This window comes from Pogona vitticeps, chromosome 2, assembly GCF_051106095.1.
Source record: "Pogona vitticeps strain Pit_001003342236 chromosome 2, PviZW2.1, whole genome shotgun sequence".
In the NCBI taxonomy this organism is placed as follows: domain Eukaryota; kingdom Metazoa; phylum Chordata; class Lepidosauria; order Squamata; family Agamidae; genus Pogona; species Pogona vitticeps.
In genome coordinates this window covers 302,348,805-302,621,927 of record NC_135784.1, presented here as the reverse complement: position 1 = coordinate 302,621,927, position 273,123 = coordinate 302,348,805, and the positions used below count along the sequence as shown (strand labels likewise).

Here is a 273,123-nt window from a genome sequence, read left to right as displayed (position 1 = left end):
AGTGCACAAGTGCAGGGGGGGTGCCCTGCCTTCCCCAGCTGGTCCGCGGGGCTAAAAAGGTTGGGGACTGCTGGCTTAAGACATCTCAAGACCAAACAAACACAAAGTTGCTCCTTGCAGCCACTAGAGGGAGCAAGGGGCTCTCTCATTTTAAAAAAAAAGAGGTAGAGAAATATTTCTGGAGGTGGGGTGTGTGAGGATCCGTGCAGCCCTCCTGCCAGACTGCAGATTGGGCATTTGTAGTTCCTGGACCTCTGGAAGCTAAGAGTAACCTGAGCAGCAAGGCAGCTCATGCCATGGCACCTTGAAACAGGCTGGCAGGATGCTCAGGCTTAACATAGCAAGCAAAGCCTGCCCTCAAGAGACAGAAACCACACAGATCCCCAGATTCAGGGGGACACTTAAGCAGGACCCCCAAATATTGGGGTGCATGGAGGGGACGGAGGTGGATGTGGATCTCCAGAGTTACCTGATGCAACCACCCCTCAACTCTTGAAAGTGGCCCACCCCTGATCTAACTACTAGACTTTATTGCCACCCCTGCCAATTTTAGGACTGCCTCATAGACCTAATTTCCTTTGTCAACGAGCACTGACCCTTTTAAATGGGTAACTTGCTCTGTCATTGTGCTGCCTGAAGCAGAGCACTAGGAATTCCCCCCGCCGCCTTTAATCCTCACAAATTATTTCATTCTGACACAGTAGCAAGAAAGTGGGATAGATTACTTTCTTGAAAATAACTTCTCAAAGCTCTGCTTTTGAGCACCTTAAAGTAAATAGAGCAGGCCCAGCCCTGGCATGAGTAAACAAGGGAAGAGGGTCTCCTCCAGTGTAAGGAATGATAAATAGATTGTCAATAGCCACTTCATTCCTTGCTCAGATGGAATGGAAAAAAAATATGATCTGATCTGAATTCTATGGCAGGAGGTGTCTTTACTACTGAGATTGGGCCGCTCTTGTCTTTAGGCTACACATTCTCCCCCCCCCCCCGTCCAGCAAGCTGGGTACTCAATTCACCAATGTTGGAAGGAAGGAAGGAAGGCTGAGTGAACCTGAAGGTTCTTAGCAGAGTTTTGGCTCAGTTTAACCACTGCTTCATGAAGGTCCTTAAACTTAACACAGAACAGTGCAACCATTTATGTGACGAGACATCCTCGGTAACTATTACTTACATTTTATAGAACTATTCAGCTGAAATCCTTAACCCAGTTGTGTAAGGTATGTTGTGTATCACTTTCAAACTAGAAATGTACGAGGCTGAGAGAGGGACTCGCCCAGATCAAGGCAGTGAGTTCCTGTCAGAGGGTAGATTTGAACAGGCAACGTCTCGATTCGTAACGCATTATGTTACCCATGCTATGTCAGCCTGTGCTTCTGTGGGCATGCCTGGCTTATCAAAAATTCTGGAAGTGGCTTAGGTTTCTGGCTACAGAACCCAGGGGTTGGGAATTCGATTCCCCCACTGTCCCTCCTTGACAGGGGCTGGACTAGATGATCCATTGGGTCCCTTCCAGCTCTGCCATTCTAAGATCATCATAATTACAATAGTAAATGCAGGCATAAATGGAGAGCTATGAAGAGAGCTATGACATTTCTATCCGTTTTCTCCTCTCACACTGTGTAGAACTCTTGATGTTGTGATCTTTATTCATTCATCTTAGTACCTGTTCACTGATCGCCCTTTCGTTCCAAGATATTCTTAACATCCTCTGATAAATCCATGTGTGCAATCATTTTATAGCAGCCAGGCACCCATACCACAAGAGCAGGCCAGGAATATCTAGCACAGTATACTGCACATCCTTAATGCAATTTCAAGTTCTCGTTCTATATTGTAATCTTTACCCCTGTGTTAGAGTCTCGAACGGATCCACTAGAGGGCACCCGGGCATCAACTTCACTTCAGTTTCTTCAATGAAGGCACAAGAGTTCATCAGAGGGAGTCCTGCATCATGTATACTGTCAAGCTGAATCCAAGTTATTTTGAGACCCGTAGGGGGTTTAATGTAAATGAAATATTTTAAAAGTGATTTTAACAGTACGTCTATCCCCTTGAATGAGTTTCCACGGCTGCATGCATATTTGAACTCAAGTCTCCTAAGAGTTGGTCCTTCATTCTGTCCACTATACTATGCTGTTACCTCATGCTCTTACTCTGCCCAGAGTTGGCAGGATTGTTCAGTGGTTTAGGCATCTGGCTTTAGAGCCAGAGGTCGGGGAGGCGTCCCGCAAGTTGCTTTTAATTGCTTTTAAATATTGCTCTTTGCTATTTTATTGTAAGCCGCCCAGAGTAGACGTGGTATAAATGGGCAAGGTATAGACAGACAGACAGACAGACAGACAGACAGACAGACAGACAGACAGACAGACAGACAGACAGATAGACAGACAGACAGACAGATAGATAGATAGATAGATAGATAGATAGATAGATAGATAGATAGATAGATAGATAGATAGATAGATAGATAGATAGATAGATAGATAGATAGATAGATAGATAGATAGATAGATAGATAGATAGATAGATAGATAGATAGATAGATAGATAGATAGATAGATAGAGCCAGCCTGGGTAGCCTTGGGCAAGCTGCAGAGTCCCACAGAACCGCTAGAAGAAGGGAAGAGAAAACCACTTCTGAGTATTCTATACGTGGAAAACCCTGAAAAGGGTCGCCAGAAGTAAGAAATTACTTGATCACATATAATGATTATTCTGCTCTGTACTTAAGAATAGTGGTCCCATAACTTAGATGGAGCACCCAAATTAAGAGCTTTAGAGGTCACTGAAAGATAAAGAGGACTCTACTGAAGAATGTTAGGGAAATAAACTGCTATGCCTCCTGGCTCTGTTCACTTTCTTACCTTGGTTTGAAGCGTAAATTCTCTTTGACAGCATGTCTTGGGGAGGGTTATGACATTCACTTTCTTTTTTTTTGGAGGGGGGTTACTTGTGCCCATGCATCAGGGTGCAGTTGGTGGGAGCTGATGATTTTGAGCCTGGGCACCCGTATAGCTAATTGCCGCTCTGCACGATGCTGTGAGCCTGCAGCAAAAGGTTTAACGAGAAGGTGAGCCATAGGATTTAGACTATTCACAGTGAACCAGCTTGGGAAACTTGGAAGCAGAAATCTGCTTCTGAGGAAGTGGACTTGTCTTTTGGTTTTGCCTGATATGTGACTTCATAAGGGTGGACTCCAATGCAGCCTTCGGTTGGCCCAAGCCAACGTAGCCAGCACTGAGGAATTGTGATGATTGTGATGATTTGGAAGGCCACCTTTTGCCTGTCCTCTGGATGACAAAGCTGCTGCCACCACACCCCAAAAATGGCATCCATGGGTCGAGTTGAGCCTTGCTCAAAAAGATGCCCTCCGGAAACGCTGAACGACAAATGCCATTGCCCGCATGCTGACTAGAAGTGACATCCAACAGATGTGCTCAGCACCCGCCTGAGGAAGGCTGCTGTAAAGTCAGTCAGGCACTGCCGAATCCATTTCCCCTCCTCCTTCCCCATCACCGGCTGACAGGAATAGAGAAGTGCATGTCATTGCCAGGCTCCATAGCAAGGAAGCCAGGATGTGACAGCTTTGAAGGCAGCCTTATTTCCCTCGTAAGTCTGCAGTCCGTCCTCTGTCAACTGAAGAACTACTGGGCTAGCATTATTTAAAACTGTCCACACAGCTTTAGGAACAAACTTGCAGCTAATTTGTCTTGGAAATATGCCCATCTCGACATATAAAAGCCACCTCCTGGTTTGCAGTCACGTTGACCATGAAATGGAATTTGCAAGACGGTAGGTGGGTGCATTTCTCAAAGATTCTTTGGAGTTAGTACAAACCAAATAAGTTTAAAATTAATGCCTATGTGTGAATCTTGGCCTCTTATACAGTAGCTTCATTATGACACATCGTCTTTCCATTAATTAATCATATGCAGTGGTTCTTAACGTGGGCGATAATGCCCCCCAGGGGGCGATTTCATTTTTCAGGGGGGCAGTAGAACGAAAAGGGGCGGTGTGGGGGCGCTGGAGCAGAAGGGGGGCGGTAGGGGGGCACTGGAGCAAGCCAAACCTGTGAAGATGGCTACAGCCTTTTTACAGTGTGCATGAATGTATATTTTCCTCCAATCTTAATTTAGTTTCAGAGTGTTTGTCTTGAAAGTTTTAGTTCCTCCATTGCAGTTTGTTTTTATGCCCTTTTTTATATTTCTTTTTGCGTCTTAAAATTCGCTTGCAACTAAATCATTAAATGTTACTTTTTGGGGGCATTTCATTTTCTTGGAATTGAATTTTGTTTTCAGGGGTCATTGGATTTAAGTGTCATAAAATAAATAAATAAATAAATAAATAAATAAATAAATAAATAAATAAATAAATAAATAAATAAATAAATAAAAGGATATCATCACCGTGGGGAGGGGGGCGATGATAACTTCCTCAATGGCTCAAGGGGGCGTTTCTTTCAAAAAGGTTAAGAACCACTGATCATATGGATAGGAAAAAAGAGGAATATCTCCCTCTTCCTGGTCATCATTTCAGGGTGTCCAAAAGGGATCACAGTAACCATTGCCCATGACCTCAGCCTTTCAAGAACATCACCCCTGCTCTTTCAATATCAAATACACTTGGGCCTTGCCTTATAACATCATGTGAGCAAATCTATGAAAGGTCCTGGGTGCATGTATGGTTGTTATGTGTCATGAAATTGTCTCCAATTTAGGGCAATCCTATGAATGAGCAATCTCCTATATGTCCTGTCCTGAACTGGGCATGAGATGGAGCAATTGGGGCTCAGCATTTGTAAACTCAAGCCTGTGGCTTCTTTTTAGTGAGTCAGTCCATCTCGCATTTGGTCTTCCTCTTTTCCTCCTAATCAGATACAATATAACTAGCACATCATTAGAGAAAAAAATATTCACAAAGTGAATGAGTTACACAGACCCCCTCCAAGTGTTGTGTCTGAGCAACCAAGCTGACCGCTTAACTCCTGCTGACCTGTCACAGACCAAAAGAAGGTAATTTGCAATCAGAACATCTTGCGGAATTACAATCCCACAGTCTTTAACTCTTAAGGGAAAGTGGCTTCCAACCAGCTCTCTACGGCATCTGATCTGATCCTGGAGCATAGAGCCTTTATGCTGGACTCAGGCTCCACTGGACTATTAAAACTTCCTGCTGACTTGTCAAATAAAGACAGCCCAGGTGGCACAATTTTGTGATAGGGGACTGTGTGTGCCCTAGGGAGATTTGTTGTGTTTCACATAGTGTGTAGTCATTTTCCTCGTAAGGCTAGGTGTGATGTGTTTTCATTTATCACTGAAAAATGATCTGTAAAAATTATACAGGGGTTATTTCTGGGGAAAAAATGCTTAAATGGGTTGTGCAAGGGGATGAGGTATGATGGCAGATGCAATTCAGCAACATTTGGAGGGTCTAAGATTCCCCATCCTTTAAAGAAAAAGACAGATATCTTTCTCTGAATCAGTTCGTAGAATAGAAATAGATGGAGTTGGAATAATTGCAATCTGATTAGAGTATTTATTTATTTATTTATTTATTTATTTATTTATTTATTGGACTTATATACCGCCCCATAGCGCTACAAGCACTCTCCGGGCGGTTTACAATTTTAATTACACAGGCTACACATTGCCCCCCCAGCAAGCTGGGTATTCATTTTACTGACCTCGGAAGGATAGAAGGCTGAGTCAACCTTGAGCCGCTACCTGGGATTGAACCCCAGGTCGTGAGCACAGTTTTAGCTGCAGTACAGTGTTTTAACCACTGCGCCACGAGGCTCTTTGCTCGTGTATGAGGTGATAACAAAAGTTACATTTAATTTGTAACCGATTTCTCCTTTCTTTGTTTCAAAAGGGCAAAAACAAATCAAGTCTGACCCTTCCCCCAAGAGACACCAAGAGTTATTTCTATCCATCAAGCAAAGCCTCTCAATTCATAATTGGTGTTTGTCATCCAGAAAAATACACCTTTACCTTAGCAAAAATTTATAAATCCTGAGCAAGCTGGGACTGTACCCCAGAGCTAATCCCAAATGACACCATTCTAAAATAGAACCCCAAAACTGGACCAGCCAAAGGGCCTTCAAAACCTGTGTAAGAATCTCTCTAATTAATGCAAGCTCAGTTGAGCACAGATTTAAAAACAAGAACAAAAACGGACAGAACTATCTGTGAGTTGAATAGCCTCAATAAAACACATATTTATGATTGTGGTTAAAAGAAGCAGAGTGTCCCTCTGTAGCCAGAATTTTGATGCTATTAATTAAATGCAAAAGCAAAACGTTCTGCTTATACGCCACCTCGTGGTACTTAAAGCACTCTCTGGGTATTGAGCTGTGGCAAACGGACTTCTTTCTTATTAGGTTGAAATGTTTTACTACTCATCCAAGTAGCTTCTTCAGTCTCAAGTAGCTTCAGACTGAAGAAGCTGCTTGAATGAGTAGTGAAACGTTTTAACCTAACAAGAAAGAAGTCTAGTTGCTATGACTCAACTTCCAGATAACTTCACCTGGATAACTGAGAATCTTCACAGATACACTCTCTGAGTGGTTTACAATTTAATTATGCAGGTTATATATATATATATATATATACACACACACACACACACACACACACACACACACACACACACACACACACACACACACACACACACACACACACACACACACACACACACACACACACACACACAAAGCTAGATGCTCAATTGACCAACCTCAGAAGAATGGAAGGCTGAGTGAACCTCAAGCTAGTTATGGGATTGAACCCAGTTTGTGAGCACAGTTTTGGCTGCAGTACTGCACGTTAACCTCTGCGCCACAAGGCTCTTACATTGAAGTATTAACTGAGGACTAACTAAACATATAAGAACATACTAAAACTAACACTCCTGGGAGGAGGAAAAAAAAGGGAGGGAGCAGTCCCTCAAACAGCAGCAAGTAACCTGTTTCCCTCCAGATTTTGAGACTGCACCTCCCATATCATGATCTATCATGCTGGTTAAAGAGTGTTGTAGCTATTTATCATTTTTGCACATCCATTGCCCTGAAAATAACTTTCATGGTTGCCACTACCGTGTTTCCCCGAAAATAAGATAGGGTCTTATATTAATTTTTGCTTCAAAAAACGCATTAAGGCTTATTTTCAGGGGATTTTTTTTTTAATGTACAATGTTTTATTTTTTTAATGTCTACCTTTATTCATAGACAGTCCTGTCATCTTCTGGTTGCTGCACAAAGTTGGAGGGCAGCGTTTCACTCAACTGGGGCTTATTTTTGGGGTAGGGCTTATATGACGAGCATCCTGAAAAAAGTCTTACTAGGGCTTATTTTCAGGTTAGGTCTTATTTTCGGGGAAACAGGGTATATGTATTAAAACATTTCAGTTAGCTCTAGATATTACACAGATTGGTTTGGGAGAGGGGAAGGGATGGTTTTTTTGGCCAGCCTCAGGCAGAACAATGTGTTGAGCTACTCTTGGCAAGTAAGAGACAAATTAAAGGATGCACTTTTTTGCAAAGAAAAGATGATGAACCATGATTCAGCACTCAGTTTCTGACCCCAATTTCTTAAACATTCAAAGTCTTGGGCTTGAATTGGTTTAAATTGGTTTCTCCCGCACTTGAGGTTCATGTTCTTTCCATTGCAAATATTCTTGCTAGAAACACAACTTTAAATTAACTAATATCCTTCCAGTGAAAACAGAATAAAACTTATTCATTCAAGGTTGGGGTGGTGGTACTTTATACGTATAGTCAAATCTCTGTATAAACATTAATCCGTCCCACCTTAATGGAAAATACACCCAACTAATTCTGTTCTCTGTTCTGTGTGGTGTGCGTGTGTGCGTGTGTTTTGAAAAAGCTGTCGAGCTTTGAGTTATTATATTAATAAATGCAATAAAATTGTAAACGGTGATGCACACACAGAAAGAGAGCCGTCATTCATCTGATACGACATGCGTTATGAATGATTTACTCAGCTTGAGCTGTCACCTGAACAAAGGAATCTAAAAGTGGTGATATCTTTCAAATGATGAAGGCAGGCAACTGTAAAGAAATGCTTCTGTTGTAGATTATGTCTAGACAAGCTATTGCTGGAAATTAAATGGGATCCTCTCCAAAGGAAGGGATTTCACAGTAACTTTACAATCTACGTATTGTAGAATCTCGCGTTTCCCACACTTCTAGGTAGGACATATTAAGCCAAAGAAATAAAATAAAAAGTTAAAAAAAGAGAGACAAAAACCCGGTAGCACTTTAAAGACTAGCTGCTGTATTTTAATGTGACCTTTTGTGGACAAGTCCAACTTCCTCAGACCAGGACATTTCTTCCTGAACTAAAATAGGAGTCTGATTCAAAAGAAAAATAAGGACATATCTTCCCTCCAGGAAGCCCAGGTCTGTGTTTGTGTACAAAGCACTGAAGTATCTACTGCATTTATGTTCATTCCTTTCTACAAGGCACTGTGAGTAGCATTAATGGTCCTCCACACCCCATTTTATCTTCACAATAAATCTGTGATGTTTATTAGGTTGAGCAATGGTGGCAGAAACAGGATTTTAGTTAGGCATCCTTCAGTCTCGAAAGACTATGGTAACGTGCTCTGTATGGAGGACTTGGAACAGCGCCTAGGAGGCTGGGCTGAGGCTGAAGGCCAGGTATGTTTGCATGGACATTTTGCTGAGGAGTTTGTCTTGCTGGGCTTTCTTTTGTTCTCCCTCGCCGCATGGCCCAAGGGGATGGGCTTTTTGCTTTAAATGAGGGTGAGCAAGGACCGTGGGCCCTTTTCCCTAGGAGGGAAAACAGGATTGGCTATTTATATAGAGCCGAATTGATGTTTTAGACTACCTCTCTTTCTCTCTCTCTTTCTCTGACTACCACAAACTGTGCATGCCGTCTCAATTTGGAAGGATGCAAGCAGACTAGTGCCATGCCTACAATTACAACTGGCAGTGTCCTTTGTGCCAGTGTACTTAAGTTGCATTTGTGCATCGGGACCGAACAGTGCAATCACACAGTATAGCAAAAACACAGAGAGAAGTCATTGGCCCCTTAAGGGCAGAGCAGAGTCAGGCAGAGACATAACAGGCAAACTCCTTTGTGGGAGGCGGCTTTAGAACCTTAATACCATAAGTTACTAAGGATGTGATCACACAAAGCAATAGGTCTCAATCCTGACCACTTGTGGAGCAGATTGGTGTGATTCCCGCCCCCCACCAGCCATCCCGTCACATGTGGAGAAACGTGTTGCAGCCCAAACTCAAGCTGTCCCTTTCTCCAGCTTTGTTATTGTTGTTTAGTAGTTTAGTAGTGTCCAGCTCTTTGTGACCCCATGGAAGAGAGCACGCAAGACCCTCCTGTCTTCCACTGCCTCCTGGAGTTGGGCCAAATTCATGTTGGTAGTTTCATTGACACTGTCCAACCATCTCGTCCTCTGTCGTTCCCTTCTCCTCCTTCCTTCACACTTTCCCAGCATCAGGGTCTTTTCCAGGGAGTCTTCTCTTCTCATGAGGTGGCCAAAGTACTGGAGCCTCCGCTTCAGGATCTGTCCTTCAGGGTTGATTTCCTGCAAGATGGATAGGTTTTTCTCCTTGCAGTCCAAGGGACTCTCAAGAGCCTCCTCCAGCACCACAATTCAAAAACATCAATTATTCAGCAGTCAGCCTTCTTTATGGTCCAGCTCTCACTTCCATACATTGCTACCGGAAAAACCACAGCTTTGACTATGCGGACCTTTGTCAGCAAGGTGATGTCTCTGTTTCTTTAGCAAATGGAAAGGTGCTGTCAGGCACACTCCTTTGCAGCCCCACTGATCACACCTGGAATTCACTTTCCGTCACCCTCCCTAACACAGAGAGATCTGACTAAGATTTGTGGCAAAAGAAAAGAGCCACCTGTGAACTTCCCCACCTCTAAAGAGCAGGGCATTGTCCCGGAAGAAAGGCCTAGCTTTTATCTTCCATGAGTCTTGCAAGCCCTCTTGCCCCCACTTTGGCCCAAATGCAGGGGTTAGTGTGCTCTGCATGGCTTTAAGTCGATTCCAAGTTGAACTCGGGTCTCCTGAGTTCTAGACCAACACTTTATCCAGTGCACCACACTGTTACCCACTGTGGTTCGCACCACAACATACGGTAATCATATTCATCAGTCTGTGCCCCCTCCCTTTGTCACCCAGTCTGTTGTCTATTTGCACCTGATGGCAAAACAGTGCAGACCTCAGCTTCTTTGCTCAGCTTACTTCCTTTTATTGTTTTCAATGGGGCTTAGTCCCAGATAAGTACAGTATGAGTAGAGACTCTGGAGCGTCTTAATTCTGGTTTTCTTTGGATGATTATATCCTGCCTGAAACACAGGTTGCAACAGTGCCACTTACCGTTTACAGTGACATCTATTCCATTTTTTAATAAACTTTACAGCAATAATACCAAATCTACCAAGCAGACGGATGGATCATCCAACAGATGCACATGGAGCGCACAGAGTATGCCCTTGCATTGAACCTTCTTTCAGCACATGGGGGCCAAATCCAATATTAGATTCATAAAATATGCATTTGTATAAACAAACTACCCCGGCGCAGAATCCAGACTCTTTAGGGACCAGACAGGTTGTAGACATGCATTAATGTTGCATTTTACATTTCAAAGGCATATTTTTTTTAAAAAGCACTCGAGTAGTAAATGCCATATTTAGAATCTATTTATATATAAAGGCTTCCATAAACTCTACAAGCGTGACTAACAGTGTATGGATGACTCTCATACTGTAGTTTCTCAATTTTACCAACAAATGACTAAATAATAAAATCTAGTTATCTTTGTGTCGGCACAGTTAAATGAAATAATTTTCTTTTTTCTTTCTTTCTTTTCTTTTCTTTTTCTGGTGAGGTTTTTTTTTTTTCCTTTCAAGAACAGTAGACTAGAAACTACACAGCTGCCGCAAGACATATTGAGCAATTTGTCAGGTTCTGCAAGAGAATAAATTCTTGTATTCTTGCTCAGAAGCCATTGTTCTTCTTAAGCTGGAATCAAATGAATTTAGTGACAAAAAGAGACGATATTCTGTGGGAGAAAATGGTGGGGTCGTGGTGACAAAGCGCTCACTGAGCTCCTGAGAAATGTTATTCATCATCTTTTTATGCCACCCTTCCACAAAGATCTGCACAGAATACATGGAGCGCTTATGCTATTATCCCCAAGCAGGGTGAGTCAAAGAGATTGTAACTGGTTCAGTTTCACTTGCTAAAAGTCTGACAATATTGTCCTCCTGTTTGGTCTGCTTTGGAGATGGGCTGGTTTGCTCCATGTCCCACTTACGATGTAAGTGCCAGCGTGACAGAGCCTGTCCCCAGAGTGTTCCTACATGCACCTTTTAGGCTCTGTATTAGGGGCTACTGGTTTTTAAAGTGTTAAGTCAGATTGCTCCATTTTGGTTCAGTTCCAGCGCATGCGATTGCTGGGATCAAACCAAAGCAGAATTTCCAGTTTCCCAAAATCACTAAGTGGCTTAAGCAGACAGCATATGGGGGCCCAATCCAGACAGTTTAAACTACTTAATGATATTGGGAAATTTAAAGCTTCCTCCTCTGTGGAGGGAGAGAGAGAGAGAGGAAGCAAAGGCTGTGGGTTTTTTTTAAAGTCACATTGTTGTTTAGTCGTTAAGTCATGTCCGACTCTTCGTGACCCCATGGACCAGAGCACGCCAGGCTCTCCTGTCTACCACTGCCTCCCAGAGTTTGTTCAAATTCATGTTGGTCACTTTGATGACACTGTCCAACCACCTCGTCCTCTGTTGTCCCCTTCTCTTCTTGCTTTCCCAGCATCAGGGTCTTTTCCAGGAAGTCTTCTCTTCTCATGAGATGGCCAAAGGATTGGAGCCTCAGCTTCAGGATCTGTCCTTCCAGTGAGCGCTCAGGGTTGATTTCCTTTAGAATTGATAGGTTTATTCTCCTCGCAGTCCAGGGGAGTCTCAAAAGTCCCCTCCAGCAGCACCAATACTCTATGCCTTTTAGAAAAATTTTTATTTTAAACACTGAAAGCTTTATCCTGAAAGCAGGAGGAGGAGGAGGCAAGAGGGAACAAGCAGGAGGCTGTCTTCTTTTCTTATTCTTTTTTCTTTCCCTTTACTGGGAGATTGGCCAAATGGGGTCACTTGAGGTGCAGTGTGGGTTTCTGAACCGAGACTACTTTTCATGTGGATGCAAGGATTGCCCAAATGGCATATCATACAGCCATGAGACCTTAAGCCCCCCTATTTAGTTCAATCACCCACTCCAATTTGGCCATCACTATAAAACAGGGAAGGGATGTGGTGGCGCTGTGGTCTAAACCACAGAAGCCTGTACTGCAGGGTCAGAAGACCAGCAGTCATACGATCGAATCCACATGATGGAGTGAGCTCCCATCACTTTGTCCCAGCTCCTCGCCAACCTAGCAGTTTGAAAGCATGTAAATGCGAGTAGATAAATAGGTACCACCTTGGTGGGAAGGTAAAACGGCGTTCCCTAGTCACGCTGGCCACATGGCAATGGAAATGTCTTCGGACAAGCACTGGCTCTATGGCTTGAAAATGGGATGAGCACTACTCCCTAGAGTTGGACACAACTGGACTAAAAAAAATGTCAAGGGGAACCTTTACCTTATAAAACAGGGATTTGAACACAGCACAATCATACTGTATTGGTCACCAAATTTCTTAGGCCTAATTTGATCTTGAGGAACACAGCATGCCACCTCATACCTTCAGATTCTTGTTCATCTAGCCCAATATTACCAACTGTGACTGGCATCAGTCCTCCAGAATGTCTTTCCTAGTCTTATCTGACCCTACTTTGTGTCTGCAAGACAAGATCAATACGTTCAAGGTTATATGATTCAAATGTCAGTCTCAAGCAGATAATATTGAATAAATGGGGACCAGGTAAGTCAACACTCATGTAAATTCTATTGGTTCATTGGGCCTACTGTAGTTCGGACTAACAATCGGATTTCGTTGCTCACATCAGGTAGTGATATTCCCCATTGAATAACTAAATACTGTAACTAACTTTATCATTAGATGCACACAAGAATATATGCACCGTCCATGAGAACAGGTAGTGTTGGTTGGCATGGAAATAATGGAGGGAGGTATGGAGAGAAAGTCTGTTCAGTCTGCTTTTAATGTGAATTGATGTAATTATGCAGAGTTGGACCAATATGTGAGCACAATACTCAGTTATTCTCTGACATCTTCATCTCTCTAAATTTTGCATTGTTGTTCCCTAAAAGTAAGAACACATACCAAATGACATACACTGAAATGCATATACTAAATGGCCATTCACAAATCTCATAGATTATTTATTGTATATTTATTTATTTTGTGTCATTTGTAGACTGCCGTTCTGCCAGCATGGGGACCCAAGGCAGCTCATGGTATTAAAATGAGTAAAAGAAATAGAAAAAAAACACAGTAAATTATGGATTAAAAAGCAATTGAAGACACAACAGGTGTAAGCCAATGGGGATTTCAGGAGTCAACCCCTCTGCAACTTCCACTGATCCAGTGGGCCTACTCTAGTTGTGATGTACTACTGGATTTCAGCCACTGTATTTTTACTGTCTGCGTTACAGTATTTCCTTAGCTGTGTAATAAGAATATTGATGAGCTTGATCACAAGCTGTTTTGGTTCTTAACACAATGATCTCCAAAATGCAGCAACCATTTGGTGGAGACACAGGACAGGGTTCTCTGCTGCTGCTCCCAGACTTTGGAACTTCCTCCCACAAGAGGCCAGGTTGGGACCATCTTTGCTGTCTGTCCGCAAGCAGGCAAGCTTTCCCTTAGTGACTGGCTGTCTGAGTGGAGCTTTTAAATGGATGGTTGTGCCTTACTGCTTTGAACATGTTTTTGATTTTCTTTTCCGTCTTTTAGGGTGGGTTTTTTTTAAAAAAATCCTTTTTAGTATTTGTATTATACTTACTGTTTTAGCTTTACATTTTAAAGATGTAAGCGGCCTTGGATCTTTCTTAAGGAGAAAAGCAGGGTTAAAATGTTTTAAATAAAAATAATATGCACAAAGTCTTCAGGGAAGTTGCTACATCCATGTCCAACAGAAGAAGCTCACAATAGGAAAAACTGTCCTGAAATTCCATGTTCGTACTTGCAGGTGAATTCTGCAAGTTAAAGTTAAATCCAGAGATTTCTTAGGTGGCTAAGCAAAACAAGCTGATGTAGGAAAATGTATTTTCCCCATTTCTGACAGTAACGATTAGAAACTAAGCCCAGAAAAGCTTGTTATTTTTTTTAACTTTTTTTAAAAAAACCTACAATTTGCAAAACTACACATCGCTTCTTTATTTTATTCATAAGATTGCAGCATTATCTGATGGAAATTACATTTGTCTGAAAACCAGAGAAGCTCTTTCTGGGTTATCTTTCTCTATGAAAAGCACATTTAACTTGTGTTTCATTTTTAATTAATATGCTTAAAAAAAATAAAAGCTCAGCTGCCAAATGAAAAAAAAAAGACAGAGCAAATACTGTAAATGGCCAGCAGATTAATTCATTGACTCAAAACAGCTTGATGCTTTCTGGTGTGGCTCCTTTAACAGCCTCCAAAGGACAAGGACGAATTCGCAGCTTTTGCACCTCCAACTAATCCTACTTCAGATTCTGTAATAACCAAGAGCTAAACTCTGAGGACTTTATCCAAAGAGTTTTGAGCAGTACAACTCTTGAGTCTTCTTAGGAAGCTCATACTAGTTGTTGCTCTGATGTGCCATCAATTCACCTCCAACTTATGGCAAGCCTGTGAATGAGGGATCTCCAAAATGTCCAGTCCTCAACTGCCCAACGTGACTCTTATCAACTCAAACCTGTGGTTTCTTTAGAGAGCCAGTCCATCATGTATTTGGTCTTCCTCCTTTCCTGCTTCTTTCCACTTTTCCCAACATTATTGTCTTTTCCAGAGAACTCTGCCCTTTCATCATGTGCCCAAAGTAGGGCAGCCTCGGCTTCAACATTTTTGGCCTCCAGAGAAAGTTAAGGCTTGATTTGATCGAGGACCCACTTGTTTGTCTTTCTGGCAGTCCAGGGTCTCTGCAAAGCTCTCCTCCAGCACCACATTTCAAAGGACTCATACAAATGACAAAATTCTCACCAGTCTCTGTTCCATGGCCAGAATCCTATAGGTTAGTTACACCAGCATAGGTGCAACGGCATAAAATCTAGCAGCAAACTGCTGCTCCCTCCGGAGTCATTGTTGGGGTTTTCTAAATAAAACATGAGTCAAACAACAACAACAACAAAAAGATAATTTGGTGAAATGTATTTTTGTTTGGCAAGTGAAATTTAAAAAGACAGGATCTCAGTTAAGGCCAAAGCCCTTATTCAGGCTGAATCTGGTTTTTTTCCCCTCCTCTTTTAGAATTTTTTAAATAGAGGAGTCTGAATTCTGCTTGCCAGCAAAATTCCTGGAAAATCTTGAGGTTCGTTTGTGTGTCCATTGCCTACAGGTGAGCAGAATTCTCCCTTCTGCAAATATGCCAGCAATTTCTTGAGCAAAGCAATGGCAGAGGAGACTGGAGCTTGGGCATATAAATACAAGATCTGTTCTCCTTTCGTGCATTCCCTTAAATTAAATAACATTTCTTGATGCTTTTCATTTTTAAAAATCCCAGAGCTGTTTGCAAAGAGAGAACAAGGATGAAGCCCAGGCCAGCTGTTGCTGGACTACAATTCCCATCAGAGCTAACCACATCTGGATGATAATCAGGACAGGGAAAGTGAGTGCTGATTACGGACCAAGAATGGGAAATCCACAGATCTCCAATTGTTTTTGGACTGCATCTCCCATCAGCCCTAGCCAGCATAACTATTAGTAAGGGCTGATGGGAATTGTAGTCAGTGACCTGTGGAGGGTCACATGTTGTCTATAGCTGTGCTAGACTTGTTCTTAGAACTTGAAGCTGAGAATATACGTCCCTGATTCCAGAATGCAAACTGAATTCATTGTTTTTAAGTGTGGTCACATTGCTCTTGCGCAGGGAAATTGCCCCAGAGGGAGGCCACAGCTGCAATACAAGGATCTCTGCAAGCAGGATCTGAAGGCCTTGGGAATGGACCTCAACAGATGGGAAACCCTGACATCTGAGTTTTCAGCCTCAAGGCAGGTGGTGCATCATGGCCTCTCCCAATTTGAAGAGACCCTTGTCCAGCAGGCGGAGGCAAAGAGGCAGTCCCGAAACCAGCAAAACCAGGGAGCTGGACAGGGAACAGATTGCATTTGTCTTCAGTGTGGAAGGGATGGTCACTCTCGAATTGGCCTTCTCAGCCACTCTAGATGCTGTTCCAAGTCCTCCACACAGAGCACGTTGTCATAGTCTCTCAAGACTGAAGGATGCCTAACCTAAAGTTGCTCTTGAGTTAAGCAACCCTAATAAGGGTTTTGAGATACAGTGGACCCTCGACTTACAGACAGCTTGACTTACAGACTTTTTGAGTTACAGACTTCTCTGGCCACAAAATTTAGGTTTGACTTGCAGCCTGAGAATTGACTTACAGACCAGAAAAAAACCAAAATGGAACAAAAACGGCCTGTTACGGGATTAATCGGTTTTCAATGCACTGTAGGTCAATGGAGACTTGACCTACAGACTTTTTGACTTGAGAACCGCCTTCCAATACGGATTAAGTTCTCAAGTCAAGACCCCACTATGTGAAATGTTTAAGGAATGGTTTAGTACTGTCAGCCCCCACTAAGCATCTGTGGGAGAGTGGAGATCTGAACACAGACCTCCCCAGTCCTAACTTGACAATCTATCCACTACCCCACACTTCCTCTCAACTTGATTTTACTGAGAAGAAAAAAATAAACACATTTATTAAAAATGTGGGATTTTCTATTTATGCACAGCTCAGAATTTACTTTCATTTACTTCTGGCACAGTGAAATAAATGTAGTCCCTTTTATGCAAGGCAAATAACAGGTAAAAAATCAAACTGCCTGATTCTGGGAAGCTGAAATTATAAACTCACTGCTCGGGTTGCAAGGGAATCCTTCAAAAGGTCCCCTTGCGTGGGAAGTCTTTATTGCAACCCTTCTTAACAGTTGGATTCTTTCCTGCCCAGCAGTGGCCTCAACCCACCATCTTTAGCCGCCAGACAATCAGAGATAATTAACATCCATCAGGTAGTGCAAGTCAGTGAAACAAGCAGGCAGAAAGCAAATTCATATTGTGCCACTGAATGTGACAGGAAAGCTTGTGGCACAAAGAAACAGAACAGAGGAACATTTTCCTGGAGGGTTCATGTGCGTGTAGAAAACATCTTGATTTCCTGTTTAGATTGATTCCTGTCATGCCACTGAAAAACAGAAATGCTCTAGTGCTAAGCACACCAGACTACCAGCTTGTATTTAGTTGTTAGTTTGAATCTAGATCAAATAATCCTAAAATATAAATTTAATTATAGAATTTAAATTAAATTCTCCCACTCTGCCTAGGAAAGGTTATCCAGCCCGGCCCTGTCATTAGGCAGAGTGGGGGTTAGGGTACATAGCTTTCTCAACATCTTGTTCCATCTCTTAGCATGCCCTACTCCCTCAGGCTACTAAAAAGGGGTCCACTAATATACTGTGCACCAACCTAGTCCTTTAACTGGGAGAAAGGCAGGATATAAATGAAAATAGACAGACTAGAGATAGATAGATAGATAGATAGATAGAGAGAGAGAGAGAGAGAGAGAGAGAGAGAGAGAGAGAGAGAGAGAGAGAGAGAGAGATCAAACTAATAACTAAGTAATGTTTATAATTGTGCCTATGTACATAAATAACAGAATAGGCTATCTTGCTTTATTTCAGAAGGGACAATGGGTTAAGCATTTCTGCAAAACTTCTTGGAAAACTTAACTTTTCCAAAGAGGTTTGAAGAAAGGGGGCAAATACACGACATCAACGTTCCACAAAGGTGTTCCAATCGAAGGTAAAATAGTTTTGAATATCCTCATTGAAACACTTTCATTAGCCTATCAACGATTACATTAAATGTAGAATCTCTAGATGCCCTATATAGCATGTCTACCAACATCATTCTAAAGGAAAGAAATGGTTTGGTTGCTGTAGGTTTTTCGGGCTGTTTGGCCATATTCTGGAGGTTTTTCTTCCTAACGTTTTGCCAGTTTTTGCGGCTGGCATCTTCAGAGGACAGGAGTCAGAACTCTGTCTGTGTTCTGGTGTAGTGTGTGGGATAGTTGAGTATTTGTAGCTGTGGGATCAGCTTTCTGTCCTTTTTAGGAGACTGGGTGATTATGGTGTTCAGGGTGTTTTTTGTTATGGATGTATTGTTTATTTTATTTATTTATTTATTTGATTTTTACCCCGCCCCTCTAGACCATGTCTACTCGTTGTGATAAGGAGGGGGGAGATGGTCGGTCACTGTGATTGATGGGTGTTGTTAGCTAGTCTTTTGTGTGCAGTGATCACTGGTCCTTGTGGCACCGGCCGTGAAAGCCTTCGAGAATACAAATAAATGTTTTCCTTGAGAAGGTGTTATAATGATATTAAAATGTTATATTCATTTTTGGGGTCTCTGGACCCCAAAAATATGAAACAACAAATATCTGATGAATTAGGGATATTTAACGAATATCCTGATTCATTTTTATATTCGTCCCCATACCTAGTTGCTACTCTATCAGATGCCGATAGCATGCTAAAGAGTCCTACAGAGTTACATAGACCCCCTGGGCAAAATTCAGAAGCCTGTTATTTGTCATGGCTGGCATTTATCCCAGTAAAAGGTTAATCCCAGGATAAAATTAAAAAAATCACAGACAATCATATTAAAGTTCATTTGAGGATCACGGTATAAGCATTTCACGATTACCATAATTCCAGGCAACCTCTGCTTGTCAATCTATCAAGCTTAATTTATTTAATGGTTGTTCTGTGTTTTTCGGGCTCTTGCCCGTGTTCTGAAGGTTGTTCTTCCTGACGTTTCGCCAGTCTATGTGGGCGGCATCTTCAGAGGACAGCAACCTGTGCTCTGGTGTAGTTGGCTTGGGAGTGCAAGATGGCCACAGAGACTGCGAAACATCAGGAAGAACAACCTTCAGAACATGGCCAAAGAGCCCGAAAAACCCAGAACAACCATTAGATCCCGGCCATGAAAGCCTTCGCGAATATATTTATTTATTGACATTATTTCTAGGTTCCATATGCACAAAATTACTTCAGAGTTCTTCTAACACCCAAAGGTCTTACAATCAGGTATGCTTTAAAAAATATGAAAACTGAACTTAAGCTGTAAGCCCATATAGTACTTAAGTCCAAAATATAGGATCATCTCTTTTAGAATAAAAAAGAGCAATTAATACCTTTCAGGTTACGTACTATAAATGCAAAAGCTTAATAGCCCATAATAGCCGGGAATGCATCTCTAGAACACATTATTTGAATGTAAAAAGAATCATGAATTTTAAAACCTTTAGAAGCCTTCTTATAAAAGCATAGACAAATATCAAAGTTCTTAAAATAAGAATATACAAAATGAAATGCACTTCTAGCCCCTAAGCATATTAATGGCACATACTGTACATAAAAAATGATTGAATAAAGTTCTCACCCAACCTGGCTGTTAATATCTATGTAAAAAAAAAAAATTCCATTGTTGATTTTTCTGGTGCCGCTGCTGCTCTGCCCCATGATATCAGTGCTGTTGATATTCGTCATGTGTAGCATAATGCAAAGCCGTCTCGATCTGAACAACTACCCTGTCCTATTGGGTGTGTATCCTACTTGTAATAGGAACGTGGTGGCTTTGCGGGCTAAACCGCAGAAGCCTGTGCTGCAGAGTCAGAAGACCAAGCAGTCGTAAGATCGAATCCACGTGACGGAGTGAGCTCCCGTCGCTTGTCCCAGCTCCCGCCAACCTAGCGGTTCGAAAGCATGCAAATGCGAGTAGATAAATAGGGACCACCTCGGTGGGAAGGTAACAGCGTTCGTGTCTAAGTCGCACTGGCCATGTGACCACGGAAGATTGTCTTCGGACAAAACGCTGGCTCTATGGCTTGGAAACGGGGATGAGCACCGCCCCCTAGAGTCGAACACGACTGGACAAAAAAAATTGTCAAGGGGAACCTTTACCTTTACCTTTACCTATCCTACTTGTAACTCTCACCAATTGTTTTCATTTCCTCTTGTTTTACTAACTGATGATTTTCAACTCGTAGGAAAATCACCATTCATTTTGGCCTGTTCCACTTCCTTAAGTCAACCCCCTTTTGTCTAGAAAACATGTTTGTTGTGGCTATCTTTCAACCTTTGTTTTTACATTAAGGTGGCGCTGCGGAGGGACGTGGTGTCGCTGCAGGCTAAACCGCAGACGCCTGTGCTGCAGGGTCAGAAGACCAAGCAGTCATAAGATCGAATCAACACGACGGAGTGAGCGCCCGTCGCTTGTCCCAGCTCCCGCCAACCTAGCGGTTCGAAAGCATGCAAGTGCAAGTAGATCAGTACGTTCCGTGTCTGGCCATGTGACCACGGAAGATTGTCTTTGAACAAAACGCTGGCTCTACGGCTTAGAAACGGGAATGAGCACCACCCCCTACAGTCGAACACGACTGGACAAAAAAATTGTCAAGGGGAACCTTTACCTTTACCTTATGACATATTGATCAAATTCCAAGGGTTCAATTATTAATATTTTCCCGAAAGATGACACTCATGTTCAATGAAATATATTCAACATTTAGCTGTTATAAGATTGTTTACATATGTTTCCCTACATTAACACATGTAGTTCCTCTGCCATCTTCTTTCACCTTTTTGTTTAATATTCTCCTTTTCTCTCTCTCCTTCGAGTTCTAAATAAATCCCCAGTCTTCAAACTCCCCCAGCATACACACCTTTTCCTCTCTCTCCCCTCTCATCTTTGCCCAGACCTGGTGTGTGTGTTTTCTGTCTCCTGAGGAATTTTTACAACAGAGCCCTTAAACAACAGAAGCCATAAATTACTGTATGTAAATGTAACATACATCCAAGAGCAAATGAATATTTAGTATGAAACTGATCTTTCATTCAACATTTAATTCTGTTTCCGTATGTCTGACAAAGCAGAAATGTCTACTAAAGCTCACATTAAAATACAGTATAATAGTCCTTAAGTGAGAACACGTTTTTGTCTGTTTTTGTCTTGTTTTGTTTCTTTGGATTTTCCCTGCTATGTTTGCACAGACTAACAGGGCTGCCTCTTGCAAATTTACATATTCTGCAACCTTCATCTGTGGTCAATTCTTTTGGTACCCTCAAACTGCTATGAGATGCCTCATAGTAGCAGTTTAAGCTATGGTTTTACACTGCACTTCACTTCTAAGGCTTTTCCCCTACATCCCCCATGATCATTTTAAATTCTTATTAAACACAACATTTCAAATATTGAAAACATTTAAATTATAATGTTCCTTGCACTTCTACCTGGTTTGTTTCTTTTCATGTTCCTGTTTCATGTTAACCTTAATTATGAACAATTTATTTCCCCCCCCCCCCACACACACACACACAGTGTAGATGGTGGCGGTGATGGCATCTGGCCTAGATGCCTTTAAAAGGGGATTGGACAGATTCCTGGAGGAAAAGTCCATCGCAGGTGACAAGCCATGATGGAGATGTACAATCTCCAGGCTTCAAAGGAAGGTACCTCCAAATGCCAGATGCAGGGGATGTGGATCAGGAGACAGGTACAGTGGTGCCTCGCTAAATTATGTCAATCCATTCTGTCAAAATCGCTGTTTTGTGAAAACATCGTTTAGCGAAGCACGATTCCCCATTGGAATGCACTGAAGTCCGTTTAATGCGTTCCAATGGAGAAGGATCGTGGTTGTTCAGCAAAGATCACCCATAGGGCGAACCGCCAATCAGCTGTCAAAATCAGCGTCTAGCAAAAAACGGTCCTGAAAAAAAAAGTCTTGTGAAGCATGGACCGAATCATCATGCATCGAAAATCACCCATAGGAAACACTGTTTTGCAAAGTGCTATAGCGCTCGTAAAAACCCATCATCTAGCTATTTCCTTGTCATGCGAGGCAATTGTCTAGCGAGGTACCACTGTATCAGGTTGTCTTGTGTGCTCCAAGAGGCCTCTGTGGGGCCCCTGGGAGATACAGGAAGCTCGACCAGATGGGCCCTTGGCCTGATCCAAGCAGGGCTCTTCTTACGTTCTTACGTTCTAATCTCATCGTTTCGTTTATCATCATTCTGTACATCCGACTGGATTACTGGACCACGGAATTGCCCAATATTTCATCTGCACATTTCTTCTTAAAAGCTTTATCTCACAGTTACAGGCTCTTTTTGTTTGTTTGTTTAGATGTGCATTCAATTGCCACGTGACACCTATACCATGTTTGTCCTCTGTTGCTATCTTCCATTTCATCTGGTTGTACACACCTGTCGCTTCATGTACCTTATGAAGCGGGCTTACACTCCAAAGAAGCTTGTGGCATAATAAATCTTCAGAGGGTCCCAAGGCTTTGGTAGCCTGCGCTTCCAGTTTTCCAGTGCCTTTTCCTAGCTCTATTCCCAGAGATAATTTTAACTGGAGATAGGGGAAACATCCCACATGTTTTCCCAGACAAAAGTGTGGTTATTGTACTAGAATTCCAGCACTTTGGGCAAGTTATCTGACGGGGCAAGAGGATAGGTAAACAAATAGGTGAGATGGTTTTTCCTCTTGTTCTCTAGATCTATATGCAGACTGGGTTTCTTATTTTCCTCTCTCTCTCTGGTCACTTCCTGCTTTATCCTCCCTACTAAATTCACATAGCTCCTCTGTAAAGACCAAGCAGAATTGTAAAATCCAACCTCAGAGGCTTCAAGTAACAAAATTCGGGGTACTTTCTCTTCTACTATTCCTAAATGGATCTTCTGAAGCAATGACCATGTTTTCTATGCATATACAATGCTATACATTCTAGACATTTCTAGTTAATCCTATGTAATAGTCAACAATTCATCACTAACCAGTTATTCTGGTGACATAAATAACAAATATTCTTAGTTCTAAACTAAAAATTAACTTTCCACATTGCTATACAAGGACTTTTGTTTCTCTATATCACTGCTAATGCCGAAAAAAACATCCGTGCATTTTGCTCATATCTAATGCAGATATATGTTGTTATTGCTCTTGTTCTTGCAGAGAAATACAATCTATTTCCATCTTTTTGTTCCCTAGTGGATTTTGCCAGGGGTCATGTGATACCAGAATAACTTTTTGACTCATCTAGTCAAATTTTCCAACTCAGAACTTTGTTCCCTGCTCTTTATGGCTTGAAATACCTTCCATTCCTATCCTCCACCTTCTTGCTTTTCATTATGAAGAATTCTGCAGAACTGAGAGCCTGTTTTTCATTTACAGCTGATCCTAGTAGAGGTATTGCCCATCTGTTGATTTTGGAGTATGACTTTTGTTTCATTCCCCTGTTTCATGCCTGATCCACCTCAGAGTATTTTTTTTGTTCACATTGAACAATAAGCCAGAATCTTGGAAAACAAGGTCTTTAGTGCAAGCATATATCACTCTGGCTCTGTTTTTCTTGGTTATGTGAGTATAGTGATCAAATTGAAATACTGGCTCATACACCTCTTAGCTTTGCTGGGAACAAGGACTGAAAAGAAAGCTGACACCGCTCCCCGAGGATGGGGCCCCAGTGCCATAAAACAGGGATGAGTTAAAGGTTGAATGAAATTCCTTTCAATGGGATGCCATAAAGAATCACTGTAAAGATGAGTCTCCGACCTCCCTCTATAGTTGGCCATTGCAACTCATCTCTGAGCTGACCTTCTGTGACTATGAAGTAATACAGAACTAACTTTAGAGAATACTTAGCAAAGGAGCAGAAGAAAGCTAACGGAAGTTTATTTCTTGCCTTGCTGAACATACCTTTGACATCCTACTATTTTTCTGGATAGCTCAGTGGTTTGGATATCTAGCTGTGGAGCCAGAGGTTGGGAGTTCGATTCCCCACGGTGCCTCCTGAGAGTAGAGCCAGCCTGTGTATCCTTGGGCAAGCTGCACAGTCCCACTGTGTCCCCCAGAAGAAGGGAATGGGAAGGCACTTCTGAGCATTCTTGGCCTGGAAAACCCTGGAAAGGGCTGCCGTAAGTCAGAATTATGTCAGATGGTGACATCAGCCACAAAATTAAAAGACGCCTGCTTCTTGGGAGGAAAGCAATGAGAAACCTCGATGGCATCTTAAAAAGCAAAGACATCACCTTGATGTATGGAAGTGAGACCTGGACCATAAAGAAGGCTGACTGCCAAAGAATTGATGCTTTTGAATTGTGGTGCTGGAGGAGACTCTTGAGAGTCCCCTGGACTGCAAGGAGAACAAATCTATCTGTTCTAAAGGAAATCAACCCTGAGTGATCACTGGAAGGACAGATCCGAAGCTGAGGCTTCAATACTTTGGCCATCTCATGAGAAGAGAAGACTCCCTGGAAAAGCCCTTGATGTTGGGAAAGTGTGAAGGCAAGAGGAGAAGGGGACAACAGAGGATGAGATGGTTGGACAGTGCCGTCGAAGCGACCAACATGAATTTGACCCAACTGCGGGAGGCAGTAGAAGACAGGAGGGCCTGGCGTGCTGTGGTCCATGGGGTCACGAAAAGTCGGACATGACTTAACGACAAAACAACAACGTCAGAATTTACTTGACGTCACATGATGATGATTTTTCTTTACTATTTTATAATTTTTGTCACACAGCCATTTTGAAATTGAAAGCTTCATCTCTGGGGCACAAAAGATGGATAATCTGACTTCAAAATATCCCTCATTCCTGAATATGTGAAAGCCGGCAGTTACTCTCATATGCATTGAGATGATAGTTATTAATAATATTACACTTCTCGGTTTTAACAGAAAGGACAGCTTTTTGCTTCTGTCTTCATGACCTGGTTTCTTATAGGATTTTATGCTCGCTTGCTCTCCCTCATAGCCCTGCTAAAAATCTGAGGTTCAGATTAAGATATTTATTTTGCATATAATTTCTTTGTTTGTTTGTGTTTGTTTACTTGCTTACTTATTTAATTATTTATTCCACCTCTATATCACCCCTGTAGGGTTACCACTGTCTGAGTGGTTCACAATATACAATAAAACCATGCAATAAATTACAAACACACATAATACTTTTTACCTTATTTTCTTTTGGAATATGCCTTGCATCCCTGGAACCATAATGTATTTATTATTTTATTACTGTTTTAACATATCCTGACAGAAATAACATGTAGCAGTGCAGACCAACGGTGTTATTGCACAGTTATGCCAATTGTCCCCGCCCAGCCCATATCCTCACAGACATTACTGAACTAGCATTCGTTCTGTCATTAGTTTTATTAGGGTAAGGGGTTCCCTATTTACCACATTTTCAACAATCTGCCACTGGTTTTCTGTTTTGCCAACAGATTATTGGATTGGGCAATTTTCCTGGCAGTCTCTTAGCAGCTGCCTCCAAGTACCCACAGGTTTTTACTTGGCCAGCATAAATAAAATACTCTTGGCAAGAGGAAGAATGTAATTTGGCAAGTTAAATTGTTATGTGGTAAATGAATTGACAAATAATATTTTCGAAAGCTAAGGTAACCTCTGCTTTCTTGTTAAACTAGAGTACAGCTGAAATCCTGCTGGGTAGGTTCCATCTGTTCAACAGGAATGACATCATCACCAGCAGCAGATTCCAGCTGATTATCAACATCCTTCTTCCAGTTTCGCGGTAAATGCAAATTCGCCTCTTTGATCTTGTTGTTTAGTGTAGTCAATTGCAGAAGAGTATGCCCACTGAATCATTGGGAATTTAGCGAATAAACTCTTCCATAAGTTATAAACGAACAAATCAATCAATCAATCTTAGAACTGAAGAGCGGAAAGAGAGCCTATGGATCATCAAGTCCAGCCCCTCTCAAGGAGGCACAGCGGGGAATCGAACTCCCAGCCTTTGGCTCCACAGCTAAACCACTGAGGTTTAATGGGCCTACTCTATTTGCAATTTAAGTTAGCATAGCAAATCTGAGACTTGGAGAGGCAATGATGAAGGAACTAGTAAAGATAATCAAGTGTAAGGTCGAATCATTGGAGACCAAGGTTAAGATTGTCCACATTACTGTATTCCTGCTTACTATGTATATGTATGAGACCAGGACAGTGAAGAAAGGTGACAGGCTGAGAGTTCAATTCCCCACTTTGCATCCTTGAAGAATCCAACTTGTATGGCCTTGGATGCTCCCAGGAGAACGGAATGGTAAACCACTTCTGAATATTCTCTGCCTGAAAAACCCTGGAAAGGATTTGCCATAAATAAGAACTGACTTGACAGCACAGGATGACGATGATGGTGATTTTATTCCTCGTGTATGGAATGTCACGGCATGCCTGCCATGTAGTTGTAAACGTTTAGGTGGCAATCAGGGGCTAGAGAGTTGATTGCCTCATCAGATATCCAGAGCCAGATTTTTGACAGCTAAACACTTGAAGCCTCTCGTTGGCTGGGCGAATCAATAATTTAGTTTTTTTCATACATTTATTATTTCATTTTACCCAAATCTTGGCTGAATATGTGAAGCAATTTGTGTATTTTGGAAATTCTTATTAGAAAATGTGGAGCGATCAACTTTCTTTAACTTTGAAATTATTCTTAACGAAATCTGAAGGATCTTTTGAGTTCTGACAAAAATCCAGCTCTTCCCTTCCTAAACCACTCATTTGGTACAGCAGGATTTCATCTATTGTCTGCTACAGTAGCTGGGAACAACAGTAGCCACCAGCCGATCCCTGTCCATTGTTCAGGTGGCTGTGACAAGAAAATTAATAAAAGCATGTCAGGCACAGAGACCTCAAGCATCATTGACACAAGCCAAAGCAAATAGAGAATGGACAGATAGCTTGCAGACTAATAAATGGAACCCTGTCGGTTTCCTGAGTCATCCCTTGATGTGCAGTTTCCTAATGAAAATTGATGCTGCCCTGCCTACTAAATTATATGTCTGAAATACTGTAAATAATGAATCAATACTTCCCACCTCTCATCTCGCCTAGATTTCTCTGAGGTCAGCTTGGTCTAGAGATGCAAAAAATACTGGAGTTTTTACAATCTTGCATGTTGCCTGTAGGATATATGGCTAGGATGGACTATTCTGAGCTTGGGAGACTGTTAATCTACCCAACACTAACCAATGGTTCTTTACCTCCCTCTGAATTAAAGTAGCCCTGCCTCTCTGTGCTTTCTCTCTGTTTCATCTGTTGCAGTCAGTGTGCCAGTTTGCTGTTGATCTGTTCACCATTGTAAGTCATGAAATGTTTTATTCTTTCTCTTACAAAGATCTCAGAGTAAGTTTTTTGAGACGAGTGCCAGTTCATGAGAAAGGGGGAAAGCTATTCTACTCTGTGAATCTCTGTACTTCCACTGCTCAGCAAAAATTATTTTACCAGGAATTCAAAACTCTGCAACAGAAGAAGCAGCCACACTACTGACATAGCTGGATGGGTACAGCAGTCACACTCCACAACATATTGGTCTTCCAGCAGCCCCAAGCCTCCAGCACTGACTGGCATAACCTCCTATATTGGCTACCAGCTGCTGCAGATTAGAGAAACAGGAAACTGACAAGAAAATAGCATATTGCAAAAGAGGACAGATGGATGACACTGATTTGGTTCCTAAGATGGGCAGGCAAGCAGGCATGGCAACGCATAGTGTACCACAGTAGTGACGGTAAAAGCTTTGAACATTTTTCAATGGCTATAGATCACACTATGCCATGGGTATATGTGACCTGTGGCTTGTTGCTTTAGCTATGAATTGTGTGTTGACCACTTCCTTCCCACCCATCTCTTGCGTGCCCTGCCTCGGTGGTATCAGAAGGACCCCACCTTGTGGCATCAACAGAGGCTCCGCATCTCCCCTTTCGGTCACCTCATTCTGGAATGAGGTGCGGCTGATCTGGCACCCTTAATCAGTACCAAACCGGCTTCAACAAGCTAAGATCTAACTTAATGTTATATGTGGACCTAACCTATGAGTACTATAATGTGTTGAAACTGAAATGTTCTGGGGTTGAGCTAAAGTGCAGGTTTTTAACCTGTTCCCCTGAAAATAAGACCTAAGCTGAAAAAAAAGCGCCAGTGCAGGGGTCTCCAACCACCGGTCGGCAGCCCGGTGCCTGTCCATGGGCTTCCTCGAACTGGGCCGTGGACACAGATCTCTGCCCGCATGCACGGGGGGCGTGTCGCGCTTGCGGAGAGGTGTGTCACACGTCCGGAGGGACTGTCATGCTTGTAGGTGGGCTACTTTGGGGAACGTGAAGCTATTCTGCTCTGTAAATCCCTGCACTTCTGTGGCACAGCTAGAAGAGTTAACCAGCATTCAAAACTCTAAAACAGAGAAGAGTTACAAAAGAAAACGGTCTCTTATCCTGCTGTGCGCTACGACGGAAGAAACACTGAGCGCTAGAAAATGACACACTGTCCCTTCTGACCTTCCATCTCCATGACTGCTTGCAGCCCTTCGTTCACGTGTTCGAAACACCTCTCCAGTTCCCACTCGTTCATCCTGGAAAAGGAAGGAAGAGGACGAAAAAGCTTAGAGGGAAAATCCTCCGACAGGGTCCTGAGCAGAAACCCACTGTGGGGCAAATTCAAAAAGGAGGGAGGGAGAAGGGACCTCCCCTTCTGCTCCGGTTTACTCCCTCATCTTCATATACTCACAGCAGGGGCAGCTGGTCATGGAAGCGGATATCCCCATCAGCCTCGGTGCCTAGGCCACAATCCTCTGATTCAGGAGGGTCTTCTGGAGAAGGCAAGAAAGCCCCAGAAGCACCTCCACAAGCCTCCCAGCTGGCTTCAGCTACAAATTGGGACTTTTCATCTAATTTGTTCAGGTCCACCAGCAGAGACACGTCTCCCGCTGAGCGTCCTACTTCGCTGCCTTTTGTGGCATCTCCACAAAAGGGGAGCACCAAGAACCTCTCCACCCGGTGTTTGGGCGGGTGGATCTTCTCACTGTTCCCACATGTTTCCAGGTTGGGTAGGGCAGCCACGGGCATCTCCACCAGGAGGAGACGATGATTGTCCTCATCCCCACCGTTGGCCTGTTCCTCTTCTGCCCTGGCTAATTCCTCCAGTGGTGGCTTATCCAAGAAAACATCTGTGGGTAGGGTGGGGGTTTGGGGCAGATCATATTGGGATAGGTCCCCATCAGCCTCACCCCGTGGGCCACGATCCTCCAGTTCAGGAGACAAGACCAAGAATGCCGAATCGGAAGGCGACGCCACAGGACCTGCTTCACAGGTGAACACAAGAGAGTCATTATTAAGAAGAGTTGGGTCTTCCATCAAACACTCCACCACCTTGGCCTTGGGGCCAAGAGGGAGAGGGGGCCCTTTCTGTCAGATTCTGGCCCCCTAAGCTTTCATTTGATGGGCTGTCTGGGGCCACAGACATGTTGAGATGGTTCCCAACAGGTTCGGCCGTCTCTGGCACAAGGCTGGGGGCTCGGGGGCCGATGGCAGCTGTTCCAGCCGGTGGTTTGGCCCCAGGGACGATGATGGGAGGAGGGATCCATCCGGGGCCAGAGCTGTTGACTTGAGTGGGCTCCTAATTGTGGGAGAAGCATCACGTCCGAAACCTTGAAGGAAAAAAAAAGAAACACCTTGTTACAAGATGGGGGGAGGGGGAGACGTGGCTTCAAGAGAAAACTTCGTTCAATGGACTTCAGTCCTTTCCTGCCTTTTTTTCCACCTGGACTCACCTTTCTCTTCCTCCTTGGGAGAATCGTCCAGATCAGGATTTGGTTTGCTTGTCCATCTCTCGAGTACATGAGCGATGAACATTGTGAGACACAGCATTTTCTGATGGAAAAACTGGGACCAATTGCAGGACTGACTCTGTAATTCCTTCACACTGGCCGACTCTCAACAGAGTGTTGATCCCCCTCCTCCTGAGTAAACGCTGTTGTCAGAACATGGCCGGGCCAACGTTTGTGAGGTCACAGAACACTGCCAACCTGAGCTGGCCAAGTAGGTTGACCAAAGGAAAAGGGCTAACCCTTGTATGTAGTTACCCCTCTATTCATAGAGGCATGAAAGATTAATATCTCACTTCTCCAGATCTCTGATACTGCTGAGGACAAGCCGTGGTTAAGCACAAACACAAAATAGGCTCATTTGTATATACGTATAGATTTATCTATCTTTTAAAAGATGGTAACCCCGCCTTTCTCCTTAAAAAAGGAGCCAAGGCAGCTGAACATCCTTAAAAGATAATATTCAGTTCTTCCAAAAAACCACACACACACTGGTTTATGAATGTGGGATCTTGAGCTTCTGTATTCATGATTCGAAAAGCCAGGAAAGGGCTTGAAATTGTGGCACAATACGATGCCCGCGTTGCCAGCAGGAGAAAGGACGCCAAGCTATACAGAGGTGGGATTCAAAAGGTTCTCACCTATTCTATAGAACCGGTTCCTAAATGTACTGTTGGTTCTTAGAACCGTTTGCTGGCTTGAGATGAATGAAGGAGGAGGGGCCAGGTGACCAGCGACGAGCGGGGGGGGAAGGGGGCACAATTAGCTGCCTCCCTTCCCGTGCCATACTGAGCCGTCTGAGGTGGGGTGGGGGTGAGAGAGACAGAGCCCTGGAAAGAGCAGAGGCATCACTGGGGGGAAAGGGGGGAGGATGACTCCTTGAGGGGTGGTGATTGACAAGGCATGTGGGCAGGACACAGAGGGAAAAAGTTTTGGAGTGAGACCGCTTCAGTCAAACACCCAACCGTCCTCATTTTACTATGATTTTTTTCAAGTTAAAGGTACCACATAAGACTGTTGCTCTGCCTAGAAACAGTTTTTTAAAAAATATCTGAGAGAATATCCAATGCATGAACCAGTGACGGTCTCACTGATCCACGCAAGCAAGGTATGCAATAGACAAGTCACTCACACCACAAAGAGATCAAACCTCCAAGCCTCATTTAGAATAGCAAAGAACTTTTCCTCCTGCCCCAAAACTGACAATTTCGGGAGACAAATGGCACACATATGGCCCACTCTGTTAGAAGGAGGAAGACAGCTATCAGTATTTTAACACTAGTAAGATTTACTATTCTTGAAGGCCATATATCCAGGTCCAAGAAAGGAAAACACATAAACATATAAATAGATAAGGGGAATCAAAACTCTTCTCTTGGAAGCGGCCGCTGAGGGTGAGGTGGGGAGGTGGAGCCTGCCAGGGCTCTGAGGGAAGCCATCATCACCACCAGCGCCTCCACCAACACCAACACCCCTCAAAGCGACTGGTGAGAAGAAGCGGTGGGTGCGGGGTGGAGGGGAAAGATGGAGGAGGAGGAGACCTCAGAGAGGTCAGTAACTGAAGGACTGATTGAGGTGGTGGGGTTGAGGTGGAGTGGTGACAGATTGAAAAGAAACCATACCTTCCAAGCCAGAAGGAAGTGTGTGTGTGTGTGGGGGGGGAATAACTCCACAATAGGTGCATAAAGGCGGCCTCCAGGTAACAATAAGCAGGGCTATCAGTCATTTCAGGAGCAGGAAAGGGGAGGGAAGCAATTTTTGCTGGTGAGTTATAGGGTGAAATAGGAGGTAAAGGGAAGGAGAGATGTGTCACTTCTCTGTCAAACTTGGTCATAAGCACCCACTGTGAGGTGTGTGTTTGTGTGTGTGTGTGTTTGGCACATGCCCATAGTGAGGGTAACAGCAGCGGTATGCCCAAACAGATACACTGTTTGCGCATACCGCTGGGAGACCACTGTGGAAGAAACCCTCATCGGATCCCACTGTCCTGGGCATTTATTTATTTATTTATTTATTTATTTATTTATTTATTTATTTATTTATTTATTTATTTATTTATTTGTCATTAGGACATAGAACCTGTTGTTAATGTATTTGAATCCCACCACTGAAGCTATACCTAGCAGAGGGCAGCCTGAATTTTGGCAGCTGTCTAGAATGATGGCCGACATAGGGTCTGTTCTAGCACAACAGTTCTAAGATGATGATGATGGCTAAGTTACTGCATTCTTTTCCTGCCTTCTCCATATTCTTTTTCTGTTTTCAGACTGACACCTTAATATTGCAACGCTCAGAGACTTAAACCACTGAGCTCTCCAGCCAGCTCTACTACCATCTTGTACATCATGTTTATTTCTTTAAAAGAGTCCTTAGTTTAAAGTTTCTAAAAATCTCAATTTTTTTCCAGTGCAGAAGGCATGTACACTTGTTGTTATGGGCCATAGTCTTACGGTGATCCTAATAGGGCTAAAGTGTGGTTTTACTAGTTCCACACACACCATGAGTTTTAATGGCTGAGCGGGGATTCGAACCCAGGTCTCTTGAGTCTCAGTCATTAATTTACCCACTGCACCACATGGGATATCACATATGTGTACCTCTACACCAGGGGCCCCCAACCCCTGGTCCGCAGCCTCGTACAGGTCCGTGGGGCTTCCTTGAACTGGCCCACGGACATGGCTCTCCATCCCCCGCACGCATGGGAGTGTGTGTCACACTTGCAGGTGGGCATGTTGTGCTTGCGGGTGGGGGCGTGTTGAGCTCATGCACATGCATGCAAGCGTGACACAGCCCTCATGCTCGTGCATGACACACCCACCTCTTCGGCGAGCCTGGCCTTGAGCGGAGGGGAGGCGGCTTCCCCATGGCAGCCTGCTCGCGCCTGGAGGACCTCAAGCTGACGGGCAGAGCACCTGAGCCAGGCCTTCTGGGACGAGAGCTTCCGCTCCCTCTTTGCCGAGGTGGTGGCCCTGGAGTGCCAGGGGGCATTGAGGCCCACTTCCTCCACCCAAGCCCCAGCCGGGTGCTGCGGACCAGCCAGGCCGCCTCCACTGCTGCTACGTCTACCTCTGTGCCTGAGTGCCACCCACCGCCCAGCAGTAGCCGCTGGTCCCTGCCGCACTGCCTGGGCCCCGGCCGCAAGGAGCTGAGCCACCGCCGGGCCCGGGGCTCCTGCCGCCTGGTCTACAACATGCTCTTCCACCCAGACTTCCTCTGCCCGCTTCTGCCACCTCGTCCAGGACATGGCCCTGGAGGCGGTCGAGAAGCACTTCTTGCCAGGCCTGGACTGCACCAATGCTGCCACCACCACCACCCCGTGCTGGGAGCTTTCGCCAGCAGCCAGGAGCAGGCCGGAGCCGGAGTGGAGGGCAACGACCTCCCTTCCTCTCGAGAACCGCAGGAGGACGCCGCTGCCATGCCGGCAGGGGACAAAGCCTGACTGCCTAAGCCAGCACCTCCGGTCCTCCACATGGGGGCAAGTGGCGTGGCTCTTCCAGGGTGCCCCCTTCAAAAAGATTTGGCAGCGACAGCAGCGGTCACAAGCCTGGACTCCTCACCTTCCCTGCAAGTGCAACAGCCCCCCCATGAGCTTGACACGCCCACCCACGAGCACGGGGCTGCCCCCGCCCCCCAACTGGTCCGCGCATGGAGCCTGCACCCCCCCAACCGGTTTGCGGTCCAAAAACAGTTGGGGACCGCTGCCCAAGTGTTATTTTTCAAGGTTGCTTGCCATATAAGCCCTACCCCAAGAGTAAGAGCAAGTTAAGTGAAACCCCGCCCTCCACCCTTGTGCAGCAAACAGAAGATGATGACATGACTGTCTTTGAATAAATGTCGATTGCTGTACATGAAAAAAATAAATCATCCCCTGAGAATAAGCCCTAATGCGTTTTCTGGGGCAAAAATAAATACAAGACCCTGTTTTATTTTCAGGGAAACACGGTATGACTGGCAAGAAATCACAATGCAAGAGATTTGCGACACGGTTATGCTATACCCAGTGGTAGACCTGGACAGCTACGAGAATTTGAGCAACCTTCTAATTCCCCAAACATAGTCTGAAATAAAGATCCAGCATGCAATGGCCCTTTTCTCAATTACCAACCCTCATAAGAGAGTATTAGGTTGCTATGGGAACAGGACCACTGACATGTATGGAGAAGAGGCCAAAAGTAAGGAATGATAGGAAGAATAGCTTTAACCTCACCAAATTTCAAAGGTGAAACTAAGAATATTTTTAAGGCCATCAGAGCGTTCCTGAATTAAACCTTTGCATTTCGAATTCCATTCATTTGCAATACATTAAGGTGGAAGTGTTATTCAGAGTATTAATTTCAAGTGTCAGAAAAATGAGGTTATGGCCTTTGAAGACTGAGATGCAGTCTAAATCAGGGAAAGAACATCATCTCTGTGGTCCATCACCCTTCTTCCTCACAAGCCCAGTACTACATTTTTTTGTTAATCCATTTTTTAAAGAAACTGCTTATCTGCCAAAACAACCAAGGAACACTTAAAAAGAAAAACACAATAATTAAAACAAGAAATATATCCATTTAAACAATAAAATACTTTTCTTCTCAATAGGTTCCTCTTGTTTCGGTATCACCGATTTCTTCCAAGTCTTGGCATAAAGAATTTTGGCTGCAGTGACTATATATATAACTAAGTAGTTCTTTGTCTTATCTATATTATCTGGTATAATGCTCAGTAGAAACAGTTCTGGGGTTAGTGGAATTTTACAAAGCAATATTTTTTGTAACAGAGTATGCACTCCTATCCAATATTGTCTTGCTACGTTGTTATTGTTAAGTGCCACCAAGTTGCCTCTGATTTACAGCAACTCTGTGAATGAATGACCTCCAAAATATTCTGACCTCAGCTCAGCTTTTCTAAAATCAAGGCTGTGGTTTCCTTGATGGAATCGATCCATCTCATATTTGATCTGCCTCTTTTCCTGCTGCCTTCAACTTTTCCTAGCATTAGCGCCTCTTCCAAAGAGTGTCTTCTCGTGATGTGCCCGAAATAAGATAGACCGTGGTATAGCTAGATGCCAAATAATTTGCCAACAATAATAATAATAATCGGGCAGCTTTGAGGCAGCTCCAGACAACCACCAGAACCGAAGAAGAGGGCAAGGAGGGGAAGGTCTAACTTGCTTAGCCAAATTAGACCAGCCCTCTCTATTAGGCGTACAGTATTTTCTCGCCTCCCTCCCCGAGGAGAACTACATTTCCCAGGATCCTTAGCAAGTCCCTGTCTTTTAAAAAAAAAACCCAAAGTCTATGCACGTGGCCTGTTGGGAGGAGTTGGGAACGTCACATTCCTGCATTCTCTCCGCCTGTGTCAAGGGGAGCCCGGTTGCTGCCTGAACTCTTGCCGTTGGCTAGCCTGGACAATAAAAGAGGACGAGATTAATTCCCCCCCCCTTCCCGATCCCTTTCTTCTTTCTCCTCCCACCCACCCAAGTGGGACTGATGCGCCTCCGAGCAGGAATCTGATTCCCGGATCCCCCCCCCCTTCTTTCTTTCCTTCCTCCCCTCCCTCCCTCCATCCATTCCTCCCTCCCTCCTTCCCTCCTCGGAAGCCAGCCATCCTCTTCCTCCTCTCCGGGAAAGGTAATCACATCGAGCTTTGTGCTTTCGGAGCGGCGGCGGTGGCGGCAAGGAGGGGGGGATCGGTGGGGTGCCCCTTTTGGGGGGGCGCGCTGGTTGGCTTGCTTGCTGTTCGTGGGCACTCGGGCGCGCCCCGCGGTGGGTCGGTCGCATGCAGATTAATGAGGTAGGACGACACCCCCCCTCCCCAACAATACGGGCCATTTCCAACCCGGAGGCGCTCCCCTCCGGCGGGGGAAGCAGCCCAGCGGTGTGACGGGAGGTGCGAGCGATTTCGAAATAAATGGCTTTATTTATTTTATTTTTATTTTATTTTTACGCCCTGGCGCGGGTTGCGCTCGGATCGCCCGCCGGCGGTGACTCTGTGGTTTTCCACTGGAGGGGCGTGCGAGTGCCAGGTCTCTCCCTCCTTCTCTCCCCTGCAACCCCCCCCCGCCCCCCAATCCCGCTCTCTGTTGTTGTGGCGGGTTGCGTGTCCCCCCCACCCATCCTCGTCACAGGGGGTGGGGTGGGGGGCGCGCGGCGCGTCCCTTTGTTTTGCCCGGGCCGCGCTGGCTTCGTCCCCTCCTGCGCCCTTGCTTGCTGGTTGGGGCTGCAAACTTGGAAGCTTTATTGCAAGGGGGGGGGGAGCTGCAAAGGGCTTGAAAATCAAGGAAAAGCTGGCAGGGTTCCCCCCCCCCAGCTTCCTCTTTCACTATAGGCCAAGGCTCGGACAGAGTTTATTTTGCTTTGGAAAGCGCTTCCATGTGAGTCCGCTGCGCCCCCCTTGCTTTACGCGGAGATCAGCGTGTTCCTTGCCCGTTGTCTAGACTCGGCCCTTTCCCCCCCCCATCCTTCCTCTTCTTCTACCCCCCCAATCTCTCAGCCCCCCTCATCCTCGAGCCGCTTTTCATGGTTCCCCCCCCCCCATGCGGTTTTATGGGGAGGCAGGAATATTTGGGTTTGCCCAAGGCGCACAAGCTGGGCCTGGTGGGATTCGTTGCTGCGCTTTCTTAAAAAAAAAGGCACGGTTCGGAGGTAAATCTCGTCGGCAGACTCGGGAGATGTTTCCCTTGTCAGAAATTTGGGCGGGGAAACGGATGGATGCTACTCATAGTTGTAATTTTCACACACGCAGTATCAACAAAAAAAAAAAATCCAGCCTCTAAATGACACCCAGATACCTTTTCACTTTACCACTGCGTGTGCTTTATGTGAATACACATTATACAACTGCGTATTTCTGTTATGGTGCTGGGGATGCTGTGGTTCCGAGGATTTCCTATACAAGCCACCCAGGATCATAACTGCTGGATCCCAAGGTTCTTGTCTCCACCCCTTTCCATCAGTGATGTGTCTTGAGGTCATCTCCCTCCCCCCCACCCTCCTCTCTGGGTAATATAGGATTAATTGTTCACAGGCTATTGTAATCCTTTTAGCTTCCCCAATGGCCCTGGCGGCATTACACAGATTTTTTTTCCCTCTCGCTGTCCGATTCTGTACATGCTGTGAGAGGTTTCGATTGTTCTGTTCGAAAGCCCGTAGGATGGGTGCGTTTTACTAAAATTGGCAATGCTTTAAAATCTTGTGTTTTGTTGTTGAAAGGAAAAGAAGTGGACATGGTTTGTATCCAGATAACAACATGTTATGCCTTTGTGGATCGACTGATTTGTCAGGTTATTGAAAGGCAGATGTTAGATCATCTGTATTTTAAAGGTAATGATGAGGTTTTAAGTGAGCCGTGGAATTTCCTGTTATGTTAGTGCACCTGTGCATAGGAACATCTACAACGCTCTGGTTGATAATTCAGTGTGACTTAATGGCATATCTTGATTTGTTTGTTTTTCCTGTCATATGTGCTTTTAAAAAAAATCTGGCAATTTTCATGTGATGGCGTGGATGCTGTTGATTTTATTTTCTGCTCAATTCTTCATTTAGTCAGAGAACAGTTATTATTCTCGAATCCCTAGTATTTATTGTCTTAGTCCATACTTCCTTGTTACTGAGAGTGAGTGGGGTAAGAGTATATATAGGGGGGATTTGATTAGAACAACATATCGCCTGTCTGTGTCTCAATGTCAGTACACAGCTGGCTGTCAGATTCCATAGTGTATAGATGATGCATCAAGTAATCCTATGCCTGTCTCCCCAACCCATGAAATGAATATAGGATCGCAAGCCTTACAGTTCGCCATTCTCCTCCCAGTGATGGTAGAAAGCCATCCTAAACTAGAGCAGTTTCTAGACAGATTTGGGTGCGGTTCATCTGCTGGCCATAGTTTTTATACCAATGCTTCAGGCTGGTTTTATCATTTGCTGCCTTGCACTCCACAGACTCCAAGCAGTCCATGTGCAAACTTCGATGTCGCCCTTGGCCACGGAGAAAGCATACATTCTTCCAGAGGTCCAGAAAAAACAGGGTAGTGGTGATGGCTGGGGAGGAGGGGGCGATGCACCTCCTGTTCCCAGCCTGCTTTTTCTGCACATGGATTGATGGTGAAAGCTGAGGCTGTTGCTGCAGTATTAAGGGGAGAGCAGATTGCAGTGGGGAGCAGCTGTAGATCAGAGAGCAAAGTCACACACCATCTTTCTCCCTTTCCCTCCCTCCAGTTCGGTTCAGAAAAAACAAACCAACCAATCTTTGCCTTTAGTAGAAGCATCAGCAGTTTGCCAAAGAGCTGTCGTTGGTCTTTATCCCATGCATTTATGAGATGCTTATGGACTGGGAAGCCGTTGATGCTGTTCTCAAAAGCCCTGAAATGCCAGGCGAATTGTCACAGGTTTGTCGGAAGGAAGACTTGAATTGTGGGTGTCTGAATCAGAAGCCGGGTTTGCACTCCATACACGCTTATATCTAGACACATTCCATATTGTTGGGGGGGGGGCCTGCTGCTCTAAGAAAAATGAATGGAGGCTGGATATTATGCTGTCATTCCTCAGTAGACGTTTGCTCTTGGTGAGAACGAGAAATTTCTTTGGGCCAATCCTTTTGCAATTATTCATCTAGTCTGTCATTGCACCAGATGAGGAATTAGCATTGTAAATCTGAAGCAGAAAGAGCCATGATCTGGACCTGTTAGGAATTAATAATAATAATAATAATAATAATAATAATAATAATAATAATAATAATAATAATAATAATAATAATAATAATAATAATAATAATAATAATAAGGTTCATGCAAGTTCGGTGGCTGTCATATTTTTGTGTTTTTTATTATTATAGCATGCCTTTCTCCTGGCATAAGGGTTGAGGTTGGCTGGTGCATTTCAGAGCAGGCTGATGTGTTTGACAACAACAATAACAAACAGGGTTCAAAGCTTTGCCTGAGCATAAAGTTGGCTTTCTTTGGATCAGATGCCTTTTCATGCTAACATACTTTGTATACCTGTTGTGAGGACTATTCAGATACGATCTGCTTGTGCACAGAAAAGGTGGACAGAAGCTATGAATGATCTGCCTGCAAAAAGGTAGGAGCGTGCATTGGAGCACTGCTTCCAAAAAACACACACCTCATACTCTTCACTTACATACATGATATGGAAGTAATGTTTGAGAGATTGAAGTACTACAGTTGGAGAATCTTGGTCGTGGCACCTTCTTTGTCTCTCATGGGAGGAGAGAGTTGCATATAATTTTTAATAGATGCCAAAGATGTGAAATAGTGGTTGGTGAAAACAACTTGTAATAACAATTTCTCAGTCCATTACCATTTCTGAGCACTAAGTAAAACAGATACAATAGGACCCTACTATCTGCAGGATCAATATCTGCTGATTATCCATTGGCTGAAAATACAAATAAAAAACCCCAGAAATACCCATTGTTATGTATTTCCTCGGTGTATTTACCAGAACTAGCCACTCGAGAGAGCAAGAGGCCGTGCAATATACAGTGGTGCCTCGATTAGCGATCGCTCCATTGAGCGACGAAATCACTTAGCGACACTGTTTTTGCGATCGCAAAAGCGGTCGCTTTGCAATGTTTCCTATGGGGAAAATTTGCTTTGTGATGATCACAGGGAAGCGATCATCGCAAAGCCCCCATTTCCGCACAGCTGATCGGCGGTTCCAAAATGACCGCCGGGGAAAAATGGCCACCCGCTGTTTTGCCTCGCTTTAGAGGCACCAAAAATGGCTGCCGCAATGGAGGATTTTCGCATAAGGTTAATTTTTAAGCCCATAGGAACGCATTAAATGCGTTTTAATGCGTTTCTATGGGCTTTTTAAAATCGCTTAGCGATGTTATTGCTTTGCAGCGATTTTTGCTGCACGGATTAACATCGCTAAGCGAGGCACCACTGTATAGTGTTCAATACTTCCACGTTTTTTCAGCATCTGCTGGTGGGAGGGGCTTGGATCTGATCTCCATGGATACCATGGTTCTCGTCGTTGTTTAGTCGTGTCCGACTCTTTGTGACCCTATGGACCAGAGCACGCCAGGCCCTCCTATCTTCTACTGCCTCCCGGAGTTGTGTCAAATTCATGTTGGTTGCTTCGCAGACACTGTCCAGCCATCTCATCCTCTGTCGTCCCCTTCTCCTCTTGCCTTCACACTTTCCTAACATCAAGTTGTCCCAGTCCAGGAACTGCAGCAGTTGAAGGAACCACGTTATAGGAGTGCGGGAAATTAATTTTTGAAAGTAATTACCGTGTTTTTCAGTGTATAAGACTCCCCCATGTATAAGATGCCCCCCCTTTTCTAACCCAAAATTAAGAAATCTAAGTGGGGCTTAGCAAGTGTAGGGGGGAGGGGATCAAAGCCCTGCAGGATCACTTTGATCCCTGCTTTCCCCTCCACTTGTTTTTGTTCTCTCCTCAGCTTACTTCCATGTATAAGATGACCCTCAATTTTTAGTCTAAAGATTTTAGACAAAAGTATAGTCTTATACATGGACATATGGTATTTACAATTATACAGAAGGACCCCCATTTCCATTGGTTACCACAGCTCTGTGTACAATATACAAGGCGGTGGATTTTTATCCCTCTTTCTTGTATGTTGCATATAGAGTTCACTATTATCCACGGTTTCAAGCATTCATGTTAAATTCTGGAATGGATCCACTGCGGATACGGGGTATTACTGTATTTCCATGCCACACAGAAAGTGTTCATTTGCCATTCTAGTCACATTATAGTTACAGGTTTTAAAAAAAGTAACTTTCATGTTTCTGAAAACCCATTATATTAGCTATCTTTTTAATTACAGTATTAAAAAGAAAACCATGAGCAGTCCAGGCTGTTTTGTGGGGTAATTTTTCCTATTTTCCTCCTTTCTCACTTTGATGTGTACAACTGAATGCAAACTTGTACCTGGACATGCCTCCTCTTTTAATGAGGCCACATCCCAGTAAGTGAGGTAGGTTACCTGGGCTGCAGGTGGCAGTGAACTCAAGAGCATCCCCAGAAGGTGTGGCTACTCATTCCGAGGTGGTGTTAATGCTGCGCAGGACCAGTCATTGGCATAAAAGCTGGAACCACTTCCCCACAGTTGCCTTCTTCCTCCTGGGATTTCAGCTGAGTCATTACAGGATTGATTTCTTAGGTTTAGTTCTCCTATTTCTCCCTCCCCTTTCCCCCATCATATCTCTTCCTCCTTGTGTTCTCACAGAATCCCTATGAGGCTCAAGCAGAGAGAGACTTACCGGCCCTAGGTCACTCTGGAGGTTTTGTATCTCAGAGGACTGTAGTACCTGTATTTATCAACTTCTAGCTTGTTCCGCAGCCCTGATTCCCTTTTTAAATACCCTATTTCATCCAAGAAGCTCAGGATAATTCATGCAGTTCTTTCTTTGTCTCTCTCTCTTTCCCCCTCCCCCTTCCTTTTCCTCTGGTATACATGGTGGACCATTTTATCCACCCCACTACTATGTTGCTTCCCCATTTCAGCTTTTTAAAAAAGCTTAGGCATAGCATGGATATAAAAGGCTCTTATTACCAGCCTAAGGGATTCCTTCTTGCGGATTCCATGTTCTTTGGAACCCTGCTCTAGCAGAGCAAAAGGCTATAAGAAATCCTAGGTTCTCAACTGGCAGAGCAATTTAGTTAGTATAAAGGTTCCCCGTTGACAATTTGTCCAGTTGTGTCCGACTCTAGGCGGCGGTGCCCATCTCCGTTTCCAACCCATAGAGCTAGCGTTTGTCCTCAGACAATCCTCCGTGGTCACGTGGCCAGTGTGACTAGACACAGAATGCCGTTTTACCTTCCCACCGAGGTGGTACCTATTTATCTACTCGCATTTTTGCATTTTGCATGCTTTCGAACCGCTAGGTTGGTGGGAGGTGGGACAAGCGACGGGGGCTCACTCTGTCGCGTGGATTCGATCTTACGACTGCTGGTCTTCTGACCTTGCAGCACAGAGGCTTCAGCAGTTTAACCTGCAGCGCCATCACGTTAGTATACCCCACCCCTTTAGTAATCAGCTAAAACGATGAATGTGAATAAAAACAACCAAATAGCAGTCCAACTACCCAGTGGAGGAAATATAAGATGGAAAAGAACATGAGCATGTAACCATATAGAGCAGCGCACACAGATTGTGCGGGGTTGCCAAAAAAGGGCCTCTCTGTAAAGCAGTGTTTTCAATGGCCTTTTAAAAGAGAGGACGGAGGGGCGGGTTGCAGTTCCAACACCAGTTGGTTCCATAACGTTGGCGCCACCGCAAAGAAGGCTCTACCTCTAGTAGGGGATTTCTTGGCCTCCCTTGGAGTGTCTACCTGGAGGATCGTGGCCTGGGAGTCTAGTACCAAGTGGGCCGGGTGGATGACCTTAGGAAAAGGCGTTCTGATCGGTAACGTGGTGCCAAACCGTGAAGGCCATTTTAGGTGATCATCAAAACCTTGGATCTGATCTGGGAGGCAGCAGGTAAACCAGGGCAGGCGAGCCAAGATATGGGGAGATATGGTCAGACCTGTGAGTACCAGTGACCAGTCTGGCTGCCATGTTCTGGACCCATTGCAATCTCTGGGTCAGACCCAAGGGAAGCCCCACATAGAGAGCATTGCAGTGGCTGAGGCACAAAATGACCAGCACAGACACTGATGTTCTGAGGGACTCCTCATCCAGGAAGGAGTGGAGTTGGACAATACGCCTCAGCTGAATGAAGGCAGCTCTGGACACAGCCAGAACCTGAGAATCCCGAGCCTAGTCCGTCAGCACACCCAGATGATGACCTTGATCCCTAACTGGAAGGACAACACCATCCAGTCTAAGGAGAATCCCCTCTCTGTTTTGTCCTGGTTCAGTTTGAGCCTATTGGCTCTGGTCCATTCTGAGACTGACTCTAGGCAGCGTTCGAGGGTCTGGACTGCATCCATGTTCTTTCTCAAGATGATGAAATGTATTACATTCTCTAGTATTTTGCTTTAGTGTAACTGCTGGTTCCCATCTCCCCCCCCCCCCCCATTCAAGGTGGCTAACAAAAATAGCGCTATCCTAAAGGGACTTATTTTCGGTTAGTTTTCGAAGGTAAGCTTGGACTTCCTTGGCATTACAGCTATTTAAATTGAGCCCTCCGGATTAGAATTCACCTCGGGAAGAATTTATGTGCTTCAAAATATCTCCATCTTATTACCTTTCCTCCTAGTGAGTATAACTTCCTCTCACATGTCTGAAGAAGTGGGCCAAGTTCCATGAACGCTTACATTAAAATATAGGAATCATTGAGGTGCCCCAACATCTTTGTGTTTGTTTTATTTTTATTTTTGCCTGATACGTTTGCACAGAGGAACATGTCTACCTCTTCTAAAACTATCTCCCTCAAGGTTATTCTCCAAGGGTGAGGAAAATATAATCCTGCAGATGAGAAAGTTATTTCTTAGAGTTTTAATACCCCCCCAATGGGTGGTTGAACAGCTGGTTCTATCAGACAGAATCAAGTGGCTTCCTGAGGGCATTCAGCTTTTGGGTGTTGATTGGGCTGGAAAAACTTGATTTTATCCTTGTGTGTTTTGCCAGCAAAGGGGTGTGTGTGTGGTTTGTTCCTCATGTGTCCAAAGGATGTGGCTGATTTAGGGTGTCCCGTATCTTGACAGGGAAGACTACAGTGTGCAGTTTGGTCTCTGTTCCAGGCAGCAAAAACAACTTGGGCCATCGCTGCCTGTTTGAATTGTTTCAGTTGCTATTGCACCTTTTCTTGTGGGCTAGAAACTTGTGGTCTGAATTGATGGAGCAGGGGAGGGGTGGTTTGGGACAACACTTGGTCTTCTACTTGGCCATTCCCTCTCCCCCCCCCCCCCCCCGTTTTTGGTTTGGCTTATTTGGAGACAGCTGCAGAGATCTGTTTTGTTGTTTGTAATCTCTTCTCATTTTGCACCTCCTCTCTATGTCACTCGGATCTTTTTATTCCAATTTTCTTAATAACAGTACTGGATCACATGATGATGGTAATGTTGATGTTTTTGGGATCAGATATTGCAAATCGCCCTGTTCGTATGTTTTTATACTGGTCTCCTTTTGAGTTGTGAATGAACTGATGGTTGTTGTGGGTTTTTCGGGCTCTTTGGCCGTGTTCTGAAGGTTGTTCTTCCTGATGTTTTGTCAGTCTCTGTAGCCAGCATCTTCAGAGGACAGGAGTAGGAACTCTGTCCGCGCTCTGTTGCTGTTTGTTGGATAGTTGAGTATTTATAGCTGTTGGAACAGCTTTTGTCCTTTTCAGGAGATAGGGCGATCAGCGTGTTTTTGTTGTGATAAGGGGGGAGAGATTATCTGTCACTGTGATTGATGGGTGTTCTTAGTTGGTCTTTTTTGTCTGCAATGATCCCTGGTCCTTGTGGCTGGATAGAGTTCGTTGACCTTTTACAGGCTGTATTTTTCAGTATTGGGAGCCAGGCCGTGTTTAATTTTAGGTCGTCTTCTTTTTTTGTTCTGTTGATGTTTATGGATTTCAGTGGCTTCCCTGTGCGGAACACGGCAGCCGAAAAACCCACAACAACCATCAGATCCCGGCCGTGAAAGCCTTCCAGAATACATTGTGAATGAATTGTTGACCTGTCAGTGTTAACGTTTCTCTTTATAGTTTACATTGAGGACTGAAAGGGCCCACCTAAAGCAGTTCACATAATAAAAAACAGTGCAAAGGCAATGAAAAAAGAACATTTTCATATCAGTGCTGCAGTGTTAATTTGAAAACTCAAGTACAGTGGTGCCTCGCTTAACGAGTGCACCGTTTAACGAAAAATCCGTATAGCGATCCCTTTTTGGGGATCGCTATACGGATCAGCCCCAATCGCCGCACTCGCTTTGCGACGATTGGGGCTCCAGCGGCCATTTTGGAGCCGCCGAACAGCTGATCGGCGGCTCCAAAATGGCCGCCGCATGACCCGAAATGGCCCCTATCAGCGTTTTCGCGCCCTCCCCTTGCTTACGTAGGTCGCGAAAACGCTGCGGGGGGCATTTCGGGCCATCCGGCGGCCATTTTGGAGCCGCCGATCAGCTGATCGGCGGCTCCAAAATGGCCGCCGGACGCGAAAACATCGCTGGAGGGGTAGGTTTACACACTTATTGGAACGCATTAAACTAAGTTTAATGCATTCCAATAGGTTTTCCTGCCCCGCACAGCGATGTTTTCGTATAGCGAAGGTTAATCCGGAACGGATTAACCTCGCTATACGGGGCACCACTGTACTGGTTATGGCAGGCCCCACAGCCAGGCTCCCAGCCTGGCAAAAAAAGGGCATCCCAGAATGCAGGCAGCTAGATTGATCCATCTCAACAACAAATGCTGGCAATTTTGGTTTCTACCAAGGGGCAGGTCTTTTGTAAAGCTGATGGCTTCTAATTGTCCATCTAAGACCAAATCAGTCTCGGAACTTGCATCACAACAGAGACTGCTTGCAACAAAATAGTGTGTGTGTGTGTGTGTGTGTGTGTGTGTGTGTGTGTCTCTCTCTCTCTCTCTCTCTCTCTCTCTCTCTCTCTCTCTCTCTCTCTCTCTCTCTCTCTCTCTCTCTCTCTCTCTCTATCTATCTATCTATCTATCTATCTATCTATCTATCTATCTATCTTCCCCCCCCCGCAGAAAATGCTGCATATAAGCAATATGTAATAGTAGTTCCCATTTTAGTAAGGCAATACCATATTGGAATACTCTACTGGAAAATTGATGCCTTTTTGGGGGAGTTATCAAGTAAGAGAGGAAACAGGGCTTTTTGATTTAAAAGATCAATTAATTTTTTAAAAAGCAATGGGATGGGGTCTTATGTGACTTGGAGAGCTTCATAAATCCTCCTGCGAACCACAGCGGTTTATACATTGATTGCTTGTGTATAAAGAAGCAGTATAAAGTACCGGTTCAGTATGCTTTTGTTTTGTCTTAGATTTTAGGTATCTTTTCTATTTACACAAACATCCTGGAATAAGCATGATGCTTGAAATATGCACATTTTGAATTTTTATAGGCCAGACTCTTAAGGGTTATTTTAATGCTAGCAGCAGTTTTGGCCACAGATCTGTCGCTTTCGAATTAATGGCAACCCTGTTATCTCCAAAACGTTCATTTGTCAACAGCCTGCTCTGCTCTTCTAAACTCAAGGAAGATGGAGTCAATCTATCTCATATTTGACTTCCTCTTTTCCTGCTGGCTTCAACTTTTCCCAGCATTATTGTCTTTTCCAGAGAATCTTACTGTCTTATAATGTGGCCAAAGGTGGACAGCCTTAGTTTAGTCATTGATCCAAGAAAGGTCAGGCTTGGTTTTTTCTAAGACCCACATGTTTCTCTTTCTGGCAGTCCAAGGTTGGTACAAAGCTCTCCTCCAGTATTGTATTTCAAACGAATCAATTTTTTTCCCTGTCAGCTTTCTTCACTGTTCGGCTTTCACACCCAAACATGCTGATCAGAAATACAAGAGTGTGAATGATCTTGGCTAGGTCTTCAGTGACGCATCCTTACACTTGATGATCTCTTCTAATTCCTTCCTTGCTGCCCTTCCTAATCTCAGTCTCCTTCTGCTTTCTTGCCTGCCGTCTCTATTTGGATTGATGATTGAAACGAGGTATACAAAATCTCTACAGTGGTGCCTCGCTTAACGAGCGCCCCGTACAGCAATGAATTCGCATAGCGATCCCTTTTCCGGGATCGCTAATGCGAAGGCATCACATCGGCCCCAATGGGCGAAATTCGCATAGCGAAGATCAGTAAGCCTTTCGCTTACCGACCTTCGCTTTGCGACCCGCGGATCAGCTGTTCAGCGGGTCCAAAATGGCCGCCGGAACACCCGAAATGGCCGCGGGCAGCGTTTTCGCGCCCTTGGTAAGCGAGGGGAGGGCGTGAAAACGCTGTGCGTGGCCATTTCGGGTGTTCCGGCGGCCATTTTGGACCCGCTGAACAGCTGATCCACGGTCTCGCTGCGGCCAAAATGGCCGCGTGCAGCGTTTTTGCGCCCTCCCCTTGCTTACTGAGGGCGCGAAAATGGCTGCCGGACCCGGAAAACATCGCTGTACGGTGAGTTTTCTGCCAATTTGGAACGAATTAAACGATGTTTAATGCGTTCCAATGGCTTTTTTTGATCCGTACAGCGATGTTTTCGCATAGCGAAGGTTAATCCGGAACGGATTAACCTCGCTATGCAAGGCACCACTGTATTTCAGTTTCTTCATTGTCAATGCTGAAGTTGTGTAGTTCTTCTGTAGTCATGATTTTTGTTCTAGTGTTCAACTGCAGTCCTGCTTTGGCACTTTCTTCTTTCACGTTCCTCATAAGTTCTTTCAAGTCGTTGTTGCTTTCTGACAGGAAAATGCTGTCATTTGCATATCTTAAGTTATTGATGGTTCTTCCACCCATTTTCAGTCTTCCTTCATCTGACTCTGATCCAGCTTTTCACACAAATTGAACTGACAGGGAGATTAAAATGCACCCTTGTCTGACACCTTTGCCTATAGGAAACCATTCCATCTCTCCATGTTCTGTCCTAACAGAAGTTTCTTGTCCAATGCAGGTTATACATCTTTAGTGTCACTCAATAAGGTGTTAGTTGTGACACACACACAGAAGTGCCCCCAGTACTTTGTTTAATGAGTTGAAATTTGTCAATGAGACTAACACATTTTCTCTTACTCCAGTGCACATTGGCAATAAGATTCTGGCCAATGCATTTCAAATGCTCAATAGATTCATTTCAAGCTGCATTTTCCATTTGATACTTTGCACCAAACAATGGTGAAGACAAAATGCTAGGCATGGGATTTTTTTAGACTACAAACCCCATAATTCTCTATTCTGGAAGTTCCACCTGAAAGGCATACAGCTACAGACATCTAAATATGGCTCACCTGGAGAAAAGGCCTAGCTGTACAAGCTTCATGACTTAACACGGGCCTTACTGCCAATCAGCTGCCTGTTTAGAAAGGAACCTCCCACCTAGCAGTGAGGTCACTTCCTTTCTGAATAGGAAGCGAGGGTAGAGCTAGACCTATGGTAGGCCACAAAGTCTTCCCAGCATAGGACATTTCTCCGGGTGAGACACATTTAGGAGTCTCTAGATGTGGTCCTGTCAGGTGGAATTCCCAGAATGATGGGATTTGTAGTAAAAAAAATAATCCATCACTCCCCACAAATTGCTTTATAAGTCACAAAGATGCATTGAGCTGGGGGTTGGACTTGATGGCCTTGTAGGGCTCTTTCAGCTTCACTTTTCTATGATTTCTATGGTTCTATAATATTCAGAAGGTGCAACTTCCTATCATTAGGGAAAGTGTGTAGCTGAATTTAGGGTGCTGCTGTATCCTTTTTTCTTTTTATTTTCAAATTACTTCTTTGCTCAGTCTCAGACAGATGTGGCCATAGTAGCCCCTCAGGGTTTCCCCAGGAGTAAAGGATTTCTGATCCTGGTTAAGCTGGTGCAATGGATACTAAATCTGCAGCCACCCCGGTGACGTCAGCAAGGTTACATCAGCTGGCAGAATCTTCCCCTGCTGAACTAGGATTTCCCTAGCTGCTCTTTTGTCGTCTTCTGGTGTTGTGAAGGGGATTTTCTTTCTTGCACACACACATCTCCACATGCTCACATATAGCGCACAAACATGTTTCGACTTTTAAACAAACAAACAAAAAAAAAGGTCTTGTGGGCACATGGTGTAGAAACCAGGAGAAATAAATGCTTGAGCGATTTTAAAATGAAAGCCACTCTATCTGGGGCAGATCTAAGTTGGAAGGAAGCAAGAGAGCCAAACAGTTTTTTCTTTCCTGCATCAAGAGAAGCACTGTCTCCTCTGCCGTTCTGTTTCTTTAAAAGGCAAACCGGAGGACCCCTGGCTTTTATACAGGGGAATTTCATTTAGCTGCGAGAGTTGGCGGAGAAGATGGTAAAAGCAGGCAGCAGAATGTTTTGTAAGCAAACAGTCATGAAAAATAAAATGTGCATTCACATTCCATGAGGCCGAATGGCTTTAATTCAGCTGATCATTTTTACCTTTTCAAAGACCTAATCCCACAGTGGTTTGCTAATTCCTTTGTAAATAAAACTTGGCCTCTCTCTTGCTTTACAGTTTGCAAATTTTGGCACCTCCTGACTGGGAATATAAAATCTGCCTTTTCCCCGTGCATAGGAGAACCTGAACATAGAGACTATCATCTTCAGCCTTATGAGAGATGAAAGGACTGCAAACCAGGAGAAACTTAGAAAATCCAGATAAACAGCAGCAGAATAAAGTTGTAACTAACTTTATTCTACTGCTGTTTATGTGAATTTTCTAAGTGGTCCTCTGGGAGTGAAAAAATGCCCCGTGCTTAATTTTTCAGCAGAAAATGTTTCATTTCTTTAAGAGAAACAAACTAACTAACCTGAGTTGTTATAAAATTATTTAGTTACAAGGAGTGGGTGGCAGTGCTGTATTAAACAAGCTTGCAGGGTGGATAAGAATCAATGATTTTTTTTAATCAAATCAATTTAAATCACGATTTAAATGTTAAAAATTGATATTTTTTAAAATGTAAATTGTCAAAAAAACCTGGATTTTCAAAATTGAAATCAACTTGATTTAAATCAAATCCACCCAAGTTCAAAATTCTTTTAGTCAGCAAAAACATTCTTATATTTTCAAACAAGTCTTAAATTAGAACCCAGGTTAGTTGTACTGTGTTATGACACTGGTTTTCAGTTGACCTCTAGGACATTTGTGTGAGAACACATATATGGCTCAATGATTTGTAAAATAAAGCCAACAGTACATTTAATAATCCAAAGAAATATTATTGTGAACTCACCTTTTTCGCTGTGCACCGGCCCAGGCCGAACCAAACTGGAAACTAAGGTTAACCTTTGTTTTGCTTTAAGCAAACTTCGGAGTGCTATCTCCTTTCTTTTCTGGAGCTTGGGAGCTTTTGATTCCCCCAGCAACTCGGAGAGATTCTAAGCTCTACCCAGCCCTCCTCTTCCATTCAATAATCTGTTTGGCCCACCAGTTTATTTTAGATAAATTTAGAAGGAAAGCAAGATGCAAAGAACCCACCATGAAGGAAACGCAGGCTAAGAGGGAGAATGACCAACTCAAGGTCATAACTAGCCATTTTGGTTAACCCAAAACAAGTGACACTGTCTTGTACTTACACCTCTCAGGTGTGGATATGAGCCCCCCCCCATGAGAAAGGAGGATAATAGGATGTCTACTTCTAAAAAAGAGAAAGTTTATGATGGTTGTTGTGGATTTTTTGGGCTCTTTGGCCGTGTTCTGAAGGTTGTTCTTTCTGACTTTTCACCAGTCTCTGTGGCCAGCATCTTCAGAGGACTGGAGTAGGAACTCTGTCCATGCTCTGAAGATGCCGGCCACAGAGACTGGTGAAAAGTCAGAAAGAACAACCTTCAGAACACGGCCAAAGATCTCGAAAAACCCACAACAACCATCAGATCCTAGCCGTGAAAGCCTTTGAGAATACAGAAAGTTTATGCTTTGGAAAACAACAGAGTGGGCAGTGTTGCTCTTTATTTTCCTAACACTCACTGGGCGATTCAGCTATAAATTTCTGTGCCTTGTGACAGGGCCCCGGTGGCCTTCCTCATCCCTGATTATGACTTAGCAAGGATTCGATCTCATGCTTCCTTTAATGTAGATCTTATTCTAGCTCACTGAGTCAGGCATCATAACTGGACCCAGAGGTGGAGAGTTCAGTTCCCTACTGTGCAACTCAAAAGAGCCAGCCTGTGAGGCCTTGGGCCAGCTGCACAATCCCAGGAAGTCCCTAGAAGAAGGGAATGGTCAACCACTTCTGGTACAGTGGGGTCTCTACTTAAGAACGTCCCTACTTAAGAACAATTCCACTTAAGAACAGCTCCATTTGCTAAATTTTGCTTCTACTTGAGAACAAAAATCCAAGATAAGAACAGGAAAAAAAAACTTTCCTGCTCTTTTTTTAACCTTAGGTCATCTTAGGTTAAAAAAAAAATTCTCCCCCTAGTGGTAGAGTACGTATTAACCAGCTTTGCATTAGTTCCTATGGGAACTAATGCTTCAATGTACGAACGCACCTCTACATAACAAAAAAACAGCCAGAACAGATTAATTGGTTTTCAGACCATTGCTTCAAAATTAGCTTGGTCAGAAGTGCTTTTAACACTGTTCCCTGACCTAAGGGGAAAAAAGAGAAAAAAATATCCCCCTCTAGTGGTAGAAGGCAGAATAGCAGCTTCCCATTAGTTTCTATGGACGGAAAAGAGCAGATACAGATTAAATGGTTTTCAATGCATTCCTATGGGAAATGCAGATTCTACATAAGAACTTTTCCACTTGAGAACCACCTTCCAATACGGATTAAGTTCTTAAGTAGAGACCCCACTGTACTCTCTATTTAGTAAACTCTGACTTGACAGCACACTATTACTATTTTTCTGTCACCAAAAAACCCCCACAACCCTGTGTTGGATGCTTTATCTCTAATACTTCTGACTTGTTGGGACTTTTAAAATTTTTTATTTAATATCAATCAAATTAATCGCTCTCTATTTTAGGATACTGAAAGGTTTTTTTAAAAAAATCCAATTCAAATTTTTGAGAAAGCTACTTCACTGCCTCTGATTAAGGGGGGGAAATTGTTGTATTTCATAAACTTGACCCAAACATCCATTTTGGACCTCCAAAACTGCAAAGCGAAACACATTACTTTGAGAATCAGAACATTTGCAAGGTTTAATGAAGTATTTTAAAGATCTGCCCTCTTCATAAAATGGAAATGGTTACAGTGTATACAGTGGGGAAAAATATGCAAATATGTGTAAAATAGTCAGTAGGGTAAAATACATATGTACGTTAGAATGCATAAATAAATGTGCCTGTTTGGAAACATGTCTGCGTATCAGAACGAAACAAGAAGAAGCTGAATGTCACAACCTGATCAGGAATAATTTATTTTATTTATTTATTTATTTTATTTATACCCCGCCTATCTGGACCGATGGACCACTCTAGGCGGCTAGAGAATTCCAATAAGAATTGGAATGAATTGCTGGAGGGGGTTTATTGTAATGTAATGAATTTTGAACAGATTTTCACAAACTGACCTCTGGTATATTACAGATTATGCTTGGGTGGCAGTGGAGAAATGCAGAGAAACACTTAACATCTTTTTTAAAAAAAACCAGTTCCTTCTAAATAAGTAAAGGTGTTATTTGCCTTTTGGATCGACAAGCCAGGGAAAGGAATACCACGGCCCGGATTTCGTACTTTGAGCCCAAGGGTAAAGCTTGCATCATGCAGTCTGATCAGGTTAGGCGAGTCGTCCTGTGTCTGAAACAGACACGGGCACAATCTGTTCTGTAGAGAGAGTTCTAACTGGTATTTTTATTGTTTGAAAGATCGCTGATAGTTCTGAGTCTGCATACAGCTTGCCTTCCAGTCGCATGGTAATATTTTTCTCACAGTCTCAGGGCAGACGGCAAAGGTCGGAAGCTTTGGTGGGCACAGCTATTCCAGTGACATTTGTACACTGGACCAGATTGTTTTACGCTGACTGGATATTTATAGAGCTTGGTGTCGCTCCGTGGGTTGAAGGTCCTGGCTGCAAAGCTAAGAGTGGGAATTCAAATCCCCACCGGGTCTCCCAAGGGAGCGAAAAGCCAAGATCACCCAGAAGCGTATGCAGCGGATGAGGTTTCAACAATGCCACTTGGGCAGCCTTGGGCAAGCTGAATGTCTCCAGAACACCGTCAAAACAATGGACAGGTAAATCACTTCTGAGTACTTTATATTTAGAAAACCCCGGGAGAGTTGCCATGAGGTGGCATTGACTGGATGGCACATTGTTATTATTAGATTTTTATACAGATTAGAACTGGGTGTGGCATTTTTTGGAATGAATGTTCTTGCTGATGCTCTGAGAAACATAGAAAGCGGTCTCAGAGTTGGGAAAAGTTGCTATTTTAAAATGTAGAGATCCCAGAAGCTCCTAGCCAGCATAGTTAGTGCCTATGCTGGGAGTTGTAGTCCAGAAAAGTGATGTCTGGAGGCCAGTCTTGCTGGGACATTCTTGGAGTTGCCATTTTTTAAAAACTCATTTTCCCCCTGGCTTTTTGGATTTATTTTGGGATGCTGAACCGAAGTCCCAAATGATCACCAAACAGCTTCTGGAAGGTGTTCAGAAACCTCTGTGGGTGCAGGATGCTGCAGCTAGATTCCTGAGTGGAGTTGGCTGGGAGAACAGAATCTCCTTGTTACAGTACAGGGTGGATTTGGTTTAAATGAAGCCAGTTTTTGAATCACAATTTAAATCATGATTTAAATTACTAGTCAGTAAGACTTGATTTTAAATCATGGTCTTTAAATGTAAAGACCCATTCTTTCTGGTAAAGGTTCCCCTTGACAATTAGTCCAGTCGTGTCCGACACTAGGGGGCGGTGCTCATCTCCGTTTCCAAGCCATAGAGCCAGCGTTTGTCTGTAGACAGTTTCCGTGGTCACGTGGCCAGTGCGACTAGACACGGAATGCCGTTACCTTCCCACCAAGATGGTACCTATTTATCGACTCGCATTTACATGCTTTCAAACCGCTAGGTTGGCAGGACAAGTGATGGGAGCTCATTCTGTCTCGTGGATTCGAGCTTACGACTGCTTGGTCTTCTGACCCTGCAGCACAGAGGCTTCTGCTGTTTAACCTGCAGCGCCACCACGTCCCTACTATTCTTGCTGGTACTTACAATCTTTTATGTTTGCTCCCAGATGAAGATTTCATATTTGGAATACTAACCGGTCAGATTAGTAAAACAGCTGTATCGAGATCTTAGTTTAATAGGTTAATCACTCTTACTTGGAGAAGCACTTAAATTGTTTTATTTAATAAATCAGTACAGTAACATTACACAGCATACATATTGTGTTTGCTTAAATGCTGGTGTTTATTAACAGAAGTGGGTAAACAAAATATCTTTTAAAAAAAGCAAACAATCTTCAAACATAGCATTTAAGGTACAATAGGAACCCTCCTATTGACGGGATCAGAACCTGCTGATTCATTTATCTGCTGCCTAAAAGTACTAAACCGCCCCAGTATGTATTTATACGTACAATGGTGCCTCGACTTATGAATTTAATTCGTCCTAGGATCAAAACAGCATGGCTAGGAGAGGAGGCCCTCTAAGCAAATCTTGCCTCTTGTACACACTCACAGTTAATAAACAACAACAGCAAAGTAGGGTGTCTCCAGCTTGAATTTGAAAGGAGGTGTGGTTCAGTCATGAGAAACATGGGACTTACTGGTCAAACAGGATCCTATTTAGAACAGGGTTCTGTGTTTGGGTCTACAGCCTTCTGACATAGTCTAAACAAATTTGGAAGTAATTCTGTTGGTTAGAGTATAGCTGACATCTGAATGAATGTGATTAGGATCAGGTTGTAGACTGAACGTGGCCTTCAGAGCTGTTTGTGCTTGGGAAGAAGAGATGTTGCAAAGAGCATTTGTTCAGCTTGTTTTGAGTCACTCTTTCCGGATGCAGAGCTCATACCAGCCTTCTTCAGTTATTCTGATTGATCCTAGAAGAGATGGTTGTGAACATGTGGGACTGACCCACCTCCCGATGCCAGTGCATGCTTTCGTTTCATGCACCCCACCTAACCTGTGATTAGGATTTCTGTCCATGTACCTACCTATTGTGCTGATGCTTGACTGCAGATTTGCTGGAGCTGAAGTTCTCGGAAGCATCTTGTCCACAGGAGCTCCTTGGTCTGTTTCTACTGGATGCTATCATCCATAGAGGGTCCCTTCAAACTCTGCAGTTCTAAGAGGATGACGGTGATTGTTATTGTATTTAATGTATTGAAAGTTTTAATTCTGAAAGATGTTTTAAAGTGAAGCCACTTGCTCTAAAGACGCCTATGCTTGGCAAATGCCACAGTAGACGAGACATTCCCTCTTGTGTAGGAGAGAACTAGGGCATCTTCTGATCGCGATACTCACTCACTCGATTCATTTGCCAACCATCTAGTAAATTGCTACTCTGGATGATGTACAACAAAAACCATAAATTATACAGTTATTATAAACATCCCACACGTAAACAGCAAACCAAGACAGGCAGCAAAACAATTTCGAAATGTACTACAATGCTACAACATTCCTCTCCTCCTTCCTCCACTATCCCAGGTATTTTGGGGGAAACCTCCTCAGATGTGTCTCTGGAGAGCTTTTGTTTTCAGGAGCTTTTCAGATATACGAAGGAATCTTTATTCTGGGAAACATAGTACAGGCTCTTACATGCACATCATTTTTGACAACCCCCCTCCCAGATAAAATGAATGTTCTCTATTTTGTTCCTCATAGGGAAAGGAACGACATATAGATTTTAATCATTAACTGACCATTTCCTTAATGTCGCAATATTTCCTTCATCAGGTGGACAGTCTTGTATTGCAAGGCAGGAATAACCGTTGAGAAGTCTTTAATATCAAGTAAGAGCTGAAGTGTATGATGTGACGTGGGAAATCCTAAAAACCCCACAGTTAACTCCTGAAGGGATGGCAGTACAATATTCCTGATGGCTGTCGTTCCTCTAGTGCAGGGTTTTGAGCCTTACCCCCCTAGCTGATCTGCTGGATTAATTAAAGGCCACACTCCTGCTGTTCAGGGTTTTCATTAAGCATTTAACAGCCCTGTGTGTTTTTTTCCTTTTGTTCTCTGCCCTTTTGTTGAGAACTGTAAAGAACAGCAGCTGATGAGCTAGCTGAACTTTGACCCGCTCCACTTCATCTGGATTGTTCTGCTGACCCATCAGGGATCTGTAAAGAATCTGTAATAAAAATTTGTGCTCCTGGAGCTTCCCTCTTGCCTGCTCCTCCTCCTTTTTTCCCCTTCTTGTCTTTGTAATCTTTCATGAAAATTGAGCAAGATGATCAGGAGGAAACAAAAAAACAGAATGTCTGCATGTGTTTGGTGTGCCTTTGTGCACGTGTTTCTAAGAATCTTGCCAACGTCCGTTCAGTAATAGAAAGTGAAGGAAATTGGGTGTTTTAGGAAACAACAAAAATCTTGTGTCTTGAACCTGTAGCAGGTACCCCTCAGCTGGCGTGGACCTGATGGTTTGGGCTATACAGTGGTGCCTTGCTAGATGATTACCTCGCAAAACGGTTAATTCGCAAGATGATGGGTTTTTGCGATCGCTATAGCGCTTTGCAAAACAGTTTTCCTTATGGGCAATTTTCGCTAGACAATGTTTCAGTCTGTGCTTCGCAAGACTTTTTTTGGGCGGGGGCATTTTTTGCAAGACGATGATTTTGAGAGCTGGGTCCGTGCTTCACAAAACAGTTTCTCTATGGGCGATTTTCGCAAGATGACGATTTTCCCCCCATTGGAAAGCATTAAATGGATTTCAATGCATTCCAATGGGGAACTGCATTTCACAAGACAATGTTTTCACAAGACAGCAATTTTCGCAGAACGAACTAACAGTGTCTTGCGAGGCACCACTGTACTCCAATGACTGGCCTGCTGGTGGAGGATGATGAGTTGTTGTTACATGCTGTCAAGTTGCCTCCAACTTTCGGCAATCATATGATCATTAAAATTAGCAAGGGTCAGCAGGTCATTTAAAAACGTGCATAGTAGCATACAGTGAAACATCTAATCCTTTTATACATACTTTATAATAGAAATATAAAGGGGCAATGAGGGGCATTCTGCAAGAAATTCCTTTTGCCAGTGTATTACCGTATTTTTTGCTCCATAAGACGCACCGGACATTAAGACGCACTTAATTTTTAGAGGAGGAACACAGGGAAAATATATTCTGAACCAAATAGTGTAATAAAATATTTAATAAACTATAACAGAATAACATTTGAACCATGTAAAGTAAACAGCAGTCAACAGTGGCATTAATATAGATCATTATCAGCCAGTGATAAGACCTATACCACTCTACCTATATTTTACATTTCCTTTCATCCACCTCCTCCCCATGCTTATAGAAACGTCTCAATGACAGATGAGATTGTTGTGCAACTCTGCCCAGCTACAGCTTAAGCCTATATTAAGTTAGAAATGGTTTGTCTGATTTGGCACTGCATTGAGAGGTCGGTTTTTGGAGGATAAATAGTGGAATGAAACTGTTTAACAGCTGGTTTTCCTTATTTACTTTAGGTTATGCAAAAGAACAGCAACACAAAGCTTAACTCATTCACCAGCAGTAGCACATGCTCAGCATAAGACCAAATCTCAGGTTTCTGACATAATTGAACATTTATAGCATGCAAGGCACAACAGGTTAGGCCACACAAAGCCAAAAAAAACTGAATACAAACTATAGTAGCTGAAATCAGGAAGCAGGTACTGTAATCCAGTTAGAAGTCAGGAGGCACACTTAGTTTCCTTGCTGCAACACCCTTTGGAAATACATTCTCTATTTGATGTCCAGAACTAGTTGAAAAGTTTGCAAGTTGAATCCAAATTTCCCATAAAAATGCATTGAAAATTAATTAATGCATTTTTATGGGGGGGGGAGGTCAGAAACTTTAAAAAACTTAAAAGAAAGTCACTTACCAGGTACTGTAGACTGAGCCTTGCTCTTCACAGTGCCTTGGTAGACCCCAGAACAGCCAAAAAAGAGCCCTAAACAGCTAAAAGCCAGCAGGCAGACGGCAGCCATTTTGTGCTCTTCTCCTTGCTCTTCTCAGCTCCTTCCCCCTCCCCTCTCCCCACCTAACAGCTGATCGGCACTGGTCTGAAAGGCTTTGCAGAGAGCTTTTGAAGCAAATACCCCATGCACATTTCAACTCAAACGGAGCACCTTTTCACCCAAGCACAATTTAACCCAAACAAACAGCTTTTAAACTAAATTTTACATTTTAAAACGACAATACCAGGCAGTCCCAGGTCTCTCTCCCAGCTCTCTAACTGCTAGCAAGGAAGCAGACAAGCAGCCTCTTCACTAACTGAAAGTTTGAATTTCCCCGCTTTCTCTGCCTTCCCCGCATATTAGATATGCTAATATCTGTGCACTGGAGGATTGTGGGAGGAACATCTAGCCCCTGATGGGGGTCCTGTGGGGCACCCCAAAACACTGAAGAGCTCTCTTGGCCTCTTTTGGGACTGTTCTGATGAGGAGGTGCAGCTGGAGGTCACCATGCCTTTTGGGGGGCAGGCCAGAGAAAGGGGCAGGTGGTTTAGGAGACATTCCAACTCATACCTGGCAGGGGAGATACCATTGTTGTAAAAGTGGTTTTCCCAGGGTAAGGCTCAACTATTGCACTTTGGATGTGCTGACCCCTGTGATTTCCCCAAATGTGGGAAAATCAACTGCCTAAGTGGGGGACTATGTTTGTGGTTTCCCCTGTTCTTTCTAGAATTATTCTTTCCTCTTTAGTCCTTGGCTGTATTCACTGCCTGCTACCATAGGCCTGTTAACCTTGCTGGTTTTCTAGGTGGGCTGCAGGAAACAGATCCTGGAAAGCCAGCACTGCAGAATGGTGGGGTCTAAATAGCAAGCAGTCTCTGGTGCTAGTTCAGAGGCCTCCCAGCATGGCAGTAGGGGGTTTCTGGGTGGTGGTGGTTGAACCCCTTTTTTCTGTATTTGTTCCTTAAGACGCACATACTTTCTCCCCCACTATTTGGGGGGGGAGTGCGTCTTATGGAGCAAAAAATACAGTACTTTAATAAACCAATTATGTATATCCACTGGAAGTTTTGTTGCGGTCAGTAATTAATAATGAGCCGAAATGGGTTTTATTTTCATGTCCCATAATGTCAAAATAAAAATTTTTTTTGGCCTTTGTGAGTTCTTGCATGAACATTTTATTCTATTCTATTTTGTTACTGCAGAAAAAACAACAACAGGGTCTTTAAAGACAAACAAGGGTTCTTTGGCATAAACTTTTTGTGGACGGTAGCCCAGTTCATCAGATGCTTTCGTAGATTTCAGTTCACAAAAAAAAAAAACGTATGCCAAAGAATACTATTAGTCTTCAGGGTCCCACAATGGTCTGTTGTTTCTCCTGCAACAGACTAAAATGGCTACACCCCCAACTCCCAAATTTTCATTGTTCTGTCCCTATGCGACCTCCTGCAAGGTCAGGCCATTTGCTTTAAAGCAGTTTTGTTTACAGCTTTCCAAAGTGTCAGAGTGATGCTTTCTTTCTGTCCTTTGCACTTCAGACGCTAAGGATTTAGACCCAGGACTTCCCCCTACAAAGCGAATGCTCTGAATTGAATTGGGTGACCTTTCCAAAACACTAACTTAACATTAAAGCTTAGAGAGAGAAGTAACACAGGAAAAAAAAAGTCTTGAGAGCTTGATTTTAAAGAGGTATTTGGTCCTTGAATTAGCCAAGGGGGGAAGCTCCTGAACCTTCAAGGTAAAAGAAATGCCTGACCGGTCCATGTTTCTGACCAAGTTAGGGGATATTCTTCCATCAAAAAAACCTAAATATATATATTTCTTCATGCTTTATTTATTTGTATCGGAGTGTTTGCACAATTTAAAATTATGGACGTATGTGAAATATATGGAAATTATGGGCATAATATGAAATATATGGAAATTACGGATGTTTCTGAAACATTAAAAGGATTAGACCTTTTTTTGACGTATGAAAATCGACTGATTCCCGTAAGCCAGTGTTGAGCCACCAGATAGTCTGGAGGTAGCAGTGCCACCGCAAATAAATTTTCTGAAGAATTTATATTCACTTTATTCCATTAGGGAATAGGTAACCCTATTATTGTTACCAAGAGTAGGGTGGCTCAATACTGGTTCACTGTAGTTAGTCAACCCTAACCCTAATAGGGTTTTTGAGGTACATGAGATGTTCAAGGAGTTTTTACTATTGCTGCTGCCAGGGAGTTTCCATGACCAAGTAGAGATTTGAACCCAGGTATCATAAGTCCTGATCTAACATGTACTGAAGCTTGCTAGCTTAATTCTTTCGACTTGTAGAGAGATTTTAAGCTGGCGAAAACAAAATGGTTTGTATTTTGTTGTAAGCAGCCCAGAGACTTTTGGGTAGAGTGGGCGGCATATAAAACAGACTAGACTAGACTAGGATAGGATAGGATAGGACAGGACACGGACGGACGGACGGACGGACGGACGGACGGACGGACGGACGGACGGACGGACGGACGGACGGACGGACAGACAGACAGACAGACAGACAGACAGACAGACAGAATGAATACAGTTGGGTGAGGAGACTTACATTAATCTTTTCAAGATCTGCTTGGTTTTCTTGACATTTACATAGGCTAGAGATTGAGGCAAAAGGTTTGGTCCTATCTAAACTGCACACTGCTCCAGTGGAAGAAGACACTGTCGTTTCATCTAGGCAAGACATGACCTGTGCATTTATCTGAACTGTGGCATGCAGTGCTTGCAAGACTGTAAAAGGGTGCTGCTTGTATACCTCCTGATAGTGCGTAAAGTTCTTTTTGCAGAGTTTACAGGTTAATGATGCAATTTATTTATGCAGGCTATCCCCCCCCCCCCCCGCGCCCCTGTAGCTGTTGGGTACTTAATTTACTGACTTTGGAAGGATGGAAGGTTGAGTCAACCTTGAGCCAGCTACCTGGACCTGGGATCTAAGTCATGTAATGAGCAGAGTTTTCACTGCAGTACAGCTGTTTAACCCTTGGGTCACAAGGCTCTTCACTGAAGATTATGGTGTGAAATCTCACACTCATGAATGTTCTGCCAAATAAGTTTTCCTCATCTGCAGAGGAAAATGGTTGTGGGGCAATCTGTAATTAGAAGAGTAATTTGTGACAGGCAATCCTATAGTTCCATTGAGGTGGTCTTGTGTAGGACCAACTCTAAACTAGAGGAACATTGTTCATTTTAATTTCTCTGCTCTTTATGTCTGCTTGGGATTATTCTGAGCCTCTAAAACACTATCATTTGCCACCCTGAGCACACCCATTTTGCCTGAATTTGGAAACTAATCAAAGTTTGACCAAGTTTGGAATTGGATGGGAGATCACCAGGGAATACTAGATTTATGTGCTCAAATATTTAACATGCTTTTAAACATTCAGATACACCATTTGGAATGATGCATCTTGGTTACCTCCGTTTGTGACATACGTTAGGTAAAGGTAAAGGTTTCCCTTGACATTTAGTCCAGTTGTGTCTGACTCTAGGGTGCGGTGCTCATCCCCGTCTCCAAGCCGTAGAGCCAGTATTTGTCCGAAGACAGTTTCCGTGGTCAGGTGGCCAGGGCGCCTAGACATGGAACACTGTGACCTTCCCACCAAGGTGGTAACTATCTACTCACATTTACATGTTTTCGAATGGCTACGTTAGCAGGAACTGGGACAAGCGACAGGAGCTCACTCCATTGTGTGGATTTGATCTTACAACAGCTGGTCTTCTGACCCTGCAGCACAGAGGCTTCTGCGATTTAACCCACAGCGCCACCACGCCCCCTACGTTACCTTATAATTTTGATGCTTGATCGTTGGTGTCATAGGGCAAGTGGTTCGTAACTGCTATTGCAGAACTAGCAAATGTAAGCTTGGAAAACTGAGTGCAGTTATTTTACTGCATTTGCTTCAGAGATCTAGAATCAGGCTGATGTGTACAAGATATGTGGTATGACTGGTATGTTGGCTTGAAAGACTTCGCAGCCTGGATGGTCAGCTAGTCCTCCTATAGGTTTCTTATACTGTCATTTTTACAGGGGATGAGCATTTGGGTGGAAATTTTTGGAGATGATAGAGTACAGGAACAGCAAAATAGATTTTTCTCCTATCTCTCCTGAGCCTCTGAAAAGGGTTCAGAAGAAGGCAGGTAGACTGATGTATAAGCTTACCAGCTCATGCAACCAATACAAGTAGGTGCTCATACAATTATATTATCTCACATCTTTTGGACATTTCAGAGTAGGATAATCCCAGCTCAGCTGTCGTCTTCTGTATTTTAATTGTGTTTATTCTACTTTCACTTATGTACCTGCATGTGTGCACAAGTCCCCATTAATAGTTTGCTCTTCAGTCAAGAAGAGCAGCATAAATATCAAATCATGTTATTCAAAGTGAACGATGAGGTGGGTGCAATTTCAAAAGAGACCCGAAGTTTGTTTAGCCGCTTTAAAAATGTCACAGCAGGGAAACGCCAATTCTGAATGCATTCGATCAGCTGCAATCGCAGTGTTGCTGCAGACTGGGGAGGAAATTATCCCAATAAATGTGGAGCATTATGTTCTCTTTCTGGAAAGAGAACTGGTTTTTTTGGAGTTAAGAGAGCTAAATAGTAAGGCCACCAAGTACAGAAAGATTTTTTTTAAGTTAATCAACCACTGGTTATTTAACCAAGCGATTGGGTGTGTTTTAGATAAGTTTGCATATTGCTGGAATCATAACATAAGTGCTTTTTGGAGATATGAAAGGAAAACTAAGATAATAGAGAGATAAATACCAGTTATATTTGTTTCTGAGAAACTGCATTTCCTGCTTTCTTTTTTGCTTCCTGATATAGAAACGTAGGAAGCTCCCTTATATTGGGTCAGATCCTTGGTCTGTGTGTTGTAATATAGGGTCCACTATGATGGGGCAGAGCCTATTCAGCGTTCCAGGTAGCGTTCTCTCCTTCCCCTGGTTGTCTCACATGTAAATACTAAACAGCTTTGACCCGCCTCAGATCAGAGAAGATCAGATAGATTCATGGCTGTGCGGGGACATGATCATAGCAATGGATGAGAAATCATCTCTGAAAAATACACTCGTGTGTCTTTACCATGGGGAGGAGGGAGATGACTCCTGGCTTCAATTATTAAAAGCAACTGCAACATTCGTGTAATCAAAACAGTGGAACTTGCGGACCTGCAAAAGATTATGATGGTGGATGTGCAATGATATGAGCTTGTCCGTTTTTATTCCTGATTAAAAAGACGGATGGAACATGAAAGAGGGTGAGGGAATTCTTGACATTTTTTTTTCCAGCAAGAAGAGAAGTAGTGGTTGGGAAAGGACAAGCTACACTCTCGGTATGTTCTCCCATCACTTTGGTTTTGGATTTGGGATGGAATTTACTAGCCATGTGATGATGGCGATTGGTATATTTTTTTTAGCTTTGTTGTTTAGTCATTTAGTCATGTCTGACTCTTCATGACCCCATGGACCAAAGCATGCCAGGCCCTCCTCTTCCACTGCCTCCCGGAGTTGTGTCAAATTCATGTTGGTCGCTTCGATGACCCTGTCCAACCATCTCGTCCTCCGTCGTCCCCTTCTCCTCTTGCCTTCACACTTTCCCAACATCAGTGTCTTTTCTAGGGAGTGTTCTCTTCTCATGAGATGGCCAAAGTATTGGAGTCTCAGCTTCAGCATCTGTCCTTCCAGTGAGCTAGTTTTTTTGGCTAGTCACCACAAATGTTCTAATTTCTGAGGAAATAGGCACGTTAACCCGTTGTGGTAAAAATAATAAAGAGTGTCCACCTAAAGGCGAAGAAGTTGTATTGGATATGTTTTTGGAAACTGCACCACATTTCTTCAGGTGTTTAGTAATGTTTTTCTGACGCTGGCTGCTCTATGACGTGAAACCTTTTTTTCAGATAATCGTGCTTAACTCCAAGTATGGATAGGACTGTTCTTTTAATTTTCAGTCAATCCTGCTTCAGGAGCATTTGCTACAGTAGAAGACCAGGATTGGAAAATGTTTCTTTGGTACCCATATTTATGAAAGAAACATCAAGAATTCTTCTGAAGATATGACAGTCCACAAAAGATGATACCAAATAAAACAAACTAGTCACCTGAGTTACTTCTCAGCTGGATTACTGTAATGTGCTCAATGTGGGGCTGACTCCGGAAAGTGTTCAGAAGCCTTCGTCAGGTCCAAAATGCGGCAGCCCAATTGGTAATTTGGGCTGGTCATAGGGATCACAGAACTCCAAACCCACCCCTGTCCCATTAAAGCAGTGCCACTAGCTGCCAACCACTGGTTTCCAGGCAGAATTCAAAGTGCTGGTTCTAACCTGTAAAGCCCTAAACGGCTTGGTGCCCAAGCTATTTCAAGGACCACCTCACTCTATGAGCCTGCCCAGGGTGCTAAGATCGTCAGGAGAGGACTTTCTCTTGAACCCACCACCTTCACAGGTTCATTTGTTGGGGACATGGGAGAGGGTTTTCTCTGCTGCTGTTCCCAGACTTTGGAACTCCCTTCCATGAGTTGTCATTGTGGCCCTATCTTTACTGTCCTTCTGCAAGCAGGGGAAGAAGACCTTTCTCTCCAGGCAAGCATTCCCTGAGTGACGATCTGCATCTGTCTGAGTAGGGCTTGTTAAATGCATTGCTGTTCTTTGCTGCTTTGAATGCATTTTGGTGTTGCTTTTGTTTATTGTTTTTAGCATGATAAGTGTTTGTGGCTTTCAATATTCTATTTTGTTGTTTCGTCGTTAAGTCGTGTCCGACTCTTCGTGACCCCATGGACCAGAGCACGCCAGGCCCTCCTGTCTTCCACTGCCTCCCGGAGTTGTGTCAAATTCATGTTGGTAGCTTTGACAACACTGTCCATCCATCTCATCCTGTGTCGTCCCCTTCTCCTCTTGCCCTCACTCTTTCCCAACATCAGGGTCTTTTCCAGGGAGTCTTCTCTTCTCATGAGATGGCCAAAGTATTGGAGCCTCAGCTTCAGGATCTGTCCTTCCAGTGAGCACTCAGGGTAGATTTCCTTCAGAATGGATAGGTTGGTTCTCTTTGCAGTCCAGGGGAATCTCAAGAGCCTCCTCTAGCACCACAATTCAAAAGCATCAATTCTTCGGCGGTCAGCCTTCTTTATGGTTCAGTGTTTGTGGCTTTCAATATTGTATACTCACTATTTTAAGTTTTACATACAGTCTTTTAATGATGTAAGCTAAAACATGATGTAAGTAAAAACATTTGGGAGAGAGGGAGGGATGGATAGATAGATAGATAGATAGATAGATAGATAGATAGATAGATAGATAGATAGATAAAATAAAAATTCTCTGCTTCACTTCCTCATACTTAAAGTTTTTTGAAAGTTGGAGCATGCTAAAAGCAGTGGTGGATTTGATATTTTCCCTGGTTTTTTGGCTTTTGATCAGTGTGGTGCATTCCTTTACAGTACTATCATGTTTAATAAGGCACAAACTCTGATACTTAAGTTAGGTGAGAAACCGTGAAATGTTGTTAGTATTGTTGTAACATCTCCCAAGAGCTTTGGATTCCATGTTCAAAATGGCTGTGCTGCTTTGCTGTGGGGAGAGCTGTAGTCCCCCCAATGCTTTTGCAAACTATTCCAGCCCCCTTCATTCAAATTCCAGCTTTCATTAAAAATAAATAACCCAAGACATTATATTTGTCTTTCCGCTTACTTGCCAGATTTATCTCTGTCTGACCTGATTCCTTGAATGCAGTTTCCGTCTGGATACACAGATTTGTCCAGGAACCCCAGCACATAAACACGACTCCTCCCGCCTCCAGTGTTCTCCCAGAAAAATCTACTTCCAAACGAAGTGGGTTGTTTTTATTTTATGCCGTATGTGGCCCAAAGAAAGTGTGTCAAAGAATGTAAACAGAATAGATGGGAACATGTTAGCATGATTAAATCCCAATTACCCAGAACGTTGATCACTACTGGCAGTAGGCATATATAAGGAATTTGAACATTTGTAATGGAAGAATGTTTTCTGAGAAGTAAACCTTATTTTCATACTGTATTTCCCATGCCAACTTCAAGTATTCATCAGGTTACTAGACACTAAGTATAGCTAAATATAACTAAAATATAACTATTTTGTATTATTTCCATTTGGTTCACCAGGTAGCATTTGGCAACTATGGTTATACTACAGATGTCAGTATCAGAGTAATAGATAACACAGTACAAGGCACCTGTCATATATATTTATCGTGATTGCTGCAGTCGCCTTTCTTAGTGTACAGACATTGATAATTAATATCAAGATTGTTGCAAAATAAAATCACATTCTTGCTTAATTGAAAAAAAACTTAGTCAATTGATTCTCATGACTTTTAACATTATCTTTGTTTAGAAGCAAACTTTGTTAAGTTCAATAGGATTTATGCTTAGGTATATTTCTATAGGAATGTAGCCTTTGCTGAGTTCAGCTTTGAAAAAAGAAGACTGAGGGGAGATATGATAGCACTTTTTAAATACTTGAAGAGTAGTCATACAGACGAGGGGCATGATTTGTACTTGATCATCCCAGAGTGCAGGACACGCAGCAATGGACTCAAATTACAGGTAGCCAAATTTCGGTTGAGTATCAGGAAAACTGTCTTAGAGCAGTATGACAATGGAACCAGTTACTTTGGGAAGTGGTGAATGCTCCCAACACTGGAGTAATTCAAGAGAAAAATAAACAGCGGTCTGTCCAAATACTTCAATTTGGATTCCTGCATTGAGTAGGGAGTTGTACTCAATGGCCTTATAAGCCCCTTCCAGTTGAATTATTCTATGACTTTCTAAGTAGGAGGAATTACAATATCAGGTTTCCCTACTCTCTGTAAACTGAGGTTCAACCCTCACAATAGCTCAAATAGAAGATCATTTCCCCAGGAACTGTGTATTGTTTTAAGCCATCCTAAGGTAGAGGTTTCCCATGACAATTTGTCCAGTCATGTCTGACTCTAGAGCGGTGTGCTCATCCCCATTTCCAAGCTGTAGAGCCAGCGTTTGTCCGAAGACAGTTTCTGTGGTCACATGACCAGAAGAACTAGACATGGGACACTGTTACCTTCCCACCGTGGTGGTACCTATTTATCTACTCGCATTTTTACATGCTTTCAAACAGCTAGATTGGCAGGAGCTGGGACAAGCGACGGGAGCTGACTCCATCGCATGGATTTGATCTTACGACGGCTGGTCTTCCAACCTTGCAGCACAGAGACTCCTGCGATTTAACCCGCAGCGCCACCACGTCCTTTCTTTGATGTAATGCAGAGTGGGTTGGTCTAGAATGGGCTGTTAAGGGCCATTAACTGTACAAATACCCTACTGCTCATTTGGTGATATGGACTGGCCCAGATGCCTGCACATTTGGACACTTCTGACATAGGAGGTGGTTATGGAGATCTGACCATAAGCCCCTGACCTTCCAAATTTAACTTGGCACCACTAACTGCCTGGGTTGCCAGTTGCATAAAAGCTTCCACACATGGAGTTGTGTACATAAGCTGAAGAAGCTTTCGCTCTGTATGGATGCCCAAGAAAAGCAGCTCTCATAAAGGAGAAGGAGTCCAGTAGTACAGCCTCTGGAGTAGCCAACCTTGCAGGGCTTGGACTGTTGATTTGCCATGATCCCCTCCCCATATGCTGCACAACTGGAAAGGATGAAAAAATGGGTGTTTATTGTCCTCCCCTCCAAATCTGGAATTAATGCTTTCTGTGTTAGGTTTGGAGGACTGTGACCTCCCACGAAGAAAGCAGCTCTTGGAGGTTTCCAAAAGCAGGAAAATGGGAGAATGACCTCTACAGCTTTTTCCAACTCTGCCTTGTACGTAGAAGATCACATCTTTGGTCTCTTCGGCTGAGTGCAGGAATGGTAGTGGAAGGGCTGCATCACCCAGCCGGGCTACACTCCACAATCAGGAAGTACCATATTTTTCCATGTATAAGGCACCACTTTTTCCTAAAATCATTGCACTGAAAATTGAGGGGTATCTTTTGCACAGAAGTAAGTTGAGAACACAAGAACGAACAAAATGGTCCGTACCTTGCCTCTGTCAACAGCCTTCTTTCAATCAGGAGGCTTAGCTGCCTCCAATCACGAGCCTTATGGAACTGACGTCAGCTGATGCGGAACAAAACAAATGGAACACACCTCGTTGAAGGTGGAGCCTGTAGGCTCATATTCAACAAGGACACAAAATGTCCGACCATTCTGAGCCCAGACGCTGAATCCTCAAAGCTACGTTTTCTTAATTTTAGAGTTAGAAAAAGGGGGGTGTCTTATGAATGGAAAAATATGATAGCTCTTTTTCATATCATATGTAACAATTTCCTTTTGACAAACAATGGAGTCCCTTGGGTTGTTTGAATTTGATGGACACCTGAAGGACCGCCTCCTTCCATATGAGCCTACCCGGCAGTTAAGATCTAGCCAGGGGGCCCTTTTGAAAGAGCCGTCCCTTAAGGAGATAAGAGGGAGCGCTTGTAGACAAAGGGCCTTTTCGGCAGCTGCCCCCAGACTATGGAATGCCCTCCCGACTGAGATTCGTCTGGCACCGACACTGATGACATTTTGGCGCCAGGTCAAAACCTTCCTGTTCCAGAAGGCTTTTAACTGAAATAATATTAGCTGTGGGTCTGATGGCAATTTTATATATATATTAATTGTATTTTAATTGTTGCATATCTTTGTTGTATTTTGGATGCTGTAAGCCACCCAGAGACCTTTGGGTAGTGTGGGCGGCATATAAATTAAATAAATAAAAAATAAATAATAATAATATTCCAACATCTTTCTGTTGTATGGGTAGGTTTTAACAACCACAGGGAGCTGGCAACAGGTAAGCCTGTGTTTACATAGGAGGAGTGGGTGCAGGACTTCACCTGGTCTTGGCTGCAGGCTTACAGCTATGATCGCTGGGATAGTAGAAAGAGAAATGGGGTTCACCCTGCAGAGAAGCCTTAGGATGTGTGCCCAGTTTTGAGTTACACATAGGAAGCATGTGGCAGGAACAAATGCTGTTTTGAAAACGTGCCTAGGACAGCAAAACCGATTGCCAGTGTTCTTCTCACTGCACTCTGCTAGAAGAATCACTGAAGGATCTAAATTTGTTTGTATTCATCGACCCTGTCTTAGGATGGGGAGCTGAACTCACTGGCTCTTGAGAGCAACCCTTTGCACCCAATCTCTTCGTTATGAAATCTCCGTGGCACATTGCAGAGGATTTGAGAAGTATTTCGAGAGATGCCCTCAACCAGGATCTGGAAATGATTTATTAAAAGCTGTAACTCCCAGAATACTGAATATCCCAGCTGGGATATATTCTCTGTGTTTTAGTCCAAAAAAAGGCATATTCCAAGGTCTTCCCTCAGTTCAGTAAAGGTCTAGGTCAGTTGGATGTTTTATTACTGCTTCCTGTGAACAGATATTGCAACATTGCCCAGACCTGTTGCTGGGAGAAACCATCAGTGCTGGTTCTCAGACAGTCAAGGATTCCCTGATCACAGATCTGAAGATCATTATTCTGGACTTGAAAGTTATTTTTTTGAACTAGGAACCAATTTCCATAACACTAGTCCAAGTGAATAAGACCTGAGATCCAGCTAGTTTGATCTTTCTTGCTTCAGCCAGCTAGGTATCCTGGGGAGTTCTATGACCAGTAGACCTCTCCTCCTTTTGCTACCCATGAAGCTGGAATTCAGCAGCTTCGTGCCTTTGAAAGAAGCCTAATTAATTCTTGCCCTTCAGTTGACCATCCTGGCCCCTATGCACTAATACGGCATGTCTAGAATTTTGTCTAATCCCTAATAAAAGCCCTCTAGTACATTTTCCTGAAACCATTTTAGGAAGTCAGCTTTGTCTCATCAGCAGATGGCTCTCTCTGTTTCTCACATGTTCATCCTGCCTTTTGTCTCAATAGCGCAGGATGATTTCCAGATGTTCTCCAACTGTCCTGTCTTAACAGTCTTCCAAAGTAGGTTCTGTTAAAAATGAGTCTGAATAGATATTCATTCTCCATCTCATTAGTCATAGTCCTGAGTCAGGGATGCGGAATGTATGCCTCTCTAGGTCAGAAGTAAGCAGTGTAGCGCCGTAAGATGCTTTGGACCAACTCTTACCTTACTTGATCATTGGACATGCTTTTCAGAATTTTTTGAAGTTATAGCCCAGACTTCGTAGAGGGCGCCAAGAGGCCCGCCTCTGATCTGGCTGTAGTTTGACTCTGATTTCTATCAGTCTCAGCCAGCACGGCCAGTGGTCAGGGATTATGGGAACTGTAGTGTAGCAACTCCTTGGAAAAGACCTTAATGTTGGGAAAGTGTGAAGGCAAGAGGAGAAAGGGACGACAGAGGAGGAGATGGTTGGACAGTGTCATCGAAGCAACCAACATAAATTTGACCAAACTCTGGGAGGCAGTGAAAGACAGGAGGGCCTGGCGTGCTCTAGTCCATGGGGTCACAAAGAGTTGGACATGACTTAACGACTAAACGAGTATAACAACATTTTGAGGGGGCCATCAGTCTTTTTCTGATATACCGGTGTCCTGATATGCTTTGCAGGAAGATAGGTTCCGCTGAAGCAGTGCTGGCAAGAGTTTGTTTTCTGTGTTAAGAAATGTAATTCCTTAATCCATCCGTTCGTTAGATCGCTACATTCAAAGATATCACTTAAAATTATTGCAGAAAGTCAGTAGTGATTTAATTGACCACGAAAAGGAACAATAATGGTAATGTGTTTGAAATAATGGATTTTAAACTTGTCAGAGATTTAACAACATAAATGTGAAAGCTAATAATTAATGTTTGATTAATTTAAATACATTATTTCCACATTTTGATGAAGGTCAGCATAGAAGCAGGTCCTTTGTCAAGCATCTTAACCTTGATAGTCTTTCCTCCATGTAGAAAGCTCTTACAGTATTCTGCCACACTTCAACCAGGATTCCTTTTTTTCACTATCAGATTTAATAAAAGTTACTGCAGGTCATCATAGTGAGTTTGGGGGGGGGGAGGGTTGTATTTGCTTCCGGAGAGATGTGTTCAAGTTCTGTTTTGGTTGCAAGGGCAATTATGTTTGGAAAAGATTCCTTGGGATTGGCCCAGCAACTTTCCCTTTAAATGGATAGCAGGAGACGATGTGCCTGTTCTTGAGGATGCTGTTTATTTTGACATTTCTCTTTCTTTTCTCCTGGAATGAATCGGCACGAAAATGCTGCGGGCGGCCATTTTCTTCTTCCGGCGGCCATTTTGGAACCGCCGATCAGCTGTTTCCCAAACATCGCAATACGAAGATCGGTAAGCGAAACGCTTACTGATCATCGCAATGCGATGTTTTCCGTATCCAAAACATCGCAATGCGATCGCATTAGTAATCGCAAAAAATGCATCGCTATGCGGATTCATTGTTAAACAGTGCTCTCGTTAAGCGAGGCACCACTGTAGTGTAGAAACAGAAGCCTCTTAACTGTTATGGTTCTTAGCCGGGGGGGGGCGGAGAGAACAGAAAGAATAGCTATGGCCAATTTCTTTCCCATTCATTCATTCATTCATTCATTCATTCATTCATTCATTCATTCATTCATTCGATTTTTATACCGCCCATCTGGCTGCCAGGCCACTCTGGAATATAGAAGGATGGCTGCATCTTTTCCATGGAAGCTCGGCTCAGTGGTGGAGAGAGCCCATTTTCCATGCAGATCATCATCATCATTGAACTGCAGAACTGGAAAGGGACCCTATGGATCATCGAGTCTAGCCCCCATCAAGGAGGGACAGTGGATGTCCCTGGTCTCAAACCTTTTCATCTCCCGAAGGATCTTGGAGGAAAAAAATCTGTACCTACCTGAGATCCTAAAGAACCTTTCTTGATCAAATCAAACAATAACAGAACTAATTTGGTGTAAGGCAGCCATTTATGTTCCAGTTCTTCCATCCTCCCCATGTTGATCTAGCTGAGAAGCATTGTGTTGCTTATTCTTAATCAAAGCTAAGGAATCTCCTATGAAACCCACATTGTTTAGCCCAGATTCATCATCATTCACACAGAGAAGCAACCATCTGTTGTTCATTCACGTCTTCCCATTTGATTCACAGAAGTGTCTGATGCTCAGAAGTGATGCAGGACAGGAACTGAAGTCATTGAGAGCCACTGTTTACATGAGATGCCTAATGTAGTTTGGGGAGAGGAAGAACAGCCTTCTGGTGACGTCCGAAGCAATTGCTTTTTAAACTACACACACACCCCACAATCCCCATGCTAGCCTGACCAGGGGCCGTGCTAGCTGTGGCAGTTTGGGAAATGTAGTCCGAAAAAGGGAAATTTTGGACATCCAGCCTCTTAGGTAGAGCCCGGTGCATTTTCTAGCACCTTGGCTGATGCTGGAAACCTGAGGTTGGTTTTGTTGATGTGACGCAGAACAACAGATAGGTTTAGGACCTTGCTACTTGTCAGAGCGCTTCTCCCTCAGAATGCCCTCCTGTCCCACCTGCACCTCCCAGTCCATGATGCTATGAGTGGCCAGCCCCAGTCTACAATGAGGAACCAGGCCTTATCAGTGGTGTCTGCCTCATTGTGGGAACTCCCTTCCAGTGGAGAATGTCTCTTCTATTCGTTGTTTTAACTTAATTTTGTTTTTATGCTTATGCTGATGGTTTACGGGCTGCACAATGATGAGAACACCCGGAATGTTGCACCAGCTGAAATTACAGTGGTACCTCGATTTAAGAACTTAATCCGTATTGGGATTGCGTTCTTCAGTCGAAACATTCTTAAATCGAAGCACCATTTCCCATAGGAATGCATTGAGAACCATTTAATCCGTATCTGCTGTTTTTCGTTCTTAAGTCAAGACGCTGTTCTTAAGTCGAAGCATTAGTTCCCATAGGAACTAATGCAAAGCTGGTTAATCCTTAGCTACCACTAGGGGATGAATTTTTCTTCTTCTTTTGACCTAAGGTGGATTTAGGTCAAAAAAAGGGCAGGAAAGGTTTTTTTTTTTGTTCTTAAGTTGAAGCTCCGTTCTCAAGTTGAGGCAACTTTTTGCGAATGGAGCCATTCTTAACTCGAAGCATTCCTATGTAGGGACGTTCTCAAGTCGAGGTACCACTGTACTGGGATGATATATGGCCATGGCAAAGCATTGCATGAGTCTAATATGGATAGAGCAGAATAACTGGGAATGCAGGTCTTTTCCCGGTTGCTCTATCAAGGCACCTATCTCTACTGATGCACCATTTCAGCCATAGTTGGATATCAGTCTAGAAAATGTGCTTACCAAGGGCCAAAACCAATGGACTAAAAGGACTGCATGATAGTTGGGAATAGGTTGCCAAATGATGCAAGAGTAACCCTATACCAGGAGAGGAAATTTCCTGGTTATTTCTTGGCTCGCTGTGGCAGCTCATGCTTCCTTTCTTCCATGAACTTGGATCGGCAGTATTTCTCGTGCACCAGCTGGAACTTCCACAGGAATAAGAACGGCATCTGACTCGGCAGACTTGCAAAAGGAAAACCCTCAGGTTAAGTAGAGGTGCAATTTGGGCATAAAAACCGGGAAACGTTCAGACAACACACTCCCAAGAACTTTTTTTTTTCAGGAATGTAGCCCGAAACGTTGCAGAAATATCACTGGGATGTTTGGCACGGCTGTCGCGGCCTATTTTTATCTCTGTGCTGGTATGCATATCATGAGACAGACTTTAGTAGCACTCCGGCAACATGTCTTGGCTGCCGGCTCTGGAATGTGTTCGGAATACCAGCAGTAGGTCTGTGTGCAGGAAACAAAAAGAAAACGAAAACCCACCCGAACCCAGCCCAGTGGGTTTTGGGATGGTAGTCCTGGGTTTTACGAAGGTCATTAATTGGGTCTGCCAAACGTCTTCCCTGCGGTCGCATCATCCTGCCTCTGCCCCATTTCCGGCGTCTGTGGCTTGCAGACATGGTTGTTTTAGTGAATTCATTGTCTGGCCTCGTGCTCTGACCTTTGTGGGCCTCTAAAAGTGGTCCTTGCATTGCTTAGTCAGAGAAGAAGGTTTTCACTCTAGCTTTCTTTCTGAGGTGTGGACCAGAAGGCTTTTAAGGCCTTTGGTATGTTTTGTTACGCAGCGTGATTTCTGATGACCTGTGATTATGCCACGTCTCCACGTGGGTACATCTCATGCTCGAAGACGTCCTGTAGGCTGGGGTGTGTGTGTGTGTGTCTTTGTTCCAGCACACTGTTAGTAAGCTGTAACTCCCATAGGTGATAGCTTTTTTGTACTGGACTACAACTCCCATCAGCCATATCTGTCACAGCATATGAATTAACCAGCATGGTTAGCCTAAAGAGGATTTGTTCTTTTTCGGGACCATCCCAAGCTTCTCCGTCATAGCCCAGACTCGAGCACTGAGTGCTTGCTGTTTTGAAAAAGGAGAGATAACATTTTTTCCCCATTCCTCAACAACGTTGGGCTTTGTAGATTTTTCTCCTCCACTTTCTCCTGCTGTGTTGGATTATCTTGTGATCATGGCCTTCTTTTGTCCTGTTGTGGCTTCAGTTCCCCCTCTCTTTTTTTTTTAAATCCACACCACATCTATCTATCTATCTCTCTATCCATCCATCCATCTATCCATCTATCTATTCAGCCAGCCAGCCAGCCATCTATTATTTTGTGCAGGTTTTGGCTCTTCCTTGTCAGCATGCCTGTCAAAACACCCTTCCTGCGGGCTGGAGACAGAGGTGGCTGACAGGAGGTCCAGAATTTTCCGTGAGAGCAAATTCTGCTCTTGCGCTGATGCACTTTGCTGCTGGACACCACCTAGTGGAATCATAACAAAATTGCACCCACCTTCATTGCTGTGCTAGCTTTCCTTCGCCAGTCTTTAACTTGCTGATGCATTCCTGCTTGTTTGCCCATGGAACAAGCATGGCTTCTGTTGCAGCCTACGGCATCCTGCCCCTTTCTCCCCCCCCCCCCCCCGTTATCCTCCTCAAAGCTTGGTCCTCATTAAAAACTTTTCAGTGACTGATCTTGCACGAATAGTGTTTTCCCCCCGACATCATCAGGTGTCAGTTACATGAAGCTGCTTTATAGATAACCAGATTATTGTTCCTTTACTCTCTATCTTGATTGGCTTATAGTTCTGCAGGTTCTCTAGTATAAGGTCTCAGAGCCAGAGCTTGGAAAATTTAACGTAGCTAGACAAATATAAAAATTGGCTGAAGTGATCCATTCATACTACTACTACTACTACTACTACTACTACTACTACTACTACTACTACTACTACTACTACTACTACTACAACCCTGGAATGGACAACACCTGTATTGAACATATCTTGATCACATGAGAGAAATTCTCCGGTTGTGAGAAGACACTGATCCTCATGAGGATTCGGTCACTCCCAGCCCCCACTAGATATGAACACCCATTTGGCTGTAAACTGTTTTTAACCCAGTGAAATGCCAAAATATCTCATCCTGTTTTGATGGTGTAAAGGCATAGTACTCAGTGTGGTACAGTGGATGCTTGGGTTTGAATCCCTGCTCAGCCATGGAAATTTAGACTGAGACGACAGTCAAATGCCACCGGGTTTGCTCCACTTATAAAATGAATGCTTTTTTTTTATCTATCTGTTTTCTTTTCTTCTTGCTGAAGGTACTTGTCAGGCAGGTAGGGACAGCTTTTTGTCTGCAAGAGTGGAAAGATACCGCAAACTGCTATCTTTATCCCACGTGGAATGTAAAACTCTTATTTTGCTTCACTGCAGTCCGGCTTCAAGGGCTAAAAGGCATTACATCTGGTCCAATTTATTAATTATTTGCCTTAACCCTACATTTTATGCCTGCTTTGCTTGATGAAGAATTCTGGAGAACACAGAAACTTGCCTTAATACTTTATCCACAAATCAATAAAGTTATTGCCCAACTTAGATTTGGGGTGTTTTTTGGGGGTGGGGAGGGATTACCTCTCCCAGAATCTATATGCTAGTTAGCGCGTTCTGGGCAATTTAATCCAAACCCATCCATTTCTGCTCACTGCCACAGCTCCTTCTGCTAGACATAGCCAAGTTTATAAAATTTTCTGCATGCCAAGCTAGAGACCTAACTTTTCTTCCTTGGCATTAAAGCATTTTTTAAAATGTATATTTTTACAATAGAATCACAGAATAATGGAGTTGGAAGGGGCATGTAAGGCCATCAACTCCAACCCTCTTCTCATTGCAAGAATCCAAGTGGTGGATAGAATGATGAACTCCTGATGAACTCAGGAGATCCGGGTTCAAATCCCTACCCCTTGCTTGGCTGTGGAAACTCACTCAGAGGTAGAACTGGTAAAACCACTCCTTAGATTTCTTACTTACATTGAAAGCCAGGTTAGGGTCAGTGTAGTTCTGATCCAGCGTGATGGCACACAACGCGTGTTGTCAAACTGAAAAATTCCATAAATATTTGTCATTATGTTTACATCCTGTTGATCAGAGAAACTTGTTCGTTTCCAAAAGGTAATTTAGTTTAAATTGAACATGAAAACCAGCATATGCGTGATCCATTTTAAATTTCAAGCTGCTGTTTTGGGACCTCTTGCACATCATCTTAGGACGGGTGGAGAGTTGCGGGTTCAACCCTGACACATTTTAAGAACATTTAAATTTAGAAAAAACAAATCTTTCTTTCTTTGCTGGTTTTTTTAATGTTTCCACCTGAGTCTTGGCACAGGGTAAATAATGCAAAGCAATTTGTTTATTTTGTTTATTAAAGTTCCTCAAACTGCAGAAGTCACTTTTCTCCTTGATACAAGGGCTTTGGAAGATATTTTAGGCACCGAACGGTATGTCTTGGTGTATCTCCTTTGTTAAGTATAATCTGACAGTTCACAGCAAGAGGTGTACAAAGACTAAATCCCATCTAGTTAACCTTTGCTGAAAAGTTCACAATCTAAAGATAAATACCACGATGGTGTGGTTAGCAAAGCAAGATGGTCAGATAGATACTTGAGGTCCAAGGCATTTGAAGGGACTTAAATATGAAAAGGGTGTTGTTGGGAAATGACATGGGGTTCCAAGATGTTTTGGGAGAAGATTATGTGATTCGTTTGGGCAATATATTGCAGCTGGCCACCTTAATCTGAGCAGGGCCTTTTCAGTTATGGCACCGTTGCTGTAGAAAGCCCTTCCCAGAGAATGTAATTATGCCCAGACTTTTTAGACAACAGCTAAGCTGTGCAGTTGTAAATCAAAGATATGTTGGCTTTAGGGAGTTAAGAACAGTCAGGTATCTCTGTATTCTCGAAGGCTTTCACGGACGGGATCTGATCATTGTTGTGGGTTTTTCAGGTTCTTTGGCCGTGTTCTGAAGGTTGTTCTTCCTAGCATTTCGCCAGTCTCTCTGGCTGGTATCTTCAGAGGACTGGAGTAGGAAATCTGTCTGTGCTCTGTTGCTGTTTGTTGGATAGTTGAGTATTTATAGCTGTGGGAACAGCTTTTGTCCTTTTCAGAACTCTACCCAGCCACAAGGACCAGGGATCATTGCACAAAAAAGACCAGCTAACGACACCCATCAATCACAGTGACAGATAATCTCTCTCCCCCCTTTCCACAGGCATCCTTCAGCCTCGAGAGACTATGGTAACATGCTCTGAATTGAGGAGTGTCCTCTCCAGAGCATGAAGCCTGGGTAAAGTAATATGGAGGATAGGCTGTTACCCAAGCACCAGATCCCCCCTCTCCACGTTGCTGAAATGGTCCAATGGAAAGGCAAGAGCCAATGCAGCTGGTTCCAGCAACGTCGGAGGAGTTGGCAGAATGATACGAACTGCCTTCGGGACTCACAACAAAAACATGACGATCACCCTATCTCCTGAAAAAAGACAAAAGCTGTTCCCATAGCTTATAAATACTCAACTATCCAACAAACAGCAACAGAGCATGGCCTTGGGAAAGTTTTACAGTCCTAGAGTACCCATAAAAGAAGGGAATGATAAACAACTTATTAGTATTGTCTATCTAGAAAACCCTGGAAAGGGTTGCTATAACCTGGAAGAGACTTGATGGCATGTATTTATTATTGGATGGGTATGACTGAGGGAAGCTGGCTGATTAGCTCAGTGAGTTTGATTCCCCATTATATTTCCTAGGAAAAGAACCAGCCCGTGAAGCCTTGGGCAAGCTGCACCGATCCCAGGGAGCCCCCAGAAAAATGGAACAGCAAACCCTTTCTGAATATTGTCTATGTAGAAAATCCTGGAAAGGGTCGTCCTAAGTCAGAATCTTGATGGCATGTAAATTATTATTATAATGATGGCTGAGGAAGAAGCTAAATTATGCCAGATTCAACCCTCCCCTGGCCCAAAACTAGTACAGTGGTACCACGATTTACGAACTTAATCTGTATTGGAATGGCGTTCGTACGTCAAAAAGTTTGTAAATCAAGGCAAACTTTTCCATAGGAATGCATTGAAAACCATTTAATCCGTTCAGGCTGTTTTTTGTTCATTATGTCGAGGCACTGTTCGTAAGTAGAGGCATTTGTTCCCATAGGAACGAATGCAAAGCCGGTTAATCCGTACTCTACCACTAGGGGGAGAATTCGTAATTTTTTTCTTCTTTTGACCTAAGATGAACTTAGGTTAAAAAAAAAGGGCAGGAAAGGTTTTTTCCAGTTCGTAAGTCAAGGCTCCGTTCGCAAGTCGAAGCAACATTTTGCGAACGGAGCCATTTGGAACGCAAATCGTTCACAAGTGGAGATTCGTAAATCGAGGTACCACTGTACTCAGGTAGGCCAGACCGAGGATAGTGCTTAGAAATTTTCTCTAGCTAGGAGGGTGTTGGGTTCAACATGCTCTGGTGTCAGTTCTGCTGGTTCTTAGCCATTAGGATTGCACTCTTTAAGTCTGTGGCTATTCAGCATTGGGATTCAACCAGTGTTGGTCCTAGAATATGTGGCTACATCCAACAAGAATTGAGCGTCTTTCTTTAATGGGGGTGGGTGGGTGGAATCAATGAAGACTTTGGGAAAATCTGCAGCTACCGGTCATCCTCCCTTCTTTCAAATAGTGATAGGTGTGTTGTGGGTTGTTGAGCTTTTTACTGTGTTCCAAACCAGACATAGTTACAGGGCATTTGCTGAAACAGAAGCTTCTTGTCTACTAGCGTCTCTCTAGCTACCACATTAAATCTGCAGAATGTTTTTTGGGAACAAATGGAGCTGACGAAAGGTGAGACACCTTTTAGAATAATTAGGATGGTGCCTGCTGGTAACTCTATATTTTAAGGATCTGTCAGCAATTTCCATTTATAGACCTATGTTTTCAGAGAATTTAGTTAATTGGGAAACTCCTTTCCATGCCATTAAATCATGAAAGAATTAAGAGTGGATAAAAACCAATGATTTTTTTTAAATATATAAAATTGATTTAAATCACAATTTAATTTTTTAAATTGATTTTTTATTTAAATCAGAAATATCTGATTTTTTAAAACAAATTTGAGCCATGATTTAAATCCATCCTGAAAGGAATGTCTCTGGCTGTATTCGTGCAGCTGAACAGAACTAACACATCCATATAGCTGCATTGCTGAGCAAAAAAAAAAAGGTGGGGGAAGGCGTTCATTTCTGTTTTTGCATTTTAATTGCATCTTTATTTATTTATTTATTTATTTATTTATTTATTCATTCATTCATTCATTCATTCAATTTCTACCCCGCCCCTCTAGACAACGTCTACATCTGTGTGCCTGTAGCAGAACATCTGGTTCCCTTTGGACGTGGAGGGTACAGTGCATGTTCTTGTTAATTGCACATGTATTGATTTGGTGTTTCATTATCTCTGAGAGAGAGAAGCTTCCTGAATTGGAATCTTTCTCCACTAGGTGCTTTCCGGTCTAGGTTCCATCTGTGTCCTTCCTTTCGCCTTGATTGTGGCTCAGGGTTGCTTCTGTACAGTAATTGCATTGACTAAATGTTAACAGAGGTGACTATTTTAGGCATGGGTCTGTACATGCAGTAGAATAACACGAAGGATTCTGTATAGAACCTCGTGGTGCAGTGGTTAAACTTCAATACTTCTGCCCAAACTCCGCTCGTGATCGGTCCCAGATAGTCCGCTCAAGATTCACTCAGCCTTCCATCCTTCCGAGATCGGTAAATTGAGTGCCCAGCTTGCTGGGAGCGGGGTGGGACAGTGTGTAGCCTGCATAATTAAACTGTAAACCTCCCAGAGAGTGCTTTAAGTGTTATGGGGTGATTTTTAAGCAGTACACTTTTCTTCTTTTTTCTGGTATGCTAAGTCTTTAAAAAAACACAAACTACTGTGGTGCCCTGCTTAACGCTTATCCCGCTTGATGACGAATCCACTTCATGATGTTTTTGCTATCGCTTTTGCTGTTGCAAAACGATGTTTTAATGGGCAAAAAACGCTTTACGAGGATCAGTTCCCTGCTTCGGGAACCGATTCCTCGCATTACGATGATCAAAACAGCTGATCGTCAGGTTTTCAAAATGGCCACCGGCTGCTCAAAATGGCTCCCCACTGTGTTCAGGAAGGAATTTTTCACTGCACAGGCATGGAAAATGGCTGCCCTGTGGAGGATCGTTGCTGGACTCTGAGGTATTCAGCCCATTGGAACGAATTGAACGGGTTTTCAATGCATTTCAATGGGCTTTTTTATTTCGCTTGACGAGGATTTCGCTCTACAGCGATTTCACTGGAACGGATTATCCTTGTAAAGCGAGGCACCACTGTAACTGCAAGTAGAAACCAGCCTAGCAGGAAGGGCTGGAAAAGAACCTTTGTCTTGGAATTGCAACTTTTCTACACACTAATATTAATAAATTGCCATCAAATCAATTCTGATGGCGACCTTTTCCAGAGCTTTCTAGGTATAGAGTATTCAGAGGTGGTTTTTACCATGCATTTCTTCTGGAAGTGCCATGGAGCTGTGTAACTTGCCCAAGGCTATACAGGATGGCTTTTATTTTGAGAGGCACTGGGAATGGAATTTCTAATCTCTGTTTCTGCAGGTACAGTAGCTGCCTAATTCACTGAGCAGTCCAGCTAGCTTTCTGCATAGAGGGGAGGTGTTTTCCCTAACAGTTATGTGTTCAAAGTTAGTATCTCCCACCAGTTGTGGGTTTGAGGGAACTCTCAGTAAATTCCTGTCCTGGGTCCCCTCCTTCCTCAGTTCCCCCTCCCCAGCTGTGGGCTTGCAGGCAGCAATAGCAGGAAACTATAAATGTTTAGTTTTAATTTCTCTTTATACCCAGGACATAGCATTTATTTATATTTAATTACTTAAAATATTTTACCCTGTCCCTCCTTAAAAAGGACCCAAGGATTAAATTAGTAAAAGATGCTATTTAAAAACTAGAAACAGTAAGTATGCAAATATTTTAAAAGAATCAGACTAATATGACAGTAAAATGGAAAAGTCAGCATCAAGGAAACATTAAATTATATGTGTGTGTGTGTGTGTGTGTGTGTGTGTGTGTGTGTGTGTGTGTGTGTGTGTGTGTGTGTGTGTGTGTATAATATGTGTATACACACACACACACACACACACACACATATACTGTATATATAAATATATAAATTTAATTTATATATAAATTTAAATTGCCAGAAATTCCAATTTTTTAATTTAAATCATGATTTAAATCAAATCCACTCTAATCAAGCCACCCATTTCCCCCCTGAAAATGAATTTTATTTACCTCAGATTAGCCTCTGGTTTATCCATAGTCTTGAGCTAGATAATTGCTCTGTATGGTAGTACCCATCAGCATATAATTGCAAGAGATATGCCAGCATGATACTCTCCTCTGTTTCAGGAACCTTCCAAACAAAAATGAACTAGACATATGGGGACACTCTTTAAGTTGCAATGACTAACTGGCGACTGCAGTTCATTCCTTCCCACTGTCCTCAAGAGCCAGTTAATTATTTACCCTTCCATCACCCCCTGTGCTGTGTTTATTCACCTCCCCATATGTCATGCCTGGCTTGGCATTGTCCATCTGTCAGCCGTGCAATGAGAGCTGAAATGAATGTCCGTCTTTATGGCTTCTCTCTATTGTAATGTTGCAAAGAGAGGTATAATAGGTGGTGCTGTCACATTGAGGTGCAAGTAGAATTTTGTTAGCATGTACTATTTTGGGGATCTGCCTGAAATGTCCCAAAAATGTCGTAACTCCCCCCCCCTCCAATCACCTAAGAACTAATGTGTTTCTTAATCTAGTTTCTGCATTGGATGCTAAGCTTTTGTCCCATTTTTTCCCTTTCATTTATTAACCTTCCCTTTGCTCTTAAGTCTTGAACTGGTGCTGCCGCTTGACCTTTCGCGCGTGTGTGTGTGTTCATTCCACAACCCTTTTCTTATCACTAGGCTATGGATGGGCAATCTTTTGAGTGCTAGGGACCACTCTCAGCCCTGAACATTGGAGGGCCAGACCTTCTCCTGCGATGTCCTCATCCTTCAAAAATACCATATAAAAATCGGAGGTGTTTTCTTTACCGAAAACTCCCTTGCACCCTCTAGTGGCAATAAATATATATTTTAAATTAGGAGGTACAGGGGCACTCAAGAGTTCAGGGGAGGCTTGAAAGCATGGCAAAATTACCCCCATGGCCCCATAGGGCACTGGGGAACATTTGAGCCAAAATCTTTTGTCAAGTTTTTTTAAAAACAATATGATGCTGCTGGGGGGATATTTGGGATCTTGGTGGGATGCATGCAATGCACAGCCGATGCTAGAGTCTAAGCATAAAGAACCATACACATCAGGGATGGGAGTAACGGAGCCTATGGCTACATTTGTCGCCCAGATATCCGTCCCAATATATTTGTTTGTTTTTGCAAAAAAATAGATAAATCAGAAGTTGTTTATAGTTAGGATGTTTTGGTTAGTAGAGAAACCAGATTGTGACTTTCTAATGTACTGTATAAGGAAATACCATGCTAATGCTGACCATCCAACATGAGGAATATGGCACATTTTGATGTATAGAGTAGAGATACAAATTATGATTTAGCAAAAGAGGCACACTGTTCATATTAATAGATGTTTCATGCCCTAACCTGTGACAGCCCCATTCTTATCTTGTCAGATACAGAGATGGAAATCCATTTTATATTTACATGGAAGTTTAGAATTAGAGAATTTACTAGGTGCATCTGTGCACCTAGTAAGATTTTAGGTGGAGTGGATAATTTGAGACAGTGATAGACAAGGTTCACCTGTTCCGACATTCTAAGATGAGCAGTCAGAGAGCAAACTGGACTGGAGAGCTACAGCAGTTTCTACCGTTCCCACTACGACTCACATCCTATACGTGGTAACTCATATAACAAATGGGATTTTTTTCTAGGCCCTATGCTTCTGTTGCCTGGGCTTGCAGAAAAAGGAGGCTCATGAGTCAGAAGCTGGTGCTCTACTCCTGCCTTTATTTGAATTTTTCAAATTTTCCTATGCTCCTAGCTTTTTGGGGCGCTTGCATTTTGCACGCGCATTGTGTGTTCAGACACCTTCATGCTCATCCAGTGAGCCATGGTGCAGAGTAGAAATGAGTGGAGAGATGGGTGCTTGGGTGTTAAAGCCACCTCAGAAACCAAATTAAACCTTCTCTTCCTCTGGCATTGCTTACCTAGGTATTTCTCTTTCTGATAGAGACTTGGAAAGCCATAGCAGTTCCCTGAGACTTCAGCTAGTTCTCTGAGCTGGGCCCCAGAGTGTTCCCCTAATACATCATCATCCTCTGACTTCCCCGTGCTTGGAAGGAGAAATTGGCTCCACAAATGCAAGTCTTCCTTTGACTCTAGAGTATGCAAGTTGCTCTATGTTTTAGGCCTTAAAACCCTTTATAAAATTGAAATAATGAGCTGGTCGCTTGTTTCTTTTTGAAAAGCCTTTCGAAACCTTAAAAACTAAGCTTAAAGGGAGCAAAATGATGCTTACTCAGCAGATCCTCGCCTCCTGGAGGCCATGGGTAATATTTGCATTGGGGGAATATTGTTGAAGATGCTTCTCAGCCCTTGGATATTGCTCACTCCGTTTGAAATGTAGCAGGTTTTGAGTTGGGAAAGAAATGGAGTGTGCAGGTTTTCTTTCAAACATATTTTGTATTTGAAACTCAGAGTTCTGCTCATTTTTCCTCTCTTAGGGCCTTTCCGTTCTTGGTTCCTTCTCCAGTGTGATGGAAAATTCTTCCGTGGCTTCGGCCTCCTCTGAGGCTGGAAGCAATCGTTCGCAGGAAATTGAGGAGCTGGAGCGCTTCATTGACAGCTACGTTTTAGAATATCAAGTCCAGGGCCTGTTGACTGACAAGACAGATGGGGATGGGGAGAGCGAGATCACGCAGTCCAATGTCTCACAGGTTGGTATGAAATATGCAGCTCCCGCAAAGTCACGGTAGTACAAGGAATGAGGAGGTTTGAAGTTCTTTACAAATTATACCCCACCCCAAGATTAGTTAATGTGCAATTAGAAGTATTAAAGAATTAAGTATGTTTTCTGCAAGAACAGGATGGAAAAGTTTCAAATTCAAAAAAGGAGTTTTTTAAAAAAATCTATGTTGTTGTGCTTCAGCTTGTAATCATTTGGAAAGTTGGAGCGTGACCATAGAGCAGACCTTGGCAAAGTGCGGCCCAAGGGCTACATACGGCCCGCGAGCCACTCCTGGCCAGCCCGCAGATAGTTTTGAACATCAAAACCGTTTATAGCTTTTTGTCTAAAGTTGATCAGTTGCTTATCTTTAACATACCGCAAAAAACCTCTTTAGTATTTGTGAATATTAACAAGTTGAAAATAAAAACAATCATAACATAACTGTTTCATTTTATTTTTAAGTAAAGTTTGTTTGGCCCCCGAACACAGTTCCGATTTTTCATGTGCCCCCCCATAGAAATTAATTGCCCACCCCTACCATAGAGACTTCTGTCCAGGATTGATACAAACTTTATTACATTACACTCTGGCATTTTGCTGCCACTGTTTACACCAGGGGTTCCCAACCTTTTTCACCCCGCGGACCAGCTGGGGAAGGCGGGACACCCCCTGCGCTCGTGCACATGTGTGAACGTCGGCACGGTGTTTGTGCGGGCTTGTGCGAACAGTGCTGCCGCCGTTTGCACATGTACGTGAGTGCACTTGCACAAGCACTGCACCTCCGTTCACGCATGTTCACAAGCGCACCCGCAGGTGCAAACAGCCTTTGTGGGGTGAGTGTGTGCGGGGAGTGGGGCAGGAGGTCTGTCTTCCGGTCTGGCTCAGGCCACGGACTGGCACCGGGCTGCAGACTGGGGGGTTGACAAACTCTGGTTTACACAGAAATGCTTAATTATACTGGAAACATGTGTTTCATGTGTACATACATCATACATATTCTCTGTTAACCTTCTCTGGCATTATCAGTATCCTCTTAACCACCGCTTTCAGAGGCATTCAGATTCCCTTTTTTAAGTTTAGCAAGCAAAATAGTGCTGAACTGACAAGACATGGCGAGCATTTGAATGAGTGCTCTGTAGCCATCTAGCTGCTATAGCGCTAAACTAGGAGAATTTGAAAAACAGTTTACAAATTGCATTGCGGTTGTAGTCTTACCCATGTGAGCAGAAGACAGGCAAAAAAAGATGGCTTCACTCCCACACCATACACTGTTCTGTTCATCATTAGGAATGTCATCTGGACGCACCCAACAGTGGCCTTAAAGTGGCCTGAAAGGGCTGATATAGGTGATAACACAAGCCAAAGGCAAGACAAGATAATATGAGTAGAAATGTTGCAAGAAAAACATAAGCCATGACAGTCGAACAAAATGCACTGCATACCTATGCCAAAAGATTGGATCAACATTAATGGGGCGTCCTGAACAGAATCAGTATCTAAGAGAGCAGGCTAATAAATGTGTCAGCAGACCCCACAAATGACCTAAGTTTGCCTCACTTTCTTCCAATGTCAAATCCAAAGGCAATTCTTGTAAGATTGTTTTCTTTGGTTGATTGATAGATAAAGTTAAGCAAGTAGTAATAGTAAAACATAAGTGAATTGGAAGCAACTTTAAAATATGCCACTAAAAAGCAATAACACCTGTACTGTACTCTATTTCCAGCTCCTTCCTTCATAGCCAATCAGTTACCAAAAGCCACCTTGAATACTGAGGTCTTTTCCTAGTGATAGCAGAGAACTGCCCTGCCTGTCTTTCCGACAGAATCTGGGAACCACCACTAAGAAGGCCCCGCTGTTCTCCTCTTACTATATGCAGTGTTAACTCTGCTTCATCTCTTGAACCAGTAATTTTATTCATTGCCGTTCTGTTCTTCCCTCTTCCCCCCCTTCTTATTTAGTGGACAGCTGACTGCAATGAACAGGTAGAAGGCCGTGGTTCTGCCTCCAGGGGCAAAGACTTAGGACCTCGTAATCAAAACCAGGTAAGGGAAATGGAATTAATTATTCAACTAGAATTGTGTATGCCTGAGCATAGCTTTTCCTACATCTTTCCTAACTGCAAACCTTGAGGTTTGCATCTGAGCACGGAATAACAATTTAAACTCATTTTCCAGGAAGCTGTTCCATGGGATCCTACAGTCTTGCTGGTAGTAGTACAGAAAAAGCTTGTTTGCCTGAACTTTCAGTGGCAGTGAAAGATTTTATCTAAAAAGGTCCCTCCCCCCTTGGAAAATCGTTATCTGAAGGAAGACGTTGTTTCTGGAATGCTCAGACTTGCTACTTTGTTCAGGTTGCAGGTTTCCTAAACAATGCTGGCTATTAAAATTGTTAGGGACTGCTGGGGCTATGGTGTTACATACAGCACTGATGTTACCTGTCTGTCATGGGTTGGAGGGAAAGTTCCATCCTATGGGGAGTGGAAGGCGGGACATCAGGAGGAGGGGCTGTACTGTATATATATGTGGAGTTTGTGTGAAGAGCTGAAGAAGCAGCAGCTGGGAGAAGAGCTGAGAGAAGAAGCTTGAGTGGGAGTCTGTGTGTCAGACAGGGTACTACTGTGTGTCAGTCAGTACCAACCTGATAGGTTCAGGTGTCTGTATGGTTAGCCAGAACTGATAGGTTCAGGGTCTGTGCTTCAAGTTAAGTGTTCTGTGTGAACCAAACTGTGTGTATGTATGAGTGAGACTAAGCCACGTTACTGTATCTTATTCACTTGATCCTTTTATTTTTCCCTGTGTGTTATTTAATAAACCTTGTTCTTTTATTTGTTAAAAATCCATCCCTGGTCTGTGTGACTTCTTACAGGGAATGGTTGGTGGCAGCTTAGTGAAACTGTGGCATATCCCAGTAGGTCTGGGTTTGTCACATTGATTGGTGGCAGCGTGTGGGATACGACTGGTCCAGTTGTCCAGTGGTACAGCAAAGCCTTGGCAAGTGTGCCCAGAGCAAGGGGGGTCTAGTCAGGGACAATCTGAGAGCACGTAGGTAATCTTCTAGGTGTACCTCACGGGGAGGTGCGCTAGTAGAAGAACGTGTAACCTCAGATTGGGGACTAGATTAGGGAGCTCTGAAGCAGCCTGTTTTGGCGGGAAAAAAGCTGAGGCAAAACTGTGTAGTAGCAGTGATTTAGCCTGCCTGCTGCGAGGCCTAGCAGAGGGGGGTAGACTCTGGCTCGCAACTGTTGCAAGTTAGTGCTGAAGAACAGCAGTAATCTATAGAAAGCTGGTTCTGAGGCAAAAGAAAAAAAAAAGTGGTCGCTTTATTTTGAGGCTTGACTTTTGAAAGCAGCCTGTTCTGGGGGGGGGGATTATGCCCTTGACTCGAAGCCAAATGGCAGAAATGGGTGAAGTGAAAGACCCCCAGGTTGACCAAGGTTCTGAGGATGAATTTGGCTCAGTGCAGGGTGACAGCACGGGAGAACAGAACCCAGAACTCAGAAAATTGCTCATAGCCCAACAGCATGAACTGAGGGTGAGGGAAATGGAGGAAAGGGAAAGAGAGAAACAAAGGCAATTTGAAAAAGAAGAAAGATTAGAGAGACAGAGAATGGAAATGGAGAGGGAGAGAGAGAAAATTGCTCTGGAAAAAGAAAGGATGGCGTTTGAGTTACGAAAATTGGAACTGATGAATCAGAACAATAATAACAATAGGGATTCTGAGGGGGGCCAATTGTCTAAGACTGACCTGAAGAAATTCCCTGTATACCACAAGGGAGATTGCCCTGAGGTGTTCTTTTCCCTAGTGGAAAGAGCGTTTGTGGACTTCTCAGTAAGGGAAACTGAGAAGATGACCATCATGCGATCTTTAATCAGTGGCAGCCTTGCAGAAGTCTATGCAGAGATGCCACAGGAACTGATGAAAGATTTTGCAGAGTTTAAAAAACTGGTGTTTGCCAGACATGGGATAAATGCGGAACAGCTGAGGCAAAGATTCAGGTCAATCACCAAGAAACCAGAGCAGACTTTTACCCAAGTGGGGGCCCAATTGGTGAGGCTGCTAGAGAAATGGCTATCTCAGGAGGGGACAGAGACCTTTCAGCAGCTCAAAGACTTGATAGCGCTGGAACAATTCTATTCAGTCCTGCATGGGGAACTGAAATTCCAGGTGAGGGAAAGGAAACCGAAATCTGTGGCAGAAGCAGCCGAGATCGCAGATTTTATTTCCCAAATAAGAAAGCCCTTGGGTGAGGGGAAATCGATGGGGAAACCTAAAGAAACCTACAGCAAGTACTCTCAGGGACCAGGGAAAAGCCAGCAAGGGGGAGGGGCCCATGGTGAAGGGAAGCCCTCAGACATGAAACCAAGACCTCAGATTTTGGAGGGAAAACCAAAACAAGATGAGAAAGACTCAAAATATAGCAGAAAATGTTATTTCTGTCAGGGAAAGGGCCATCTAATCTCAGAGTGTGAGAAATTAAAGCAGCTAAAAGGAATTGTGCCTCAGGATTCGAGTGGAACCAAGCCAAAAGCTGTGTTCTGTGTCCAGAAAGAGCAAAGCTCCTTGTCACTGAGGGAGCCTGTTGCCATGGCTACTCAATCTGGAACAGTTACATCTGCTGATCAGGCTGAGGAAAATGGTCCTCTTGTGGAGGTCAAGCGCTGCTTGCTCGTGAGAACAGATTCTCAGTTGTTTGAAACAGCAGGGGTGGACGTAGGAATACTTGACCATCAGTATCGGGGGCTGAGGGACACTTGTTCCCAGGTGACCCTGTGCCATCCAGATATTATTCCTAGGGAGTATGTAATCCCAAATGAGAGCATGAAGGTGGCAGGGATTGAGGGGCAGGTGATCTCACTGCCAGTAGCGGAGGTACCGGTGAACTTTCAAGGCTGGAGGGGAGTTTGGCGGCTAGCGATTTCATCGACTCTGCCAGCAGCCGTGCTCGTGGGAAATGACCTGGCTGAACATGTGAAACGGGTGCTAGTGATTACACGTTCACAAGCCACCACGGGGACAGTTCAGGGGGGTACTGATGAGCCAGAGACGGAAGCAGAGGGGAGTTCAGAAGCTGTGGTGGAAACCTTAACCACAGACAGCCGATTTGGCCAAGAGCAAAAGGCAGACGCCACTCTCCAAAAGTGTTTTGAACAGGTGACTGACGCCCAGCTAACACCTGAAACCCCAGTGAGATTTCTAGAGAAAAAGGGGATTTTGTATAGAGAGACCCTGAGGAATATCTCCAAAGGGGGAGATGGGATCCGAAGTCAGCTAGTGGTACCTGAAAAGTATCGCCCCATGATCTTACAAAGGGGGCACTCTGACATGTTTGCTGCGCACTTAGGGGTGAACAAAACACAGCAGAGAATCACACAGAATTTTTACTGGCCTGACATAGGGAAGCAGATCAGGGAGTTCTGTAAACAATGTGATGTGTGTCAAAGGCAGGGGAATAACCGTGACAGGACCAAAGCAAAGTTGTGCCCTTTGCCTGTGATTGACACTCCGTTCAAATGCATAGGGGTGGATATTGTGGGACCTTTGCCCAAGGCCACAAAGGGGGGGAACAGGTTCATTCTCACCATTGTGGACCATGCCATGAGGTACCCTGAAGCCATACCCTTGACTAACATTGAAACTAACACAGTGGCAGATGCCTTGGTGGGGTATATGTCCAGGATGGGATTTGCCTCAGAAATAATCACAGATTTGGGCGCATCGTTCACATCGAAGCTCATGAAACGCTTATGGCAAATCTGTGGAATTAAGCACAAGGAAACCACTGCCTATCACCCTGAAAGTAGTGGGTTAACTGAGAAGTTCAATGGGACTCTAATGCGCATGATTGGGGCTTACTTGGCAGAGAATCCAAACAATTGGGACCAGAAGCTGCAATCCCTTTTGTTTGCTTATCGATCAGTGCCACAAGCCAGTACCGGGTTCAGTCCGTTTGAACTTTTATTTGGGAGGAGGGTGAAAGGGCCCCTTGATTTGATCAAACAAAATTGGGAGCAGATCACCCAGGATGACCCACAAGACGTTGTGACATACATAGACACCTTGATGAATGACCTAAAGAGAAACCTAGAGCTAGCAGCAGAGACCCTGCAAGCTCAAAAGGTCAGAAAGAAAGTTTGGGATGACCAGAGAGCCAGGGAGAGGCGCTTTGACCCAGGGGAGGAAGTGCTTTGGCCTAGGCCCTGCAAAGAGAACAAACTGCAGCTGGGTAGCCCAGAAATAAAATACTTGGGTCACATAGTAGGGGGAGGAGTGATAAAACCCCTCGAGGCCAAGATAGAAGCAGTTCGTGATTGGCCTAGACCCAACACCAAGAAAAAAGTCAAATCATTTCTTGGGTTGGTGGGCTACTACAAAAAGTTCATCCCGAGGTTTAGCGAGATTGCAGCTCCGCTGACCGATCTGACGAGGAAGAAGACTGATGACCGCATCCCGTGGACCAGCGACTGTGAGGAGGCGTTCCGGAGGTTGAAGGAGGCGCTCATCAACTATCCAGTGCTGCGTGCTCCAGACTTCGACCGGGAGTTCATCATCTACACCGATGCGTCTAACAGCGGGATAGGAGCAGTTCTTTGCCAGGAGGATGAGAATGGTGACCAGCATCCAGTGTCCTACCTGAGTAGGAAACTCCAGAAAGGTGAGAGACATTTGGCAACCGTGGAAAAGGAGTGCCTGGCCATAGTCTACGCGATCCAGAAGGCCAAGCCTTACATCTGGGGAAGACATTTTATTCTGTGCACTGACCATTCACCACTGCAATGGTTAAAGACAATGAAAACCCACAATAGTAAACTTATGAGGTGGGCTTTAAACTTGCAAGACTATGACTTTGAAGTGAAGGTGGTCAGAGGGTCAGTGAACTGTGTTGCTGACGCCTTGTCAAGAAGACCTGAAGAATGAAGACGGCGAAAGAAACATGGACTATGTATATATTTTGATGACAAAAAGTCAAATGTGTCTGTTTATTAAACATGTTGGTTTGTATGAATAAAGGTAACTTGATGTATTGTTAATGGTAAATGTTTAAATGCCTAATAGAGTGTATGTAAGTATAAGTAAGTATGGTATTGTATGTTATTATATGACTGTTTTTGTTTGTTTTGGGTCCAGGTTGTTTTTTGGAGAAAAGCACCTTAGCTTTCCCCCTACAAAACAACTTATAAAGAGGGGAGGTGTTACATACAGCACTGATGTTACCTGTCTGTCATGGGTTGGAGGGAAAGTTCCATCCTATGGGGAGTGGAAGGCGGGACATCAGGAGGAGGGGCTGTACTGTATATATATGTGGAGTTTGTGTGAAGAGCTGAAGAAGCAGCAGCTGGGAGAAGAGCTGAGAGAAGAAGCTTGAGTGGGAGTCTGTGTGTCAGACAGGGTACTACTGTGTGTCAGTCAGTACCAACCTGATAGGTTCAGGTGTCTGTATGGTTAGCCAGAACTGATAGGTTCAGGGTCTGTGCTTCAAGTTAAGTGTTCTGTGTGAACCAAACTGTGTGTATGTATGAGTGAGACTAAGCCACGTTACTGTATCTTATTCACTTGATCCTTTTATTTTTCCCTGTGTGTTATTTAATAAACCTTGTTCTTTTATTTGTTAAAAATCCATTCCTGGTCTGTGTGACTCCTTACAGGGAATGGTTGGTGGCAGCTTAGTGAAACTGTGGCATATCCCAGTAGGTCTGGGTTTGTCACATATGGTATCTGTACTTCTTGGAGTAAATATATGTACCAGTTGGCTAAATCATAAACAAAGATTTTGCGAGAGAATTCAGCATCTCTGGAAGTGTTGATAACCCTCAGGCTGTTTGCAAACTAACTCCTAAATCTCAGCTGGTAGATGGCATTAAGTCAAAGGCATTTCTTGCTTAATGTTTTAAAGTTTAGCAAGTTTACTATCATCTTATTTAGCTCATCTGCTAAATGTCTAATCTTGAGAAAGCCCCAAAATAATTAACAAATATGTTACTTAAACCTGTTTCTCAGCTTAAAGTACTTTGTGTCTCAATGATAGTTTAAAGCAAGAATCTGTTGATATGATTTACCAAATACGATCCCTGTTGAATTTACTGGGATTTATTTATTTTTGCAAAGACCCAACCTATTTTTTTGCTGTTAATGGGTTAAATTCAGTGTTTCATGACACTGAGTTTCCTTGCCCATAATAACACTGCCCTACGCACACCCCAGTTGTGTTCTGCAAGATGCTCCAAACATTTTGAAGCATATTGGGAAAGTACAGGGGGAAAGTGGGGGATGGTTTGAATTCTTGGCTGTTTTTTACCCTCCTGCTGGGAAGATAAGTTAGGTGCAATTCCAGTGTCCTTCCAATTGAAAATTTGCAACTTTAGGAGTATCACCTGAATTAATGCCGAATATACAGTGGTGCCTTGCAAGACAAACGCCTAGCGGCATGAAAAACCCGCTAGATGAATGGGTCTGGCTAGGGCTTTGGTGCCTCGCAAAACGAACGTTCCTATGGCCCTGCTTTGCAAGACGAAGCAGGGCCTGCTTTGCCGTTGGAGGGCGGGGTGCCCCCCCCACCGACTGCTGCTTTCAGAGGTCCCCCTTTCAGAGGTCCTCCGCCAGTCTTACCAGCACCATCGGAGCCTGGACCCAGCAGGGAGGCGGCAGCCATTTTGTTCTCTGCTCCCTCCCCGCCTCACAGCTGATTGGCGCTGGGTCTTAGAGGCTTCCCCAGGCTTGCCCAGCACCCAAAAAGAGTTGGAAATAAAAAAATTGTGCTTTCCCCCTGCTCCTGAGGAAGCCTCTGAAAGCCGTGGGGGAGGCTGAGGGGAGCTATTTCCAGCTCTTTTTCGGTGCTGGGGAAGCCCGGGGAAAGCTTCTAAGACCCAGTGCCAATCAGCTGTGAGGCAAGGAGGCTGGAGCGGAGAAGAGCACAAAATGGCTGCTGCCTCCCTGCTGGGTCTGGGCCCTCAGCTGTTTGGCACTCTTTTTCCTGCTTTTGGGGCTACCAAGGCACTGTGAGGAGCTAGCTGGACTCAGTCTACAGTACCTGGTAAGTGACTTTATTGTATTTTATTTTATTGGACTTTTTTTCCCCATAGGAACGCATTAATTAAATTTCAGTGCATTCCTATGGGAAACTGCCTCACAAGATGAACTTTTCACTAGATGGCATTAGCTGTGGAACAGATTAATTTTGTCTTGCAAGGCACCTTCATAGGCATCCTTCAGTCTCGAGAGACTATGGTATCGTGCTCTGCATGGAGGACTTGGAACAGCGTCTAGTGTGGCTGAGGAGGCCAATTCGAGAGTGACAATCCCTTCCACACTTAGGACAAGTACAATCTGTACCCCGTCTAGCTCCCTGATTTTGCTGCTTTTGTGACTGCCTCTTTGCCTCAGCCTGCTGGGCGAGGGTCTCTTCAAACTGGGAGAGGCCGTGATGCACCACCTGCCTCCAGGCTGAACGCTCAGATGTCAGGGCTTCCTATCTGTTGAGATTCATTTCCAAGGCCTTCAAATCCCGCTTGCAGATATTTTTTCACTATCATTCTTTCATAATTTGTGCAGGAACAATGTTTTGATATGACCCTGTCTAATTTAGATTGGGGAATGGGATGCAGAATGACAGTGGCAGAGTTTGGCCAGAAGACTCGTTGCATTAAATTGGAGATATGTATAATCACATTAAAGGGAACTTCTGTATTCTGTGCTTGGATGTCCACGTTTCACTGGCCACCAGGACTGCATTTGTACAATTGAAGTGAGGACAGCAGCTGCATCTGTTCTTGGAAATGTCTGATGTGGCTACCGTGAAGTATGCTTTGGTTGTATCCTGCTTGGATTGCAGCAACATGCTCCACCTGAGGTTTTCTCCATAAAGAGTTTGAAAGCTTTAGCTGGTGCAAAATGCTGTAGGTAAACTACATGCTTGGGAGAATACAGCTCCCCTGTTATATAGGAGCACCTCCAGCTGCTGATCTGTTTCTGGACCCATTTAATGTGCTAGTAGAACTATACATCTTGATATGATTTGGGCCCAAGCTATTTGAAGGACTCTAATTTTATTTTATTTTTGCCCTGGATTTTAAGATCTTCAGGAAGCATCTGTCCTTGATCTTGCCATCCTCACAGGCTTGCTTGTTGAGAAAAGCTTTTCAGCAGCTGTTCCCACATTATAAGTTTGGGTTGGCTACTTCCTCCCCCCCCCTTTTCTTTTCCATCAATAGGCAAAGCCTTTCCTTTTGAGCAAACCTTTAGCAATCAATGGGAAAGTTAAGAGAAAGGTCTTATTGCGGAATTATGTATGTTCAGTGTTTTTGTGCAAATACTTTTTGTGTGTTTAAACTGTTTTTAAATGACTAGTCTCCTGAACATTGTCATAGGCTTAATAGTTTCTTAATGTTGAATTTATTGTGCTTTTGTTGCATCTGTTTTTTTTAACCATTTGTGAACTGCCTCCACTCCCTTTGCTGGGAGAAGGTTGATAATGAATGAATGAACCAATATATTTAAATTGTTTTGGATCTGTTGGGTAGAGTGATAGCTTTCTAAATATACATGCAATTTCTATTCTGTACTAAAAGCTAATATATACCAATGACATCAATAATACAAGGAAGGTTAGCTTAACTTCACTCTTTCTGCTGTGTAACTGTAGCTTCTAAGTTCCTTTTCTGGTTAGAATTGGGATTGTTTAGTGATTATTGGCTTCATTAAACAGCAGAGGAGAGACATCACATGGTTGCAGTGCTGGTTTCCGATTCTGCCTTTTACTCTTTAGTAGATGCTTAAATGATAGGTGAACAAGAGCAGGGTGTTTTGAACCACAGGCCAGTGGTTTGGAGGGTTCAGATTTTTTTTTAGTACTGTAACTAAAAAGGTAGCCATTTTGTTTGCTCCCCTTTGGTTTTCCTGCTTGTGTGCCAGCTTTGAACTGTGACTACATGCAGAAAGATGTTGGTACAAACACCTTCGTTTCTGCCGGTGATTTGCAAAGACCTAACCTCTTTTGACCTGGATCCAAAGACTCATTGCATCATGAGGTTGGCTCACCACTCAGGAATTGTTTCAGTGGGTCTGCTCGAACTGGAACCAGCAGCTTGACTTAGCCCTTTCCCATGAGAATTTCCAAATGGAATCCCATCGGGTTTACTGTGCAGACCTACACACGTCTACTCAAGATGTAAATCCACTATGTTCAGTGAGAATTCTAGGCAAATAGGTAGTGCGTTGCAGCCTTCTTGATTTGTTGCATGTGAACTAGACACATGCTCAGTAAGGCTTTGTCCCCTGTGCGTATGACAGTAGCCTTTACTTTAGGGGTGGGCAAATTCCTGAAGTCCAGGAGGTACTTTTCAGCCACCAGAATGTGCTGTGGGGGATAAAACAAATCACTGGAGGATGGTCTCTATACTTTTAATTTCGAATTGCCATTGTGGGGTGGTCTCTAGAAGTGAAGTTGGCTTTTTTAGACCCTTTCCCAAATTAGGTGCAAGGCTTTGCTGTGGCAATACAGTGAAGGTTTTTCGTTCATTTGTTCATTCGTTTTTCATTCGTTCCTTCTTTTAAGAGTTGCAGAATTTAAAATTATGGACATATTTGAAATGTAGGTAACGTTAATAAATTTAAATTAAGATGTTGAAATAATTAGACTTATTTTTGACCAGAAGCCTGGTCAAATATTTGTATTTTGATCAGGGCTATACTTCAATAGCCATTTGTTAGATCTTTTGTATATGTGGTGAGGTATAAGTTGCACACACACACACAACTGCTTCTTGGTAAAATGTTGGACTGCTAGCTAATTAATACTTAAAGGGCCTCACAAAATGAATTAAGCAAAATAAGCAGGGGTGGGGGAAAATTCCATTGTATGTCTCGTGGTATTTACAGAGTTAAATTCTGCTTGGATTTTTATATATTTTTTCTTATAGTACGATAAATACAACAAGCTAGGAAGGGAAAGGTTTGAAAATGAGTTTCAAACTGGGAATGTCTATGACAGTTCAAGGGTGTTTCCAAGATAGGTTAGCCAAAATGGATTATGGGCCAAATAATTTAACTATTCCAGAATCAATGAGCATTTTTACTCTTGTACAGTAAATAATTTCACAAATGTTACTTAGCCCATGCATTGTTTTTACTAATAGTCCGCGTTTCTATATTGACCCAGGAGTAGAAAAAATCCTTCTCCTTCTGAGGCCAGCATGGAAAAGCAGAACCCTAAGCTTCTTTGCAGGCTAATAAAAATAGAATAAAACAAAATGAGAAATCTGCTTTTTCTGGAACCGGCACAGATCTGAGGGACAGACTGTCCTTCCTTCAGAGGCAGCAAAGAAACAAGAGCTTGGGAAAGATGGAGATAAATACACGCCCCAGAATCCCCCAGCCAGTATTGCCGAAAACCAAGGTAGCTGTGGTATTTTAGGGGAGTTGTAGTCCAGACAGTGACTTTTTCCAAGCTCTGGCAAAAACCAACAACAATGGAGGAGGAACAGAATGATTTGTCTTGTTCTCCTCTCAATACCAAGGCTACTGAGTCCCCTGCATTGAATTCTGATACCCGTGGCAGGGGGCAGAAAGGGAGACCACAGTAATTTCCTGCTTCCAAAATTTCAAGTTGGCACAAAACAAAATGACAAATAGCGAGTTTGGTTTTGAACCAACGTGTGTCTTTTTTTTTTAAGTCTTTAAAAATGTGTTTATTTAAAAGAAGAATCATTGCTCCTGGAGGTTTCCACAAGCAGCTATTTTTTTATCCTTTTTGTTGATCTTACTTGATTTCCTTTCAGGGGTGTTTGCAAGTCTTTGGGTCCAACTTCCTTATTATTAAAAACAAGTTTTTTTTTTTCCCTCCGAAAAGAGGAGTTGTGAGTCAGGTCCAAGCCTTTGGGGGTATGTGTGTGTATGTGGGGAAACCGAGTCGAGTTGCCGGTGCAACTTAAGTCTGACTTGAGAACGAATCCTGTGACTCGCGTCATCGTCCCTGTTTTATTTTTTTTACTTTTTCCTTATAGGAGAGGATTCTGGAAGGGCCCCAAAATTGAGAAAAACGGCCCCAAGCTCCACATGTCGTCCATGAGCGCCACCGTCCTACCCCTGACCTACCGCGACCAAGTCTTTTTATGAAATACAGAGCTGGACATGCTGGGAGCTGAGGACAGGCTCCCTGCTTCCTCTCCCTCCCCCCCCCAAAAAAAAGGCGATTATAAGTTTTGCTAAGTTGTCCTTGACTAAAGTGAGCTGTTTGTTGTTTCCAGGAAGACTGGGATCAAAGCAGCAGTGGCAGTTCAGGATCCCGGCCTAGTTCAGGCTCCAGGCGGGGGTCTATATCAAGGTCTGGCGGCCGAGGGAGAAGCCACCAGTTCAGGCCTTCGACCAAGGTATCCGCTGGTGCTGGCGCTGGGAGGCAGACCAGGAAAGCTGGAAGCGCCGTCTCCTCCGTTGGTTGCTGTGGCTTGTAGCCTTCGCCCTCTAGAGACCTTAGCGTTTTGGCTTTGCGTGGTTTTGTGTGTGTGTGTGTGTATCCTGTGCAGAATCTGTAGAGGAACAAACTAGCCTTTGCTTGTTGATAAAGGGACACGCTCTGGGACTGCAAAACCCCAGAATTCTGCAGTTTAGGTTTGTCAGGATAAATGAAACACCCTCGCACAGGTATGTCAAATTCCACAGTCCGTTCGGTGGTCCGAACTCAAGTTCGAAAGGTTTTCAGAACCCGTATGTTATAAACAGTGTTTCCTGTTTTGCTGGAGAAGGCTCTTTAAGGAACAAGGACATGGATGGGGGAGAGAGAAAATGGATTTTGTTCTCTAAAAAGAACTGTCCTCTGATAAACAAGATGTTCGTTACAGCAGAAAACCACACAGCTTTCTCTTCCCCTCCACTGATTGTTATTTTTTTAAAAAACACAACTTATTAATACATGTTGGGAGTTAAAAAGTAGAGCATGTATCTAGCAGGCCAAACAAAGTATAATAGTAGTAGGCACAAAAATGAATATAGTTCTTCTCAACAAACTCGACATATGTCTGAAACCATTTCAGCTTCTTTAAATTTGTTGGTATAAGAGCCCATTCGTTTCTCAGCTTGGATTTTCCAATTTGAATCAATAGCCTAGCACTGCCCCCCCCCACCAATTGCCCTCTTGATGTCTCAAACTACCAGTACAGACGATGGGCTGAGGTGTGGAGGGAGGCTGGTAGAACATCCTAGTTCTGCTTTTACATAAAGCAAGCTGGGAAGTTTCCTAGATTCCATTTCAAAAATCAGATGCCAAATGGGAGCCAGCATTATGTAATAGACAAGGACTCAGGAGGCTTGGGTTCAGATTACGCTGGGTAGAGTCTTGGTTTGCTCATATACACACTCCCTATCAGCCTGATCTACTTCTCAGCTTTAAAGTTGAAGAAGAGAAGAAGATCCTCATGTACTTCATCTCATTGGCAGCAAGGCGAGATGCAAATGTCACTAGGGAATATATCATCAAAGAAACAAATGGAATGAAGTTTACAGGGAATCATTCTTGAACCCACTGTTTTGCATTTTTAAGTTTCATTGTTGAAAAAAGAGGCTTCCCATCCTATCAGTAGACTCTTCTATGCTGGCATGAACGTGTGGTCATATGTGCACCTGGTGGGTCTCCTAAGGGAGAATGGAAGCCTAGACAGCAGTATGAGCGATGACCATGTGTGGGAAGTACAAAAGACAAGGGACCAAGCTGTAGGAGAAAGGGGTGCATACTCCTTGAATTAAGACCCGTGAAGCTAAATGCCTCTTGATTCAAGTGGCACCGCGGGCAAACATTTTCCGGCTGCTCTTTTCCATGCCGTCTATACAAACAACGGAAATTAGGAGAGAACACTGGCCACTCTGCTGCCTTGTTGTGCTGTTTTGCTTTTTTGGTTGCGTATTATGTGGATCAGAGAGCTTTGTTCAGTCCTTAGAGCGACGTGTGAATTTGCTTTGCCCTCCCATTGTTGCTTTGCTCGCACAGAGCCGCAGGGTCTAAAGAAAGCAGCCTTGTGACTACTCATAAATGCTCACCACACAAGCCAGAAAGCAGGGAAATGAAGTTTCTGGCTCAAGTGGGGAGAGCTTGTTGCTTTTATGTGAGGAAAGCCAACACCAGAGAAGGCATAGCTGGTGCACCTCTCTTTTTGTGTGTTGAACAAACACACCACCCTAAGGATTGAATAGATTTCTGTTAATGAGTTTCGAAGCAACGTTTAGCATTCAAATTGTGAGCCTATCGGCGTTAAGAAGAAAAGAGCCGTTGTCTGAATGAGAATTGTCCAGCCACAGCAGTGTCTTGGCCACAGATTCTTTCTGATTACAGATCCCTTTCTGTTTCTCGAAGCTTCACTCACAAGAGGTAAAGAGTGTGCAATTGTTTTCAGTACAGTTTTTGGTTACATGAAAGAGAAGCGAGGGAAAGACCTTGATGCTCGTATTGGGGTCAACTGTTCTGCTCCCATCCTCCAGTTTACTCCCTGAGAGACAAAGGGTGATAATGAAATCTATGTTGAGCAATCTTGTAAACAGACTCTGTGGCAGGTTTCAATTACAACCCATTTATCGATTTTTTCCAGTTCACTGTGCAAGTGTATGCCACTGTCATTGGTTCATGGTGTTGGCCAAGGCCAGTATTTGGCAACAGTTAATTGCGTTGGGCAAGTTGTGTGGTGAGCTTGTGGTAAACACCATTTGAAATTAATGATACAGGTTGTCTCTCATTCTTTTTCTTTTCTTTTCTTTTAGAATGGCAACAAAGAAAGTTCCTTGGACATGCTGGGCACAGATATTTGGGCAGCCAATACTCTTGAGTCCTTCAGGTGAGTTCTTGGTTTATCAAGACAGTTTCCGGACCAATAATTTCCATAGACTTTAAAAAAAGATACCTTCTTATATTGGCCAGGATTTTGCAAACAAATGAATTATTTTAGAAAAAACATTCAATACCTCTGTGTCTGTGTACCTCTGTTTATTGCTTCCCTTTGTATGAGTTTAAACCATTCTTAAATTGTTTTAAACTTGATTTTTTAAATTTTAATATATGTTTGATTTTTTTTAAAAAAATACAACATGGATATAGTACTTGTAAATCTGTTGTTTTATCTGTTGTGAGCTGCCTTGAATCTCCAATGGGGAGGAAGGCAGCATATAAATAAATAAAATTACAGGGTATCATATCTTGACAGAGAAGTCAAGCACTGAGTTTGCTGTACTGTACTCTTGAGCATCCTTAGGGGAGAGCTGTGGGTTCTCCACAGTTATCTGCATGACTGTCTTTATCTTGCCTTGCTCCCATATGGTGCTTCTCAGCACAACTAAAACATAAAAATAAGAATAAACCAAGGGTTTTGGGAGAAACGCCAAGGTCCAGGGACTCATGCAAAACTACCTGTTGATACCAGTTCATATGAAGATAAGAGGAATGTTGTCTGGTTGGCACAAAAAATCCCAGCAAGGTCCGTGTTTGCAACAGGCAGACTTAAAGGTGTACAAGTGGCCCCATTCGGAAGAGCCGTGAGTGGCGTATACTTCGTACAGTCAATGGATAATAGATTTTGGAATATAAAGTGCAGTCTTACACAAAGAAAAAAGTCTCTAGACCCTCACATTCAGGACTTGAGTATACAGACACGAAAGTTTCAGGCAGAATTTTTTGCTAGCTTGAAGGGACATGGGTTGAATCTGGTATGTTTTGCATGTAGAACATATATTGTAGCCTTCACTTTAAACCCTTCCTTAGTCTCCCTCCACTCTAGCCGCCTAGAGTGGTCTTTTAGACCAGATGGGTGGGGTATAAATCAAATAAATAAATAAATAGACGTTTGAAGGATCACGTCCGCTTGCATCCTTTGGACGAGGCTCCACCTCTTTTTAACCACTGTGTTACAATGGTCTTGATTTGTGTACAGTGGTGCCTCGCACAGCGAGGTTAATCCATTCCGGATTAACCCTCGTTGTGTGAAAACATCGCTGAGCAGGACAGAAAAGCCCATTGGAATGCATTAAACAGTGTTTAATGCGTTCCAAAAGGCTCCTTTACTCACCGTTCAGCGACGTTCCTCTATGGCCGGCAGCCATTTTCGCGCCCTCCCCTTGCTTAATGAGGGCGCGAAAACGCTGCGCGTGGCCATTTTGCGACTTCCAGCGCCCATTTTGTAGCCGCCGAAGAGCTGATCGGTGGGTCGCAAAGCGAAGGTCGGTAAGCGAACCGCTTACCGACCTTCGCTCTGCAATTTTCGGCCATAGGGGTCATCGGTATGCGATCGCATTTGCGATCGCGAAAACATCCTCGTAGAGCAAATTCATCGCTCTACGGGGCGCTCGTTGTGCGAGGCACCACTGTATTTGTCCGTTGCATTTATCTCCCAACTTTGCTCCACTGAAATCACAGCGGTGTGCATGTCTGTCCTACTCCCGCTTCATCTTTAAAATAGAATAGATCTGTCAGGTAGCTCAAGCTGAAAATGTGTGTCCCCTTCATGACCAAGTGAGGTTCCTTTGAGTCTTCCTCTGCCACTCTTAAGTTCTGATCTACTTATCGGACTCGCTCACTGTTCAGTGGTTCATGCAAAACCCGGATCCCCTATCAGATCCACTCATCCTTTTGTGGTGCCTGTCTCTCAATTTTCTTGCTCATTGTTGCTTTTCTAGTGGTGCCACTTGGGACCTGCAACCTGAAAAACTTGACTTCACACAGTTCCACAGAAAGCTTCGGAACACCCCCAAGCAGTCAGCCCCACACATAGACAGAGAAGGGTAAGTAACCGGTTTGCCCCTAAAAAGTCAGAGCTTACAAATTCTGTTTCAGTTGGAAGGCAGGAAGAAGTCTTTCGCCGTTGATGTTCAAGGAGGGAAATCAGAAATAAGGGACTTCTTAGAGAATTCCAGTGGTGTCCATAACAAGCAGTGACCCTTAATAAAACATTCCAGCGTATGGCAAGCCTGTAACACAGCGGCTCAAAACTTTTCAGCATCACACACACTTCCTGGATTCTTGCGAAACGTACATGCCTTCCTGCTTCTTCTCTCCTTTATCATACAAAAATAATAATAATTCAGCATTGTAAATTAAGAATAAACATTGACATTTAGTCAAAAAAAGTAATTTAATTGTATAAAATTTGAAACTGGAAAAAAAAAGGGTAAAGTTCAGCAAAATACTTTTTTCCTGAAAATCTCTCCTTTTTTTGGCCACTGCCACCACTCTTTTACAGAGGAAGAGCCTGCATCTCGGCAGTGGCCGATCACCTAATTCCGTGTAATTCATGCTTACTTCGGATTTAGGTTCTAGTGGGGAAAAGACTGAAAGAATTGGGCATCTCTAGCCTTCAGAAAAGAAGCCAGAGGGGTGATATGATAACACTTTTCAAATACTTGAAAGGCTGTCATACAGAACAGGGACAAAATCTGATCTCGATCAACCCAGAGTGCAGGACACGCAAAAAGGGACTCAAGTTACAGGAAGCCAGAATTCATTTGAATATCAGGAAAAACCTCCTAACTGTTAGAGCAGTACGACAGTGGAACTAGTTACCTTGAGAGGTGGCGAGTGCCCCAACACTGGAGGCATTCAAGAGAAAACTTAAGACAACCACCTGGCAGATATCCTTTGATTTGTATTCCTGCATTGAGCAGGAGGTTGAGACTTGAAGACCTTATGGGCCCCTTCCGACTTCATTATTCAATGATTCTACGATGCATGCAGGTTGAAATTTCTCCATGCAATTTCCCAGAGCATCTCCACTTTTGCCTACATTTCCTAGAGCTTACAATGGATATCAGAGCTTGGAAGAATTGTTAGACACCCCCCGCCCTGCCAATTCCAAGCATGAGAGTATCAGAATGATACCAGATTCAGGCCATTTGCTTCAGAGCTTTCTATATGCTGCCCGGATGCTAAGCAAGAGTATAAAATTCACATCATTGTATATCTCAGGTACAAAATTCACCTGCACCTTGCCCTCCACAAGTAACTTTAAAAGGCAGGAATAAAAATCAAAGTAGAGATAGGTGCGAACTGCCAATTTGTCAATTCGTCCAGGTTTGTTTACGACCATAGCAGGTGTTTGGCAATTCAGTGCCCCGCCCCTTCCAGCGGGTGCCCACTCAGAAGGAGCATCCAGGCTTCCGTGCCCCGCCTCCTCCAGGCTCTGGATCTGAGTGGGCGCCCCCTGGAGGGGGCAGTCCACCAAACACCTTTTGTGGAGGTAAACAAACTGGGCCAAGCCAGTGTTTGTGGGTCACCAAGAGTCAACCCATAGTGTTTTGAGAAACACCTACTGAATATTTTTACCCCTACCATATTAGCAGTTTTCTGTAAGTGTATGCGTCCATTTATTCCCTTTGCTCTTTTGTCTGTCTTTGACTTAGAACCGGGAAAGGAAAATGTGAAGATGGAGATGGAATCAACCTGAATGACATCGGGAAGGTCCTCCCAGCCTGGCAGGTAAGTTTGAGGGCCCAACCACTACCTTTCCAAGTTCTACCTGAAATGAAAGTCAGGTTTTCTGATGATCCAGTCCAAGCTATGGATAGTTTTCATGGTCTTCAGTTGCTGCACTGCAGTGATATCATTTCACCGTTTGGGGCAACTTGTACACTTGACAGATGGATCACACACAGATAGAAGTGCATATTTCCCATGGTTACCACTTTGTTTCCCTCTAGTTACGCCATTCCTTCAAACTGCCCGATGCTCAGCTTGATGTTCTTCGCTGCAGATCTTATGACGGGAAGATGCCTTTTTTTCACACAGGAATTGTAATAGTCCTGCTCAGCTCGGCGTTTCTTCTGCCCATCCTCAGTGAATTTTGCACAGGAAAGATGCAATCCTGTGTTCCTTCCAGGAAAAAAAAAATGACCGTAAAGCGTTCTGAGAAATCCTGTGAGATTTCCCATGGGATTTCTTGGGGTGCGGTGGGGAGTGGCACAGAGAAATAATTCCTCCAAGGAGGAATCCTTCCAGATGCCAATGCTTCCAGAGTGGATTGGTCATTTCTGAATGGACATCATGGCACACTCCTAAGAGCAGAGTCATCTGCAGAAATCCTGCGGAGAAAATGAAGACACTTGTTTTCTTCACTGTCTTGATTGTCTCATACTGTTCTCTTACCGCATTCTACTTTTTCTAGCATTATTGTCTTTTCCAAAGAATCTTCACTTCCATGGTACGTCCAAAGTATGATAGCCTCACTTTTGTCATGTTAGCTTTCTTCTAGTGAGAATTCAGAGTTGGTTTCATCTAGAACCTCTTTACCTGTCTTTCTGGTGTCCCACTGTATCCATAATGTTCTTCCCCAGCGTACCATTTTAAATAAAATGTTTTCTTTTTCTTTGTTCTTATTGTCCACGCATTCATATCTATACACAGTGAACTTGGTCTCCAGTAAGACATTTGTACCCTTAAGGATCTTTTCTAGTTGCCTTTGTATGTCTCAGTCACCGTCTTAATTCCTCAGCTGCACTGTTCATTTCAATTGATTACTGGCTCAAGAGATAGAAGATCTTTAGCAATGTCAGTTTTTGTGTTGTCAAAATGAAAGCAGTTCTGTTGTCGTTATTTTTGCCTTTTTAAGGTTCTGCTGTAAACCTGCTTTCAGTTTCTCCTTCACCCTCGCTTAGTTGTCCTTTCTACTGTTTTCTGCCAGTAATGTGGTAGCATTTAGATGTCTTACATCATGGATGTTTCTTCTACAGTGGGGTCTCGACTTACGAACGGCTCGACATACGAACGTTTCGACTTATGAACCGCTCTCATAGGAATATATGGACTCGACTTACGAACGTAGATTCGAGTTACGAACTCTTTTTTTTCCTTTTTTAAAAGCTAAGTCATCTTAGGTTAAAAGGAAAAAAGAAAAAATATCCCCCTCTAGTGGCAGAAGGCAGAATAGCAGCTTCCCATTAGTTTCTATGGACGAAAAGAGCAGATACGGATTAAATGGTTTTCAATGCATTCCTATGGGAAATGCAGATTCGACTTAAGAACTTTTCGACCTGAGAACTGCCTTCCAATACGGATTAAGTTCGTAAGTCGAGACCCCACTGTACTAGTTTTCATTCTCCTCCATCTGAGTCTAATCCCTCTTTTCATCTGATATGTTCTGCGTATAGATTGAGCAAACGTAGAGAGGAAATACGCCTTTGTCACCTTTACTTGTTAGAAACAATTTGGTTTCTTTGTGTTCTTTCCTAACAGTAGCCTCTTAGCCACACTTTAAGTTACCTATTAAGAAAATTAAATGTTGTGGCTCGCACATTATTTTATAACATAGCATTTCATAATCCATACCTTCAAAAGCTTTGCAGTTGTTGTTATGTGCCATCAAGTCACTCACATGTATGATGATCTTGTGTGTGGAGTGACCTCCAAACTGTTCTTGTGAACTGCTTGGTTTGGAGTTTTCCCTTTTATAGAGACAATCCATCGCATAGTTGGTCTTCCTCTTTTCCTGCTGCCTTCACATTTTCCTAGCATTATTGTCTTTTCCAAAGAATCTTGTCTTCTCATGATGTGCCCAAAATGTGACAGCCTCAGTTTTGTCATTTTTGTCTCTAGAGAGAGTTCAGGCTTGATTTGCTCTAGGAACCACTTGTTCCTTTTCTGGCAGTTCATGGTATCCAGAAATCTCTCCTCCCAACATCAATATTTCAAATGAATCATTTTTCCCTAGCTTTACTGCAGTCTATAAAGCACTAATTGATTTTGTTCTACAATCCTTTGGTACATTAAAATAGCTAAGACGTTTCAAATACAATGTCTAGTGCCTCTTCATTTTCTAAATCAAGCTTGGCCATCAAAATTACTTGCTCCGTATATAAGTCTTTGTTGCAAAATCTCAAGCATTCTTTGGCTTGCCTGGGATTTTAATGCAACTTAAATAGTTAATGGGCAAAATCCTTTATGTTTTCACCAGTTATGCTGGTGAAAACAGGATCCAGAAACAAGAAATAATTAATTTAAATTAATTCTATCACTTTGTTTCAGGTTCCTGGGCTCCCCAGGTCTCAATTTTGCCCCGGAGATGTCTTGGGACCAGGGAGTCAACTCTAATAGTAAAAAATTAGCACAGTCCTGATTTTGGTTTTCATTCTTTGGAACTGGAGTGTATCTTGGATAAATCTAGTCTGTGAGTTATTATTTGTGTTCTATGTTTGTTAGCATAGTCTTGTTAAGATTTTGATAGTTACTTCAAACTAAAGAAAATCGGTATCAGTATCAATCTATCCCTGGTGATTTATTTGTTCCAATTGCTTTAGAGACACTTCCCCTTTATTTTCTAAAACTGCACAACCAGCGTCAAACAATTATTTGAAGGAGTGTGTCATCCTTTTATCTCTTCTATATACTTCTTCTGCATGTTGTTTCCATCTTTTTATCTTGATCAGATAACATTCCCCAGTTGGCATTCCAGAACCTCTTATCCAGGTTTAAATTTCCTGTTGTTTTCTTTGCAGTGAGCACTGACTTTACATTAAACAGTGTGGAACAAAAAACGTTTCTAGGAAAAATTGGAGAGACTAGACACTGCTGAGTTAAAATAAGGATATTCTAGTCTTTTGACCAGAGATTTGAATCAGGATTATTTTTATCACACTATTTGTGTTAATTGTTTTATATAGTGCCATAATGTTGACAGTATTAATATGTTTGTAAGTAATTAGTATTAATAGTCTAATTCTCACCAGCAATAATTTGGGCATTTTAATTTTCCACTCCCAGATATATATGCTGAGTGTTTAGCAAGAATTCTGTGTGACAGTTTGTGCATCTGATATGACAGGTTCATGAAAAGTTTTGCTGTAATATAGTAGTTAAACGATTGGGTTTTTTGGTCTGTCAAGTTTAATTTGGATCTTATTAAAATACAGTATTGTTTCTTGTTGGTAACCAGCAGGGGGCAGTAGATACTTGCACACTATTGATTCTCTGATTCCATATGAAAATGTGCATTGTGGCAAAACACCACAAATCTGATTTGAATTACAGGTGAAGAGGGTAAGATGGAGGCAGTGGTTTCATAGGGAAAAGGGATGTAACAAGTCACCCATTAGAAACCAAGTTGGTATGGGAAAACAGATGCAGTTTTGATCAGAGCTGGCAGAATAACTATGGAATCATGGAATCATAGAATAATGGAGTTGGAAAAGGCGTGTCATGTCCAATCCCCTGGTCAGTGCAGGAATCTGAATCAAAGCAGATCTGACACAGGGTTGTCAAATTTTCTCTTGAATGCCTCCGGTGTTGGGAGTGCTCACCACTTCCCAAGGTAATTAGTTCCATTGTCATACCCCTCTAACAGTTAGGAAGTCCCCCCCCCCCGATATCCAGCCTAAATCTGGCTTCCTGTAACTCCCCTCCTCTGCATGACTATCTTTCAAGTATTTGAAAAGTCCCGTCATACCTCCCCTCAGTCTTCTCAAGGCTAAGCATGCCCAGTTCTTCCTGTCTTTCCTCAGAGGGCTTGCTTTCCTCCTATAACTATTTACTGCTCAGCAATTCTCTTTCCTGGTAGCCAGCGCCTCAGGAAGCTATAGCAAAGATGTAACTGGATGGTTTCACTCCTTTTTGTGGTATAACATTTACAGCTGTAGTCAAAAAAAGATATATTTTCCAAGCTCTTGTTTCCTTTAGAGAGGACCTCCTCAGCTTTTGAGAACAATTCTCCTGGAGCACTTTCCGAGACAGTATGTTCTAATGGTTAGGGTGCTGAACCTTGGACTCAAGAAACATGGGTTTACCTCCTGGCTTGGCTGTGAAACTCATCAGGTATCCTTGAGCCAGTGACACTCTTATGAGGATGAAGTGGAGATGACAGAAGCCATGTACCTGGCCTTGAACGCATATACAGTCGTGCCCCGCTTAACGATTACCCTGTATAACAACAAATCCGCTTCATGACGATGTTTTTGCGATCACAAAACAATGTTTTAAATGGAGTTTTTTTGCTGTGCGATGATTGGTTCCCTACTTCGGGAACTGGTTTTCACTTTACGACTATCAAAACAGCTGATTGTGGGATTTTCAAAATGGCCACCGGCTGCTCAAAATGCCCCCCCCCCAGCTGTTTTCTGGGATGGATTCCTCACTTTATAGGCACCGAAAATGGCCGCTGTATGGAGGATCTTCACTGGACAAGCAGGTATTCAGCCCATTGGAACGCATTGAATGGTTTTCAATGCATTTCAATGGGCTTTTTTATTTCGCTTGACAATGTTTTCGCTCTACAGCGATTTCACTGGAACAAATTAACATCGTCAAGCGAGGCACCACTGTAAACCTAACAGACAATAGAAACTGATATAAATAGAATTAATTTCAAAAGGTAGATCAGTTAGGGGGGCATCTTGTGGGCTTATGGCAATCAAAAATCTCATGCAGCTTTTTATTTACATCTCTGACCGAAAAAAAAGTTTCTCTTTAAAATACAGCACCCTCTGAGCTCTCTCCACAGAAGAGACGTTCTAGCCTCACAATTCACACAGTACGCACTAGAGGGCAATGTGACATTTCCCATACAAAATGAGCTGGAACAGAGCTTGGTGGAGAGGAAATGGCAAATGTCACTTTTTCCAAATGGTAAAATATAGTGTGTGTAGTAGCAGCGTTTCTATACACATCCTGTACAAGGGTCAGGGCACGCTCTCTTCCCATTGAAGTCATCACGGCTGACCTCAAGCTACCTAGCAAGGATCCTTTGCTCTGTGAGAGGAGGCCTCACTCTCTCCCTTTGGAAAAAATAGAGAGGAAAATTTGGAACTACAAAACTATAGACATTTGCATGGCCTTAGCCCTTGTGCGGGGATTTGCAGCCAGACTTTCTGCTAAACTGCATATCTCTCCCACCCATCCCACCTCCGTAGTCTGGCATATCCTCCCATTGCCATTTCAGGATGTATGTGTGAGTGAATTGCAATGATATTCAAACTACCCTGAGTGTCTCTGGATGCAGCAGGCTAGGCTTTTTTTTTAACCAGTAGAATGCCTATCATCATCATCATCATCTTAGAACTGCAGAGCTGGAAAGGACCCTATAGATCAGCAAATCCAGCCCCTATTAAGGAGACACAGTGGGGAATTGAACTCCGAACTTCTGGCTCCACAGTCAGATTCCTACACCATTGAGCTATCCATCATTTCTCTATCAGTAGTGGGGCTCAGAAATAATCTATGTAAGTCACAGGGTTTTTCTAATAATTGCTAAGAATTCACTCTCCCTCGGTCCATGTATCCTCCCAGCAGTGTGGTGTTCCATCTTCTGCTGACTTCACTGATCCATCTGTCATCTTTCAATGCGCTTGTCATAACTTTGGACATTCAGTGTGTCTCCTAATCTCCTGGGCCCACCAGTTTACCATAAATGGTGCATATGCCAATAGAACATTTGTAAACCTATAAATGGACTCTTGGGCAGGGGAGGGTATTGTTTTGTTATAGGTGAAACAAAAGTAAAAGGTTAGAAAAAGACAAAAACGTGGTGGCACCTTAAAGAATAACTTTTATATATATATTTTAATATGAGCTTTCGTGGATAAGTCCACTTTTTGTTCTTATCATGGTGGGACTCGGGTCCTGTGGCTGTATGATGTAAGATCCCAGAGGTTGAGAACCATTCACTTAGAGCAGGGATGGACCAACTGATGCTCTTCATATGTGACTCAACTACAAATCCCATTGATCTTAGCCATTATAATCCACAGGGAAGAGTACTGGGAACTGACTTTGATGCCTAGTTTGAGCTTAGTTGGCTTTCCATGAGCATGGTCTACCCTCCAACAGTTATTCAGATGTACCTAATATTTATGTGCTGCTTTGTAAGGGGAAAATAGGTAGTTCCATAAAGGGTGCGTGTGCTTTCCCTATGAAACACTTCTGGTTTTGATCCTGGAGACCTGTTTCGGAAAGCCAGAGTTTGGCCTGGTCATGCTTGCAAGACGAACGGTCTGAACTTTATGCAAAGCAGCTTCATATGTCCCCGTTAATGTGACACTTTATACAGTTTTGGGAGAATTATAGAAAGCCCTGAATCAAACCCAGTTCTAAGTGGTCAAAAAAACAAAGTTAAAATTTCCATTTCATTAGTAAATATTGATTGCATTTCATATCGGTATTACTCCCATTTAATTGGCTTTCTGCCCTTTTCTATGCACCTTTTTTTTTCTTCAATTAAATATACCTCATAGATCCAGGATGGAACATTCATATATTTCTAACACATCTTATATATATATATAATTTTGTGTGTGGGGGGGGGGGGGTTCAATAAACATATAGTTCATGAATATACTGCTTATACTGTAAGCTTCCAGGGGTTCAACTTTCTGAGGAAGAAATGGCATTCAAAAATAAAGTAAAATAAAATACATGTATTGAGCCAAAAAATAAGCTCCGTGCTGTTTTTTCGTAGAACGTGATGCTGAGTGATATACTCTGGTAGGTTGGTTCCTGTTCAGAGGAGACAATTCAGTTCTCAGTGGCTTCAGCAAATAAGAGGCATATGGTTGTAACCCATTCCCTAAGCAGAGTCCTGACCTTATTGTAAATGCCCCATACCTTGGAATTCTGAGGGGGAGAGGAGTTCATACCCCACTGACTGTAACTGAAAAATAATCCTGCTGGATAAGAGTCAAATAGACATTTATTCATAATAAGCCACGTTCAGGTACTTGTAATTTATTCTTGACCCCAATCTGTACATTGATTTGTTTCTCCCCCTTTCAAAAAATTAAATTCTTTCTATTCCCAAAAATAGTAGTTGTAGGCCCTAAGTTGCTATAAATGGTTCAAATTATTAGATTAATGAAGAAATGTCATAGGTGAACATTGGCTTGTCGATATAATATCACATCTTCTGCATTGTTAGAAAAATGTCAGGGAAGCTGACATAAGTTTTGTCAGGGGGCTAAACCCAAATCTAGACTCCTAACAGTGTCAACCAGGGTAGAACAAAGCTGAAACACCTGATTAAGATGCCCACCTCCTCTTCAAGAATTCATGATTGAGTGAGCAGCAGAAAATTGGTGGTTCCAGTGATGATGGGGACAGATAAATTTTGGAAACATAGCTACTGGTCAACAGGAGTAGTGGAAGGTGAAGGATCTTTCATAGAGAGAGGCAGTACTACTCAAACTAATTCTTGTTAGTACTGTGTAGAAGACAGTACAGTGGTGCCTCGCTTAACGATTACCTCGTTAAACGATGAATCCGCTTGACGATGAGGTTAAATGATGTTTCAAAGGGCTTTTTTCGCTTCCCGATGATCGTTTCCCTGCTTCGGGAACCGATTCTTCACATTATGGCGATCAAAACAGCTGATTGTTGGGTTTCAAAATGGCCGCTGTGTAAAATGGCTCCCCGCTGTGCTTTAGGATGGATTTTTCGTTTTACAGGCACCTGAAAATGGCCGCCCTATGGAGGATCTTCGCTGGACGCTGAGGTATTTAGCCTATTGGAACGCATTGAACCAGTTTTCAGTGCATTTCAATGGGCTTTTTAATTTCGTTTGATGAGGATTTCTCTCTACAGCGATTTCGCTGGAACAGATTATCCTCGTCAAGCGAGGCACCACTGTAATAGTAAACTACTTTGCAATATTTTTACCTTGAAAACCCAGTGTTGAGGTGGATACTGCAGCTAACAAATCAGAAAAATACTGAGGTTTGGAAGGGCAGCTATGAAAAAAAACTAGAAGGGATCTTTAAGTGTTAAGAATGTCTGGCTGAAGATGAAGACCACACAGACAGTGGTATTCCTGATTGTTCCATATAACTGTGAAAACTGAAAAAGAAAGAAAGTGACTGGGAAAAAATTGGTACTTTCCAAATGTGATGTTGGAAGAAAGCTTTATGGATGCCATGGACTGCCAGGAAGACAAGTAATTGTGTTATAGATCAAATCAAGGCTGAATTCCCACTAGAAGCGAAAATGATTAAATTTGAGGCTGGATATATTAGGAGCAGGCAAGATCCCCTGGAAGAATGGAAGGCAGTAGAAGAGAAGATATAACATGAGATGGATTGACTGAATAAAAGAAGCCAAGCCCTGTACTTTGCAAGATCTGAGCAGGGCTTTGAAAATCATTCATTCACTCTGTTTTTTTTTTTTTTCTGGTGAACTTTAAAAGTAACTCTTGGAAACTGCAAAATTATTTTCCTTTGATGCTGGTTTGAATCTTTTGATTTTCTCAAGACGGGCCACTTAATTGAATATGTTTTTTAAAAGTACTGTGTTGGCAAGATATCTATCTTTTAATTTATGTGGATTGATCCCTTTACGTTTTGCCTCAGATAGGGTCATATTAAATTCCATCTCTGTTAAAAGTAGTAGTAATAAAAACTCCCATTAGTGTTTTTCATGTGATGATCAAAGCTGATCTTCCCCCATTGCAGCATCCAGTCTTATAAGGACCACCTCTTACATTCTGAAATCTGACTTTAGCTAAATCTGTAGCATCCTCTTTCTGGTTTTTTAATGGGTTAATGCTTCCTGCTGGGGCTGAATGACTTCTTAGCTCACTGAGTCATCCCCTGTGGTCTTTCTGCCTGTGCTCCGGGCAGCCTTCCCTTCCCCCTTTCCCCCCCCCCAAAGCATTTCCTCTGATGTTATGAAAATAGCAACCAATACAATATAGACCAGAAGTTCTTAAAATGCTAGTTTCCTGTCTGCAACAGACAGGTAGGCACTTTAGAGCTTTTGCAGAAAGTGGCCTGCAAGTCTGGGATCGCTCTCTCAGGCTTGAGAAATGGAGCCTTGACTTTAATAAATACGGTGCCAGATGTATAGAAAAAAATCTTGTGCAATCTTATGCATGGCATCTTCTGCATGTGTGTGTCAACCAGACCTTTAATTAGGTGTTCATTGTTAGCATCCCAGACAGGAGTGGGGAGCAGAGCCCATGATAATTTGTTAAAAAAAGGTTCCCCTTGACAATTTGTCCAGTTGTATTTGACTCTAGGCGGTGGTGCTCATCTCCGTTTCCAACCCTTAGAGCTAGTGTTTTGTCCGCAGACAATTCTCCATGGTCACGTGGCCAGCATGACTAGACATGGAACGCTGTTTACCTTCCCACTGAAGTGGTACTGTACCTCTTTATATACTCGCATTTTTGGATTTTGTATGCTTTCAAACCTCTAGGTTAGCAGGAGCTGGGACAAGTGACGGGAGCTCCCTCCGTTGCGTGGATTCGATCTTACGACTGCAGGTCTTCTGACCTTGCAGCACAGAGGCTTCTGCAGTGTAACCCGCAGCGCCACCATGTCCTTGTAATTTGTTAAAGCTTGGGCACATTTATGAACTACAGTTCCCAGAAGTCCCTAGCCACCATGTCCCATGGGGGCTGCAATTCAAAGCGAATTGGTTTTTTCGAACTCTGAAAGCTGTCCCACGAAATGGTGTAGAAGCACATTTTTCTCACAAAACCGGTAGAATCGTTTTATTTGGGCCCAATTCATGGAAAAAAGGAGACAATTGACTTCTTCCTGTTTATATAAGAGACAACCTCAGACGTTCAATTGTACGCTCACTTTGTCCAGCCCACCAGGGATCCCAAAGTGATGTATGATGAAACAAATAAAAACACTGTTAATAAAAAACATTCTTTAAAAGCAGATAAAAACAGTTTGAAAAGCCAATTTAAAAAAAAAACAACACAAAGGTCCATGTGGAATAATATAATTGTTTTGCCTAGCCCAGTAATCTTGGAAACAGAACATTAAAGAGGCTCTGAAATTTTCCATGAAGGAAACAACACAACTTTTAGAGGAGAACTGCCACAAGTTAAGATCTTACATGTTGTACACCGAGTCATATGAGTTAATATAAAGACAGTACCGTACGTATCTATGTTTCTTATTCAGGGCAACCCGCTTCCAAAAGTTACTGTATTGGCATAACTGTGACAGGATTTCAGCCAATTTCACTTCTGAAGTTTAAGCCTTGGTAGGTATACTCAGAAGTATGTCAGCTGGACTCTTCTGCAAGACATCTAAAACCCTTGTTTTCCCCACTGTGCCTCCTTGAGAGGGGGTTGGATGATCCACAGAGCCCGTTCCAGCTCTGCAGTTCTAAGATTATTCTAAGTTTATTTATAAATGTCAATTAAAGGACCTCCACTGTGTGGTGCTGCTGCTGCCATCAGTCTGTACCCAGAACTGGTCCTCAAATAGCCCCCCTTATACAGTGGTGCCTCTCATTACGACATTAATTCGTTTCAGCGAAATCGCTCTAAAACGAAAACGTAATGCGATTTTAAAAAGCCCATAGAAATGCATTAAAACCTGATTCATGCGTTCCTAGGGGCTTGAAACGCACAGTCCAGCGGAGATACTCCATAGCGTGGCCATTTTCGCTGCCTGTGCAGCGAGGAATCCGTCCCAAAAAACAGCAGGCAGCCATTTTGTTTACCCGGCGGCCATTTTGAAACCACCAATCAGCTGGCCGAAAATCATCGCTTTGCGATGATTGGTTCCTGAAGCAGGGAACCGATCATCGCAAAGTGAAATTCAAAATCGACGTCTAGCGATTTCATTGTCAAATGGAGCACCCGTTAAGCGAGGCACCACTGTATATAAAATGTCTGGGGGCCACAAGGCACCAGGAAGCCAGAATAAATTGGCAGAGTTGTCTCCATCCACTCGAAAGGGCAGAAGAGGTCTTAATGTTTCTGCTTACCCTCAGCTCATCCAAAGGCAAAACTGGGTGCCAACGGCTCCATCTTGCATTAATGCATCAATAGAGCTTCGTGTCCTGTGGAAGGTCCCTAGGATACTGATCTTTGTGTGTGTGCCCCTTGTGTCATTCCCATTTATGGATTGGAGGCTAAGAGGGACTTGTCCCGAGTTACAGAGTGAGGCTCGTTCCCAATGGCTGGAGTTCCCAAGAGACTCATACTCCTTTTGGGCTCAGGAGCCTTCTCCTTCTGGTTGTTCCAAATACATCCTGATTTTTGTTTTTGTACATTCTGAGTGCAGTTGCTGGCATTATACCTCCTTGAGCATTCACCTACCTTGTGCCGGCTACTCTTTACAACAGCTGGGTGGGTCAAGAGAACTCCTCTCTGTTTGCAGAGTTAGACATCCTTCAGTCTCGAGAGGCTATGGTAACATGCTCTGTATGGAGGACTTGGAACAGCATGTAGTGTGGCTGAGAAGGCCAATTCGAGAGTGACAATCCCTTCCACACTGAGGACAAATCCAATCTGTCCCCTGCCCAGCTCCCTGATTTTGCTGCTTTTGTGACTGACTCTTGGCTCCGGCCTGCTGGACAAGGGTCTCTTCATATTGGGAGAGGCCGTGATGCACCGCCTGCCTCCAGGCTGACCGCTCAGAGGTCAATCTTTTCCATCTGTTGAGGTCCATTCCTAAGGCCTTCAGATCCCGCTTGCAGATGTCCTTGTATCGCAGCTGTGGTCTCCCTCTGGGGCGATTTCCCTGCACCAATTCTCCATACAGGAGATCTAGCTACCAAGTGAGTTCAGGGTGTACGTGAACTTTCTGTTTTGGATTTGGGATGTCCTAGTTTTGAAGTAGGGATGTTGTACCTGGATATCAACAGCATTAGATAGATGGTCCTCTATTGAACTCTCCACGGCATGCCCAGCCGTCTTTATTAAGTTTCAGCAGCTGTCTCCCATACATCTGACTAATGAGCAGGAGGTGGAGGTCAGAATTGACCCCTGCTCAGTCTAGACTAAATAGATCATTGACCAAGCTATACAAAGAGGAAAAGAAAAGTCGAACGTGTGTGCCAACAGGCCTCTTAGCTTGAAAGCGCAAACAAGCACAAGAATCAGCTCACCCATGTGTGAAGAACACCCTTCCTCACAATCACATTATCGTTTTTTCTATGTTATTTTTTTAATGCTTGGTTTAGCAATTAAAAGGCGACATTGCACTTCGGGTTTTTCCAGTCAGCTGCATCGAGCAGCCCTTGTGACACTTGATTTAAAAACATCGTTATACAATGGTGCCCTGTGTTTCTAGAAGCCCTCCACTGTTCCTTTAGAAACAAATGCACATTTTCAAAAAAATATTTATTTCTCTCTCTCTCTCTCTCTCTATTTTTGGTCTGAAGTCTCTGCGTACAAATTCTGTTCTTCTACATGAACATTTACCCCACTTGTATGAACATGGATGCATCCGTCTCAAAATCTGATACTTTATTCTTTGTCTTTCTCCTTTCAATATTTTGTCCAGAAGGAAAAAAAGGTTTGGGGTGGTTTTTTTTCTTTTTAGCTTGCATAGATCTTTGCTCCTTTCCTGGCTCTCTTGTGTGTCTGTTGGGGGGAGGTTGAGCCGTTGTATGTGTTTGGGAAGAGTACGTGATCTCTAGCAGGTATTTGTGAATGGACTTCAACCCTGTGACTCCCTGTGGCTCGGCCAAACGGGGACGGGAGGCGGCAGCGAGGGGGGGAACCAGAAAGCGTCTCTCTATGGCTCGACTTCACTGGAAAATATTTTCAGTATGGCAGTTCAGAAGCCAGAAGGAAGCTTTCTTCTGGCCCAAGAACAATAAAGGGGTCAGCGGCTTGATCCGCCCTCCTACACCCTCTTCCTTCCATTGTGAGAAATATCCCAGGCTACCTTTTTAGGGGCCAAAGAGTTGAGCAACAGCACATGACATAACAAGGAGCTGTGAGCGGGGGTGGGGGGGTGGATGTCTGGACTGACCCAGTGCAATTTTTATAATCTTGGTTACACCGAACAAAGCCCTAACTCTCTTGGGCCTTTCATGCTTCCTCAGTGTTCGGGGTGGGGAGGGGAGGAGGGTTATTGACTGTAGAGGCTGTGGAGGAGTGAGTTATCTGCCAAATCCAGACTTCGGTGTCGGGAAAACAAGCAAAGTCAATATTAAACCTAAACTTTAGAAGGTAACGCATGGGCAGTCAGTCACTGAGGTTTTCAGTCTGAGCCACTGGAGCATTCCAAGATGGGGCAAGGGAGCTTCCCCCCCCCCCATGCAAAAGACAATATCCTGGAACCCAACTTTCACCGTATGTCAGAAAGGCAGCCAGAATTATGAAAAATGGATTTGAATGAAGATGCATGGCAGTGGGTCTGAATTAAGGCTACTGGGAGAGGGAGCATAAGCTATGTGCCACGTCAGAAGCGCCAGCTTGTCTGCTCCTCTGTAGCCTCATCCTTGCCCATCTGTGTCCAGAAATGGGCCATGGATTGGGGCCGTTACACCCCACCTCCCACTGAACCATTCTCTGCAATGACATCAAGTGGAACATCATGAGGGGACTATACAGGCCCCAATAGTCTGGGAGCTGTAGACCAAAACTGTAGCTTCTGCTTTCTCTGAACATAGTGGCTGAGAGGATGAGCTGTGGGCTGGACTCAAATCTTACTTGCCCCTCTGTTATTGCAAATCACCCTTTACTGTATTTTAATGCCTCTCTGCAACCATCACTTGTAAGGCAAAGAGGAAAGCATTTTCTTTTGATGCTGCCTTGCTTTACAAGAAGCATTCTTGAGATCACATGTTTTACGTACTGTTTTCATAAGAAGGTGCCTTATGTTGAATCAGATCATTTTGTTCCTCTAGCCCCGAAATGTCGAGCAGCATCTCCGGGGTGTAAGTCAAAGCTCCTTCTTCGTGGTAACCTAGAGAAGTCTTGAACTTAGCATTCAGAAGCAGAACTTCGAAAAGAGAGCCAGTGCTGTGGCAATGCAGATGGAGGATTCTTGGCATTTGAGTTCAGAAAATAACTTCCAAAGCACCTGCTTCACAGCTATAACTCTTTCGCTTTAAAGTGGTGGATATTTTGTTGGCTTTTCTACACCTCCTAATCAGAATGCAAAAACGCTTTGCTCCTGGCAGTGCCTTTTTAAATAAATTTAAGAAATAACTGATTTTGTGGGTCTACTGGCAACTGGATTTAATCTGTTATTAATTTCTGACATTTATGTCACAGCCTTTCTCTAAGGAGTTCAGAATGTGGCCCACAAGTTTTTTTAATCCTCACAACAACCTTGTAAGGTAGGTTAATCCAAGAATACCTATGGCTGTTTCAAGGCCATGACTCAGTTTACTGACTGCGAAAGTAAAACGCAGCAGTTTGCCTTGGAGGGATTTTCCCTAATGCAGATTCCAGGACTCATCAACTCCAATACCTAGGCAGTCACTGATTCCTTTGCCTGTTCAGGCAACTGTTCATCTGCCTGTTCAGATAATTGGCTTTTTGTGTGAGAATGGATACACATGTGATACACAACATCAGTGCTTTGGACTGCGGTGAGCTGTTGCAGGTTTGCGTACTCTTTCAAGAGGGAAGAGTGTGTGTGTGTGTGTGTACGTATGTACGTACGTACGTATGGTACATAGGCAACTAGCTATTTGGAGAAGGGTCGTCATTAGCTTGTGAAGCTAGATCTCAGTCCCTTTATTCAGGAAAATTGTACAAAAAAGATTTCTCTGCAGCCTGATTACTGGAACACGTGCCGTGTTTCTTCACCTATATCCATTAATCCAACAAATGCCATTATTTTGCCTCTTCTTTATCATAAGCGGATGCCATGCAAACAGAAGACTGTTTACTCCTCGATTTTTTTCCCCTCCCTTCAGTGAGAAGCTAGCGACTCACGCTTTGCACGTAAACCTGTCCACAGTATTGGTTTCACGTGAACAGACAAAAGCGGCACAGGGCCAACATCAACCTTTCCGTTTTTAAAATAAGGATCATGTAAGGGGATCCCGTTATATGTTAATGCAGCTTTTTTGGGTTTGCTGGAGCCAAGGATTTCCTCAGAACTCAGCGACTTTCCTGGAGACAGCCGCTGTTGCAGGAAAGGAAGCAGCCATGAAAAAAGGCAAATTCCCTCTTTTCACTGAAGTGTACAACCAAGCCGTAGGTACGTGCCGCCTGACACAGTCTGTAGGGAACCCTGGAAGTCTCGGAGGCATATTGTCGCCTCCCTCCTCCTCCTCCTCCTTGTTGAAGGAGCGTACGTGTGCCTGAGAGAAATCCTGTCAAGGTCACGAGAGTCTATTGTATATCACAGGATGTGTAAGGTAAATGCCACCTTGGGTTGCTGAGGCCTTATCGTTTCGTAAAATACATATGCTTCTGAATGCTGTGCGAGGTTCGTCAGATCTGACTTGGAATGAGTCATCTGGGAGCGCTTTGCCTCACACCTTAAAGCAAACAGGGGTATTAACATTCAGCACTGATTGAATTAGTGCTATATTGTAAGCGAACACTTGAGTTGCTGACATGACTGGATGCGCGAATTTCTTTTCAGTACGATTTTTACAGAAGTATTTTAATCCTATGTTATGTCAGAAGAGCGCTAGAAGGTGAAAAGCGATGGAAAATGATTTAAAATGATTGAGAGCTCTTGGAACCTTTTCAGAAATAAGTATGCACTGTATCGGAACTCCAGAACCTACTCAAGCCATGATTCTTGGTCTCCAGAAGCTTTTATAAAACACAGGCAGGTTTTGACTTGACAACAAAATGAGTCTTAATATCAGTGGTTGTCGGGCTGACACATGGGAGGCATTGCACAACTTTCCTCTGCTAAAAGAATTCAAAAATTTAGAAATTCCACATAATTCCGTGTGGAGTTGTTTGTTTCTTGTTATACCCTCACTTCAGGAATATTCTCCTTATAAGAAATAGGTCTAACCTATAGTTCTCCTAAACATGTGCAGATTGATTCCTTTTTTATGTTAAAGGAGTGCTTCCTTAACTTTCCATTTAGAATAACCACGGGTCCCAGATCTTTTTGGACTACAACTCCCAGAAGTCCTGGGCAGTACAGCTACTAGTGACGGCTTTGGGGAGTTTTAGTACAAGAGCATCTAAGGAACAAAGATTGGGAACCATTGAAATGACTGTTTGTCTAGAGACAAAGATACAGTAGTAAGCTGATAGCAATATTGGAACTGGCCCCCATCATGTTGGCCTTCCACCAGTAAGCCAAGAGCTTACCATTCAGGTGGGCTTTTTGACAACCAGCTGACTGCCAGAAAACCTTGATTTTTTTTTCACATGGGTGGGTGTTTTGTGTTTACAGACTTCTTTTTTTTTTTTAATAAAAACCGTTTTTAATTTAAACTTGTTTTAATAGTGTAAGTTGTTTACTCTGTTTTAGTGTTACAACTTACTGCATTTTTATTTGTAGCCTGTTTTTAATCCTGCTGTGATGTGCCTGGAGTCTTAGTCTTGGTAGAAGGATAAAAAAATAAGTAGATATATAGCTTTATCAATAGCTATGTAGCCTATTATATCAGGTGGTCTGACATAGCTTTGTGTAAGGAAGTGGCCGAGGGAACAGAGACTCTGCCCTTGTGGATCTGATGAAATAGCATCTATTGAGCATATGATGCTCAGATGTAACAGGCATAACAAGATTCGAGGAAAATGTATTACACCTCTCTTAAAAGACATGACAATCCAATCAGAATCGGACTACTGTAACCAATTGCTAATTGATCAAAATCGGACTAATACAGAACTGGTAGCGAAATTTTGGGCGGCATGCCATAATAGCCAGAAGAGATCACCAAACCCTTAGACATTGGTCTTATATTGTTATATTTGTAGTTTTATAGCTTTTTGTTTATTTGATTTGGCTTTTTGCAGTATATGTCAGTGCTTGAAGCTCTGCATTCAATTTTGTTTTATTTATGGCTTGATGCTGTAACAGTGTGTGTGTGTGTGTGTGTGTGTGTGTGTGTGTGTGTGTGTGTGTGTGTGTGTGTGTGTGTGTGTGTGTGTGTGTGTGTGTGTGTGTGTGTGTGTGTGTGTGTGTGTGTGTGTGTGTGTGTGTAAGGAAGTGGCTGCATCTCTCCCAGTTCTCAAAGAGGTAGCTGGCCTTTCCTAGCCCTTCCAAGCTGAAATCCTTTAACAGAGGAGTCAAAGCCTGTTTCTTCATAAACCCAGATGTCAGAAAAGTTACTTGCTTGGACTGCAACCCCAGAACCCCATAGGCAGCATGACCAGCAGGGCATGCTAGCTGGCAGAGTTGTGATCCAGAAAAAGTAACTTTTTCCAAAATCTGTTTGAAACAAATATTTACTTTCCCCCTGACTTTAAGAAATTCTAGTTTGTCTGTTTTGACATAGTACGTGTAAGCTCATACTTTTGTAGGTATGTCAGAGCTTGAAAAATGACTCATTAAAAGCATCCGGGCTGTAAAAGTAATTTTCTACTGGCACTGCTGCAGTAAAAAAAAAAATAATTATTTCACATTTTTCAGAAGTTACTGAAATTGCTCCAATTTAGTTTGTATAAAATTTAAAACTCATTTAAAGAAACTTCTTTCCTTCAGCAGCAGAGGATCCGGCATGAGCCAGCACAGGAACAATGTGATATTCCTCCTCCTCCATCCGAAATGAGGCCACAGTCTTATAACTATAAATACACTAAAAAAAATTAGGTGCACTTGTTAGAGGGGAAGTTATCCCTTGGTAAAATACAATAATAATATGGTGGTTGTGGGGAAAAGCTGGTCTGGTTGGTAGGGACCAGTTTTAATGGGTGTGGATGTGAGACAAGCATGCATCCTCTATATTTTTAAGGAAGTTTGATAACTATGGTATGAAAAAGAAAGTACAAAAATATAAGCCTATGTTCAGATAACATGCATTTATTTAAATTTAACTGAGGAATCATCTGCATTTTAATCAATCATTAACTAAGAGTGTTTGAATTAATCAACAATTCTAGAAAGCTGTGTGTGTGTGTGTGTGTGTGTGTGTGTGTGTGTGTGTGTGTGTGTGTGTGTGTGTGTGTGTGTGTGTGTGTGTATACACACCTAACCCAGGAACTGGACTCACTGCATTTTACTTCTCAAGAATCATGTGCAAAATAGATTTGGGACCTCCCCCCCCCCCCGAAAAAAAAAGATTACTCATGTGTAATCCTGATTTTGTGTCACATTATTTTTGTTTTCAGGGCCTTCAGCATTTGCTACTGACGAAATCATTCATCTCAGATGGACACTGAAGATGTTTCCATCTTAGGCAGTTGGGTGTTCCTTGTTGACCTTTTTCCCTTAATCACAGCAGACAGGAGACCGTGTTTGGTAAAAGAAGGAGAGACGGGGAGTCATTTACCTAGTGCAATCCAGTTCTTTTTATAAAGCTCATTAGAGTAATTTTTCCTGTTGGAAGGCTCAGGCGTTTCCTTCGCTTCCTCTCCTCAGGCTTTGTTTGGGTGGGGATTTCGGGAAGACTGGTCGCTGGGTAGTCCCAATATAAAAAAGCAACCCAAGCTGGCCCTTAAGGTCCCCGTCTGATTGAAATGGCACGGAAACTGGGAGGTGTTCTCTTAAACACCTCAGTGTATTCCTCTAAATGTTAAAGTAGATTACTCACAGCAACACATGGCCTAATAGGTGTGCATCTGGTGTCTTCTGTGACTTTTTAGGGCAACCATTCTCAACAGGGGCCATATGGCCACCTGGGGGGGGGCTGGCACATTGGAAGGGGGGACGCAGACTAGAAACCACCTGGTAAGGTTTGTTATGGGACGTCTACTGATTCGGCCTATATTTCTTTCATACTGTGTTTATGGTCATGGCCAAAAAAAAAAGTTGAGAATGGCTGTTTTGGGGTATTCTGTGTAGCATTCCCTGGAGCAGCAGAAAGACACCAAAACTGATGTAGTACAGTGGCGCCTTGCTAGACGATGATAATCCGTTCCACTGAAATCGCTGTTTAGCGAAATCATCGTCTAGCAAAAAGCATTTCCCCATTGGAATGCATTGAAACCTGTTTAATGTGTTCCAATGGGGAAGAATCGTCGTTGTCTAGCGAAGATCGGCCATAGGAAAGCTGCTTTGCGATACGCCGATCAGCTGTTTAAATAGCTGTCTTGCAAAGCTTAGGTCCCAAAAACGCCCATTTTGTGAGCACGGAAGGAACTGTCAAAATTGTTGTCTAGCAAAAATTGGTTTGCGAAGGAGGGACCAAACGTCCAGTGAAATTCCTCCATAGGAATCACTGTTTCGCGAATCGCTGTAGTGATCGCAAAAAGCCAATGTCTAGCAAAAAAACTATCATGGGGGGTAGCTGTCTATCGAGGCACTACTGTATCATGGTTAGAATGCTGGACGAAGACTTGGGAAACCTGGGTTTAAATCTTCAGATGGTCTTGAAACCAAGTGGATGACCTCGGAGCAATCACACTCTCGCACACCTCCCTCACAGGATTGTGTTTTTGTGTGTGAGAGAGAGAACAAAGGGGGTGGGGAGCCATGAATGTTGTCTTGAGCTCTTTGGAAGAGAAGGAGGATGTAAATGTAATAAATACACTAATTGTGAAGTACCCATGCACAACCAGTTATAGTTAAAGTGAGTGTTCCCTTTTGCTCAGTGGTCTAAATTCAATTTTGAGTCCCAGCTAAAGCATACCCATTGAATCAACTGCAGAATAATAAATCAACCCCTATATGAATGGCATTGACTTGCGCATGTCTACTCCATTTGAGACCAGTGGTTGGATTTAGTCCAAGAGGTTCAGAAGGGAAGAGTAAACTTGCAGTCCAAAGGTCCAGGCAATGAGAATTGTCAACATATTCCTCTTTCTTTCTCTAATAATACTGCCCCCCCCCGCCACAGATGCAGTTATCTGCCAGAAGTTACAGGGAATGCACTGTAACAGGGAAGACAGTTAAATTCAGTTTGCCCTTTTTTTTCTATTCTACCTAATTTTGATTCTGAAGAGCAACCCCCCACATACCGTGACAGAGATAAAACACACACAAAAGAATAGATGCCACAACATTCTTGTCGTCTTGAATTTTTATTTTGTGTTTTTCCTGATACAAAAGAATACAGCGTTTTTGCTCCTTTTATTTTTCCTTCTCGTCTGCTTCCAAGATTTCCTCCTACCAGCAGCAACTTCAGGCTCTGTCTGCATCTCCCAAACAGTCTGTGGAAGTGGGTGCTATTTATATTTTCTTCATACTTTCTTTCTTCCCACCCTCCCTTCTGTTTCCCGGGGGATTTTTAGAAAGGAAAGGAGCCCAGTGTTCCTTCACCCGAAGACAATACTTGGGAGCTGACACCAAAACAGATGAAAATGGCAAAACAAGTTGGCTTGATTTTTTTGCATGCGCGTGCACACATACCCATGCACACACACAGCAACAGATGCATGCTGAGAAAACAAAGCGACATTATATTCCTCACCACATAATATGTATGCATGAGCATGTTCCTGCCACCACTACCCGTTCCTTCTATCTACCTCGGCTATCACCAACTGACTATTTATTCTCAGCCACTTCTACCGGATAATTATGTCCGTAGAGCAGTAAATCCATTTTGGGTTTTAGTCCATACTTTACAGGAACTATCCAAATTGCTAAATCCTGTCCCCAGAATGGTTCAGCACTTTGGTTAGTAGGCATCCTTCAGTCTCGAGAGACTATGGTATCGTGCTCTGTATGGAGGACTTGGAACAGCGTCTAGTGTGGCTGAAAAGGCCAATTCGAGAGTGACAGTCCCTTCCACACTGAAGACAAATACAATCTGTCCCCTGTCCAGCTCCCTGATTTTGCTGGTTTTGGGACTGCCTCTTTGCCTTGGCCTGCTGGACAAGGGTCTTTTCAAATTGGGAGAAGCCGTGATGCACCGCCTGCCTCCAGACTGAACGCTCAGAGGTCAACATTTCCCATCTGTTGAAATCCATTCCTAAGGCTTTCAGATCCCACTTGCAGATCTCCTTGTATCGCAGCTGTGGTCTCCTTCTGGGGCGCTTTCCCTGGACTAATTCTCCATACAGGAGATCTTTTGGAATCCGACCGTCAACCATTCTCACGACATGCCCGAGCCAACATAAACATCGCTGTTTCAGTAATGTATACATGCTAAAAATTCCAGTTCATTCCAGTTCATTCCAGGACCACTCTATTTGGAACTTTGCCCTGTCATGTCTGACAGGGTTTAGTCATTGTTTAGTCATGTCTGACTCTTCGTGGCCCCATGGACCAGAGCACGCCAGGCCCTCCTGTCTTCCACTGCCTCCCGGAGTTGTGTCAAATTCATGTTGGTTGCTTCGATGACACTGTCCAACCATCTCATCTCATCCTCTGTCGTCCTTTGTCCTGCCAGGTGATACAAAAAAATGTGTCTGAGACAACACATACGGAACATGTTCAGCTTCCTCTCCTGCCATGCACGAAGGGTCCAGGACTCACTGCAGTACAGGAGTGTACTCAGGACACAGGCTCTATATCCCTGGATCCTGGTATATGCCGTCAGATTCTTGTTAAGCCATACTCTCCTTGTGAGTTAGCATCTTGGATGACTCTAAAATCAGATTAAAAACCAGAGTGGATTCCTCACTCCAACGTCAAAGGTGCAAGTCTGTGTTCCTGCTATCTTTTATAGGTAGACAGATGAATCTAGTATACGAGCGAAGCATTGGTTTGCCTCCTCCCACCATTGTTATTTTCTAAGAATTCCATCCTGGGGAACTGTGGTCATGCTGGAATTTGCACTTTATTTGCAGAACATCATCCTCTTAGAGGTTTTTTCTTTTAAATTAAAGTTAGTTTTCAAATGAACAGTTATGAAAATCTCAGTTTTGAAATAAAGTTTATAACATTTTAAAATAAAAAACAAAGCTTTTAATATTTTTGCCTGCTCTTAATTTTAACCCTACTTCCCTAACTGGATCTCATAAGGAAGAATGTGGAGGCAGCTGGAGCAGGGAAGTTCTCAAGCGTTCATATCTTACGTCTCATCAATCACTGTGTAGAGAATCTGATTCTAACAGTGATATAAGAAAGCAATTTGCTCTTCTTTTTTTATGTACTTTTATATCTTTGCAGGCTTTTGTAGTCCTCATTTGCATCAAGTTTTCAGGGACTAAAAATTTATTTATTTATTTATTTTATTTACAATATTTTTCAGCCGCACCATTGCCAGTGGCAAAAATTGCAGCAGTTGGAGATACAAACCAACCAAAATAATACTTCTTCATCGTGGTCTTCTGTGAATGCACACAAAAGGGTTAAATCAGCGCCAGCGATGATCCTCTCGGAACATTCTAGAGCTTGAATAAAAGAAACAGAGTTGTAGATTAGGCACACTGCGCATGCTCCGCCCACCCCAGCCTCAGTTCCATTTCTCCGCCGTGCGAAGTGGTTCCTTTCGGCTAGAGCTCCTGTTTTTTCGCTATTCTTTGGATTTTTAGGCTTTCTTGACCCTTGCAAGTTAACGACTGTTCTATTATCTCCTCTCCTGACGCGGATCTTGCTGTTTGGACTTTGAAACTGTTTTTCCCCTCACTTTGGCGATACGGTTTTTTCCCGCCTAAACCAACGGTCTCCCTTAGTGAGACGCCTCCTTTTCCTTCACAGTTGAAAGAGCCAATGTGTTGTGAGTGTTGAACTAGAATTCAGGGAAGCTGGGCTCAAATCCTCATGCAGCTGTGCAAATTCTCTGAGGGTGGCGGAGGCAAGGCCCTGTTCATCTGACAGACTTTGAAGATCCTCGTAAGACTGCTTCATTTCAAAAACAACTTGGCAGCGCATAAAGAGGAGCTGAAACTTGTCGTAATACTGCTGAGTTACCATTTGGCCCCTTCACGGATTGCTGCCTCGTCGTGGCGAAGGGGCTTGAGTAGTTCAGAGAAGATATGGGCTATGCCGTGCAGGGACACCCAAGACAGGTCATAGTGGAGAGTTCTGACTAAATGCGATCCACCTGGAGCTGGAACTGACAAGCCACTCCAGTATCTTTGCCAAGAAAACTCCATGGACAGAAACTAGACAGCATCTTAAAAAGCAGAGACATCACCTTGCCGACAAAGGTCCACATAGTCAAAGCTGTGGTTTTTCCTGTAGTGATGTATGGAAGTGAGAGCTGGAACATAAAGAAAGCTGACCGCCGAAGAATAGATGCTTTTGAATTGTGGTGCTGGAGGAGGCTCTTGAGAGTCCCCTGAACTGCAAAGAGAACAAACCTATCCATTCTGAAGGAAATCAACCCTGAGTGCTCACTGGAAGGACAGATCCTGAAGCTGAGGCTCCAATACTTTGGCCATCTGATGAGAAGAGAAGACTCCCTGGAAAAGACCCCGATGTTAGGAAAGTGTGAAGGCAAGAGGAGAAGGGGACGACCGAGGATGAGATGGCTGGACAGTGTCTGCGAAACGACCAACATGAATTTGACCCGACTCGGCGGGGGGCAGCGGAAGACAGGAGGGCCTGACGTGGTCTGGTCCATGGGGTCACGAAAAGTCGGACATGACTTAACAACTGAACAACAACAACAACCATTTGACTGCCACTTTGGTGTAAATGCTGGTGAATAAAAATCAACTGCAAGACCACTTTCAACTGGGTATTCCGTAGCCAGGAGTGGGAGAACATTATGCCAGCATTGTGATACAGCAGCAAATTGTTGTGGGGGCGACACAACAGTAGCAGCAGAACTAATTTTGCTTTTAAAAAACTGGTGGCAGAGACCAGTAATCGGCCGCTAGCACTACTAGGGAAAGATCTCTGGATGAAAAGGAAAGGGAAGGATTTTACTTTTTTCTGGTTGGATGATTGGTGGAAACACTAAATGAACTTGGCAAAGTACCAATCAAATTTGGTTGCTTCCAGTCTTTGTAATAGCAGCTTGTGACTGAAATGTGGAGTTCCCGCCCCAGCAGAAGGAAGGCATACTCTTGTTGTTCCATCATCAGGCTAGGACCTTCCTTTTCAGTCAGGTTGTAAAGCAATAATTCGGGGTCTAGGGAATGCTGTGTTCATTAAATTTTGAGATTTAAAAAAAATATCTTTAAAATATTTTTTAAACTGCCTTTAATTTTGGTTTTAATGTTGACTGGTTTTTAATTGTTTTTTAAATATGGGTTTTAATAGTATTTTAAAGTGGTGGGCGTTGTATTGTTTGAATCTTTGTGAGCCAGCTTGGGTCCCCTATAGGGAGAAAAGCAGCAAAGAAGTAATGTGCATGAATGAATGAATGAATGAATGAATGAATGAATGAATGAATGAATGAATGAATGAATGGGGTCACGTTTACGATCAGTAGCAATCAGTCCCAGTAACATTCATCTCCTGCTGCTAGAGAAGAGGTGAACCATCCTGGAGGACAGGAACTCAAGGGAAGATAGCAGATCAGACTTACATCACAGAAGCTTTGCAGAACCAAAACTCAGCATTGAAGGAGGGAGAAACTAAATGGGGCAGTTTTATTTGCTGCTTTTACAATGATTTTGGGGGGGGGGGAATCTCTGGGATTGTTGCACCGAATACATCATGAGAAAGTGTGTATCATTTTATTTGTCCAAACCTCAAGCAATATTTTTGGTTTTCACATGACACCCCCAAGTGTGATAGAAGTCTAATTCCCCTTTGAAGGTGTAGCTATAGCTCTGTCTTTGTTATATTTCAGAAAAATTAAAAAAAAAACGTGTGTCAGAAATTCAGGATGTTAAAATTCTGTGTCGGGGCTGTTAAACAGTTGTTAAAACTACGCTTAGGTGTGAGCTTGAGCCACTCATCATCACAAAATAATCTGATTTTGGACCGTTGAGATAAAATTAATGAATCCAGAGGTTCTGAGCTTGTGAACCTGTAGATTTTCTTTAAGAGGCTTATGAATAATGGGGAGAGGGTGTCATTTTGGTTTAGGGAATGAAGCATGGGGAAAAGATTAACATACACCCAGCATCGTTAGTAGGATAAAAATTTAACATCTCTCCAGACATGCCAATATCATTATTTGTTCATCAATTTTACAGATCGTAGGTGCTTTGACCATGTATTTTCCTTATCTGTTGCCAGTGGGGTCCTTGCAGGGGACAAAAGGGGATAGATTTGTGTCTAGAAGCCAGATTATATTAAGGAAAGACTAAAGAATATACAGTACCTTGAAACAGGGAATTATTTAGTGGCTATCTGGCTGAATCGCTCAGTGAATTAGGTATCTGACTGCAGAGTGAAAGGCTGGGAGTTCGGTTCCCCACGATACCTCCCGGGAGACGAGCCAGCCTGGGTGGCCTTGGGCAAGCTGCACAGTCCCAGGGCTCCCCCTAGAGGAAGGGAGGGGTAAACCACTTCTGACTATCTGTCTCTTGATCACCCTGGAAAATAACACTGCAAGTCAGACATGGCAATGTTTGTTAATTATTTGCTGGCTCCTGACCTTTACGTGATATACAATTGATGCAGTTTTTGTTAGGATTGGAAATAATGACGCTGGAGCTCTTGAAAATTTCTGGGGACTTCCCAGCATCCCCTACTAGTTAGTAGAGCCATTTTTTAAAAAATTTATTTTTACTAATGAGTTGTAACAAAAATTTAGTTGGCCAACATTTGATTGTCCTCATCCTTGTGGCACAGACAGTGACAAAGCAAATATTCGCTGGTTCTAATTTGAAAGGGTCTTCCCTTATCTCTGTCTCCTTTTTTTTTCTTCTTCTTTCTGATGATGCCCTGTTCTCTCTGTTTCTTTCTCTATTTCTGGTTTCTGGAGCTGGGTGCAGACGTGGTTGTTTTTATCTTTTCCTCCTCCCCACTCTGCAAGGGCAAGATTAAAGCTATTTGTTCCTGCCTTGTGTAAATGAAAATTTTAAAAAAGCAAAGCATGGAGAACCAAATTCTCTCTGGGAAACGCCACTTCAAGAGGTTAAGGGAAATGTGCATCTGGAACAAATATAACCCCCCTCCAAACTTCCTCAATAACTCAGCCTTGTGATGCTCGAAGTTGCCAGACAAAGAGAATGCGGTTTGCCATTGAGTCTTTGAATGTAGTTCGGCATTCCCCTTCGAGCCCACGGAATTTATATTAACCTCCAGCTTTCTGTAGCTTGTGGGAGATCTTCCTTTGCTTTATTGGTGGTAACAGGAGAGGGTGGGAGATCTGTACCATTTAGAAATGGGGAAGTGGGAGTGAATCACCATGCTAAAGATTCTGTTAATTAAACAGAGGAATGAGCAAAAATCCATAACCTGACTGTTCTGATACGAGGTCAATTATCAGACTCACGACCAGATTTTGTTTTTTTTGGGGGGGGGGGGAATCAGGATAAACTTTTTTTTTCTTGTGAGTCTGCAGAGTACAGAATGCAGTGCTTGGAAAAGTTACTTTTCCAGATAAACACTTTGAGGATGGTCAGTCGGCAAGGTCGGCTGCTTTTCCAACTCCTGAACATTCCTGTTTTCCATGTATGTATTTCCATTTTCTTTTGAAAACAACCCTAAGATATTTGGTATCCTGTCAGAGCAAATACGGTGGGCTTGTTATTGGCTAGGTAAAAGCAAAGCAGAGTGTACTGCTTACTGTATTTTCTGTGCATAAGACGTCCCCATGTATAAGACGCTTCACACTTTTCTAACTCAAAATTAAGAAATCTAAGTGGGGCTTAGCAAGTGTAGGGGGGAAGGGATCAAAGCACTGCAGGATCACTTTGATCCCTGCTTTCTCCCTTCATACTAAGGCCTGCAGGGCTTAGCAAAAGGAGGGGAAAGGGATCAAAGCAATCTTGTGATTTCATGATCGTTTTGATCCCTTTCCCCCTTATATAGGCATGGGATTGCTTTGATCCTTTCCTCCCTCGTTTTGCTAAGCCCCATGGGATTTTCCCCTTAGCAAGCAGAGGGGAAAGCAAGGATCAAAGCCATCCTGCAGCATTTTGATCCCTGCTTTCCTTTTGCTAAGGCTTAGCAAGTAGAGGGGAAAGCCCTGCAGGACCACTTTGATCCCTGCTTTCCCCTCCACTTGGTTTTTCCTCTCCTCAGCTTACTTCCATGTATAAGACGACCCTCAATTTTTAGTCCAAAGATTTTAGACAAAAGTATAGTCTTATATATGGAAAAATACAATATATACCGCCCCATAGCACTCTGAATGTTTTATAATTTTATTATGCAAATTGCACATTGCCCCCCCCCCCAGCAAGCAAGGTATTCAGTTTACCTACCTTGGAAGAATGGAAAACTGGGGCAGCCTTGAACCAGCTACCTGATCCCATCAGGATCAAATTGAGCTCATGCGCAGAGACTTGACTGCAGTATTGCAGTTTAACCACTGTGCCATGAGGCTTCATAAAGCAACTTCCTTTTGCCTGACCTTTTTCTGTTCATGGAGAGTTGTGAAAAACAGCACTCTTCTCAGAGTAGAATAAGCCTTTCACTGCAACAGCGGAGTGCTCTATAGGCTCACCTATGTGCTACCCCCACGTTGCAAGCCAGTTGCACACTTTAACAGAACCTGTTTGCTTTGTATACAAGTCTACAAACGCTTACATTAAAATGCAGCAGTTAGTTTTTTAGATGCCACAGCGTTTTTGTCGTCTTCTTTTTTAAAAAAAAAAATTCTTTTGGTTTTTGCTTGATACAGGGCTACCTCTTCTAAAACTACACTTTGTTTTGTGATTTTCAGAGCCATGTTAGGGTCCAGTAGCTACCATGAAAGAGCTGAGGTTGTGGCCTAAAGCAGTGGCCCTCAGCCTTGGGCCTCCAGATGTTCTTGGACTTCTGCTCCCAGAAATCCTGGCCAGCAGAGATGGTGGTGAAGGCTTCTGGGAGTTGTAGTCCGAGAACAATTGTCAAGTGCAGGTGAAAACAGACTTTAAAGATTAAAAAGAATAAAAAAGTTCCAACTTGCATACTTTAAGCTTAAAAGGTAAAGGTAAAGGTTCCCCTTGACAATTTTTGTCCAGTCGTGTTCGACTCTAGGGGGCGGTGCTCATCCCCGTTTCCAAGCCATAGAGCCAGCGTTTGCCCAAAGACAATCTTCCGTGGTCACATGGCCAGTGCAACTTAGACACGGAACGCTGTTACCTTCCCACCGAGGTGGTCCCTATTTATCTACTTGCATTTGCATGTTTTCGAACCGCTAGGTTGGCAGGAGCTGGGACAAGCGACGGGTGCTCACTCCGTTGCGTGGATTTGATCTTACGACTGCTTGGTCTTCTGACCCTGCAGCACAGCCTTCTGCGGTTTAGCCCACAGCGTCACCACGTCCCCTTAAGCTTAAAAAGGAGGCACCAAAGCACACATGTCTAGTGAGGAAGTGAAGTTGTCCACGAAAGCTCTTATTAAAATATAGCAGTTAATCTTTTAAGATGCCACAACATTTTTGTCTTCTTTATTTTTATTTTATTTTGGCCTCTCTAGGGAGGGTTTTCTGGAATCTAGGGGCTGCAACAGAAAAGACCCTGCCTTGCCTTCTCAGTTAGCTGTCCTTCCGAAAGTGGTTGACAGGAATGGTCTATTGGAGATTGGCTTGGGGCGGGGGGGTTGGAACTAATGAAAGACTTTTTCAGCCACGGTGCTCCTACAGCCTCCTTTAGATGTTCTGGAGCCGTGCCTTGCTGGAAGAAAGCTACTCCCTTTCCTTGCTCGGTAAGCCCCCTACCTGGCTTCTCCTATGAGTTAGGAAGGACAAGGATCTAACAGACATGTAGAAGTTCTTGGCTCTGTATGTTGAATGTTTTCCACTCCCTTGGCTGTATAGATCCAAAAATATCCATTATTACTCTGGACCAGTGAGACACAAAATTACATCCACTGGACAGTGTCAACCATAGCATCCAGGTGGAAGCAGATCTGAGCAATTTTGTCTGTGGAGTGTCTTCGTTCATTCACTCATTCCTCCACTGTTAATCCAGCAGATTATTATTATTTATTTCAAGTGTTCCTTGTCCCTGAAAGTTTTGAAATTTCATTGCCCACGTATCTTTACGCTCATTATTGTAGCCATAGGAGCAAGAGCCTTGCTTTTAAAGAAACACTCGTTTTCTCTGGATGGCAAACGTTGCTGCCGTTAGGTCGAACAGCATGACCATAAAATGTACACAGTCCTGGAGGAAATGTTTTATTTTCCTAAAAAACTAAGATAAAAATAAAAACTCAACTCTCTGCTTCCGTGAGAGGGACAGTCTCAAAGATGTGTCCGCTGTAGATGTGTAGAATTAGGCCTCAGTCTGTTCTGCAGGCAGAAGCGCTTTTCTGCTTGATGGTCCGGGAATCCTGCCAACAGAGCTCTATTCCGACAGGACTGGGATATTTTTGTTGTTGTTTAGTTGTTAAGTCGTGACCGACTCTTCGTGACCCCATGGACCAGAGCACGCCAGGCCCTCCTGTCTTCCACTGCCTCCCGGAGTTGGGTCAAATTCATGTTGGTTGCTTTGATGACACTGTCCAACCATCTCATCCTCTGTCGTCCCCTTCTCCTCTTGCCTTCACACTTTCCCAACATCAGGGTCTTTTCCAGGGAGTCTTCTCTTCCCATTAGATGGCCAAAGTATTGGAACCTCAGTTTCAGGATCTGTCCTTCCAGTGAGCACTCAGGGTTGATTTCCTTCAGAATGGATAGGTTTGTTCTCCTTGCAGTCCAGGGGAATATCAAGAGTCTCCTCCAGCACCGGGATATAGGCTGCCACAAAGTTATGCCTACGTTGTTGTGGTAGCCCTCAGAAATTTCCAACATCCCTAGGCTGGGAGTAGTTCAGATTAGGGATAGCTTCTAGTCCTGCTGTCAGTTCAGGTCTCCCTTGGCCACCTTCACCCATTAGAATTGCACTCTTTTTTTAAAAATTTAGTGTGGACTTTACCTCTGAATATAGATACTCAGTGTGGTGTAGGGCAGTGGTCCCCAACCTTGGTCCTCCAGTTGTTTTTTGGACTACAACTCCCAGAAGTCTTCACCACCACCACCACCTCTGCTGGCCAGGATTTCTGGGAGTTGAAGTCCAAGGACATCTGGAGGCCCAAGGTTGGGGACTACTGGTGTAGGCGATAGAATGATGGACTCAGAACTAGAAGGCCTGGGGTTGAATCCCTTGCTCAGCCATGGAAGCTCACTGGGAGTGTGGTACTGGTAAACCTACCTCTTAAATATCTCACTTGCCTTGAAAGCCCTATTAGGTTTGCTCTAAGTCGGTTCTGACTTGATGGCACAGAACCACAGCAAACTCTGAATAGATGTGACTAGGATGATAGTGGAAGAAATCTGTTCATTTCCCATGTTGAATCAATAAAATTGTGTTTGGACAAGCTTTTAGAGTTCTCTTTTTGTGGGGTAATTGTTGCCTCAAAAAGTGCCTTTTATCCCAGTGACTAGATTTTTCCAATTTATCCAATATTTCCCCCAGCTATTACTTGTTTCTGTTTCGCGGATGGGGCAGGTTGCTTAATGCTAAAGTCTGTTTTTAAACGTGACCCCTGGTACAGGAAATGCATACAAATAAGCAGCAAACCCAAACAAATCAAAAATAACATCGGTTAGAACAATTGCAGTCACATCCACTGGTGAGGTATTGTTCCATTCCCCGCCGTAACATGGGAAAAAAATATTCTGGATTTCCTAGATCAGATTGTAACTGATTTTTTACTTTGGCCACCTGATTCCTGCAAGAAATGGGGTTTTCATTTTGTTAGTTATTTTTATACTGTTCCTGAAGCAAATTATGTAACCTCTGCCATATTTGAGCCATATCACAACAAACTCTGGAGGCAGGAACAGAGGCTGGGAGCCTGTATCCTGGTGGTAGGATGATAAATGAGGAAAACTATGGCCTTATTAATTTGGTAGCTCAGTGAGTTGGGTTTCTGACTGTGGAGCCAGAGGTTGGGAGTTCGATTCCCCTACTATGCCTCCCAGGAGAAGAGCTAACCTATGTAGCCTTGGGCAAGCTGCACAGTCTCAAGATGCCTCTGGAAAAAAAGAAATGGTAAAAAAAATTCCCGAGTACTCTCTCCTCAGAAAACCCTGGAAACGGTCACCATCAATCAGAATTGACCTGACAACATGCACTTACTATCTAACCCTCCGAAGAATAAATGCCACAGTAATCTTGACTACCAAACTATAGCTCAGGAAGGAGAACCTTTGGCCCTTTTGAGTTTATAGCGACAATGTAAGGATGTATTGAATTCTCATTAAATTCTTTGTCCTTTTTGAGGCTGGCTGGCTCAGCATGGCAAGACTGTCCGTTGAGGGTTCAATTTAATTTAAGAAACTATTGATTTTTTAAAAAATTGTAAGCCATTTTGGATTCCTACTAAGGGCAGGATAAGTACCGTATTTTTTGCTCCATAAGACGCACCTTTCCATAAGACACACCAATTTTTAGGAGAAGAAAACAGGAAAATATAATCTGTTTTCTTCGCTCCGTAAGACGCACAGACTTTCCACCCCCCTGTTTTGTGGGGGGAAAGTACGTCTTATGGTGTGAAAAATACGGTAAATAATTTTCATAAGATTTCTTACGTCCAGTATAGGAACATATTGTTTTGTCCTTGACTGAGATTTCTACTAGTTTATTCACAAAACTCATTTCTCTTTTCTTCATAGAGCATGACACAGAGAGTGAGTGAGCATGTAAAGAAGGGCTCGGTGATCAAAAAGGCAAACGACCCCTCTAAAGCGGCTTTGAGGAGTCCATGAAACAAGGCAGAAGCTACCAAAGCTTTCTACAACTTGTTTAGAACTAATGCCCACCAGGGTTAAGAACTCTTGTCACAAGCAATAAAGAATATCTTTCTGACCCACAGATGTGGAGGGGTGGCAAATCTGGTTTCTCATTCTTGTATCACAGAACAGGAAAAGTAAGGAATTACTTTATTTTTATTGGATTTTTTTAAAAAAATTATTTAAACTTTTATAGCCCTGGCCTGTATCACAGGATCTCAGATCAGGTTACAAAGTTCTACAAAACAGTTTTAAAATGTAAAATAATTAAAATAATTTTAAAACCAAATAGTGCAAAATTGAAAGATTCCTGAACACCCGGAGTATTGCATACAGTACTGGTCGCCACACCTCGAAAAATACAAGAGTGTACCTGGAAAAGGTGCAGAAGAGAGCGACTCAAATGATGATTGGGATGGGCCACCTCCCTTATGAGGAAATGTGACAGAGTTTGGGGCTCCTTAGTCTGAAGAAAAGGCGCCTGAGGGGGGACTTGATGGAGACGTATAAAATTATGCAGGGGATGGATAAAGTGGATAGAGGGAAGCTCTTTTCTTTTCCCCCTCACGCAATACTAGAACCAGGGGACATGCACTCACATTGAATGTTGGGAGAGTGAGAACAGACCAAAGAAAATATTTCTTTACCCAACATGTTGTTAGTCCATGGAACTCCTTGCCACAGGATATGGTGATGCCATCTGGCCTAGAGGCCTTGAAAAGGGGATTGGGCAGATTTCTGGAGGAAAAAATCAATCGCAGGTTACGAGCCATGGTGGGGACGTCCGATCTCCAGGCTTTGAAGGAAGGTACCTCCAAAATGCCAGATGCAGGAGAGAGGTATCAGGAGACAGGGATCTGGTTGTCTCGTGTGCTCCCAGAGGCATCTGGTGGGGCCCCAGTGAGATACTGGACTAGATGGGCCCTTGGCCTGATCCAGCAGGACTCTTCTTATGTTCCTTTGTAGACACTAAAAACATTACAACCTACGCAGGCCACAATCCTCAACACACACACACACCCTAAAAATTTGTCTTGAGTTGGTGCCAAAATTATGCCGATCAATTCTGGCATGGGGGGAAGACATTCCACAACTGAGGCACAATAGGGGGGAAAAACCTCCCTTTTCTCCACATAGCAGGCTGTTCTCACTGATGGGGCATGGAGGAAGTTCTCACTATCAGATCTCAGTGATCCGGCAGGTTTATATAAGGAGTGGAGTTTCTTCATATATCCAAGTCCCAAGCCAGTTAAGGCTTGATAAGAAAGACACTTACATCTCTACTATTACATCAGAGTAAGTTTTAATAGCAAATGGCTGGTAGTTAAGAAGTCAGTGGTTGTAATTCCTATCATGCTATAGTTACATGCCTTGAAATGCCAATATTAACCTCTTCATTTGTGGCAGTTTGCTGCCAAAACGTACACTGACTGACTTGAACTAGCATCAATGCTGTGGCCAGCAAATTAATAAGTATGTTTTTTTTACATTGCATACTTTACTTAGCTGGTTTATTGGACTTCCTGAAACTTAACACTTCTCTGCACTAGGGATATAAAGAATTCTGACTAAATCCCCCATTTTTGTTAATTTAGGTTGACTTGATACAATTTCACACCTTGAGGAATATTCAAGACCCGCAAGAATCCTTGCCTGCAGCACAAGAGTAAGGCAAGAAGTTCTTTTATCCCATCAAAATCTTTGCAAGGTTTATACATCCTTTCCCTTTGAGAAGCAAAGCAGCCACATGAAGCAAGTATGAAAGCAGTTATCTGTTGTTCAGAAAGATACAAGCAACCCATCCGAGGCTTTTCATTCCATGAAACAGACCAGCCAGTATTTTAATATTATGAAATTTATATTATTTGTGCCAAAAAAAGTCTTTATGGAGGTGAAAACGCCTGTCAGTGCCGACAGAAAATATCTTGTCCGCGAGTAGACCAGGAGAAAAAGTTTTCATTTCTGGAGGGTTTGCATCTCAGTTTGTGCAAACAAAGGTGCCTTGACCCTGTGCAGAGGAGACACTAATTAACCATCTGTAAATGCAACATACTAGGCAAAAACAAAATATAAAGAAGACAAAAATGTTGTGGCACTTTCAAGACTATATTTTAATGGGAGCTTTCATGGACAAGGCCTGTAAATCCAACAGGTACATTCCAGCACAAGAACGGAAAGTAAATACAAAATTCTTTCAGGCTCCTACAACCTGCTACACCTGTGTCTTGCATCAACCTAGTATCCAGGGAAACCTGAGCAATAAAATGTTCTTTAGATGTTCTCCCGTGCTGCCAGCCCACGCAGCTAACGCCTGCCTGTGTGGCCACATCCTTTAAATGGTGCTTTTTAATGGATAGATAAGTAGTTTCTTGCATCTCGAGAGAACATTTGAAGGGCACCTAATTTCACGTTGTCAATGAAGAGTAGTGGTTGACTCCCTGCTTCTTTCACAACAATAAAAAAAATGCTTGAAAGCTTTTCACTCATTTTCGCCACCGGCCTCATTTTCCACATGTAAAAACTAAAAAGCAGGCATGAACAGTTTCCTGGAGGATTTCGTGTGTCTCCCAGCTAGAGACGATGAATGCTTTCCTTACCCAGGATATTTGTTTTCCTCCAATAGAAAAACTTGATCTCTGGTGGAACGCAGAAAAAGAAACGCTGATAAATTAATTTCCTATTGAAAAAAGAGAAAGGCTTTTAAAAGTTTTTAAAAATGTTTTTGTTGACTCGGAATGCCAGGAATTGTAGAGTTGTGTGAAGACATAAGACTATCTACAGTTTTAGAATGTTTACATGTGCACAGTGATAAAATCTAGCATGCATTCCTGCACTCACTGGGTGCTACCATCTTTGTGAAAGGAGCATAGAGGGATAAGCTTCATTGCTTGTGGATTGCTGCTTGTCTTCTCCATATGATCTTTGTTCTAATGGGGCCGAGAAAATCACAGTAAAAAACCAAGACTGTTCTTGTCTCCTTATTTGATGGCAGCAATTCAGGTACATGTGACAGATAGTATGGCACATATCTCTCCTTTCAGATCGTTTACAGTCTTCCTCTCACATAATAATGACTTTTACATGTTCGTTTTTCATATATGTGTCAAGTAATACACCTTCCTATGCTGATTAACTTAGGAATTAAGACAGTTTATAGCGTTAAAACAATCATTTTTTGTAGCATAGAGGTTAGAATTAATTTATTCTGCTAATTGATTTATTATTCTTAGCAGAAAATAAATGCAGACCAACCACTGTGGTTTACTGGTTATGTGTTTGTAAACTCAAACAATGTCTTGGATAAATCATCACCATCATTATCATAATCTTGGAACTGCAGAGCCCATGGATCACAAGTCCAACCTCCATCAAGGGAGCGTAGTGGGGAACCAAATTCCCAATCTCTGACTCCATAACCAGATGCCCAAACCTGAGCTATCCAGCAGCTCTTCTATGACAAAAGGCCTGAATCAAGCATTGCTTTGACATGTTTACGTCATTAGTGGAGGGTTATGTGATTACCTCCTAAGGGATATCAACCGCAACCTTACAAGGTAGGGTGGTATTGTCTTCAGAATACAGATGTGTCTGAAAGAGAACGGGTTCTGGAAATTAGTGATGTGCCTGAAGCTGTTTAGAGAGGTCATGGTAGAGATGTACAAAAGAATCTAATTTGTACTACACTATAATATGATGGGGTTAGTCTTTAAAATATGTGGATGTTCTTGAACGTATGCTTGTGGCTACCAGTTGACGAGTTGACTTAAAATATGTTCAAATCAGTGGTTTTATTAAATCTTTTGTATTTACCTCTTTTAAAAAAGCTTTTCTCGTATCTTATCGGGTTTTTCCTGCAAATTTTATGTATGGTGAAAAAAAAGTATAGTATTCCAAATCTCTTTCAGCCTTAAATATCTTGCTTGGTATAAATGGGTATCAGACACTTTACATTGGTCTACCAAACAACTTTACTCTAACTCAAGGGTCTCCAAACTATGGCCCATGGGCCACATCTGGCCTACCTTGCCTTTTTATCTGGCCCAGTGAATGTCACAGGCATAGGTCTGTAGGCTTAGGTCCATTCCATTCAACTCATGTGCATAGGCGTGCGCACACAGGTGTGCCTATGTTCCTTTGGCCCTCAACAACGTGGAAAATATATGATATGGCCTTCACACTGAAAAGTTTGGAGACCCCTGCTCTAACTGGTCCTTATTTCAACCCTATGGATCATCGCTCTGGCTTTCTCTTCCTCTGCTTCCAGTAGAATTTGCCTGTAGGTACCTTATAACTAAACCTGGGGGAGGGGGAGAAATCCTCCTTCCCCTTAGTATTGGGATGAGGCGTTCCAGACCCACTCCAAGAGCTTTGCCCTCTTATTCCTTTATGTTTTATTTTCCACTCAAATTTTTCACCAGGGCACTGTTGAAGATAGTTTGTTGTGACATCCCAACAGGGCAAGCTTCCGTCGGCGCCAAACAAGTATTGCTTCTAAACGGTCATTTGCAAAGCCCGTTTCAAGTCGTGATGTGAAGCGGAATAGGAAAGGCTTTCCTCCATCCACGCTTCACTCACTCAGTGGCAGAGAAGACTTCCCTAGGGACTCTGAGAAAGGATGGTTGTATGAATATCTGAAGAGTGTTCTTCTGCAGGGCGGCTTTTATAGACAGTCTGGAGAGCACTGTGTTGCATAAATAAAAGGCCTTTACTGCCTACTGTGGTTGCGACAGCTTTGTAGTTCTAAGCAAATAAATAATACTGTGCATTTATTAAAGAACCTCTCTTCTTCCAAGAAGCACAGAGCTCTTTGCACAATGAGGCCTGGAAACATCACTGAGAGGACTAGACATTCCGTAACATCCATTCCTTGAGGCTTAGAGAGTAGTTGTGCAGACAGAACGAGAAAAATTCCAACACAGAAAAATGCCTACGGGGCTGAATTGGGTTGCCTGAATCCATATTCAAAGGGTCTAAGGACACAAATGCTTAATTCAGTGGCTGGAATAAATTTATGTCCTCTTGGAAGATCTGCATATACTTAATTTGTACACTTATTTTGTAGAACATCATTATGATGAGAGGGAAGCTTAGGCATGGAAAGTTGGAGTTTATGGAAGTTTTGAGGGACTGGAGTCAAGGCCTGTAAAGCAAGGCAAGGAGACTACAAATTTATAGCATAAAACTGGCCAGTAAACTTGAGAAACATGTATGCTAGCACCCCAGCCACTGGCAACAGTAATTTAGCCTCAGTAGAGAAATTCACTCTCCCTTGATATTAATATTTTGCCTCCAAGTTATATTCTGAACTCACCCTAACAATTTGGTAGGTTTGCTATACAGTTATCTGTAATTCAGGCTCATTCTAATGCAACTTGCATTAAGACCAGGATCATTCTTATCTCTATCCCTATGAGAGTCTGGAAACACTTGTTTCTGTCCCCAACTCCCAGGGGAACCCAAAAGTTTTAGATCAAAGCAAAACGTTTTTCCAAATTCAGCTTCGCCCAGGGAGGATCCTGGAGTTTTTGACCAAAAAAAACCCAAAGCTTTTCCAGATTTAGCTTTTTAACTTGACATTCGGGTGAGTGAGTAGCCACCAGCAAAGCTGAATATCTTAATGAATTAATCACAATGAATCACCACTTAAGTGACTTGAAGGACATACATATATAAAGAGCGAGACATTTATCTGGGGTACCAAGTTACGACTGTGCTAGTTCTTAATCTTTACTTTGTGCTTTGCCTGGAATGTGGCAGAGAGGGCTAAAAGATTAACTCAGGGTGAAACAACAGGGGTTTAGATTTCCCCTTTCTTGCTCTGGATCAGAACACACTATTTACCTAGATTGCATAACAAATACAAAGAACTGTAAACAAGATAATTAATAGCAAAACAACTGATTCTTAACTTTGAATACTTGCCCTAGCACCATAATAGTCAGGATTAGTGATGGGTACTTACTGAGGTTCAAGGCTTCAGTGCGGTTTAGTGGATTGGGCCCACAGGTGTGAGAGAAGGTGTGGATTAGTCAGAAACAGAGATTATATGTAATTTCTACAATTTAATGTGTTCTGCCCTTAATACTCAGTAACATACTATTTAGATGCTTTAAATCAGGGGTGTCCAACCTTTCACCTTCTCTGGGCCACATTAGAAGATGAAAATTTGGTTTGGGCCGCACATACATTTGGTTTGGGCCACATGGGGGGGCAGCCCTAGCCATCCTCCGCAGCCCCGCTCCAAGCGCGCTTACCGGCAGCTGCGATCTCAGACAGCAGAGGCTGCCAGCTTCGACTCCGGTGGCTTTATGGGGCCGGGAGGGGTCCACCTATTGACGGGGATGGCCCAATGCAGTCCCACAACCCCTCTCTCTCCCCCACCTCCCGCTCCTTCCTTCCTTCCCTCTCTTCCCCCCTACCGTTGTGACATGCCGCAGCCGTATTCCGGCCGCAAGCGCCGGCAGTGTAACCTGAAACTTTGGAATGACTTTTTAAAAAAAAAAAAAAAAATTCACTGGGCATTATGAGCCGACCTGGGCCACATGCGGCCCTTGGGCCGCAGGTTGGACAAGCCTGCTTTAAATCCTAATTTGGAAATAACACCTGTTAAGCTCAGGGCATGGTTACACTGTTGACTGGTATCTATTTCAGCTCCAATGTATTTTAAATCAGTTTTCAGTCACATGGTTATAGTATGTTCACTTTGAAAATTGTTTCATTAACCACCATGTTTGCAGACCACATCGTTTTCCTTGTTGATTATCCCATTGATTGCAACTTCCTCTTTCCATTTGTTTTCAGTGTTGTGTAGCATTTCTTTGGTTTCCAGGCATCCTTGGAATTTGTGCATTTTTTTATTTTTTAAAAAATTAAGCAACATAGTGGCATAGTGACATTGTTTAGAAACCAGCAACTACCCACAAAGGCACTATTTAATGCGACAGGGGCGTTCATGTTGGCTGAGGTGATTCAAAAAGAATCAATTTCAGAAATGTGATAAATATAAAAGCCCTTGTCAACCTCTTCAGAAAAACCTTCATTTACAGTAAAAAGAAAGAAAAAGAAAGCAGGCTTCACTATGTGTCATGTAGTCTAGATTTTTAAAATTGATTTTAATTACACAAAACCTGATTCAACAGCAATTCTCTTTGTCAGTATAACCGTGCCCTCAGTAGGATTTAAGTAGAGATGCATAGGTTTGCCAATTAATCTCATCTGTTTTCTGTTCTCTCATAACTGTTCAAACTGACCATTTCCATCCCAATCAGTATTTGGATGGATTTCAGAATTCTGACATACTGGTCTTCTTATGTGTATGGTACATGATGATTCTGAAGTATATTGATACAAGTATTTTAGCTTAATGGGTAATTGCTTTAGAAGGAAGGCAGATGGTCTAATTCTTCCCCAAATCAAAGTAAGTTTGGTTTCTTCCAGTACAGTGGTACCTCGCTAGACGACGACCTCATAAAACAACGAATCCACACGACGATGAGGTTTTGCGATCACTATAGCGATTCGCAAAATAGTCATTCCAATGGGGGATTTTCGCTGGACGATGATTTGGTCCGTGCTTCGCGGACCATTTGTTCGCAAGATGATGATTTTTACAGCTGATTGGCGGCTCTGCAAAATGGTTTCCCTATGGGTGATCTTCGCTGGACGACGAGGTATTTTCCCCACTGGAACGCATTAAACGGGTTTCAATGCATTCCAATGGGGAAACTGATTTTGCATGACGATTTCGCTAAACGGCGATTTCTATGGAATGGATTATCATCATCATGCGGGGCACCACTGTAATTCAAAGCTAGTTGAAATGGACTGTTTAAACCAACATTTGGTTCACTTCTAAGACTCAGGAGTGAAGGGGCTTCCAAAATCCAGCACCTTGTTGTTAAGGATTAAATTTCACTTGCTTCTCTACTGCACTAATGACTGTACTTTTCCCCCCTCTTCTTTTTTATGCCAGGGTTATCACCCATTGCCCCATGAAGCTGAAATTGCACACACCAAAAAATTATTCAGGAGGAGAAGAAACGACCGGAGGTAGGGAAAATACATTCCAAAAATTATGGTGAGAGTGTGGGTATGTGATTATCAGGAAGACCAAAAGAAAGTAGTTTTTCTCAAAAGTGAGAAAAATATTTACTCTCTATAGGTTTGGCTATTCGTCTTCCTTCTCTCCATCCTGTGTGCAGTTACTATCTTAAAAAGTGAAATGAAATGAGCTATGCCGATTTTGCACCCTTGAACTGTGGAAATTGTGCAGATGATTGATGGGAGCTCAGATCAAGATCCTGTTCAAGCACACAATTAATGCAACAGACTGCAGTGCATGTGTTCCATATTTGTCCCAGTTGCATTAGGAAGCATCCATAATGCATTTCCATCAGTAAATATAATTCTTTAGGCTGAGATCCAGATTGGCTCGGTGGCACCCCTCATGCCTCTTCTAGAAGCATATGAGGCATATCTCACAGAAGGAGGAGTCAACAACATGCACGCAACTGGTACTGGTCAGAGAAGGACAAGGGAATGAAGAATAAGAGTAGATAAACAGGGAGGTTGAAATGGACACATCCTTGGCTGGACAGAGTTGGTTAACAGAATGTTTGAGATACCGTGTAAGACATCCAGTGAAGGTTGGTTGCCCGACCTCTCTATAATAGCTAATCAGCATACAAAAGGTAAAGGTTTCCCTTGACAATTCGTCCGGTCATGTCCGACTCTAGGGCACAATCCTCATCCCCGTCTCCAAGCTGTAGAGCCAGCGTTTGTCCATAGACCATTTCCGTGGTCACGTGGCCAGCATGACTAGACATGGAATGCCGTGACCTTCCCACCGTATTTTTACATGCTTTCGAACTGCTAGGTTGGCAGGAGTTGGGACAAGCGACGGGGGCTCACTCCGTCACATGGATTTGATCTTACGACAACTGGTCTTCTGACCTTGCAGCACATAGGCTTCTGCGGTTTAACCTGCAGCGCCACCACATCCCTCAGCATACTGTACAATACCCAGCATTTTAATTAATTACTTTTAATGTTTTAATTGTTTTAAGAAATATTTTAATATATGGTATTTTATACTGTTTCTTAAAATGTTTTTAATGTTTTTAGGTTTTGATGTTGTACGCCGCCCAGAAGCCACTGGCAATGGTGCGGCTGAAAAATATTGTAAATAAATAAATAAATAAATAAAATAAATACACAACAGGAAAAAGAAACCTCTTTATACCAAGAGCCTTTCCTTTCAGGATTGCACCCTAGACATAACTAGCAGTGCAAGAGATTGAACTGGTGACCTTCTACAGAGTTTGTACGGCACTGAGTCACCCAATTGAAGTAACATTAAGAATTGGTGACTAAGTATTCTTCTGGATTCCCTTCAGATACAAGAAATTTCAGGTCGAAATCTTGGCGTCTTACCAAGATTTGATGTGCTTATAAAAGAGAGTAGCTGTGCTCCCTCACTTTCCACGGACTCGTAAAAGATATTGAGGCAATCCCTTTTTTTCAGGTTTCTAATCTCTTATGTCAACTTTCTCTTATTTTTCTTAGGTTTTAAAAAATACAGGTCACTTCACTAATGCAGTAAAACCACATCAAAGCTATCATGGTGTCCCTAATTACTGAACTAGAAAGCTGAGAGATAAAAATCATTTTTTAAAAAAAAATAGACTTCAACATTTTAAATCAGATTTTAAAATTATTTTTTTTTTAAAAAATACATTCTTAAAAATATTTCTTTTCAAAAAACTTTAGGTGATGAATCATATTACAGTTTATTTCATGATGGAATGGGGGTCATGATTAGAGATGGGGATATATGAATATGAATATCCCTGCACAGCTGGAGTTACCGATGGTCCACCCTATCCATTCACATGTCCACTGGCAGCCTGGCTCTTCCTTCTAGTCATTCCCAGAGTCCCACTCTCTTCCTGCTCTCCTGGCCACCCAAGCAGTAGGAGGGAGGACAAGGCTCGTGCATGGCTGCCAAATCTCTAGCCAAGCAGGAAGAGAACAGGGGATCCGGGAGCGATTAGAAGAATGAGCAAGGCTGCCACCGGCAGACACATGAGTGGACGGTCCGGCCCCAGGGGAGTGGGTCCTCATTAACTACAGCTGTGCAGGGATATTCATAGTCATGTATCCCCATCTCTAATCTTGACATTATTCTTTGAGGCAATGCGTTCATATACAGTAATTTTTTAAAAAAGGTTTGTAAATAGAGTGGCACTGAGGGTTAAACTGCAGAAGCCTCTGTGCTGCAAGGTCAGAAGACCAGCCATCATAAGATCGAATTCACGCGACGGAGTGAGCTCCCATCGCTTGTCCCAGCTCCTGCCAACCAAGCAGTTCGAAAGCGTGCAAATGCAAGTAGATAAATAGGTACCACCACAGTGGGAAGGTCATAGCGTTCCGTGTCTAGTCGCGCTGGCCACGTGACCACGGAAAGTGTCTTCAGATAAAATGCTGGCTCTATGGCTTGGAAACGGGGATGAGCACCGCGCCCTAGAGTTGGACACGACTGGACTAAATGTCAAGGGGAACCTTTACCTTTACCAAATGGGGTTCAAGAGTTCCTGGACTGGGACCTCAGATTTATGGGGCTCAATAGACTTCTGTAGAATAAATTTGGGGAGATGATTGTGAAAAATACGTGTTGTAAAAAATCTATTAAAGTTATAGCAAGCAGGAATATGACGTTCCTGAGAGGAACGGCATATAATTCAATCTAGTCTTTCTGAGTAGTGGTTTAAATCACGATTTCGATCTCAATTTAAATCAATTTAATCTAAATCAAAGTCACTCTACTAGAAATAAAGCCATTATCATCTTTAAAGTAGCTGGACTTTCTTTTACATGATTGTTTATGGAGCAATAATGATCAGTTCTCCGAGGAGAAATTAATTTGTGGTAACAGCTTGATCAGAAATTACAGGCCCAATATTACTGGCTGGGTTTGTCAAGCCTCAGAATTGTGAGAGTATATATAATTAATATCAGTGTGCACCTTCTATTGATTTAGGTTTCTGCCTCCCACAGAGGTCATCGTTGACTGCTGTATTTTGTGTTTTCCAAGCACTTCCTCATTGGTTGTAATGTTAAGATGATGCCTAAGGATTTTTCTCTTTCCTTTTTCTTGACTATCTTCCCCCCTACCCCCCATTTTGTGTCATGTGTTTCTAGCAGGGATATTGGCAAGTCTTTCAGTCCAAGTTCCAAGTCTGACTCTTAAGTTTTTGGTCCCAAGTCCCAAGTCCCAAACTCCAAGTTCGAGTCCCTATTAAAAACAAGTTTTCCCCTCTGTTCTCCAACACCTTGTTGATCATGACCAAAGTGTGCACGGCAGCTTGGACCAATCGGGTGATTTGGGGAGTCAGTGGAACTCAGCTGGTCTTAGTGTAACTGAGCTCCAAAAGTTACTTTTTGGACTTCAGCTCCCAGAATCTTGAAGCCAGTGACTGTAGGGCTAGAGGATTATTGTGGGGGTAGGGGTGGGGTGGGGTTTCTAGTTCAAAAAAATAACTTCTGTCTCTACTAGGATTATATTGTTTGCCTCCGTCTCTTTTGACAGCTACATCTGGAACTTTGCTAGAACTTGTCCTATACTGTTGTCTTCTGCCTTCTCAAAGTAACAACCAGTATCCTTGTGAACCCAAACACCCACATTATACTTTTTGAGCAGCCTACAGTTGACTGAGTCAGTCAGCACTAGATTTAATCTTTAACGTGTAGATCTGTCTGTTCGATGGCTGCATACCAAATTGCTTTATTCGCCATCATACTATCAAGCTGCACGTAATTCATTTTTTGGGAACAAGAACTCGAATGCTTAAAAAGTAACTTTTCCAAACACTGCTCTCAATCCCTCTAGTAGTTGAAAATGGAATTGCTGGTTATGTTAATTTATTTATACTTCCAACTGCACACTGGTGTTTTTTTTACAACATTTTCTGATAATAATTGTTTAGTCCATTGTGATATTGTATTGGCTGGCTGAATAGATCAGTGGTTTAGATACCTGGCTGCAAAGCCAGAGGCTGGGAGTTTTTGATTCCCACTGTGCCTCCTGCAAGCACAGCCAACCTGTGTGGCCTTGAACAAATTGCACAGTCCCAGGGGTCCCCTAGAAGAGTATTCTAGCATCTGGAAAATCTGGAAAAGGGTCGCCATAATTAAGTCATAATTGAGTGGATAGCATATGATGATGATATTGTCCTATATTCTTTTCTTGATCATACATGTCTATATTTTAAGTGCTGTCACTTCCAATTTAAGGTAATCCAAATGAATTAGTGACTTCCAAAAGTTCTTATTGTTAACAGCCTACTCAGCTCTTGCAGTCATGGGCTCCTTAATTAAGTCAATCCATCTTATATTAAGTCTTCCTCTTTCCCTTCTGCTTTCAATTTCCCCCCAGCATTATTGACTTCTTATTCTGTGTAGCTGTTGCAGACAGAACGCTGACTACTAAAGGTTTTGAAATAAGCATATTGGAAGGCATCCTTGCACATCTGTTTATTAGTCACTGAAAATGTTTTACAGTGGTGCCCCGCAAGACGATGTTAATTCGTGCCATTGAAATCGCTGTCTTGCAAAAACATTATCTTGCGAAACGCGTTTCCCCACTGGAATGCATTGCAACCCATTTAATGCGTTCCAATGGAGAAAAATCGTCATCATCCAGCAAAAATTGCCCATAGGGAAGCCACTTTGCAAAGCGCCGATCAGCTGTTTTAAATTGCTGTCTTGTGAAAAACGGGCCCGAAAACACCCATTTTACGGGCCCGAAAACACCCATTTCCCCTAGGGAAGCCATTTTGCGAAGCCGATGATCAGCTGTAAAAATCGTCATCTTGCGAAAAAACGGTCCGCGAAGCATGGACCAAATCATCGTCCAGCGAAATTCCCCCATAGGAATCACTGTTTTGCAAAGCAAAATGGCGGTCGCAAAACCTCGTCGTCATGCGGATTCGTCGTTTTGAGGGGTAATCATCTTGCGAGGTACTAATGTATTTCCCTCCTATTCTGTCCTCACATCACAGGTGTGTCAAATGGTAGAGGGTAGCAAACCCCCTTTCACCCCTCCCAAAGCAGGTGAAGTCTCCCAGATATATTGTAGTTCCACATATATGAAGGGCACTTGTTTTGGAGTTGATATGCACTGGTTGGCTGTCTTTTTAATGCCTCCAAGTTATTCCTTCAGCACTTCTTAAAAGATCTCCAGTCAGGACCCTTCCCCCCCCCTCCACGCCTTTTCCCGCTGTAGTTGGTTTTACAGTCCCTCAAGGACTTTAAACCACCTGCTCCGATTAGCTCCTATAATTAAACTGCCGTTCCTCTCGTGGCAATTTCTCTTTGTGAGGTACACCACTCGTGGCATTGTTCCAGGCGGTTTCCTTTCCAAAGCGCATTCAGATAGAAAGAGCATTCCGTCTTCTTTCGTTTACATTTCACTGGATATTGCAGGAAGCTCCACTGACACCTACGATCCTACAGAAGAAATATTTCTGTATTCCTACACCCTTAGGGACTGAAGAGTTGTTCAGGCTGTCACACACTTTTCAAGGACAGGTGATTACGAGCTTTATCTTTATATGTAGTGACTTGTTTACTTATATCGTAGAATAATTGAGTTGGAAGGGGCCTATAAAGCCATCAACTCCAACCCTCTGCTCAGTGCAAGAATCCAAATCGAAGGAAATCTGACAGATGGTTGCCCAGTCGTCTGTTGAATGCCTCCAGCGTTGGACCGCTCACCACCTCCCAAGGTCATCGGTTCCATTGTTGTACTAGACTAAGAGTTAAGATGCTTTTCCTGATATTCAGCCTAAATCTGGCTCCTTGTAGCATGAGCCCACTATTATATGTCCTGCACCTTGTGGTGATTGAGAACAGATCCTGCTCCCCCTCTGTATGACAGCCTTTCAAATACTTGAAAAGTGCTCTCCTACCTCCCCCCCCCCGGTCTTCTTTTCTCAAAGCTAAGCATTTCAGTCTTTCCTCCTAGGGCTTGGTTTCCAGTCCCCGGATCTTCCTTGTTGCCCTCATCTCATCGTGCTCCAGATTGTTGTCATCCTTCCTAAAGTGCAGCATCCAGAACATAGGACTCAAAAAAAGGAAGGCATAGGCTTTCTGTTTGCAAGAGCTGAGCAGGAGAGTTAACGATGGGACATTATGGAAGTTTCTTATTCACATAAATCAGAAGCAGCTTGGTGACACATAACAGCAACAATACGTACTTGCTAAATGTGCATGCGTTTGTTCCAAAGACGTGAGCATGCACTGCCTTTTAGAATAGTGGCTTATACTCTCTAAGAGACATGATACAGAAGGGGGAAAAGGGTGGGGAGGGAAGAAGAAAACACACATATTCAAGTATTTGAAGAAATGGGACCTACAACTCCTCCACCACCACCATCACCACATAGGCATCATTCTGGGGCCAGTGGTCTGTCATCACTGACTTAGTCTTCACTGAGCTATGAAGGGGGGGGTGTCTCCTTCCCATTATTGTCTATCCCTCGCTTTTTGGTATTTCTTTGGTTTCCCTTTAGTCCTTCATGGATCTCAGACTTGGTCCTACCTGGATTAATTTTTTATTTTTATTTTTAAAGCCTGTTTTTGGACCACCCCCCCAAAAGACCTGGGAGGGGATGCACTTAAGAGAGCAGATGGCACTCTTCCAAAGCCTTTGAGGATGTGATTTGCCACTTTTAGCTCTCAAAAAATTGTGTCGGTAGATCAGACCCTGAACAAGGTCTGAGAGACCCATGGAAGCGCCGCTGAAAGAATAAATGCGACTTGCAGAAATGTTGCATAGTAGGCAGCTGTCTGTTCAGGATTCCACCCTCTTTCCCCTGTGGAGCATCTTCATTCCTCATTGACCAGCCCAAAGGTCAAGTCAGAAGACTAGAAGAAGGTTTTGGAAATACAAATGTCAAGGTCCACTTCTGAAATCAGAAATCATGACAATAAAGATGGGAGTATTTGTGAGCCAGAAAAGAACAGCTTTTAACCTGATAATTCACTGGTGGGCCAAATCTTTGGACATCTGATCTGGTTCCTTCCAGAAGATAACTACTGTAGTTGGATCGAACCCTGGAGATGGTGTTTTCTTGGGAGCAAAGAATATGTTTATCTACATTTATAGTGCTGTGTGTGCGTGTCCCATTTACACTGTCTTCATGTACTGTATGTGGGCACCTTTAAAGATCTTCATGTATTTATTATTAAGGTCTCCTGAAAGATTGTAGCCACAGCAAGTGCATGGCCTCACAAGCTTTTCCATGATCAAGACATTTGCCTGGCTAGGCCTTCCTATTGTAAGAAAGCCTGCAGAGATCTTCAGCTGAACTTGTTTATACATCTGTTATAAGCATTCACGCTCAACAGAAGATGATTTAAAGCAGTGGTCCCCAACCTTGGGCCTCCAGATGTTCTTGGACTACACCTCCCAGAAGCCTTCACCACCACCCCTGCTGGCCAGGATTTCTGGGAGATGAAGTCCAAGAAAATCTGGAGGCCCACGGTTGGGGACCACTGATTTAAAGAACAGCTTGGGGCACATGAACCAAGAGGGCATGGGTGGTATACGCCAAATGTACTGTCAACCCATAACACACCAAGTCCTATCAGATTTTGGAAGCTAAGCAGGATTGGGCCTGGTTAATACTTGGATGGAAGATGCCAGATAATGCCAAGGATAACAGGTTGAGTGGGAGCTGATTGGAACCAGTCAGATTTGACCATACAATGCTCAGTGGAGCAAGGCTCTGACTCAGTATAGAATAGCTTCCTGTGTTCTTGTGCTTAACTTTCACACATTTGCAAGGTGAATACCTGCATAGGGCTTGTGCTTCAGAATGTTTGCATAGCTCTCTATCAGAAGTACGGAAACTCAGAAATCAGTGGTTCAAGATCACCTTATACTGTACGAATACGAATACTGTACGTATTGCTTTATACACAGTCAGGCTGCATGCAAGAGCATAGATTAAGCCAGCCTTGAAAATATTGTTTGGCAATTAATTTAAGTACTTATAAACATGGTGGCGCTGTGGGCTAAACCGCAGAAGCCTGTGCTGCAGGGTCAGAAGACTAAGCAGTCGTAAGATCGAATCCACGCAACGGAGTGAGCGCCCGTCGCTTGTCCCAGCTCCCGCCAACCTAGCGGTTCGAAAGCATGCAAATGCAAGTAGATAAATAGGGACCACCTCGGTGGGAAGGTAACAGCATTCTGTGTCTAAGTCGCACTGGCCATGTGACCACGGAAGATTGTCTTCGGACAAAAACGCTGGCTCTATGGCTTGGAAACGGGGATGAGCACCACCCCCTAGAGTCGAACACGACTGGACAAAAATTGTCAAGGGGAACCTTTACCTTTACCTTTACCTTTACCTATAAACAAGCATATATATTTTTAAAAAAACTAAAATAATAGTAATAACATAAGCATTCTCCAAAAAGGTATGAGTTTAACCTGAAGAACTTGTGAAGCAGGCAATAAGTTCTGTCTTTCCGTGGTTCGTTTAACAAATTTAGTATTCCTATAGGATATATATATAATAGTCTGTGCCTGCTAAGATCATCTTGTAGGCTGACAGTAGGATGGGCTGGAGGATCAAATGAACACAAAGCAAAATCATTTAATGGGCATAGTGGAGAGAGCTGCAGGAGTTTTGAAGTTGGTGGTGGTGGCTATCAGACTCTTTTATCCATCCTCTAATCTTGATGTGAGGGCCTAAGTCTGTATACCACAGGCTGGCAGGAGGTACCGCAGTAGGATGAAAGATATTTATTTACATGGCCACCCTGCTGCTGCTGCTTCCGTATCAGATCCCACCTCTCTCTGATAACAGAGAGTGTAATTGTGAATTTTTTTTGCTGGATGGAGATGTTTGGTGGTTGCTGGGCAGCTGTCAAACATCCTCTCCATAGTGGGAGAGACAGTAACATTATTGTGAAATGCTTTTTTCTCCTTGACTGTGAAACGACAGAATAGTTCAGTGGGAACCAGAATTCACAGATCCAGTGTTTCGAAAAGGACAGATCCTTGTAGAGCTTCTTGAGTAGGAAACAAGGGTTACCCATTATATTCTTTAAAAGTATGAAGGACGGTCATTGTGTTCAATAGGTCAGCAGAATATTTAAACAAAGTAATTAAGGGAGGAAGTTACAAACACAAGGAAAGGAATATTTGTACCTTCACTTAAGGACCTCACATAGTTCAGTGACCCAAGATGTCCTTGACTTTGCTATAGCAAATCAACTGGGTTTAAACTTTAAAGAACACAAAGTCTTACGAGCAAATCATGTTCCAGGGCACAGGTTATGGAATAATGTTGAAACATTCTTTGGGGTAGAGGGATGAATGGACATACTGCTGTGTAAGACAGGATGGTATCAGTTACACTTTGCAGGTTTCATGAATGATTGGGTGACAAGAAGTGTTCCTTACCCTTTTCAAGTCAGATCCACCTATCAGGAACAATAATATTTTCCATCAGCTTAACGTGTATCTGCATAAGTCACTCCATGCCTTTCAAAAACAATTAACCATACCAGTAATTCAAGGAGCAGACTGTTAGCAAACATCCATCCTTAAAAATAACCAAAGGTGACAGTAGACGGACATTTTAAAGTGGTTTGGAGAGCACACAATGCTGTACTCAGAGGCATTCCTAATCTGGCAAAGCATGTGTCAAAACCACTTCCATCACACTTTGGGTGAAGACAGGAGCACACTCAAAACCTGGTGCAGTGCAGGCTTCTGTGTCTTTTATTCTGATACAGGTTTTCGGCAGGGCTTATTCATTAGTGAGCATGTTCATATTTTTATTTTTTTGATGTACAGACTGCTTTCTACCATGAATTAGATCTGTACATTTCACTATGAGTTCTGCAGTGGTTCAAGGACATTACCAACGGATTCCCTTGGAGGAAAGAGTTTGCTCATGTGGAACTGCCTCCCGGAGTTGGGTCAGATTCATGTTGGTTGCTTTGGTGACACTGTCCAACCATCTCATCCACTGTCGTCCCCTTCTCCTCTTGCCGTCACACTTTCCCAACATCAGGGTCTTTTCCAGGGAGTCTTCTCATGAGGTGGCCAAAGTATTGGAGCCTCAGCTTCAGGATCTGTCCTTCCAGTGAGCACTCAGGGTTGATTTCCTTTAGAATTGTTAGGTTTGTTCTCCTTGCAGTCCAGGGGACTCTCAAGAGCCTCCTCCAGCACCACAATTCAAAGGCATCAATTCTTCGGCGGTCAGCTTTCTTTATGGTCCAACTCTCACTTCCATACATCACGACAGGAAAAACCATAGCTTTGACTATTCGGACTTTTGTTGGCAAGGGGATGTCTCTGCTTTTTAAGATGCTGTCAAGGTTTGCCATCGCTTTCCTCCCAAGAAGCAGGCGTCTTTTAATTTCGTGGCTGCTGTCTCCATCTGCAGTGATCATGGAGCCCAAGAAAGTAAAATCTGTCACTGCCTCCATATCTTCCCCTTCTATTTGCCAGGAGGTGATGGGACCAGTGGCCATGATCTTAGGTTTTTTGATGTTGAGTTTCAGACCGTTTTTTGCACTCTCCTCTTTCACCTTCATTACAAGGTTCTTTAGTTCCTCCTCACTTTCTGCCATCAGAGTTGTATCATCTGCATATCGGAGGTTGTTGATATTTCTTCCTGCAATCTTAATTCCAGTTTGGGATTCCTTCAGTCCAGCCTTCCGCATGATGTATTCTGCATATAAGTTAAATAAGCAGGGAGACAATATACAGCCTTGTTGTACTCCTTTCCCAATTTTGAACCAATCCGTTGTTCCATATCCAGTTCTAACTGTTGTTTCCTGCCCCACATATAGGTTTCTCAGTAGATAAATAAGGTGGTCAGGCACTCCCATTTCTTTAAGGACTTGCCATAGTTTGCTGTGGTCCACACAGTCAAAGGCTTTTGCATAGTCAATGAAGCAGAAGTAGATATTTTTCTGGAACTCTCTGACTTTCTTCGTAATCCAGTGCATATTAGCAATTTGGTCTCTAGTTCCTCTGCCCCTTCGGAATCCAGCTTGTACTTCTGGGAGTTCTCGGTCCACATACTGCTGAAGCCTACCTTTGAGGATTTTGAGCATAACCTTGCTAGCGTGTGAAATGAGTACAATTGTACGGTAGTTGGAGCATTCTTTGGCACTGCCCTTATTTAGGATTGGGATGTAGACTGATCTTTTCCAGTCCTCTGGCCACTGTTGAGTTTTCCAGACTTGTTGGCATATTGAATGTAGCACCTTAACAGCATCATCTTTTAAGATTTTAAATAGTTCAACTGGAATGCCATCACCTCCACTGGCCTTGTTGTTAGCCAGGCTTTCTAAGGCCCACTTGATTTCACTCTCCAGGATGTCTGGCTCAAGGTCAGCAACTACATTGTCTGAGTTGTCTGGGATATCCAAATCTTTCTGATATAATTCCTCTGTGTATTCTTGCCACCTCTTCTTGATGTCTTCTGCTTCTGTTAGGTCCCTCCCATTTTTGTCTTTTATCATGTTCATCTTTGCGCAAAATGTTCCTCTAATATCTCCAATTTTTCTGAACAGATCTCTGGTTTTTACTTTTCTGTTATTTTCCTCTCTTTCTTTGCATTGTTCATTTAAGAAGGCCCTCTTGTCTCTCCTTGCTATTCTTTGGAAGTCTGCATTCAATTTTCTTTAACTTTCCCTATCTCCCTTGCATTTATTTCCCTTCTCCTCTCTGCTATTTCTAAGGCCTCGTTGGACAGCCACTTTGCTTTCTTGTATTTCCTTTTCTTTGGGATGGTTTATGTTGCTGCCTCCTGTACAATGTTACAAGCCTCTATCCAAAGTTCTTCAGGCACTCTGTCCACCAAATCAAGTTCCTTAAATCTGTTTTTTACTTCCACTGTGTATTCATAAGGGACTTGGTTTAGATTATACCTGAATAGCCCAGTGGTTTTTCCTACTCTCTTCAGTTTAAGCTTGACATGTGGAACTAATGCAGTTGAGAAATCTAACCCACTATTTATTTGACTGCCCAGTCTAGAAAGATTAGAGAGTATCTTTGCCCCAAGAGTTAGGTCTCACATTTGATAGATCTGGTGCATATTTGATAAGTTTTCTGTTGGGATATAAGGTACCATACATTTCTGAAAATGTAGCCGGCTTTGCTTTTAGAGCAATGGTTTTAAGAAGGAAATTCTGTGATTATAATGATCATGCTTTAACTGAGGACTGTACATTTAACAAATAAATATGCACACAGATTCCCCCCACCTACCTACCTACCTACCTACCTACCTACCTTCCTTCCTTCCTTCCTTCCTTCCTTCCTTCCTTCCTTCCTTCCTTCCTTCCTTCCTTTTATATTTAAAATATTTCTATCCTGCCTTTCTCTCCAAATGGACTCAAGGCTTATATCATTAAAACAGTATTTAAAAGCTAAAAACAGTAAGTGCAAATATTTTTAAAAAAAGAATTATATTAAAACAGTAACTAAGATCAATATTAAAACATTTAAAACAATAGAACAGCAATCCATTTAAAACCCCTCTTAATGACCACCAGTCATTAAGGAAAAGCCTGCCTGAAGAGAAAGGTCTTTGCCTGCTTTCCGGCTTAGGAAACAAAAGTAGCTTCAAAACAATTTACACCAGAAAGATTACAAAAATCTGTGATCAGTGTAACAAAGAAAGCAAAAGCAACAGTAAATGTATACGACATGTACGGTATATTGCTTAAAGGTGTATACTGCTAAAACTATACATCCACAATACATCAGTTAAACATCTGATATTCTGCAGATTTAGAATGAAACCGCCCACAACAGTGGGGCCAAAAGGAACATACAGATTAAAATGCCTAGTACTGTATTTCGTCCTCATCATCTTTGAACTGCAGAAGTGGAAGGGACCCCTATGAACCTTCGAGTCCTGTCTCTGCCAACGAGGCACAGTGAAGGATCAAACTCCCAGCCTCTGGGTTACTTCATAAACCAGATTCCTAAACCTCCTTAAAAGATCACTGTGTCTGAGTCAGGTGGGCATCCTAGGGAAAAATGAGAAAACCGAAAAGAAAGTACTAATTTAAGTAAGTGGACTTGTCTTACTTGGGTCTACATTGGTTCAAATTATCAGTTCAGTTCTTCCCCAATGACCTCAAGAGTTGGTGAATACTCGAACACGGGAGGGTTTCAATAGAAACTTAGACAGCCACCTGGCAGGTATCCTTTGATTTGTATTCCTGCGTCAAGCAGGGGGTTGGACTTGATGGCCTTATGGAGGCCCCTCCCAATTTCACCATTCTATGATTTCCGTTTGATTCCCAAGAATACGTTGTCTTAGTGCGGTGGAGTTACTCATGGGCAAAATCCCAGCCCTGTTAGCAAAGAATCCGTTCTTGAAAACCCAAGCAACCCAAATTTCAACCAAGAATATTCTCAGTGTCAGACATTGTATCTCTAGAAGGAGCTTCAGGCTGTACAGGCGTACCTCGGTTTACGCACACCTCAGTTAACGGAATTTTTCGGTTTACGAAAGGAAATCCATTGAAAATAATGCCTCAGTTTACGGGGTTTTTCCCCAGTTTTTTTTTTCTGCGTTGTGATTTACAATTTTTTTCGCATTACGTAACGTCCTGGAAAACACATGAATTTCGTAGACCGAGGTACGCCTGTATGTATCTTTCTCACCTTGGGAAAGATGGCTAGTCTCTTAATAAAGTCTGATGAGTTTGCAGATCTTTGCCAGACCGTTTGGTTGCAGTACAGGGGAGATGTAAATTATTTGTATTTCAAAATATCTGTGTTTCTACATTGCTAGGAAGTCTTACAATTACATAGAAAATGTATGTATATTTTTCTGGGGGGGGGGGATAATTTGCTTCTAAACTGGAAGCTGCTCAGACACTCCATTTCGCCATTAGAGAGAACAATACTAAATCCAGTATTGGCACACAGTGGGTTGCCATACTGAGCGGGCAGCCACATGCTTTATTTTAACAGAGATGGAGTTGAGTGTGCTGTTTAAAGAAATACTGTACGCTTCTTTCTAGATGGTAAAAATAAATACCTCAGTGGCGTCGCCATCTTGCAGTGTAGAATTTCTGATAAAATTCCTTTTGCTCTGCAGTAGAAGTACAGAGATCCACAGAGGAGAATAGCTACAAGAGTCCTCCCCTTTCTTATTAACTGACACTTAAGGTTAAGGTTAGGCGTCCTTCATTCTCGAGAGACTATGGTATCGTGCTCTGAATAGAGGACTTGGAAGAGCATCTAGTGTGGCTGAGAAGGCCAATTCAAGAGTGACCATCCCTTCCACACTGAGGACAAATACAATCTGTACCCCGTCTAGCTCCCTGATTTTGCTGGTTTCGGGACTGCCTCTTTGCCTCAGCCTGCTGGACAACTGTCTCTTCAAATTGGGGGAGGCCATGATGCACTGCCTGCATCCAGGCTGGATGCTCAGAGGTCAAGGTTTCCCATCTGTTGAGGTCCATTTCCAAGGCCTTCAGATCCCGCTTGCAGATCTCCTTGTATGGCAGCTCTGGGGCACTTTCCCTGCACTAATTCTCCATATAGGAGATCTTTTGGAATCCAACCATCAGCCATTCTCACGACATGCCCAAGCCAACGTAGACATCACTGTTTCAGTAATGTATACGTGCTAAAAATTCCAGCTCGATCTAGGACTGTTCTGTTTGGGACTTTTTCCTGCCAGGTGATACCAAAAATCCGTCGGAGGCAACGCATATGGAAGGTGTTCAGCTTCCTCTCCTGCCGTGCATGAAGGGTCCTTAATAACTCACTCTGAGGCATTTGTAGCAGGAAGAATGTTTAAAAAAACATTACTTACAGGTTGAGAATACTCAGAAGTGGTTTACCATTCTCTTCTTACATTGGGATGGTGCAGCTTGCCCAAGGCCACAAAGGCTGGTTATGTGATAAACTCACTCTACTTTTGAACCACTTCGTTGCAGCCGATATCTTGACATTGTTTTTGAATGAAATATTAAATCCAGACTCCGTTTGGAAAAAAAGATTTGGGTGCAGTGTTGATTAGTAATTTGTTTCCCTTTTTTCTAGGCTATGTTTTGCACTGTTGGTCAGTGGCTGGTTGCAACACTGGCTATGTAACAGACACTGTTTGCATGAATACCATTATGTCTGCTTTTGTTTCAAAAGGAACCTGGCCTTAAAAAATGTAAAACTGCTAATAAACCATGTAATTTCCCAGCTAGTACACCAAAGACTATTACTATATATGTGTTATGCAGTTAATTTATCTTCTAGTAACTGCAGCACAGTATCCTGTAGAATTGTGTCTGAATAACACAGGAGAGTATGTAAGAGAAATGTTTTCTTTGAGGGACAGAACAGTAAGTATGGTACAAGATCTTCAACCTGATTGCAGCCCCAAAATATATTTGATTCCTGCAACACATCTGTACCTATCTTCTGTTTAAGAACATGCTTCACATCTTGCCCAAAAATGGTCCTTTCCAGATGGGAGTGACTGTTCTCTCTTTTTCCCTCTATGTTTTCTTTGTCACAAAGCAGTAAATTCCTGGCTAGCTTTGTAATTTAGCTGTAAGGTGGGGACGTTGACATCAGGCACAAGCAGTTTAAACCTCAGGAAATCATCATCATCATCATGTGGCATCAAGTCCATTCTGACTTACGACTACCCAAAAGCATATATTTCCAAAATGTTATTTTGGTGGGGGAATAAAGCTTTCACAGGGCATGTCAGTCCAAAAAAAGTAAGAGCAGTAGATTGTGTGAAGGACTTTTGCAGCTATAACCCATGGTTCTGGATTGCTCTCTCTCTCTCCTAGGAGACCTGTGTAGCTCTGACATTACCTTTGTTTTGGCACTAGATTAAAATCTGCTTTGGTAGACAGGGCGTGACTTCTAATCCTTCAGTCTGCTGGGTTTTCTTGTAATTGTTGCTTCCAGGTGTTTGGTGATTATTTAAATTGTTTTAGATTCTGTTGATGTCATTTTATTGATTGTACCCTGTCCTGAGGTCTTATCAATATTAGATAGGTTGGGAATGAATGAATGAATGAATGAATGAATGAATGAATGAATGAATGAATGAATGAATGAATGAATGAATGAATGAATGAATTCTTATCCCAGCTACTGTAGCCAGCAGTCAAACACATCAGGAGAACACCAAATTGAAGAAGACTGAAGTAATTAAGGGTTTCTTAGTCCTATATCTATAGGTGGTGAGAAAACTTCAGATGCCCATTCAGCATTTATTTTTCTTGAAACATATTCCACCGTCTGGTGTGGAATACAGATTAATAGCCGAAGAGGGTAGACCTGCAATTAGAGCAACAGAATGCCTCCAAGCATAAGATTTGTTTATTTATTTATTTTTAATGGCAAGAATGAGTTTACCCTCCTTTTGCACACAGTGTAGTTCCTTGTTGGTTTTCTTATAGAATTTGGAATCAGGAAAACTTTGCCAGTTTCCTAAAACTGCCCCCAGAAGTCTACCAGTAGATTCATCTACCTTCTGCTTTTTAGAACTAAATCCAAGTGTCTATTTTGGCAGAAAGGCAGGGCGTAAATGAAATTCATAAATACAGATTAACTTAGATAAATGTTCCATTCTTTATTCTGTCTCCAGCGCCAGACCCTTTCTTCGTTTGGCTTTTCTGTGTTGAATGTTATACTGTAAACTAGTCAAAGCACTTTCCTCACCTCTTGTTCTTTGAACAGAGCCGGGTATATAAATGGACAGTAATCATAATGAATAATGGTAGACACATCCTTCCTGTGTGTGTTACATCCACATTACATCCAATTTATGGTATCCCTTACAGGATTTTTACCATTGCTACTCACCAGCGAGTTTCCATGGCTGTGAAAGGATTTGAACTCAGATCTCCTGAGTTCTAGACTATCACTGCATCCACCCCACCCCATTAGCTCCTTCCGACAGAGCTAGACAAACATTGGCCCATTCTTTTCATTAAAGGGGGAGAAGATGAAAGTGTCAACAAGAGCAACCTTGGACAAAATGGAGACCATACAATGGACTGTTGGCACGAATTATAGCCTCTCTCAAACGAGGGAAGTAAGATGTACTCAAAGTCACAAATATTCTAAGTAAAATGATCGATGAAGCATTTTAAAAGGAGACACGTGGCTGTTCCCTTTTCAGTTCCCACCTGTGCTTCTCCTGTGCAATGTTCTATTTGTCAGTTTCTGAGTTGGCGTTCCCGAGAGCACAAATTTCGCTCAAGGGGTATTTACTGAAGAAAAGGATCAGTGTGAATAATCATGAGACAGAAAAAGTGTCTTTTCGCATAGTGAACAGCTACAGTAGAGAAGGATTAAAGGCAAACTCTTCTGTGAACCTGTGGCCTTCTTAGGATGCTCCAGAGGTATTATAAATCTGTATGATGCAATAGACTGATACCAAAACACTCAGCAATAATCTCTGGACCTGTATGTGTAACTGCAGTGAGCCACTCTTGCCAATAAGTGGCTGAACTCACGTGAGGTTATAGAATGTCTGTGAACATTTCAACTGCTGACAGAGGAGGGCTAGCTGCTGCGAATATTATCCATGCAGCAGCAAGAAGCGAAAATCAGTGCAGTGGCATTAGGGAAATTTAAAAAGGAAATGTGAAAGAAAAATGTCATATCTTAGGACAAGTAAAATAATATGGGTGTGCTGACAGCAATATTCAGGGAGGCCATGATAGCAAAGAATGCTGACTTGCACAGTGATTCAGAATAACGAGCAAGTCTTTTGTGGTAGATATGGGTAGGAGAAGTAACTGCCATGAGCTTATTGTGACTGCTTAGGGCTTCCCCGAATGAACCTGACATTCATTTTACAAAAGCCATGAGCCGGACATAACCATATGCCATGGAAAACTGGAATTAGTTCATCCTGAAGGAGCATCCTGCGGTCAGTGTTGGAACAGCCGTTGTTTGTTGACTGAAAGCCCTGCTACCAAATACTTTATGGAGAATAAAAAGACTATAGAGGGATGGTTCTTTGCCCTGGGTCAAAGACTCATGGAGATGTAAATAAAAACGGCTGTTGAAGGGGGGGGGGGAGAGAAGGAGCAAGGAATAATTGAAATGCATGTACTATTTAGGACACCGAAGGCTGGGTGGGGTGTATGGAAGAGGACCAGGTTGTGATGGTGTGGGCTCCAGCTGGGATTATGCGAGTCAGTGGGTGGGAGGCAGGGCGGGTGGGCAGGCAAGAGTGGCTCAATTTTAAAATAACAAGGCTGGTGCCTTGTCATTTGATCTTGAAGAATTTGATGGGCCTGACGGCGAACTTTCAACCTCTTATCAAGAGTGTTGGAAACTTTAGATGAGCCACCGCTACAGCAGAGAAAAATAATCATTGTCACTCTTGGGTACATAATCAATGACATGAAGGAATCAAGCCTATCCCGGCATGGACACACACATACCCAAAATACAAGAGCAAATGATTCAACAACGGCTTGGTCACAGGTTTCTGCTTTTGACTTTGTTACTAGCCGTGTTCCTTTTTTCCTCCTCTCCTTTCTTGCAAGAGAAACTGGACTTCATACTCTTTCAAAGCAGCTTTTTAAACCCTTGCAGTGCTCCCCTATTAATCCCGTTCAGAATTAAATCCCATAGAGCCAGGAGAGGCTGGTGACCTCAGAATGCCCTCTCAAGGTTCGAACTGCCAGAAGCCCCAGTGGTATCACCGGCGGTGAGCCATCATAGGTGTTGTAGTCCAAAACATCTGGAAGGCACCAGATGCCTAGACAAAAATTTACACTTTCAAAAACCACAAAGCTGTAGCAGTCTCCGTGGTTGTAGAGGTAAAATTTCTCAGTGTTGCCGACTGCAGTTCCCATAGTGATGGTATGCGCAGCTCACGTTTCCCTTGTTAATGCAGGCTGGGGGTGATTCCTACCTGGGTTAAATCAATCCAGGTGTAACCTAAGAACCACCTCCTACACTGTCAGAGAGAGGAATGCTCCTTCGCCTGTTTTTCCAGCCTATTTACTGCAAGATAGTGCACTGTCTCCTAAACTCAGTGGACCATTTTTAAACCTAAGCCCAAATTCCTTCCATTACCACAGAGAACAGGTTGGGTCTTCCTCTGTTTAGCCGAATACAAGGGCTCAGTCTTAACAGTTAAGAGCCAGTTGGCCACAGAAAGGAGGTTTGGCCTCCTCTGAGTGCCAAAAAATACAGGGTTGATGGACAAGATGGGTTTGGCAAGCCACCCCAGGGGGACGGTTTTAGCCACTGACCAGTGAAGGGTAGTGGCCACTTCCTCCACTAAAGCACATTTTAAGCAGGTCAGCATAAATTTGTTCTCTGTAAAGTAAAATAAATCTCTGTACCAAATTAAATAAAACAACATATATGTTTATTTCTTGCAGGGGGTTGATTTTGAGATTAGTGGTGTGGATCATCTCCGCAAAAATTACGGAAAGCCAATTACTTACTCCTAAAGCTATCAATAGTCCATTGAACTAATGCTTACACTCTGTTGTATAGTGGTTTATATATTGCTTTGTTCTCTGATGACTTGGATGATTTATTTACTTATATAGATTATATATTCATGTCAGCTGGAAGGGGAATGAGAAGGAGTTCTTTTCCAAGTCCGAAAATAGGCAAAACCAAGGGAAAAGAGGAAGGAGAGAGGGAGAAAGGAGGAGAACAGAGCTTGGCAATTTACTTTTTTTTTAAAAAAAAGGATTGTCTTATCTAGCCCAGGTCGTAAAGAAAGTGCCAAAGTAATGAGTTGTCATTAAAGCTGCAAAAACAGTGCCTTGTCACTGTTTGCTTATGTCACATATTGCTTTTTGTTGACTTTGGGTGGGTAGGGTCTATCTTAAAAAGTAAGCCCACGGCCTCAATTTTTTAAACTTTTTTCAATACCTTCTCCAAACGATGCTGGAAAGTAATGAGATAAAGATTTTTTTTAAAAAAATCACTGTTTGCTATAAACAAAAAGCATCCGCCCTTTGCTCCCTGCATCTCCCAAGCTGTTACTCTTTCAATCTACGTTTCCCCCCTCCTGTTCAGGAAAAGAAGAAGCCCTAAAACAAATGAGGCTGCAGACATGATTTTGCTGTGGCTTGGTTCCCTAATAACATAAGAAAAATTGGCCCCTAAGTTAAAGGGATAGCATAGAGATGCCAAGGAACACAGGCAGGCATGGCCCTCTATTTAAGTCTGAGGGAGGTATGTAGAAATTACCCCAGCAGGTAGGATGCTATAATTAGAAATGACACAAGATCACTTACAAGTACAATTAATTGGAAGATTCCATAGACTCAGAGAATGATTGAGCTGGACGGAGCCTATAAGGCCATCGACTCCAACCCTCTGCTCAATGCAGGGATCCAAACCAAAGCAAATCTGACAGAGGGTGGTCCAATTTTTCTCTTGAATGCCTCCAGCGTTGGAAAGCTCACCACCTCCCAAAGTCATGGGTTCCATTGTCATATTACTCTAACAGTTAAGAAGTTTTTCCTGATATTCAGCCTAAATCCTTTGTGTAGCTTGAGCCCATTATTACGTGCCCTGCACTCCGAGATTGACAGAACAGATCCTGCCCCTCTTCTGTAAGACGGCCTTTCAAGTATTTGAAAAATGCTATCATATCTCTCCCCGGTCTTCTTTTCTCAAGGCTTTAAGTTTTATACAAAGAACAGAAAAAAATGTGAATGCCTTTTATTAGTTTAAAGAGGATGGAACATGTTCAAGTAGAAGTCAGAACGGCAACATTCCATGAAAAAAAAAAATGATAACATTCATGAAAATCAAACAGTTGTTACGTACAGAAATTTTCCCACGCAAAGCAGACTGTGATTCTGGTCTCACTAAATAGATAATAACCTGGACAAACTAAGTTAACTCTTTAAATGACGCCCCTGTGTCTTGCAAAAGGAAGACCTATACAATGGCCAGATGCATGGAATGTTATTGAGCACTACCTAACCTCCTACCAGCCTTGACTTGCACAAGGAGACCTAAAAGTTCTCAACTACAGGACAGCAAAGCTTTAAATATTAAATCTATCTAATCCAATGCAGGGATGTGAAAAATGCATTCCTGTAGATGCAGATATTTAAATCCAGAAGAAATTCCTCCTGGATCTTAGATGGGGACTAAGTAGGAAGATGAATTGAGAGAAGGCTGGGTCAGGGACTGTGAAAGACCTCCTCTCTTAGAAAGGGAAAAGGATCAGGTACAGTGGTGCCTCGCATAGCGATAACTCCGTTTTACGATGAAATCGCTTTGTGATGGACTTTTTGCCATCGCAAGAGCTATCGCTTTGTGATGGCCCCTATGGGGAAAATTCGCTTTGCGATGATTGCGGGGAAGCGATCATCGCAAAGCCCCCATTTTTGGGATGATCACAGGGAAGTGCTTCCCCGTGATCATCCGAAAGCCCCGCCGATCAGCTGTGCTTCGTCTTTCTCTCTCTCTCCACCCCTCGCAGCTCCAGCCTCGGCAGGGAGACTGACAGCCTCGGCAGGGAGACTGACGCACCACCGCGCCACCCTGGCCGAGAAAGACCCTCTGCACCTGCAGCAACCTTAAGCCCGGGCTAGTTTCATCTGGTCCTAGTTTCATCTTCCCCAATTGCCAATCACAAGATGGTTCTTCATTGGTGATTAAAATGATTAGGCTAAAACAAGCGGAGATATTTCTCTGTTGTTTTAGAAGCTGATATAGTCCCTAGGCAGGATGTGGTGGTGCTGCGGGTTAAACCGCTGAAGCCTCTGTGCTGCAAGGTCAGAAGACCTGCAGTTGTAAGATCGAATCCACACGACGTCTAGTCACACTAGCCACGTGACCACGGAGGATTGTCTACGGACAAACGCTGGCTCTATGGGTTGGAAATGGAAATGAGCACCACCGCCTAGAGTCGGACACGACTGGACTAAATGTCAAGGGGAACCTTTACCTTTACCTTATAGTCCTAGGCACTATATCTGTGTAAGAAATATCCCAGGCTCATAATTTCCAGGGATCTATACATTATGTGGATACCCACTGTGGTGTAATGGATAGAGTGATGGTCTAGAACTCAGGAGGCCTGTGTTCAAATCCTCACTCTGCCATGGAAACTCATTGGGGGTGTGGATCTGGCAAAACCACTCTTTAAATGTGCCAGATACCTCCACTTTCGAGCTCCCTGTTCCTGACATCTAGATGTCTTCAAGATAATGTCTGAGTAACGGCATGTATGGCCCTCAGACCTCTGGAGGTGTTCTCCTTTGGGGAAGGGAATTAAGGAGAAACATCAAATGTTCAGACAACATATGAAGAGTCCAGCTGATCCTAACCAAAGGTTCAACCTTCCGTTGCAACAGTGACCAGGGAGAAGCCAATGGGAATTTGAGAAGGAGGGGAATCGTTTTGGTCCTTGACCAAACTGCTGGAAAGAATCAGACCTTTTAAAAGTAGAAGCATTGGAAGGGTTGTTTCTGTCCTTTACATCCTAATCAGTCCTTCTGTGTTTGCCGTGCAAGTGGATGTGCACACACTGGCGTGCGTGTGTTTTGCTTCACAAAGGAAAAGACTCATTTTATGCAAAAACATAAAGTGCAAAAAAAAAAACCCCACAAAAACACCACCCAGCTCCATAACAAAAAAAAGCACTCTTCGTTCTTGTCATAAAGGTGTGAAATTTCACAGGAAGTTAACAAATTCTCTGCTTTCTCAGAAAGAGCAAGAAATTTAGCAAGATTTCTTAGTATCCCTATTCCGTGGAGAGAGGAAAACAGGAACCTGACATACTGATAGATACTTTGCTAGTAAATATGTAGATTTTATTCCTGTGGTTTTTATACCTGGTTCTGAAAGCCTAGCTTTACTGGCTCGAGTTTTACTGGCTGTTTTGCTTCCTGTTGACGCTGTACTTCCTTTCAGAAATTCCTAGTTCTTGATAACCTGCTCAGGCCTTGGGAAATGCTGACTTCCAAAATCCTTGTGCCAACTGTCACCCCTGAAGAGTTAGAATGACGAAAGAGGCCAAAGTACTGACTGCCGGTTTCCAAAGAAACCCTCCAGCATTACGCAGAATGTGTGTTTCCTCCTTTCCTGTTCGCATAGAGAATGACAGTGTGACAAGTCATGGCAAAAAAAATAATAATAATTTTTAAATGAAATTTCTAGAGATAAGCCATATCAATCTGTTGCAGCAATAATAAAAATGTGTCTTGTGGCGACTTGAAGACTGCAGCATTTTATTTGGCTTCAGTTTTCATGGACTGCTGAAGCCAGATCTTTAGATGCTTTTCACAAAGAGAGCTACAGTCCACACAAGCTTATGCCAGTCTTTCAGGTGTAACATAATTACTCACTGTTGGTTTTTTTAAAGGAAACGAGTCTGTGCAATCTGCTCATTCACCACTGGCGGAAAAATGATAGAATCGTAGAATTGGAAGGGGCCTACAAGGCCATCAAGTCCAACCTCCTGACATTTAATTAGATTTTTATGGCCGTTGCCACTTAGAAGACAGGGCTAGCCCTTCTTGAGCCGTCATAAAGCATGGTGAAGCATCTCGGACAGTACTGAGGAAGAGAATGCCCGCCATCCACGCCTCCACCAGGCCTCTCAGCCAGCCTTGTGAGGACCCATTCTGTCTTTGTGATTCTGCAAGCTGTCGTGCAGAAAAAAGTTACTTTCCAAAGCCCGGCTGTCGCGTGTATAAAGTGTTAGTTAAATATAAAATCTCATCTTTTCTTCTTGTTTTTGCAGGAGACAAAAGGCTCCCGGGGGGAATAAGTCTCAGCAACACACAGAGCATCAGCAAGGGACTGCCAAACACAACAGGGAACACCAGAAACCGTCCCAGGGGGGCCAAGCGCCACACGCCTCCGGGCGGCCGGGCCACCATGGGTACAGCCAGAACCGACGGTGGCACCATAACCAGAAACACTCGCCCAACGACAAAGAGATGCACAGAAATGCCAAAGAGACTGAGAACTTGAAAATCGAGGACACCTCCGTGTGTACCGTGCATATCCCTCTTGACATGCACCGCAGCAGCGAAAGCACCGACAGGCAGTCCCCCCAGTATATTCAGGAGCCAGAAAGCAAACGGAAAGACAGCATTCACGAACGCATCAGCGAGAGGCCCAAAATTAACTTGCTTCAGTCTTCCAAAGATAGACTACGCAGGAGACTAAAAGAGAAGGTGACTCCGTTTCCTATCCCCCCCCCTTCCCTCTTGAGTAACCCAAAATATTCTGCAGCTCTTCAGGAAGGGGTGAGCTGGCAGATAGAAAGAGAGGGCGAAGTTCCCTTTCTCTCTGGCTGTCAACAGGACTCTCATTTGAAAAAACCTGTTCTATTTTGCAACCATGGCTAGATAGTCCGTTCTGGAGCAGCCCTGAAGAAGCTGGTGAACAAAGGGTCGCCCAATGTAACGGCAACCCTTTCAGCCAAAGCTACACTTAAATTGCATTTGAAGCGAACTGCGTCAAAGACATTAGGGAGGGGTTTTTCATTTCATTTTTTTAAAATTATTATTATTTTTATCCTGCCCGTCCAGTGGCCAGGCCGCAGCCACTGAGAACATGAGCAAACTAAAATTCAACAGTAACAATAAATAAATGATTAAAGAAAGAAATGCCCATCTTAAATATGTAGTAAAGTCTATACTAAGATTACAAGATGGTGGTGAACCAGATAACCTGTGAAATTGTGGGTCATTCAGAATTAGAGAACACCCCCCAAAAAAAAAATTAAATGGGAAAGAATATGAAAAGCCTGAATAAAGACCCAGGTCTTTACTTTTTTCCTGAAGCCTAGGAGGGACAGGATCTGATGCACTTCCAGAGGGGGAGAGTTCAGGTTTTCATATTTCTTGAATAATAAACCTGATCATTCCTTATTCTGGGAGTTTTACCTGGTTGGCACATATCTTACAGACCCCTAAATGTGGCTCACCTGGGCTAAAAAGCCTAAACTGGAAAGCTTGGAGGCTTAGCTGGGCCTGTTTCTGCCCAGTGCTAAGTGGCATCTTTCTTTCTGAGAAAGGAAGTTTTGGGAGTACAGTGGTACCTCGCATAGCGATCGCTCTGTATAGCGATGAAATCTCTTTGCGGTGGACTTTTTGCCATCACAAGAGCGATCGCTTTGTGATGGCCTCGGTGGGGAAATTTCGCTTTGCGATGATCGCAGGGAAGCAATCATCGCAAAGCCCCCATTTTCAGCCAGCTGATCAGCGGTTCCAAAATGGCCACTGGGTAAACAAAACGGCCGGCCGCTGTTTTGCCTCGCTTTAGAGGCACCGAAAATGGCTGCCGCAATGGAGGATTTTCGCATAAGGTTAGTTTTTAAGCCCAGAGGAACGCATTAAATGAGTTTTAATGCGTTTCTATGGGTTTTTTTAATCGCTTAGCGATGAAATCGCTTAGCAGCGATTTTTGCTGCACCGATTAACATCGCTAAGCAAGGCACCACTGTAGTTAGCCTTAGCTAATTCTGAAAGCCTTCCAGTTTAGACCTTTCCTTGCAGGTGAGCCTCATTTAGGTATCTCTAAGGGACGTGGTGGCGCTGTGGGCTAAACCGCAGAAGCCTGTGCTGCTGGGTCAGAAAACCAGCAGTCGTAAGATCGAATCCACGCAATGGAGTGAGCTCCCGTCGCTTTGTCCCAGCTCCTTGCCAACCTAGCAGTTCGAAAGCATGTAAATACGAGTAGATAAATAGGTACCATCTCGTTGGGAAGGTAAAACGGCATGCCCTAGTCACACTGGCCACGTGACAACGGAAAACTGTCTTCAGACAGGCGCTGGCTCTATGGCTTGAAAAGCAGGATGAGCGCCGCCCCCTAAAGTCAGACACAACTGGACTGAAAATGTCAAGGGGAACCTTTACCTTTTTAAGGTGTGTGTACGTCAGAGAGAACTCCCAGGATGGAGAATTACGGGATGTGTTGACCAAGAAATCCAAAAATCCCATCTCGAAAAGTGTGTCACCTTCCAAGCCATAATGTGAGAGGTCTGATTCAAGACACATTCAGTGTTTAAAGTACTGACATTCATTTATGTGTCAATTGCATATATAGGCTTTTCCTTCTTGCTCTGTATTCCACAGAAGTGTATATATGGTTTGCATTTAAATCCACAAAAGTAGGGATTTCTCTTTTTAGCTGTGAATCCGTTGCTGCTTACGTATTTGACTTTTTCCATCTTTACACTGTGGGTGACTTATTTTATGTCTGTTATGTTTGTAGTTTAGTCCCATGAAGGAAATTAATCATTATCCCACTCTGAATAGATTTAGTAAATTATGGAAACATTATTGCTATTACTACAAATGATTGCCATACGTTGGTGTAATTTGTTGTCCTTTGACTTTTTTCTTTTCTTAGAAGAACATCTGCCACTAGATGTTGCTTTTTGTGGTGTACAGTAGGACTCCACTTATCCGTGGGATCCGTATCCACTGATTCACTAATTGAGGGCCTGAAAATATTTTTAAAAATAGGCTAGAAATATATACAGTGGTGCCCCACTTGACGCTTACCCTGCATGACGTCAAAATAGCTTTACGATGCGTTTTTTGCAATCGCTACTGCGATCGCAAAACGATGGTTCCAATGGGGTTTTTTCGCTTAACATCGATTAGGAGCCTGCTTTGCGAACCGTTTGTTCACTTAACGACGATTTTTCCGGCTCCGCAAAATGGCTTCCCTTCGTAAAATGGCTTCCCTCCCTTCGCAAAATGGCGGTTTTCTGGACGGAAGCTTCGCATTTCAAGGAATTAGAACAGCTGATCAGCAGTTCTCTATGGGCAATCTTCGCTGGACGATGAAGTATTTCCCCCATTGGAACGCATTGACTGGTTTTAAATGCATTTCAATGGGGTTTTTACTTTTGCTTGACGACGATTTCGCTTAACAGCGATTTTAACAGAATGCATTATCATAGTCAAGTGGGACACCACTGTACAGTGGTGCCTCGACTTATGACCATAATCCATTCCAGAAGATGAAACGTAAGTCGAAATGGGAACATGATTAATCCATTCCGCCCCCCCAAAAAAACCCTAATAAAAACAAACAGAGCACGTCCCACAGTGGGACTGCAAAAAATAAAACAGAAACATAACTCCTCCCCATCCTGCAAAACTGATCCAGAACAGTTTTTTAAAAATGGCACCTTACCTTACCAGGCAGTCCCAGGGCGATGCCGGCGATGCTGCTGCTGCCCGACACCACCTCCAGCTCTAGAACCGGCACCAGTGGTGGCCCAGCGTGGGGAGGCTGAGCCTGGCCGGGGTGCTCCCTCTGGCCGCTTGCCTCCCGATGGGCTCCAACGAGGCCTGGGTTGCCGCTCCTCGCCGCCCTCAGCAGGCCAATGCCGCCGGCAGGAGTTGAGCGGCCAGAGGGAGCACTCTGGCCAGGCTCAGCCTCCCGTGCTGAGCCACTGCTGCTGCTGCATCCCTTTCCCTAACCGTTGGGGAAAAAGCGCAACAAAGAAGCAGCCTCTTCACCACCAACGGTTTGAATTTCCCACCTTTTCCCCCTGCCTTTCTCTGTTCGGAAATCGAAGCTCTGGCTGCAATTCGAAGCAAAATTTTGCAGCCGGAGCTGGTCGTAACTCAAAGTGGTCATAAGTAGGGGCGTTCGTAAGTCGAGGCACCACTGTATTTCTAAATCCAAAGTTACCAGAACTGGCCACTAGAGGGAACCAGAGACCATACTGTATACAAATAGTGTTCTAGAGAAATATATTTCCACAATGACATTACCAGAACTGGCCATTAGAGGGAGCCAGAGACAATGCTATGTATAATATTCACTCACTATTAAAACTGTGTTTGCTGTAATTTGCATTTTTCAGGATCTGCCGGAGGGGGGCTTGGAACCAGTCTCCCACAGATATGGGAGTCCTACTGTACATTCTGCTTTAGCAGGGCCAATGCAGTCTTTTTTAATGCTGTGTTCAACACCTAGGTGTTGCTATATGCTGTTTGTTGCTTTTGCCTATAAAGACTTAACACTGCAGCTGCTGTTTTTGATCCAAACACAATATATCTCATCCATGTCCATATAACCAGGGATAATATGTTTAAAAACAGTACCCTAGGAGTCTGCTCACATCCCTTAGTAACCCAACTACAGTGGTGCCTCCCTTAACGAGTGCCTCGTTTAGCGATGAATTCGCATAACAATGTGTTTTTTTTAGAAAATAATATGCACCATATAACGATGTTTCCTATGGGCGATTTTCGCTTAGCGAAGTTTGGGACCATGCTTCGCATAACGAATGCGATTTTAGGTCCCCTGCTTCACTTAACGATGTTTCTTTTTTCAATTTAAAAAGTGTCTTAGAAGGGTCAAAAACGGTTTTAAATGCTTGGATTCGTTAGAGGACCCCCTAAGTCGTGTGCAACCCTGATTTGGCTTTGATCTGACTTTTCGTTAATTTATGGTGAATTTTTTTTTTCGGCCCATAGGAACCAATGGACCTGTCAAAATCTGACAGCTTCATGCTTTCCTATGGGGGAGAAAACAATTCACCATAAATTAACGAAAGTTCAGATCAAAGCCAAATCAGGTTTGCACACGACTTAGGGGGTCCTCTAACGAACCCAAGCATTTAGAACAGTTGCTGAGTCTTCGTTAATTTATTGTGAATTTTTTCTTCCCCCATAGGAAACAATGGAGCTGTCAGATTTTGACAGCTGTCAAAAGTTGGGGGGAAAAAATTCACCATAAATTAATGAAAAGTCAGATCAAAGCCAAATTAACTTTTGCATCCGTTTTAGAGGGTGCAGAAGCTAATCCAAGCATTTAAAACCATTTTTGACCCTTTTATGACACACTTAAATTTGCAAAAATTGACTTCGCAAAGCTATTGAAATGTATTGAGTCAGCTTCAATACATTCCAATGGAGGAAACATTGTATCGTTTTACGATGTTTCCTATGGGTTTTTTCGCTTAAGGACGGCAATCCGTGCCTATTGGGATGGATTAACCGGTTTCCAATGCATTCCTATGAGAAATGGTGTTTCACATAACGATGTTTCACATAACGTTTTTTTTTTAACCAATTAAAATCGTTATGCAAGGCACCACTGTATAGGAAAAGAGCCAAATAAATGTCTTGTGCTGCTTTACATCAATATTCTTAACAGTAAGGTGAGTAGATTTGGGGGGGGGGTGCAGCCTTGTTACTGGGGTTCAGAAGTGGTGCTGCATCATCAAAGGAGAGGATTCCAATGTGCTGTGGCCATTTGCTGCAGACAAGTGTCTTCCCTTATTTTGCTTCCCAGCACATAGGATACATAGAACACATGACGGTCAGAAGTTCAACAGGTGTGGCTTCCCACAGCTGTAAGCGTGCTTATCAGATCAGTTGAATTCTGTCTCCCTTGTGGCTCTTAAAAAGCACAAAAAGTGATTAAGGTTATGGGACTATGAGGCTTCTCTAGGTGTTGGTTTGGAAGACATCTGTGGTTCTTGTCTTTTTTTTTTAAAAAAAAAAGGTTCGTTCCTAGAAAATGGCATTAAGGCAGCTGATGTAGTGCCCTCTGTGATGCTAAGCAATTCTGAGTGCAGGCATTAAAGGGAGGCGTGAACAGCTGTAATTCTTTATACACTGTTGAGATCTCCCCAGAGTAATTACAGATACAGAGATTCTGCGGTAAACAAGTAAAACCCCTGATATAACATTGCAAAACGGTACAGCCCCGTGCACCATTTTCACTAGACAGTGGTGCCCTGCTCTACCTAATCGATTTTATTCCCCATGCATGTGCATGCGTGCACACATATGCACATGCCTGAACTCTCATTTTCTACCTTCCCTTTTACTCAGCTCTCAGCATTCCATTGTCAGTCCTCCTAGGAGATGGTTTTTCACCACCAGCACTAGGCTTTTCCCCAAGCTTGGAAACCTCACTTAAATTTTTTTGTTTGTTTGTTTGGATGAACCAAGGTTCCTTGGCTAAGGCGTTGGAGCAGTTAAAGAGATCTGAAATGTGTTAACCAGGTCTCTAGATTCAGGATTTAGAAGCTTTTAGCATCTTCGCCCTGTAGAACTGGTTGGAATATATTGGGAGGGACAGTGTAAAAGTATGAGTAGACCTTTGGTCTAAATGGGCAGGATAGAAATCCAATAAATAAATAAAAATGACTGTTTTTGAGCTCTAGGCTACGGGGGACTAACGAGACAGACATTCTCTACTGCAGCAACCATTCAAGCAAGGGTGGAGAACATGTTGGTGAATCTTAGATGTCATTCAACCGCCACTCAATTCATTCAACCGCCTTGGCTATGTTAGCTGGTCCTTTTGGGGAGTCGTAGTCCAAAGAGATACGCCAGGCTGCACATTGCCCACATTGCCATCCAAACTTAGGCGCTCAGTCTGCCGATTTTCCCAGCTTGACTTGATCTGTATGCTTCTAGCTTAGCTCTGCTTTCGACGCTTCCTAACGTGCGTGCTGCGGTTAAGGTGCTGATCTGTGTCCTTTTCTTTTCTTTCCTTTTCTTTCCCCCCTTCCACATTTTCCTTGCATAACAGATGCCTTGTCTTTCCCTTTTCACGGACCAGGACGAAGTGGCCGTGGAGTCTACCAACCCACAAAAGAACAAAATGGACAAACTAATTGAAATTCTTAACAGCATGCGGAACAACAGTAGCGGGGTGGACTCCAAGCTCACCAACTTCATGGAGGAGGCCCAGAACTCCACCAACTCCGAGGAAATGCTTGGGGAGATTGTCAAAACCATTTACCAGAAGGCCGTGACGGACCGCAGCTTTGCCTCCACGGCCGCCAAGCTCTGTGACAAGATGGCGCTGTTCATGGTGGAAGGCACCAAGTTCCGGAGCCTGCTTCTCAACATGCTACAGGTAACCAGATAAAACTCAGCGGCTGCTGCTACTGCCTGCTGGTGCTATCCTCCCGTGCTGTCGCTGGCATGCCATCGCTTACAGAGAGAGGAGTCCGTAAGTTCTGACTGTGCTTGAGCTGTCTCCCACGTTCCATTCTCACCCAATTAATTTTAGAAAAATAAACGCATAAATGGGGGAGGAGGGAGAAGCCGGGGGGGCGACGTTTATGTTTGTTGACATAAGCGTTTCATGGTTACAATGGACCAATATAATTTTACAGATACTGTCCTCTGATTCTATTTTAAAATGCTCCCTTTAGCAAGCATTTGGTTTTCCCCGAGGCACTGTGTTCCTCTCAGCATTAGCCCAGAGGATCTGCTGTTGCTTTGGAGGGCTGATTGAAACGTGGATGGGAGGGGCTGACCTCTTGACCTCTGGGGGCCCTGAGGACTAGGAACTTTCTCCCTCTTAATTTGCTTCAGAAGCATGCTATGAGGACAAAGGCACCGGCAGATGGACAGGTTTCTCTTTATTTTCACTGAATTTGAATGTATGCCTTTGAATTGGGTAACGGGTAAAGCAAGGTCACAGAAGAATGGAAACATAAGGGGGATAGAAGGAGGGTCAAGAATGCTGGCAGGAAAGAATGCAGAAAATCAGAGAGTGTCCATGTCATGTCTTTGCTTATAAGGACTAGCCCTGCTGTTTTGCTTCCTCTTTATCCCTTGCTGCTGGCTGCATAGCTGAATGGTTTTTAGTTATCTGGTTACAGAGCTAGAGGTTGGGGGTTCGGTTCCCCACGGTGTCCTGAGAGAAGAGCCGGCCTGGGTAGCCTTGGGCCAGCAACACCGTCCCAGGATGCAATCAGTGAGCAATATAGGTCAGCTTCAAGTAGTTTTTGTGTCCACGTTTTTTGACCCTCTAAGTCCTCTACTTCCCTGAGTGAGAAAAAATATATGGAAAAAAAGCAATGTTGAGCATTGGCTTTTGTTTCTCTCCCTCTCTTTGAAATGAGGTGGGCACCTGTGAGTGCTTTGTTTACAAGTGGGTTCATTCGCCCAGAAATACTGTTATGCTGGTAACCAAGGCATCGCTATTAACAGATAAGGTGGCTGAAGTATTTGGCTGAGAAGCCAGGAGCCTGCAGTTGGGATCCCCGCTAATCTCCTGGGAGGGCCTGGGGCTAGCTGCACGGTCCCAGGGGGGGCCACTAGAAGTAGAACTGTCAACCATAATGAAAAGGTTTGGAAGATCGGAATCAACGGGACTGTATGTGATTTAATGACACGGCATGTATGGGTACACGCTGTTTCAAAGGAAACATTGAGCTGTTAGAGGTACCACAAATTTGGCTGTGTTGTTTTCAGGGGGATGAAGGTAGTACGCATTGGGGGGCAAGGCACCTCTCCCCCTCACCGACATTGTTTTTCCCTGGTCTGGATTAACAAAGACTTTCAATGGTATCTTGGAAAAAAAAATAAGGTATCACTTCTTTGGTGGGGGGCAGTGGAGACACCCCAGCTAACTCTTTAATGTCAGTAACGTGTAGAGTCCAACCCTAGTAGGTGGATATCAAATAAATTTATTGTCGTTGTAAGTATAATACATAGTATACCCATACAATGAAATTCATGGATGCATGGAACATAGCTTCCATCTGCAAGGCTGTACTGCATGTGTTTGGAAAAGTGGACTGCAGTCCACTAAAACTTATGCCAGAGAAACCTGTTAGTCTTTTGAGTACCTTGAGATTCTTTTTCCTGGTTTTGCCAGAACAGACCACTGACTTAACACAGCTTCCCCTCCGGGAACTCCCTAGCCAGAGGTTTTCCAAGTTCTTTGAAGCAGAAAGGGATAGGTAAAAGTTGTCTGGCTTGCAGGTCGCCACCTCCACTTCTAACACGGCTTCACAATGTTTTATTGTCCTTGTTTAAGTATAGCTCAATAAACAGCTGGGATGGGGCCGTAATTGCTGGGATTGACTGGAATGGCATGGGGCATGGATGGCTGCGCTCAATGAACACAGACAGAAGCCGTTTGTTTCCTGGCCAGTTACTATTGATCATTATGGCTGGCTGGCTGGCTGATCATTGCACGTGGCAGGGGTGGATTTGAAACACTAATAGCAGAAGCTCTGGGTACGACAGGGCAGCTGTTGTGGGTATCCTCACAAGGAGTTTTGTTGTCCGATTGACTCTCACGCAGGTGGTGCAGCTACTTTGTAGACTGATATAAAGGATGATATTACTGAATTTCAGATGGTACCTGAACCTATTCCATAGCCACTTGGCCTCCTGTTGCTATTCCATCCTTCCATGTGCAGTTTGAAAGATCATGCCATTGATATGCCAACCATACTGCAGCTGACCGCATTTTCTCTCCCCATTCTCTCTTGTGGGGCTAGGGAAAACTAGGGTTATAAAGGCAACTACTGTGCCACTGTGCTCTTGCAGGGCAAAGACTGCAGAGGTGTTAAAACAATGCGGTAGAACTTGTACACAAAGTTAGTTGTTCAGTGGCATTTATAGTACATGCAGGTGGTCTTCCGCTAGTAAAGTTCCCATGTTTTCCTGCTGGTTTTTCCACCTTTTTGCCCCTTTCCTTACATGCTAAAGTTAAATCTGGAAGAAAAAAGATAGTGGCAGTAATTCTTTATAGGTTGTTAGTACCAAGGAGCATTCTGTTAACAGTGGTGAAAATTAGTCCCGATTTCATGGTGCTTCTTCAAATCCCACCTGCAGTTCCTTCCTGTCCCAATTTTGTATCAGGTTGGAAGACTTTGTTGGGTTTTTTCTTTTGTCTTTTCCTTTTGCATGGAATGCATGAACATACCGTATTTTTCGCACCATAAGACACACTTTTTCCCCACAAAACAGGGGGGTGGAAAGTCTGGAGTGAAGAAAACAGATTATATTTTCCTGTTTTCTTCTCCTAAAAAATTGGTGCATCTTATGGAAAGGTGCATCTTATGGAGCGAAAAATATGGTATTTATGGCATTTTTCCCTAATATGCAGATTTTTGTGCATTTTACCTAATGTGTCATTTCCCCCCATCTTTTACACCGTGTTTGTGTGCAGTTCTTTTAATTGCACACATTTTAAGTCAATCTTGTTCCGAAGTATGCACATAGTTTGGTAGACTTGTCTATATGCAGATTTTCAGTGCGTAGTGCTTTTCTTCTCATGACAAATCTTTAAAAGTGTGAAAAGATTACTTTCTGCAAGGCAGTCAAAAGCAACATTTTTCTCCATTCCTACCTGGAAGCAGTTTGTCATCAAATTTGTTTGTTTGTTTGTTTGTTTGTTTGTTAGAGTTTTATATATCGCGCGTCCGGCTACATATCCCAGGCCACTCTGGGCAGTTTACAGATTACAACAATACAATACAAAACAAAACAAAAAGACAGAAGCAATCAATTATAATTTAGACCAAAAGAAGAAATGGCAATAAAAAACATTAAAATAATAAAGGCATGGTAGAGGGTTGAATACAGTGGTGCCTCGCTTGACGACGTTAATTCATTCCAGCGAAATCGCTGTAGAGCGAAAACGTCGTCAAACGAAATAAAAAAAACGATTGAAACACATCAAAAACCGTTCAGTGCATTCCAATGGGCTGAATAGCTGCTCGTCCAGTGAAGATCCTCCATACGGCGGCCATTTTCGGTACCTGTAAAGCGAGGAATCCGTCCTAGAAAACAACGGGGGGGGCATATTCTTCAGCCGACAGCCATTTTAAAACCCGACGATCAGCTGTTTGCTGATCGTCATAAAGCGAAAATCAGTTCCCGAAGCAGAGAACCAATCACCGCACAGCAAAAAAAACCCATTTAAAACATAGTTTTGAGCTCGCAAAAGCGATCGCAAAAATGTCGACGTAAAGCGGATTTGTCGTAGAGCAGGTTAATTGTCCAGCGGGGCACGACTGTATATAGTTGTTAAAACGCTACTGGATCAGGATGTTCTAGAATCCAGGAAGGCTTGCCTAAGGGACCCTGTTTTTAATGATCTTTTGAAAATTTGCAGTTAGGGGATCAGGCAAATTTGGGGTAACTGTAGAATTACCCCAGATTCTACAATTACGGGGCAACTGCCAAGAAGGCTCAGTTTCTAGTCGTCGTTTTCAAATGTCAGTGGGAGTATTCAGTGGCTGGAGATCTGTGCATCACCGTGGCTCCACACAGCCACACAGTCAGCTGTGCTACATGAGGTCAGTCTGTTTGGCCACCAGACCAGACCTAGTATAGGTCATTCCAACTAGCAGTGGTTCTCCAAGGTGTCAGGCAGAGAGAGGTCTTTCCTATATCACCTGCAACTTGGTCGTGTCATATCTCTGTAAGGTAAAGGTAAAGGTTCCCCTTGACTTTCAGTCCAGTCATGTCTGACTCTAGGGCACGGTGCTCATCTCCGTTTCCAAGCCGTAGAGCCAGTGTTTGTCCGAAGACAGTTTCCGTGGTCACATGGCCAGCGTGACTAGACATGGAACACTATGACCTTCCCGCTGTGGTGGTACCTATTTATCTACTTGCATTTGCATGCTTTCAAACTGCTTGGTTGGCAGGAGCTGGGACAAGTGACAGGAGCTCACTCATCGCGTGGATTCGATCTTATGACGGCTGGTCTTCTGACCCTGCAGCACAGAGGCTTCTGTGGTTTAACCCGCAGCACCACCACGCTGACCCATGCTGATATCTCTGTGATGACCCCGCCAATTCAGACATGTGCTTGACAAGGAAGTTTTGCAACACTGCTCCTCTTCCTTTTCTGCTTGTCTCTTCACTGACATGAACAGGAAATAAAGGAAGGTGTCTTATGCTGAGGCATACAGTTGGCCATCTAGCCCAGTACTGCCAACTCTGACCAGCAGCACACTCCAGGGTTTCAGGTAGGATTCTTTCCTAGCCTTGCTTGGAGATGTCGAGGATTGATTGACCCTAAGGACTGTGCCGTTTCTTCCCTCCCCAGCACAGCACCTGGAATTACCTGAGAATCTCCCATTGAAGCCCTAGTCAGACCCAGATGAGTTAAGCATGTTCAGGAAGCATGATAAGTTTAGACAGAGTCAGGCTTGCATGCAAACATAAGCCAGTGGAAGATGGAGAAATTTAGCAAAAGCAGGTGTTTGCAGTGGGTGTCTCAACAATGTCTATCAAGATTTGCCTTTCCCATTCTGCCTACTGGTCCCAGTTTCTGAGCACCACTGGGAGAAAAATAACTGCAATTTTTTATACATCCCATGTGCACGCGCGCACACACACACACACACTGCCTCTCTCGTGTGTGTGTTTACTGTGTTACTACAAGAGAGGGCTGTCGTAACAGAACAGAAGAGACAGTTTCAGCATGTTTCAGACTTAGCATCTAAGCTTTCTTTCTAGTGGCTACATGACAAAGGGCATCACATGCGTTCCTCCTTTCCTGTTATAGGCCTGGTATATATTTTGAGGTTTTTTTTAAAAAAAAAACCCAATTATTTAAATGGTCCATCTAAGTAGACCAGGCTCTATTCTGGTGCTGGCTGCATGCTAATTTGTGTTTTTTCTGTGTTATGTCTATGCAGATTCCTTGGGAAGAATTCAGTCCTAGTAGAGCTCAGCAAACATAGCCTCTTGTAGAGTGGTGGAGAAGGGTCCTACCTGTCCTCCAAAGTGGCTTCCTAATTGTGTCATCATAGCCAAGAGTGTAAGGCGTTGCCTAATGCTAAATCAGACCATATAGCCCAGTACTCTTAGTTTTGACTGGCAGTAGCTAAAGGGTTTCAGGTGGAATTGTTTCCTATCTCTACCTGGATATCTCATATGTTCTGTAATAGTCTCCCACCCAGGTACTAACCCAGATTGATCCTGCTTAGCTTCCCAGCCAGATAAAATCACATGTATGCAGGACAGTGCAGTGGGATATGATGCCAGAGCAAAAGGGCTGTGGAGCTATTATCTTATTTATTTATGAATGTATGTATGTATTTAAACTATTGTTAACTCACCTTTTTCCTTAAAAAGAAACCAAGGTGGCTTACAATGATTAACAGACAGTGTTTAAGATTGGTAACAATGACTATGCAATACTAAAAGGATCAGTGATTACAATACCAAAAGACATAAGCCACACCAAAAGACATTTGATGCAGTTAAGGTACAACAATCCATTTTTAAAACACCACTTGGCAGCCATTCCCTTTGGGAAGGTTTAAGAGAAAGGTCATGGCCCACATGCAGAAGGACAGCAAAGTTGGGGCCAGGCTGGCCTCCAGTGGGAAGGAGTTCCAGAGTCTGGGAGAAGCCGCAGAGAAGGCTCTCTCTTGTGTCCCCACCAAATGCACCTGTGAAGGTGGCAGGACTGAGAGGAAGACCTCTCCTGATGATCTTTACACTCAAGCAGGATCATAAAAGGAGATGCAGTCCTTGAAATAGCTTTGGCCCCAGCTGTTATAGGTTAGAACCATGACTTGGAATTCTATTACAAGGAGATTTAGTAGCAAGATGAAGCTGGAAGGCTGAGCGGTGAAAGTATTGCTCTACCATCATCTCTCAGTGCACACTTTTTGGTGGGGAGTGGGGGGGAAGCCTGTTGGTGGTTGATGCTGGCAATAGATGTCCATTGCATATACATTTTGCAGCCTCCAAGAGATTTCTGTAGAGGGACACAGGTTCCTAAGCAATCTGCCATGCCCCATTGGCTGGTAAACCCTTCACATTAGGATATATGGTCTTTGGCACGTGCAGAGTGCTGGGATGTCATTTTGATTTTCCAGAATTTAGAGAGATCTGAGTCCTGAGATGTCTGGGTCAAGCTGACATCTTGCCAATCCAGTCACATACCGTGTGCAGCTTCCATATGAGTTCAGTGCAACACGATCGAACAAATTTTGCAAGAAACTCATATTGTCTAAGTTAAGTCTTTTGCAAATATTATATTTTCAAGGAGGGGGGAAAAGAACAGCTTGTATCAGTTTTATGTAAGGCAAAGGTAAACCTATTTGGTTTAAAAGACTTCGCCAAAAATGCTTTCTCCCAAATTTGCCCCTTAGGATTAAGGCCAAAGAGTTGACTTTTTCTCAACAAATGCTAGGATTCTCAGGATGCAGGATAGCAGTGCTGTCTTTGGGGACAACATGATGTGTCAACTTCCGGCTACGGACTGGGTCATTTCTGCTTGTGTGCACCTGTTCCCATGGTGTTGACACTGTAGAGTAAGTATAAAAACCTGAACCCTTCCAGCTTTTGCTTGACTGCAAGCCCCATCTGCCATTACCATTGTCTGGGTTAGTTGTGCTTGGTGGGAGTTGTAATCAAACAACAGCTGGAGAGTCACACGTTGACTAGCCATATTTTAAACAAAGATTTGCTGCGATAGCTTATCATGTACAGTGGCGCCTCGCATAGCAAGGTTAATCCGTTCCGGATTAACCCTCGCTATGTGAAAACATCGCTAAACGGAACATAAAAACCCAATGGGCCCTAAACTTACCGTTCAGCGAAGTTTCCTCCATAGCGGCAGCCATTTTCGCGCCCTCGGTAAGCAAGGGGAGGGCGCGAAAACGCTGCACGTGGCCATTTCAGGTGTCCAGCGGCCATTTTAGAACCGCCAAACAGCTGATCCATGGGCATCGCAAAGCGAAGATTGGTAAGCGAAACGCTTACCAATTGTCGCTATGCGAGTTTTGCCCATTGGAACGATTGGTATGCCTCCGCATTAGCGATCCCGAAAAGGGGATCGCTATGCGGATTCGTCGTTGTACGGTGCGTTCGTTAAGCGAGGCACCACTGTATTCATAGCTCTATAGATTTAAAGTAGTTTCAAATATCTTTTAACTGCCCTAGCTCCCAGTTGAAGGAATTGAAGGTTAATGTGGCTGTTTGTTAAGTCTAGGTTTGTCATGTACAGAAATTCTCAACACTTCCTCAAACCAACATAACCCAAAGCTCTTCAAATGAAGCTATGATAATTACTCTGTTTTTTAAAGGAGTGGGCAACCTGTTGCCCTCCATATGTTCTGGATTCTTAACCCTCATAATCCCCAGATGTTGGTCCTGCAAGCTAAGGCTTACAAGCTTAAAATCCAATTGCTAGTTTTATCGAAACTAAACTAATTGGCCAGAATCTTATTGCTGACCTCAACAAAAGCAGACCTATGGATTTAATGGGACTTACTTGTTTTGCCTTACCATCCAGCAACTGGGTCTACTCTGTTAAGACTATTGATAGTAGACTGACCATTGAATCAATTGATAAATGGTCAATTGATGCTTATGTAGAGTTGGTCTACTCTAGTTAAGATCAGCAATTGGATATGGGTCATTTATTTATTATTTATTTATTTAACTTATATGCCACCCACTTTACCCAAAGGTCTCTGGGTGGCTTACAACAATTAAACTACAATAAAAAAGATACAGCAATTAAAATACAGTTAAAATTTTTATACTCGAAAAATTGCCGTCAGGACCCACAGTTGATATTATTTCAACTAAAAGCCTTCTGGAACAGGAAGGTTTTGACCTGGCGCCGAAATATCATCAGCGTCGGCGCCAGACGAATCTCAGACAGGAGGGCATTCCATAGTCTGGGGGCAGCTGCCGAAAAGGCCCTTTGTCTACAAGCCATCCCTCTTACCTCCTTGAGGGGTGGCGCTTTCGAAAAGGCGGACAGTTTTTCAAATGCACTGTGTAGATATTATAGTAAAGATAAGGGTCAAGGCACCATGGAGATACTCAGAGTTGGCCTTTTTAAGACATTGTGTTCCTTCTAGTACAGCTGTGGCTGCGACAGCCATGTAGTGAAGTAGGTTGAGAATGGGGATATTCTGGTGGAAGCCTTGAGCAAGTCATTATATCCAGGCAAAACCTACTCAACAGTGTTGTTTTAAATCTGAAATGAGTGCACAGACTTCTCTAGCATGCAATGACCCTTTTGAGGTGGTAGAGAAAGCCTCATAAATGCATGACTCATATTCAGGGGTGGAAGACTTGTAACCTTCCTTGTGTGGTGGGACATCAAATTCTGCCAGTCTCATCCAGCATAGCCAGCGATCAGGGATGATGGAAGTTATAACCATTGGTATCTAGTGGGTCACAGACTCCCCTCTTGTCCTTTAGAGGGACCGTGGACTTTAAGGACAGACCGCTTGTTACTTGGGTTTGAAGAATTAATACAAAACTGAGTGTTGTCATCACATCAAAATGGACTGCTTTGATAGGAGGATAAGTCCAGTAAATGTGAAACAGAACAGGATGTGACTGGGAGGAACTGGTGTGCCTAGCAGCAAGCATTAAATTTGCACTTCCTCCATAAGGCCCACATTGCTGGAGATTAAGGGACAGCGACCGAGTTCAGGATAAAGCTGCTACCGAGCCCTGGATGTATTATCCCAAAGGGAGGGGGACCTTGTTAGCCTGATGTTGCCAAGCTGTACACGGGTGTGATAAATAGGGATAAACATCTTCCCTCATTACTGCTAAAGCCTCTGAATTTTCCTCTAGCCATTGATCAGTAGCCATAGGTCAGAACCTCTCACATATGGGCAGAACAGATGTTCATGTTTTTAAGAAGCCTCTCTGGGCTTGTTTGGTTTTTCTCAGGGGCAAATCGTTGCAACTCGAAACCTGATAGTTTAGACAGGGCAGTGATAAGGAGTGTCGAAACCAAGCTTTAGGAGTGGTTCTTACAATTTGCAGCAGGGCTGGGGAACGTGTGGGGCCCCGCAAAGCTGTTTCATGCCCCCACCACCAGCTCCCCCCAGGTCTCTTCTCTTCTTCCAAAGCAAAAAAGCCAGTATGCTGCTTATATAATGCCTCATAGTGCTTACAGCACTCTCTGGGCAATTTGAAGTTTAATTATGCAGGCTGCACATTGTCCCTCCCCCCCCCCAAGCAAGCTGGGTGCTCCACTTACTGACCACAGAAGGATGGAAGGCTGAGTGAACCTTGAGCCGGCTACCTGGGATTGAACTCAGCTGCACGACGGCAGTTTAACCACTGTGCCATGAGGCTCTTTGGCCCCTTTTGGCAGTCTGGCAGGTCTTGGGAAGGTCCTGAATCTTAAACTACAATTTTTTTGTTGGGGGGGGCAACTGTGGCAGGTTTAGGGGCTAAAGATTTGTTCCAGCACCTGCCACAGACTACCAAAGGCTGGAAGTAATGAACATCTCTTTTGAGATAACTAAAAACATAAAGCCAGGTGGATCTGAACATCCATAGACAATTATAATTTCTGGCTTTGGGGCTGAGAGGCAGCCTGTTTTATGCCCAAAGGATCACTCCTTGAGATTTTCATGCTACCGCATTTTAAAAAATAACCCACTCACTTTTTTCTAAATAAGTTTTCCCGTGCTGTGTTAACGGCTGGGATCAGGGGCTTAGTCCTCAAAAATGGCTTTGGGACTGCCCTGATGCTTGCTGCCGTAGGGCCAAACGGTGACCCACCTCATTGAAAACGGCTCACACGTAGAGATAGAAGATTCGTATTCGTCTCCTTGGGGGAGACAAATACGAAGTCCGCCATCACGGCTGGTTGGCCTTATTAAACCCTAACCCACCCCACCCACCCCAACCGGGAGTTCACTTACATCTTCTAACGTGGTGCACCCTGCCATCGCTCTTCTCTCCACGAAACAATAGAACAGATAAAGCCTTACCTACCTTTTATGTGAAAGGCAAACGGAATAGACTGCTTTTATCCAGCCGAGACTTCAGCACATTACCCCACAAATAATGAATGAGAAACGTGCTGTAGCAGGATCTCTACTCAGGACTGGGTCTCTTTATGGAGGGCCAGGTCCATTAGTGGCCAGGCTTCATGGGGCCTCTATGGAACATCCATAAACAGACGCAGTGTAAACCAAAACATGCTGGAAGACAACAGCAGGGGTAGCTGTGGCATTCCGGCCATTTTTCTGGGCTCCTGGGAGCAGGATGCTGAATTATACTTTTAATACGATCCAGCCCCATGCTTTTTTAAAAAAAATATTCCTAACCATTATCAGAGGAACATTATTTCTGAAAACCTTAGGTCTGAAAATTAAATTAGTTTAAGTTAAATGCTAGAAACCAGAGAACTGAAAATATTTGATTTAACATTATTCAAAATAATTGAATTAACATTATTGGCACGCTAATTAACATATTTGTTGTGTCCTCTGCAGAGAGAACATGTCTACACCACGCTCTTCCCTAAATGGGGGAGCATCATCAACATTTCCCTTCAAAAAATCAAATTTATTTCAGGCAGGCCAAACTTGGCGCTATAAATGGATTTGGACTACAGTAACCAGAAGCCTTAGCTAAGACAACCAAGAATCTGCAGTGTTTCTAAGGCCTCCTGGAACTATAGTCCAAGATGATCACAGGCCCTAAGGTTGAAAACTACTGTACTAAAGAGTCCGTGGGCCACGTCAAATTACACTTCCTTAGCGTGACAGTACAAGAAACGTTGACTTCTAGTTACACTTCCTTAGCATGACACTGTAAGAAGCTTTGACTGAAGGTTTAGACCTGGTAAAATTCATAGAACAATTTCAGCTGGAAGGGGGCTAGAAGGCCATCAAGGTAAAACCCTTGCTTAGTGCAGGAATCCAAATCAAAGCAGATCTGACAGATGATGGTCCAATTTCTTCCCAAATGCCTCCATCATTGGAGTGCGAAGCACGGTTGAGAGCTTGTCTAACTCACTGGTCCTTAACCTTGGGTTACTCAGGAGTTTTGGACTGTAACTCCCAGAAGCCTTCACCACCTGACTGGGGTTTCTGGGAGTTGCAGTTCAAAAGCATCCGAGTAACAAAGGTTAAGAACCACTGGTCTAACTCATCCAATATACCTAGGTACTAGTATCCATCAGTTCCTACTTTAGTAGATACTTTAATGACAGTTATGTGCTGCCTAATCAATTCCAGGGTTTTCTAGATATAGATTACTCTGAAGGGTTTAACCATTCCTTTCTTCTGGGGATTGTAGGATTGTGCAGCCTGCCCAAGGCTACACAGGCTGGCTTTTCTCCTAGGACACAAAGCAGATAATTGAACTCTCAGCTAGGTGGTACCTTTCTCATTGAGCTATCCAGCCATCCAGTAGATACTTTTATTTTTATAAACAGTTGAAAGATTCTACTTGCACCAGTATGCACTCTTTTAAAGAAAAAAGAAGCCGTTTTCCTGTTCATACAAACAGGAAAGTTCTCACCTATGGGATGGCCAATTCGGCCAAACCTCAGCTTCATTCTTGGGCTATGGCTTCTTTTCCATGCTACAGAAAATTTGAGGGGAAGGATCATACAGATCATCCTAGCTTTCTCTTGTGCCGAGGCTGCTCATTTGCGGTTCTGCTCCAATTCACCCTTTGGAGAGTTGGGCTGAGCTGTGCCCTTCTGCAGAGGAGATGCCATTTAACATTTTAACAAGTAAAATGCCTGGTAAAGTAACTTTTTTTGAGAGAGAGCCGTTTTTTGACGTTGCTGGGGAGAAAAGTCACAAATGTAAAAAGTTCATGCATTATTTCTAACAGGTTCTTTCCAAGTTGAGATGTTCTGAGTATCAAAACTCAGCTTCAGCATCACTTGCCCTGGACATCAACCCTTGGCTTTTGGCATTTTATAAGCCCAGTTCTTTTAAAAGCATTTTTAAGGAGGAGTTGCTTATTTTGGAAAGATAGGAGAGACCTGTAATGATAACATGCTGAAAGATGTTTTCCCTGAGAGCTTTCTGCTGGCCATTGTTCTAAACATTGGCACTCGCATTGGTCTGAGTGTGCATTCGTGGGCGGGGGGGAGTCTCATTGGCTCGTCTGCAAGCTCTGAGTATGTAACATAAGTTGAAGTATCCCTCTGTTGAAATCTCCGTGCTCTTTATAGCTGAGAGGTGTCTGCTTCTGAAGTATGCATAGCACAGTATATTATTAGAGCGGGCATCACTAGAATTGTAATAGAACACTTCTCTCCTTAGCAACCGTTCCCAACAACACATCAAACAGAAGAATGTGATACCTTTCAGGAAAGGGGTGGGGTGGAATAAGGGGAGAAACGCCAAAACTGGCAGATCTATACACAGAGCTCAACACCGCTAGGTTGTTGCCACTGAAATGGGGACTTACGGTATATCACAGAAGTGAGTACACCCTCTCACATTTCATAAATATTTTAGTAATATCTTTTCTTATGACAACACTGAAGAAATGACCCTTGGCTACAATGTAAAGCACTGAGTATACAGCTTGTATAACGGTGTAAATGTGCTGTCCCCTCAAAATAACGCAAGACACAGCCATTAATGTCTAAACCGCTGGCAACAAAAGTGAGTACACAATGTCCAAATTGGGCCCAAGTAGCCATTTTCCCTCCCTGGTGTCATGAGACCCATTAGTGTCACAAGTCTCAGGTGTGAAGGGGGAGCAGGTGTTATCACTCTCACACTCTCAGACTGGTCATTGGAAGTTCCACATGGCATCTCACGGCAATGAACTAACTGAGGTTCTGAAAAAAAAAAATGAATTGTTGCTCTACATAAAGATGACCTAGCTATGAGAAGACTGCCAAAACCCTGAAACTGAGCTGCAGCACGGTGGCCATATAGCAGTTTAACAGGACACACTCCACTCAGAATAGGCCTCGCCATGGTCGGCCAAAGAAGTTGAGTGCCCATGCTCAGCGTCATATCCAGAGGCTGGCTTTGGGAAATAGATGTATGAGTGCTGCTAGCATTGCTGCAGAGGTTGAAGGGGTCGGGGGGGTCAGCCTGTCAGTACTCAGACCATACGCCTCACATTGCATCAAATTGGTCACCAGGGCTGTCATCCCAGAAGGAAGCCTCTTCTAAAGATGATGCACAAGAAAGCCCATAAACGGTTTGCTGCAGACAAGCAGACTAAGGACATGGATTTCTGGAACCATGTCCTGTGGTCTAATGAGACCAAGATAAACTTATTTGGTTCAGATGGTGTCAAGCATGTGTGGAAGCAACCAGGCGAGGAGTACAAAGACAAATGTGTCGTGCCTACAGTCAAGCAGGGTGGCGGGAGTCTCGTGGTCTGGGGCTGCATGAGTGCTGCCAGCACTGGGGAGCTATAGTTCATTGAGGTAACCATGAATGCCAACATGTACTGTGACCTACTGAAGCAGAGCATGATCCCCTCCCTTGGGAGACTGGGCCGCAGGGCAGTATTCCAACATGATAACAACCCTAAACACACCTCCAAAATGGCCACTGCCTTACTAAAGAAGCTGAAGGTAAAGGTGATGGATTGGCCAAGCACGTCTCCAGATCTAAACCCTATTGAGCATCCGTGGGGCATCCTGAAACGGAAGGCGGAGGTGCGCAAGGACTCTAACAGCCACCGGCTCTGTGATGTCATCATGGAGGAGTGGAAGAGGACCCCAGTGGCAACTTGTGAAGCTCTGGTGATCTCTGTGCCCAAGAGGGTTAAGGCAGTGTTGGAAAATAATGGCGGGCACACAAAATGTTGACACTTTGTGCCCAATTTGGACATTGCCACTTAGCCGCCTAGAGTGGTCGAAATGACTAGATAGGCGGGGTATAAATACAATAAATAAATAAATAAAAAATAGGAGTGTACTCACTTTTGTTGCCAGTGGTTTAGTCGTTGATGGCTGTGTGTTGCGTTATTTTGAGGGGACAGCACATTCACACTGTTATATTTATTTATTTATTTATTTATTTATTTATTTATTTATTTATTTATTTATTTATTTATTTATATCCCGCCTATCTGGTCGTTGCGCAAGCTGTATACTCACTGCTTTACATTGTAGCCAAGTGTCATTTTTTCAGTGTTGTCACATGAAAAGATACACTAAAATATTTATGAAATGTGAGGGGGTTTACTCGCTTCTGTGATATACTATACATAAAACCCCAGAAAATAAGCAGCTGATTGTGCCAGTCCTCATCCTTAACAAGGAAGCAGATTTAATATCTTCTAATATCTCTCCCAATCTCCAGGATCTCTGAAGGATGAATTACATCCTAAACATGGGTCCCCAGATGAGGTTGGACTTTAGTTCCCATGATGGCTGATGTACCCAGTGGTCAGGGATGATGCAGGCAGCGATTTGACAGCCTCTTGTAGAGGACACAATGTGAAATCGTGAGCTCCCTGTTCATAAATAATTTCAAAAGTGGGTTGTTCATTACTAAAAATGGCAGACCACTGTTGAACTCTTAAGCTTTATGTGGTGACATAACATGCCATGTCCTAATCTCAGTTTACGGAGAGTCTCCCCACTCTGCCATCACATCAGATGTTTTGGTCCTGGGAAAATGCTCAATAGAGTTATGCAGCTGTAGTGTCTGAATGCATAGGCAGAGCATCCTTCCTTTAATTCATTGAGGAAATATCACCAACAGGCTCACATACACTTCCAGTAGTCATGGCTGGTACGTTTCAGTTAAATACTACAAGGGGAACTGATGGGGGCCATGGCAATAGTGAGGAGCTAGACCAGTGATGGCGAATCTATGGCACATGTGACACATCTTGCACACAGAACTCTTCCTGGGGGCATGCGAGCCATACGTCGCTGGATCCCCAACCCAGGAGCCAAATCTGAGCAGGCGGATGCAGCCACGGTGCTAGCGCCCTAACAGGCAGCGGGTGAGGATCGGAAGCAGCTGTTGCTGGTGGCGGTGGGCCGGCCAAGCTATAGGCACTGGCAGGGGTTGGGCACGGCTGGAGGCAGATCCAGAGTAGGGTCTGGAGGCACCTCTGTGCCCGGGATTTCCACTTCCACTACCGCCAGCCTAGCAGTGAAAGCTTTTGGGAGTTTTTGTCCCAAGAACATCTGAGGACCCAAGGTTGGGAACCATCGAGCTAGACCATGCCAAGCAAGAACTGGGCTGTTTGTCTCATTCCTTCCTTTAGTTTTTCCATTTTCTCCTTCCAAGATGGCCCCTAAAAATGCCAGAAATGTTTCAGTCTATTCTAGGAAACACTTTGTTCTTCAGTTTCCAGAGGCCCCCAGCAAGAGCTTACCCCCCCAAAAAAAATTGGAAAATGCTCCGTGTCCCAAGATTTACGTCCCAAAAGGCACGCCAGAAGAGGGAAACGATTGAGAGAGGGAGGGAAGAAGAAAAATGGCAGCTAGTTATCCGTTATGTAGTTTGTGTTCTCTACGGCAGAGAGAGAGAGAGGCTCTGCTAATGCCCACCAGCTGTTCTGGCTTCCCTGTTGCATCAATTAGTTGGCTAGATTAATTGATTTTAAAATGTGTTGATTGACTAGTTAATTGGGCCATAGTTTGTTTGGTTGGTTTTTTTAAAAGCAAGTACTGTTGACACAAGAAGCGCTGCGTCAAACCAAATGCTTGTCTAGTCTAGCAGTGTGTTCAGAGAGTGACCAACCGGCTGGCCTTCGGACGTTCACTAGCAGGACATGAATACACCTGCACCTTCTGTCTGCTCTTCTCCAACAACTCAAAATCTCTAATCCTGACGCTGATCTATAGTTGTTCTGATAGCCCTCCATAACGTCCATGATTTGATCTGTTGCACTTTCAGAGCTGTCCAGCTTGTCAGTCACTATTAATTCTTCCAGCCGTGAATTCCAGTTCATGCACTATGTGAAGACATGCTCTTTTTTCCCCTCTTTGTCCAGACTTTTCTTTCTACCCCATGACTGCTAATTTTGCTGAATGAGTATCTAGTGAGAAACACTTGTCAAAAGCTTTAGGAAAGTCCGAGGTTAATAAAACAGGACTTGATCTTTTCCAAAGTACAGTGGTGCCTCGCATAGCAAGGTTAATCCGTTCCGGATTAACCTTCGCTATGCTGAAGCATCGTTAAACGGTACAGAAAAGCCCATTAGAACGCATTAAACATGGTTTAATGCGTTCCAAATGGGCCAAATACTCACCGTTTAACGAAGCTTCGTAATGGCCGGCAGCCATTTTCGCGCCCTCGCCTCGCTTAACAAGGGCGCGAAAACGCTGCGGGCGGCCATTTTAGGCCATTTCCCGGCTTCCGGCGGCCATTTTGGCCGCCGAACAGCTGATCGGTGGGGGGCGTTTTGCGAAGATCGGTAAGCGAAACGCTTACCGGTCTTCGCAAAGCGAATTTTTCCCTATGGGAAAAACGTTGTGCGATCGCATTAGCGATCCGAAAAAACGGATCGCTATGCGATTTAATCGTTATACAGTGCGCTCGTTAAGCGAGGCACCACTGTAATGCTGATTCCCCCTCAGTAAGTTTTGTCCTACATGTTTTTTTTCACTTTTGTCTTTAATGATACTTTTTACCAATTTACTTGGAAGACACATTAAGCTAAGCAGGCTGTCATTTCCTGGATCACTCCTGGGTTTGTTTAAGCCTTTCCTTTAAATCCATTTATTGGCTATACCATGTCTTGTCTGGGCCTTGTGTTTTTGTGAGGGAGGTCACAACCGAAGTGGTTGTAAATAGGTGAGCCCTTATTTAACTGTTGTGCTTCCCGGAAAGGTTTCTTATCCTTGCTTACAAGATTGGATGCTGCAGTGCCATTGTTAGAAGCAAAAACAGCTGTCTCAGGTACCAGATTAGGGGTGTTTTGAAGAGTAACAGAATCTGTGCATGCGTGTGTTTTATCAGTAAACAGTGGCTTATTTACACAAACACCCCAGCCAACCTCCAGTCTCAGAGAAACTCAAGAACAATCAGAGGAGATATTTAACTCAAGGGATTGTTTGCTGATAGAACCCATGTGTGCAGATTGTCCCAGGTTCAAACCTTCCCATTGCTAAGCAGGGCAAGAAATCCTACCTATAACAAGAAAGTTGCTCCCAGTTTGATTGAACCGGAAGGATACCCCTTGTTCTGCTCCTGTGGTTTTTTACAGCCCCCTTCCCCAGTATGTATGTATGTATGGATTGATTGATTTGATTTGATTTGATTTGATTTGATTTGTATCCCGTCCATGTGGTCTATACGATCACTCTAGGCGGCTTTACTGTTTCGTAACATAGCATTAATTACCATATTTTTCCATGTATAAGACTATACTTTTATCTAAAATCTTTAGACTAAAAATTGTGGGTCATCTTATACATGGAAGTAAGCTGAGGAGAGAACAAAAACAAGTGGAGGGGAAAGCAGGGATCAAAGTGATCCTGCAGCACTTTGATCCCTTTCCCCCTACACTTGCTAAGCCCCACTTGGATTTCTTAATTTTGGATTAGAAAAGTGGGGGCGTCTTATACATGGGGGCATCTTATACATGGAAAAATATGGCAGTCCTGCTTCTTTCACTTTCTACTATCAACTGTTTTGTGGAGTTCACTGTGAAAGCAGAGCACCAGGTACCATATTTTTCGCTCCATAAGATGCACCTTTCCATAAGACGCACCAATTTTTTAGGAGAAGTAAACAGGAAAATATAATCTGTTTTCTTCGCTCCCTGAGACGCACAGACTTTCCACCCCCCTGTTTTGTGGGGGAAAAGTGCATCTTATGGTGTGAAAAATACAGTAAATCCTTTAAGAAACAATGAAGCACAATTCCAGTTACTTCCTAGGACTGAGGGATTCCCCTCTCTTTTGAAATAATAATACAGGGCACAGTTCAGTGGGGAGTTTCCCATTCAAGCCCCATAGAAATGAGAAAGAGAAAGTCTTACTGTTTCATTTTCTGCTTCAAGCATTAAAGCCACTTTTAAGCCGAGTCTTCCAGCATAATGTTCATGAGGTGCTCCGATCACAAGGGGGTGTGTGTGAATACAATATTTTAAAATAAACAGTGCCATAAAGTAGAAAGGAGCAGCTTCATTAAAGGAGGGAAGTGAACAGCCACATTTAACATTAGAGTGTAGGGTTTACAGCTTCCTTCCCTCAGAATGACAAGGGGTTTATGGTTTGTGATTTGTGTTCTGAAAAAATGGGGCGGGGAAGTTCATCTCTGCATCATTTATCAAGATCTGATGAGTTATTTTGGTGAGTGAAGACTTTATCTGCTGCAGACAGAATCACTCCCAGGAGGATTGTGTGTACATGATCGGCTTATAGTACTATTATTAATAATAATAAAACCAGCAAGCACAAAATGCTTTTTCATCTGGAGATCTCACGGGGATTTACAAGGAAGGGGGTGGTGGTGGACATTATTAGCTTGATTGCATAGGGAGCAGCCTCTATACCTAGCCTACTATCATCATTGTCAATACTAGAGAGTTCCAGAGTTTTGACCAAGATTCTTCCTTGCCTGGCCTGGAAAAATCCTCGGTTGAATATTTCCAATGCTAAACCAGGTGCATCCCCACAGAACCACAGGCCCTTCATTGCACGGTGGATTGGCTGACAGCACTCCAGTAAGAGAAATCTAAATTGCTCTTTGCTTCTGTTCCAGAGTCAGAAGTTTTGTTCCCAGAATTCCTTTAGCCTGTGTGGCCCAGTGATCATTCTGGCTGGCGGATTATGGGAGTTGTAATCCAAAAGAGTAACTCTCCCAATTTTTGTGCTCTTCTAAAGGCTGCAAATCCATAGCAAGGGAGAAAGCTTACCTTTCTGCTTGAGCGAGTCATCTTGTTTTCAGAGGTAGAATGCTCTTCTCCAAGGGCAGCAGATTTAAGGTGTATGATTTCTTGTCCAGCTTTGCCACATTGTTATGCCCAACGTTCTTGCAGGAAAATCTCTTTATTTGTCATGATTTTGATCAAAGGTAATACGTACCTTATACATAAGACAGGTTTGAATCAAAGTGGAAACTTGAATTCCATGTAAGAACCACTGTGAATTGTAGCTTATTCTTCTCTGCATTATGTTCATAAAATGGCAGTTACATTCCCGCAAAAGGCCACAGTCCAAGCACCTTAAATTACTAATTCCCAAACTTCTATATCCAGATGTTGTTGGACTTCATCTTCCAGAAGCCCCAGCTAGCATGACTAAAAATAATTCTGGGATCTGCAGTCCAGGAACACCAAGAGACCCAAAATTTCAAACTGTTGCCTGTCGTCAAGTAGCTTTTGCCTGCAATTTCACAGGAACAAGTGAACAGGAAAAAAAGGCAGAAATATGCATTTCTATGATGTAGTTATCAAAACTGGCCACTAGAGGGTGCCAGAGACCATTCTGTGTGTGTGCACGTGCACATGTGTGTTTCTGTGTGTGTGAGAGAGAGGGGTGTGTGTGTGTGAGAGAGAGAGAGAGAGATTCTTTGATATCAAGTCGGAACTGACTTAAAGGTAAAGGTAAAGGTTCCCCTTGACAATTTTTGTCCAGTCGTGTCCGGCTCTAGGGGGCGGTGCTCATCCCCGTTTCCAAGCCATAGAGCCAGCGTTTTGTCCGAAGACAATCTTCCGTGGTCACATGGCCAGCGCGACTTAGACACGGAGCGCTGTTACCTTCCCACCAAGGTGGTCCCTATTGATCTACTTGCATTTGCATGCTTTCGAACCGATAGGTTGGCGGGAGCTGGGACAAGCGACGGTCGCTCACTCCGTCGCGTGGATTTGATCTTACGACTGTTGGTCTTCTGACCCTGCAGCACAGGCTTCTGCGGTTTAGCCCGCAGCGCCACCACGTCCCTCCTGGAACTGACTTACGGCGGCCCTAATAGGGCTTTCATAAGGAGTGGTTTTACCAGTTCCACTCTCCCACTAAGTTTCCATGGCCAAGTGGAGATTTGAACCCAGTTCTCCAGAGGCCTGGTCTAGTCACAACACCATCTTGGAAATACATATGCTATGTATAGGGTTCACTCTTATTCGTAGGTTTTGACATCTGCAGCTTGGAACCAATCTCCTGTGGACGTTTGCTACCTTGCAAGTGTGTGTGCTTGATAATATTATGATAATATGTGTGAAACAGTTACAAAAAAACAACCTAACAGACAGTAAAGGTAAAGGTAAAGGTTCCCCTTGACCCCTTGACAATTTTTGTCCAGTCATGTTCGACTCTAGGGGCGGTGCTCATCCCCGTTTCCAAGCTGTAGAGCCAGCGTTTGGTCCGAAGACAATCTTCCGTGGTCACATGGCCAGTGCGACTTAGACATGGAACGCTATTACCTTCCCACCGAAGTGGTCCCTATTTATCTACTTGCATTTGCATGCTTTCGAACCGCTAGGTTGGCGGGAGCTGGGACAAGCAACGGGCGCTCACTCTGTTGCGTGGATTCGATCTTACGACTGCTGGTCTTCTGACCCTGCAGCACAGAGGCTTCTGCGGTTTAGCTGGCAGCGCCACCACGTTTACAGACAGTAAACCCATGGAAAACAGTATTTTAAAAATGAGTAAGTGTACAATAAATCCAAGCATGTAAGGACAAATAAACATTTCAGCATGAAAGGTTTTTCCATAAGGGTGGCCTGTGACTGAAGCTGGTGTCTCGACCAAAATGTTGCTTGTCGAGATTTCTTTCATTTTACTGAATTTCTTACCCAATTTTGTGATGTTAGCTGACTAGAGTTGAGGCATTGCATCACCAAAATATCACCTTATGATCTGAATAGAACTTGCCTACACCTCTCCTTGAGAGATCATCTTGGCAAGGACAACTTTTCTTCTTCTGGGTGTGTGATTTCCCCAAGGGTATGAGGAAGTATTATATCAAGACACCCCCCCCCCATGTTACTTAAAGACTCTCAGAGACCTTTGGGCAGGATTAAGACAACAACATGCACATTACATAAAATGTGCCACTTGCAAGAAGACATTCTGTATGGTTCTTGCTTTAGATTTAATTTGTAGGAGAGTCACTTGAGAGACAGGCAGCCATTCCTGTGGAGAGGGTAGACATTTAATCAGCTGGCCAGGATCCGTGCTGGAATTCAGAGCATTTGAGCACCACGTTATAAAACAATCCAGAATGTTCTCCTTAGCTGTTATCTGCTCCACCACTAAAACCCATAGTTTTTTTTTTTAGGTCTGATGTCACAAACAGTTGCTCATTTTAGGACTCTCCGTTTTCCAATATGTATCGAGGGCAGTGATGGCGAAACATTTTGAGCCCGAGTGGCCAAACTGCAACACAAAACCAGCTTATTTGTTTCAAAGTGCCAACACTGCAATTAAAACTGAATATTGAGGTTTTCGTTTAGGAAAACAACAACTGCCCTTGCACTGGAAGGGTTAAATGCCTGTCTCCCCCCCCCCCAATGGGCAGTATCAACAAAGAAATACTTACCGATCCTCCAGTCCCCCATTGGGCTAGATCGCTCATGGTTGCCATTGCAGCCCTCCGCTGGACCATTGCACCAGCAGAGGGGAGTGCCAAAACCCAGGATTGGAGGACGGGTAAGTATTTCTCGATGGTGAATTATGGCTCGTGTGGCCACAGAGAGGGCTCTGCGTGCCAGCTGTGGCACACGTGCCATAGGTTCGCCATCCCGGATGTAGGGTATGGTTTCCAATGCTCTCCCTTTTGTGCACTACAAAATTAACATGGTCAATTTACTTGCTAAGTCATGATTAATATTAACACTTTATCCCTTATGGGGCATTTTATGAATGTTCTTTTTTCACGGCCCCGAGCTCAACTCAGCTTTCTCTTAGGATTTTTTCCCCTCCTAATTTGGCAGACCACGGGTCAATGAGGGTTCTACTCCTTTAGCTAGCAGAATTACTCTGTTGGCGTAATTTGTTAACACGTCTAAGTTATTTGTGAAAAAATGTGATAGCCAATAGTAAGTTGTATATGGAGTAGGCCATCTCCACGTATTCAGCGGGCCTCCTCTAGTTGCGACGTACTACTGGATTTCAGCCAATGAGTTTTAAAGGCATTTTAAGAAGCATTTTGAGATTTCTGCTCTTTTCTCATAAATCCTATGGTTTTCGTCCCTAGCAAGAACTGCTGCCAGTCAGAGTTGACATTAGCAGGGCTACATGGGCCAAGTACCATAGACAACCTTGCATAGCCAACTTTCCTGCATTCCTAATAAGTTGCACAAGAAATTACTTCCATGCACAATAATGAGTAGTAAGAGAAAATTGTTTTTTAAACACTGTAACCCAGTAACACAAGTGAATTACTTTAAAAACCATTTCCCCAGCTCTTGATCTGCTCAGAAAAGCCCTGAGTATTAAATGAGCCAAAGAGAAGCTCATGAGACGGTCGTGGTGCTGAAATCTAGCTAAGCTCTTCCTCGCCCACTGTCCTGTTTCTGACCACAGCCAGTTGAGTATCGCTGAAAGCTAACCCGAATAATGCTTGAAGGTGAGGGACATCTGCTATCGTTTGTCTGAAGTACACGGTGCTGAGAAGCTTGCTGTCAGTCTTCCGTCCAGCCTTCAGTTGCAAGAGGAAGTTTCTCTGTCTTGCTTTTGAAGAGGTGAGCCACAGTCCACAAAAACACATACAGTGGTGCCTCGCTTGACGAGGATAATCCATTCCAGCAAAATTGCTGTAGAGCAAAATCCTCATCAAACGAAATAAAAAAGCCCATTGAAACGCACTGAAAACCGTTCAATGCGTTCCAAAGGGCAAAATACCTGCTCGTTCAGTGAAGATCCTCCACAGGGCGGGCATTTTTGGGTGCCTGTGCAGCGAAAATGCTTCCTAAAAACAGTGGGGAGCCATTTTGAGGAGCCAGAGGCCATTTTGAAAACCCGACGATCAGCTGTTTTGATCATTGTAGTGTGAAGAATCGGTTCCCAAAGCAGGGAACTGATTGTCAGGAAGCGAAAAAAGCCCATTAATACATTGTTTTGCAATCACAATTGCGATCGCAAAAACATCGTCATGAAGCGGATTCGTCATCAAGCGGGGTAATCGTTGAGCGGGGCACCACTGTACGTACCAGTTAAAACATATTCCTCTTGAAGGAGCCACAGGACCCCTTTTGTGGTTCTTTTCTTGCTGCAGTACACCAACGTGGCATCTCGTTGCAGATTCCGTCAATCCAGTATGGCTGACTGTAAGACTGCAGTCATGCATTTGAAGAGCACAACTGCAGCACGAGGGGGGAGCGCTCCACGAACGCTCCGGTGATCTCCAGCTTACAGTAAAACAATCCAGAGATCACCCCATTGAAAACAACATGCACAAGGGAGTAATGAATTACCCCATGTGCAAGGCACTACTGAGTATGCCCTTGCACAATGGCTTGCTGCCCACATAGAACAAGCAAACAGGATTTGGAGCAGTGTGGATCACAAATGTGTCTTAGCTCCTTGCTGAACCCTCTAACCAGGTAGCACTCTATGCGTGGAGTTCCCTGTGAATCCAGGCTGGCAACAGAGCTGTCTTGCAGCTTTGCTAAACAAAAAAAGAGCCATAGTACAGAACTGAGTTCTGGATCTCTGGCTGGAGGATTCTGGGTGTTGTAGCTCTTCTGACAACAATGCCATGGAGGTAAGCTAAACCCAGTGAGCTTTGCATGGAGTTATAAGCTCTAGGAGTCCTTTGCAAAACCTCTGCAGTCTCTCTGCTCTCCTGTCCCAGCTTTCTACTCCGGACCTAATGGTACCGCCAGCCCAACTGGTATTACAAAGCAGCGATAATTTGTGCCAGCCTTCCATGTTATCTCCTTTATACGGTTCTCATGAGATGGCATACCATCAGGATTCTTACACGTTCAGTACATTAAAAGTACTGTATTGCAAAGATGCAATGAAAGATATTCTCAAAAACTGAAAGGGAGCTATGTCAAAGCCCTGTAGCTTTCTGGGGTGTAGGTGTGGGCTAACACTCCTGTAATTTTGTAGTGGTGTGTTTATTTTGTACACTCCTTGGTAGCCAGGGTGCAAACATCTGCAGTCATCCAGAGGCCACTCTTGAGACATGAGATACGGGGTAGGGTGACTGGGGAGAGGGGGAAAGAGAGAAAGGGGCTGCTGGCTTCTTGCCAAAGAGGCAGGTGAAAATGAAAGCTTGGAATCCATTAGCGTTCTGCACCTCCGGCGCCCGTGCTACAGCTCTGCTCAGGGCTGGGAATGTTCCATTCCGGCCCACCAAGTCTGGCCAAGTCGTCCTTTATGCATATTTTTCTTTCTAATCTCCTGATACGCTTTCCTCGCTGTGTTTTGTTAATGTTACGGGAGCCGCTCTCCGCTGGGTCCCATGAAGATAAAAGCCAAGCTATCAGAGGAGCCCCCGTATTAAGTGTCTGGCCAGCCACATGGTTCTGAAGCTTTCCTGGTGTGTAAGCAGAGCATGGCGGCACCTCTCAGGCCGGACCCGTCTGAGTGACTAATGCCGGTATCCTTTCCGCCTCCTCTCCTCCTGAGCCAGTGTGGGAGGAGGTGGAGAGCGGTTGGATCGATTCCTGCCTCGTCAGTCAGACAGACTAGAGAATCCCAACCATGCTAACGAGCAATGTGCTGAATTTCAGCCTAAGACAAGCACGCTCGGCAGGCGCTGTTGGAAACAGGCTGCTGCTGAGTTGGAGAAAGGATTTAAAGCAGGGGCTGGCGTGGAATCCTTGGCAGCATCCAGGCACGGAAAAAAAATTTTCTTGCCATGTTATGTAATGCTCTCCCTCGGGTGCCTCTGGGGATATAAGGCACCAAAGACGGACTCCGGAGGGTCTTGATCAGAAAGGCCTGTTGTACTGAACAGAGATGGGGAGAGTCATAGCGTATGAAGGTGCCTTATATAGAAAGTCAGATCCTTAGTACGTCAGATCTTGAGAAAGCTACGTTTTTGCACTAAATCTCCCAGAATCCCCCAGTCTAGTGTGGACATTGCATCTAGCCCAATTTCGAGAGCATTCTTAAATGCTGGACATATAACAATGGACTGAAGCTACACAAAAAATTTAGGCTGAATATCAGGGAAAACCTCCTAACAGTTAGAGCAGTACGACAATGGAACGCATGACCCAGGGAGGTGGTGAGCGCTCCAACGCTGGAGGCCTTCAAGAGAAAATTAGCCCTCTGTCAGGTCTACTTTGATTGGGATTCCTGCCTTGATTAGGGGGCTGGACTTGATGGCCTTATAGGCCCCTTCCAACTCAATTATTCTATGATTTCCTAGGTTTCGTGTTTTGGAGTCAGAGAGGATGCTTTTAGATCAGTGTCGCTGGAAGTTCACCTTGTTGTATGCCAGAAGTAACAACAATAGTGAGTCTTTTGACTCATTATGAATGAGTCAAAAGAGCTGATTCTGGGACCTTCGGCATGCCAAACATGTGTTCTTGACCTTAGAGACAGCCTGTGACCTGCGCATGTCTACTCGCTGGCTTCAGGCAAGGCGCAACATTTGAACCTCACTCTTGCCCGCACTTCCTGAGGTTTAATGTGCAGTTAATAACAGTGTCCCACCTCAGAAGGTTCTTGAAAAGGTTATTGATGCACTGAAGGTCTGGAACATAGTAATGAAAAGGTAATTACCACAGTTCCAAGGACTGGGCTTTACTGCTGAGGGAAGCCGGCTTCAACCTCCCCTTTTCAAAGTGCCTGTTAGGATGGCAGCTTTGTGTCTGTGGATGGTAGAAAGACCTGCTCACGGAAATAACCCTTCTGGGTGTGGGATTAAAGCATGCGCCGCCCCTCTTGTCAAGATTGCTGGTGGGGAGGGTAGATCTGTTTATTTAGCATCCAGGTTAGCAGGATAGCTGAGTCCTCCCCAGAATATCACCCTCAGAGGCAGCTGTTTATGTTTGTCCCGTGGAGTGAATAGAGACGCAATGATTTGCTGCCATAACATTTCATGACAGTGATTGAAAACAGAATCAAGTGCTTTCCACATGGCCCCCGTCCTGAGCTGTCTGACAAAATAGCTTGGTTTTGTGTGTGTGTGTGTGTGTGTGAACATGGAACTTAGCTCCAGGGTCTAAATGCTTCCCTTTGCTGTGCCAAGCCTGTTTCCATTGCACGTTCACTTCAGTTGGGGCTCCTGCTTTGGTTTTTTGCCATTGAGAACAGAAGATTTGGAGGTTCCCTGCTTTTGCAACTGTCTTATTTCCAGGGCTTGGCATTCCTAGAAACATGCAACGGCTCTACTGCCGCACGACCGCCTTTCTCAACGTGGTCTCCTCAGAGATTGTCAAACTACAAGTCTGTCATGTCCAGCCGGCATGAATAGCGGTCAGTGGCGAAAGATGGGAAAGACACACACATGGCTATGAAAAGCCAGAGTAGGAGTTTGCAGGAAGGACAAATTTTATTTAAAATATTTTTAACCCGTCTTTCTCCTTAAAAAGCACCCAAGCCGGTTTACAACCATTAAAATATGTTATTTAAGTTGGTAACAGTGAGTGTAAATGGATGGACGAATGCAATACCAAAAAATATAAGCGGTACAGTAAGGCATAACGTCCTTAAAAGACAAATTTTAAAGCTAGAAACTGTTAAGTACACAACTACTAAAAAAAGGATTAGACAAATACCACACCAAAAAAGGGGTTTTAAAAAGCAACATGAGAAAACACATTTGGAATAGTAAGGCATAAACCGTCCATTTAAAAGCCCCACCCAGGAAGCCAGACACTCAGGGAAAGCTTGCCTGAAGAGAAAGCTCTTGGCCTGCTTGCGGACAGGCAGCAAAGATGGGGCCAAGCTGGCCTCCAGTAGGAGGGAGTTCCAGAGTCTGGGAGCAGCTACAGTGTCCCCATCAGACATACGTGTGAAGGTGGTGGAACAGAGGGGAAGACCTTCTCATGATGATCTTAACACTCGAGCAGGCTCATAAAAGGAGATGCTGCCCAGGTACAGTGGGGTCTCGACTTACGAACTTAATCCGTATTGGAAGGCAGTTCTCAGGTCGAAAAGTTCTTAAGTCGAATCTGCATTTCCCATAGGTATGCATTGAAAACCATTTAATTCGTATCTGCTCTTTTCGTCCATAGAAACCAATGGGAAGCTGCTATTCCGCCTTCTGCCACTAGAGGGGGATATTTTTTCTTTTTTCTTTTAACCTAAGATGACTTAGCTTTTAAAAAAGGGGGGGAAAAGAGTTCGTAACTCGAATCTAAGTTTGTAAGTCGAGTCCATATATTCCTACGAGAGCGGTTCGTAAGTCGAAACGTTTGTATGTCGAGCCGTTCGTAAGTCGAGACCCCACTGTATCAGATCCGGTTCCTGCCAGGTTAGAGGGCAAGAATGCAATACTAAGTTATGGCTGGGTAACGCAGAGATAAGAAGCAAAGTGGAGAAGAACAGCAGCAAGCAGGAGCACCTCCTTGGTGTTCTAAAAGATTCACCAGGAAGGTTTGATACCAATCGGGGAGAGCAAAACTACCTTTGTTTTCTGGCTGAAGATGGTGTCTGCTGTGATGGTTGGCCTCCAGTAGAGGAGAGTTCTTTAGCTTCCCAGATTTAGGGGTGGGCAACCGTTCCATCAGCCCTTGCCCATGTAGACAGTGTTGAGGAATTATGGGAGTTATAGCCCCCTAAATTTCTGGAGGGGCACATTTACCAGTTCCTGCTATACTAACAAGAGCAGTCTGGAAGGAGCTTGGGGGGGGCATGCTATCCCATGGGTTCTCGGTTCTAGACCCTCTGGAGCAAACTCTGGAGCAATTTCCAGAGGTCTAAGGACCACCCAGTCCTCCCAGCCACTAAAATGCCTTTTAAAAATTAACTCAGAAAAGCTGTTTTACTCTCTGTAAGGGCCGAAGAGTTTCCATTGCGCCCCCAAATAGTCTTCAGTCTCTTCAATTTTTAAAAAAAATTATTTAAAAGCCATATAGATTTGGCACTCTTCTCTCCAGCCCTACAGGCTTGTCTCCTGAATAAATGTTCCACGAAAACCTGCAGGTTTTCTGTTTGGGGGTGGGGTTTTTCATCCCTTCTGCATTGCGTAACATTCCCCGTGTGTTGCTGGTGTCATTTTGGTGCAGAATAGTTTTAGAATATGCACAGAAGTCAAACCTTCTCCTGCCTTCCCACCCCAAAATCAAACCCAGGTCGCCCTGCAGACAATCTTTCCGAAGACGGGTTGCAGATTGCGTTGTCATTCAAAGATAATATCCAATCCCATGCCAGGAAAGAGCCGTATCTCTTTGCCAGTTGAAGGACTGAGCCGGTCTGATGTATTAAGTCGGCAAGGCCATCTGCTCCCGAATGAGCCATTTTAAATCCAGGTCAGCCTGCTAGAATCTCTTGAACTTTACAAGGTTTTATCACTGGCGTTAACCGGCTGCAGCATCGGGAAATCCCAGATCCTGGCACCAGACAACTAATTCCGGAAAGAGCCAGCTATCCTTAGATGCTCCCTTCGTATTGCATATAAAATGTGGGATGATTTCCTCTCTTCAGAAAAGTCTCATCCTGAGAAAGGAATGGGTTTCTTTTTGGTATAAACCACTGGAGGTAAACATAAGAGGTTTAATGCACCAGCTGCTGTTTTGTGGCTTAGGTTTAAAAAAAAGGATTCCTGCTGTGAGCAAAGGCCATTTGCTTGATGGTTGCAATGTTGAATTAATGCAAGGTGTGTGTTTTTTTGCAAGGGCTGTGTTTGAGGGAGGGAGGAGAGAGTGATAGCATAGGTGGTTCTTGCCTGGATCATGAGCGAGTAGGTGCTATTGCTTTTACAATCTCCTTGAGGATTTTCCACAGGCAACTGGAAAATGCTGGACGATGCTGCTCTTCTTAGTTCAGGGACTCCAAGCTAATGAGAGGAATGAACTGAAAGGGACCCAACCCCAGCACTGCTTTCCATCCTTGAGATGATGGGGTCTGAAAAAAGAAGACAAGGGGTCCTTGCTGCCTACCTTGCTTAGTTATCCCTGGATAAATGAGTGGAACAGGACAGGAACGTAGGAAGGTGCCTTTTACTGACCATTGGTCTATCTAGTCTAGCACTGTCAACTCTGACTGGCAGCAGGTATTTGAGGTTTCAAGCAGCATTTTTCTCCAGCCCCTACCAAGAGAAGGCTGAATGGTGTACAAAGTAAGAAGGAAGCAACTGGGGAAACGTCAGAAAGAAAACACATCCTGTCCACTAAGTTCTGAATAAAGACATGATGACTCTATGGAGGACGTTTATTATATTTTGGCCTAAGGACCATAGAAAGTTGCCTCTTACTGGGACAGACTGCTGTTCCATCTAGCCAAGAGTTGTCAACTTTGACTAGTCTTTCAGTCACTGTGTTCTTTCCTGGCCTTGCCTGGATAATCCTTGGTATTGCCTGCTGGTTTCCCATTCAGGTACAGGCCTGCTAAGCTTCTGAAATCAAGCAGTTGCCTCTATGTGCTTGAAAGCCAGTCCTGTTCTTGGGTTCTCAGGCAGCTTTTGAGGTGCTGGTGCCATGTCAGCTTTTGTGTCCACATTTGCAGTATGTCACGCTGGCCAGTTACCCCCAGTGTTCTGCAACATACGAACACTAGCACAGCGTGTTGCATAAAGTGCTATTCAAAGAAAGCCAACGGAGGGAAGCAAAAAGACAAAAATAAGAACGTGTAAGCCCATGGAAGTGAAAGGTAGAGCCAACCCAAATAAAAGCCAGCAGATCAAAAAAAAAATCATTTCTCACGGATGACTGCTTAACAGGTTCCAAATCTTGAATTGCAGTTCCCTGCATTTGAATCTTGACAAGAGGAATCTGAATTGAGTACCTGGTTGATTTCATTCAATCCTATCTTAGACACGTGCCCATTGACTTTATGATCATCCCAGAGCCATTGACAATAAAAGCGAACTCATCAAAAACGGGATGAAAACATTTCAAAACAAATTTTTGAAACTTTTGAAAAACAGATGTCCGTTGCCAGTTTACAGAACTGATTAGTTCAAATGATTTTCATAACTTGGGCTGAAGGTATCCCTAGGGTTCACCTCTGCTCAAGATAATTCCTATGTCAGCTTCTCCTAAGAAGATGCTGGAGCCAACTCAGATCTGATGCTACCTCTTGCACTGGAAGAAGAGATGCTCAAGAGGGTTTCTGCGATTGCACGGCTGGCACAACGGCACTTCCTGTTCAGGTGGACAACCTTTGACCCCCATGGTTGCCTTGGCATTCCAGAGAAGTGGTCTAAATGTTTTGGGGTTTGGGGGACAGGTTTGCGCTTCTGGGACTCTCCACTGGCTATGTCAGTTCCTCCATTTCAGAAACTTAAACAAAAACAAAATTTTACGAAGGCTCACATTCAGGAGCAGCAGTGCACCTCTGTGTGTGTGTGTGTGTGTGTGTGTAACATTTTCCCCATGGGAGGTGGAAAAACCGGAGCCTTCCATAGTACAGCCTGGGCCTCATTACTTCTACCCCAGAGTAAATATCAGCTACTGTCTTGTGGTTCTGCAGTCTTCCTTGGAAGATGCTGTTTTTCTTTACAAAAGGAACAAGCTTCTCCCCCTCCCCCCCCCCGCCCCACTTGTGTGGCCAGAAAAGCCAAGATGACTAGATCCTCAGAACAGGGTAGGCTTTTGACAACGGGCTGAGTACCTGACCTGGTTTTGCCCCACTTCCTTTCAGCTGCTTGTATCCCCAAAAGCATTGCCCAGAAATTTCCCAGGCAGATTTACAATCGCTTCATTTTCAACCACTTGGAAGAGAAAGGAGGTGGCCGTGGCTGCACCCCCACCCATCCCCATAGGAGGAACAAGCGTGGATTTTCAGATAAGCACATCGGTCGCCACCTTGAATCCGGAGGCGCTCCTGTCATCACAAGCAGCTTTCCCAGGGAGATACCGCTGTTACAGGGTTGAAAGCCGTTAATAGGGCAGTGGGAAATGGGAAGAGTCTCAATGACCCTTCAAAGATCCAGTGGTCATCCCAGCAGACACTAGTACAAACTCTAGTAACAAAGGGTCCTTTGAGCAGAGACATTACTTTCTTTCCCCACTAATATTAACAGTGGAGGAGGCACTCGAGAGTCCCCTTGGACTGCAAGGAGAACAAACCTCTCCATTCTGAAGGAAATCAACCCTGAGTGCTCCCTGGAAGGACAGATCCTGAAGCTGAGGCTCCAATACTTTGGCCATCTCATGAGAAGAGAAGACTCCCTGGGAAAGACCCTGATGTTGGGAAAGTGTGAAGAGGAGAAGGAGAGGAGAAGGGGACGACAGAGGACGAGTTGGAATTCTGAGAGTTAATAATCCAAAAAAAAAAAAAAAGCTTGGGAGAATAGACAGACTGAATCACTTTTGGGACATAGATGAGTATATCTTGGCTTGTTCTTCAGCAGTGGGCCACATGCTTTGTTCACTACATTGAGTACCCGTGGTTTTTACAGAGAGAGACTATTTGGGGGGCATTCTAAAGGTGTGTGTCTTCCATGCATGATGAGCAAAGCAGGTTAGTCCTGATCCCATCTCTGTGATTGTATTCCTTACACAGAAGCAACTGTCAGAAGAGGAAACCCTGTAGGAACAGTGGAAACTCAATGTGCACCATAAATGTCAGGGTTCTGGCTTGCGTGTGACCCCTATGGATACCGCAGGTTCTCTTCTATAGTAGAACTAACAGGGCTGGTGCTCTCCCCTCTTTGCCTATGCAGTACACAGACATTATTCGTACCTGCATGAGACTACACTGCGGGAGAAAGACAAAGAAAGAGAGGCAGAAACAGTTGTGCAGCACACACAAAAATAGCCAACTTTTCACGAGTCTCTGTTCGTACCACTCACTTGTGATATTCTTGGCCCATGAAAAGCAAAGTGTTAGAGCCCCATGCTTACAAATGCTGCAATGTCTTCCTTATTGGGTCTGTTCCATGTTTCTTAATAATGGATTTCTTCTTCATATTAGCAGGCAGTGGACTTGACTTGAATCTAGAGTCGCCAGTGCAGTTGCTTCCAAAGACGTCTAGGGGTCTTGTAGTGCTTTCAAGACATGAATGCTATTGGTGGCCATTCAGGGGCTCCCATTCTTCAGAAAGGTGGAGTGTTGTCCTCAATCATCAGAGTTTGTAGGGAAAGTTGAAAAGAATAGAGCTATAAAATGAAGGGGGGAAAAGTACAATCTGGAAACTTCCTGACTATCTACCAGTGCCACAAGCCTCATTAGTGATTAGAGATACTCATTTACTATATTGTTCCTGCTCCCTATCTATAGCCTGGCATTAATTTAGCCACCGATCATTGCCATTGTTTACAGAACAGTGCTTCCTGGGAGGGGAACTGGATATCAATAGAGGTTTTAAAGGTCATTTCCAGGTCAACAACTTGGGGCCAAATATAAATGCATAAATATTTGCCATGTAGTCCCACTCTTATGTGTGAGGAAGTGGACTTGTCAGCAAAAGCTCACATTAAGATGTAGTAGTTAGTCTTTAAGGTGCAGAACTGGTAAAGCCACTCCTTAAATACCTTACTTACTTTGAAAGCCCTATTAGGGTCACTTTAAGTCAATTCCAACTTGAAGGCACATAAAAAAAATAAAGGTAGGGAGGTAAGCACAAAAAACTACCACATTTTTCTGTGTATAAGACACACACACACACCACTTTTCTAATCCAAAATTAAGAAATCTGAGTGGGGCTTAGTAAGGGTGGGGGGAAAGGCATCAAAGCGCTGCAGGATAGCATTGATCCCTGCTTTCCCCTCCACTTGTTTTTGTTCTCTCCTCAGCTTACTTCCATGTATAAGACAACCCTCAATTTTTAGTTTAAAGATTTTAGAGAAATGTATAGTCTTATACATGGAAAAATACGGTACTTTGTGCAAAATTGTATATATTTTCCCCACAAAATTACACAATCTGTGCAATTTGCACAGTTGTTCAAAGCCTGAAACTAGGCAGACGACTGCATTATTTAAAGATGTGAACCACTAGATGGGCTATGTAAAATTGCAATAGTTGTTCCCTCCCAAATTGTGCAGAAATACAATACTTCCTTCCTAGTAGCACGGAACTTCAAAATCAGAAGCACCGGATAGGTTATGCCTGTCTCTTTCATTAATGGATACAAAAGCCAGTCCTTTTATGCTTGCTCTTTAAAATCATATACATGTGGATTTTATTATGGGGAAGGATGCTGGATATACTTAATGTAGCGTATAAAGATTTGCACGAGGATGATGGAGGAGAGCTCTTTATCTTGCCATCAGCTGGAGGCAAAGAATCTTGCTATACAGTATTTGTCTTTTCTTATTACTGTAATCCCATTTATCAACTGTATTAATAATGTGAATTTTTATTCATTTGTACATTTTAAAAACCTAGAGTATATTGCATTATTATCATCCACCTTTCCTATCAGAATCGCAGGGCAGCATCCTCTCAACACAGCCAGGTAGAGAAAAAGAAACTTTTGTTTAAGGCTATCTTAAGAGTTGCAGAATTCACAAAGGGAGGGATTTGAGTGCAGACTTTTTCAGTGTTACTTTTATTAAGAAAATATTTTTTTAATGTAGCGATGGGCAATGTTTTTATTTGCTTTAACATTCACTTCTTGTGCTCTCCACCGCCACCACCCCAAATAGGATTCCTTCTACTTAGCCTTTATAGTTTAGATTTGCTTGTTCTAAATATAGGCTAATGATAAGGACATGCTCTGGGAATGTGGCATGTCGGAGGCCCCTTAAGAAATCGGAGCATCCTGTAGGTGGCGCCTGCGTTGCAGGGTACACAGTGCGCGTCTCCTAGCCCTTGCACAAAATGCAGACCCTGCCTCTAGTACAGGGTTAAAAAAATGTTGCTCCCACCTCCACAGTGTTTTATCTCATCTTCTCCTTGAATGTTATTTTGTATAGTGGAAGTTAAAGTGGCATGTATATCACGAATAAATGTGGGTGGATGTGTCGCTCGCTCGCTTTAGGTTTCCTGATCTAACCAAAAAGCATGACTCTCGCTGAACCAACCACCCAGGATTTCCTCCATTAACTTTGCTTTTAAAAAAGAAAGTATGTATAATATTGGGATAGGAAATAATTTGATCCAGCTTGACATTCTGGCGCAGGCAGATCATCGCCTGAACCATGAACCAGTAGTTTCTTTTTTAAACCCAAGTAATGGGGATGGTTTACATAACTCAAAGCGTCCTGCGGATCGCAGACTAATTAAGTTTCTCCTGGAATCAGGGCTTATGAACATGCTCGTTACCCTTTGTCAGTGAAAATTCAGAAGCATCCTTGTAGCCGCAGTGCTTGAATATAGGTAACCATGTCACTGAGACATACAGTATTATCTTTTAGACAAGCAAAGATGGAAGAGTGTCGTGGTTGTGAAACCATAGAACTTGTAGGATTCTTACTTTTTCTCTTTACTTTAAAAGCATTCATTCAACTGATAGAGTTGGCACTTTTTTGTGAGTTATTTAAAGGTTAGTAAACTTTTTTTAATGGCCATACCGCATCAGTAACATGTTATTCTTTTACTGTGGAAGAACAAATAGCAACATCTAAAGGCCACACACTGCCCATCCCATTCTTAGAGCATCTGCTCTTTTTTCATCATCATCCTCATCATCATGACTTGCATTATTACGAGACTGACAATATTTTAGAATGTGCAGCCAATTCTCTCAAAACCCTGGTTTTTCTTCAGATTCAAAGGTTTGCCGGTAGATACATTTAAAAATCTCCCTACCCTGGATGAACTATATTCACACAGGCATGCGTGGCACGGAGGTTGAGCCCTGGCCCCAGCGATCCAGGTGGCAGCTATGGAAACAGCTTGCTCTGGAGTCTACTGGCTTGCAGTGCTGTCCTGGCAGGGGTGGTACTGCGGCCTCAACCAGGTGAGATCTGGTGGCACCAAGTTTGTTGTTTAGTCATTAAGTTGTGTCTGACTCTTCGTGACCCCATGGACCAGAGCACGCCAGGCCCTCCTGTCCTCCACTGCCTCCCAGAGTTGGGTCAAATTCATGTTGGTCGCTTCAGTGACCCTGTCCAGCCATCTCGTCCTCTTTCGTCCCCTTCTCCTCTTGCCTTCACACTTTCCCAACATCAGGGTCTTTTCCAGGGAGTCTTCTCATCAGATGGCCAAAGGATTGGAGCCTCAGGTTCAGGATCTGTCCTTCCAGTGAGCACTCAGGGTTGATTTCCTTCAGAATGGATAGGTTTGTTCTCCTTGCAGTCCAGGGGACTCTCAAGAGCCTCCTCCAGCACCACAATTCAAAAGCATCAATTCTTCGACGGTCAGCTTTCTTTATGGTCCAGCTCTCACTTCCATATATCGTTACTGGAAAAACCATAGCTTTGACTATGCGGACCTTTGTTGGCAAGGTGATGTCTCTGCTTTTTAAGATGCTGTCTAGGTTTGTCATCGCTTTCCTCCCGAGAAGGAGGGGAACACCAAGTAGTCTTAGGAGTTTACCTCCGAGGTACCCATCCAGACTCTCGTAGGCCGTAGGACATGACTAGTAACTTGCTTTTGGCTCAATGGCTCAGTGTTTTTTTCAGGCCTGCCTTCCTTTCTGCATACTGTATCCATTTGGCTTCCAATCATGCACCTCCTGGATGATGCTCATACAAGTATCTCCCCCATGCCAGAGGACTAAGGCAAAGGGGTGTAAGGGCTTATTCAGCTCTTATTCCAGAAATGAGGGAGGAGGAAGGAGGCAAAGGAGAAGCCAGAATGGAGAAGAAAGAAGCACAAATTGTTGGTTTAAATTCCTTCGCCAAGCAGCAGCCTGTTCCCAGCTTCTAGGTCAGGCCCTCCTGCTTTGCAGACTAAACAGTTCCAGTGTTTTCTCCTCTCTGTCATTTCATGACCAAAAGAATTTAGAAAAGTGCACTGCAATTGTTCTGCAAAGTCCTACCACTTCAAATGTCTCTGGCTCCGGGCTTTCTGTCGACTCGCTCACTTTACCAGGCTGCTGAGAGGGGTAAATATGTGTTTGGGTTGGACCACTTTGGAGGGCAGGGGGAGGGCTGAGAGGATTGCAAAAGCCCCTGCTCCATATGAAGTAGGTTCCTGTACATGGAAAGCTAGTGTCTCAGGAACTGGCCTGGCATTGACGAATTTTTTCCCCCCTTCATTTTCCATGGAAATGCATTCAGTCATTTGGAGCAAAACAATCCATCTTTGGTATGAGAACTGGAAAACCCTAAGTATATACCGGTTTTGAGCTGTGAAATGTTTCCTCCCTCTGAATGGACTTGCATATAGAGCAGCAAGTTCAAAGCATAAGTACTGTACATGACTTTTATGTATAGACATGTGCTGGATTCATCTTTACAAGTCTTCTTTTAAAAAACCAGAACCCCTCTCAGCCAGAGCCCCCTGCAAGAATTTATGACTCAGATTTATTTGGAGCAGAGCCTGGAAAAGTTACTTTTTAAAACTACAATTCCCCAACACCCCAGTCAACGTAGCCAGAGGGGTTCTTGAAGTTCTTGTCCAAAACAGTAAAATGTCCAAGCTCTGCAAGGCAGCTTGTCTCCCAAACTTTTCCAAAGTCTGGTTATCTGCATCAGAAGTTTGTTTTTTTAAAAAAAATAAGAGTATGTACCCCCTTTGCACAAAAATGTACTCCTGGTTTGCCTTTTTCAAGCATTTTCATTTCAGCTGCAAAAATGAGTCATTTTGTTGGTGCTGTTTTTAAACAGGTTGTTGGGAGTCAGATGTACCTGATGTACGTACTTTCAAGAGATCTCTGTTACAGATCTAGAAAATCTCTATCCAGCGATCCAACCAGCGTTATGCCCTTAGGCGCTCTTCCACACGGGCTACTTACATGACATTTCTTGGGTGCAATTTCCTTTTTACAAAAAGAAGAAGAAGCTGTGTGCTCATTACACAGTACCAGTGTAGAAGAATGTCAACACTTTTATTAAACCACTCAAAACGAAACAATTGATGCAAGCTTTCATGGGGAGGAAAAAAAAACCACTTCTTCAGTCACCTAGCAGTCATTTGTAGATAGAGCAGAGAAAGTATAAATGAATGTCCCCAAAATACATGGCAAAGGTTGCCAGGCAAAATCTTTTTAAAGGTGTGTTTCAATTTAGTTAAAGGCAGGATGTGGGGGCTGTCTTTTTAAGTTTACTAACGAACTGTCCTCCTGTATCCTATTGCTAGTCATAACTGGAGTGGACCCATTTACTCAACTGGATTTACTTATCCTTCAGAAATTAGTTCAGGGTGTCTGATCTCATTTGGGGCTACCGGTAGGATGGTGACCAATGCCATGTTAGAGAAGGGAGACCCTAGTTTGTACGTGACACTTCCCCCCAAGCGTGACACTTCCCCCCCTTCACTCCCTCTCTCCATTGCCCTACTACAGTTTTAGATTCCCCTCGCTCTCTCTTTCCAGACTTGGCTGCTCCCCATAGACTCCTCGGCACCTTCGCCTTATAAAGTGGACGCCCTGCAAGTGTGAAGCTTAAGTGAAGAATGTGGGCTGTTGGCAAAGTCCGGCGGATGAGATGTCAGCTACCTACTTGGATGCATGTGACAGGGAGATACTGTCACTTGTTCTCTCACACATAAACATACAGCTCCTTTCTCGCTTTCACGATTGACTTTAGGAGCAAGCCTGGATGTCTGAGACAGGAAGCTTCATAGTGCTGCTCCAGTTTCCACAGAGTTTGTAAAAGTTACATTTTTTAGACTATGGCTCCCAGGCAGCATAGCCAGTGGTCCCCAACACCGAGGATTCTGGGCACAGTAGTCCAAAGAAGTAACGTTATCTGAGTCCCGCGTTTGCAGAATAGAAAAATATCACATGTACCTTTGCTATTTAAATTTGCAAAGTTAGCTAATGGAACTCATTGTCTGAAATCCTGTTCACCCAGTTATGCTGCGTAAGACTGATGACATCATCAGCCCTGGTGATTTTTCAGAACTAAACTGTTTGCAGTTCCTCCTTGCCTGAAGATCCTAAGGCTCCTGTGGGATCCCATTCCCAGTTGAGAAGCTGTTGGGGAGCCACAGGCAAAGGGGGAAGTCTTAAGATTCCTGTAAATCATCACCACGGGTAAAACCATCCCAGCAGTGGTGATTTTCAGATATTAAAGTCCTACACACAGAGACACTGTCCTGCTTTTACGTAATGCAAGGGATCCCCTAAGAGCCTTAGGACCTTTGGGGAGTAAACAGCAATTTTTGTTCTTAGAGTTGTAGTCCAAGAATACCTGGATTGTCCAAGTTTGGGAACCGCTTCTCTAGATCAGTGGTTCTTAACCTGGGCGATAATGCCCCCCAGGGGGCGATTTCATTTTTCAGGGGGGCGGTAGAACGAAAAGGGGCGCTGGAGCAGAAGGGGGGCGGTAGGGGGCGCTGGAGCAAGCCAAACCTGTGAAGATGGCTGCAGACTTTTTACAATGTGCATGAATATATATTTTCCTCCTATCTTAATTTAGTTTCAGAGTTTTCATCTTGAAATTTCTAGTTCCTGCATTTTATGCCCTTTTTATATTTCTTTTTGAGTCTTAAAATTCGCTTGCAACTAAATCATTAAATGTTACTTTTGGGGGGCATTTCATTTTCTTGGAATTGAATTTTGTTTTCAGGGGTCATTGGATTTAAGTGTCTTAAATAAATAAACAAACAAATAAATAAATAAATAAATAAATAAATAAATAAATAAGACATAATAAGAAATAAGAGGGGGGCGATGATAACTTCCTCAATGGCTCAAGGGGGCGTTTCTTTCAAAAAGGTTAAGAACCACTGCTCTAGATGAACCAGGGAGATCTTTTCATATCAGCAGTTTTCTGTCATAGGAAGCTGCTTTGCTCCAAGTCAAGCCACTTACCCTCCAATCCCAATAGTTTCTGCTGTGACAGGCGGTACTCGTTGGGGTTTCAAGCAGAGAAGGATCGTTCACTTTAGCCGGGATCCCTTCAGCAATCTCTTCCACGGACAACAAGCTGAGGGGTGCTCCCCATAATTACTTGCAATTGCGTAGGTATGACTTCTTAATCTGTTTTCAGCTAGTGTTCTCTTTGTGCCACTTGAATTGTTTGGATGTATAATTTCTACACAGTGTGTGCACATCTCAACCCGAAATCATCTGCTGATTAGGATCAGATTGGAGCCAGTGATTACGAAATGGGACTAGGCCATGGAAGATAATGGCTTGTGGTGGCCAGCCTTATTCATTGCCTTAGAATTTATTAGAAGCGTGCTGGGGTTTCCTGTATTCAGCAACATTTTGCTGTTTTGTCATTATTAGAGCACGGAGAACCCTCACCATTCATTGGCTTGTGGGTTGTCTGGGGCATATGGCTAGACAGTCCTGGAGACAGAGCTGTGAAACAGATCGTCTTAACCTGAACCTACGAGGCATAATTCATTTTTCTAGGATTTGTCTGATCAAGACTATTTTGGTGAAGATGTGATACAGCCTCCTCCGTGGCTACACCCAGGCTATGGGCGAGGGGAGCTAGGCTAGCCCCCTTTTGGCTGTTCTTTTGCAGGCAAAGATCTATTTAAACTAACCTTTGACTAAAAAATGGGACATGTTAAGAATGTGTAGGTGTTGGTCTACTTTTTTTAATTGTCTTCTTAGAAGGGTTTTAAAACTGTTAACTCTTTGCTGTTTTTAATGCAATCAGTCATTTAATACTGTTTCAGTGCAAGGGTGGTGAATCTTTGATATTCCCGATATTTTGGACTACAAATCCCATATTCCTTTATCTTCGGCAGTACGTGCCAGGAATTCTGGGAGCTGTAGTCCAGAACATCTGGAGTGCCAGCAGTTCACTACTCTGTTTGCAATCTGTTGTGTTTTGTGTGTGTGTTGTTTTTTTACTGTGGTTGCCTTCGGTACAGTCAAGGAGAAAGGTGAGACAAAAATAAAATAAGTAAATGATTAGGCACATACTCTTCTTGCTTGAGGGACCACTATGAGTCTCCAACTCATAGTACATTAATTGGATGGATGGGACCTATGTAATCGTTAATTCAACAAGTTCCTAGTCTTTCAGTAGGTCTACTCTAGTTGAAACTGGGATATCTGTAGGGCAGGCAGAAACTATTGCAAGCCCAGTCTGTTAAATGTTCTTTTTTACTTACAGGTCAAAGACTGCTCCCACTCTCCTTCTAATATAAGCAGTTCTCAAAGGCTTGTGTGCCAGAACAGTGCTAAATTAGAGTTGGATTCCATTAGAGCTAGCCAGCATATAAATAAATATATTGTATTTGAGAGTCAGCCTGCCTAGTTCCATGATAGAGGGGAGACTCAAGTTCAAATCCCTGCTTAGCCATAAAACTCACTAGCTGCCTTCGAACAAGGTATGAGAATGCTGAGATAATATAGAATCATAAAAGCTTTGAATACATTGAGTTGGAAGGGGTCTCTTAAGGCCATTGAGTCCAACCCCCTGCTCAATGAAGGAATCCAAATCAAAGCAGATCTGACAGATGGCTGACCAATTTTCTCTTGAATGCTTCCAGCTCTGGAGCACCTCCCAAGGACATGATTTCCATTGTTGCACTGCTCAGTTAGTTGCCCATTCTCCTGTATGACTATCTTTCATCTATTTGAAAAGTGCCATCATAGCTCCCTTCAGCCTTCTCGAATTACACCTATGAGTTACACCTATACAGTACTGGCTTCCTTGAAGCTAGATTTGGTGTAACGGTGTAATTTCTTTCATTGATGCTGTTCAGAGTTTACTCTGGCTTATTCATCAAATGCCAATTTCATTCACAGGAACATAAGAGAGCTGCCTTATATGGGGTCAAACCATTCGTTTATCTAGCCCAGCATAGTCTGCTCTGACTGGCAACAGCTTCTTCAGGCTTCAGGGAAGACTTTTTCTAGGTATACTTTGGTGGTCTCCCATCCAAGGACTGACCAGCTCCTACCACAAGTAACTTCTAAAATCAGACCCATTATGTTCAGGGTGGTATGTGTTGATTAGAGATGGAATTTTCTGATTTCTTGGACTATGAATCCCATAATTCCCCATTCTGAGAGTTCTGTCTGAGTTACAGGCACCTCACTGTTCAGAAATTGCATTTATCAGGAGACGGCCTTCTCTGTTGCTGCTGCCAGGCTTTGGAACTCCCTCCCACAGGAGGCCCAACTGGTCCCATTTTTGCTGTCCTTCTGCAAGCAGACAAAGACCTTTCTCTTAAGGCAAGCTTTATCTCTGTGACTGGCGACATGAGTGACTTAGATGGGTTATTATTTAGTACTGCTCTGACTAAGTTGTTAGTAATACTTACGTTTACTTTCTCTCAGAGTGGTATTTATTTGTTCCTTTTTCATATTTGCATACTTAATGTTTCAGTTTTAATATTGTCTTTTAATGATGTAAGCTGTCTCTTTATACCCGTTGTTCTTAGCTTTAAATATTGTCTTTTAATGATGTAAGCCACCGTTGTATACACGTTGTTTGCAGCTTCAAATATTGTTCTTCAGTGATGTAACCCACCTTGGGTCATTTTTAAAGAGAAAGGCGGAGTAGAAATATTTTTAAATAAACAAACTGTGTTTTTAAGGGAGCAAAGGCCTAAACTGGAAGACTTCGCTAAGGCCAAGCTTTGCTCAAGCTTTCTGTTCCCACCTCAATGCAAACTGGGAGCTTTCTTTCTGAACAGGAAGCTGGGTAGAGTTAGACCAAGCTAAGTCTCAAAGCCTTCCAATTAAGGCATTTTCTCCCAGGTGATTCATATTTAGGTATCTATAAGGTATGTGTAAGTCAGTTCCCAAGAAATCAAAAAATCCAATTCCTCATAGAAATACTTGTCATAGTAATTTTTTTTTTATGATTGCTAGTTGAAAGCCTGTAGAATCAGTGGTCCCCAACCTTGGGCCTCCAGATGTTCTTGGACTTCATCTCCCAGAAATTCTAGCCAGTAGAGGTGGTGGTGAAGGCTTCTGGGAGTTGTAGTCCAAGAACATCTGGAGGCCCAAGGTTGGGGAACACTGCTGTAGATGATCCGAGACTTCAGTCAAGAAATCAGTATCATCACTACCAAATTAATTTAGTTTCTGTCAGAACTGACAAAAAGTGATTGCAAATTTTACAAATCTAGTGGGTAGCCTGACTCCTGCATTTTAAACCACGAGGTATATAACAGACATTTCAGACTGATAAAGTGGGAATTCCCTGAAGTGGTCTTAAACTTTAAGTATGAATTCATCGCAGGGTGGAATGAGCCCCTGCTGCGATTGGTCATCAGAAGGCAAGCATAAGCTTCATTTGCAAGTATGATTGCTCGGTCATGTTGGTTTGCAGGGATTACTTCTCTGAAAAACAGTGGATTTCAGCTTTAATAGGTGAGCTGTGATGTCCAGTTTATCCTTTTGCCTCCACCCCCCCCCACCAGATGAAGAATGGCACTATGTGGGCCTCCTTCACACAATTGTTTTTAGAATTGTTTAGATAAGACACGTTCAGTTCTTTCCTGAAAAGAACTTCCATAACTGCTTGGTATTATTCTTAATTATGTAACATGAATGTCCATGTGATTGTTATGGCTTTCTAGTGGGGAGAGAGAAGATTGGCTTGGGTTGAAATGAAAGGCGCAGAAACGGAAAATCAGGTTTTAAATTAACTCAGAAGCAGTAAGGAGGGCAGGAGTTTGATGGGGCCGTTTGAGAGGGAGGTAGGAAGCGGGGTTCTTCAGAACGATTCTGGAAAAGTTACATCCTGAGTTGTTTCTTTAAAAAAAAAGTTGCAACCACTCTTTTCTGTTGCTGCTGCAGATGGGGGTTGACTTCTGTGGATTTGCTCCGTCAGGGTGTTCATCGTGCGCATTTCCCGTCCAGGTTGTATCTCTTCTCTGAAGGACTAGTGACTGCCGGAAAGGTTGCAAAGGGAAATGCCAGTGCGCACAGAGAGAGAGAGAGAGACACTTAACTCAGGCTCTCTGTTTTTGCTGACCTGAATGCACCCACTAGACTCTTCGGCTCCTCACCCTTATAAGGAAGATGTCTCAAGCCAGTGCGCCTTAAAGAGAGAGAGAGGCGCTTTAAAGGGAGGGGAGAGCGCATGTAATAGATAAATAGCGATAGCCAGCTTGCTCCGGAGACTTCTGGCAGGCAGACGGTTTAATAGTTTTCTCGGGCCTTTTGCACACAAAGAGTGAACCTTCCAATTAAGGAAAAAGAAAAAAAAAGAAACAGATGTTCACAGGAAGACGGCAACAGCAACAGACTTTGCTTCTTAATATTCTTTGGTTGCTCAGTATCTTAGCATCTCAGGAATGGGTAGCTTGGTCGGCTTTTCAACCCAGAGAGTGTCCCAACATCGTCCGTGCTTTGGTGATTTTTTTTTCTGTATGCCAACGGTCAGAAGGCCTAACCATGTTCCCTACACACAGGCTCCACCGCTTAGAGAAAGTAATGAGCTATGAGTAGGGTTCCAGAACCCCTACTGAAACACACTAGATTTCAACTGCTAATAATATGTGATCTCTAATGTCCAGTTTTATCCCTTTGCCTCTTCCGTTGTTAGATTTATAGTCGTCATCCCCCCCCTCCCCGGAGCCGAGAGCACCATAATTCCCTTCTCTCTCTCTTCTTTAATCACCTATGATGTAGGTTAGGCTGAGAGGTGATGATGACTAACCCAAGATCACCCAGAATTTTGTACTGTGGTACCATGGAGAAAAAAAAATTGCTAAGCATTTTGGGTAGGGGGTTATGGGATGTTAGTTCCATACATAGCAGGGAAGGGGAGAGGTGAACCCCCTGTATACCCATGTGCTGCATTTCATGGTTAAGATTCCATTCACCCACCCCTGTGATTACTTTAAAGTTATCACTACAAGCCGAACATTCAGCATAATGTTCGGTGCAGAAGCCTTTAGCCCTGCAGTTCCTCGGCCTCTATTCTGTTGTGGTGTGATTTAGGAACAAATCTGCCTGCTATTTGAGTGAATTAGGCCACTGGTTCCTCTGGAGGGGGATTATCATGGCCCCACAATGAAGAAAATTCTGTTGCCGAGAGAGGTTTATGCATTTGTGAGCGAGCAGCATTGGCCTTCCCTAGTTTCTTTGTCTGGCACACATCTATAAATACAAAGTGCCTTGAAAACACATCCAGATGGTGTTGCCAGCATGTCACCATGTCCATGTGAGACCGGCGCTTTAGCAGTTTGGATCACCATCCAGGAACTTTGGGCAGCTTTCATGTAGGCCGTCCGCAAGAGCTTGCAGGCAGAGCTTTGGTGGCGGTTTATAACTCTTGCAGAGTGGTAGAGAGTTGAACTCTTAAAAAAGCATAACTTCCCCAGTCTCTGGCACGCCCAGAACCCACTTCCTCCAGCCACACATTGGCAGCATCTGAGCATTTCCTTAACTTCTGGCAGCCGTCTGGCTTTTCACACTGCCAGACATCCATGTCTCAGTGGCATTCTGAGAGTTTCAGTTCGCTTCTCCAAAGCGTTTAAAGGGGGGCTTTCAGGGGAAGGGAGAAGAAATTTATAACGAGAGGTATTTTGTACTGCAGAGCCAGGCTAAGCTATCCCGTGCCAGGAGGGCTACAGAGAATGTACATTAAAGGAGCCACGCTAATAAGCACCGTGAATAAATTTCTGCATGCATGAATTCATAACATGCTTGAATTTCCGCTGATAGGTACCTATATCTGTCCATCTATATACAGTATAAGAGCCAGTTTCCAGCATTCTGCCACAGTCTGGCAGGCCCATGAAACTGAACTCCAGAATGAGGCAGTGCAGAGAGAAGCAAGCTAAATTCCCAGTGGCTTGATTTAGAGTGGTTAAGTTTAGTTGGGGATTATTCAGAGCAAAGCAAAAGCAAAATGTGCTGCTGATAGATCACCCCATAGTGCTTATAGTTCTCTCGGGGTGGTTTACAGTTTAATTATGCAAGCTACACATTGCCTCCGCTCTCCACAAACTGGATAAATTTACTGCTCTCAGAAGGGAGGTTGAGTCAACCTTGAGCTGGCTATCTGAGCCCAGGTTATGAGCAGAGCCTTCATTGCAATACTGCAGTTTAACCACTGTGCTACAAGGCCACATTCAGCAACCACCCACCCCAGTGGATACCCTCTTGCATCCTCATATATAAATAACTGGGTGCTGTTTACTCCCATGGAGAAAGGAACTCACCAAATTTAAGATACTATGGCTGCATCTTCTGCAGAGCTTGGAAAAATTACTTCTTTGGACTATAACTTCCAGGAAACCACACACACCCCCGCCCAGGCCAGTATACTACAACTTCCAGAATTCCTCAGCTAGCATAGTATAACCCAAATCCTATTGGTGTAACTTTGCTCTGCAGAAATTGATGATGTCACCAGTTCATGCCACTAATATTTATTTTAGGTTAATTAAATGCTTGCTATCTAGGTTCTGGATTGTCATTGTGGGGACTGAGGCTACCAGCTTCCTATAATTCCAATACACCCCCCAACCATCAGAGTCAACAGCAGAGAATTCTACTTTTAAGAGGTTATATTAACTAGACACCTTCATTTCTTAAGTCCTTCTAAATATTTAGCTCTTGCAGATGACACAGGTTTAGTATACATTTTAGAAACAACCAAATACAGTGGTGCCTCGCTTTATGATTGCCCCGCATTACGATGAATCTGCTTTACGACAATCTTTTTGCGACTGCAATTGTGATTGCAAAATGATGGTCTAAATGGGGGAATTTCGCTTTACGGTGATCGGTTCCCTGCTTCGGGAACCGATTCTTCACAAAACGATGTTTTTAGAACAGCTGATTGGCGGTTTCAAAATGGCCACTGGGTAATTAAAATGGCTCCCCGCTGTGTTTAGGGATGGATTCCTCGCTATACAGGCAGCAAAAATGGCCACTGCATGGAGGATCTTCGCTGGACGATAAGTTTTTACCCCATTGGAAAGCACTGAACGGGTTTCAATGTTTTTCAATGGGGTTTTTTATTTCATTTTACGATGTTTTCGCTTAACTGCGATTTTCCTGGAATGGATTATCGTCGTTAAGTGAGGCACCACTGTATGAGGATCCTCGTAGTAAAGAAAGTCCAAGGAATCCATTCCCTGTCGCAAAGGCAGTTTTTCGCATCTCGGCACAGGGTGGAAGAAATGCAAAGATTCTGTGTTAAAAAATTTTACGGTTCAACGAGAAACACAAATATCTTGAATTTCTTGTTACTTCTTCTTCCCACATTGTAATAATTCCATAGGAAGAATAATTGACAGCTGTTCGCCATGTGGCTTGCAGTGACCAAAATGTTGTGATTTGTCACATGTTCCTGCCAACTTCTGGAAACATCATTAGGATGTACGGTGTGTGAGACTGGAAATAGTGGCAAGAAACAGTGAGTGGGAAAATCACAATAGAGGGTAGAGGTTTTTTTGTGTGTGAGATAAAAGTGACGCTTAAGGGTGCTTAAGGGTAAGGACAGTAGCAACAGGAGCAAATTGCCCCTGATGAAAGGTTTCCTTTGGCAGTTTTGGGCTGCATGTGACTTCAGTGCATTATGAATGAGTCACATGCACCCTGAAATTGTCTTCAGTCAGTGGCAATTGGCCACTGGTGATGACATCATAACTATTGGGAACACAGCGCTGCACAATAGGATTTCAGCCACTGGATGTATGTAGTGCCTAGACCTCCTGATGTTTTCCATTGGCAACCGTAATGGCTATGAACATATCCAATTGTCTGCTATATCTTGAGGCTTCAGATTGCACCATTTAACAAATTGTACAATTTAAGTGTGCTATGTGCAAAAGTACTTTCTTTTATTTATTCTGAAATTCCCACTATTCAGCTTTTACTAGAGGACCCTAGCTTCAGTATATTACAATAGTGGTCCCCAACCTTTTCCAAACCGCGGATCGGTTGGGGGTGGTGTGCGCTCGCTGGGGGGGCACCCATGGGTGTGGGGGGAGTGCGTGCGGAGAGCAGGAGATCTGTCTCCGTGGCCCAGTCCTGCCAAGGTCACAGACTGGCACCAGGCCACAGAACTGGAGGTTGGGGACCCCGGTATTACAAGACACCAAGAAAAACTTCTGCTTATCTACTGTCTCAGCATCCCATACACATTTATATATCTGTGCATATTTTCTCAAAGCTCATTGTCTGGTTTACTTTTAAATGCTTTTCAGTCATTGAGATAAATGGGGTGTTTAACTCGATGACTGAGAGTCCTTTCTCCAAAGGAATTTCCTGGCGTAGAGGAGAGCTTAAAATAAAAGGGAGCAAGGATCGCTGTTGTGTTAAGAGAGTTCACATATTCTTAGTGCTGAGCAACCTCACAGCAGCTTTCAAGGAGCCCAGCGTGAAGTACTTACTGCCAGGGGCAGCGTACTGCCAGTGATAAATATGGAGAGGTCTACTTTGTGTTCGGAGCTTTTTCACTGGCTCCGAACCCATTCCTCTGGCTGTAGTCAAAACATTAAAGTCTCTCAGAATTTGTTAGGTAAGATGAAAAGACTGCCAGGAGTGACTGACCTGGTTGTTTTTAAAGGTTAGGTTTCTTGAAATTTATGGCACATGGGCTTGTCATCTGAAAGAGGTTTTTAAAAATACCCTAAAGCAAGAGTACCATCCATTCTAAGTTAAGCATTTCTAAATCCCCTTCCTTTCCAATGGAAGATTTAAATACAGTGGTGCCTCGCATAACGTTTTTAATTGGTTCCAAAAAAAAAAACCTTATGCGAAAAAAACTTTATGTGAAACACCATTTCCCATAGAGATGCATTGGAAACCGGTTAATCCGTTCCAATAGGCACGGATTGCCGTCCTTAAGCGAAAAAACCCATAGGAAACATTGTTAAACGATACAATGTATCCTCCATTGGAATGTATTGTAGCTGACTCAATAGGTTTCAATGGCTTTGCGAAGTCAATTTTTGCAAAATTAAGTGTGTCATAAAAGGGTCAAAAATGGGTTTAAATGCTTGGATTAGCTTCTGCACCCTCTAAAACGGATGCAAAAGTTAATTTGGCTTTGATCTGACTTTTCGTTAATTAATGGTGAATTTTTTCCCCCAACTTTTGACAGCTGTCAAAATCTGACAGCTCCATTATTTCTTATGGGGGAAGAAAAAATTCACAAAAAAATAATGAAGACTCAGCAACTGTTCTAAATTCTTGGGTTCGTTAGAGGACCCCCTAAGTTGTGTGCAAACCTGATTTGGCTTTGATCTGAACTTTCGTTAATTTTTTGTAAATTGTTTTCTCCCCCATAGGAAAGCATGGAGCTGTCAGATTTTGACAGGTCCATTGGTTCCTATGGGCCAAAAAACAAAAATTCACAAAAAATTAACGAAACGTCAGATCAAAGCCAAATCAGGGTTGCACATGACTTAAGGGGTCCTCTAACGAATCCAAGCATTTAGAACCGTTTTGGACCCTTCTAAGACACTTTTTAAATTGAAAACAAAAAAAACGTTAAGCGAAGCAGGGGACCTAAAACCAAAAACGTTAAGCGAAGCATGGTCCCAAAAACGCTATGCGAAAATCGCCCATAGGGAAAAACGTTATACGAAGCACAATCTGCCTCTGAAAAAATAAACGTTAAGCGAAAAAAACGTTAAACGAAGCAAACGTTAAGCGAGGCACCACTGTATATAGTTAGAGCCGTAGCTCTTCTATATCTTGATACAAATGTATCAGCCCAAATCCTGTTGCAGAGTAACTCCTACAGAAGGCAGATGGTGTAAATCACATTGGCTTCTTACTGACAATTAATGAGTCCTTGCTCGAATTTTCGGGTTGACACCAACCCACTGCCTACTGCATGCAACGGAATTCAAGTGATAACTCTTTGCTTAGCGGTGAGAAGCTGCTGCAAGTTAAATCATTGCCTTCTGTAATTGTAGGATTGGAGTCCTGGATTATATCTGTACAGTGTCTAAAAAGCAATTCATCCTGTAACTCATTAAAAATGGCAGACATACGTGCACTGTAACATATTAACACTACAATTAAATATTAGTAACTTGTTGCGTTGCCTGTTTTGACTTCATTACTTTTTAACATCTTTTTATAGACCTCTTCCAGCTCTAATTATTCTAGGATTGTATGTAAATCAGCTAATGAGAGTTAGGGAAATAAATGGCCATACTCTACTGCTCATTGGCTTAGGTCTCTGAGGTTGGGAGTTTGAATTCAACTGTCCATAGAGTTCCTTCCAGCAATGCAGTTCTAAGATGATGAAGATGATGATGATTCTGTCCTATTCATTATCTTTTGGCCAAAGACACTCTTAGGCCACCTTCGCCTCTCCAATTAATATTGAAAGCTGGTGGCGGTTAGGTTCTTCAACACCAGTAGCTTTCATTTGGAGTGTATTAGGAACCAGTGAAATTTCTTGAAAGAAAGAAAGAAAGAAAGAAAGAAAGAAAGAAAGAAAATGGGAAACAAATAAATATATGAATTAATAAACATGTTGGTGGTATTTTAATAAAAGGAGCCGGCTCAGCCGAAGCATGGCACGAGGGCCAGAACAGTCGAGGTAATCAACACGCTCTGTGTTTTACACAGAGCTTGGAAAAGGTCTTTCTTTGTAATTGAGTACCTTCAGAGAACAATAAGACACGAAAATGAATTGTGAACTGCTGTTGTATTTGACCACTCATCGGAAGAATCCAATCTTGCATCTTTTCCAAACCTATGTCAAAATTTTGTTCCAGTTTGGTTCTCTTTTGACATAACAGCTTTCACAGTGACTCTCGAATGAAGCATACAACATGGTCAAATTGCCTCCAGATCTGTGTCAAAGATCAGTACCCACAATGTGTTGTAGCATGCTACATCCGCCTACTATTTTTCCCAGACCAAGCATGACAATGACATATCCAGAGGGTAGAGAAGATTCATAGAATCAAAGTGAAGTTGGAAGGGGCCTACAAGGCCATCAAGTCCACCCCCCCTACTCAGTGCAGGACTACAATCAAAGTGTATCTGCCAGATGATTATCTTAAGTTTTTCTTGAGAACACCCAAATCACCTGCACTCTCTATAGGTGATTTTATATAGGCGTAGTACATGGGACTCTCTACAGTCTTGTGTATAGCCAAAAAGTTGTTGTCTTTTCCAATACTCTGGCCTCAGCTGTTTCCTGAAAGCAGGTTCAGGGCTTCAGAGAAAAAAAGGCCTAACCACTGTGTGTATTACGTAGCTGACAGATGCTTTGCATTAGCTAATCACCCTCTCTACTGGCAGTATGCTTATATAATAATCACTTCGAAAATTCATTAGCAATTTAATCTCCTCTTGGTCCTTTCCCCACAACCATGTGCCCTGTGTCTATAAATCTTAAGTGTCTGAAGAAGTGGATCGTAATCCAGAAGAACACACACTCACATCAGTCTGTTAAGTCTTAAAGATGTCACAAATTCTGGGTTTTTTTTTTCATTTTGTCTTTGTCTTCTGTGTTGAAACAGAACTACCGCTTTGAAAATGTTGCACTCTCTTTTTACACAAGTTGTGAGCAACGTTCTGTCTACCGCAGTTGCCAGTGCCGTACTTGTGGCTCACAACAGCATAAAACTGATGTAGAATTTGGTTTGCAGCCAAACACCCCTTTTAGATCTCCACGACGTTTGCTCTTAAGGCCCTTGTACTGTAGGAGAGGGTCTGCAAGAACCAATTGTGTGATATTCCATTTTTTATTTTGCCTTCCTGGTAGCCACTGGGTTACTGCGCCAGAAGGGACCCTTTAGCCATCTTTATTAATCAGCTAAAATGTATAGTTATGATACGTTCTGCTGCCAGTAGGCAAAATTCATCATAACCTGTCTGCACGCCTTGAGTCTCCAAGCCTTCTCAAACCAGTTCCTTAGATCCTGTCTTTGACTGCCATGTAAACTAAGAAACCAAAGCAGAGTCTAGGGTGATAGCCACTGGTCAAGAACTAACTGTTGCTGATCATGTTTCACTGTTATGTCCATCATACCTTTCCTCTTTTCTTTCCTTAACTGCTGCCAAACTGCTTCCTAAACTGCTCTCATGCCTCCATGCTGACCCCAGGCGTGTTGTTCCTTTCCCCTCCATCTGATGGCCTTTCGTGGCCTGTCCTTTTTTTTTGTTCTCACTCTTTTGCAGAAAGACTTCACCATGAGGGAAGAACTGCAACAGAGCGACGTGGAGCGCTGGCTCGGCTTCATCACCTTCCTCTGTGAGGTATTCGGCACCATGAGAAGCAGCACCGGGGAGCCCTTCCGAGTCCTAGTCTGCCCCATTTATACCTGCCTCAGGGAGGTACAGAATCATTCCCGTTGTTTTTTTGGCCGCATATGTTGCATGACGTGATAACTTGTACTGTCTAAAGTTTGTCTGGCCGAGAGGTGGTGCCCTCAGATGTCACAATCAGTCACATCTGAACTTTAAGAGGATCATACCCACTCCTGGAAAAAAAGTCTTCCTTTTTTCCCCCTCACAGTTTATTTATTTATTATGTCCAGGGCTCTAGATGCATCCTCAATGTCATCACAGCCTACAACAATGGTTTTGACAAAAACTTTGAGTATGTCAAGGGCTAGTTTCCCATGTTCTGAAGCACTCATGATGCAAGGAATCTTGTAGCAGAATGTCATTTGTTCATCACATACCTTGTGAAAAATCGTACAAAGCCCTAAACTGCTTGAATCCAAGGTATTTCAAGGATTGTGTCTCCCTTTGTGAGCCTGCCAGGTTGTTAAGACCATCAAGAGAGGCCTTTTGATCCCACCACCCTCACAGGCATGCTTGGTGGGAACACAGCGGAGGGCCTTCTCTGTGGCTGCTCCCAGGCTCTGGAACTCCCTCCCACTGGACGCCAGCTTGGCCCCGTCTTGGCTGTCCTTCCGCAAGCAGGCAAAGACCTTTCTCTCCAGACAAGCTTTTCCCTCTGATACTGGCTGCCTGAGCCATGTTTTTTTTTTTTTAATGGATGGTTGTGCCTTCCTGCTTCGAAGTGGTTTTGGTGTTGCTTTTGTTTACCATTTTTTTTAGTGTGGCATTTGTATGATCGTTTTTAATATTTGTACACGTAACTGTTTTTAGTCTTTTAACGAAGTAAACTGCTTTGGGTCCTTCTTAAGGAAAAGGGTGGGATGAAAATATTTTAAATAAATAAATAAAAATAATTTGTGAGGAAGAAAAGGAGGGTGTATGATCCTCTAAGGCACTGGTTCTTAACCTTGAGTTACTCAGGTGTTTTGGACTGCAACTCCCAGAAGCTTTCACCACCAGCTGTGCTGACTGGGGTTTCTGGGAGTTGTAGTTCAAAAACATCTGAGTAACAAAGGTTAAGAATCACTGCTCTAAGGTGAGCGGATGCGGCCCCTGAACCTCAGAAGGTTGCCCACTCCTGCTCTAACCACATCCAGACTTGTCTGTGTTAATTCGAATTGGTCTCAGCTCCTTTTAACATCCTCTGAGTCGGCCAGTCACCATGTGTTCTGCAGAACTTGGCAAAGTACTATAAGTCGTACAGTCCCATAACCGGCATGGATACTGGTGGAACTCTGGCAGTCTAAAAAAAAAAGTAACTTTCTCGGCTCTAATCTTGTATTAGAGCATCATTTGCTCATCACATGCCATGTGAAGAAATGCTTCCTTTCGTCTAACCAAACTTCCTCCTGGTTTCATTGAATGTCCCAAAGTTCTATCAGAGAAAGCATATGGAGCTTTGGAACGTCCAAAAAAATGGCCATTATGCAAAGTGTGCTGCTTATATAGTACCCCATAGTGCTTAAAGTACTTTCTCTGGGTGATTTACAATTTAATTATGCAGGCTACACATTTCCACCACCACCCCAGCAAGCCAGGTACTCAGTTTACCAACCTCAAAAAGATGCAAGGTTGAGTCAACCTTGAGCCGGCTACCTGGGATTGACCCAGTTCATGAGCAGAGTTTTGACTGCAATAGTGCAGTTTAACTACAGCACCATGAGACTCCTCTAATAATTGACAAGACTGTTCCAGAGCAAAAAAAAATGCCACCCACATTGTTACCAAACAAACAAATAAACAAAAACAAAACCCTGGGGTGACAAAGGAAAATGCTAGATTTCACCCCATAAAGTGCTCAAAGACATCTTGACCTTTTCAAAGAGAACGACACTGTTCACTCCTGCAAAGAATCAAGTATTAACTGCACAGGTTATGGCTGTGCTACGAGCAAAGCTTGGAGAAGTTACTTGTTTGGACTGCAAGTCCCAGATTCTCCCATCCCTAGCTAGTTATTCTGGAAGTTGTAGTCAGGAAAAAAAACGTGTTTCTAAGCTATAATAAGGAAAGGCCTCCCTTGTCAATGCGTGCTTCCAGCCTCCACTTGAGAAGGTCTTCCTGAGAAGGTACCATTTTTCTGTGTGCATTGTGTACAAAGATGCCGCCATCCAGATTGTGTGAGAGACAAGGCTCCATTCTCATTTGCAATAAGGGCAGGCATTTTGTTAGCTAATGGTCATGCCATCGTTGCCATGAGATTGAACTGCTAGGGCTCCTCGCCCAAATCTGCAAGAAACAACAAAGGAATACGCAGCAGAAGCTTTGCTCCATCCCTCTTGCTTGCCTGTTTAGTCTTAAAGACAGAGAGTTTGACTGTGATGTAGCCGCAGGCGACGTTGTCCCTGGAGTCATTTCAGTCTCATCTGTATTTTGTTTAACGTTTTTTTCCATTCATATTGCTTCCATTCTTGGAAAGCTATAGCAGTGTGGTTAATCCCACCCATTCAGTGCTGTAACAACAGTGCAGTACTTCAAAGAAAGAAAATAGGACATAGCACAAAGGACGTAAGCACCCAGAAAAAGTTATTTATTTATTATTTTATTTGAATCAAGTATATAAATCCTCTTTTTTTCATCCATTATAAACCCACATTATGGCCTTATAACAAAATGAAATGAAAGGGAGAGCACTGTACAGTAAATGTGTCGTATTTAGTTGATGAACTCAAGTTGTTTTAGAAACGGCATCCTTCTTTGAAGGGAACGCTCATTAAAAGGTTGTGTTTTCTAAAGCTTGAAAACATTCCATTCAACATGGACTGACTCCCTAAATCCTGGCTTAGGTCTGATCTTTTTCCTAGCTCAGGTCTTTTCACAAGTATATCCTGCAAAATGCATAAATTATGACATTTTTGAAAAAAGTTTAATTGGTCCTACAGTTAAAGCAGAGGTAAGAAACGTAGGCTGAAATCCTATGTACTGTGGTACAGACAAAACTGGTTCCTTCTAAATTATTTCAACGACAAGTCCTGTAAGGCTTAGTCACCATGTCTAAAGGTCAGGAATTGTAGCCTGCATTGAGTTTCCTATCCCTAGGAAGGCATTGGGTTTCCTATCCCATGAATTAGAATTTAAAAAAGCAAGGTGGGAAAGATTTCTAGTAACAACAACAACAACAACAACAACATAAAAACACCCCAAGATTTCTTAAATGAGGTCTCTTTGTTTTTATTTTGCCTTGTTCTGCAGTTGTTGCAATCTCAGGACATTAAGGAAGATGCTGTCCTTTGCTGTTCAATGGAGGTAGGAATACTAAAATACTTCTGCCTAATCTCTTTGTGAATTCCCAGTGTGGTGTAGCGGATAGAGTGATGGACTAGGATGCTGGAGAACAGGGTTCAAATCCCTGCTAAGCCATGGAAACTGATCAGGGGAGTGGAACTGGTAAAACCACCCCTTAAATATCTCACTTAACTTGAAAGCCCTACTAGGTTCTCTATAAGATGGTTCCAACTTGGCAGTACAAAAAGACACACCATCTCTTTCTGCCTTTCTCAGCCTATGCAAAAGGTTGTTTGCTTAAAGAGCCACACAGTCCTCATGGTGAGAATCTATATTGCTTCACAGAAGTAGAAACCAGAATCTTGAAATACCTCCATAGAACGGTATTGCCTCTAATCACCACTGGAGCAAGGAAGCCAGGGGAGCATCTGCATTATGCAGTTATACCAGCTGAACACCAGTTTAATGTTCCTGGTGCCATCTGGAAAGACCTTGAGATTTGCATCCTGGTTCTAGACACCCCTAGTGCAATGGTTTTCGACCTTTGGTTCACCAGATGTTTTCAGTTTCATCTCCCAGAAGGCTAAGCCAACAAAGTGGGTGGCCCAGGGTTTCAAGGAGCTGAAAGTCTAGTTAGGCAGCAGTTGAGAACCATACCTTTAGTGCTCAATGATGAACCCTCAGTATAGAGATGTGCCATTATGATTAATTGGACTTCAATTCACAGAATTCTCCATTCTGGGAGCTCCACCTGACAGACCCACACTTGTAGACACCTAAATGTGGCTCATCTGGAGAAAGGCCTAGGAGTCTCCCGGCAAGCAATGGGTAAACTTCCTTGTCTTGAAGCCTTCAAACGACACCTTTCTCCAGGTGAGCCCTATTGAAGAGTCTGTCATTGTAGGTCTGTCAGGTTAGACCTTCTATAATGGAGATTTCTTATAAAATCTAAATGGCACATCTCTACTACAGAATTTTAAATACTTCACCAAACTAGAAATCCCAGGAGTCTGTAGGGTAGGGCCAAGGCCATTAAAGTGCTACCAACTTGGTGTAACTTCTAGTGAAGATTTTGCTCCCCCAGAGTCACGTTTTATTGCAAAACCAGCACAGAACTAGACCTACGAGGTAGACATTCTACAGCATTGTCATCCAAAGAGTTTTAAGACATAAGACATAAGACATAAGAAATTTATTTGTCATTGCGCTCACAAGTGGGTGCAACGAAATGAGGTGCTCTTCCCCAAAGTAAAACTGGACAACACTACAAAAAAAGTTAAAATATACACAACTTTCACCATCCAAATATAGATACCCCGTTTTCTCTCAGCAATTTAAATTCCACCAAAAACCTATGGCCCCGCATTTAAACTCAATACTGCACTTGGGTAAAAACTGTTCTTGAATCTGCTTGTCCTTGCTTTCAGTACCCTGAATCTCCTTCCTGATGGTAATAATTTAAAGAGCTGATGTCCCGGATGAGAGGAGTCTTTCAGTATGTTAGATATCTTCCTCTTACATCTGTTCTTATACAATTCTTCCAAAGAGGGGAGTGAACAGCCAATGATGTTTTGGGCCGTTTTAATCACCCTTTGAATTGCCTTTTTCTCTGCCACTGTGCAGCTCGTGAACCATACACAGAGACAGTAGGATAATATGCTCTCAATCGAACTCCGATAGAAGGTGATCAACAAACTCTCAGTCAATTGTTGCTTTCTAAGAATCCTTAGAAAATACAACCGTTGTTGTGCCTTCCTGATTAACGCAGCGGTGTTTGCACTCCAAGTCAGGTCATTTGTTATGATAGTCCCAAGAAACTTATATTCAACCACCTGTTCCACACAAACTCCATCTATATACAGTGGCTGAATGTCTGTTCTTTTTTTCCTATAGTCCACTATGAATTCCTTGGTTTTTTGGATGTTAAATAAAAGATTGTTTTTTTTGCACCAGCGGGATAGCTGTAATACCTCGTCCCGATACGCATACTCATCATCCCCAGAGATAAGTCCTACTAGTGTAGTATCGTCTGCAAATTTGATAATCCTATTACTGGGATGGTTATTGGTGCAATCCGATGAATAAATGGAGAACAGTAGTGGACTAAGGACACAGCCTTGTGGAGTGCCAGTGCTGAGTATCTTGTCAGTAGAGATGTAGTCATTCAGTTTAACCCTTTGTGGACGATTTGTTAAAAAATCCAAAATCCACAGACAGATAGAATCTGGAAAATCAAGATCTTTAAGTTTGTCTATTAATCTGTGGGGTATAATGGTGTTAAAAGCAGAGCTAAAGTCCGCGAACAGCATTCTTACATAATTCCCTTGTGTTTCCAAGTGGGATAAAGCCATATGAAGCACAGTATTGATCGCATCCTCGGTTGATCTATTTTCTTTATAAGCAAACTGAAGCCCATCAAAGGGATCAGGAAGGCAGGAGATAATATATTTCCGAACTAACTGCTCAAAGCACTTCATTAAGATTGAAGTTAGTGCCACCGGCCTGTAGTCATTCGGACTGTTTGTAGGCAACTTTTTAGGCAGTGGAACGATGACGGAAGCCTTGAGACAGACGGGAACTGCGCATAGTGTCAGGGATCGATTAAAAATTACAGTCCATATCCCAGCTAGCTGATCAGCACAGTCTTTTACCACCCGACCAGGAATCAAGTCGGGTCCAGCTGCTTTTCTGGAGTTAACCACTTTCATAGTCTGTCTCACATCCTGCTCATTCACAATGAAGGGGGGACTCTGCTGAGTAAATGATGGCAAACGAACAGTTTCAGTTTGATCGATCTCGAATCGAGCAAAAAAAGTTGTTCAACTCCTCAGCCACCTCCACGCCTCCGCCCGAGGAAACCTTTTTTGCTTTGTTTTAAATAGTGTCTTCAAGGTTTAGTCACTGCACATGTTCTGAGCATTTTTACAGGGGGGAAAAATGGCAAGCAGGGAATTGGCCCCAAAAGTCTGTTAGGGGAGAAAATGGATCATGAGGCAGCACACCAGAATTTAATGAATGTTGGTTGTCGGTGGGTTGGCCTTGCAATGGGATTGGAATTCTCAGTGGGTTTGGGGGAAAAAGACCTGTAAATGTAACGGATTCTCTAAGACTACTACTAATTGTCAGTGTATTGGATTTCTAATGGGGTCAGAAAAATACCCAAAAACTCACTCAATGTGAGTGGATTGTTCATTTTATCATGCTGTTTAAGATGTAATAAACCACATGCTTATTCTAGTATCACACATTGATTTGATTGCTCTTCCAAATTTTTATTGTTTGCATGTTGCAAAGTTGTGCATTCTAGAGTAGGCCCATTTAGTCAATTAGGAATTAGTGAGTCCTAAGCTCCATTGATTCAAATAGGCCAGCTCTAACTGTAACATATTATGCTAAAGTAATTTGCACTTAGAGTAGGTTCATTCAGATCAATGGAACGTATGAAAGAATTGACTCACCAAATCCCCATTGATTAACAGACCTCCTCTCGTGCAACTGACTACATTAAGCTCCAGGTTTTTGGCCAGCGTCAAACCTGTATTTGTGTCTTAGACAGCCTTGATGGCTGTCCATTCATACATCTTTCCAGTGCCTGGCAAATAAATTTCTGTTTCCCCCATCCTTTTAAAAACAGTGTAATATTCATTGTTTTGTTTAATCTGGGTATCGCAATGCTACTTTTTAGTTTATTTTAACATATTGATGATTTAACGATATTCTTCATTGTTTACTATAAGGTACCCTGATCATGTATTTGAGCAACATGGCGTATTACTTTAAAGACCAATAAAATGTAAAAATCTGCAGAGGAAGATGAGTTGAGAATAGGTATTCCTCTCTATCTCTCGGTAGTGGAGGGAAAGAAAAATAGAAGTGGCATTGGAGTTTGATTGGCACTCTTGACAGCCTGGTTTTGACCCCTTCCCTCTCTTCCTCTTCCTGGACAGCTGCAAAGCACCGGCCGGCTACTAGAGGAGCAGCTGCCCGAGCTGATGACGGAGCTTCTGGCAATCGCGCGTGACAAGATGCTGTGCCCCTCGGAGTCCATGCTGACCCGCTCCCTCCTCCTGGAGGTCATTGAGCTGCACGCCAACAATTGGAACCCCCTGACGCCCACCATCACACAGTACTACAACAAGACAATCCAGAAACTGACAGCCTGAGAGGAAGCTGGAAGCAAGGAAGGAAGGCAGGGATGATAGAGAGTCGAGAGGTAGAAGACACGCACTTTAGCAAAAAAGCAAAAATGGAAGGATAAGCAAGAAAGAAAAGACAGAGAGCAAGGTGGGTGGGGAAATGGGTTTGGAAAGGAACTGAGCTACAGCAAACACAAGAGGGACTGAGAGGCCTTTTATGGTCAGATACCTAAGAAGACAAACCCCAGCATGCTTAAGAATATGTTCGTGGGGCGAAGCATGTTTCTTTTCAGCCATGTCCTCAAGTGCCGTCGCCATCCCTTCTCTCCCCTGCTGTGTTTTGTTTTAGGTTTCCCCCCCCCGTCCTTCCCCCCCCCACCCCACCCCATTAAACTCATTGCTCATTCAGCTCCACATCCCGCCAGGTCATTGTTTGGGTTCAGAAAGAACACCGCAGACCTGAATAGCAAGTCAGAGAAGCCGGCGGGGATGGCTTTCATGACATTCTCCAGGGTTCACGTTGGCCAACTGGCAGGAGGTGGCCCACGGCAGATGTCTTGCCGGGTGGACAAAAGCCGACACGTTCCACACCAGACGCTGGTAATTGATGGCTTTTGTCAAGCAGACGCACGACCCCGTCTTCTCTCCCCCGCAACCCACTTTCTGCCGCTCCTCTTGTCTTCGAGGTTTTGTCTCCACCAACATCCCCCCCCTCTCTCTCTTTGCTGCTTCGTACCCTGAAAACCCATTCCAGATTAGACATTCAGAGGGGGAAGTCTAGGTCTCTTTTTTTGCTCTCTTTCTAAAAAAGAAAAGAAACCGCACTGAGTATTTGGCTTTTCTTTGTCGTTCGGTTATTCTGTCCACGTAAGTATTTCTATCTATGTTACTGTTGAGGTTTTTAAAGCAAAGCTAATGTGATGCTCTGAGGTTTGCAGAGGGTTTTGAAGTAAGGAAACAAAATCCAGGAAAACACTTTGCAAGTATTAATGCCAATAAACATCTTGCTGGGGGTTCTAATTAACACCCTAAATGCAATCGGAATAACGAAAGGATAATTCCATACACTGTTGGCTGTTGTGAAATGCACCAGTGTTATATCACTTTGTCACAGTAAACATGTAACAAGAGAACTTCACACAAGGGTTAAAATCTTTAAGTATCCGTGTTTCCAAGATCCTTGACCTAATGTGGTCTCTCAGATACCTAATGCCTAAGGGTTTTAAGAAAGAAGAGGGACGCTGGACAGCTCCTAGAATTTCCTAGGGAAAAAGAACTTTTCCAAGCAATGACATGGGTGCATCCTAACCACATGTTATGCATGTGATGCACAACACAGTTTCTCACGCAGACACAAAATGTGGATGTGCCTTAATTGTGCATACAAGTTGTCACGCAAGTGGAGTTGACAAGAGTGTGCCAGTTACTTTCAGAAACCATCAGTCTGTGGCTGATTTCAGTGATGATTGTGGTGCCAGCTAAATTAAAAGCAGCCCAGCCTTTTGGATAATGTTTTTTGTTACTTAGGCCTTGTAAACACACCCATATACAGACCTGTAATTGTAATTAAATAATGAAGTTGGTCCTGCTGTGTGTGAGCCGGATGGAAATGGAGAATGAAGGCTTGAAATAGTTCTTTACATGCCGGGAAATAGAAGGCAATTTGTATGTATGGGGGATTTCAAGTTTTGAACCGGGGGCAGGAGAAAGAAAGAACTCCTGGCCAGCAAGATATTTTGGTCCAAAAAAACTGTTGCTAGTCCTTTCTACAGTAGACCTATTGACACAGTGGCTGACTTGGAAGTCAACACTTGTGTAAATTTATTTGATTCTGGGAGTTTACTCTGATTGAGATTAGCAGCTGAATTTTGGTTCTTATATCTATGATTTTTTTTCTCTTCTATTTATATAAAAACAGTGTTAAACTGCAGAGCCTTGGAACCTGAAATGAAACATGTCCCTAGTCTTTTCCATCACTTTATGAAATCTGTTTGTATTCTTGTTGTAAAAACTACCTAAAAAGGATAATTTCTCCATGTGAAATGGAGATGAAATGGCATTTATGGACTGTTTGTAAAATTCGTATGTTTTCCTATACACCTTATTGGAAGCCGCCCAGAGTGGTCGACCAGACCTGATGGGCGGGATATAAATCAAATAAATAAATAAATAAATAAATTTATGGCCTTGAAGGAAGAAGGAAAAGTTCCTGAAGATCTCTTCAAACTAGAGTTTTGTTTTAAAATCAGCTCAGTCCTTATTGAGTGGATCTGTCCTTAGTGAGATAATAAGCATTAGATAGCACCAATCCTGACTATTGGGAGGAAGCAGGACAATCTTTTATTATCAGTTGCAGCTACCAACTACCATGCATTGCTTGAAATAGTACCAACCAGAACTGATAAAATGGCAGCTCTGGAAATCTGAAAATGGAGTTCCAGAAAAAGTAAAATTTCCAAGGTTTGGTTCTTAGGGTGGTGGCATATAAAGTATACCTGTCAGTAATCCTGGTTCCGTGTCACAGGAGTCCCATGATGAAAGAACAGTGGAGTATAAATGTATGGAATAAAAAAAAAGTAAATGTGTAGATCTGCACAGTAAAATTCAGCAGCAGAAGAAGCTCTGCTCCTGCCATGCTGTCTGTGATAGGGTCATCCCAAGGGCTTACATCTATAGCTGAAGGTCTTCAGAAGATGAGGATAACTCAACTCGGTCTTCATTCAGTTCCTGCCTTTAGCGCCACCACAGCTCACGGACTGTGAAACACTGTCAGAGTGAACATCCTGAAGACCATTTCTAAACATTCCAGCTGAGAAGTAACTACAGAATGTGTGTACTCTGCTTCAAATAAACTGGTGTTTATGGCCTCATTCGGTAGATGAAGCAGAATTTTTGTGAAGGAACCACAGGAGGGCTTGGGGGGAGTGAGGAAGAAGCCCACCTTAAGCAATAGATGTGTCATTAAAGGGAAGCCCTTCTCAGTTATTTTGTTCCTTTAGATTTTGTTCAGTCATCAGATTTTTCTCTCTCAAAACAACCTGAGGAGGAGCCCAACTGAATCAACCGAAACCTTGTTTCACCCTACATTGTCTCTCACACAGCGGCTGACCAGATACCTTTCGGAAGCTTACATCTATAGCTGAAGGCCCTCAGAAGATGAGGATAACTCAACTGGGTCTTCATTCAGTTGAGCCACCATTCCTGCCTTTAGTGCCAGAACACAAAGACAACAGCAGCGACTGTCTGCTTGTGCTTCCTAGCAGCTGGTGCTCAGAGTCTGATCCTGGAAGTAATGCATAGCTGCCAAGCTGGGTATCCTTATTTTCTACTCACTTGTTTGATCACCTTCTAAAGACATACATGTTGGTGGCCGTGCCTACAGCTTCTAGCTGCTGATTTCATAGTTCAACTGCAAATTGTATGAAGAAGTTCTGCTTTTAATCTGACCACCAAACCGGCTTTACTGGATGACCTGAAGTTCTTGTTGTGTGTGTAAGAGAGAGAACAAGTTTTTCTCTGTCCATTTACTCCCAATTGTATATAATTTTATATATCTTGGTCTGAATCTTGAGTTTCTGGTAAGCATCGTGGATGGGAGGAAAAGAAGGTTGATGTAACAGACTTCTCCATACAGAGTAAATGCAGCCAAACAGCATTGCTGTTTAATGTGCCATCAGAAATTCAGAGCAAAACACATGTTCAGAGGACTACAAATTTAAATACTGTGAGGAAAATGTTGCTGTCTCATTCCACTTACCAGACATGGAAACAAGTGGTTTGTGCAAAGCCCAAACTGTAACAGTGGGATACCTCGACAAGCATCGTGAAAGAGGATTGCAATTACTTTAGTAAATGGCTCATGTTATCCTTATGTTTCTGACTGATAAACTCCGTGTGGGAGATGTGAAACTATAGCCAAGGAAGCTATGGCTATAACCAAAGAAGACGGCATGAAGACAACTGGTCTTCTATTCTTTGTCCCATGCAAGTGTATTGCAGGATACAGTGTCAGTGAACGTAGGTCACAGCTGTGGAATATGTGGCCCTCTTTGTGTCATTGCAACTGTTGGTCAACAAGCCAACAAGAGAGCTGGAATTAAGCCACATCTGGAGGGCCGCAGTTGCCCAACCTTGCTTCAGCCATTGATAGATGTCTCCCTTTCTGTGAATTTGACTGATCCTCAAGGCAACTTGTTGACTGAGCATGGGGCACCTCACTTCAGAATTTTAGGGGAAGAGATGGACCCTTCTGGCTACAAGCCACCTATGCTAATTTTCTTTTTTTAAAAAAAAAAAATGTCTAAGCTTATGGACATCACATTTTCTGCAAGGAGTCCCATAGGTTCATCACACCTTTTGTGTTAAAGTAGTACTTTCTTCCTCTTGCCTGCCCTTAAGTTTCAGCCGGTCTGTTTTGTGTGCTTTTTCTCTGGGCCAGGCAGATAAGAAAATCTCTTACGTGGCAACAGTAGGGGAAGCGTGTGACTTTGTATGGAGAGGAACTCCACTTCAAACAAAGAAAAGCTGGAAAAGCTTCCTTTTTTTAGACTGAAATTTCCAGAATCTCTGCTGCTTTGGCTTTCTGAGGATTGCAGTCCAGAAATGAATTTTTTCCAAGCCCTGGAATAGAGGGAGAGCACATCAACTAGAGCAGTGGTTCTTAACCTTGGGTTACTCAGATGTTTTTGAACTGCAACTCCCAGAAACCCCAGCCAGCACAGCTGGTGGTGAAGGCTTCTGGGAGTTGCAGTCCAAAAACACCTGAGTAACCCAAGGTTAAGAACCACTGAACTAGAGCAAGGGTAACATCACCAAATAACTGCCCTTGCAGAAAACCCAACATTGTCAGGCCCCTTAACAAAAACAGCTGCATAGCTTGGAGTGTAAAGATAAAACATAGCAGCAAACGAATGTCTAGACAGACCGCTTTATGACAGTTATCCTTCTTTCACAATATTCCCACTGCATTGAATTCACTGTTTTCAGTTTGACCTGTGAAAAGTATTGTGGGGTGGGGTGGGAGACTGACAGGAAAACAGCATGCCCTTCCACTGCCTTTTGAAAACCCTAGATTTTTACATCATCACTTGCAATTTTCTTAGAGCATGAAGACTACCAATCCAATCCACATGACAGTAATTCTGTTAAAGTGCTTTGCTAATGTCAGCCATGAAAGCATTGGTCAGAGTTAGCCTTTAATAGAGATTGCTTTTGAGTAGCAGCCGTGGTCCCAAATACACAGACTTAATGGATTTAGTCCCGTTATTTTGCTGTGCAGTGCTGGAGTTCCCGTTGACCTTTGGACAACATCTGGGATTATCTAGAGACAGCTGTGTCTGCAGTCCTTACATGGTTGTAATTTTGATGTCGCATCTTTCAGTTTTGTGTCTTCCTACTTAGTTGTTATTCTGCCCCCTCAAATCACTTCTGACTTACGGCAACTCTGTAAATGAGCAACCTCCAAAATGCCCTGTCCTAACACCCCTGACTTGTTTATCTTATGTGATATTCTGATTGCTCAATTCAGTTATGGAAATCTAAATATTAGCAAAACTGTAAGCTGTTGGCATTCAACAAAACATTTAAACTAGAGCTTGGCATCATTAAGTGAGATGGCTAACATATCAACCTTAGTTGTTACTCTGTTCTTTTCATAACATAATGATGTTAGCACTGGCAGTGGATAATACCTTAGTAACATGTCATTGACTTCCATCATCCACAAAAATAACTTTGTGGCCAAAATCTTACTGAGTTTTTGTGCTGATGTAACCCACTTGTAAAAACTAAGTGTAAAAACTAAGATCATGGCCACTGGTCCCGTCACCTCCTGGGAAATGGAAGGGGAATATATGGAGGCAGTGACAGATTTTACTTTCTTGGGCTCCATGATCACTGCAGATGGAGACAGCAGCCACAAAATTAAAAGACGCCTGCTTCTTGGGAGGAAAGCAATGACAAACCTTGACAGCATCTTAAAAAGCAGGGACATCACCTTGTCAACAAAAGTCCAAATAGTGAAAGCTGTGGTTTTTCCTGTAGTGACGATATATGGAAGTGAGAGCTGGACCATAAAGAAAGCAGACCGCCGAAGAATTGATGCCTTTGAATTGTGGTGCTGGAGGAGACTCTTGGGAGTCCCCTGGACTGCAAGGAGAACAAACCTATCAATTCTAAAGAAAATCAACCCTGAGTGCTCACTGGAAGGACAGATCCTGAAGCTGAGGCTCCAGTACTTTGGCCATCTCATGAGAAGAGAAGACTCCTTGGAAAAGACCTTGATGTTGGGAAAGTGTGAGCGCAAGAGGAGAAGGGGACGACAGAGGATGAGATGTTTGGACAGTGTCATCGAAGCAACCAACATGAATTTGACACAACTCCGGGAGGCAGTGGAAGATAGGAGGGCCTGGCGTGTTCTGGTCCATGGGGTCACAAAGAGTTGGACCCAACTAAACGACAACAACTCACTTGAGCTTTTATGCCAGTGTAACTGTTCAGCATATAAGAGCTGCAGTAACTTTTTGAAGCTTCTTTATCACTGAGATTTACAACAGTTGTGTTACTCTGTACAGTGGAACTAATAATAATAATAATCTTAGAACTGCGGAGGTGGAAGGGACCCTATGGATCATTCAGTCCAGCCCCCGTCAAGGAGGTACAATGGGGCATCGAACTCCCAACCATAACCAAGCCACTGAGCAATCAAGCGGTTCAAGCTTTTGCCTTTTAATAAGCAACGCTGTTACTTTTAAACATTATTTCAAGGCTCCATTGGTATTGATCCATCTTTTGAAAAAACCATTTAAGGACCTAATTCAGTTCATATTTATTCTGTGAATGAGTCACACCATCCCAAATGTAAATACATTTCCACTCCTGATAGTCATGATAGTATTTAAAAGATACCTGTATGCGTGTGGTTATACATGTCTGACTTACCAGAAGCACACAAAGCAACAAGGGATGAAGCCCTTGATCAACAGAACACTGCAGTGTTTTTGGCTCAAAATTAGTCCCCATTGGGGGAAAAAACCCAATTTTTCTTCTAACTGCTCTATAATTATGGCTGGAGGAGATCACTTATAAGATTAACTCTGTGTGTCCCAAGCAATTCAGCACATTTGAAGTTCCAGTTGGATTGGTAAAGATGGTTGTTGTAGGTTTTCCGGGCTGTTTGGTTGTGTTCTTAAGGTTTTTCTTCCTAATGTTTTGCCAGTCTCTGTGGCCGGCATCTTCAGAGGACAGGAGTCAGAACTCTGTCTGTGCTCTGGTGCAGTTTGTTTGGACAGTTGTATTTATAGCTGTGGGATCAGCTTATGTCCTTTTCAGGAGATTGGGTGATTATGGTGATCAGCGTGTTTTTTGTTGTAGGTGTATTGTGTGATTGATGGGTGTCGTTAGCTGGTCTTTTAACAAAAGACAGTGACAGATCATCTCTCCCCCATATCACAACAATACACCCACAACAAAAAACAAACAGCCCGGAAAACCCACAACAACCATTGGATCCCAGCCGTGAAAGCCTTCGAGAATGGATTGGGAAAGCCTTCAGAAAACATCACCGTGCGATGCCCAGATGGGGAAGGAGGAGAGGAAACTATGTGCAGCCAGCAGACCAGCATATGCCAACATCATGGATCAGATGTTCTTGGAAAGATTTTAGCCTCTTGCCTTAAGAATTTTTAGCCTCTCTGCCATTTGGAAAGTGAACTGAAACTGGACTCTTGGACCTCTTTGTCTAAACATGGGACATCTTAGGAACGCCGTATATCCAAAGGGATATAGAAGTGTTCAGGCACACCAAAAGGAACAGTGAGGATATGCCTGATGGGATGTTCCCCAACCAAGCTGATTTGCTTGGCCCAGTTTTGATTTATTCTGGGGAGAGGGATGGTAATGCAAACTCATTTCTCCAAGGACACATTTGACTGTTTGCATGCCACAATGAAATATTTATTACCCTCAAAGATTAAATCCCATCTTGTTTGAATGTTAGATCATTTGGTTAAGGAGCTATGTAACTTTGCATATATTTACACAGACTTGATCCGAACACGCTCATTGAAACCAGCTAATTGAGAGTACTTAATCCCAATGGTTTTTATTCAAAAGGCATCTCTTCTGTTTCTTTAGAAGTAAAAGATTGAGCTCTTCCATTAAGGTCTGGTGTGTTTGCAGGAACTTAAATGAAATGCCTGCGATCACGATAGGTATGGAGTGTGTGAACTGAGGGTCAGTGTGTTATAGTGTTATAGTGAGCCTAGGTGTGCAATTCCACACTGGAGAGAAACACAGTGACATTCCCCCACAGGTTCTCTGTAGGCAGGAGTGATTATGCCCACTGTGAGAAACAGTGTCTATATTTTGTCGTTGCTGCAACATAAAGCAGAAATGATGGTGTTCATATTTCCTTAATGAAGTGAATGGCAACTACTGACCTATATGGAAACAAGGAAAAGCTGTTGTCGGGACAGAATGTGGTGCTGGAGTTATCTAAGCTTGGGCTTTACTCCTAGAAACTCCAGCCATTAAGAATCAAGTGTGCACTTCTCTGTATGGCCAGTTTCTGGACCTGATATCTAGCTTGCACTTCAGTGAGTCACAAAATTCAGCAAGAGGTTTTTGAATAGGTAGAGGCCAAAATCTTACTGCCAATTTATACTTGCTTTAGAGAAATTGTATAAACTTTGGCATCAGATGGGTATTCATTAGCAAGAAACCGGTCACATTTGTGGGTATGCGTCTAGGAACACAACCAACACCTAATTAACGGGGGACAGTTTGCCACTAAGATTTAATAATTATGCAGGCATAAATCAGCAATAGGATTCTGGCCAGTGATAGAGATGTACAGTGGTGAAGAGGAAAACCTACGTGTTTGGCCTTTACTTTATCCTAACAAAAATGAAGTACAGTATTGGATAATCGGGTTGCTGTGGAGGTGGGGAGGACAGTTCATACTTCTTTTCCCCCCTTTAATATTTTTAATGCTAATGAATCTTTTAGTAGGTCTTAGATGTAACACCTTTCCTTGGGAAAGGTGCATTCTTACAGCAATTTGTCTTTTGTTTCTTCTTCTGAATGCTAATCTGGAATGGAAATCACCTGTTGTTTCTGTCCTCAAAGTTGTTCTCTGCAATGTTTCAGGTGAATCAGCATATTTGGTGTTTGTCATGTACATTTTCAGGAACAGCCACTGCCCTTCAGCTAAACTTTATAATGACTTTAGCCATCTTTTTTGTTTGATATGGATATGGGTTCGCATGGACAGGTTAAAAAAAAAGTTCTTTTCACACTCTTCCCAAAGATGCTGTGGAGGCATTTTCAAAATCCATTCGTGATTGGACAAAGTTTTAGTTTAATTAGTCTGTCTTGCGTCATGCATTAGAAACTGTTCAAACCTTTGAAAATGTGAAAGGGTGGGGAGTCTTAAACTATGTTGTAATCATTCTGGATCATATATTATGAGCTCACAAGGTCACAGCACCAAGACTTTTGTTTCACAAGGATGATGGCATCATCTGCCACATGTGGTGTATTTCTCTCGCAGTGCAATGTTTTGGGGGTTGGGTTGGTCTTCAATGGGCGATGAAGATCCCTGCGTTGACCGACAACAGACCTTCTCGAGATGAAGACTGCTGGCATCGTTGCTGTGAACCAGGATAGCTACCCACATTTGGGGGGCTCTCCTCAACAGCTTGGTTATTGGACTGTCATGAGAAGCAACCTGTGATTCAAAATTAGCTGCCACACCATTGCCCATGGTTATATCTGCCTTCCTCAGCCTGATGCCGTCCACTATGGTGGTGGGTGTAGTCCACACATCTGCAAGGCTGTGGGCTTGGGAAAGGTAGTTTGCTATGCAGTACAGTTGGCAGCATGTAGCAATAAAAGTTCACCAGCTACATGGGTGGTGTGAAGTCCTCAACTGCAGGAGGAAATGGAGGAGCCAATGAACTTCCTGAATGGTTACCTCCAAAGGGGAGATTGGCAGTGGCCCTTAGCTTAGACAGAACATGGTAGCAAGAGAGTCCTCTAGCTCAGTCTAAATGAGCCTAATGAATTTAATGGGGTATGATTATCTTGATTAACCTTTGCACACTAGATCAGATCATTTTAGGTCCCCTAAATCAAATTTTATTGAGAATCCCCACAAAATTAGACCTACAGTGTTAGCATTCTGCAATGGTCACCTAAGCAGTTATAAGGAATGGTTCATGCTGGGGGTTTATGCTAGTGCAAATACTTTCAGAAGCATCCTTTAGATCAACTATTCTTAACTCTTTTTTGTTGTTGTTGTTAACGAACATAAATACAGTATAAAAGAAATATAGGCCAAAGCAGGGTTGTATAAGTTGCGTAACGAACCTTATAAGGTGATGTGTGAATAATTGTTTCCAGTCTGTGGCCCCTTTTAAAGGTGCCAGGAGCCCCTATATGGCCCTTGTTGAGAATGGCTGCTTAGGTGATCAATCTGACTGGTAGTGATGTGATTCAGTACAACTTCTGCATAACTCTGCATGCAGGTATTTGCATAGATACTGTCCAATCTCCCCCAGATTTCCGCCTCTTTAGCCACATACCATTTTGAGTTTTTTACAAACAAGTAAACATTTGTTTTTATGGCTGGAACAAAAAGTGTTATAACAAATTTATTGATTTTTTTTAACATTAGGGTAATTTTGTGTCTCGGTGGGCTTAACGTATCAGGACAAAAGAAGGTTTTATGCAATTTTTCATTGAATTGAGGATGCAGTGAAGCAGAAGCTACATGTTCTGGTTGTTAGTAGGTTGAGTCCGTTTAGGGAATTTGAAATTCCTTCCACTGCCCTTCACAAAGAATCAGAAAATTTGTTTGACCTGATTTTATTTTGCTTTTATACTACCTTGCATTTTCTGGGCATGAGTACAAAATCTTAATGTACAAATATTCCCTTAGGTGGGAATATTCTCTAATGTGGCTTTGTATATGCCACATTAGTTTGAGATCCTCATCGGAGTCAGAAAATTCCCCACAGCCCTATAAAGCAAAGAGGCTGTCCTTGTAGTTTCTAAAACCTAGTGCATGAGAGTTAAAAAGCAGAAGAGTCATGGATTTTCATTTGCCTCACGGTCTTTGATGGACTAAAGATTAGTTAAAGTGATTTGTGTACTAAAGCAAGAATTTCAGATTTGCCCATGTTCACTACAGTCGTTTGCACAATGGGGTGAAACCCTCCCAGAAATATGCCCAACGTTACAGCCTTGGTTCTTATCCCTCCTGTGGATGTATGTCTGTTTTTATTATTGGTATTGTTATTATTTAATGCTAACTTTTTTTTAAAACTAGCTAATCAGTAATGTTTCATCCATGTGTTTAGGGGTCTTCAAAACAAGTTAACATTTAAGCTATCAAAATCCTGTGTCAAAAAAACCCCTCAGAATGAAGCAGTGGTTTTATTTTAGAATACAGACTTGTGCTAATAATGATTTTTTTAAAAAAATTGCAAAAATGTATTTATTTTACTTGAAAACAAACATTTAATTTAATCATTTATCATATTTGTTGTTGGGTTTTTTTAAGTGCTTTTGTTTTAAAAAGGTTTAAAAGGAAAAAAAATACAGTCTTGAACTGGGAAAACATAGATATTAGTAATAAGGAGAAGGAGCGAGGACACCGGCTTTCATGATTTTCAACATTTAATAGACTGTTAAGGAAAAGGAGAGGATAATTCTTCATGACAGTTCAGTTTTGTTTATGGAACATCCCGAACCTCTGTATGCTATAAAATACATCATCTGAGTAATAAAAGTTTCAAGCTCAACTGTTTGCCATCTCTATTGATATGCGGTATCAGTTCTGGTGGTCTAAAGGGATCTTTTTATTTTATTTGGCTTGGGATAAAGTACGGAAGAAAGAAGAGCGTAGCCCCCCCCCCCGAAGCCCTTGCAAAAACCACAGTTTTTGGAGAGAACTATGAAAGTGAAGGAGCGCTTCTCACCTTTTACGGACCAAGGGAACAGGCTGTGTGGTGTGTTCATATATCTGACCCAACCCAACTTCCAACATCATCCTCTGTTACCTTCCACAGAGACTCCAGACTCATCCAGACGGTGCACATCTAACCTATTTAGCACACTCCATTTCATTTCCAGGGAACACGGAGGGCTTGTTATCCAGTTGAGCAACCTTAGGCCAGCCCCACTTCATGGAGGGTTAAGTTCCGTGAAATCAATTATACTTCTGAGAAAACATGGAGACAGCGGTGCTGTGGTGCTACCCGTTCTTACAATCCAGTAAACTCCACTAATCTTAGTAGGACCGTCCTTTTGGAGTATGCAGGCTTAGGATCTCACCATTCATCCATGAATTGTGTGTTTTGATTGACAATAATTGGAAGCAAATCAATAGAACGGTTCTGAAGAAAACTGTTTTTTCTTTTGGTCACCCTCTGGTGTTTACATGATACATTTTTTTTTGTCAGTTATAATAATGTCACAGAAGAGGCATTCCCACATAGGTCAGAGAAGGCCACTTCTAAGATGCCGAATGGCCATTTCTGAAATTTGTAAGAATCTGCATTAAAAATATTTTTAAACACCTGTTGCACAATTGAGGCCATGCAATTTTTTTTAAAAAATCTAACAATCAATTGGCTCTCTATTGTAGCCCAACTACACATTTTGTGTACTTGTCGCACTTAAACACTTTCCCCTTAGATACGCTGGCCCTAATTCAGTGCATGCACATTGCTGCACATGGTAGCCTGAAATAACCTATTCTGCCCATCAAAGATCAATGTCCTACTGCCAAACATGGCAAGGAAGAAGAATTGTATATGTGTCTCCCCTGCTAGGCTGGCTTTCATTCTTTCCTGGTTGTAAAATTAGGCATATACTGTAAATTAGGGATGCAATGGGAAGCCTGTTAGAATGGGGGTGGGCAAAGAGGGTTTATTGCACAACAGCACTTCCTATGTTTCTGCAATAAGATATTGGCCATGATATTTTCGAGAAGAGTTTTTTCTTCCTTAACAAAGAGTCTTCAAAAAGGCATCTGGCCTGAGAAATGCAGCCCGGGGTAACCTTTGTGAGGCGATTCTACTGAAGGTACAAACTGAATGTAGCCAGGCACATAATGTAGCCAGGCACACTGTGTCTTCTACACTTGAGCATCCTTGAATAAGGACTCGGGTGCATTGGGGCGGGCGGGGGGGGAGGAAATAGACTTGGCGTGTGTGAAACAAATGATTTGTTCTTGCCCAGAGGCTTTTTTTTTCTTTCTGTTTTGTTTTTTTAACCTTGACAAACCAACACAGCATTGAATGGAATGAAAGGGAAGTGCTACCATTGTAGTGACTCTGAAAAATGTAATCATATTCATAGGTTGTGCATTCGCCCTTGAGCTTCTGTGTCACCTTTTAAGCGGCAAAGAACATTCAAAGCCCCTGTCCTTTTCTTTCCGTCATGCATTCTCTCTCTCCACACACACACACCAATTTTGAAATTACTAGCTTTCCTACACATTCCCACCCATGAGGTCAAAATCTGTACGGAGAGCTTGTATGAAGCCTTGCTAAATCCAACATTGCACTAATTCATTTTGAGGGGAGGGTGCTGTATTTATTCTCTCCATTTCAAACAGGTATTTTGTAGAACTGGCAGCTTGCACACCGCCATTTTCCGAAAGTGGGATACTCCATCTAGGACATTTCCATTTTTCTCTTAGAGAAATAGCAGAGCTATTTCACTCCCTCCGACTTCCTCTCTCTCTCACACACAAAGCATCTTTTGCCATTTTTCTCCTCATGCCCGGAGGTATGTTATGTCACTGGTTCTTAACCTTGGGTTACTCAGGAGTTTTGGACTGCAACTCCCAGAAGCCTTCACCACCAGCTGTCCTGACTGGGGTTTCTGGGAGTTGCAGTTCAAAAGCATCCGAGTAACAAAGGTTAAGAACCACTGTGTTATGTGACAGCACAAGAGGAGAGGGCCTTTTCGGAACTAGTACTCCAGATGTAGAATGCCCTCTCTGAATACGTTGGATTTATCACTTACTTTACAACCTTTTTGGTACTGAATTAATGGGCAGGGCAATATTATTGTTAAGTTTGAGAAATGCAACATTTCCCAAGCTCCTGCCATTCATAAAATCACAGAATAACGGGAGTTGGAAGGGGGCTATAAGGCCTTCAAGTTCGACCCCCTCCTCAATCCAGGAATCCAAAGCAGAGCTAACAGGGAGTTGTCCAATTTTCTCTTGAATGCCTCTAGCGCTGGAGTGCTCACCCCGCCTGACATCATTGGTTCCATTGTTGTACTGCTCCAATCGTTAAAATGTCTTTACTGATATTTAACCTAAATCTGACTGCAATATGTTCAAAGGAAACCTTTCTCCTCTTCATAGCATCATGCTCCTTTAACACTGCACTACGTAGACTGTGCCCAGCAATTGTCTTTAATTAAAACTAAAAGGATACATTCCATTCTGAAGGAAATCAACCCTGAGTGCTCACTGGAAGGACAGATCCTGAAGCTGAGGCTCCAATACTCTGGCCATCTCATGAGAAGAGAGGACTCCCTGGAAAAGACCTTAATGTTGGGAAAGTGTGAAGGCAAGAGGAGAAGGGAACGACAGAGGACGAGATGGTTGGACAGTGTCACCAAAGCGACCAACATGACTTCAACCAGGCAGTGGAAGACATGAGGGCCTGGTGTGCTCTAGTCCATGCGATCACGAAGAGTTGGACACGAGTAAACAACAACAGAACTTAATGCTCCACCCATGTCACACACAGGGTTTTGATCCGGGGTACCAAAGTTTAGATGGGGAGAGGGGTAAGGTTTGCCTCAGTATCTACAGTATTTATTTGTGTTTCGGTGTGGGCCAGCTCGCATTTACAGGCCTCAGCTGCTCTTCAGGGAACCGCGTGGCTGGGTAATCTCAGTCTGTGTCTCCTCTCCCCCTGCTCCAGCCCAAAGATTTGGGGCTTCAGCAGAGGGAGAGGAGACACAGACTGCCTCCATTTTGGCAGACCAGGCTCAGGCTAGTCTCTGCATTCAGGCCCACATCACCTTGGCAACGGAGCACAGAAGATGGTGAAGCCCTGCCAGGATGCATGAGTGAGTTGAGACAGAACCAAGGGTGAGGATGACCACTGGCTTCCCTACCTGTCCACCTGCTTCCCATGGCAGACCTTAGACTGAGCAGAGAAAGCCACCAGCAAAGAGGAGCCGAGGTCTGTGGGTTCGGGGTATTTCCCGTTGCTTGCTCTGGGTGCCAACATGGCTAGTTAGAGCTCTCATGCCTCGCCCCTGCCCCTCCCCAAGCCACCCACTTTCCTTCATCTCTAAAAACATCTGAGATTCAACAATGAAGAAAGAAGAACCGTGGAAATAATTCTTCAAGGGCAAGGAAGAGCAATTCAAATTCAAAACTGTCCCTCAGAGGTTGGAGTATTCTGGCCACCTTAGATTAGGCATCCTTCAGTCTCGAGAGACTATGGTTACGTGCTCTATATGGAGGACTTGGAACTGCCTCTAGTGTGGCTGAGAAGGCCAATTCAAGAGTGACCATCCCTTCCATGCTGAAGACAAATAAAATCTGGCCACCCTAGGAGAAGAAGATCTGATCTCTCCCGTGGCCCATGGGACTCCATTCCAGAGACCAAAGGACTGCAGCCTCTGTAAGAAAATTCCCCATTGTTTTTTATTGCTGCCTCATTGTTTCATTCACATGATGATTTTATGTTGTCTTTTAATACTTTGCAGACAAAGTACTGCTAAAGCAGGTACCTCTAGGGAATAGTTCTGTCTAAAACTGCAGTCGTGTCGTATAAATTTATCTGGAAGGTTTTATGAGAATTTGTGTTTGTTTTTACACGTCTTCGTTTTGGATAGCTGGTTGGCTACGAAGCCAAAGGTTGGGAGGCTGGTTCCCCATGGTCCTTCCTGCGAATCGAGCCCAACCTGCATGGCCTTGGGCCAGCTGCACAGTCCCAGGACACGCCGCAGAAGAAAGGAAGGGTAAACCACTTCTGAGAAATTTCTACCAAGAAAACCCCGGAGGGAAAAGGTCACCATGAGTCAGCATTGACTTGACAGCACATGGTAATAAGCTGCCCGGACCACTCAGTGTTTTGGGGCTGTAGAGAATTCAATGGTGCCATCCCAGTCTCTGCATGCCACGGGCTGCTGTGCCCCACCAATTGCCAAGTGCACCAGCTGCCTCTGAGCTATTACCACGGGTATTATGGGTAAGAAGGAAACAGTTTTAAAGGTACAGTATTACTAAAAATGACTATGTTTAATCTGAGGTTATCAAATGGTTAAAAATTAATGAGTACCATCAAAACCACAAAGAGCACCGTCCCCACTAACCTGCTTCTCTGGGGAGCTACAGACCCATCCAGTACAAGGGAACCACGGCTAACTCCAACCTTGCTTGACTCAGAACGTGTGCCCTTCACAAGGAAAAACAATCAATAATGAGTTAGAGATACTCAGTGTGATGGGGTGGAGAGAGTGGACAGCCCTGGGTTTGAATCTCCATTCACTGAAGGTGTGGAACTGGTAAAACCACTCCTTAAATATCTCACCTTAACAGCTCTAAAGGTAAAGGTAAAGGTTCCCCTTGACAATTTTTGTCCAGTCGTGTTCGACTCTAGGGGGCGCTGCTCATCCCCATTTCCAAGCCATAGAGCCAGCGTCTTGTCCGAAGACAATCTTCCGTGGTCACATGGCCAGTGCGACTTAGACACGAAACGCTGTTACCTTCCCACCGAGGTGGTCCCTGTTTATCTACTTGCATTTGCGTGCTTTCGAACCGTTAGGTTGGCGGGAGCCGGGACAAGCGACGGGCACTCACTCAGTCGCGTGGATTCGATGTTACGACTGCTGGTCTTCTGACCCTGCAGCACAGGCTTCTGCGGTTTAGCCCGCAGTGCCACCACGTCCCTCAACAGCTCTATTTTAATTCAAAGTGCTGGTTATTACCAATAAAGCCCTAGATAGCTTGGGTCCAGGCTGTTTGAAGGATCAGAATACCTCATATGAGCCTTCCTGGCTCTTAAGATCTTTGGGTTCTACCACCTTCCCAAGCTCGCTTTGTGAGAAACACAAGAGACGGACTTCTCGGTGGTTGTTCCCACATTTCAGAATGCACTGCCCCCAAGAAGCCAGATTAGTTCCCCTCCCTCTTACCCTTCCATTATCAAGCAAAAACCTTCATCTTCAGGCAGGCCTTTAAGCAGTAAGTAGTCTCAGGAAGGCTGGTTTTAATTTACAGATTTTTAAATTGTTTTACATTTGTTTTTAATCTTGGTTTTTAATCTCAATATGGGTTTCATTGTTTTTAATATGATATATATATATATAATATTTTTAAACTATGCATGTTTTAATAGTTTTATCTGTTTTGAACCACCTCGGGTACCTAAGGTTGTTAGGAGTCCATTCCAATGTGACAGCATATAATGGCCCATGACAACAAAACTGAAGAGAAGCAGACTAGCTGCCTTGCATCCTTTTAAGAAGAAAGGTGGGGTAAAATATTTTAAACAATAAATAGCTTGGGACTTGCAAGACAACTTCTCTTGAACTCACTACTTTGTCCAACAACAAAGGAGAATTTAAGATTGCTCTGCACATCACCCAGCATCAACCACCTGAAGTGTCTGATTCACTTTGTCTTAACAGCAGGGCCAGACTTGTAGAGAAGGCGGCTGTTTCTGCATCACAAAAAAAAGAGGGCAAAAGAATATACCAATGTGCATAAAATTACATGTGCTAATTTATTGGTACCCATGCAAAACCTGAAGCGTTTTAAAAATAATTTAAATAGAATTACAGTACATCTTGTCCAGGTGGAGAAGACTGTCTCCAGAAGGTTGTATGCCTCAAAAACCAAGTTAATGTTCCTTGATCTTCTTGATCTTGTGATTCTTTTACCCCAAAGTCAAGCTCAGGTAAGACTGCATTTCAAATAGAGAACACTGTTCAAAAGGACCACTCTCTGTTTTGTTTTGTTTTGTTTTTAAAAGGCTAGGTGGCTATTCCTTCCTGCAAATAACTAGCAGCCATCTTCATTTGGTGAAGGCGTTATTGATGGTCCAGGTACCCACCCTTTCTCTTAACCGCATCATCATGAGCGAGGAGCGTTCATGCTAAAGAAACCTGTCACATAGTTTTCATCCTGGATGTGTAAGTAGAACACCTCCATCCACAAGGGTGTCTTACGTACAAAGGCAGGTGTTTTGATGCAAGAGACTTCAATTCTGCTTTCTAAGCATATCAAAGGAAGAAGCGGAGAACCATGGATGCTGACGTTAAGGCTTCAGCCCCAGCTAAGCCTATGGCTCAGCTACAAGGGCCATATTGCCTATGGTCTCTGTGCCCATGGGCAAGTAACGGTCTCCTCTCTTTGCAGACCTAAAAAGTAACTAACAGGACTAACATCACAGTGCAGTCTGGAAAGCAATCCGTGAATTAAAAATGTAAGTCATAGCAGCAGAAAATAAGCTGGATTCAACTGTTATTAACAAGAGACAGAAAGAACAGCTCTTATCTGCCGTTGTCAGCTCCAGTGGTATTGATTAGTTTTTATTTATTCATTTACATTTTTGTATCATATCTTTCTCCTCCTCCCTTTTGACTGGGGATATCGCTTTAACATGTTCCAGGGATTGTAGCGTTTTAACCTTTCACCCTGGTCTAGACATGGTGGAGCACCCACTGTCCCTTTTTAATGAGAAAACAGCCCCTCCTGTGGTCTCTCTGGCTGGGCGGTGGAGCCAGCCAGATTTCCAGGAACAGATGGTGGGATTTTTCTGACGGCACCAAGACCACAATCTGGCGGCTCGCTCCAAACTGCCCAAGTTAAATTATTAAAGATGCAATTTCCTTTCATCTTTCCAGTAAAATCTATCTTTGCTCTGTAATCCTGTGCATTACTGTCACTGCAGAGTGCAACATGCATGGCAAGACTCCTTCCACTCCCTTTGGAAAGGGCTTATTAGTATTTTGCCGGCTTATGGAGAAAGGCCTAGAGGAGGAAGGTGGAGCAGACAGTTGGTAGATCTGGAGGCCGTGACTGGCCAGGAGTTCAGTCTCTGATAAACCACTCTTGCTCACCAAAGCACAACCATTAGATGAGCTAATGCGCTTTATCCACAGGTGAAACCAAGCTGTGTACAAAGACATTCATAACTGACTCAGGCTAGGAGTCACAGTCCGTCCTATGCCACTGTTATCTTCTCTTCTCTTGATGGAGGACATGCTGTTGAACATCAACGTGCCTGCTCCACCACCACCTGCCAGGCACCTTCTGGTTCTACCTTGACAACTCTTATGTTGTATCTGGGTACGCTTGGTTGAGCTTCCTTCTTTGTCTCTCTAGAATTCTAACCCTTGTTGTTGTTCTTCTTCTTCTTCTTCATCCTGGGAATCATCCCTTCTCCTAAACCATGGGTGAGCAACTGAAGGTCCACCAGATATTGTTGAACTGCAGTTCTCATCATTACTTTATCATTGCATATGCTGACTAGGGCTTCAGTCCAGCAATATGTGAAGAATTGCAACTTACCTATCCTGCTCTAAAGGTGTCTGGTTAGCTCAGAGGTTAAGATATCTGGCTGTGGAACCAGAGGTTGGGAGTTCAATCCCCCACTATGCCTCCTGTAAAAAGAGCCAGCTGTGTAGTTAAGAACAAGCTGCGGGCTCCCAGGGCGACCCCGGAAGAAGGGAATAGTCAACTACTTCTGAGTATTCTCTACCTGGTGACCCCTGAAAAGGGTTGCCATAAGTCAGAATTGACTTGACAGCACATCATCATCATCATTACTCCTAGGACATCCTAGCCATGCTGTCATGAGTGCTTTGGGAGTTACAATCCCCCCAAAAATAACTTTGTCCATCTCTTTCCATAGGCTTTCTTACTGGTTAGGCTGAGCCAGCCTGGCAAAATAATGCAAACACAAGATCTAGTAGACATCCTTCAGTCTCGAGAGACTACGGTAACGTGCTCTGAATAGAGGTTTTGGGACAGCGTCTAGTGTGGCTGAGAAGGCCAGTTTGAGAGTGACCATCCCTTCCACACGGAAGACAAATACAATCTGTCCCCTGTCCAGCTCCCTGATTCATCTCATACACCTACGTCTTGGCATATGCCGTCAGCTTCTTGTTAAGCCATGCTCTCTTTGTGAGCCTATAGTTCTTGGTGGCTGTTTTTCCAATGCGTTTATCCAGCTCAACATCTAGAGAGAGTCAGAGATAATTGAGCCAAGGTACATGAAATCATGAACAACCTCCAATACTTGTGTGGAGATGGTAATAGAGGGAGGTGAATCCACGCCCTGGGCCATGACTTGTGTTTTCTTCAAGATCAGATTAGTGTAGTCTAAAGCCCTAAATGGTTTGCGACATTGCTACCTGTTGGAACGCTTCCTCCCAAGTTCTGCTGCCCATCTTACCTGGTCTTCCCAGTACTTATACCTGCAGGTGCCAATGCCAAGAGAAGCCCATAAGACATCTACCAGGAGCTGGGCTTTCTCAGTAGTGGCTCCTTCCATCTGGAGTGCCTTCCTGCAGGAGATGCATTAAGACGCCCTCCCTTTGGACCTTTAAGAAGTTCCTGGAGATTGAACACTTATGGAAACTTTTGGGGAGGCCCTCCTTAGTTAAAGGAAGAGAGAGGAAAATAAAGAAAGCAAATAAAGGAACAACTTAATTTTGTTGCTTCTTCTTCTTCTTCTTCTTCTTCTTCTTCTTGGCTGCTTACCCTGCTGCACTGAAGGTTATAGTTATAATTAGAGATAGGCAGAAACCGCCAATTTGGTGGCCCATGCTGGTTCATTTATCAGCCAAACAAGTGTCCGGCACTTCAAAGCCCTGACTCGTCCGGTGCGTAACCACTTGGTAGCAGTGGCCTGGCTTCCCTGCCCTGCCTCCTTGGGGAGCTTCCCCCAAGTGGGTGCCCACCAGAGGAGGTGGGGCTTTGAAGCACCGAACATCTGTTGAGCCAATAAACGAACTGGCACAAACTGCAAAACCAGCAGTTCATGCCCATCTCTAGTTATAATGTATGTTTTTCTTTATTTGCACGATCCTTGTTATACATATTATTTCTATTTTTATGTTTTAAACTGCCCAGAGTTATGGTTCCCACTAAATGGGCAGTATTAAAAGCTAATGAATGAATGAATGAATGAATGAATGAATGAATGAATGAATGAATATGCAAACTGAAGAAAGTGAATGTACTGTATTAGCATAACTTATTTATGAAGGAAAAGGAGGAGGAGATTTCCAGTGCTACAACTCCCAAACAGTCCCAGGTACAAGATTAGTCCAAATAGCACTAATCTGTCCTTCCATTTATAAGGAAATGACTTCTTAATCATATTAGTGGCAGATCTAGCATTATTAATTTATTCAGCCAATTTGTTTCCTCTGAGTCAAAGTTGAATCAGGAAAGCTGTTTTCAAGGATTTTGAATAAGAAAGAAACAGAGAAAGAGAATTAGCTCAGGGCTGAGAAAATGAGGCAGACCTGAAAGCAATGAGGAATATATCAGTGCAATAAAATGGGCAATTACTGCAGATTAAATGGTGCTGTTAAGATAGGAGTATCTTTTGGGTATCCTTTCAGTTTCTGCAGTTTGTAATACTTCGGGGGGGAAGGGGTTTGATTGCATTTCTAGCCTATTTTACAACTTTGATACATGTTTTGCATGCATGATTTACACCTGCAGCATAAGATGACTCATTTCCATAAATGGATCTGAACATTGTTGCTATATAATTCTAATCTGGCTATGATAAATTCTGCATGCAGATTGAACAGATAAGGGGATAAAATGCACCCTTGTCTGACACCTTTGCCTAGAGGAAACCATTTTGCCTCTCTATATTCTGTCCTAACAGTAGCTTCTTGTCCACAATATAGGTTATGCATTGGGACAATCAAGTGCTGAGCCACACCCATTTTTTCAGAACAACCCATAATTCCTCATGGTCTACACAGTCACTTTGCTGTAGTCTCCAAAGCACAGACTTGTCTTCTTTTGAAATTCTTTAGTGCTCTCTAGTAGCCAGTGCATATTGGCAATATGATCTCAAGGGCCTTTTCCTTTTTGAAATCCAGCTTGAACATCAGGCATTTCTTACTCCACATAAGGTAAAACCTTTGTTTCAACATCTTGAGCATCATTTTGCTTGCATGGGAAATTCACCGCTATTTCCTTGCAAATTTGCTTGTTTTGCATTTCTGAGTGGTGATCAGGAGATAAGCACAAGCTTCATTTGCAAATTATGATTGCTTAGGAATGTAGCTCTGAAGGAACTGCATTGCTAGAGGGCCAACATGGGATCTACTTTCAAAGCAAGCTAAATGCCTTGCATTATTTGAACCAAAGTCTATTGGACAAATTTGCCAATGGAACATCTCAACAGGTTTCCCCCCCTCTTTTGTAACTGTTTACCTGTTCTTATTCAGACACTGTGTGTAGTATGTTGTTGATTATTTGCAATGGTAAATGAAATACAGTTACTGACATTACAAAGTGTGCAGATTCTCTCTACTGAGAAGTTTAAGCCGGCGATAATGGATGTTCCCTCTCCATGGTGGTGAAGAAGCTCTTGGAGAGATTTCTTGATGCAATGAAGCCAAGACGGACCATGGAAGCTTCTACCATCCTCCATTCGGAAGCCAGTGGTGATTCAGACAAAAGTCCCATTTCTAGAAAATGCTTGTGTAAGATACTGCCTGTTAACATTTCTCCATTTCAAGTATAGAACCTCGAGGAGTATTTGAAAGGGGCGGTCAAGTAAGCCTGTCCACCAAGTAAGCCTGTCCACCTAGCTTACATTTCTTAAGGGATCCGGGTGCCAGCTTACTGGAAATCACCTGAAGACTTAACGGCAGGAAGCCTTAGCCTTCCACACACTCACTGCCCTGCAATTATAGGGAAAGTTTATGCAAAAGGGCAATGGGTGTATGTGTGTTTCAAAGCATTGTTATTCTGACAACATCTTCAGGGAATGTGCTGGAGGGGCCAGCTGTCATTTCCTCACGCAGGAATACTTCGGTGAAAGGGCTCTCCTTGCCCGACAGTCTCCTGGAGGATGACACATTTCCTAAGCACGCACTTGGCAGTTTGAGAACAGGAATAATCTGGTGTCTCACCCTCTCTGGAGTCTCTGTTGGCACTAAAGGCATCACCACAGGCAAGGAGGAAACTGAACCAGTAGGGGGCGATAGACAGATAGATAGCCAGGTGGGGGGGCTCAGCCATTTTCTCCCTGGTTGCCTTTCGGGTTACAGTGATGTGTCAAATTGCTTTAATCCTTCTTCTTGCTTCTTGGCAGCCAGCTAGTTAGTTATTTGCTTCTGTAGGAGGAGTAGCCATTCTCAGTCCTCGTTCTGCCAGATGTTTTGATTCCCACGATCATTATCCATGATGGCTAGGACTTTTGGGGAGTTTAGGTCCATTAAAAAAAAGTCTTGTGAGGAAAGCAAGTAGCCACACACAGTCTCTCCTTTGTATCGGTTACCAATGGAGATCTGCATATTTAATACCTACGGAATTCTGGGAGTTGTAGTTCAAAAACACAGACCTGTATGTTTCTAGTTACCTGCATATCACCACCACCACCATTATCCGCGAACACTGTAGGGGCATCTATGGATAACCATCTTTAGCTTTCTCTTACTTCCTGTACTACCTCTAAAAGGAATACGCATAAATTGTTAATATCCCCCCCTAAATACTAGTTACTCAAGTAGCTACTTGCATTTAATAACTACAGGTTCAGCGCAAGTAAGCTGCATGCTGCTAGTATAAACACTAAACATTATTACAGTCCTTTCGGGCAATCTGTCTAATATAATGAGCACCTTGAATAATTGAGGCACAGTTTTATGAAAGTCCTGATGCCTCAACAGCAGTTTTGAGTTGCAAAAATAAACAGTAAGACTATATTTTTTGCAACATATAGATCCAATAATGGATAGAGCTTGAGATAGGTGACATTTTGGCCTCAATTATATAATACCGCCTAGAGTGGTCGAAATGACTAGATAGGCAGGGTATAAATACAATAAATAAATAAAAATAAATAAATAAACAAATACAGTACATCTGAATGCTAAGGATTGTCAGCACTTCCCCTCCGCCTAGCATTGCTTATCTGACTATCTCATCTATTGCAGATTAAATAATTCATCTCTTGACTTCAAAGAGGCCTTAATTTTAAAATGTCATCCTTTATTTTAGTTCAGAAAATAATTCGGCTGCAAACAATACATTCAGTGCTATTCTACAATAATTATCCGCAGGGGAGGACAGCTATCCTTGCAAATGTAAATCATCCAAACTTAAATCTCCAACCTGCCAGAAAAATCTTCCTAAAGAAGTTTACTTTGCTTCAAATCCCAGCTTCTGAAAGCATTTCTCAAACTACATTATAGGGGGTGGGACATCAACAGCTTCTGATTGTGGATGTGATGAGTGTAGTGGGAAATTAGTTGCAGTAAACTGAATCGCCAAACAGGAGAGGGAACTGAAGTTCTTCTCAACTTTCTAGTACAGTTTCTATTGTATCATTTTAAAGAAGCATACATGAAATTGATAAACAACATGATTGCCTTTGTGTAGAACAGTGATTATCAAGGTGTTGGTGTTTTACAATCTGGAAAGAGGCCTGTTCATTACTTCTGCTGGCTAGGGCTTTTGGGGGCCAAGATCTGAAACACAAGATTCCAGATATGAGGGCAACTACTTTTAGTATGAGTCCTTCACTGGAGGTGTGTGGATGCTTTTTCCTTTAGAGAAAGAAAAGTACTTACACAGGTGCCTGCTACACAGGGCATAGCCACAAGTAATTGTGTCTTAATTACTAAAAACATTCACAGTACTTTTTAAATGTTGCTTTTCCAACATTACATTTATTGATAGTGCTCTGTTTGAGCAAAAACCGGACATTAGCATGTTAAAATGAGTGTGCCATTTTTCAGCTCTCTATAAAACCTGCAAGTAACATCTAGCTATTCTGCCTTGTAGTTCTTAGTAGCCTTATCCTCCACAAACTTGCCTAATACCAATTGGAAGCCATCTAAGTTGCCAGCCAGGACTTGCTCTTGTGATAGCAAATCTACTGATGCACTGCAATCATACGCGGGCTGTTGACTCCAACTTATGCATAGCTAAAGTGAGGGCAGACACTGTGCAACCATGTATATCTCCTCTCCCAAGCACATCAAGTCCAGCGGTATATCCTTGATTTTTTTTTTTTTTTTTTTTTTTTGGCATGTGGTTAACATGCAAAGATCTAAGAAATTGCCACCTGGGGCAATAATCAGCAACCTGTTTCAATCAAAAGACCAAATTCAATTTCAGAGAAGTTCTGGGGGGCCATGTTGAAAGGCAAAAGGGTAGGACCAAAAACACCCACCTATTTAGATCTTACCTCTAGTCGCTATACTTCGGAAGAGTCACTTCAGTCTTTCAGAAGATGAAAAACAGAGCTGATGGTGCAAGGAAGGGAGGTATAAACTCTCTGGGGACACCAAGGAGGCTGGATGGGGACTACAGGAGGGCCTGACTCCTCTGTGAAGAACAAGGCTCTCCACTCTTGGTATAGGAACTGCATGTGTGTTTTGTTGAACACAGCAAGTTCCCACATTCAGGAATCCTGCTGGGTGGGGGGGTGATGGGAGTTGTAGTCCATCACAGCTGGAAGGTATCACCTTAGGGAGCTCTGCCCTGCCTATGCAACCTTCAGCCATCCCTATGTGCTCCCTTCACACTGCATCTATAGAACCCGTGGGAGTCAGATTTACAAAAAAGTTAAGACCTGCTTTTGAACTGTGGTGCTGGAGGAGGCTCTTCAGAGTCCCCTGGACTGCAAGGAAAACAAACCTTTCCATTCTGAAGGAAATCAACCCTGAGTGCTCACTGGAAGGACAGATCCTGAAGTTGAGGCTCCAATCCTTTGGCCAACTCATGAGAAGAGAAGACTCCCTGAAAAAGACCCTGATGTTGGGAAAGTGTGAAGGCAGGAGGAAAAGGGGACGGCAGAGGACAAACTGGTTGGACAGTGTCACCGAAGCTACTAACGTGAATTTGACCCACCTCCATGAGGCAGTGGAAGACAGGAGGGCCTGGTGTGCTCTGGTCCACAAAGAGTCTGACATGATTAAACAACTAAACAACAACAACAAGACCTGCAGATGCCGCCAGACCCTGGAAACAATCTCTAGCAGCTCCAAGATGACACAGTTACCGCTTTCCTTTATGAGTTATGCTTTAGCTGGCCTTGTACTCTTCAATAGGCCGGGATGTCATCTCATGACCCAGAAGCCTTCACTTTCCAGAAGAGTTCTGTGCATTGTGTTGCAAAGTGTCAAGGTTATTCTGTCAATTATGGTACCTCTTCTGCTGGAAAGGAAAGTTTATGCTGAGAACAGAGTAGCAGTGAGGATTTGTAGTTTTAAATCAACGACTTGCCATGCCCACCACCTCTTTCCTTGTAGCCCTTACGTACTTTCAGCCCTTTCAGTTTGCAGGCATTTCTCTTTCCAGACAGTCTTGACAGTTGCACATTACATCGTTAAGTGTCCTTTTGGAATTATCCCCGGAAAGGAATTCCAGTTGTTTATTCCTTGTCTCCATGATTTGTACTGAACATTACTTTTGACACCAGGGTGGCTAACAAAAGTAGCTGGAACACATGGCCAGCATTAAATCCAAACCACTCTGTGAAAGTAGTAACTGTGGAAGAAAGTTACATTTTAAAAATTGTTGTTGTTTAGTCGAGTTACATTTTTAAAATTGTTGTTGTTTAGTCATTAAGTCGTGTCCGACTCTTCGTGACCCCATGGACCAGAGCACGCCAGGCCCTCCTGTCTTCCACTGCCTCCCGGAGTTCGGTCAAATTCATGTTGGTTGCTTCGACACAACAACCATTATTCCTGTAGAAGCGAATGCTGTCTTAGAAGCAGCATTTGGAATTATGTTTTCATTCAACAAACAACAACGATAGGTGCCATCAAGTCAATGCTGATGTATGGCAACCCTTTCAGGGGTTCCTCGGTAGAGGATATTCAGAAGTGGTTTGTTTTTCCCTTCTTCTGGGAGCAGCTCTGGAACTCTGCTGCTTGCCCAAGGCCACACAGGCTGGCCTTTCTCCCAGGAGGCCCAGTGGGGAATTAAACTCCCAACCTCGGGCTCCGCAACCAGATGCCTAAACCACTGAGCTATTTAGCCAGCTCTATAATTCATATCTATTACTCATGAGGGTGTTTGAAAAGTAATGCCTTGTCACTCATTACAGGGCTGCATGAGCAGCTGAGGCTCCAATACTTTGGCCATCTCATGAGAAGAGAAGACTCCCTGGAAAAGACCCTGATGTTAGGAAAGTTTGAAGGCACAAGAGGAGAAGGGGACAACAGAGGACGAGATGGCTGGACAGTGTCATCGAAGCAACCAAGATGAATTTGACCCAACTACGGGAAGCAGTGGAAGACAGGAGGGCCTGGCGTGCTCTGATCCATGGGGTCACGAAGGGTTGGACACGACTAGACGACTAAACAACAACAAAAGAATACATGGGAGCTTGCAATGACATCTTCCTGGCTGACTAAGGAGCCAGGTGTTAGAGGAAAATACTGCTAAAAGGCAACCAATGTAGACAAAGGCCAAGTGAACAATAATTTCTCCTTTGATGTTTCCCTGCTTGTAACATCATCCATTGCCTTCTTTCATTCAGCAATCGCCATTCGTGGGAAATTTCCGAAGTCCTGTTATTCCACCAGGTTGTGTCACAGACAAAGAGGAGGGTGGCTAGCCCAAGGTTCGGTCTCCCATTCAGGTGAGAGAAAGGGCAGGTAAATGTAAACAAGTAACCGTTGGCCTTTTGTGGAGCTGCTAGGCTCCATTAAGAGGCTATTTTGACAACGGCGTGTATGGGACATGGCCAGAGAGATTTTTAAAAGTGGTGGGAAAGTAAGACCTCACCCAGGAGGAAGCAGGGAGAAATGGGAAACAGCTAGCCCAATACTTTTTATGCCTGAGGTGGGGCAGCAAATAACGCACATCCTACACCCTCACCCCTACAGTTGCCAGGTCAACAGCATCTCATTCCCTGAGATTTCAGGTCCAACCCTGGGGAAAAAAGAGTGGTAGTCCCTTGTGATATCGCAAGAATGAATTTTTGTGATGTCACAGAAGCAGGCCAAACGACTGGGTCCAAACACACTCCTGGGACAAATGTTTTAGGGGGGAATTGTGACGAATCAGCCTAGATACCTGCTGTTTGGCCTTCTGCCTGGGACTAAACAACAATCAGCAACTTCCAGACCCCATGAAATGGGGGAGAAACACTTGAATTTGTGATCCTCTGTCATAGTCTCTCTTGATGGGAAGTTCCACGACGACTGAGAAGGCATTTATTTGCATCCCCACCAAACACACCGCTGAGGACAGCAAGACCAAGAGAAGATCACACTTGTATACAGGTTTGTAAGTTATAGATTACTTTGAATTGTGGCAAGAAACAGACGGACCAGGGGTGAATCTATTGGCAGAATGTGGAAATTGCTGGCTGCACAGGGGCAAAAAAAATCCAGACCGGAACATACAGAGCAGATTATTATAATTATGTGTCTCTTTCAAACATGCCACCATTTATTGTCTGGTTAGTTTTACCTCAACTGGTAATATCGTCTCAATAGATTCAGTCAGAGACTCTGGTGTTGAGAAAGAATAAAACATGTTTCTATTTTACTCATAAATGTCAGAAAACGAACAAACATATTTACTTGTTACATAGTTTGAGATCTGATTAACTTCATATTTTGACTAAACAACTGGTCATATAAATACTTCACTCTGATACTAACTTCCATTGCTATCTGAACCTAATATTGATCATCAACTCCAATTGACAGAGAACACCGATTGAATAAAAAGGCGGGAAAGGGAAATCTGCGATAGAGAGGAAACAATTGGCTGTTTCTATGATTGACATTCACCCAAAATCCCTCCCATTAAAACCTCCTAAAGGCATAATGTGCAGGTTGCTATAATCCCAGCAGGGTGGTGTGTTCTTCACATCTGGCCCAAGCCAGCAGTCTGGCCACAGCACTTCCGACCAGCTGAAATTTCCAAGTGGTTTTCAAAAGCTGGCCATTTAAAGAAGGTTACAGTAATAAAAATGGAATGTAAGTACCTGCATGGAAGTAAATGGGATGTAAGTAACTGTGGCCAGATCGGAGATCACAGTAATGGGTGCAGTTGGTGCACTAGTATCAGCCACGTAAATGAACTTAGGGTCACTACTAAAAGCACATTAAGTAAAGGAATAATGAGAAAATGAAAACTGGGCACCTCGTTTCAAGGCTACATCCATGAGTAAATTCAAAGTGCTATCCGGAGTCTTGGGGAGTGGATTAACAGATATAATCCCATTTTCCGGATCTTCCAGTTAACTGATCAACAGCACCTCTTCTTTTATTATTTATTTATTTATTTATTTATTTATTTACTTACTTACTTACTTACTTACTTACTTACTTACTTACTTACTTACTTACTTACTTACTTATTTACTTTTTTACTTTTTTGATTTGATTTGATTTGATTTGATTTGTATCCCGCCCATCTGGTCTGATCGACCACTCTGGGCGGCTTCCAATAAAAGTATTTGTCATAAAAAGTTGGGTTACTTACCTGTAACCATGGTTCTTCGAGTGGTCATTCTGTGAATCCACACGAAAGGGTTAAATCAGCGCCAGCGATGATCCTTTCGGAATGTTCTAGAGCTAAAAAAAAAACAACAACATTGTAGGTTAGGCATACTGCGCATGCTCCTCCCACCCAGCCTTAGTTCCATTTATCCGCCACCTAACAACAGCGATGAAGCTGAGAGTAGAGTACAAACATACAGTGACGGATAGAGGGGAGGCCGGGTGGGATCGTGTGGATTCACAGAATGACCACTCGAAGAACCATGGTTACAGGTAAGTAACCCAACTTTCTTCATCGTGGTCTTCTGTGAATGCACACGAAAGGGTGACTAGCGAGCTGACTCACCGGATGGAGGGACGTCACTGAAGGACTGATGTTAAAACCGCTCTACCAAAAGAAGCCTCCTTCTTAGCTCTGACATCCAGCCTGTAATGTTGGATAAAAGTAGAAGAATTGGACCATGTGGCAGCTCTACAAATATCTGGAACCTCGATGCCACGCAAAAGAGCCGTAGAAGAGGCCACCGCCCTGGTGGAATGCGCTCGAAGTCCTTCCGGAGGGTCTTTATGTAAGAGTTCATAGGCTAGCGAGATGGTAGCAACAATCCATCTGGATAAGGTAGACGGTGACGCTGGTAACCCTTTCTTGACACCAAAGTAACAAAGAAACAGTTTATTAGATAACCGATATTCCTTGGATCGAAATACATAAAACGCCAGTGCTCTTCGAACGTCCAATGTATGAAGCATGCGCTCTGTGTCGTTAGACGGATCAGGAAACAACGTGGGTAGAACAAGGGGTTGGCCCAAATGAAAATCAGACACCACCTTGGGCAGAAAGGAGATGTCTCACGAAAAAACTGCAAAAAGGGATAGTCCACCCTAAGCGCAGCCAGTTCGCCGGCACGTCTGGCGGAGGTGATAGCTACAAGGAAAAGGGTTTTAAGTGTTAAGAACTTCAGATCACATTGAGCCATAGGTTCAAATGGAGGTCGCATAAGGGCATGAAGGACCAATTGCAAAGACCACTGCGGGAGCGGTGGAGGAACTGAAGGCCTGAGATTAGCCAAACCCTTCAAAAACGCCTTCAGTGTTGGATGCGCAAAAAGACGTGAAGCCGAAGAACCATAAGGCTGAAAGGAGACCACAGCTGCTACATATACCTTCAACGTAGAGATGGAGAGGTTAAAATCGAAGAGATAACGAAGAAACTGGAGTAGGGTAGATAAGGTCGTCGGAGACGGGACCAATCCCCTGGAGGCCGTAAACTTCAAGAAGCTTCTCCACTTATAAGAGTAGAGTCTTATAGTAGATGGTTTCTTAGACATCGCTAGGACTTCCCTGATTTGCGGGATATCCTCCACGCGTGGAGGTGAAGTGTTTCTAGGTCGGGATGGAGCACTTTGCCCGCATGTTGCGTCAGTAGCTCCGGGAAGAGAGGAAGACGTAGAACCTCCCTGGAGATGGACCGTAACGTGTGAAACCACGGTTGTCGGGGCCAAAAAGGTGCTATCAGAATGGCTTGCGCTGCGTCGTCTATGACCTTGATCACTGTCCTCTGAATGAGTGGGAAGGGCGGAAACAGGTATAGGAGGCCCTTGCCCCAATTGATCATGAACGCATCCCCGGCTGAACCTGCACCTCTGCCCGCCCGGGATGCATAAGCAGGGCACTTGCGGTTGTGTACAGTGGCAAATACATCCATGGTCGGCGTGCCCCAGAGTTGGCAAATGCGTTGGAAGGTCGTGCTGTCTAGCTGCCACTCGTGTGTCTGAGTGATACGGCGACTGAGACGGTCTGCTATCGTGTTGTCCTCTGTGGCAATGTGCACAGCGACAGGAAAAACATGATGGCGGTAACACCATTCCCAAAACATTACTGTGATGAGAAGCAGAGACTGCGAACGTGTCCCTCCTTGCTTGTTCACATAGTACAGGGCCGTGGTGTTGTCCGTGACTACCTGGACCCCACGACCCTGCACTAACGGCAGGAATGCCTTGAACGCCTTGAAGATGGCCATAACCTCTAAGTGGTTGATGTGTAGAACCTTCTCCCGCTCTGTCCACAGGGAATGTATTCTGTGAGGGCCGCAGTGTGCACCCCAACCAGTGGTGCTGGCATCGGTGGTCACCTGCACTGATAGCCGGAGGGAGCGAAATGGGCGACCTATGGTCAGGTGAGGTGTGAAGGACCACCATTGGAGCTGTCGAGCCAGCTCCCGGGTAACCGGGATACGTTTGGTTTGACGGTCTGTCTCCGGGTTGAATTGGGCTAGCAGCCATGCTTGAAGAGAGCGAAGTTTCAACCTGGCGTGAGCCAACCCTGGGGTGGTTGAGGCCATCAGACCGAGAAGGTGTTGGGCAAGCCTCGCTGGTACCGATGCCCCTGGAACTCTCGTACCGCCCGACAGATCTTCCGTATACGGTCTGGTGGGAGAAAGATGCGGCCCACTCTGGCATTTAACTGCGCCCCTATGTAATCGACAACTTGTGAGGGCACTAGGCGAGACTTTTTGCTGTTGACTGTTAGACCTAGGCTTCTCAGAACATGAAGGACATATTTTTTGTCTTTCAGGGCACGACGTTTGGAGGTGGAGACTACTAGCCAGTCGTCGATATATGGGAATACCTGGACCCCGTTGAGACGCAGAAAGGCGGCCACTGGCGCCATACATTTTGTGAAAGTTCTGGGAGCCGTGGCCAAGCCGAAGGGAAGGGCCAGGAACTGGTAAATGGTGTTGTGAAGAAGAAACCTGAGGTATTTGCGATGGTGAGGGTGGATCGTTATATGAAAATATGCATCTTTTAAGTCTATGACCAGAAACCAATTTCCTTTCTTTAACAGGTGGATTATGGTTTCCAACGTGACCATGCGGAATCTTCGAGGCCGGAGGTAGGTATTTAGAAGTCTTAAGTCTAAAATGGGTCTGACGCCTTCGTCTCTCTTGGGGACAGCAAAATACCTTGAATAAAAGCCGTCCTTTATGAGAATGTTGGGAACTACTTGAATAGCGTTTTTCTTTAGCAAGGAAAGAACTTCTTTTTGTAGAACTGGATCTGATGACGTAGACCGTACCTGCCCCAGGGGAGGTGAACTTGTAAACTCCAGAAGATAACCGAACTGGATGATATTTAGCACCCAAGAGTCTCTTGTAATAATTGACCAGTTTTGGAAATAGGGAGAAAGCCTTGTATTGTGTTGTGTTGAAACGAAGGCGTCCGGGTCAAAGATACTGTTTTGCTTTTTTGGCAGGCGGCTTGACACCCTGACGGCGCTGAGAATGCTGCGGACGGTAAGTATGTGAGGATGAAGCAGGGTTGGCTGACCTTGCTTGAGAATGCGGTCTAAACTGTTTGTACTGAGAGCCTTGGGAAAACTGATTGTAAGGCTTCTTCCAGTTGTATCTCGTATACCTAGGTTGTGGTTGTAGATAGTACGATCTAGCAGTCTTCTTGGCCTTGTGTAACTCTTCGAGATATAAATCGGTCTTTTCGTTAAAAAGGCCAGAAGCGTCGAAAGGGAGATTTTCTACCTTCGCCTTGACGTCGTCCAGAATGTTGGCCTCTCTGAGCCAAGCATGTCGCCGTAAAGTGACAGCAGACATAAGGGTCCTAGCTGAAGCTTCAACAGAATGTTTTGTGGCTATGCGAAGATGCTTGGAAACAGTTTGAGCCTCTTCATAGGTATTAAGGAAGTCCTGTCTAGTGTCCTCAGGAAGCATCCGCAAGCCCGGTAAGATTTTAAGCCAGAGCTGCTTCTGGTACGCCCCTAGAGCAGTCTGATAGTTGGCCACTCTCAAAATGAAGGAGATTAAGGAATAAATTTTCCTACCCAAGACCTCAAGTTTCTTTCCCTCCTTGTTCGTGGGAGTGACATGAGACCTCCCTGTTGGTCGGGTACAACTAGTCTCCACTATTAACGAATTGGGAATCGGGTGCTTAAGAAGAAATCTGGCATCCTCTCCAGATACACGGTAAAGATTCTCAGTGCGGCGAGATAAAGAAGGAGTGTTCGACGGTTGTTCCCAGAACTCCTTAATCATAGCAGCCAACGGAGCCAGGTAAGACAACGTAGGCGGAGGAGACCTCTCACTGTTGATGTCTCCAAATATTAAGTCCTCCTCAGCTATAGTAGGTGCATCAACCTGAAGCTTAAGAACCTTGGCAAGCCTGGTGAGCATCTGGGAATACGAAGAAAAATCCTCCGATGGCGAGGAGGCATGTGGGTCCCCCGTATCTGAGCCAACAATTTCAGGAAGTGGCAAGTCCCCCTGATCATCCTGTTGGGGTTCTCCTTCTGACTCAGAACAACTGTCCGAAAAGGAAGAAAAGTCCTGAGAGGAAGGTGAATGTCCTCTCTTGCGCGGCACCTTGTGAGGCTTCGTCGGTTCTTTATCCGGTAGTTGCGGAATTATGGATGAAGGAGCAGAAGAAATAGGGGCAGAAGCATCCTTTGGTTGTTCACGCGGTGGAAGTACGGGATCGACGTCGACACGACGTCGACGTCGACGATGACGCAGCGACGAAGAGGAGGAGGAGGCATAAATGTATCTTTCCTTCCTTCGACGTCGATGCCTCTCTTGTGACGTCGAGGACGATGTAGATGTATAACGCCTCCGATGTCGACGTCGATGCTTCCGCGGGGGCGAATAGGATGACGAGGAGTCCTCCGAGGAAGATCTATGACGGCGCCGAGAACGTCGATCGGGCGATCGACGTCGATGTTTAGAAACATGCTTCGTCTTGCGCAGCCGTTTCCTCGGGGGCGAAGAATGTCTCGACGCCGATGAGGAGGAATGAGCCAAGGACGCCTGCCCGGTAGACACAGGGCTGTGAGGCGGAGATACCAAGCTTGCAGTGGCACTGGCAAGCTGGTTCGGTGTCGGGGATAGAACCCGAGGAAGACTCACTGGCTCAGCCTGTCTGGGAGGTAGCGAAAGCGGTACCTCCGACAGGGACTCTCCGTCTCTTGGGAACTCCTCCAGAATCGGGGACGGGAGGGAAGCAGAAGCAGAAAGTAACTGCTCCGTTGTCCCGATGTCTTTGACCGGCTTTTTCTTTTGCTGTTTCGCAGGCTTCGCCGATGGAACCTTTGGCGCAGACGACTTCTTTGCAGCCTTCTTAGGTTTGTCCGTAATTTTGCTCTGAGCCTTGGGACAAGGTGGTTGGGCAAGGCTAGAGGAGGTAGAGGGGACAGCCGCCGAGGCAGGAAGCTCCATAGTTGAAGGTTTTGAAGCAGCCAGCGTTGCGTTCCAAAGATGGTATTTCAAACGCTGCTGGCGCGCACGCAGGGCAGGTTTAGTAAAAGCCCTACAGTGCCTACAATCTTGCGGGGAATGTGCCTCCCCCAGGCAAAAAAGGCACTTATCGTGCCTGTCCTGAAAGGGGAGCTTCCGATCGCAGGTCACACAGCGGCTAAACGGACTGGACGGGGACATAAGCCGCAAACAGGGAAAAATCCGGCCGCACGGAGACCGTTGGTTTAGGCGGGAAAAACCACGCGTCTCGTCAAAACAAGGAAAATCCGAATTGCAAAGTCCGAGAAGCCAGTCCGTGTCAGGATAGGAGATTTAAGGGTGGTCTAGGCAGTCCGAGTCAGAAAAAACCGAATTTTAGCCGAAAACGCGAGAAACAAACAGGAGCTCTAGTCGAAAGGAACCACTTCGCACGGCGGAGAAATGGAACTAAGGCTGGGTGGGAGGAGCATGCGCAGTATGCCTAACCTACAATGTTGTTTTTTTTTTTTAGCTCTAGAACATTCCGAAAGGATCATCGCTGGCGCTGATTTAACCCTTTCGTGTGCATTCACAGAAGACCACGATGAAGAACATACGAATATTACAATCAATTAGAACACATACAATAATAGAACAATAAGGAAGGGGGAAAAAAGAAAAAAAGAAAAAAAGAGAGTTAAATATTGACAGGAGGGAAGGCCTGAACGTACAACCATGTTTTTAGTTGGCTCTTAAAAGTGCCCAGCGTAGGGGCCTCACGAATCGCCAGAGGAAGGTTATTCTAGAGGCGAGGAGCCACCGCCGAGAAGGCCCGGTTTCGTGTCCTTTCTTTCCCGGCCTCCCGTGGCGTTAGGCTCCTCAGCCTCACCTCCTGGCTTGTGCGGGTGATCCGAGTAGATCTAGGTGGGAGTAGGCGTTCCGCCAAGTATTGAGGTCCTAAACCGTTTAGGACCTTATATGTAAGCATTAACACTTTGAAGTCAACGCAGAAATGGATCGGATTTACACTCAAAAGTCTCATCCTGACAACGTGGCTCAAAAACCAGCAGAACCAACTAGCACCCACTCCTCCATCTTATCCCTAGCATGGATCATCCACCGAGGGGATCAAAACGGTCCCTGTCATGTTACCAAGATTAAAATGGACCTGAGAATCTGTCACATCCAGAAGCCCCTGGAGCTGAGCCACCAGCATATGCCTGCAGCACCTTGCCGAAGAAGATTGGAAACTGGAAATTATCCAACACAGTGGAATTTTTTTCCCCCAGCAAAAGTCTCACCCCTGTTTCTTTTAGACATGTTGGGACACCCTCTTGCTGCAAAAAAGCATTCCCCACCTTACCCCTTTGTCCAGCTCCCTACTTGACCACTGTCATGAACTGGGAAGGTCAAGAGTCAAGAACACATCCTTGTAATCCCAATCATTATTCATGCCCAGGGTTTTAAGGAGTTCCTCTTTTTTACTGTACCATAGAGATAAAAGGGTCTGAATAGTTACAAACATCTACATTGACTTTCCTGTAGTGGTCTTGCCTTCATCCCTGATCTTTTTAAAAATCTACGCCCAACAAACTTCAAGGTAATCACATCCCTGAAAAAGCATCATGTGTTAAATTCCTAAAGCTATTAGAACACAGCATATAATTCCAGGTTTACACTGGCAGAACAATTAACAGATAAAATTAATTAATTGGTGCATTATAAATATTATATAGCCTTGTGAGGCAAAGCGTCCTTATGGCAGTTTAAAACATTTAATACGTATGCATGTGAGGGTGTATACGGAATTAATTAACCAAACCAGCAACACAAACATGTAAAATAATAACCGCAACTGTAAAGACTCCAACTTATAAAATAAAGATGGCAATCCAGGTCTTTAAAGACGATGCAAGATCTGCCAAGGAATGAATCACGTGGACTTCCTGTCACAGGACGTTCCACAAGACTAGGGCAATCACAGAAAAGACCCATCTTCTGCCCATCAATCTAACAAATCTTACAAATGCATCTGCAATTCCCATCTGGCCTGGGCACATTTGTACAGCTATAGGTGGTCCTTCAGACAGCCTCGTCACAAGTACTGTATGGCTTTAAAGGCAACTATAAGCAACTTTTAAGTTGATCTGAGAAACACGCTGACAATCTTTGCGGCTGGTACAAAGTTAGGGTGCAATTCTAACAAAATTAGCACTAGCCAGCTGGGCTGACCCCAGACCAGCTAACGTTGTGCTGAATCCAAACTGCTCCCAGTCTGGAAATGTTGGAAATTATGTAGGTACAATATTCCTGGCCTTAGACTAAGTCTGTGTTAGTATTGTGGTTTTTCCCTGGTCTGGAAAGTATTTGGACTTGATATATCTTGGCTCCTCCCTCGACACCCTTCCCTTTCGGCACTTTTGCAGAGTAGTATCCTGGCAGATAGCACTATCCGTTCATCTCTGAGATCAGGCAGCAAAATAGCTTCCGAACTGTCTTTAAAGGCAGCCCCAGTGCAGAGAGTTTTACAGTAGTCTAAGCCAGATAGATAATAGAGACTTTTAACGACGTGGGCCTTTTCCAAAGAGCTGTTGAATCAGCTGAAAATAAGATTAACTGAAGTTCATAGGTAGCACCAAGTCCAGAAGAATCCCAAAATCAAAGGTGGGTAAAGTGCGGTTCTTCAGGTATTGCTGGACCACAACCGCCAGAATTCCTCATCACTGGTTGCACTGGTTAGTGTTGATGGGTGTTGCAATCTGGCATCTGCATTTCATATGTTTGTATCTAAGCTATGCAGTTTATCCCACCAAGGCAGCACACTTCCATCCAATGGTGGTCTCAGATCAGCCGGTTTGCTCATCTTTCTGTTGTTTTTTTTTAAAAAAGATCTTCAAAAACATGGCTGTTTAGACAGGCTTTCCTGGATATTATATAGACAGAGCACAGCGCTTAAGTTAATTGCTTCACCAACTTGTCTTTTTAAATTGTTTTCACATTTTCATCTTTTCTTTTTCCTAGTTTTAAGTTGATGGATATGTTTAATTTGATTTCTTATATTGCCATTGTGTTTTTGAATTTTATTTAAAACATCATGTGCTGTTTTATTACGTTGTATGCAAAGTGGCCTTGGTAGCCAGATGGGCAGTATAGGAATTAATTAATTAATTAATTAATTAATTAATTAATTAATTAATTAATTAATTAATTAATTAATTAATAATCTGAATTACTCCTCTGCTTGTTTACCTTCATCTATTCTAAAAATTGCCTCCAGACACAGATTTTTCACATCCATATAACATTGTTAATTATGCTAATGGCTTATCTTTCATCACTTGTTTTCTGCTACACCTTTTATCATCTGTGCTCATTAGCCACAAGGCTGGTAGATGCTATAGTCCAAAATACCTACACACTGCCAGGCTGGGAGTCAAGACAACATGTACGAGATTCTCATCCTTATGGATAACATATAGATTTCCACCCACATATCCATGGGTACGAAAGAATATTTATCAACATAAGGGGACTAAAAGCAAAAGGAGACAGGGTTAGTTGCTTAGAACAGTGGTTCCCAATTTTGGGTTATCAGATGTCCTTGAACTACAACTCCCAGAAATCCTGGCCAACACAGCTAGTGTGAAGCCTTCTGGGAGATTTAGTCCAAGATCATCTGAGGACCCAAGGTTGGCTTAGAAGATAGCATTTCAGCAAATGCCGATTTTAATGCAGGTTCAACCTGATGAAATTTCCTCTGTCACACAAGTATTAAAAAGACAGGATCACCGTTCTCCTTTTTAAAATCTGGAACAAATACTGTACTTAAATTGCCATGGCATGTTTAAATTGAAAAGCAGCATAGAAGAGTCTAAACAAATAGATAAATAATGCAGATGTAACCCACACTGTCCCTTAAAAGTGTAGGATTTGCAAAGAGTATGAAAAAGAAAATCTTGTTTAATCTTAAATTTCCCCTCCCAAATTGGAAGTTGGAGCACGCTCAGTAAGTGACCTCCTGCCATGGACTGTTTCTGGAAGCTTCCCTGAATTTCAGCCCAGTGCAAGAAAGGAGAAGCTGCTCCAGGGATTTGGAAGGGTTCTGCAACATCTTAGACCTGCTTTTTCAAAACCTCTGAACTCGAGACCATAGAGACAGGGTCGAATTGTGAGACACAATCCGTAGATATATAAACGGATGGGTTGTGAACTATGACATCTATTTTATGCCCTGTTGCTTTGAGTAGAAACACAATACGGAAGAGTCTCTTTTTAATGTTGAAGATGGAAATCAAGTCATATACCAAAGATACTACATAGTCTCCTATTTCTTGCTTTCCTTCCAAATGTATAGAAAGTGTCTTGTTGTTTAGTCATTAAGTTTTGTCCAGCTCTTCGTGACCCCATGGACCAGAGCACGCCAGGCCCTCCTGTCTTCCACTGCCTCCCGGAATTGGATCAAATTCATGTTGGTAGCTTCGATGACACTGTCCAACCACCTCATCCTCTGTCGTCCCCTTCTCCTCTTGCCTTCACACTTTCCCAACATCAGGGTCTTTTCCAGGGAGTCTTCTCTTCTCATGAGATGGCCAAAGTATAGAAAGTGTTGTTTTTTTAAAGTGAATACTCCAGCTGTTATTATCTTAATTCCATTTCATTTCCTTTTTAATTAAAGGCTGGCTTCATGCAACTGTAAGTGGGGCTTCCAATGTCATCATAGAATAAAACTACTTGTTCCTCCTGTGATTAAATTCTGCGGTACCCTGAAAGAAGGGCGGTACTCCTTACCTAGGAACCCCTGGAATCGTTATAAGTCAGAATTGACTTGACGGCACATAGTGAGTTTGTTGGGTTATGCAAGTCAGTAACTATTCCAGCCTGGGGAA

The 273,123-nt window shown here is 43.4% G+C and overlaps 1 protein-coding gene and 1 pseudogene across 8 annotated transcripts; both read left to right on the top strand.

Moving 5' to 3' along the window:
- Positions 1-35,147: 35,147 nt before the first annotated feature.
- Positions 35,148-234,339, top strand: CTIF (cap binding complex dependent translation initiation factor). 8 transcript variants are annotated; one of them, XM_072992951.2, is made up of 13 exons: positions 35,174-35,480; positions 83,658-83,870; positions 85,840-85,923; positions 97,120-97,242; positions 99,617-99,690; positions 101,522-101,626; positions 103,241-103,316; positions 143,236-143,312; positions 167,030-167,468; positions 173,812-174,141; positions 225,776-225,931; positions 229,133-229,186; positions 233,113-234,339. In XM_072992951.2, the coding sequence occupies exons 2-13, from the start codon at positions 83,691-83,693 to the stop codon at positions 233,326-233,328; spliced, it is 1,914 nt and encodes a 637-aa protein (XP_072849052.2). In that variant the 5' UTR covers positions 35,174-35,480; positions 83,658-83,690; the 3' UTR covers positions 233,329-234,339. The 8 variants fall into 8 exon arrangements, with proteins under 8 accessions (XP_078240265.1, XP_078240264.1, XP_072849052.2 ...); XM_072992950.2 differs by lacking the exon at positions 35,174-35,480 and adding an exon at positions 35,524-35,643; XM_020804875.3 differs by lacking the exon at positions 35,174-35,480 and adding an exon at positions 52,480-52,612 and having other exon boundaries at positions 173,842-174,141.
- Positions 58,054-58,208, top strand: LOC140705093 (U1 spliceosomal RNA; annotated as a pseudogene).
- Positions 234,340-273,123: the final 38,784 nt, after the last annotated feature.

What these genes read in the sequence shown, in the direction of transcription:
- CTIF (XM_020804874.3), top strand. Translation starts at nt 52,580, where the DNA reads ATGTCTCCAGAACACCGTCAAAACAATGGACAG. An exon ending in ACCGTCAAAACAATGGACAG is followed by an intron (nt 52,613 to 83,657) that starts GTAAATCACTTC and finishes TTCCTCTCTTAG; the next exon opens with GGCCTTTCCGTTCTTGGTTC. An exon ending in AGTTCAGGCCTTCGACCAAG is followed by an intron (nt 97,243 to 99,616) that starts GTATCCGCTGGT and finishes CTTTTCTTTTAG; the next exon opens with AATGGCAACAAAGAAAGTTC.